General features: G+C 40.3%; 2 long non-coding RNA genes and 1 pseudogene across 2 annotated transcripts; all 3 read left to right on the top strand.

Moving 5' to 3' along the window:
* The first annotated feature begins 26,654 nt into the window (after positions 1–26,654).
* Positions 26,655–160,531, top strand: LOC132022493 (uncharacterized). The gene is made up of 3 exons (XR_009405595.1): positions 26,655–26,771; positions 112,309–112,378; positions 160,458–160,531. It is a non-coding gene; the product is annotated as an uncharacterized LOC132022493 (long non-coding RNA).
* Positions 69,778–70,582, top strand: LOC132022148 (cytokine receptor-like factor 3; annotated as a pseudogene).
* A 53,832-nt stretch (positions 160,532–214,363) lies between the features above and the next one.
* On the top strand, positions 214,364–215,363 carry LOC132022492 (uncharacterized). The gene is made up of 2 exons (XR_009405594.1): positions 214,364–214,750; positions 215,151–215,363. It is a non-coding gene; the product is annotated as an uncharacterized LOC132022492 (long non-coding RNA).
* Positions 215,364–237,277: the final 21,914 nt, after the last annotated feature.

Genomic DNA, 237,277 nt, shown 5'->3' with positions numbered 1-237,277 from the left:
CATTGCTGCTATAAACATTCGGGTGCATGTGCCCCTTTGGATCACTATTCTAATATGATCTTACACATCAGAGAAAGACATGATTTTTTGAGTGCTTTTGTTGGAGCGTCCTCTGGAGCATCCCAGGTGAAATTTGAAACTGGCTCTGTATGTGAAGGGCAAGAAGAAATCTGAGAAAGAGACAGGCCACCCCAGATTGGTAGGTGGCAGATCTAATAAGCAAGGGACCTCACCTATTAGGCTTGTCTTAGGTGGCAGCAAAACAAATAGATCTTCATATCTACCTTCAGGAATCTTCAAAGTTTCTATATATAGGACTTAACAGGGTTCAGCCACATATCAATCCACATGGCAGCAACACATGGTTCTCTCAAGGAGCATCCTTGAAACAACTCTGGCTATGGGAATGATGGGTGGAATGTACATTCCAAGAACAGGGAAGTGGGTAAGGAACCTCAATGGCCTGGTTCCAGCTTGCAAGTCAACAAACAGTCTCGTCATCTTAATGACCTCCTCAGACACACCTCTCATGACTGGCTCTCACAGTCTTACACACTCACCTGTCCACAATGTTCTATTAGCAATCAGCAGGGGGTTTCATTAGCATGGATGTGGCTCATTTGGCTGCTATCTGGCTGCATTGGAGGCAGATGCAAATGTAAGAGAAAACACAGATGAAGATCCTGATTCCTAAAATAAGTAACTTTTTTTAACAAGACCCTCATGATCTAAGCCACTGATTTACTAAGTCCCCTGGACTGGGGGTTAAATCACTCAAGGCATTCACTCTTGGTATCATGTGATTTAATAAAGATGTTACATTAGCAGACTCATGAACATACAACATTCTGCTTGAATAATGGCACAGGTGCCTCCCTTGGAGGCAGTAATAATGTCTAAGACCATCCTATTTTGGAGACAGTTTTTCTCACTAGAGACATTTCAGTGTTCAGCCAGTGTTCAGTAAGGATAGGCTTTGCTGGCTATCATTTAAGGCTTGTTGGGTGAATCTACTACGGGCTTCTGTGTGTGTTATAATGTTCTTATGGACTGTATAAAAGCCAACGGAGGGAACAAAGACAGAGGCCAAATGATTGTACCAGTGGAAAACAGAATGTGCCCACATGGCCAAGAGGAGAGGGAAGTTGGTAGTTTTAGGAATTTGACTTGGTTGTCATACCGTACACGTTGGTCAGGGGAAGCAGCATTGTCAGGCATGAGTAGCTGGACTGGCAGTGGAATATGCCAGACCAAGACCCCCAGGAACATCCCCTCTTTCCGTGGTGCATGTTCCATTCCAGGTATAGTGTGTTTCACTGTCCTGCTTGCAGCAGGACAGTGGGATCCCAGTGAAGATTAGAACCAAATCCTATCTGCCTGCAGTTCTTCCGAACAACAGTGAGAACTCTTAACCCAGTATTTTTCACAGATAAAACACCTTTTTCCCTAATTTTTCCAATTTCATATGCTAAAATTACATGCACTCTTTTGTCTGATACCCCTTTTGAATACATCAATAGCCTGTGATTTTTAAATGATTTTTGTGTTATCAACCCTGATATTCCATTGTGATTCAGTCATGTTTCTGAATTTCAGTCCTTGATGTTTGCCATGAACTCCCTCTTTTAGCTTGTCTTACCCTTTACTTTTCCTGTTCTATTGTTTAGCTACTGTTTCTTTGTGTTGTAGATATTCTTGAGAGATTTATAATATAATGGTTGAGTGTTGGTTGGCTTCTTCTATACCCTTCATCTCGAATAATATTACCGAAGACTTCACCTTCCCTTTTTCCTTCTCTTGTCTCTAACATATCTGTTTCCTGTGAAGCTGTCCTGCCATGCTATACCACCTTTTTTTTTTTTTTTTTTAGCAGAAGCTAGATTCTCTCAACTATTTTCTTCTGAACTATTTGCCTTTGTTTTATTGTCTGTTCATTCTTATGGCCATCCAAATCCATCTTTTTAATTTTCCCATCCATTCCTAAAGCCCAGTTGACTATATTCTCATTTTTTATTGTACCTGGGGATCTAATTACAGCACCTATTTCAACAGATCATTAGACTGCTTAGCAGAAACCAAGTAAATTCCTTTAAATGGTTCTGATCCAGTTCAAACAGGATAAGACCTGACTATGACTGGTTTTACTCAGAGCAGTGGGATCTAAATAAAAAGAAATTAGAACTGATCGAAAAGTTTTAAATTCATCCTGTAGTTTCAAAAACATTTTGAGCCAAAGAAAACTTTTTCTGTGGCTCGCTTGATTCAGGTAGTTTTTATAGGTGTAACTTGGCTTGGATGAGTCCAAATTAATTTAAAAGAACGAGAACAACTTTGAGTAAACCAGACTAGTTTAAATGAGTTAGAACCTGTGTAAACATAGCAAGCCATTATTTTTTTTTAAAGCTCACGGGCATTTGTGCAAGGTTCTCCCAGCTGTGTCCCACCTGAATGATTGGAACCAATCTAAACTTCTTAAAAAAGCCCAACTTTATACTACAGCCATCACTAACTAAATATATACGTTTGTTGAGTTCATTTTGTTATAATAAATTAACCAAAACTGATTAGAGCCTGGAAGAATAGGTCACAAAGTTTTCTTTATAAAGTTCTCCTAAACTTATTGTTCCTTCATGCCTGGTATATTTCTGAAAAGGAAATCCAGTTTCTGGGTTGATCTTGAGGTCTTGACCTCAGGAATCTGAATTACAGCAAACATTTCTTGGTTTCATCCCAAATGAATTCATTTGTCCTGACCTCAAAGTTGCAATTTCTAAAGTTGATCTCATTTCCTTCAAAGTGAATCTTTCTGCCCTTTTAAGGGGAAGATGCTGAGGCAGACAGCCGATGGTTACTTAAGAAGAGCTGGGAAGAAAGTGCCTGAATAACTACTTTACATACATTATCTCATCCCATTCCCTCAAGAACTTTCTGAAGTCTGCAGTGCTGCCTTGGTTTCCAAGAAAATAATAATGTCTAAAAGATACACATTGGAATTTTTTTAAATTTATTTTCAGCATAACATTATTCATTATTTTTTGCACCACACCCAGTGCTACATGCAATCTGTGCCCTCTATAATACCCACCACCTGGTACCCCGACCTCCTACCCCCTCTCCTTCAAAACACTCAGATTGTTTTTCAGAGTCCGTAGTCTTTGGAATTGTTTTAAACCGTCTTTGGAAGCCTCTTTTCTCAGGTGTACAGGCCCAAAAAGAACTTGTGCCACCACACTGTTGTGGGAGTACATTTCCATGGACCCATGGCCACCGAAATCCCTTTGTAATGCATAGTTATTCACAAAAGACTCGGGACAACCCTAGGCCATCTTTTGTGTTTACGTTTATGCTAGGAACTCTATCTATTCATATATACATACTAGCCCAGATATGTTATAGAAGAAAATGCCCAATCTGTACTTGTAAAAAATAGTTCAATTTGAACTCCATAGGAATGCCGTTCTTTTTGAGGATCACTTTGGTCTGTTTCCATTTTTCTGTAGGGATGGGTGGTTTTCCCCCTTTCCCATGAGAAGTAGTACAGTGAGTGCTGGCCCAGCTTGCATGGTCTCCTGATGTTACAAAAGTCCTTCCATTTTACTTCTCTCTCTTTTTTTATTTTTTAAGATCAAATTCTCTTGTTCTTTGACTTATCCTTGTGGATTCTTTAATGAAGAAAGCGATATAATATGGTCTCATGTTTAAGAACATTGACTTTGGATGCAGGCAAAGTGGGCATAAGTTCCAGTTGTATTACTCAGCACCTGTGTGGTCTGGGTAGCATATGTAACTTGTCTAGACTTCAGTTTATTTATCTGGAAGTGAGGATAATTATAGGACCTTCTGTGGCTGGGAGGATTACCTGAAGTTCTCCATGTACAAATCCATTCCTCAAATTCTAGAAGGAAGTGTTGTTTTACTCTTTTAGTATAAAAAAGCAGATTCAAAGAAGTCTGATAATTTACCAAAGGTCTCAGAACACTGTGATGTCACTGAGATCAGTGCCTGGCTCTGAGTCATCTCAAGCCAATGCTATTTCCCATTTTTAATGTTTCATTCTGACCCATTGATCCCCCCATGTCCTCTCATCTCTTCTTGCTTCCTTTCTCTTCCCCTTCACTTCTTACAGAAAGCAAGCAAAGGGGTCAACTTGCTTTTACTTCCCCCCCTCCCAGTTTGTCCTGATTCCACATTGCCTTCCTGCCTCCTGTTCCTCTCCCCCCGCCACAAAGCCTTTCTCCCATCTGTAACTGGTGGTAAGGACTCATTGCACCCCAGCTTTGAAAGAGAGAAGTTAAATTCAGAGTTGGGATCCTTCAGATCACCTGCATCTCCAGCTATGAAAGTATTTTAATTATTTCTTTCCCGCTGCAGGTCCGACATCACTCAGGCCACGCTGCACACCACACCATTTGCATTTAGTGGGCCACCCAGAAATGTCACTGGAAATCCCTCTTCCTTCCTTTCATTTGAAGTTATCAGCTCTATATATCAGCATCTGCTATAAACCACTCCCCTCTTCACCCCTCTCAGAGGGAGATGTGTTTTTATTTGATAAGACAAAGGGAGAGAAAAATAGAAGCATTGCACAGATTGAAGTAGGCAATTCTGAAGTTTGGGACCATGAGGCTTTCAGTCAGTGAGGTGCAGTAACCACCCATTCGCTCCGTTAACATACGTTGACCACTAGCTACATGTCAGACACACTCATGGGAATAGAAGTCTGAATCGTGTGTGTGTGTGTGTGTGTGTGTGTGTGTGTGTGTGTGTGTATCTTCCAGTTTACTGTCCTGGAATATGAGAGCAATTTCTTTTTGGATTATTATCCATTAGAGTGCTTATAAAAGTCTAAGATGGATGTGTAGGAGTACATTCTGATGGTTTATTTTTCAGTATCTTTAATCTCTTTGTTCAGTTAGTGACCATTCCAAAAACACAGGATAGGTGGACTCTGGTCCAGAATCCCAGAGTTGGGGGTATAGCTCAGGGGGTAGAGCATTTGACTGCAGAATCCCAGAGTCTACTTGTCCATCCTTCTGTTTCTCTCCTGCTGTGTGATCTCAGTGAGATATACTCTCTGTATCTGAACCTTCTCATCTTTCAAGTGGAGAGTATATGTCACAGAGGCTCTTGTTAGGTAAGAAAAACTGATTAAAAAAAAAAAAAGAGGTAAACTGGGAGAGACAGTAGAAATAATGTCAGTAATGAAAAAGATCCTAGCAATAAACTAGAACAAAGCACAGAGGAATAAGCCAGCTCTCAGTGACCTTGCTGCCCTGCAAGGCCACTTACTGGAAAGGGCTATAACACAGCCTTTAAAACCAAAAGTTCAACAAGATATTTGCCTATAACAAGTATGGGGCAAATGTCACTGCGAGGTGCCACAATACAGTAGTGGTTGAAGTATAAATGAGCGTCTGTGATGGATTTACTCAGAATTGTTAGATAATAAAATGTCATCATTGGGAGTACATGACTGACAAGTTGCCTTGCTGACATGTCATGTAACAGAAGTGTAGCTCAAGGGCCTGCCTTGTACTTGTGAGCTGACATGAAGAGATAGTAGTTAAGCTGTAATTTGCAGGGTGTGATTTTAGTTGCCATGTTGAAAATATTTCTAAAGATAGAAGATGAATAAGTGTCTTGTAACAGATATAAAGTGTGCTGCTAGAAAGCTGAGTAGCTGAAATAATACTGTGAAGGAAAAAGAATTGCCCTCTTCCTCCAAAATCAAAAACAAAACACAACTTCTGGGGAGAGGGACAGTTGGAGATAGAAAAGATGACGTCCCTAAGTAGGCCAAAACCATTGGATTATGATCCATGTGTGTATAACAGGTAATGGTTTTTCTAGAACCTAGCAATGGGAAACGGTTGAGAGGAAAGGAATCCATGGATGGTTAACCTGAGGATCAGAGTGTCATCCCTTAGAGGTAGATCAATGACTTAGGGCCAGACCAGCATTTTGCAAACTGGTGTCTGATAGAACACTATTTCATGGGACATAATATTAAGAGTTGCAATTTTACAAATGTTCCAGGTTCAAATTCAACAAGTGTATTTTTTTTCTGAGGAAGCTATCACACAATGTATTTCTTCAAGAGGGAGAAAAGGTGTTTTTCAAATATAATAATGAAAGGACATCTGTAGCACCTCCCTGAACTTGCATTGTATGGACTGATGTTTGAGAGATGCTGATTTAGATGATTGCTGATATTTGAGCTATGAATCTGGCAAGCAGATAAAGGCAAAGGAAGGCAAGAAGTTTTGACCCATGAGGATCCATACAGATAAGTGGAGAACAGCAACATAACTTGGTAGAGTGGTCTATTCACACCAGGGCTCCAGGAGTAGAGAGAAGAGTTTAGAGAAAGACTGAGCCTCTGGAGGCAGTTCTCAGGCTATAGCCAGGGTTCTAGTGAAATGAAATTTAGGATTGAATTCTCCATCTCTGAACTAGACAAAAAATCCAAGAAAGAGAATAAGAAGAGTACAATGAACCACCATGTCAGAGATAAGTAATATAACTCCCAATCTGTAGTGTCCTACCCAGCTTGCATCTCTGGCCCACCAAAGAGCCTATCTATCAATAGAAGATTAAGTACCTCTTCTCTACTAAATTGTAGAACACAGGTAAACAGCATGTATCCTGCCCTGTTTTTAATTCAGAAAACAGAGAAAATCTTTCTGTGCCTCTGTGCATCCGTATATAAAGCTATGGAAAGCTGGGCAAGCCCACCTAAGGAGAACTTAGGAAAGGGTTGACAACAGAAGTTCTTGGTGTGACATGGGTTGATGAGGTTCCATGATCTTTAAATGCCCACGTTGTGAATTAGAAAGCTCATGCAGACCTCTCTGTTTGATCATGTATTTATCCAAAAGCCATTTTGGAGTCATGATGATACTCACTGTGCTGAGGGCCCGGCACTTGAAAATTTAAAAAGAATAATTAATGTGCTTCCAATTCCAAGCTGATAAGACCTGTCATCTGGAAATAATAAACTATAAAGCAAAGTTAAGTAAGAGGCAAAAAAAAAAGGAGAAATGTGTAGGATCCTGATGGTAAAGAGACTGATATGGGCACTATCTGCAACTTCAACTCAGTGTGAGTGCCAGCCTTCTCAAAATGATATATTTATGAAACCGCCTTCCCAAAGAAAAGATCTTCACTTTGATACCACCTAAAAAGAATAGAAACCTTGCTGCTTAAAAACATTACTCATGTGATTATTGACTAGATATAATGACCAAAGTCCCTAGTGTAAAATTATGGCAACTCATATAGCCAGTGCCTTGGGAACATTTTTTAATGACACACTGAGTTCTGAGCATTGAGGGTGTAAGCTGTTGTTCTCAAGAAATTTAGAGTTTAGGGTGCCTGGGTGGCTCAGATGGTTGAGTGTCTGCCTTTGACTCAGGTCATGATCCCGGGGTCCTAGGATCGAGTCCCACATCAGGCTCTCTGTTCGGTGGGGAGCCTGCTTCTGCCTCTCTCTACTGCTCCCCCTGGTTGTGCTCTCTCTTTCTCTCAAATAAATAAATAAAATATTTTAAAAAAAAGAAACTTAGAGTTTAATAAATTAAAAAGAGCACTGTTTTGAGAAACCAAAAAGATGCTCAGCATCACTCATCATTGGGGAAATACAAATCAAAACTACAATAAAATATCACCCCACGCCTGTCAGAATGGCTAAAAATAACAACACAGTAAACAAGTGTTCGTGAGGTTGCAGAGAAAGGGGACACTCTTACACTGCTGGTGGGAATACAAACTGGTGCAGCCACTCTGGAGAACAGCATGAGGGTTCCTCAAAATGCTAAAAATAAAGCTACCCTATGACCCAGCAATTGAACTACTAGGCATTTATCCAAAGGCTACAAAAATACAGATTTGAAGGGGCACATGACCTCAGTGTTTTTAGCAGCATTATCAACAATAGACAAATGATGGGAAGAGCCCCAATTTCCATTGGTTGATGAATGGATAAAGAAAATGTGGTGTATATATATATATATATATATATATATATATATATATACATATATATGTATGTATATATATATATATAGGAATATTCCTCAGCTCTCAAACAGAATGAAATCTTGCCATTTGCAGTGACATGGATGGAACTAGAGGGTATTATACTAAGCAAAATAAGTCAGAGAAAGACAAATACCATATGATTTCACTCATATGTGGAATTAAAGAAACAAAACAGGTGAACTTGGGGCAAAAAAGAGGCAAACCAAGAAATGGTTTCATAACTATAAAGAACAAACTGAGGGTTACTACAGGGGAGGCAGATGGGGGGTTAAATGTGTGATGGGCATTAAGGAGGGCACTTGTGATGAGCACTAGGTATTGTATGTAAGTGATGAGTCACAAATTCTACACCTGAAACTGATAGTGCACTGTATGTTAACTGGAATTCAAATAAAAACTTGGGGAAAAAAGAGCACTGTTTTAGAAGAACAACAACAATAACAGAACTATGTATGTGAGACAGAACCAAGTCTTATTGCTTATGAGACTTACATAGTTCTGTTGTCACGTCACGAGACTTACATAGTTCTGTTGTCACGTCACAGCTGCCTTGTAGATGCTGTCTTACCAGACAACTAGCTTTGGCAGTCACCTACTTTAGTATTTGTGTAATTAGGATGCTTTCTAGAATCCACTCTTAAATTGATTGACTTATAAACTAATAACATTTACAAATCATTTATTAGGTGTCCAGTACTGTGCTAAATGCTTTATCTGCCTTATTTAATTCTAAAAAAAAAAAAAAAAATGTAACTCAGGTACTATTGTTATTTTTAGTTTTTACATAGGGAAACAAAATGGAGAGAAGTTAAGTAACTTACCCAAAGTCACACAGCTAGAAGTAGAAAGGGCAGGATTTGAATTAAGGTATTATGAATCCAGATCCCACGTGCTTACTCCCTAAGAAGAATCATCCAGTGTGCAGCAGTGAGCCTTACTTTTCTAAATGGTAACTTCGTAGCAACTTACTTTGGCCTGATAGTGTTGCTACTAGACAGAAGAAAACAAAAACCCTTTTTCTACTAAAACCTCCAAATATGCTAACATTTTTGTTAAATGCTAGGCTTCATTCCCAGGTAGGCATAGACCACATTAATTACACTTATCAGTAGGCTAACGATGACTCTAATTATCAAATGTACTAATAGCAATGATTATACACAGCCTTGCTCAGCCAAAATTCCATAAAATCGCCAATGGAACAAGTTTGTCCAATTTTCCCAAAACTTTTAGTTTTTATTCTGTTCTCTGCTTTCTATCTTAGGCCTCTTGATCCTGTGAGTCATCCCGAGGCTTGAACAAGTCCCTCCCTGGCTTCAGTTCCACTCCCCGTCTTCTGTCAGGGCTTTCCCTCATAGCCTCAGAGGGTCTTAGCTGTTCCCTAGCAAAGCCCCTGGCAAAGGAAAAGCTTTCCACCCAAACTCACTTAAAAAATGAAGATGATGCCCTTTGGTGTGCCTGCACTGTTTCTTCGGTAGTGCAGTAAACAACAGTAATCTTCACATGTTAGGACTTTAGACACAACAGACTGCAGCACAAGCCGAGTGTACCAGCAATCTATTTCCTATGGTGTTTCAACAAAGCTGTGTGGTTCTCAGCCTAACCCTTCAGTGAAGGCTGCCTCCTGGGAGATGGGGGTGGTGGCATTTACTGCTCCATAAAATCATAATGAGGATACGTATCACACCTGATTGTCTCAAGGCAAGGAATTATCAGGGAAATAAAATGGTCTCAGTTGAAGTATTCGGGGAGGGAAGGGTGCTTGCTTAGATCCTCCTTGACAAGATGCATTGCACAGCTCGTGCTGAAGAATAAAAACATGCCCCAGCTTTGTTTGGTTGGGTGGGTTACTGGAGCTTCCAGATTATCCTGCCCAGGAAAATGTTCACTATTAACATTCCAGCCTCTCTCATAGCAACAACACACATGTGCCCTGTGTTTCAGAGCAGTAAAGGATTCCCTTTAGCAAAACACCACAGCCAATTTTTCTTAGTGTGTTTCTGTCATTTCACATGGAATCAGTGATTCCATCTTAACATAGCCTTGAGATAAGAGAAATGAAAAAGGTTGAGAATGGTGAAGTGAAACCCATAGGACCCTTGGGAAAGTCTCATGTATTGTACCTTTGAAAGAAGGTAATCAGAGCAGGTTGAGAGCTGCCTGAATTATGTCAGAAGATATGATTTATGAGGAGGAATATGCTGCCAGATGAAAAGAAAATCACATACTTGAAAACTTGTACCAGTTTGGTATCTCATTTACTCACTAGCAGAAGTCTCCATCTGGCCCCCAACATTCTACATCCCAAGCTCCAATGGTTCGATTCCTTTTGAGGGCCTTATTACTGTTCTTGTTCTTCTACTTTCTAGGCTTTGAGACTATATCAGGATCTATAAGCCACTTCTTAACAGCAGTAGGTATTCAATAATTATTCATTCAAAAGTTGTTGAATCTTTACCACTGTCCCCAGACAACTTACCTCTTACCAGCTACTCATCCACCGTGGGCTTCCACATTGGTTACTGTAACTCTGTCCTTCCTGAGTTATGTTCCATGTCTCCCAAATTCCAAATTCCAACTTAGAGAAACAGGAAGAAGTTTCTCTATTGGTGTAATGAATTGAGGCTATTAACATTTTATCAGAACAAAACAGCAGTAGGCCTGGTGGACCACAGGCTTCACCTTGGCAGTCTCTGCATGACCCAGCACAAGGCCCAGAGTATGGCTCCCAGCAAGGCTGCACATGCCTGAAAAGGCGTGGACTTGCTCCTTGAATCTTGGGTCCACTGCCCCTGCCCAGCTGTTACACTGTAGCCCCTCAGGTAGCATCTGACTTTTTCCTGTGTTCACCTCATAGCTATAACCATGCATTCTGTATTTTGAGAATCCCCAGTATGTTTTCTAAACAAGTGAGAGTCCCAGGCATGCTTAGTGAATTTCCAGTTAGGAAAGAATGTGGAGTTTGTTTGAAGTACATGGTAATGTGCCTGAGTTTTCTTAAACCAACAACACTTGCTTCCCCAGGCAGAGGCAGTGCAAACAGAGAACACGGAAGAGAAGAATACTGGGAGAATATGTTATAGTCATCAAGGTAAATCAGATCAGGAAAGTCTACTTTGAAGAAACAAACCCAAATAAAATAACAAAATAAGGTGTGATAATTCTAATGAGATTCTGACATTACCCATTTTCTCAAAGCCTGATATTGTAAAAACTTTCTCCATAAAAAAGAGACACTTTTTTCAAAACTCTGTTGTAGCCAAACTGTCTTAAGTTGATAAGCCTATCAATGATAATTTGATTTATTTCTTCTCATCATGGCCTGAATGCATGTGTACAAGTTATGAGTGTAAGGAAGAAGAATAATAGATGTAGAGATTTTCCCCCTGTGAAATAAATGAACTGAGGCATTCTCTAACTTTTCTGAAAATGTCCTTAAATGTAGTGCAAGCAAATCTTCCTTCTCCCCACAGGTTCTTACTGCTTCTCCTTTTGTCTTGGGTTATTTCAGTCTTCTTATCCAATATCAGCATGTGGTTTAGTTATATTAGTGAATAATTCACATCACAAACAGGGAAATGATTTTGCTGTAAAAGATGACAAGCATACAGTAAGAAAAAACAGTGAGTCTGATTTACCTTTAAAGTCCATGTTAGAGAATTCTCAAGAATAATATCTTAGTAAGAACTGGCATCACATCAGAAGACTGACAAAAATACTAGAGATGAAACTAAGAGTGGATTCAAAACACAGCAAGGTTTCCCCAAAGATTCCCCAGCTCTTTCCCAACTACTGAAAAAAATAATAAGGTATAGCAATTTACTGGATCACAACTGTGAGAGCTGAGCAAGTGACAGAGCTCACTATCACCGATGACATGAGTGCCCCAGCAGGCTCCCTCACGCTTCCCCACATGGTTCAGTTCCTGCCATACTCTATATTTCACAGGCTGAGTGTGTGTGTATGTGTGTGTGCGTGTGTGTGTGTGTGTTCTGTCAATATCCCCCAAATCATCTTAATCACTTTGAGAGAAAGAATCAATATTTTATACACACACACAAAACATTGTTTTGTCAGTAAAGTACTGAAACTCATATTCCAACCAGTTATTAAATTCTGTTACCACTCATCCCATGTCCATCCTTCAAACCCCTGTTCTACTTATTTTGTGTATAAATGGGGTGGGGGGAGGCCTATAGCCTGACAAATCTGGTTTCAGTAGTAGCACTCATATTTTAGTGGTCTCTTGGGATAAGTTTGCTCTAAGATAAAGTGTTGCTAGTCTACAGGGATTCTGTAGTCATAACACTATCTGCTTTTACATTTTTTTCTCATCTCTTTTTGAAGACTGCTCCGAGCATAGTGTAGTTACTCAGTAAACACCTGTTAAAAGTAAGCGTTCAGTGGGTTGTTGGATCAGCATTTAAAAGGACAAACAGCTCTTAGTATCCTGAGGTAGAAAATTCTTACCCTCTTCGAGATTCAGAATTATGCCATTGAACATGGGTTTTCGGGGCTCAAATGTTACTTTGAACACTTGTGTGCTGCAAACATAGACTTAAGGAGATTTGTCCTTGTCTTCCCCTTACCCACACCTCCCCGCTCAGCCCACATGTGATTTGAAACAAAATATCCTTTAGACTTGAAGACAGCTGAGCAGTGTGGGAGGGTGCTCACCTTCTTGCCTTCTTAGCACCTGTTCCTGACAGGAAGGTGTTTGCAAAGGCAGTTTGGTTCCCTGGCCCTGCCTCACTGTGCAGTGAGAGGCAGCACCATCCCCTGGGGTTCAGTAAAGAAGAAAGAGGGGAGAAGCTCCTTTGGAAGGTGGTCCATAAGCCAGCTACTCCCTTTCCTGTAAAGGAGGTTGGGTCTCTCAATAGCCAATCTGACTTATCCCTGTGATAAAAAAAAAAAAGAAGAAAAAAAGGACTAGAAATTGAGACAGTAATTCCCATGTTACATTTTTAATGGTATTCTATGTGACCTTAGCAATTCTTTTAACTTCTATAAGCATCAATTTTTCTTATTTGTTACAAAGGAATAATAATGCATCTTTTGCCTGCCATTGGTAACATTAAATGATCTATTTTAAAGTGCTTTAAAAAATTGAGTGTGCCATGCAGCAGAACAGTATTACTCCAGTGCAGTAGAAGGAGGGAAAAAGAGAATACTGGAAGAATGGACATCTTTTGGGTTAACCTGATAGAGTAATTGTGGCTTAAGTATTTCCATACAAATCAAAGTGACATGACACGTGATCATCTTTCAATTAATTATGGGGCAGAGATAATCATGTTTTTAATTCACATAATATTGAGATGTTATGCTTTTTCTATAGAGGAGTGTTTGGACAAGTGTGACAGTTTTGTAAATGAGGATACCATGTGGACTTAAAGGATGTGAGATATAATTAATTCAAAATTATGTAAGCAATAAAATGTTCACCTAATAGGCCATTAAGCTACCAGTAAATGTCATACTGTTTTCATTAGACTTAATACCACAAATTAAAAGCAAAAATTCTTTTTTAAGCTGTGGGCCTTTTTTTTTTTTTTTTAAAGATTTTATGTATTTATTTGACAGACAGAGATCACAAGTAGGCAGAGAGGCAGACAGAGAGAGAGAGAGGGAAGCAGGCTTCCTGCGGAGCAGGGAGCCCGATGCGGGGCTCGATCCCAGGACCCTGAGATCATGACCCGAGCCGAAGGCAGCAGCCCAAACCACTGAGCCACCCAGGCGCCCCAGCAAAAATTCTTTTTAATATTTTACCTTGCAAGGTCTTAGGTTAGAAAATCTAGTACATTCAATCCTGCCAGTATTACTCACAGAAGCAATAGGTATGAAAGGAAGAAGAGCTAGAGGCCTTTGGACCCCAGCTGTCAATGATACCCAGAACAGTCATTTTCCAATCCTGATCTGCGGGAAACCCAGGATTGCTGCTGGAGGTGGAGAAAGAAAAGGAGGGGGATAAAGTAGGTAGGATTAAAAGCCCGCTCCCCAACTTGGCTTCATCTAAAACGTTTCCATGATTTTATATTTTGTGTGCAGAGCTTCTGTGTAAAAGTACATTAGAAACAAGAACTCATCAGAAAGAAAGAAAGAAAAAGAGAGAAAGACTCATCAGCTTCTAAAATTGGTTTTAATCAGTATTGTAGAGGAAAGAACCCCCGATAAAGAATTAGAGAATCTTTATCTCATCTCTAAATTTGTGAGCCTGGACAGGTCATTTATCCTCCTGGGGCATAGGTCTTTGTATTTATAAAAACATGGAGATGATGTTAACTGTGGCTAATTGTAAATTAATTAAAATGTTTTTAAAATGTGAGTTATCAGGGGAAATATTAGGATAAAATATCAGAAAACTAAACATTTTAAACTCCAACTGAAGCTGGTCATTCTCGGGAGCTTGGAGAGACCTTCGACCTCCCCAGTCACAGGGACTTTCTTGGCTCATTTTTTTAGCTGGTTGAGAATCCCCTTCCTCCCTCACTGTACCACATTTGTCTCTCTTGGGGTTGGCATCTCAGCCAGACCAGACCTACCTTAACCAGTTCATTAGCCATGAAAAAATGCCAGTCCTACTGCTCAGGGTTATCCCTAATGCAGAACATTTCATAGAAATGGCCACAAATAATGTAATTTTAAATAAATATATACATCTATAGCATAAAACCATATAAAGCATGTAAGTCTATTTAAGTTATCCTATGTATGAAGACAAAGAAAGCAGAGTGGCTCTGTTGAAATGGTGAGGGTACAAAGCAATAGAATGCTTCCCCCTCCCACCCTGGAACACCTGGGCTCTGAGGAACCCTGTTTGAAAACCACTGCAAAACCAAACCCCTTTAGCTTATTACCACATACTGCAATTATTATTTTACTTTTTCATAATGTCCACCTAACTTTTACTTCAAATAATCATGGAATTCAAAATTAATCCGTTGGGAAAACGTTTGTCAAAATCTTCACTTTAGAGTAGGACTTGAAGCCCCTTTATACTTGTTAAGAACATGATCTAAGAATGTTTGCTTTGTGCTTTCTTCTCTATTTGTCCTTGTTCCTGTGGGAAGCAGGGATTAGAAACTCGGCTGATTCTTTCTCTCCTTCTTTCTAATAGGAAAATCATCCTGCTTTCAAGATTTATCACTGCTAAACACCACTGACTTTACCTGGATGCAATGCAGGGGGGAAACAAGTGCTTTTAGAACATGAGAAGAATTCTCATTCATACGTTCACTATTTGACTCCCTACTACTCTCCCCCTGCAGGAAGTTAAAAAAGCCTATATAGCTTTCGCAAGGGATGCAGTTGAATTAGATGCGCAAAAATCAAGCCTTCTCACCGTCATCATCAGAGACGTGGATTTATCCGAGTGGTGCCAGGAGCAGGAGAGGAGGGAATGGAGTACTTGCTCTGCCGACAGACAGCCAAACTGCACAAGAACCTCCTAGGAAAACCTCAGGGGTCAGGTGAGGTCACTGATGGTTAGATGGAGGTGTAGTGGAATTAAGGCCCAAGAAAAGAGGGGGGAAGAAGTTGTGGAGAATTACCAATTCCGGGAAATCCAAAATGGCAGCAGAGAGACCTGAATTATTTGGAGGTCCATTCTGGGACCTGGAGGGGATGGATGGAGGAAAGAATGGTAGATGGGAGGGTGAGAAGTGTTAGGTTTTAGAGGGGCTTTTCCCATATTGCTTAAGAGATGGTAGTGTGTGAAAATATACAGGGTAGGTTACTTTTAAAGAGATTAATTAAAGTGCTGTAATTATGGGTGAGGAGAGCACCTTTTATTCTCACTGAGGCAATGTCAAAGATACCAGGTAAATTCCTGGGAATGGATACCACCAACAGCATCTTCTGGTCACATCCACCCAATAATAGCTCCAAGAGGGCCAGACCTAGATCCAAACCACCATCTTTCTCTGTCTTCACCAGGTAGCCCTAGTCTCCTAAAGGCTCACAGCTCTTCTCTGACCTCGAAGCCTCAGCGACATCGTCAGATGACATTACCTAGGCCAAGTCTCAGGCGGCTCTGTATTCATTACAATATTACATTGCTTCCTTGGTCCTCCTCTCCCAAGTTCCTGGTTTCCATACGTGTATCTGATCAACTACTCCAAGTAATGCTGGAAAAGAGAGGAGTAAGGCATTTCCAGAAATCTTTTAGAAAAATGAAAGACATAGCTTTTCTCTTTGGGAACAATGGGCCCAGTCACTAAAGAGTCAGGATTATTATTTAGAGTCAAGTCCTTCCACATCTCTCAACAGCAATCAGGACAAAGAATGTAGAATACCAAGACTATCTAACAAAGTCTAAGGATGCTTAGAAAACATAGTCATTGTCTTTTAAAATGTTCTAACTGGTCATGTCTTTATCTGATCACTTAAAAGGCTATTTCTGACTTTCGCCTCAGATTGTCATGAGTTTTCCAAGTTCACTACCTGAACACTACAAAGACCCATATAACCCCCAAGGCCTGTGAGTGTTTATATTGCTAATCCAAGGTAGATCAGGACCAAATATATGCTCATCATTTCAATACCCAAAGCTCTGAATTGCATTTTCTGTTTAGCATCTGTCATATTGAGTAGGAAATCCTCAAATTCCTTTCTTGCCCTCCCAGATTTTGTAAATCTCTGTTTCTGCTTTTGAATGACATCTCAACCTTGTCTGCATATTGGCATCATCTGAAAAGCCTTACAAACTACAGAGAGACCTTGATTTAATTGGTCTGGGTTGGAACTTAGACTTTAGGACTTTTTTCTAAAACTCCCCAGTGATTCTAATGCATAGCTCAAGTTGAGAGCCTTTCCAAAGCATTGGTTCACAATATATGGACTTACTAAATCAGAAACTCAGGGATGGGGCCCAGCAATGTGTCTCTAAAAGCCATCTAGAGGTTTTAATGCACGCTTAAGATTCAGAACCACTGGGCACCTGGGTGGCTCAGTGGGTTAAGCTGCTGCCTTCGGCTCAGGTCATGATCTCAGGGGCCTGGGATCGAGTCCCGCATTGGGCTCTGCTCAGCAAGGGGCCTGCTTCCCTTCCTCTCTCTCTGCCTGCCTCTCTGCCTACTTGTGACCTCTCTCTGTCAAATGAATAAATAAAATCTTTAAAAAAAAATGTATTTAAAAAAAAAAAGATTCAGGACCACTGTTCTAGAGCATAGCAGTAAATATTCTGACTTTAGTTTAGCAGTTGTCCTCAGTCAGGATCATCAGCATCAGGATCACCTGGGAATGTATTGGAAATGCAAATTCTTGCATGCTGGTCCCCAGACCTACTGGAGTCAGGTACTCTGAAAATGGACCCAGGGTGGCTAAGTCAGTTAAGCCTTTGCCTTTGGCTGAGGTCATGATTTTGGGATTGAGTCCCATGTCAAGTTCCCTGCTCAGTGGAGTCTTGCTTCTCCCTCTGCCCTTCACCCTTCTCATGCTCTATCTCCCAAATAAATATAAATTAAATTTAAAAAAAAAAAAGATCCAGCTGCCAGTATTGTTTTTTTTTATTATTATTCTAACAAGCTCTCCCGTTGTTGAGAATCACTGTCCTTTAAAAATATGAACCAATAAAAATAAAGCTTTTGATATTCAGACATAGAAAGAAAAAGGAAAAGGAAAAAGAAAAGGAAGAAAGACAAGGATAGGAATGTGGGAAAGCAGGCAGGGGCAGGTGGGAGGATTTTTGTTTTTGCAGTCTTGTACTGAATGGTTTATAGTATAGCCCTGTGGTGTAGGAGATGTTCTTCTTTAAAGGAGAATGCTGAGGGGCAAAGAGAAGGTTGTCCATAGCCAAATCAAAGTAACAGAAACAGAATTTGCAACTGTATCTATGACTTCAAGCTAGAAAGTCCCTTCACCAGGCTAAGATATTGACCAGCTAATGATTTTGTGATGGCACCTGGCTGCTCATGTTTTTTATGATCAGTTATTCTTATCCTTATAAAAAGTAAATCTATAAAATATAGATTGATCCAGATAATACTAATAATATGAATAATACTTTCTATTTATTGAATGTTTACTATGCACCAAGCGCAATTCTAAGAACTTTTCACATGTTAATTTATTTGACTCTTACCACTGTGCTATACAAGGGGTGCACTTATCCCCTTTCATAAATATGGAAAGTCAGAGTTTAAGTCAAGTGCCCAAGGTCACAGCCCCTAGATGGGGGTGACTGGGTTTAAGCCAATTTAACTATAGAGTCACACATACAACCCTTACAACCAGTGGTTCTTGGCTGGGACAGTGTTGTGCCACAGGTGACATTAAGCAGTGTCTGGAGACATTTTTGGTTGCCACAAGACGGGTAGGAGTACTACTGGCAAGTAGTGGGTAGAGGACAGGGTTACTGTCATACATCCTACAATGTTCAGGAGAGTCTCCAAAGCAAAGAATTGACTGGTCCAGTGTCAGTAGGGCTGAGGTTGAGAAACTGTCCTTCCCCACTCTCTCTCTCAAATTCAGGAGAGTTCCTAAGGAATCACAATTGATAAGCAAATGATAACTATTTAAATTGTTGCATTTTTTCTCTTTTTTAAAAAGTATTTTACTTGCTATAGTTGACATAGAATGTTACATTAGTTTCAGATGTACAACATAGTGATTCAACTTCTCTATACATTGTATACTGGGCTTACCACAAGTATAGCCACCATCAGCCACCATGCAACACTATTACAGTATCATTGACTATATTCCCTATGCTGTGCCTCTTACTTCCGTGACTTATTCATTCCATAACTGGAAGCCTCTTCCTCCCGCTGCCCTTCACCCATTTGCCCATCCTTCCACCCCTCTTCCCTCTGGCAACTACCACTTTGTTCTCTGTATTAACAATTCTGCTTTTTGTTTGTTTTTTATATCCATTTTCTTTTTGATTCCACATAAAAGTGAAATCACGCAGCTATTTGTAATTCTCAGTCTGATTTATTTCATTTAGCATAATATTCTCTAGGTCCATCCATGTTGTCACAAATGGCAACAACGATCATGTCAAAAATGTCAAAAGGGATCTCATCCTTTTTATGCCTGCATAATTCCTGTGAGTGTGTGTGTGTGTGTGTGTGCACGAGTGTATAACACATCTTCCTTATCCATTTAACTATCAGTGGACATTTAGGTTGCTTCCATATCTTGACTATTGTAACTAATGCTGCAATAAACACAAGGGTATATATGCCTTTTTGAATTAGTGTTTTCATTTTCTTTGGGTAAATACCCAGTAGTGGAATTGTTGGATCATATGGTATTTCTATTTTTAATTTTTTGAGGAAACTCCATACTATTTTTCACATGGCTGCACCAATTTATATTCCCACCAACAGGGCATCAGTGTTCCTTTTTCTCCATATCCTTGCCAACACTTGTTATTTCTTATCTTTTTGATGTTAGCCCTTCTGACAGGTGTAAGCTGATATCTCATTGTGGTTTTGACTTGTATTTCTCTGATGATCAGTGATGTGTATCTTTTCATGAAAGGGGGGAAACAAAAGCAAAAATAAACTATTGGGACCACATCAAAATAAGAAGCTTTCACAAACAGCAAAGGAAACCAACAACAAATCAAAAAGGCAGCCTACTGATGGGTGAAGATATCCTGCTGGAAAGAGTGCCTTGTGACCACAGCACAAGGCTAGAGTTTAGAACTGAACTCACCTCTCTGGTGAGTTAAACTTCAACTGAGGTCTGGAATCAGCAAGTGACTTTCTATAGAGAGTAGGTGTCTGGAGGTGTTATTAATGAGTCTGGAGTTCAGTAAACAGAGAATGCCAAATATGGCAGCAACCCTGGGTAATTAAGCATGTGGGCTACTAACTTGTACTGTATCGGAATTTTTCTGGCCTTATCATTGTAATTAAGAAAACTAAATTAACCTACAAACTTCTACTCCTGAGTGTAATAGGAAGGCTTAGCTGAGTTAATTAAAATTCTACCAGGCTCTGGTGCTATAAAATTCTACTTACAGGTCTGGGTCCATGAAGAGAGAATGTTCTTAGGGCATAATGAAATAAAGGAGGTCTCTGTGTGAGAGATTAGCTGCTACTTGATAAATTTGATCAATACAGATGGCTAATCCAGATAACTAAGGAGAAAGTCCTTCTGAGAATCTGTTTGAGTAAGAACCAAGAGAGACACTGCAGTTGGACTGGGATGTCTTTGGACATAGAAGCAATCTCATTGGAATTAAACACACAGTGCCCCCTTTACTCACCTCTTTAAAGCTATAATTCATTATTTCAAAATGACCATAAACAGAGACTTGTATGCATTTTAATTATTTAAGGTCCAGACCTTTCACTACCTTTACTACCTCCCCACTCTCTGTCCGTCTCTGTCCCCTTCACTGTCTCTCTCATCTCTCACTGCTGGGCTTTCTTAGCAAGTTAGCTGTGCACATGTCATTTCTACCTCACGTTTTAGTTATTGATCCATATGTCTTGTCTCCTAGACCCAGAGACCATGAACAAGGTTTTGCAAAATCTTTGCATCCCCAACCATACTATCCTAAAGAAACAATAAATGTTAGCTAAATGTATATACACACAAAAATATATGTCAAAATCTCTCTCATTTCCATATCTCCTCTTTTTTTCCTTTATAGCTATTTCTCTCTCCCTTAGCAGATCACTCTGTTAAAAAAGGGAAAGGGCACAATGTTTATCTGTTTTTTGTGTTGACAACCTTTATTATTTTACATTTAAAAATGAGAGTCCACTGTCAAAAGAGATAAAAGCTTACAAAATGACTTAGTTTAATCTTCTTATTTTTACCAGTGAGAAAACGGAAGTCCAGGGGAAAAATAACACCCCATATTCACAAGGCTTTAAAAAAAAAAAAAGTGGCTGAATCAAGACTAACACTCCTTGACCAGCTTCTAATTACCTCTGGGTCAGTCTTCAATTCTTTGGGAACTGTTGTTGGGATGAGGAAGGGAGGGGCCATTAGAAAGGCAGCAGCTGAGAGCGCTCTCCCCTTGGAGTTCTGACTTATATGAACCAAGAGAAGATCCCCAGTAAGATCAGACCAGCTTTACACTTCAGTAACCATGTGCTCTTCATGCTGTCTCCAATGCCCAGGGCTCCAGCTTAAAGCCTGTACATCTGTGAGTTTCTATTACAAAAGAAATGCACACACCAGGATAGGAAATGCATGAAGCCATGTATCAGCAGGGGCTACCAATCAAATTACCACAGACTGGGTGGCTTAAACGACAGGAATTTACTTTTCACAGTTCAGGAGTCTGAGACCCTGAGATCAGGCAGCCACCATGGTCTGATTCTGGTAAGAGCTGGCAGATGGCTGTGTTCTCACTGTGTCCCCACATGGGAGAGAGAGAGAGAGAGAAAGAAATGTCTCATGTCTCTTCTTATAAGGGCACTAATCTCATTGTAAGTTAAGTATCCTACTCTTATGACCTCATCCAAATCTAACTATCTCCTGAAGCCCCCATCTCCAAATACCATCACATCAGGTCTTAAGAGTTCAACATATGCATTTGAGGACACACAGTTGTCTGTAACAGCCACTATCCATCTTTTGTCCAGCCCCTCACTCATGAGGAGTGCAGAGCTGAACAAGGACTCATCCCCCACCGCAGGAACTAGGACACAAGGGCAAGTGTGTTGGAGAGGGAGAGAGAGTCAGCATGAGGGTCTTGGATGTTGAGGAGAAGAGAAAGGAAGGGGAATGCCTAAAGTGGGCTTGGCATCACATCACCGTTTGGCAGAAGCCTGTTTGTTTGCAGACGCTCTTGTAGAAGAAATGAGAGCTCTAGTGAGCAAAACTCCAGAGTCAAAAATAGGACTCTTGGTTCCAGCTCTGTTTTTCCTAGCTTTGTGATTGTGAGCAAAACACTTTTCTGAGTCATTGTGTGTGTTTATCTGAAAATACATAATCCTGCCCCATCTATCTTACAGGATGAGTATGAGGACCAGGTAGCGTATTATATGTGAAAGTGCTTAATAAACTGTAAGAGACTTTAAAATTGTGACATGTTCCACACTATAGTTATCCTCATAGAATTTAGCAAAGGAAGAAGTAATGTACTTAGCATCTTTTGTGACTAGGGTACTGGTTTTAAGCCTAGTACTTGATTTCTTGAAGAGTCAGTGCCTGAGGAAAGTGCTAGTGGGCACAGCTGTTCTCCTGCTTTTGTCATTCACACTTAAATGCACAGCAAGAGCAGAAATTCCTTTACAACTAACCTAAGCAAATCAGTAAAACAGCCAATACTGCATTGCAGACTGTTACTCCATTTCCTTACATAAAAAGAACACCAAGCCTGCTGCAGGAATTTCAGGGACATTTAATGCTCGGTTTGAGATTTGGGCTTTGTTCCTGATGTGTGTGTGTGTGTGTGTGTGTGTGTGTGTGTGTGTGTGTGTGTCTGCGCATGCGCGCACACATGCATCATTCTTTTGATTTTAAGTGGAATCAACTAGGTGCTGCTGATATTTGTGATGTGACAAAATAATGATTCACTGCGCAGAACTAGGGTGTCCTGGCAGCAGTTTGCAGGGAAAATAAATATAGGAGCAATCACAAGTATTATCTTCCCAGCCCAGCATGATGTGATATAAAACAAAGAATTTTACTGCAGGGAGGATGTGTCCCTCTAGAGTGGGGGAAATGCAATCTTTGTGGCTTTTCCAATAGAAACTTTGTAGACAGGCTTCCAAAGTTCAGATGCCCTGCTTTCAGAGAACCTCTAACCCTTCCATCTTTCTAAGGGCGGAACTCTAATGGAACCACAGTGCCTTTTTTTCCCCCCTTTTCGCTCTTTGAAACATAAGAGAGTAGTTCTCATAGCTAGATAATTTTAAATGCCTCTCCTGGTGCCCCTTCCTGGTTATAGAACCATTTTTCTAGTCTCAGTTTTGCAAAATGAGTAGCAGAAATCAGACTACTAATATACTGGAGCAGCATGTGGTTGAGCCACTGTATGGAAAGCGCAAGTTGGCATTTCCTCACTTAATGTCTCAGAGAAAGTACTTAAAACAAATAAATGTATTAATTGCTGGCTGTGTGCCAAGTGCTGTGCTAAATGCTTTAAAAATATTATCTTACATAATTCTCACATCAACTCCAGAAAATAAATGCTGAATTTTTACATTTAGAACAAAATATCATCTTAGAGATGAATGCTAGGACTTGGATAGGAAAGTGCTTTTACTTGTTCAGACGCCACCTCCACCTCCCACCCCTGCACCACCCTGAATTACCATATTGAATACCACCCCAATAGATGGCATGCCCAACATCCGTTTTATGCCCTTTCATGGCATCTCTTCCCTCATCAAACTTTATCTTAGGAAATAGTTTCTATCAACTTTTGTAGGCTAACAGTCATGGACTCACTTGTCCAAAGTACATACATTTCCAGTCTCATCTTTCCCTAGAGATGGAAATCTATTACAGATGCCCAATATGAAAGCCAGGTTAGAATGTGTCTGTTGTTGCTGAAATGAAGGCAGGAATCATGTGGTGGCTGAGAAATAAGAAAAGGATTCTTCTCCTCCCCGCTCTCTCCTCCTCCTCCTCCTTTTTTTGTGGATTTTATTTATTTGAGAGAGAGTGTGTGTGTACAAGCAGAGGGAGAGGGACAAGCAGACCTGGAAGCGAGTACAGAGCTTGATGCAGGGCTCGATCTCACAACCCTGAGGTCATGACCTGAGCTGAAATCAAGAGTTGGACACTCAACTGACTGAACCACCCAAGCACCTTAAGAAAGGCATTCTTAAGACTCTCTAGAGCACAGTTAGAACTGTGTGGTGGTAGTCCAGTTGTGTGGACTACCCCACCCCCATTTTACAACTGTAAAAGCTGAGAACCATGGAAAATAAGCAATCTCCAGGAGAAGAAATACGTTATGAAGAAATTAGGATTGAGGTTCAATCCTAGTAAAACCTGTAAAACTGATGTTCTTCCCACTGGACTACAAAATTGAATGAAGAGCCGATGAAGGAAGCAGGTGATGTTAGAGAGAGTAAGAAGCCCTCCAGAAGATTGTTTTTAGGAAAACCTAGAAAGAATACATTTTAAGCAGGGACATTCAAAATAGCCTGTAATGTCACTGAGAACTCAAGGAGGTTAGGGACTGAAAAATAACACTTGATTTGGTTCTTAGTTTGATTCATTTAGAAGGTATTGCAAGGACAATTTCAGTGTTGCAAGGACAATTTAAGAAAAAATTATGAGATGTACACCGAAATAGGGGGTAGCTAAGAAAGTAAAGAAAACATAAGTTGTAGAAGACTTGTAACCAATACAGAAAAAGGAGGAGGAAGTGATACATGATGCTTTAGAACCAATTTAGGATGGGAACGACCTAAGTAAGGTTATGGATGAAGAAGGATGGACTAAAGATAGATCATGTCTTTGGAGAGCAAGATCTGGGGAAAACTTGGAGGCCATAGGATCAAGCCAAAACACTTCGGTATTCTGAGGTGGAAAGTAATTAGGGAGCATTTTGTTTGGATTTGACCATCTTCTGAATATCCTTCTTCAGGATAATGGAAATCCTGAACTCCCCTGCTGTGGAGAGTGTGAAAAGGTGAAAATTCTGAATGGAAATTCTCTTTAACAGTTTAAGGAGATTAAGATGAAAAGACATTGGGAAATTTGGAATGTAATCTGAGTTACTAATACAGAGCTTTATTTGACTAAGGGATCTTGATAGTTGTCATATCTTCATCAAGATTTTGTAACTAGGGCACCTGGTTGTCTCAGTTGGTTAAGCATCTGCCTTCAACTCATGTCATAATCTTAGGGTCCTGGGATCAGGACATCCTCCTGCTCAGTGGGGAGTCTGCTTCTCCCTCTCCCTCTGCCTGCCACTCCCCCTGCCTGTACTCACTCACTCTCTCTCTGTGTCAAATAAATAAAATCTTTTAAAAATTTTTTTGGGAAAAATATTGAGATGTGGTAAAATCCACTCTGGTTAGTGCATTGTATAATGCCATGAAGCAGGCTCTGAAATGCTTCCAACAACATTCTGGTGTGAAACTTTCCAGTCTTTTTTGGAAAGAGGCAGAGTATGATACTTACATGTATAGGAACACACACACACACACACACACACACACACACACACACGGGTATTGATTGACTACTGCTTTAAGTAACTGGTGTAGTAATGGAAAGAGACAGTAAAGATGGAAGGCACAATATCTTATTTCTGATAGCTGTAGAGTCTTCTTTGGCAGGACAGAGTCAGCCCTTATGGAAAATAACTTGAGCATTGATGGCAAACCATATAAGTCAAACATGGTGCCAAAGAAACTAGAAGAAACCAAATGTCTAAGAGCTGAGCATTTGGACATAATGTTGCTTTCATCGGCTGGCAATAATCACAGAAGCTTCCTGGAGTTTGAATATAACAAAGTAGTATTTAAATTTTCACAATTAAGTATTAATGTTCTTTGCACCCAGAACACATAATTTAAGTATTTTTTAATTCTCTGAAGAAATATAAACAGGAAAATCGACAGTCTGACACCTGATGAGTCATTTGAGTTAATTTATTATACATGAAGCTTATATTATTTTAAGTTAAAATGTACTTGTTTATTACATTTGCCTTTTGATAAATCAGGCATTGGTATATTTCTTAAGATTATGGGTCCTTTTCCTGTGCATTATTAACGGGCCTATACCCAGTAATTATTGCAGATTTTCTTTCTCTATTTAATTAGGTGATTTGATTTGTACTTTATATAATTACAGTATTTGTCTCCTTCTTTGTTTGAGGCAAAATTGTAATCATTAGTTCTACTACCTGAGGCTGCTAAATGAATATTTACTAAAATTAAAAAATAAGCCACTGAAAAGGGTATAATTGTATCTGAACCAGAAAATTTCCATTTCACATCCATCATCTTAACTTCATTGTGGCTGCTGAACTCAAAATTAAAAGGTACAAAAGCCCCAGGGGAATAGAGAACAGTAACATCATTACATTTCTACAGAAACTAAGTTCCTAAGAACTCAGTGCAAAAAACATCCCCCTCCTTCCACATAGTCTACACCTCCTAGCTTGGTCACAGGCAAGATCAAAATGTTCGGAAGAAGGATAGTGAATATTTTCAAAACTATTTTTTAGGGGCGCCTGGGTGGCTCAGTGGGTTAAAGCCTCTGCCTTCAGTTCAGGTCATGATTTCAGGGTCCTGGGATTGAGCCCTGCGTTGGGCTCTCTGTTCAGCAGGGAGCCTGCTTCCCTTCCTCTCTCTGCGCACCTCTCTGCCTACTTGTGATCTCTGCCTGTCAAATAAATAAATAAATCCTTTAAAAAAATATGTGTATATATATATTTTTTTAAAGTGGAGTAGGACTGAGAAAACTGTTATATGTCTCAATGAGATAAATCCCATTGCAAATAAAACCTCAGTTATCAAAAATCTTAAGATCAGTTGCATTCTGATTAACCTTCTTACCACATGTGATGGTTAACTTTCTGTTGGCACCTAGCTTTTTCTATTAGGGATATTTCCGTGAAGGTTTTTGAAGTTGTGATTAACATTTAAACTGGTGGACTTTGAGTCAAGCAGATTCCCCTCCATAATGTGAGAGGCTCTGCTTCATGCAAGCAGTTGAAGGCCTTAGAACAAAGATTGACCTCCCCTGAGCAAGAAGGAATTCTGCCTGCAGACGGTTTTTGGACTCAAACCGCAACTCTTCACAGGCTGCCTAACCTACAAATTGTGGATCTACCAAGCCTCCATGATTGTGTAAGACAATTCCTTAAATATATATATCCACACACACATTCTGTTGGTTCTGTTTCTCTTAAGAATTCTAATGTACCAGATTCAACATTTTTATTATTATTTTTATTTTAATCAGAAAATATTTCCATTTGAACTGTTTTGAGCAAGAGAGAGAGCATGGTATATTTGCAGAGACTTGAAACTGAAAACCTGGTTTTAGTCTATGTGATTTGGACCAGAGTCACTACTTGTCTCTCAGAAACCTCAGTTTCCTATTCTCTAAGATGATGGAGGTGAGCAGGGACTGAAGTTCTTGCCACCATGCTATCAAATATGTGACACTTTCATTTATTTGTTAACCACTACGAGGTAGATTAGTTTTTTGGTTTTTTTTAAATGTGATAACCACTTTCCTTTTAATGAACAAGAGTAAATTAGTGCCCACCTGGTCTAAAGCAATATATAATCTTTATGACCATTCATTACAGTGTGTGGAGAAAAAATGGATACTGGTGTAGGAAAGACATTAGGGTTCAAAGCCAACAGCCAAGAAAGAATTCTTGAGAAATCTTTGGTGCAAAAAAGGTGATTTTATTAAAGTATGGGGACAGGACCTGTGAGCAGAAAGAGCTGCACTGGGGGTCATGAAGAATGGTCCATTATATACTTTCAAGTTGGGGGATGGTTAGAGACAGCATTGTAAGTCTCTAAGGGATTTTGGAAGAAGGTTTCCAGGACCCTGAGGGGGCTAGCTATTGTTGGGAAAGGGTCATTTATTACCATTTAATAAAACCTTAGTCATGAGACTCTTCAGATGTATGTTGGTGGGCCAAATGCTTAGGGGATGATTACCAACATGTCTCTTGGAGGAGTTAGAGATAAAGGAAATTTCTAAAGGAATTTTTATTTGCTTAAGTAAACTTGCAGGATCCTGGGGGTTGGGCTAAGGTTGCCTTTTGCCCTTAGCAAAGTATTAACATTAAGGCAGTTGAGTCCCTAGAGGAAAGTCATTATGCCTCTTTCAAGGACTTAATCAATGGGCTGTAGGTAGTAAGAAAATTTAATAATTCCTCTTCTGCCTTTGTTTCCCACATCAGATAGGACCTAAATCTTACCTTACTGGGTCTCTCTGTAGCACTGCAAACTGCTCACACCTTTGTTGAAGGGCTCCTTGGCTCCCTTGCTTTCAGCAATGTATCTCCTTCTGTTTCTGCTCCAGGCAGAGGCAACAACTGGAAAATATTTACCATAATCAAAGCAGAAGTTTGAATTCCTTGATAAGGAATACAAACAAAGAAGTAAACACTTTAGCAAAAAATAAAATTTGTCAAATAAGGATATTCTGTGCCTGGTAAATATTAGAAAAATACTTCACTTTATAATTAATCAAACAGAAATTATAATAATGTGATGGAGTTTTTCACCCATAAAATTAGCAAAGGTTTCTCTTATTTTAATTATATACCTAATACGAAGGTACTATGAGCCTGCTGGGGTAGTATAAATTGGAACAGGACTTTTAGAAGGCAATTTTGCAATGCACATCAAGAGACTTAAAATATCTAAGCCCCCAAATTCACTTTGAGGTAATTTCAGTATGCATGATGCTTAAATCAGGGTGTGGGGGAAATCTCTGTGTAAAGAGGTGCTTATTACAGCAGTATGTAAAATGACAGAAAAAGGAAATAATAGTAACAAGAAAATGGATAATTAAATTACATTGCAATCACCTGATTTTAAAAGTCAAGCAACCATTTAAAATTATGCGTATTAAGCATCTTTAATAACATTAGGGAACATTTACATTATAATGTTAAGTGAAAAATAAAACAGGATACAAAGCTATGTTTAAAATAATTCTCCCTAGAAGACATTTGCTCCATTGTCCTATAAACCCAGAGGCCATAGTTCTGGTGACAACTCCCTCGCTCTTTCCTCAACCAGAAAAGAAAGTGAGTTCAAAGGAGATTGCTGGCAGGGAGATGGTAACTTTTGCCAGTGTGGTTGACTCCTAGGGAGCTATGCAGTGATTTTGAAGTATCTTTCCACGTGGGGTAAACATTCAGTCCTGATGGCAAAGCCTAACTCCATTATTATTTTTCTGTTCTTAAGTCTGTCCCCTCAACATTTCTAGCTTCATCTTTCTCTTCCATGCAAGAAGAACATTAATAATATATCTCCCACATAAGACAATTATTAAAAGTAAATGAAATAATTATGTAAATCACATCATAGTGCCTGGCACGGTATAAATGCTTAATAATTGCTGGTTAATTTTATGCTGTGAAGGTTTGTCTGCTGAAATAAAACATATGTTCCCATGTATTCCATTAATTAAAACAAAATTAATTAATACTTAATGGATTTAATACTCAATGTGGAAACTTAACTACTTCTTAACATATTCCAGTGTGTGCATCATTTCTGATCTGTTAGCTGTAGAAATGGTCACCACCTCATGGAACTGCTGAACAGGGAAAAGAACTGAGCGAGATAATACATTTCATGTACTTATCAGAGTGGTTGGCACACTGTAAAAAATCAATAAAATGTTAGCTTTTAAAAATTAAGAGCATAATCTTCATCTGTAATTCCAGTTAAAGGAAGGGTTTCTTCATCAATCAGCTGACGAATCAACTTATATTGATTGATTTACTGATTACTATGTTCCAGAAATGGGTCGGTGCAACATGGATGCACACGTTCACATCGACAAGAGCCGACAAAGCAGAAGTGTGTGCCAAGTGCTAAGGGAAGCAGCTCTCTTTTTGCCTCATGGAATTTTTTTTTTTTCTCTGAATATATCATACTTCAGTTTTCGCCCCACTGTTGCTCCAAAAGAGGCATAATTTCTATCTAAAGGGCTAGAAAAAGAGAGTTTGGCAGAATAATGACAACAACCAATGCCGTTTAAAAAGGATAAATATGACTCGGCTAATTTGACAGTGATTTCTTTTCAAATTTGGGAGAAATGTGTAACTAAGAACAGCAGAGTTTTCTCATTTGTATTTCATTTAAAATGCCACTGCGTGTTCCCTGAAATGTTAATGACAAAATTAGCTCCGTGCGGTGTGAAAAAGAAACCATCCAAAGGCTTGAAGAGGGAGGCGCCCCCAATGAAAGAGTCCCCAGTGTGCGTTCCAGATTGAAGCAGAGACACAGGGATCTGGAAGCAAGAGTAAAATGCAAAGGATTTTAACTGCAGACAGTAGTGTTTGGGAAACATTATCAAGCACGTGGTAGAATGGGGATGCTTAATGTGAAGATCCTTGAAGTGGGAGTAAACGCCAGCATACTGCTACTACGAACCAATAATACTGCTGTGAGCTCCGGGGTCTGTCTGTGCTCATGTGAACGCATACACATAACGCACCTAGACACTCTTTAGGAAGGGAAGGCCATCAATGTCAACTCATCTCCGATCCTGAGGATGGAAAAAAGGGAAATAGTCTTTGGTTTTAAAAATAATTAGCAACTGGTTTAAGCCTCTGCCTTCAGCTCAGGTCATGGTCTTAGGGTCCTGGGATCGAGCCCCACATCCGGCTCTCTGCTCATCTCTGCGAACCTTTCTGCCTACTTGTGATCTTGCACTTGGTTAATTATTTTTTTTTTTAAAGTGGTCTTTCTGGGTGCTAGAGGAGTGGGAACCCTGTGTTCTTGGCTGTAGAAATCCAGAGCGCAGCATTATTTGCCTTGCTGAGCTGGGAGGGATTTGTTGATTGAAAGACTATAGACTACTACCTCTCTTACTGACCTTTCACAAATTGTTTTGAATTGATGCTTATTTGCCTTTCACCCTTAGGACCATTGTACGGAGGCTTTTAAATAGTTGGCTTTTTATACTTTTTACCAGTTTCACTGGGGAGCAGGACAGTGGAACTCCCCACACTGTCATGCTGGAAGCCAACTTTCCTGTATTAATTATTTATAGAAATGATAATATAATCATAAAAACAGTGGCTAATGTTTATTGAGTACCTCCTATAACACATTTACTAGTCCAGTTCATTTATTCACATTTTTATTGTCAAATAACCCTACAAAATATTACACTCATGCATAAACATATATGTGCATATATCTGCACGTACGCCTATGTGTATATATTATTATTACCACCATGATCTAATGGTAATAGAAATGCAAATTTATCAAGATGTACTTGACAGAAAACAGAATGCAGATTTTTTAAGAAGAAGAAAAAAATGAAAATTGAGATGGATATACAGAGAGACAGATTTCTTCTCTATTTTGCCAGAAAAAGTCCTAAGTTACTGTGTTCAGTTACTTAAAATATGGCCTTTTTCTTACATTATTAATCTTCATGAAATCCTTATGGAAGTGACAGTTGCAGCCAAGCATTTAAAAATCCTGAAAATGCCAGCCAAAGTTGTGCTCAACATCCCATCTCTGCCATTAGGATTGTTTTGCCAGCTGCTTATTGCAATCTTTTTTGACTTCTAAGTGAACTGCTAAGTTTTAAGATCAGAGAACAGTTGGGAATAATTCAGATACAGCTCAATTTTTCTCTGGAGGCCAAGCAGCGGTATTCTCATCATAGATTCATAGGTGGACTCAGTGAGCACAAATATGCAAACTATTTTTATAAAACAAGTGCTTATTTTTAAGCAGTGAGGACTTGAAAATCTCAGTTTGGAGGAAACATTTATCCTGAATATGTTATGTGATCAGACAGAGGCACTCATCTGGCTTAGTAGCTCCAAGCATTTTCCACCTGGGATCCACTGAACCCTACAGGGTTTAAAGGGTAGATGATGATTTGCAAGTATTGGCTCAGGGAGGGAGCAGGAGCAGGGGAAGCTGGGAATAGCGACCTAGTCAACTTTGGAAATAGGCAAAGGAAAGACAAGAAGGCATGACTAGTTAGAGGCTAAAATCAGATAGGAGGGATAATTGTAGAGCTGAAGAAACATTGCAGAAGAGGCATAGGGAAAGGATGGGAAGCCAGACCTTAATCCAAGTGAGGTCTCTGGCTATAGCTAAGCCAAAGGGATAAGCAGAGGAGGTGCAAGTCCTGAAGGCCAACACTAAGGGAGCCAGAGTTTGCTAAGTCTTGGGGTTAGCACTGGGGTATTGGGGGAGAACGGTCTAAAATAAAAGGAGGTCGGCTGTATTTCAGCCCTGGCTTGCAGGTCCATTTATTTATTCAGTGAATAATTTGTGAGCAACCTACTGGGTGCTAGCACTGCTAAGCGTAGGAAGATAAATGATGACCCAAACAGGAAGCTGCTCTGTTCATTCTAGATTGAGGATTGAAAGAAAGAAGAGCATAAATAGGAGGGGAAAGTATATAGATGGTATTAAGTGCTGTTTTTATAAAAGAAGAACAGACTAAAGAGATGCAGAACTCGGGTGAAATTATAATCAGAGGAATGATAGGATCTGATTTGCATTATTAAAAATCCAATCTCATCGCTATGTGGAGCATGGCTTATAAAGGTGCCAACGGAGACCAGTTTATTGCAGAGACCAGGTGAGAAGCAGTGCTGATGAGCTTTGATGGGTAAATGTAGTGTATGGCCCATGAGTGTAGTGAGTATTGTGTAGGTGTAGCTGTGAATGAGGAGTAGGAGTCCTTTGGGATATATGTGGAGATAGAAGCCACAGGGCTTATTTGATTGGATGTGGGGGGAAAGGGAAAGGAGTGAACAAGGGGAGTGCCCAGGTTTCTAATTGTTCAGTGAAGAAGATGGTGGGGTGTCATTGACTGGGATAGAAATTACTGGTTCAGTTTATTTCTAGGACGGTACTACTTGCTTAAAGTGGTAGTCTCCCTTAGCTGGCACTGTTACAGATGTAAGGACAATTAAATAATCTCAATTCCTTTTATTTTTATCCTCCAGAAATTAGTTAATAATGCTGGTAGACTACCTCTGGTATAAGCACTACATATGAAAATGTGTATTTTAGCCTGGGCTCTCCAGGAAGCAGAACCTGAGTCAGAGTTGTCACCAGAAGACAGGGGCACCAACTGCACAGTGTTACTGGAGCTGGACAGCCCACAATGCTGAGAGACCAGTCTGTGGAAGATACAGACGTAACAACAATGTTGAGGCTTCATGCCACTATCAACCTTGCCATATTAAGATAGTCATTATAACCTTGTTACATTATACTCTCCATTTCCTTTCCCCTGACTAATATAATTGCAAATGAAGCTACATTTTCATAGAATTGCTTTGGATTTCTTTTTGGTCAAATAAGGCAAGTCTCAACAGCTTAAGTTAGTTTAACTTCCCTTCACAAGTTAGATGAGCACTTAATGGAAAAAAAAATGGTGATTTCTTTCCAATTACTGAAACATCCTTAATGATCTGGAGATTAGCTATAGATCAGAATTATAATTGAGGGAGGAAAAAATGAGATTGCATTGGAATTCTCTCAAAATTAACCTGAGATTACTTTAAAAAAAAATGCAAGCTCAGGGTAAATCACTTAGGGTAGAAAAATAAGCTTCAATTATTAGATAAGAAAGGACTAGGCAATTATGGGTAAATGACCTGAGGAGCAAATGGAACTCTAGACTAAATATGAGTCAGCAATACACAGTGTCAAGTGGAAGCATGATGCTGAGAGAGTGAACTAAAAAGGGAACTCTAAGAACCTGGAAAATTAGTAAGATTAGAGTGTCCAACTCAAACCCTGGAAATCTGGAATATAACACTATCCCAGGAGAAGACGGCCTATCCAAAGGATACTCAAGACAGGAGACCTAGTTCTGTCCTAGATTTCTTACTAATAAGCTATAAAAACTTGGCAATTCACTTAATTTTTTTAAACCCTAGGTTGTGCATCTATAACATGAGTGTGATTATTATATTGAACCTATCTTCACTGCTCTAAGGAAAGCTTTTTGAAATAAGTAAAAAGGACGATAAAATATAATATACTCTTAATGGCACTTATAGGAAGCATTATTAAAAAAAAGAAAAATCAAAATATGTAGGGCATTAACAAATGCAATGCAACCAGAAAGGTAGAACTGGCTGTTCAGTGTGTGAGACACATTGCAAAATGAAATGCCAGGTCCTTTTTCTAAAATATGTTGAGAACTTTAAGATAGCAATAGCAGAACACCAAACCATGCATGGGGACCATCTAGGCATGAGACCAGAGATGCTGCATAAGTTGCATGTCCTCGAAGTTGGTTTTGAAGTAAGGGAAGAGATATGTGCTCTTCCATATGTCCTAGTAGGGTAGAACCTACACATTATTGCTTCAACCATTGTGTTACAGCATAATGTAATTTCTCTCCTGGTAGGTTATTGTGCTTTTTAACTGCATAGTAGCCTTCAACCTCATTGGTTTTTGAAAGTTATGGCAGGATTCAGCAAGGTGTTGGGAGTCTTGATTCCAACTACCAAAGAAAAATCTCAGGGTGTATATGTCAACTGCCTTAGATATTTGAAAGGCTCCCACAGGAAAAGAAGAGCAAATAATCTTCATTATGCTAAAGGGTGTAACTGTGATCAAATGTATCAAGCTCGACATATGAATGCCTTTTCTAACAAAGAAAAATAACCAATAATGTGATATAATCATGTCTCAGCACTAGAAGCTTTCAGGCAGAAGTAAAAAACCATTTGCCAGGGATGCTGCAGAAGAAATTGCCTTAAGAGATGGGGTTTGGAACACCTGACCTCTAACTCTAATATTTTGTATTTCTAACCTAGCTTAAGAAGGAACCACTAGAAAGCTGAAGATTAAGAAAGAATATGAAGGTTTGGGGAGATGGAAAATCAAAGGAGAGGGAGTTCCTTTGTTACCTACAGAGGTGAGGGCAGGGGTTGCAGAAACATTTCTAAATATCTAAATTGGGGATACCAATGTGAACATACTCAAATTACTTCTCCATTTGAATTAGAAATTTAGAATGAGATAAAGCCAGATCTAAAAGGAACACCAAAAATCACGTAATTTAGATTGTTAAAATGGAGTCTTGACAGAAATGAGAGTAGTGGCTATGTATAGAAGAGACATAGACTAGGAAGTTATGGGAATAAATGTCTAGGGTGCTTGGAAATACTGTATATCTTGATTTGGATGGTTTTCATACAAGATTACAACATAAGTCAAGATGTGCACCTCTTAGTGTACTCTGTGCAATTACTGTATGTTCTACCTTAACTTTAAAAGACTTTAGAAACTTCAAAAACCCTTGAATAATGGCTAGAATCTCCATTTTTCACAAGTTCACTGGATGATTCTTTATGCACACTGAAGTTTTAGAACAGATTAGCAAAATTAAGCACAGGGAAGTTCATTGATTTTCCCGAAGTCACTCTGCTGGTTAATGGAGCTCTCAAAACCAGAATTTATAGTGTTATGTGCTCCCCCCCCCCCAAAAAACGGGTCCGTGATTAAAGGAACGAGACTAATGTAAAGTGAAGGTCAAGCAAAGCTTTATTTCACGCCAAGCATCAAGAATCACACTGACCGTCCAGGGCCACACCTCTTACAGAGAGGGCATTCCTTCTCTGTTTCACAGGCTAGCTTTTAAGGGCAAAGGCCATGCGGCTGGGCCTGGCCATGCACAGGTGGCCAATGAAATTATAACACACAGAGAAAGCTGCACAGTGATGCTAGGTGACCAATTGAATTACAGTTTACCCTATAGTAGACATTTGACCCAGCCTATCACCTTGGTTAGAATTGGCGCCCAAAAAGACTTTCAAAGGGTGGGGTCCATACTCCTTGGTAGCTAGGGAGACAGTATGCAACCCTGCACTGATGGGATGTCTCCACCTGGCCTGACCCACCCTTGTATCTGGGCTTTGTTACCTGGGGTTGGTTTCTGAGACTTGTTTTTAAGTCAGTCCCCTGGGATAGTTTAAGGGTTAAACAACGTTATTGTTTTAATCTTGATGGAAGCCTCTGGCTAAATAGATCCTTACAATAAAAATTAAACTAAATAATCTTCAAAATAAACCCTAGGAGTGGGCATCCTCACTGCCAAGTCTAGTGACTGATTGAAGACAACACAACAGGTAAAGAGCAGGCTGAGACCAAAGAGAATCAAAAAGGAACATTGATCTAAAATTTTAAAGGCCTAAAAAGCCAGCTCAAGACAATTCAACCTCATTTTCTGAATAATTTGAAATCATTGGAGGTTTATAAAGGGAACAGGGTAAGATAAGGAATAAAAGTGAGTGAAAAGAGTAGAATTGCATTAGATTTCCAAGAGCCCAGGGCAGCAAGAAGACCAGTCCTTAATCAGGACAGGAACAATATGAATGTGGAGAAATGTGCAACTATTAGAGAAAATTTAGAGATAGAATCAGGGGTACTTGGAAATAATAGCAATGATTATTAATATTTACTATATATCTATATTACCATTTGACTCTATCAATAATTCCATGAAATGAGGACTGTTACTGTCCCATATTTTGCAGATGTGGAAACCCAGGTAAAACAAGAGGATAAATAACATGTCAGGGACACAGAGAATAAATGGCAAACCTAGATTTTGAAAGCAGATCTGTTTGGCTCCAGCTGTCACATTAGAATAAGAAGAAAGAGAAGGAGAAAGTCAAAGACCGTACACTTTGGGTGACAGCTAACTGGTATTATCATTAAAAAACAGAGGTCATACTAAAGAAGGAACAGATTTGATGGTAAATAGGATGAGTTCAAATCTATTCACTTTGACTAGGAGGGCCATTAATTTCTAATATCCTCCTACATTTGCATATGTTCTAGTATTACTGAACAAAGGAGAAAGGGGCAAAGCAGTGCTTTAGTAACACTGATATTTTAAAACCAGCTTTTACAGTACTTCTGCAAATATGTAGTCTTATTAATATGTATCTAGCTACAAAATTCTGCTAAAATGTTAATACCCCTTTTACAAAGAAGTTATGAGTATTATATGCTTCCATTTCTTTTTTTTATATTTCACACCCATGATCACCTCAGAGAGACCTGCTAAACTATTTCCATTTTGAACATGGACTTGAGAATGTGATGCTGTTACATATAATATATTGGTTGCAAGTCAATGCACCTGACCAAGATAAGAAACTACTCCAGTGTTAGGGACTGAATTGTGTCCTTCCAAAATTCCTATGTTGAAGTCCTAAACCCTAGTACCTCAGAATGTAGCTATATTTGGAGATAGGGTTTTTAAAGAGGTAAAGTTAAAATAGGATCATTAGCATAGGCCCTAAACCAATCTGCCTGGTGTCCTTACAACAAGAGGAAATTAGTACACAGACAGACAAAGATGGCAACACAGAGAGAAGGTAGACATCTGCAAGCCAAAGAGAGAGGCTCCAGAATACACCAGCCCTACTGACACCTTGATCTTGGACTTCTAACCTCCAGAGCTGAAGAAAATAAGTTTCTGTTGTTTAACCCACCATGTCTGTAGTACTTCATCATGACAGCCCCAGCAAACTAAAACACTGTGTATTCACATTACATTCACATTACTGTATATTCATATTACTATCCAGGACCCATAATTACAGTGGGCTAACACTGCAAGTGATTTGTGTGGCACTATTAGGAAATGGTTGGTTTGTACAGACCTTGGCCAAATTACCCTGGGGTTTCTTACCTATTGAAATAACCAACTGCTAATCTCACTATCAGTATATTTCCACTGTTTACATCAAAGTGACTGCTTGTACAGAATGAGCACAGCTCTGAGTCTGGGAGGCACCATTCACATCCCATTCTTGTGATGCTGCCCAAGATAGAGTTCAGCTGTTGCATGACCTCCACTGACCTGTCCTCCATGTCACAGTGGCAAGAATCTGTATTCCTCCAACCTGGCTTCCTTTGATCTCCTTTTTGTAAATTACCAGGGTAGAAGAGAGCCTTAGTAGCTGATGAAGCCTCATTCTAAAAAAGTAGGGTTAAGCAACATAATATATGGAACTGGGAAAATCAGTGGGAACATCAGAAAACACCTGATTCCATGGGCTAGCCGAGAAAATATCAGAATGCTTCTGGATTTATGATGCTATTGACAGAAAACAGAAATGCTTTATAAAATGTCAAGGGTGAAGAAAAATAAAAATAAAAAAAAAATGTCAAGGGTGATGCCAAAAAGACAAAATTTAATGAATTTAGCATTAATCAAAGTACAAATAGTAAGAGTTCTTCTCCACACATTCAAAGTCTCAAATATTAATACTAAGAAAAAAAAATCAACATACATGAATGAATAAATAATGATTTTTAAGCCATCTTTCGGGAAATAAAGAGTCATTTCTCCATCTTAATGTTCACAGAATTATAGAGGAATGAAAAAACGAAGAAACAGCCAGGCTAATAATGTAAAATCATCAGATCAGATCCTTCCTCTAGTTTCTATCAGCACCTCCAGTGAGATTTTTATTGCTTAAATCAGAAATGCCATATCACAAGTTCTCCACTGAAAAATAACTGCTGTAAAAAGCATTTACTGTTCATTTACTGGAAGCTTAATATATGCTTTTATATATTTTTATTACATTCCATTAAAAGTAGATTTATTATTTAATCCAAAGATAAGGAAAAAGTAACATTAGAACCAAAATACAATCTCTCACAATGGCAACTTTAATTTTTTATTCAGTGGTATATGGCTTAACTTTTTTATTAAAGTATAGATACAAAAATGCACAAATCACAAATGCGTGGCTTGATGAATAGCTCACAGTAAACCCACCTCCCAAATGTAATAGATGCATCACCCAAGAAGTCCTTCTCAACTTTTAAACTTCCATGTACTTCAAAAGTAATTTTCGATGGCTAGAATTTCCAGTACAATGTTAACTAGCAGTGGTTAATAACAGTGGGAATCCTTGTCAAGGCAGGAGCCTTCCAGTCTTTCACCATTAAATATATTCGCTCTGGAGTCATCCATTTAATTAGTGACTTTTCCAGTCTATTTCTGCAAAGTTTCTATTTCTTTCCATGAGTGGTCACTAAAAGTTCTGTTCCTTTAGCTTGTTTTCAGCTAGTATTTTGAAAGAGATTTCTTGAATACTAGAAGCTTAAAAAAAACTCCCACTTTTTGCAGATTTTCTCTGCCTCGAGGCAGTATTACTTAGGCAGACCATTTACAACTCTGCCTTAGCCTTAGTTTCCTGCTTGCACCAAGCTTAGAGATCAGGCAAAGATGGCAGCTTAGGCTTTTCACAGATCTTTCCTGAGCATGCATCAAGTCCTAGGCATGTGTGTGGCTTTATAAATTGTCAGGTATACATGGGAGTATTTAAATGCCCTGATTTCTTAGGAAAAAATTCTCCCCTCATGTTTGATCCCCAGACTTTAGGCGATTTATTGTATATCTCAACCATAACCTATTGTCCCAGGTGGCTATAAGTTTTCTGTTTGCCTTTAACATTGTTGGATAATACTGCTTTTCCACCCTGAGTGAATTCTTAGTTAGGCAAAACAGAAACAAATCCTTTGTGGGGTACCTGGGTGGCTCAGTTGGTTCAATGTCTGCCTTCATCTCAGGTCATGATCTCAGAGTTCTGGATTCCAGCTGCTGAGCAAAATACTAAAACAAACAAACAAACAAAAAACCAGAAGCAAATCCTTTGTGCCAGATCTTTAGGTAGGCCCCAGACAGCTTAGAAGTAACAATCGTTTGCATCACTCTCTTTATTTTGTTGTTTGTTTGTTTGTTTCATCACTCTCTTTTAAGTTATTTTACAGAAGCCATAAAAATATGCTCTTCAGGAATCTCAGTTAGTACTAATACCTGATTCTTCTTCCCTAATAGGATATCTAAACCCATTCATCATACAGCAAAAGATATGACTTTAATGGGTTTTAATAGTGTTATAGTCAAAAACCCTCTATGTCCCCAGTGATGTCCCCTAAACTATATTCTGACTTTGTACTTATTTTGTGCTCATGTTCTTATTCCTTTTCTCACAATGATGGCTTAAGAATTCAGTGCATCTTATCCTTATTAAAATACAAGCACAACTTTATTTCCAACTTATCCCATCCCATTTCCATAAGGCCTTTACAGAGGAGGCAATTCTTATTTTCAAAACTAATGACTAGGGGTCTCTCCTGAAAGAAAACCAAGTTTCTATGTATGCAGCTCTGTTTCCAACCTTTTTTTTCCCCCCCACTGTAATTTGGAGAGAGACATCCACAGAGCCAGGTGGATCCAGATTCCCATCTTGGTCCCCAACCTCCCTTTGTGATTCTCTATGTTGGCACCTTTCCAAGGATCACACTGAGACCTTTTACCTGGTTTATGATGTGCTTATGGCTGTATTTTTTAATGAGCTTAACCATGGGGGCCTCCCAGAGAATGAAGATCTCATTTAGCGGATAAATTGCTCCCTGCTTTAAGGACTCAAGAAAAAATTTCCCTTCTGCCAGTTTTCTTTTCACTTCACTTCACCTAATTTGTTCTGCAAAAGTTTATGTGCAAATAGTATGTCCAAATCACCGTCAGGGAGGGGCAGTACACAGTCTTGGAATAATAGAGAATTAATCTAATTGTTGAACTATTAGAGTGGCCATGACCATCTACAGCAAGAAGATTGGTTTTAGTAACCACTGGGACTAGAGGTCGAGTGACAAATAACCTCATGAAAGAGAAAAAAATAACATCGACTTATTTTTGCTGCATCAGTACAGGAAAAGAAATATCACAGAGTGGGCTCAGTACTTAAACAGGGTAGTTTGGTCTGCCAAGATGAGCATATGTGCCAACCTGAAAACCCTAATAGAAGACATTTTTAGGGACTGGAGCTTCCATATTCTGGTGAATCCTGGAGTTAAAGTTTAATGTCATTATAAAATTGTCTGACTCTTGATTTCAGCTCAAATCATGATCTCAGGGTTGTGAGACTGAGCCCCATGTCGAGCTCTGTGCTGGGTGTGGAGCCTGGTTAAGATCCTCTCTCTTCCTCTCCCCCTGCCCTCCCTGTTTTCTCTCTCTCTCTCTTAAAACACACACACACACACACACACACACTGGTCCTATCTCTTTGATTATCCCTATCCATGCAGGTGTGACCTAGTAGACTGGTTAGATAAAACGGAAAACAACCTCAGTTACAACTTCCACACGTGGGTTTCAATACCACTTTCAGAACTTCCACACTGAAAAATGTAAATCCCTAAATCATTCAGCTCCTAAAATGTTGGAATGTCCGTGTGTCTCAGCACTCTGTCTTCCTCTTGTCAAAACAATGGAAGTCCTATGTGTCGTGAGAGAAGTGATCCGGAGGCACAGAGGGCAAAGGCAGAATTCCTGACTATCGAGTACATCAACTATGTGGCTGCAAAACCAGCGTGCTGACATCTTGACCCCAGAAATGGGCTGCCGAAATTGCCTCTGGGAAGGACGAATTGCCCCAAAGGCGGGCTCCCTTCTAACCTGCAGGAGAAAGCATAGAAGGCAAAGGAAGGAAACTGCTTTCCAATTATACTAGCAGCCTGAACGTCCTCCTCACCCCTCCCTCTTCCCTGCCTTGGTGACCCTGTAATGTATGTGGTTTATAATAGGCATAATGCCTTAGGTAATTGTCATTTTGATTAAGCTATAAACCTACCCACTTGTGAGACGGAAATAGTCAGCCTTTCAAATCCTGCGGAGAGAACAGACCACAGGGCAGGCCAATTTAGTTTAAATAATTTAGAAATACCCAGTGAGAAGATTACCCCCCTAAATACTTAAGACCCTGAAGGGACAAGTCATTCCAGTTGTTCAATGTTTTCTCTCTGGGAGAATTGCCATCAGGATAATTGCTGACTCATCTGTGGTTCTGTTTCAAGCCCTTGAGTCTCAGAACTTAGACTCTGGGAACAATGACAGGAGATGAAAGCAAGGTAGCCAGGATTCTTCTTCTCATCTCTTGTCTCTGGAGAGGCGGATCCCATGTCTGAGATAACTCTGCATCCTTTGAAATGTGGATTTCTAATATGTAAAGTGTGTAAACATCTAGCAGACCCTCTGAACGAGAGCTTGTAAAACATAAAATGCGGTGCAATTATTAATTGTTTAATTAAGTTTTATTTAAGGAAGTTTCTATTATGCCAAATGAGATACAAAGAATTTGAAGATACTGTCACTACTTTCAAAAGCACACTATCGGGTCAGTGAACCAGACTGGTGAATACTTGAAATACAGGTTGAAAAAGGTAATGTGTTGCTGACATAAATTGGGATTTAAGCTGACCTGTGGTTGAGTGTAAAAATTGGAACGAGTAAATGAAGGAAGACTTCCCATGGTGAGAAGTTTTAGGGCTAAGAATTGTCACATACCCCTCCTCCTTTCCAGGCCCCTGACACGTGGAGTATAACCAAGAGCAACAACCTAAAAGGAAACAAAAATAATATATTTGAGCAAGTATCCATTCCCCCAAATGCAGTTTGAGGTCAAATACACTCAGTACTGGTGCTAAGGTAGACTTCCTGCCTCTCACATTAGCAATAACCAGGTCTTCAGTTCAAACCTGGCCTTGCTCCCTCTTCAGTCAGAACAGAGAGAACAGAGAGGGTGGGATTCTTCCGGCAACCACCACTCAAGGGTGTTTCCTACAAGAAAAAGAAGACACACCACCCCAGAGTACAAGAAATAAGAGAACGCACTAGGTCCATTCCCAACTGTGGGCAGAATACCTACACCCAGTAATAGAATATCAACTCCCCTTATGGAGAGAGGATAGCAAAGATGTATTAGGAACAGAACTCAGTAAACACTGTGAACCAACATAGTATTCAAAAATATTTAAGTAATGATAGAATTTTTCCCCTTGTTCTTCTGGGCAAGAGACTGGCAAGTCTCTTGTCATGAAGGTTAAATCATGAAGCTCCTCATGCCAGAGAAAGTACATATGAGAGGTCAGCAGACAGATTGGAATCTCAAAGCAGACGTCTTTGCAACTATGATTTTAAAAAACAAGAAATCTTAAAAACTTGAATATTAAACCTAAAAACCTGATAGCTCCACATCATGAAAAAGACAAGTGGAGCATCAGTGCAGCGGAAATCAACATGGTGGGCTTGGTGTCCCTGAGACCGCGTTCCCGGGTCCACTTAAGCTGCGAGTATACGTCAGCCTGAGGACAATTAATGGGGGAAACTTGGAGGGACTGGAGGCTCCATCACTTTTTCCGGCACATTCTGGAGTCCAAACTTAATGTCATTATAAGTTTTATTTGCTGCTCGTATCCCTTTGTTTGTACCTATGGAGGGAATGAATTTGTGTATTGACTCAATATATGAATGTATTGGATTTTTTTTTTAATTTTTCTTTCATATAGTCATTTGTAGGGAGAACTCAGTATATAAGAAAAGTGACTTTCCAAAAAGGAAATGGAAATAGGAGCCCTTTGGCAAGGAAAAGTCAGGGGAGGCAGAATAGGGAAGGACAGAGAGGGAAATGGTTGTACCCTGCTAACCACTGTAGGATGAAAGCCAGGGTAAAGGGTTGCTGGTGGTTTTAGAAACAAGCAAACGGGTTAGGGGACCTCAGAGCTCTGCCACTCACTCCTAGATCTTTCTGATGAAAACTGGAGACCTTTGTAGGTCTCTTAGACAATCTCTGTGACTAACATGACTCTATATAAATGTTGGAAAAGAAATAAAGGATGAGTACTCTATACTCTATGTAGTATAGAGGGGTGATTGATAATGCCCCAGGGTTTCCTGAGGAACCTGGATTGAGGATTGGGAAGTTCCTGCCTGCACCCAATCAGTACTTGGAAGATGGCTGAGGTGGGAACCACAGGCTGGCAGTGTGGAAGTGATTATTGGAGCCCAGTATGAGCCAAGAGCCAAGTAGCCCCAGCAAGAACTGAGGTAAAGCAAGTTAGCTGTTGCAGAAGGGGCTCAGGGCCTTGAAAGTACCAAGAGTGTAGGCTGTGCATAATTCACCAACTAGATTTTGGCAGCAGGACACCAAGTACTGCCCAGAACAGAGGCCATCAGGCCAGAAACCAGCCAAGACCTAGGGCAGAACCAGTTTTGCATATAGACTAGTCACCCCTCCAAGCATTGTGAAAGATGTGTAGAGTTTCCCTTGTAGCCAGACATGACTGGGATATGTGGAATGAGAAGGGAATAAACTCCGTTCCCACTGGTATGCTCTAGTTAGCTTATATAGGCCTAACACAGGGGGCCAACTGTGCATAGTGCTTCCAAGCCTTACTTTCCCTGCTATCACGTTGGTAGCCTGAAATCAGCCCTAATGGGATTTATTTATACCGTGGAAATTGAAATGGTAAAAATCAGGATCTTTTTTCCCCAAAGGGAGCTGATTGCCTTTCACCAGCCTCCTACTGCCTAGTCCTCACACCTCCTCCCTACCTCCAGGTAGAAAGGGTGAGGAGTTTCATTCCTCATAGGTAGAGTTTTAGCAAGCTCGTGGAAGAATGGCTGCTCAAAGTGAACTTGGTAAAGAAGAAGAAATGAGCTTATTCTATGTAGGATATAGGAGATTATCCTGAAAGATAAGGAGGGGTTAGAGTATAGAGAACTTTAAATGCCACAGCAAAGAACCTAGTCTTTGTTGCTTAGTCATTAAGAAAACTTGAAGTTTTGTGGAAAAGAACATCATCATGAAATGAGTATGGAAAAATTACCTTTTAGGATATATCACATGAGATGATCTAGTGGGTAAAAAAGAAATATTTTTAGGAACTTCAGTAATAAAGTCTATTAAGTGGTCCAAGAGTGAGGAGATGATGATGTGAAAACTAAGCAAATAGAAAAACAGATGAAGGGGTGCCTGGGTGGCTCAGTGGGTTAAGCCGCTGCCTTCGGCTCAGGTCATGATCTCGGGGTCCCGGGATCGAGTCCCACATCGGGCTCTCTGCTCAGCAGGGAGCCTGCTTCCTCCTCTCTCTCTCTCTCTCTCTCTCTCTCTCTCTACCTGCCTCTCTGCCTACTTGTAATATCTGTCTGTCAAATAAATAAATAAAATCTTAAAAAAAAAAAAAAGAAAGAAAAACATGAAAAAAAGTAGAGTTGTATAAATCAATCCTTAATGACTCATTTCATGTACATATCTGCCATATATTCTTGTTTTTCTACTGAGATGATTTCCTAGGTCAGATTTCAAGTCAAACAGTTTTAAAACCCATGCTTCAAAGCCCACAGTCGCCCTCCAGCAAAGTCACCTGTGTGCTTTTATAATGCAAATTCCTGGGTTCCTTTCCAGACCTATTAAGACCTAGTAGTCTGTGTTTTAACTGTTGCTCCTGGGCGATTTTCATGCACAGTAAATTTGGGATCAGTTTTCTCAATGTACTCATTTTGTGGTCTGGTACTTTAAATGCATTCTGATATTCAACCGAGATTTGTTGGGGTGGGAGGGGGCAGTGGAGTCTAACTGCAGGATACATATGGTTAATGTAAGTTTAAAATATGGGCTTTCACCTACTCACTTCATTGGCCACAGATGGCAGGCTTAAAACCGTCTCTTCCAGGGAATTCCTCAATTTTTCCTCTTTCCAGTTCATAGACCTCTTCCTTCAGGCTTTGGGTATATGAATCAGTTCTTCTTAATTGTCTGAATTATTGCCACTCCAGCCCTGTGCTGACTGCTTTCTGCTTATCCCTGCGTCCACTCTGTGGTAGGAAAGTGACTCCCTCTGGGCGTTAGGAGGAGGATGCTTGGGACAGCTGGCTCCAAACCTGGAACCAGCTCAATTTGAGTCTGGCTCTGATACTTAGTAGTCTTGTGATCTCCTGCTAGTCAATTTCTGCCTCAGTTTCCTCAAGTATAAAATGAAAAGGAAAAAACTACTCATTAAGAGGATAAAAATGAGACTGCTCTATTTAAGAAACTCTAGCTCCCCTTTTTTTCATTTTGTTTGCATCCAGATCCAAACTTCTGTCCTGGCAGTCCGTCCCCCCTTATTAACAAGGCAAAGAATCTACCCGCGGTCTCCCAGGGGCTTTATTTAGTGCGCCAAGCTCAGTCACTACCTCTAGTCACACCTCTCTGCGAGCCCCTGGTACTTAAGAGAAGGCCCTTCTCACAGCCTTTCTCTCATTAGCTCCCCCTCCGCTTCCTCAAAAGGCCTCTCCCTCTCCTGTCAGTTCTCCTCACTCCTTTTCAACCCTGGCACCACCTGGTTCCAGATGTCTCTTGTCTCCAGAAGAGGTGTTTGTGTTCTGACAGCCACCATCTGGACCCAGAGATGCTCTAAGACTGACATCCCTCACAACTACGAAAACATCTTACACCTTTGTTCCCACATCCTCAATCCTGTTTGAGGCCGCAGGCACCTTCCAGGGCAGGAATTTTGTTTCATTCTTTTTCCCCATAGCAGTCTTCCTGTTAGCATTCTCCCTTTCCCCGTCGGCGCTTCCCTGTACCTCACTCTGTTGCAATGATTCTCAGGGTTCTCATCCTAGACAGTAACCCATATCATGTTCCTACATTTCTCTGGTGAAAAGAAATTAGCTAATGCCTTGGGGCTCTGCTTTTTGTTCATTCATGGCTCTCAGGTAGGTGTGAACATTTGTATCAGTTTCACAGCATCCTCCATCTGGAGTACTCCTAATACCCTTGGAAATATTGGAAAGAACCCAGTGGAGGAACATGGCACATTTTTCTGGAACACTGATTTATCCGAAGAGTCAGGAAATAGGGGAACATATGAGAAAGAAGTAACACAATATATTAAGAAAATTGTCAATAACATTTTAACTTAAATATACCTGATTATATGTTGATTTATATATCGTTCAAGATCCATGCAGGAAATCAATAGCAGGATCAAATGGTGAAGATGAACAGAGTCTAATAAAGGCTTATTTACAGATAAATGGGTGGAATGAAGGGAAACCAACAAGGGGCAGTGAAGCATCTTAACAGCAGGGGTCCATTCTCACCCCTGGACCAGAGGGAACCTGGGATAATCTGCAGCTGTAAGAAAGAACCTTCCACTGGAACGGGGATATTTGGTAGCAAGGAGGCACTGAAGAAGTAGCCCAGTAGGCACACAGCCAAGTAAATAAGTAACCTGACCTCTCTATCCCTCTGCACTCTGACATATCGTTACCCTTGAGCTGAATCCAGCCATAAGCTAGAGGGTAAGGGCAGCCTATTAGTGCCATCCATAGAGGCTGGGTAGGGGAGCCCCGAGCAAGGAGGAGGAGCATAGCAAGTGAATCTGGAGGAGCAAACAGAATAGACCGCCCAGAGCAGAAAGCAGAAGTTATACCAACTTTGAATCTGAAAGAATGAAACTTGAAATGAAATGTGAGCTTGAGAAGAACCCACTTTGGGCTCCTCACCATGTTCAGAAAGAAAACCCAAGGTCTGCTGCTTACTGGAGCTCTGACAAAGCGTTGAAGATGAAGGCTTAACATAAAATGTTTTTCAGTGATTACACAAAATGAGTGTAGTAGCAACAGCTTCATACTAATTACAGACCTGTCAGAGTATTTTAGGCCTTTTGGCACCTCAGAGTTACTTGCCGAATGCCCACCTGTCTGCTCCACCACATTCCCTACGTCCATCATCATCTACAAAGCTATGACCAGAAGTGACAGCTCCCAGATGCTCTCCCAGAGGCTATTCTAGAGAGTTGTTCGTTCCTTCAAAAGGGGTTCTGTGTCCAACTCATTTGAGAGAACTTAACTATTATATTTCTGGTTTGAAGATACATAAAGCAGATTAGATTCTAAAGGTTCTAAGAAGTTCCAAACAGTCAAAATACTGTTTTAGGTTTTGGAGCCAGATTACCTGGGGTTTGACCGAATCTTTAATTCCCTCCTTGCGTGGTCTTCATATCATGAAGTTAGGTTTCTCCACATGTGAAGCAGAGGCACTTAATGTACTTACCTCATAGAATCATCGTGAAAATTAAGTAAGAAGACTTTTCAAGTGTATCTTGATACAGTCAGTACTCAAACACAGCAGCTGGTAGCGATACTAGTAATGTTATTTTCATGATTATCACTATCTGTTTAATTTAACCCAGAGATTTCCCAAAGGAACCTGAGCAAATTGAGCTCCCACTCTAGTATGCATTAAGATCATACAGGGTTTGTATACTGTGCTGAGACATGATACTTAGGAAATCTCCATGGAAGGCAGTGGGTTTCCAGAGCAGACCTTCTCCAACCTCTGTCATCTGAGAGTCTTGTAAAAAGGCAGATTCTGATTTCAGTCCATTGGAATGAAGCCCAGACTTCTGCATTTCTCACAGATACCCAGGCAGTGCTTTGGCTCTTGGTCCCTGGTCGCTGCTTTAAGTGACAAAGTCTGAGATATGCTTGTTCCACTTGAGATGAGAGAAAAGGCCTTTTTTTTTTTTTTTTAAACTACTTCTGTTCCTACAAAACTGAACCTCTGGCTCCGGGAATTAGTGTCAGTGGACAGTATTTGATGACTAGATTAAATCCAAGAGAGTAAGCTGCTGGAACAATTTCATGAAGGAATAGGACTCCAGGAGGTAGGAGAGAGAGGCCCCCAAAAAGGAGAGAAAGAGATGCATGCCCCACAAACAAACTCGTATGTACTCAAAGTATCACTTTGCCTAGATGTGGGGGAAGAACCCCCATATGCCCACAGTATTCACCACACAGAACCCAAACACCACCCTTCCCTACGTGCACTTTGATCACAGTATTTTTTAAACAGTATCCATCTTGCTAAAGTTTAAAAAGCAGTAAAAATCATGCATTCTCTGCATGAAAATCACACTAAAGATGTAATGGATGGTTTCACAGAAACCAAGCTCATTCTCTTCCAAAGATGAAGTCTATTAGCATTTTTCTTACATCATGATGGCCTTTCCACAAACAAATGGAAAGGGTTGGTCTCCATGTGCATGTGGGCAGGAATATTAACCCAGACTGCTGCAGAATGCAGAGGTTTTTTTTTTGTTTGTTTGTTTGTTTAAAGATTTTATTTATTTATTTGACAGAGATCACAAGTAGGCAGAGAGGCAGGCAGAGAGAGAGGAGGAAGCAGGCTCCCTGCAGAGCAGAGAGCCCGACTCGGGGCTCGATCCCAGGACCCTGGGATCATGACCTGAGCCGAAGGCACAGGCTTAACCCATTGAGCCACCCAGGTGCCCCTAGAATGCAGAATTTTTAATAAGAGAAAAAAGAAGTTGATGGCAAGGTCACTTTTGTCTGCTCAACCTAAGAAACAAAGGAATGATCATTATTTCATAACCAAGTACTCGGGCTGTGATCTTTAAAACCTGTGCTTTGTCCTTGTAAACCTGGAATCCGTAACATCCCCAAAGTACTCCAGTAGCTAGCTACTTGAGTTAGCCCATGCTCTGCTCTAAATGTGCCAAGTTGTCTGATGTCTCTCCTGAGAGAGCCTCCTAAGGCTTTTATCTTGTCATTTCTGGAAACGAGCCCAATGCCCTGCACAGGTGCTCTCTTCCCAACAACCGACTCTCCTCACTCTCCTCAAGACCTGGAGAGGCAGTGATGCGTGGTGACGAGGCGTGGTCTCTAGGATTGGATAGAGTCGAGTCTGAGGGTTCCCCCCGCCCCAGTTGTATGACTTTGGGTGTGTTGCTCAACCTCAGTGAGCCTTAATTCCCTCATCTGTAAAGTGACAATAATAAATATAGCCCCATCTTGGTGTTTCTCGAAGTATGACAAGTTTGCTAGTGAAACAGTATTCACTGCCTGAGGACAAAGCCACTCATTCATCAAGTCAGAAATATATTGACTGAAATGTCACTGTAACAAGGTGATATAGGAGAAAAAGGACTCTCTCAGTGGAAGCTTCCCGGTGATATTTAGAAGGATTTTTATTAGCTTTTATGTGTAGTTCCCAGCCGTTGCTCCTCCATCCAATTTATGTTAAGCCTGTTCCGTCTTATCTAAGTGGTAATTGTTTTTAATGATAAGAACTATACCCTATGGCTTTTGTAATCTCTACCGGTCCAGTCTGAATAGATTAGTTACTTGACAAAGAGGAGGTAAGAATAGAACAAAACCATTTGCTAAGTGACTACTCAAATTCTCTTCCAGATTACCTTGCTTTTATTTATTCTTACAACATCTTGGTGGAAAACATCTTGGAAATACAATCCAAAAAAAAAGAGAGAGAGAGAGAGAGAGAGAGATTCATCTTCTTTCCTTCCCCCCATTCTTTCATTCCTTCTTCCCTTCCTTCTTAGTTTCCTTTCTCTCTTTCTTTCCGTCTTTTCTCCCTCCCTAACTCCCTCTCTTCCTTTCTTTTATCTTCTTTTTTTCATCGAAGAGAACTCTGAGACTAAGAAGCAAATGAACAGGTACATGCCAGCATGTAAAGCTGCAAAGCCCATGTTCTGTTTATCTTCTCATATTGCACCCTGAATGAAGACCCCATTATGTAATTTCTGTGAAAGATACGGTGGTATTTAAGAGGGAGTCATTTCTGCTCCCTTTTTTTTTTTTTAAAGATTATTTATTTATTTATATGACAGAGAGAAATCACAAGTAGGCAGAAAAGCAGGCAGAGAGAGAGGAGGAAGCAGGCTCCCGCTGAGCAGAGAGCCTGATGCGGGGCTGGATCCCAGGACCCTGGGGTCATGACATGAGCAGAAGGCAGAGGCTTTAACCCACTGAGCCACCCAGGTGGTCCTCTGCTCCATTTCTAAGTGAACTAAACTACCAGTCTCTTGGTGATCAGTTTCCTTTAGTAGGAAGTATCTGGGAACCCAAAGGAATTCCCTAGGTGATCTTCCAGTCTATATGCAGAGAAGACACAGTCACCAAACACACACAGAGACACACACACACACATTCTGTATGACACCAAAGGGTCTAGAACAGTAATCACAATGACACAATTCAGCAGAGAAATCTTTTGAAAGGAAGTGAATTTTGTCCAGAGACTGTGCTAATTGCCCGTGGAGTGTCAATTACCAATAACTGTATTTGTCTTGGGAAGACCAGAGGGGCTCAACCTTCAGCCCTACAAGAGCCATAACATGTATCTTCTTGATAGAATGACACAGCTAATTAAATTTCCACTCTGTTCCATGGAATGTGATTGTACAAACTACAGTGAAAGGAAAGAAACCAGTCTTTAATTATCTACTTTACACAGTGTAAGATATGTCACTTACATTGTTTTAGTTAATCCTCACAACCATGCTATTAAAGTAAGTCTTAGTATTTCTATTTCACACATAAAATACAGACTCAGAGATACTGTCATGTGCCCAAAGTTTAACAAGTCACATAGAAAATATTCAAATCCAAATTCCTTGAGCTAACAGCACTTCTATTTTCTTTCTTTGTATCACTGAATCAAACATGAGATAGGGTCTTTCCTACAGAAGTGAGCCACTTTTGATTTGCCATTTTAAGCCACGTGCCCTCTGGTTTGTTGGCCTTGAACCATATATGCCCACACACCTAATCCTCCCTTCAGGTAACCAAAAACTCACTAATCCTGGAGAAGTTTAGATAATAATTTGAGTGTTCAAAGAAGTATACTCTAGAGTAGAGTTTCCCAAAAGTGAACTGTTCATGAACCATCTTCATAATATTTTACCATATCCTCATTCCAACTGTGCCATTTTTTGGTACATTTTTGTTTCTTTAAATTAATTTAACTAAAATTAATATATTTCCAAAGAAAACTTTATATTATCACCACAAATGGAATATCAGCATCAATTAATTAATTTCATAGTAATTAAAATCTGGGTACTCATTAATATCATCACGGGTGCCCTCAAGAGAATGCTTACCACACTTTAGGATATACCGCTTTAGGCAAATCTGACAGACTTCAGGAATAGATCACAACCTTAACTCATTTGCATCTCACTTTAATGGAACTACTCAACTGGCATATTTCAGTATTATAGAATGTACCCTTTTGAAATTCAATCCTGATTTCCTTGGCCAAGGTGAAGAGCTGTCTTCTTCTTTTTCCTTTGTCTGTCTCTGTCTTTCTCATAATGGTTTTATTGAGGTATAGTTCACATACCATAAAATTGGCCCATTTTAAGAGTGTAATTCAATGGTATATGTTGGTTTGCAATTCTCTCTGGAGCTTCCAAGGTGTAATCTGAAACTGGCCCACAAGAAAATGGAAGGCAGGAAGAAATTAAAGAAAGAGGCAGACCCCTCCAGATTGGTAGGTAGCAGTTTTGACAAGCAAAGGGGACTGACATAAAAGAATTATCTTGGGCTATAGCAAGAGGAGTGGATTCCAGCACCCCCATAAAAATTTATGAAGAAGCCCTAACTGGGCTCAATTATGTATACCATGTAGATGTTTTCAACACGACATCATCATCTCAAGGCAGTGTCTTTAGAGCAGCCTCTGGGAGCAGGAAAGGCAAGCAGAACCCACATTCCAAGGACAGAGGAGAGGCTGAGAGCCTCTGAGTGTACAGATCTGGCTCATGGGTCCGTCAGCAGTCGTATCTTTTTGATGACCTTTCCCATCAGCATACTCACACAGTTGTGCCGTCATCACCACAGTCCGTTCTATAACATCTTCATCGCTGCAAAAGGAAACCTCATTTCCTTTACTAGTCATTCCGAGTCTCCCACTACACCCCAGCCCTAAGCAAACACTAATCTACTTTCTGGCTGTATGTATTTACATATTTTAGGTATTCCATATAAGTGGAGTCATGCAACATGTGATCTTTTGTGTCTGGCTTCTTACGTCTAGTGTAATGTTTCAAAACTAGCCCATGATGTAGACTATATCACTATTTTAACAACTTCTTATTGCTGAATAATATATCATTGCATGGAAATACCACGGTTTGTTTATCCATTCATCAGTTGGGGATTGTTTTCACTTTTTGGCTGCCATAGATCCATAGATTTTTTTTTTTTTTTTTTTTTGCATTATATGCCCAGGAGTGGAATTGCTGAGATGATAAAGTGTCTTAGCAGTGCTTGGGGTTATGTTTTTAAATTACCTTTTTACCTCAATTAAATCACTCAAACATAATTATATTCTGCCTTAATTCACTCATGGTAAAATTAGACAAACAAATCCTGCTGCATTTATCACAGAGGGGTCTCCCAAGACAGAAATGATCTAATGGTGAGTGGACAGGGACTGAAGAATCTAGATTCTGCCACCAACTAGCTGAATGTCCATGAACAAAACACTTTACCTACTAGCCTCCATTGTCCTTATTTGGAAAATGAAGGAATTAGACTTGTTTTTGTCTAACATTCTCATTCACTTTAATATTATTAACATATGCAAAAGCATTTGGATAAGTTAAAGGCAGTTTACATATATCACATACCTCCTTTCTGAGGAATGGCCATGTTGTATGGTGAAATAACATCAAACATTCAATCTTTAGGAAAAGTATGCCCCAAATAGACCATTTCCTCAAAAAACAAGACATATTCTCATGCAATTCTCAGGTGCTTATGGTACCTCTCAAAGAATGTATTTATTTTTCTTTACATAATTCTATTTTCTTAAGCAAAGAAAATATTATAAAGGGAACAAGGTGTTCTCCTTTCCAGTATATTTGCAGCACATCCCTGGTGACCATAAATTGCTTTGGAAAGGAATACTGAGTTATGTCCTCTCAGGTAGGTGGAGTCACAGTGAAGTTATTCCACAGAGAACTGAGCTGGAGGCTTGGGGAAAAAATGAGCACATAAGATTTTAAAAGTTCCAGTTAACTCTGTGATAAGAACAAAGGATAGACTTCTAGCAAAACATTTCAGGTTGATTGGGTTTGGGAACCTTCAGGTAGTTTAGTTTTTATATATTGCCCGTTCACACAGGAAATACACAGAGATATCTATCTATCTATTATCTATGTGCCTACCTATGTGTATGTATACAGCACTAGCCCTCAATTTGAAACAACAATGTATTATTGTCTCTCATGATTCTGTGGGTTGACTGGACTCCATTGGGTAGTCCCTACTGGTGTCCCCCATGAAGTTGCACTTAGACAACTGGGGTTGGAGTCATCAGAATATCAGACATTCAAGATGGTTTGAGAAGTGGCCACACAGTCTCTTTTTATACTTTAATTCAGGATAATTTATTTCAGATTCATTTGGCATTTAAAAATTTATAACTTTTTTATACATCAGTATTTTCACATGATTCATCTTTAGGACAGGACTGTTAAATAGATAATGGATGAGAAAACAAAGATTCAAATATTATAATGGGCCTGAAAAAAATGTGACTATGAGAATTTTAAAAATCCCAGGAATTGTCCTAATCTTGGTCCAGTATTCTTTTCATTACAATATATTACTTCTCAAATTCTAAGGGATCATGGTCCATTACTGGAAGCTTTGATAAAAATGCTTTCCCTTTTTGTACCAGAACTGGCTTGCCAGTAATATGCAACAACTGACCTTTATAGAGCCCTCTGTGATCTAGATAAAGATTAGATTAAATCTATTTTCTACTTCAGAGTTCAAATACTTGAAAACTCAGTTACCTTCTAAGATACCATCTTCTCCCAGTTCTCAGTCACATGCATGGTTTTTTTCTTTTCTCTGAATGGCCTGTAACTGTTTCTCTCAATGGCCTGTAACTGTTAGTCAGTGTTTTTAAAAGATATAGTTATTTTGTCCTAAAATCAAACATTAGGTTTTGGGATCAAAGGCATAGTATTATTATGTTACAGCAACAAATGTGTTGGTTCCCCATACCCCACTATCTCTCTTCAAGGTGATACAGAGGGAGCCAGATGAAACCCTGCATGCACAAGTAATTTTTCCCTTTGGCACTAAAGAGAAGAATCCCAAAATTGTGAATCTGGGAGCTCATATAAGAACTACTACTAAGCTACCACTCTCCTTCCAGAAAGACTGAGATAAATCTTTGCTCCCTGCTGTTTTATAATCCTTTTAATTATAAGCAGATGGCCCCAGGGATTTTATCCCCTTTGGAAATATAAAAACTATCCTCCTGAAGATAAATCTCTATCTATAGAGATCTCTAGTCAGTCACTGTGTCATATCCATGTTTGTCCCTTTTACTTAGTGTTCTTTGCTTAGAAGGCCATAACTATGTAAAAAGTACTTTTTAAACATTTTATTTATTTACTTGAAAGATCACAAATAGGCAGAGAGGCAGGCAGAGAGAGGAGGAAGCAGACTCCATGCTGAGCAGAGAGCCTGGTGTGAGGCTCAATCCCAGGACCCTGGGATCATGACCTGAGCTGAAGGCACAGGCTTTAACCCACTGAGCCACCCAGGTGCCCCGTAAAAAATACTTTTAAGTTCCACATTAGTGTGCCAAGGATCCAGTATTCAGTACACTGTTTATTTCATTCTGTAAAATCTGCCTAGTGTTTTCCCTCCACCAGATACTACGTAGAGGCTATTGACTCTTCAGTCTCTCCTTCAGCACAGAAGTGTCCCTTTAGCTTCAGCTTTTCAATCTACATTTGTAATTGACAGTTCCATGAAAATGTCTTTTGGGCACCTGAAACCCAATATGTTCTTAAAATACACCATTCTACCTTCCCTTCCTAAACCATTCATTCATCCTCAACTTTAGACACTTATATATTGGAAACAGACAGTTAAGGAAGTAAAGAGACTGATAGTCACCTTTGTCTTCTCCAGTTTATGGTTATGTCCTTACTTCCTTTTAACAAACATCTACCGAGTACCTTCTGTGTACCAGGCACTAAGAATCCAGCAGTGACCAAAGCTCTCAAATTCCCTGCTCATAGGGAGTTTATATTAAAATAGAAAGAGATAATAAATAGGCAGAGAAACAATGATAACCTAGCATTACAGATGGAAATAAATGTTTTGAAGAACAAGAGGTATTTCTATTAACTAGATTTCCAGACAGGGTTGTATTGGGAAACATCAACTTTGACTTCTGACACAGGCTTCTATGCCTGAAACTGAGCAGCTGTGTCCTACAGGAAAACGGTAGACCATTTCAACCTAACAGCATTCCTTAAAAATATAGTTTTTGCCCCAAATATAAACAAGACCCGAATGTGTATGCTTTGAGAAAGCCAGAGACAGATACCGCCCTCTTCCCTCCCCTTCTACTGCATGTCTCAAGGGGAGGGTGGCCCCCTCCACGCTTGAGCATCAAGGTGACAAAGGGAGCTAAAAAGACAGGGAAAGGCAGTGAGAACAGAGCAGTTTGGGGCTTAGAGTTTTTCATCCATCCTTTAGAGAGATGAGAATTACCACCTGCTTCATAATGCACTGGCAGAAATTCATATTCAAGCCAGAAAAGCTCTCACCTGGCTTAAGTGAGGTTTGACCACAAGTATTCGCTACACAACGAATTTGACTGGGCCTATTCATAATAGTTTGTCTCCATCCTGTGCTCACTCATCTTAATATGTAAATGAAGAACTTATGGAAATCTCCAAGAATCATGTAAAAACCATGCAAACAGTGAGATAAATAATAAACATGATAGACAATGGAGATTAAGCGTATGGATAACTGACAGTCCTATAGGGAAATCTAGAAAATGGGACAGAAACAGTAATCCACAGTAAAATGGAAACAGAAATTCTAGAAGCAAAGAATGACTGTTAAAACCACAATTGAAGGTTTATTCAGTATCAGGTAAAATTCACAAAGAGAGACCAATGTCTAAAGCTATTCTTCAAATAGTTAGGTTTCAAGCATAGAGACAGAAAAGTGAACATTTTTAACTCTTTATGATCATAGACCGTGAATATTGAAATTAAAATTCTTCATCAGCATTCTGATCCTAAGTATGTGCTATTCACGTACAACCCTGGGAAGAACTTGATTTTGAAATGATCCAGGCAGAGGTGTATATGCAGGATATTGGGGAGTAAAATTTCAGGGAAGAGCAGGGGACAGTTAATGCAATGTATTAATACAGCAGAAGTGTTATATTTAGGAGGGAAATTGCTTCCAGGGGAATATGGCATGAACCCAAGTTGGGAAGGCTGAGAATCCTCAGTAATGGGTCTCCCCCACCCCTTTTCCACACAACCAACAACCTCTCCAAAATAGAACAAAAAGTCAGGGGAGTGGGGTGGGGAAAATGGTTAGAGAAATAAAGGAGAATAATAAGAAAATACTTGTAAAAAGACAAAGCTGAATTTTAATAGGAGAATGTGGAGCTTTTTTCTAAATTTCTCTTTACTTCTTGGTGACAGGTCTTCAGAAGCTACTGTTTTCCATTTCTCTCCCGTTGCTTTTCACAAGCTAAATTCTAGACACATCCCTCCAGATAACGTGGTGGAAATGGATATTATCTGTAATATTCTGATAAATACTGCTTCTAGAATAGGGAGATGCAATACTTATGACAATTAAGTCTTAGCAGGGTTTGGAAAGAAAATTAGTGCCTCAAGTGGACAACAGTCTCACACTTTGTCATATCTCCTCAGTAAAAATAACCTTTTTTTTTTTTTAAATATACTTGCATTTGTAACCCTTTTCAAATCCTTCATGCTTGGATCTATTTTCTGGATTGAATTTTTTTTTTCCCCCTAGAATCTGAACATCAATAGTTTCTGACATTTCCCTTAAAACACTGATACATCATAGAGTCTAAGCTCCTTTGCTGCCTCTTGAATGTGATTCTGCAGTGAGAACTGCACATGAGATAAGGGGAAACTTTGGTCAGAAATTCTCTCCATCCAGAGCCTGGATGTGTAATTTCTGTAAACAATATCAATCAATGCACTTAATTGACATTAAGCAGAAAGAAAATAAAGTAAGTTGTTAATTTTTAAAAAATTTTGACACATTGACAATATGTGGTCAAGATCTGAACTTTCTTATAAAAATTATTATTTTCTTTAAGAATAATGTGCCATGAGCTTTCTGCAATTGAGATTTCTGGCCTGGGGAAATTGACACAAGAGAATTTTTCCAGAGATGTACTCACCCATATAAAGTTGTATCTTAACTGAGATGCAGGGAGAAAATAGAGTGCAGATACAGCATTGCAAAGGCAATTTCTTTCAGAGAGATCAAAATGTTTCTGTAAAGCTGCTACAACCTCCCCTCTAAGGATACAGTTGCATCGTCTTCAATGCAGAAGCACTCACATAAACAAAGCATGTAATAGAGGAGATGGGGGAATGCAAAATAAACAAACATAAAGGAAGGATTGGCAGAAAAGGCAAAGTTTCCAGAACAAAATCATAAGGAATATTTCCCCTTCCATTTTCCACAAGAATTGATTTCTCAAAGATTTCAGATGTCTCCTCTCATTTGGAGAATTCGACTTTCTTATTTAGAATCAGTTTTATTGTCATGAACTTATTAGGAGTCTGGAGTCAACAATCAGCAGTGTTTATCCACAGTGGAGACCAAGTGGGAAACCTACACTTCTACCCTCCCACCTCCACCCACACACACAGTAATGAGGTGCCCCTACCCCTCCCTGCTCAGGTGGAATCAGAAGAGGCCCGTGGAGAGACAGACTTTCATAATCACACAGTAGTAATGAGACTACACCAGTGTACTGCCAATAGAAACCATACAGAGTATTGGAACTCCCACCCTGCCAAACAGTAGTGACTCCTATCCAGACGTCAACAAAGACTAAGGAACCCGGGTTTCTATAGCCAACTGACAATAACGAGGCATCATGCTCCCTTCTGCTGAAATGAAGTCAGAGATCTTCAGCTAAAAGGAAAGGTTTAAATAGAATCTAGAATTACAACATAGCACAAAAAGCTACAGTTTAAAAAAAAAAAAGATTAATCATACTGAGAATCAGGAAGATCTCAAACAAAAGGAAGAGACAGTAGGTGCCAATATCAAGATGGAAGGGTTGTTAGAAGTATAATGTGCTTCCTACCGGGTGGCATGTTATAATGTTATCATGTGAGAAGTCCCGAACATACAAACTTAGAAACTCTATTGTGACAGATCATTGAGAACACGGGACCACCAGTTGACCTTTGAACTGGCCCTGGCAATCAGAGGCTCCACCCTCCCCGTCCTTAGAATGTGCATTTTGCTTTTTTTTTTTTTTTTTTTTGCTTTTTGCTTTTTTAAATTCTATTTTCATTTCTCACCGCTAGAAGCTGCTCCAAGGACAGCATTGAGACAGGGAGGTGGTGTTCAGACTATCTAGGTATAATTAAACCCAATTAAGGCCTCTATATAAAGCTTTAAGATTTGGCCAGGGAATGCAGAGATCTACTTGTCTTGGGGCTGCCTAAAACAAGCTTCATAGTTCCCCTGATTTTTTCAAACCTGCCACCTACCTCATCTGGAGTGGCCTGCCTCCCCTTGTCCCTCCCCACCCTGCGGCTCCAAGGCCCGGTTTCAGATTATATCCAGCAAACTCCCAGGGTGGGGTCCAAACCAAAAAGTACAGGAAAACAAGCAAGTACAAAAGCAATTACATGACATCCTCATTCACTATCCTTTTGGACAATGACAAGCACCTTTTGTGAAAGTTTTATTCCAAAGTAAATGTGACAATATTTTGACAGCTGGGCCAGCCGACCTCGCGGTCAGAGCAGATACCAGAATCTTCTGTTAAGTGGGAAACCAAACCCAAAGAGTCCTAGATTCATTTTGGAGTGCCACCCAAAAAGCTACTGAACTCCCAGATTTCGGCAAGAGCAAAGGTACCTGTACGATATTTCTAACAACCTACACGATTGGTCATTACTCACTTCACCCATGCAAAAAATATTCCTAACCTCTCATATGCTCATTAACAAATTGCCTCGTGCAGTGATTCTCAAATTAAATGCTCACAGAATCTACTGAGAGTCATGTGAAAATGCAGACTCTGATTCATTAAGTCTGGGCTAAGGGCCTGAGATTCTACATCCTGACAAGCTCCTAGGGAAAGGCCTATTACTGATCTCTGAACTACGTTAAAGAGCCAAGAGGCTAGTAGAGATTCAGGTGGCCCTATTGAAGGGCCAGTTTGAGCCTCCTTTGACAAGCAGACTCCTGATCAGAACTTTTAAAATGCTTAGGAACTACCTTTGAAATGTGAATTTGAATGAGATGTATCAAGTGTTAAACAATTACTTCGGTGCAAAGTTAATTCTCTCACACACGTACGCGCAGTGTATACTGATGTGTTCTAAAGTACAGACGAAATAGTGGCCTATTCAAATACAATGGGCGCCAACAAAGTGTCCATTTGGGAGAGAAAATGAGAGGGGCCGAGACAGAGAGGGAGAGGATAGAGGAATGCCACTGCTCAGTGTATAATTTTGTGCAAACCGCGCCCTCCTGGCTCCACTTTCTCATAACAACCTGAGAATTTCCAATACAGAGCACAGTAATTATGCATCTGTCTTCTAGCTCAATTCCCTTAGACATGTCACATACAAGCATTAAGCTGTATTTTTTTTTCTCTAGTGGGGAAAGATAGGCTCACTGGATGACATTTTATAATGAGCTTTATTTATTAATAGGTTTGCACCTAAAAGCAATGTTTCTAGTCACTGCTATTGGAACCATATATGAATGCCGTTGTTAGCATCCATCAACATTAAATACAATGGGCTCCCTTGGTATCAATATGTATTGTTTATACCACTGCAATCTAATCAAATTAGATGAGTTCTTATACCAGCCAACTGAAAATTAATATGTATACTTACATAATATAATCTCATAAAATATTATTGCTCTGGTTAGTAGCAAAATATATTAAGATATATTTTCTGCCATTAAGTATATGAAGATGTATCCACACTTATCTATTGATAGTTATGTTGTGCACTGATATTATCCTGAATGCAGTTCAAAGTCTCTATTTTAGGAATGGTCTCAGATTAGTAATTTTCAACATAATTCAAGGCTTTGACTCTGATTCCAAATAATTCAGAAACTTTGCATTTGGAATTTTTGGTTACTTCATTCTCATCTCTGACTTAACCACATTACCTATGATGGAGACAATTACCTAGATTAAATTCTGAATTAAAAAAAATTTTTTTAGAAGATTTTATTTCTTTATTTGACACACACGGAAAGAGACCACAAGAGAGGGAACACAAGCACAGGGAGTGGGAGAGGGAGAAGCAGGCTTCTCCAGAAACGGGACTCGACCCCAGGACCCTGGGATCATGACATGAGCAGAAGGCAGACGCTTAACGACTGAGCCACCCAGGAGCCCCAGAATTTTAAAAAATTTTAAACTCATATTTAGAAAACTCATCCTGCACCAAGCACTTATACTAAAAATTAGTATAAAGATTAATAAGATGAGGAAATAAACCCTTGAAGATTCCATTATATGGAAAGGGAGACAGAGACAAATGAAAGCTGATCGTTGTAATGGGGTAAAGTAAGTATTATTATGAGGTAGTACCAAGTGATATGTAAAGAATAATCCAGGATAGGGGTGCTTGGGTGGCACAGTTGGTTGAGCATCTAACTCTTGGCTGTGGCTCAGATTGTGATCTCAGGGTCATGAGATCAAGCCCTGAGTGGATCTCCACACTCAGAATAGAGCCTGCTTAAAACTCTCTCTCCCTCTCCCTCTGCTCCTCCCTACCACATTCTCTCTCTCTCTCAAATAAATAAATAAATAAATAAATAAATAAATAAATCTTTTTATAAAAGAAGAAAAGTGCAGGGGAAAGAATAACCAAGTGTCTGCATAAATCAGGAAAAACTTTAGAGGCAGTTCTATTTGCTAAGCCTTGAAGAAGAGTGAGGGGAACACAGAAAGTTGAGAAGAGGAGGAACATTCTTACAGAAAGAAAACCCATGAAAAAGAAAGGCACAAAATTATAAATGGCACAATGTACTGAGATATTGTCAAGAAGTAGTGAGTGGCAGGAATTGAAGGTGGAAAGTGAAATGCTGCCATAAAATAAGGAACCTAGTATGCCAAGTTAAGGCATCTGGACTTTATTCAGAAGGCAGTGTTTATCTGAAGAAAGTTCTAAAGAAAGAAAGTGGTAGGAAATGCAGTTTTGAGGAAGGCAAGTCTGTGGTAATATGGAGACTTATTTAGAAGGAACATAAGTGAAGACAAGGAGATGAAGCTTAAAGCAAATGCAATGGCTTGAGCAAGACATAAGAGGCTAAATCTGGTCAATGACAGTGGACACAGATTCTAGATTGTAGAGGATTGGCTTGAAAGATGTCTTGACAGGTGAGCACCTGGATATGGGGTTGAGAAACAGCCACCCCTTGAATCTGTGTCATGTGAGATAGAGTTCTGATCATTTGACTTAAAGCCTAATGCTTTCAACCTCCTCTTTTCTTGAATTCTCTTTCCTAAACAAGTTGGTCTCCTAAAAGTTGTTGGGTGGGCAAGAAAACGAACTTGCTAGATGAATCATCCTGACAGTGACCTGTTGCAGCCCACTCTGCATAACTGTCGTGTAAGATACTTGAATTGTCCTAGGACTTACTTGAGTATATGCCTGTGTGCTTCCTGAGAGAAAAGGTTAGAAGAGGAAATGCAGCTACTGTTAATCCTCTAGTAAATCAGGGTGTAAGGTTGTGTTTGGCTGCATGTAATATTACCATGAATAAACCACAGGATTATCACACACATACACACACACACACACAGTGCTGCAGTATTACACAATTCCCGAGAATCTCTTACATATTACAGACTTTTTAGAATTGGGGCTCAATGTGCCCCATTGCAGAGGCTGCAATGTGGATGGAGCCACCCGAGGTCATAGGATGGTTGGTGCTGAGTGAAGCAGGTAGTCCAGGCTGATACAACTGCTTAAGTTCCATTTTCCCACTATGTGATCTCTGGTATGACCTTGCCTCCTGATTGCAAGGTGTCTGCTGCAACTCCAGAAATCATGTCCATATCCTTGGCAGGAATAAAGCTGAAGGAAAATAGAGTCTTCTCTAAAGACTCAGAGACAACCGGCTCAAGAACATTTATTTGCTTGATCTCATGACTAGAACTGAGTTGCATTGCCTTCTACAGCTGCAAATGAGTCTGGGAAAATTAGTACGACATTGCCTAAAGAAAATCAGAATTCTGTTAGTAAAGAACAAGGGAGTAAGGATATTATATAAGGCAGCAAAGTCAATGTCCATTATACCCAGTAATGTGAATTCAGACATGGTCTGAAGAGAATGAGGATGAGGAGGGGCTGAAGAACATGGCAGCCTACACACAATTCAGAATGTTCTCCCTGATTTATCATATATTATCTTACATATTTTATTTATGTGTTTTATTGTCTCTCTTTCCTACTTGAAAATAAGTTTGATGTAGGAAGGAATTTTTCTCTTTGGTTATATTCTGTATTCCCCAGTGCTTGGAACTGTGACTGGTAAAAAGTAAATACTTAGTGTTTGTTACATTAGTATATGAATATTCAACCCAGCCAGGGAATCAGTGGATCTCAGCTCTCCCTTGCAACATGGTGGAAAGGGCATAAGGGAGGAACTACCCATGTGCCACTGAAATGTCTTTGTTTACTTTCTGGTGGAATTCTTTAGAACTTTAGAACTTTAAAAAGAAACTTTCAAAAAAACTGATCCACAGATTAGTTCCATGGTCTCACAGCTACCACTAACAGGCTCTGTCGTAAGAAAAAAATCAGACGGTAGATTTAAAAAATATATAACTTTTCTCAAAACCCATGTAGCTTGGAGCAATTCCTAAAGACAGAAGGGCTCCAGTAGAAAATACAGGGCTAGAAATTGCCATGAGGAGGAGCAGCTGAGAGATCCTTCTTTTCCAAAGATGCCATTATGAAGACCAGATGTCCTCCAGCCAGGAAGTCATCTTAATTTGGAGATTTCCAGGATTTTCTGCTATCCCAAGTGATTACTTTCACAGGAAGAGAATATTGTGTCTGATTTTCTACTTTGCGTGAGTGAGGAAACTCTAGGAATTGACATCCATTAGGTACTTGACTGAAAAGGGAGAATGTCACTTTTTCACCTCTGACAAAAGGGTCAGTGAGGCCAGGGAAGGAAGCCCTCCGAGGGGAAAGAGTTAGAAATACAGGATAAGAGTTCCTTGACTAGAAGGATGCAAAATAGAAACTTGACAGTCTCATAGCACAGAAGGTCCAGACTAGGAATTGTAGGAAAAGTGAACAAACAGTGTGTTAAGCTACTTCCCTACAGAATATGAGGTCTGGCATTCTAAAGATCTACCAGGTGAAAATACTGGAAATCAAAATCTTCAGTAATTTGAATGAACGATGTATTAATTACCTCTCATAATGGGATAGTAATTGCCTCAATTTGGGTCTGAGACTTGCCTTGAATTAAACTAACCAACTGCAGAGACATGAGTTATAAGGGTAAAACAATAAAAATTAAAATACCTACCTTCTTATTTATAGATGAGGCAACTGAAGGTGTTATACAGTTACTCTGGGATTCCACCTGTGTTGATATTTTAGGGATTTAAAAGCATGTATTAGAATAAACTCTGTGCTTGTTAAATTCCATTTAAAATGGCTTTACTGCATAATTTTATTGATCTAATAAGAGATTATCAGATAATATTTTATAAAATCAAGATCTATACTTTAAATGCACTTAACATTGTTTCAATAAACAAGAAGCATATTTTGTGCTTCTACATTCTCAAAAATTGAAAATAAAAAGTGCAGTTTTATACATAAAAAGATCAACACATCAACACTGTAGATATAAAAATGTGTTCCTAATGCAGATGTAATATTAAAGAGATGGCATTTTGCCATCTGAAGATTCCGAGGCTTGGAGAAAACCTTGTTCAAATCCCTAAGATGCCATTTCCTCGCTGTGTGACCTTGGGTGATGTACCGCGTATTTCCGAAATCCAGTCTCGTAATCTTTGAAATGAAGATCTAAATATCTTTTTCTTAGTGTTAAGTGATTTAGTGCGAAAACTGGGCAACTATGCTTAGCACTCTGCCAGGCAAACAGCCGTGTCGTGATCATTGTTTGTCAAATATGAAACCAAGTAGGTATTAAAAAGGTTGAGGCAAGAGAGTAAAACAAAACCATCCTGACCAGCTTTTTCTATTTTAAAATAAGAAACCTATGTATGAGATTTGATGGACCATGAAAAAAAACCTCCCACCTGGAGTTATTTCCCCTCCTGTCGCTGCTTTTCAAGTAGAGGCTAAGATATCTCTCTTGGGTACAATTACTAGTGAATTTGCTTGAATCCCAACATAGCAAAAGTAACAGTGTGACCTCTTTCTAGGGATTCATTTTTTTAAAAAAAAGATGTGGTGGTAGATAAGGGGTTTGCTTTTGGATGTTTGACCTCTCCTGTTGTGCTCAGCTCGATTTATTATGCAACCATCATAGACCCCAGGATGCTTATCTTTGGGACCTGTCACAGCCTTGGATAAATTCTATTATAAATCATGCAAAATGGCTTCTCTGAGTTGCTGTGGATTTAAACCGTCTAAAGAGTTATGTTTCCATCTTATTGATCTATGTGAAAATATTTCAAACAGTCACACATGAAAATGTTTCTTCCAAATTCCTTATTGGCTGAGTTGAATATTCACGTAATACAAAGAGCAAAAGGTAAAACTCATACATATAGGGAACAAGGTGTTTTCTACTAATCAGTCAAGGAGGAAGGATTTCTGGGTTCACTGAGGAGTGTCCCACTTCTAACCAGGTCAGCCTCTAGATACGGCAACGTTGCTTCATTGGCCTCTACTGCCATCTCTTACCCGTGCCACCTCCTAATGAAATCATAGCTCAGAAAATCTTGATTCCAGCCTTTGAGTGAAAGATTCTTCCAAGTCACTGCCAAGTTTTGTTTATGCCCCTACCTCTAAAATGACTGACGTCTGCTCATAAGATCAGGCATCATTTCAAATTAGGATAAATGCAATGCTGGCCATTATCTGACTCATACTAGATAAATACAACAGCTTAATACAACCACACTCTAACAGCCCCTAAGAAGAAAAAGGTGCTCTCTTAGGATTGGTGAAATTAACACTTTGGGTTTTAGGCAGTCACATCAGCCTCTTTTATGAAGTGTCATTGGTAGGAACCAATGGAGAATATAGCTTGTATATTATGTAACACTTTGGCTTTCATCTGAATAAGAGAAGTGATAGTTGGGCAAGTAGCAGACTCTGAGCAAATAGATTGACAGGTGACAAAGTCACATGAAGAAAGCAACATTTGGTATTCCAGTTTGCAGGCGTGAAAAGGGCAGTGGATTTGATGTCTAGGTCATTCAGCCTCAGACTGAGTCCAGGCATGGTTTGGGAACAACGCTGTGACTTTGGAATTACCCTTCATTATCACGTGGCTGTACCAGAAGAGCACATGTCCTGAAATTATTGTCAAGGAAGGAGAGACAGGTCTAAGCCATCCAGTTCTGTCTCATTATCTCGCTCTTTGGGGTCCAAGGGAAGGGAACCACTAGAAGAAGAAGAGCAGTTGGCCCCTTCAGACCAGTACTAATAAGAAAATATAAATCTCAGTCAGTGAAGATACCCATGTATCCATCACACTAGGTCCTATTCTTCCTTTTGGAGGGAGGAAGTGAAATCCATTTGCCAAAACTAGGTCCAACATATCTGCTAGTCTCCTAAGGCTCCTACGAAGCAAGGTAATCTCCATTTCTTTTTTAAGGCTATTGACATTTCCATTAAAAGGTTCTCACAGGGGCTCCTGGGTGGCTCAGTGGGTTAAGCCGCTGCCTTCAGCTCAGGTCATGATCTCAGGGTCCTGGGATCGAGCCCCACATCGGGCTCTCTGCTCAGCAGGGGGCCTGCTTCCCTTCCTCTCTCTCTGTGATCTCTTCCCTTCCTCTCTCCTACTGTGATCTCTCTCTGTCAAATAAATAAATAAAATCTTAAAAAAAAAAAAAAAAAAGGTTCTCACAGAAAAAAAGCCATACTCCCAAAGTCCCCTAGAGATATTCAAGGGATCTTGTCCCTATAGATGGTCCCCCCATTTTAACTCCAGAATCCCACAAAAACTGGGCCTGAGTTGGGATAGCTTGTATGTGGTCCATTATCCCCCCTCCTGTATCCACAACTAACATTGCTGCTCAGTAGATCACACCTGTTCTCAAAGCCCTTCTCAAAATAGTACTTCATCTTTTTCCCTCCCTGAGATCCCAGAATAAAACAAAGGTATAAGTAAACAATTAACTCGACCTATCATTGTTTGAGCTGTGGCTCTCTGGGCTACTTTGGGAGTTCCCCTGACTCTTTTTAAGAACTGTGGCTGTAAGAATTGATGCAATTTCTAAATGGAGCCTGCCAAATTTTCAGTAAGTGCTCTCTGCACTTGTCGGTATCAGTTTCTTAGGTACCAAGAAGGGTTTGATCTCAGCCAAGATCCACTTTATTCTGCCTCTTCTGAGGGTCACAGAAGGCAGAGTAGTCGAAGTGGAGGCCTTTCACTTGATGTTTGTTGGGCAAGGTGTGCTAAGAAATCAGGTGAAGGGAAAAGATACTCAGCCATGGGCAAGGGCCTGGGCACTCTGACTCCCACCAGCTCCAACAGTTCACTCTTCCTCACTTCTCATATCCAACTCAGTAAGACTTTTGACCAAATTTTTAGATGGCCTTCAAGTTCATTCCACCCCCCGTCCCTGCGGGCTCACTCCTTAGTGACCCTTCTAAGAAACTGCCTTCCCTCCTATCTTGTTGCTCCTGGTTCCGATTGATGTCCTACTCTACGGCCCAGTCATTTCTCCTAAAGCATGCTCAAGACCTCTGACGTATGTCGCCTTTCAGTTTTTTTTTTTTTTTTTTTTTTTTAAAGATTTTTTTTATTTATTTGACAGAGAGAAATCACAAGTAGATGGAGAGGCAGGCAGAGAGAGAGAGAGGGAAGCAGGCTCCCTGCTGAGCAGAGAGCCCGATGCGGGACTCGATCCCAGGACCCTGAGATCATGACCTGAGCCGAAGGCAGCGGCTTAACCCACTGAGCCACCCAGGCGCCCCCGCCTTTCAGTTTTTATACAAACTCTTTAACCTGGCATATGAGGTTTTCTAAATTCTAGCCTTGCCTTCTCAGCTCTATGTTCTGCTCCTATTCTGGTTCTTATCCAGAATTATATGCTGACCCTGTACACAGAGACTCTTTTGGTCCCTTTCCTGGAATTGCTGCCTTTTTTCCTCCCTTCTAAAGCCCAGATACAGTGCTTGGATCCAGATCAAACTCTGGCTCAACCATGAAGGGTTCCCTGATCCTCTGTCCAGGGACTGCTCACTCTCTCTTCTGTGCTCTCTTAGTAAATCAGACTGCATTTTCTTCTAGTCATGATCACAGTGTCCTTTATTTTATTGTTTACTAGATTGGGAACTCAGAGAATGTAAAATTGTTATCTAGTATGACTTAGGATCTGTCATTGCAGGCATAAGAGCCTGGTACAGAATAAAAATACAATAAATATTGAATGATTCCACGTGCTAGTCTGGCTTTCCCATTTTACCACCTGGGTGTTTATTTACAGAGGCCTTACAGTGTGATGGTTAAGAGTTCAGCCTTTGGGAACCAAACTATCTGGATTTGAATCTTGGCTCTGTCCCCTAATACCTGTGTTAACTTGGGAAAATTACTGCATGGGGATAATAATATGGACCTCACATAGTCAACAAGAGAATTAAATGAGTTGATATGAGCAAGCCTTTAGAACAGTGCCTGGTACACAATAAACATTCAATAAAGGTTAACAAGTTCATTTAGCTAAACTGTCCCTCATGCATGTGATCCTGGAAGAGAAAGTACAGGGTGGTGAGTAGTACTGGAGTTTTGTTCAAAATAAGCCAGGGAGAGAATGGGCCTGGAGAAGATAAAGCCAGGCAGACTCCTCAGTCCAGGAAGACAGTGGGCCAGGATGAAGGGGTTCACTGAGACAGAAAGGGATGGGTGGGTCCCAGAGGGGCAGAAAGGTCAGAGTCTGTAACAGCAGCACCATGAGCAGCATACCAAATGCCTAGTCCCAGGGCCTATGGGGCTTGCTGTCCGTTCCACGTTCGCCTCCCCTTCCAACAGGCAGTCCTGGAAACTCAAGCAATAACAGAGTCAGAGGAAACCAAAGGTCCCACCTGGTCCAGGCCCATGGAGGAAAAAACATGGATCCAAATAATCTCATGCTGGCATAATGGGAGCGTCTTCAGCCCACACATTCCCTGGGCTAATACCCTCTCATCTCCATCCTCTACATCATGCCATGCTTTATTCTTGTAACCTTCAGTTAGAGGTCACCACTATAGAGAATGTATGAGCTAGGAAGCATGCAATGCCAAATGACGACTCTTGGACTCTTCCTCGTACCTAACTCATTTTCTTCTCATAAAACATTCAAAGCATTTAAAATTATTACTTTATTCCTGAGTCATAATGTTGTTGAAGCTTATAAAAATCATTTCAGTGTTAATTCCCCTGGCTCAACTCTCTCAAATTCTTCCTTAGAAGTTGCATATAATTTAACCAGAAAAAGTTTTTCTTTCTCAAAACCAACTGGAAATATTAGAAAACAGATGAAGAGATTTTTCCTCTTCATCTGAAATAACTGCTAGGTGAATACAGGGTTTGGATTTGGGAGTTAGAAGTTAGGGCAATCAACTAATTGGCCTGGTTCCCTGGCTTTTTTGTTATAAAAAGACCATTTGTCCTTGGCTTTTGCCCCCTGCCCCCCCAGGCATTCACACCATCAACCCCAGGCCGAGAGGTACCATATGTAGCCAGATGGGGCTATTGGTCTCTTTTACTCTTTCTCGTTGCCAACATGGGTCAACCAATCTGGAAAGAGCAAAAGTCATGCTGAAAACAGCTCGAGCATAACGTATCAAACCAAAAGAATTTTGGTTTTCTTCAGAGTCTGTTTCTCCCTCCAAAGAGCTGCTTCAGGTGATGAATGGGAAGTGAGGAAGCTGCAAAGCACAGCTCACAGCCATACATCCGGGTCAAGGGGACAAGGGAGCTGCACCTGAGCTGCTTTGCGGGAGGCACAGAGGCAGGATAGGGATTATCATTTTTCTGGGAAGAGAGTCTATAAATCGGGGCACCTGGGTGGCTCAGTCATTAGGCATCTGCCTTTGGCTCAGGTCATGATCCCAAGGTCCCGGGACCCGCATCGGGTGCCCTGCTCAGCCGGAAGCCTGCTTCTCTCTCTCCCTCTCCCTCTGCTTGTGTTCCCTTTCTAGCTTTCTCTCTGCAAATGAATAAATAAAATCTTTTTTAAAAAAGAGAGAGAGTGTCTATAAATCTCTCATGAGATTCTCAGAAAAGGATCATGACTTAGGATTAGCTCGCTGTCCCAGAGATCCAAGAGAGAGCATCACAAAGGAAGTCCTGATATGGCATTTTAGTGATTTAAAGGGAAGCTCCAGGATAAATGACTGCTGTCTCTTTTTTATAAGAGGTGAACACCACTGAACAGGAGACTACTAAGCCAATAGACGACTTCCAGAAGTCAGAGAGCTTGGGACTAACATTGCAGAGGATTTAGTCCAAGAAGAAGAGAAAAGCCGAGTCTTGGTAGTGAAAACAGAATGAAAAGCTGGGATGCTTTACCAAAAAAGCCTCACACATTCAGCTGGACAGGTTACCAGAAATGACCATACTGTTTAATGTGCCTTGTTTATCTGCTCAGTCAGATAACTCAGTTCTTGACATAGTAAAAGACTACATTTTTAACCATGGTACAATGTCATCTCAAACATCAGAACCCATACAAGAACTAGTAAAAAACCCCGGAGGCATTACAGTACAGTGGTGTAAGGTAGATGGTGACTTTGACGCCCAAGATTACAGGCATCAATTCCATAAATGTACTTCCAGTCATTTTGAGGATATACATGTAACCCTGACATGGAACTCATAGCATTGCACATAGACTCCAGTGTTGAGGGTCAGTTCTGGTGGGGGAGATGGCTGATAGGAGTGGAGTGCTTGGAGCATCCTCCAAATATGTCATTCCACATTGGTGCCTGATGAGTGGAAAGCTGGCCTTGAGAGGTACTGTCTGAGCATAGAACACACCAGAATGATTCTGAATCCAGCTCTAGCACTCTAATTTATTACTGTGGGCAAACATTAGCATTCATAATTGAAATGCTCTTAGAAGGATCAAGCATTGTGCATTAATACAAATGTTGCCATTTTTTAAACAGAAAAATATAATCAGCTGTGCAAAGTTACCTCTAGACAAAGGGGTCAATGGAACACTGTCATCTGACATGGAAATCGTGACTCTAGGAGCCACCAATAAATAACAAAGGCAGAAATTTCAAACTTCAAAGAACTATTAGCTTGAATAACAGAGAAATGAATGTTCATTGGTTACTTGATTAATTGTGGGGTTTTCGTTACTTTGCATACTTGTTTTTCTATCTTGGATGGAAAATGTTAGTATTTTCGGGTTTTGGATGACTGGCTTTGGTTTGTGGGGTTTCAACACAGCTGTTCTCTCAGCCTAGTTTAGTTGTAATTGGTTAAAAAAAAAAAGGTTGGATCCATCTCTCAGGCTATTGGAAATAGTTTACTGGATTCATTTTGGAATATTTTAGCAATAAGATACTTGAATGTTGTGGACAAAAGCATAATACAGTCAATTTTATTTTTAGCATGATATTAATTACAATATCACATCACAATAAAAATCAAACTGGCCATAGAAGTATGAGTACAGAAAGATCTATACCCTTGCACTGTACTTCTTCTTAAAGCTGGTTATTAGAAGTGGGAAAAAAAAAACCATATTATTTGATAGACTTTCCATCCAAGTTTAGGTAAAACTTAGAATAAAACAATAGGTACAGAATTAATGAAGCCAGAGTTCTGTAATACACCTTCCTCTTATACTCTTTGACATGAGTGTGTTGCATATACTCTCCATATCCAGGTATTTTGTAAGGAATATTGACTTTTTTCTAGTGTTCAATCCTCTTTAATCCCAAAACCATTACAAATTTTTGCATTTTCAAATTCTTTGACCAAATGTCAAAACACTTACCTTCACTGATTCTTTGCCATTTGATTCAAGATAGTCCAAGGGGTTTTTAGAGAGTTAAACTACTAATGGAAATAGTATGCCCAGCAGTGTCAGAGATTTCACACGTATGTAATACGCACATGTGCATATCAGCCTCAGTGATGCACCTGTACTGTTTGTAGGATAGGAAGTGCAGTCCAGTTTAATGTCAGTTTGATAAATGGTATTTCAGCTGCTGAAACAAACATATGGTAAACATTTGACCTGTTTTTTGAAAAATTTGAATTTGTGTAAAATATTTGAAGCATTTATTTATTTTATTAATATAGTGGTCTTAACTTGCTGTATAAGCCTACAGATTTTTCTTTGCAATGTGATTTTTTTTTCTCTTTAACCAGTTCAAAAATGTTTGAAAAAGCAAGTTTGATTTTTTTTTTAAGATAATTTATTTGGAATTCAAATTCTGTTAAACAATCATGCCCTTTTTCTCCTTGCCTTTTTGTATAGTAAGTAAGTAGTTATGCTAATATGTGCTAGATAGGGGCACCTGGGTGGCTCAGTGGGTTTAGCCTCTGTCTTCAGCTTGGGTCATGATCTCGGGGTCCTGGGATCGAGCCCCGCATTGGGCTCTCTGCTCAGTGGGGAGCCTGCTTTCCTCTATCTCTCTCTGCCTGCCTCTCTGCCTACTTGTGATCTCTGTCTGTCAAATAAATAAATAAAATCTTTAAAAATTAAAGGGGAAAAAAAAAAAAAAAACGATGTGCTAGATGTCCCTCTGCTTACTCTCTTTCTTTGCTCTCTTTTACCTTCTACCAGACATGGACTGCTTTCAAGTTAGAACGTCCTCACCCATCTTCTCTAAAGGTGTTACCAGCTGCATTTGTAGTGGAGTATTGTCCTATGCACTAGCAGTCTGAGTGACACAGGAAAATTTGTCACATAATGCTGAAGAATAGCACTGAGCACTTTGAGAAATATAAAAATGGCATGGTTCAAGAATTGTTCCAGCTTTCATTCTGGTTTAAGAGAGAGTGCTAATGTACTTGGAATAGTACTGCTAATATATGATAATGCATTTAAAGGCAACTTAATGTGCTCTCAGCTATAAATGCATCAAGGATTCAAAATAAAAGTGGCCCAGTGATGACTCTACTGATCAAGGAAGGTTGCTTTGAATGAGTTGGGTGACCCTTAAGGACTGATATGATTTGGCTAAGTAGCAGGGGCATAGATGATCACATGGTAGCCAGCACAGTAGAAAAGATATACAAACACAAGTAAATGAACATGGCACATTTTTGTGAAGATGAGTTTGCTTAGAGTGGGTAGTATGAGGTTTAAAGTCCAGGCAGCCCTAGGATTTTTGTTTATCTGTTTTAATTTTCGTTTTTAAAGCAGGGTTATGATGCAATGAAATAGATACTTCCATAATATTATTATGGACCAATGTGTGAACATCTGTCTAATGGATGTGGTGTTGTTTGCTGACAAAGACTTAGCGATCATACAGTTCCAGATTGCAAACAAATGTCCCATCAGCAGAATATAACCCACAGACATTTTTTGTGGCCCAAATAGTGATGAATAAATTTGAACCAATGTTTGAAAATTGAAAAATTTCACATGAAAATCTGGATTTCTGGATTCACCTAAAAAAAATCACATGAGGCACAATACATTCACATCTCTGCGTGCAAATAATGTGCCACGGCACAGGGCTGTCTCCTTTGGATGGTGCATGACTTCTAGGGTTATTTCGGTGCACAGGCTAGTCTTAGTATATACTTATAGGCTTGGTCCACCTGCAACAGAGACTAAGAAATGTAGGTGGAAAAAATAGACTATTAGGAATCAGTCAACTGTAGGAGAAAATTTGTGTTGAAGGAAACATAAATTCTTTTAAAATGTAGAACAGGATTTGATGATAGGGCAGCCATCTGAATTATCCTTGTGGTAGTTGAAAATATGAAATTACCCCTCAGGAGTGAAGCCAAAATAGAGAGATATTTGAAAGTAATCACCTCAAAGAGGGTAAGTGAAAAATGCAAATGGGTGAGAGATATAGAAAGAGTAAAGCCTTAGATAAAAGTTGAGTTTGACAGCTAGGAGTATATTTTGATGACTGAGATACAAAAATTCATTGTACCTCTCTCTCTTTTTTTTTTTTAACCCCAGCATAAGGAACCTACAGTGTTATATTAGTTTCAGATGTGCAATATAATGACTCAATTCTATACATTACTCAGTGCTCATCAAAATAAGTGTACTCTTAATGCCTCTGGTAACCATCAGTTTGTTCATTATAATTAAGAGTCTGGTTTTACGGTTTGTCTCTATTTTCTTTGTTCATTTTCCTTTTTGGTCCTTAAATTCTATGTACAAGTGAAATCATATGATACCTCTCTCTCTCTGACTTTTTTCATTCAGCATTTACCCACTAGATCCATCCATGTTGTTGCAGATGCAAGATTTCATTCATTTCTAAGGCTGAGTAATTTTCCATTGTGTGTATATACCACTTTCCTTTGTCCATCTGTCTACCAATGAATACTTGGGTTGCTCCCATAATTTGGCTATTGTAAATACTGCTGCAATAAACAGAGAGGTGCACATATCTTTTGAATTAGTGTTTTCATATTCTTCTGGTAAATATCCAGTAGCGGAATTGCTGGGTCATATGGTAATTCTATTCTCAGTTTTTTGAGCAGCCTCCATACTGTTTTCCCCAGTGACTGTGCCAGTTTGCATTGGGTTCCTCTTTTTCCACATCCTTACCAATACTTGTTATTTTTCAGGTTTTTTTATTTTAGCCATTCTGACAGGTGCAAGGCAATAGCTCGTTGTGGTTTTAATTTGCATTTCCCTGATAATGAGTGGTGTTGAGCATCTTTCCATGTGTCTCTTGGTCATCCTTTGAAGAAATGTCTGTTAATGTATTCTGCCCATTTTTTAATTGGATGATTTTATTTTTTGGTGTAGAGTTGTATAAGTTCTTTATATATTTTGTATACTAACCCTTTATCGGATATGTCATTTGCAAGTATCTTATTCCATTCAGTAGATTCTTTTAGTTTGTTGATTGTTTCCTTTGCTGTAAAGAAGATTTTTCTTTTGATGTAATCTAAGTAATTTATTTTTGCTTTTGCTTCCCTTCCCTCGGAGACATATCTAGAAAAATGTTGCCATAGCAACAAATCTCTACATCAGAGAAATTTTTTGCCATAGCAAAAAATCTCTACATCAGAGAAATTACTGCCTATGCTCTATTCTAGATACTTGTGGTTTTAGGTCTTATATTTAGGTCCTTAAAATATTTTGAGTTTTGGTGTATGGTGTAAGAGAGTGGTCCAGTTTTCCCAACACCATTTGTTGAGGAGACTGTCTTTTCCTCATTAAGTATTCTTGGCTCTGTTGTCAAAGATTAATTGCCCATATAATCATGGGCTTATTTCTGGGATCTCTGGTCTACTCTTTTGATATCTGTGTTTATTTTTGTGCCAGTTCCATGCTGTTTGGTTTACTACAGTTTTGAGGTATATTTTGAAATCTGGGATTATGGTAACTCCAGTTTTGTCCTTCTTTTTCAAGATTGCTTTAGGTATTCAGGGTCTTTTGTGGTCCCATCGAATTTTAGGATTATTTGTTCTGTGAAAAATGCTGTTGGTATTTTGATAAGGATTGCATTAAATCTGTAAATTGCTTTGGGTAGTATGTCCATTTTGATAACATTTATTCTCCCAGTTCATGAGCATGGAATGTCTTTCCACTTGTTTGTGTCATCTTCAATTCTGTCATCAGTGTTTTATAGTTTTCAAGTACAGGTCTTTCACCTCCCTGGTTAAGTTTATTCCTGGGTATTTTATTATTTTTGTACAATTATAAATGGGACTGTTTTCTTAATTTCTCTTTCTGTTACTTCATTATTAGTATATAGAAGTGCAATGGATTCCTCTATTGATTCTGTATCCTGTGACTTTACTGAACTTATTTATTGGTTCTGATAGTTTTTTGGTGGGTACATGATATAGTATCATGTAATCTGCAAATAGTGATAGTTTTTCTTATTCCTTACCAATGTGGATGCCCTTTATTTCTTTTTGTTGTCTGATTGCTGTGGCTAGGACTTCCAGTAATATATTGAATAAAAGTGGTATGAAAAAAAAAATTGGTATGAGTGGGCATCCTTTCCTTGTTGCTGAGCTTAGGGGAAAAGCTCTCAGTTTTTGACCATTGAGTATAATGTTAGCTGTGGGTTTTTCATATATGGCCTTTATTCTGTTGAGGTATGTTCACTCTAAGCCTACTTTATTGAGAGTTTTTATCATGACTGGATGTTGTACTTTGTCAAATGCTTTTTCTACATCTATTGAAATGATCTTTTGTTTTGTGTCCTTTCTCTTATTATTGTGACTGTATTGTGTTCATTGATTTGGGAATTTTAAACCACCCCTTGCAATCCCCTTGATAGTGGTGAATGATTTTTTTTTTTTTAATGTATTGTTGGATTTGGTTTGCTGCTATTTTGTTGAGGACTTTTACATCTATGTTCATCAGAGATATTGGCCTCTACTTCTCTTTTTTGTGGTGTTTTTTTCGGGTTTGGGTTTTAGGGTAATGACGCCTCATAGAAAGAATTTGGGAGTTGTACCTCCCTTCTGTTTTTTGGACTAGTTTGAGAAGAATAGGTATTAGCTCTTCTTTAAATGTTTGGTAGAATTCACCTGGGATGCCATCTAGTCCTAGACATTTGTTTGTTGGGAGTTTTTTGATTACTGACTCAATACCATTACTGATGATTGGTCTGTTCAAATTTTCAATTTCTTCTTGATTTAGTTTTGGGGGGTTAAATGTTTCTAGGAATTTACCCATTTCTTCTAGGTTGTCCAATTTGTTGGTGTATAATTTTTCATAGTGAGTTTGGCTAAAGGTTTATTAATTTGATAGATCTTTTCAAAGAACCAGCTCCTGGTTTCATTGCTATGTTCTATTGTTTTTTCAATTTCTATATTTTTTATTTGTGCTCTAATCTTTATTATTTTCCTCCTTCTATGGGTTTTGGATTTCTTTTGTTTTTCTTTTTCTGGCTCCTATAAGTGTAAGATTAGATGGTTTATTTGAGAGTTTTTTAGCTTCTTGAGATAGGCCTGCGTAAGTATAAACTTCCTCTTAAAACAGCTTTTGCTGCATCCCAAAGATTCTGGACCATTGCATTTTCATTTTCTTTTGTCTCCATGTATTTTTTAATTTCCTCTTTGATTTCTTGGTTGGCCTGCTTTTATTTAGGAGCATGTTATTTAACTTCCATGTATGTGAGCTCTTTCCAGAATTTTTCTTGTGGTTGATTTCTAGTTTCATAGTATTGTAATCAGAAAAAGATGCATGAAATGACTTTGATCTTTTTTAATTTGTTGAGACTTGTTTTGTGAACTAATATGTGTTCTATTCTGGAGAATGTTCCTTGCATACTTGAAAAGAATGTGTGTTCCATTGTTTTAAGATGAAAAATTCTAGATATATTTGTTAGATCCATCTGGCCAATGTGTAATTCACAGCCACCGTTTCCTTGCTGATTTTCTGTTTAGATAATCTATCCATTAATGTAAGTGGGGTGTTAAAGTTCCCTACTACTATTGTATTACTATCAATTACTTCCTTTATATTTGTTATTAGCTGCTTTACATATTTGGCTGCTACCATATTGAGTGCATAAGTATTTGCAATTGTTGTGTCTTGTTGGATTGTTCCCTTTATGCTTAGGTAGTGTCCTTCTTTGTCTCTTGTTACAGACTTTGTTTTAAAGTCTATTTTGTCTGATAGAAGTATTGCTACCTCAGCTTTCTTTTCACTTCCATTTGCATTATAAATGCTTTTCCATCCCTTCCTTCACAATTTGCATGTGTCTTTAGGTCTAAAATGAGTCTCTTGTTGGCAGAATACAGATGGGTCTTTCTTTTGTATCCATTCCATCATCCTATGTATTTTGATCAGAGCATTTAGTCCATTTACATTCAAAGTTATTATTCATAGGCTTTTACTTTTTGCCATTTTGTTACCTGTTTTACAATTGTTTTTGTAGTTCCTCTGTTCCTTTCTTGGCTTGCTCTCTTCTCTCATGGTTTGCTGTTTTTTTGTTTTGTTTTGTTTGTTTTTAGGTGATATACCTGGATTTCTTTCTCTGTATTCTTTGCATGTCTATTACTGGCTTTTTACTTGTATGTATCATTAAGTTTATATATAACTGCTTATGCATATAGCAGTCTATATTAAGTTGATGGTTGCCTAAGTTTGAACCCCTTCTAAAAGCACCAAATACTCACTCTTCTTCCACCCATGTTTTAGGTATATGTTATCACACTTTACATCCTTTTATTTTGTGAGTCCCTTGATGGGTTTTTGTAAATATACTTAATTTTAATGCTTCCTACTTTTCTTACTCCTGCTTATGGTCTTCCCTTTCCACTCAAAGAGTCCCCTTTAACATTTCTTGTAAGGATGGTTTAGTGGTGATGAATTCCTCTAACTTTTTTTTTTGTCTGGGAAATTCTTTATCTCTCCTTCTGTTCTGAATGACAGCCTTGCTGGGTAGAGTATTCTTTGCTGCAGGGGTTTTTTTCTTTCAGCATTTTGAATATATCATCCTAATCTGTTCTGGACTGCAGAAAAATCTACCTACTGATAGCTTAAGGGGATTCCCTTTTCTGTAACTGTATTCTTCTTGCTGTTTTTGAAATTCTCTGTCACTACTTTTTGCCATTTTAATTATTATGTGTTTTGGTATGGGCCTCATTATGTTGATTTTGTTGGAGGTCTCTGTGCCTCTTTGGTCTGGATTTCTGTTTCTTCCCCAGATTTGAGACATTTTTAGCTATATTTCTTCAAATTAATTTTCTGCCCCCTTTTCTGTCTTCTTCTTCTGGGACCCCCATAATGTGAATGTTACTACACTTGATGGTATCACTGATTTCCCTGAATCTATTTTCTTTCATTAATGTTCAGTTTTCTCTCCCCTGTTCGGCTTGATTGCTTTCCTTGCTTTGTCCTCCAGGTTGTTAATCCATTCTTCTGCTTTCTGTTATCTACTGTTTATTCCATCTAGTGTATTTCTAAATTAAGTTATTATGTTCTTTATCTCTGCTTGGTTCTTTTTGTTTTCTGTTTGTTGATGGTCACAATGAGGTTGTCCACTCTCTTCTAAAGTCCATTGAGTATCTCTATGACCATTACTTTAAACTCTCTGTCAGGCATATTACTTATCTCCATTTCATTTAGCTCTCTTGCTGTGGTTTTTGTCCTAGTCTTTCATTTGGAACATATTCCTCTGTCTCATTTTGTCTAACTCTCTGTATCTGTTTCTAAGTTTTAGGAAAGTCAGCTCTTGAAAGTAGTGGCTTTTTGAAGATGATTTCTGTAGTACCCTGAAGTGACAGGTACTACTAAATGGTTCTGTTCTGATGAGCTATCTTCTATTCACTAGAACCTGGCACTAGAGAGATATCTCCTATGTATTTTGCATGCCCTCTACTGTTGTGGCTGAGCCACTTTTGCCTTCAGTCCAGTCATCTACGATGGTCCTATTTGGGGCAGGTTTTTGTCTCTGTGTTGTAGTGGGCCAGTCTGGGGCCACCTTGGATTTGAGGAGAGTCAGACCATGCCTTTTCCAGAGTTCAGTAACACAGAACTGCAGGGTACTCTCCCTGTGTGGTGCCCTGACAATCTTTCTTTGGTGGGCAGAGCCTGCAGTCAATCCCAGTTCCTGCCCCCAGCCTACCACTGGGGCTGCATTAGTACTGGCTTGTGTGTGGTTATCTTCCCCTCTCCCTGGGCATGAGTCACTTTGGAGGGGTACTGGCCCCTATCAGGGCTGCTTGCACACACTGCGAGGCTCATGGCACACTTTGTATGGACTCCTTTCAAGGGCATGTTGGAGGGTGTATCCACAGGAGAATGAGGGGGTGGGGCACATGAGGCCAACAAAATCTGTGCTAGTCTGCTGCAGGAGGAGCCCTGCAGCTGCCTGAAAAAAAACTCCTGCTGAGACCAGCAGGGTTGGAGGAGGCAGCTCTTCAGAAGCACACAGGGGCTGGGTGCACTGTTACTAGCTAGGAGGAGAGGGTTCAAATGCTGTGCTGGTTCCCACAGGTGTCAGTTTACCTAGCCTGGGGATGAAGGGAAGGAAAGGTGCCCACAAGCTCTTTTGCTCTTGGAGAATTCTCCCAAAGATCCCTATCCCTCCAGCACATGCTGAGGTTATTAAATAAATCTCCTTCCTGTATACCATGGATATTTTTCAGATTGCCTCTTCTGTGCTATATATCAGCAAGGCTTTTTGTTTTGCTATCTCTAAGGGCAGAGACTCAGTTTCCCATCATCCACCAGCTCTCCCAGAGCCAAGCCTACTGACTTTAAAAGTTCCAGGTGTTAAGCCCCACTGATTTAAAAAAAGGGCTCCTGGGTGGCTCAGTGGGTTAGGCTACTGCCTTCGGCTCAGGTCATGATCTCAGGGTCCTGGGATTGAGTCCCGCATCGGGCTCTCTGCTCAGCGGGGAGCCTGCTTCCCTTCCTCTCTCTCTGCCTGTCTCTCTGCCTACTTGTGGTCTCTCTCTGTCAAATAAATAAATAAAATCTTTTTTTAAAAAAAAACTTGCAAAACCAGTCTTCTCTGGTTTTCAACACCAAAGGTTACAGAGATTTGTCTTCCCATTGTGGGTCCCCAAAGCCTGGGGTGCCTGGTGTGGGGCTCTGCTTCTCTTCCCTCTCTGTACCATGAATTCTTCCCCCAATGGATGGCCTGGATCTCTTTGGCTCCTGACAGAGTCTCTGCCCTTCCTACCCTCTCCTATGTGGCCTCTTCTCTACATTTAGTAGTGGAGATTCAGTTATGCCAGTCTCCATGTCATTTTCTGGGTTACTAAGACCGATATCAGTGTTATATAATTGTGTCTTTGGGACAAAGTGAACCTAGGATCCTCCTATTCCACCATCTTCCCTGGGAGTTGTACCTGCATCTTTCAACTGAGACTCTGAACCAATCTCAGTTTCTCAAAGCAGCCTTTCGGCATTCAAAATTCTAATGTGGGGGCACCTGGCTGACTCTGTGGGTTGGGCCACTGCCTTCAGCTCAGGTCATGATCTCAGGGTCCTGGGATTGAGCCCCGCATTGGGCTCCTTGCTCAGTGGGGAGCCTGCTTCTTTCTCTGCCTCTGCCTGCTTCTCTGCCTCCTTGTGCTTTCTCTGTCAAATAAATAAATAAATAAAATCTTTAAAAAAAAATTCTAAAGTGGACATGGACAATAATATCTAGGGACATGGTAGAGAGGGAATTTATGGGACTGGGTGGCAAAAGAATTGCAGAAGTAACCAACGGAATAATTGTTAAAATAAGATGCCAGTGGTTGACACCTGTGTGATTGCATATGCAGACATCTGTTTTCCTCTTCCCTGCAAGATTCTTCTAGCTGGCCTTAGAATTAAATTGACATGAGACAGATAAACAGGAGAAAAAAAAAAAATAATGACATGAGCACAGAGGACCAATAACGAAATTGATACCCAAAGAAATGATGGTAGGCAGTTTTTATACTTTTTAGACAAAAAGATAATAAATCTGTGAGGAATTGACAGGACCATGAAAACTTACGTTCAGGTGTTTAATTAGTAAGGACTTCTAAACAGGATTTGAGCTGGGGTTGAATTAATAAAAAGTAACAAGATTCGGGGGCGCCTGGGTGGCTCAGTGGGTTAAGCCGCTGCCTTCGGCTCAGGTCATGATCTCAGGGTCCTGGGATCGAGTCCCACATCGGGCTCTCTGCTCAGCAGGGAGCCTGCTTCCCTCTCTCTCTCTCTCTCTCTGCCTGCCTCTCCATCTACTTGTGATTTCTCTCTGTCAAATAAATAAAAAGTAACAAGATTCGTAATACAGCCTTCTCTTCTCTGAATTCCTTATCTCTGGTGATAACAGTATGTCTTTAGCTCCTGGTGCAGGAAAGCTACCTTTCACGTGGGAGATTCACTTCCTGATTTCTGGAGACAAAGGGAGGTCAGGGTGTTCTTTTTTGCACTGGCTGTTTTTTAAGTAACTTTTTAATTTAAAATAATATACCAAAGTGACACATTTTAGGACAGCCTGCCCTCAGCCCTTACACCCTAAACTGACTGGAGCCTTGTTTACAATTCTTATCTCAGACATGAAAGCTCATTACAGTGAAGTGAGCCATTGAAAAGGGCCCTTTTCTTTTAGTAAAGTGTTTCAGTCATGTCTTTACCTATTGGTGAGAAATGGTTTCTTGCCTCGGGGTTGTGGGAATGACAAATCCACAACAACTGACATTGGACAAATGAGACTGACTGCAATTTGTCCTTCATATATACTTGCAGCCTGGAAGAGAAGGACACCACACACCATGTAGGATGACGCTTCTTTACAATGAGGAGCAGAGTGAACAGTCAGTGGTGGTGGGAGCCGGGCTTTGCAGTATCAGGCAGTTGGCTAACTCCTGGTTTCCAGGGAGGATATGGTTGGCTCATTTGAATAATTCCATAGGGGCTCCTGGGTGGCTCAGTTTGTTAAGTAATGCCTTCAGCTCAGGTTACGATCCGGGAGTACCAAGATCGAGTCCACATCAGGCTCCCAGCTCCACAGGGAGTTGGCTTCTCCCTCTGACTTTCTCACCTTTCATGCTCTCTCACGGTCTCTCTCTCAAATAAATTAAAAAAAAAAAAAATTAATCTTGAATAGTTCCATAGATTGTCAAGGAACCAAAGCTGGTACTCAAGGATAAGCAGGAACTATAGCTGGTCCCCATCATAAGGAGAGATGTTTCCTAGGAAATCTTATTCCTGGGAGCAGAGTGAGAGTGAGGACATGAACTTGTGATTAGGTCATTTGAGGTACTCCTGCCTTGCCCCAGATGCCGAGGAACACATAATATTGGGACTTTAATTTTAGGCCTTATTTCACATGAAGAAACCAGAGTTTTAAACAGGAAAATTAAAAAAAAAAAAAAAAAAAAGCTTATAGCTAGCCAAGAATAGTGCCTCAAAAGGAAAGATTATGGAAGACACAAAATAGCTATTCTCAGAGCTAGTGGTGTAAGAAGGAAAAGGGAAGGTGGTAGCAGCAAGAGAAACTTGGAAGGACAGCAGAGCCTGCCTCTAGTATGATACAGAAAAAATAATGGCATGTTCTTTCTTCTCCACAAAACTGTGAAGAGGTCTATACTGTTATAAGGAAACAGATACTCCAAGAGGGTTGCAAGTATGTCCTGAGAGAAATGGACTCAGGGACAGATTCTTACATTCAGGGATTTGACTGGGGAGAGCCACCTGCAGAGGAGTGGACAGAGGAAGGTGAACTGGAACTAGTCTCAACAAAGACCTCAAGGATCCCCTAGGAAACTCTGAGAGCTGTCTTGGGGAGGGACTCAAAGCCACCAGCCACTACTGGTCTCAGCTAGGGGATTTGGTGCTGCAGTCCTGAAGGGGGGATCTGAATGCTGCTCCACAGAATTCTTGCTGAGGAATAAAAGGATTTATCGGTCACACAGTTACCACTTTTTGGTGGCATGATTGAACATGGGTCTCATTATAAATCTATGTTCTTAACCATAATATTCTACAAGTAACTATCCTATGATATTATGATCTGTACTAAAATATATATACATTTGGTTTTCATCCATGCTTCCTAGATCACAGCTTCCCAAACCCTTGGAATTTTCTAAGAGATAAAGAACAATTGGGAGCATCTTTTGTTATAATGTTTGGTCTCTTGTCCTCAGTTCTTGAAATCCCTTCAGAGCCATAAAGGTGAAATGGGTGTTTTTTTATTCATAATAAGTGCTTCCTACCACAACTGAGTTTATGTTAATGATATGACTTTTGGAAAGCTCCTAAGGCTGGTTGCCAGGGGAACCAACGAGAACAGAGGGATGGAACTTCTTTCAGTCCCAGCCCCTGATTTCTGGGGAAGAGAAAGGGACTGGGGGTGGAATAGGTCACAGTAGCCAATGATTTAATCAACCATGCTTGTGTGAAGACTTCATAATTTAAAACACACACACACACACACACACACAAACACACACAAAAAAACAGATTGAGTGAGAGAGGGTTTAGAGAGCTTCCAAATTGGTGAACTAGAACACTTTTGTGTGCCACAGTGCCAGGCCCCAAACTCCATAAGGACAGAAGCTCTTTTGTTCAGGACCTCACTTATGTATCTTTTCATCTGGCTGTTCATTCATATCTTTTAATATGCTTCATAATAAACTAGTAATCTAGTGAGGAAATGGGCTTCCTGAGTTCTTGGAAATAATCAACCCAAGGAAGGAGTTGAGGAAACCACCAATCAGTAATTGGCAGGTCAGAAGCCCAGGTAACAACCTGTGCTTGCCATTAGCATCTGAAGTGGAGGACAGTCTTGTGGGATTGAGCCCTTAATCCGTGGGATCTGATGTTATCCCTAGGGAGATAGCACCAGAATTAAATTGAATTTTAGGGCACCCAGCTGGTGTCTGAGAATTGCTTGGTGGTGAGAAAATCCCTCACTCTCCACTGAAATTAGAGTCAGAATCCATATTTACCCTTACGCAGCAATGGGACAAGAATATTCTCCTGGAAATGCAATGGCTAAGAGAATCTTCATTAGAAGGCCAAAGCACAGGCCCCCATGGAGATACATTCTGGGCAGCATATACTTGAAATCATGTCATGTCTCTGGCCATTCTCTCTTCTAGATTCTATTTTATTGTTGGTCACTCCGTCTGATCAGATGCTATTTGAAGAATTTTCCTCAGTGTCTATTTAAAGGCTAATTTTGACCATTTGCTTCCTAAAACAGTTCCTTGATTATGCTCTCTTGCTTTGAACCATGGTAAAACACATACACACGTGCACACACACACACACACTACTTTTAATGTCATTTATATTTGTCTTGGCACTTTACGAAACTTCCAGTGTGACCACATGCCTATCCTTGAGTCAAAAAATGTTCACTGAAACAAAAACGATGATAGAAAACAAGACCACGGGAAGATAAACATAGAGATGATGTCACATAACATGAAGAAAGAAAACTCAGCATGTGCCCTGAGACCTTTGGGCCACAAATGGAGCCAGTAGGCCATGAATGTGTGATGGGGTCAGTCCACATCTAGCAGTTGGTGGCGGGGGAGGTAATGTTCAACTTATCATTCACAGTGATAAGAAAAGAAAAGACTAAGTGTGCTGGTCAGTAATGTAATGATGTAATGAATATGTAGGAGTGTGTGTCTGCCTGCTTGTCAGAGATCAATAGTATTATAATTACTACTGTGTGTATCACCTCCCAGTAAAATAGTGCGGGTGTCGGGGTGGGGGGGAGTACCCGACTACATTTGAATAATACACCATTTGGCAGCATTCAACTCTGCTGCTTGTTGTCGTGACTTCGAGTCAACCCAGGAGAGGCAGAAATAAAATTCTGTCACACCTCTAGCTGTGTAAAAATAAGAACTTTTTTTTTTCATTTGAAAGTTCAAATGCCAACTTAAAAAGCATGAAAATAATCTCACCAACCAGAGTTTCAGGAAACTTGAACTTCTTTGAAGAAAACAGTCTCCTGTGGCTAATTATCTTAGCGTGTTGTACTTAGAGACAACTTCACCTTTGCTGCTTCTCCGACAGCCCACTTTTGCAGATTATGTAACAAAGGGACAGAAAAGTCAGCTGGATTTTCAAGATCAGGAAAATGGATCAAGGGGTTAAAGCCACAACTTTCTTATTTCCAGGAACTGAGCTTCTGCTTCTAGGCTGCATCCATTCTGGATATTCTGGTTTACATTCAAAGGCTGCTATAATGCCTCCTGTTATGTAACATCTTTCACAACACTGTCTCAATCATTTTTGTGTGTTTATCCAGTCTCTCTGTAAATTTACTATCGCAGCAGGTTCATTTACATGAGTCTCTTAATTCTAGTTATTGAGCTCATTCATTCCTAGTGTTAAGCGTGCTGGTAAAATCCATCTTCTGAAACTGCAGAACTGAAGTCCAGATTGGTCCATGAGGGACTGTCCATGGCAAATGCTCCTTGGAAAGTCTCAGGTTGGCTAATCCCCTGGCATAGCACATGACATTGTCCAAAGCTTCTAGTCACTAAAGCATTAAATCACAAGGCTGGTTAAGTGTGCTGGGTGGCAATACTCTGTTGGATGAGATTTCCTTAAACCAGTCTGAGAACCAGTAAAGGCCCAGAAGTTACAGTTCTCATCTATCTACAATTATTACATTGATTATCAACTAATTCAGTTCATATTAATTGAAATCATGATTTAACTTAGGGTTCATTATACATTAATGCCATCTTTTTTGTAACAAACTGGTAAAAAGTCTATAATGGATTTTACTTCGGTGGTAGGCAGTCTTCAGTGTAACTGACACCCCCACCAAACACCCGAAATCTCCCGTGATTCTTGAAATCTAAAAGTGAGCCTCACACTTTACCCTGCAGTTCGTAATTGTATATGCCTTCTCTATTTCACAATGCAAAAGAAGGAAAAGAGGAAAAAAAAGAAAAGATAAAAGAACAAAAAGACAAATCATTATAGGTCACTGATGGAATTATTTAATTTCAAATTACATTGTCTTTTCCTTTCTGCTCTCTTTGTGCTCCCACTTTCAGGTAAGAATGCAACCCCTCCCCATGGCTCAGAATCCAGTTAATCTTATGTTCTCAGAGAATTGACATCTTATAGAAAAATTTATAAGACTTATCCTTGTGTTGCTGAAGAATTGCTCTGGAGTGTTCTGTGAAATCTTGACCTAGTTCGGGGTAGGGCTGGGCTAGGCATTGCACTTTGCCTGTGCTGCTGCTTGATCTTGGTTTAAGTGATAGGTCCTGAATCATTCTGCTAACATTCCTAAAGTAGCAGTCTTAAATACTGGCTTCGGCATGCTCAACTCTGAGATATGCCTGCCTTTTCGGAGCTGAGAGTACATCTTAACCTTCTTGGAAGTGTGTCTTTTGTTTTAGAGCAGATCCAGGAAAGCCTTCCATATTTCCTTGGCTAAGGTTGAGATGTGTATCTTAGACCCAGAGCAGAGTTTTCTTGCTAGGGGTGAACACAGTAGCAGGTGTCTCATGTTTGGGGAGAACTGTATAGCCGCTCTTCAATATCCCCTGCTGGGAAGCAGGAGGGGGAAGAGGGGAGCTGGAGTTCCTGCAAAGATTGAAAACACAAGTAAAAGCCCACTGAGAGGATGAAAGCCACAGCTTTGCAAGGAGTAGCAAAGGGCTTGGGAACTTCCGGAGTCCCTGCTGGTACAAGTGAATAATACCAGTCTTCTACATGTCCTTCCACAGAGTGACCCCAAAAAGCAAATCATGGTTTATATAAATTTCAGTGGCTTCTTCCTTCACTCAAAATAGTGGTCAGGAAATTTCTAGTAGTTTCCATGATAAACCCATAGTCACATCACAGTTATGCAAACTGTTAGCAGGATGGGGGACCCCAGTACTAGGTATGTATATCTCTTCCACAGTTGTGTTACTCAAGCTCAGCTTCAAGCCTAGGTCCGCCCCACCACCAGCAGAAGAAGCAGTCACTGGGCCGTGGCATGTCCTGCTGCCGGCTGGCCCTGACCTCCCCCCTACCCTGCACCCCTCCCCCCCACCCCCAACCCCTCCACCTCCCCCTCACAACCACTTACTCTTTTCCTCTCTTACCTTAATCAGTCTACAAGATAAGCACAGCAGGAAGAAATGTTCCTGTTTGACAGCAGAGAAAGTAGAAGCTCAGCGAGGTTAATGTTCTCCCAGTAGTGTGAGGAGTTGGTTACCTTCTCCTTCCATCAACCTGTGTCGCTCCTCACTCCATACTAATTTCCCTTCTTTTCCTCTCCTGCTTGAAACACGTTCTGCAGGGTACCAAGTAACCCATTTCCCCCCAAAGAACTGAGGCATGTGATTACTCAATAACAATAGCTATAACAATACTAACTTCTTAAACCTTACCTAAAGGTTAAAATCCATGCAGATTTGCAAATTTGGTCTTTTATTTTCTATTGTGAATTGACTTTGGTACTCTCCATCATTGTTTACAAAATGCAGATTTTAAAGAATATATTGAAATGTTTTTTAACTCCTTTGTATTTCAGATTAAATCTATTTCATATAAAAAGGCAATTGATCTGTATCTTCTTTAGAAAATGTCCGTAGATAGAAAGAGGTAACATGCAGCAGTGTCCCACTTTAATAAATTATCCAGATTAGCAATGCAAAAATATTTTTCATATCTTATCTGCCTTAAATAATATTCTAAATCATTTCTACAAGTCTTTGAGAGACTTAAAAATGAGGAATAATTTTAATTTACTTTTTTTTAGTTGTCGAGTATATTGTTCACCCCAACTGCGGAGAAAACAAAGGAACAATAGATGAATATCTCCATCTAGAGCCTGCTTAGGAAAAATGTAATTGCTCCAAAGAAGTCATCCTGTATTCTGATGCTGGGCTGCAGTGCAGCTCCTCGGTATGTCAGGAGAGAACATCAAGGACGTGACTAACCTCAATTTGAGATGGACACTGTGTGACCGGGTTTATATCCCCCAGGATGCTGGTTTAGTTTCTATTCAGGTGTCCTAAGATTGCTGGGCACAAAGTAATTCAATGCTTTATAGCTCAAATGAACCAAATGGAGCTCTAACTTCTCTCTGTGCCTGATACCATCCCTGCATAAGCAGCAAATAAATAACTTGGAGTCTGAGTGGTAAATCCCATCATAAAAATGAGCACAGGGTGCGCTGGAAAGAAGAAAAAGTGACACTGAAGCCAGACTTGGCAGTTCAAGGAGAGTCTCCTGAGTAAGTTGATAAATGAATTAAGTCTCAAAAAGGCGTTTTTATTTTTAATTGTAACATTTAATTTGTCTTTATGTATATTATGAAGGGGTTTTTTAAAAATATTTTATTTATTTATTTGTCAGAGAGAGAGCACAAGCAGGAGGAGCAGCAGAGGGAGAGGGAGAAGCAGGCTCCTCTTGAAGCAGGGAGCCTGATGCAGGATTTGATCCCTGGAATCTTTTTTTTTTTTTTTTTAAGATTTTATTTATTTATTTGACAGACAGAGATCACAAGTAGGCAGATAGGCAGGCAGAGAGAGAAGGGAAGAAGCAGGCTCTCTGCGAGAGCCCTATGTAGGGCTCGATCCCAGAACCCTGAGATCATGACCTGATCTGAGCCGAAGGCAGAGGCTTAACCCACTGAGCCACCTAGGCGCCCCTGATCCCTGGAATCTTAACCTGAGCTGAAGGCAGACACTTAACTGACTGAGCCACCCAGGCATCCCTGTCTTTGTATATATTCTGAATTTTAGTTATAAATAAGCACATACCTCTCATTTCATCTCCTCTTGTATCCTGCTCCATCAAATACTCATTTTCTATCACTTTTTTTTTATCTTTTCTGTTTCTGTTAGTGCCTTCCCCTCGCCTTATCACTTTCTCCGTCCTTTTACTTATGTGACGCGTCAGTCTTTTTGAGATGATTTACTACTTTCTCCTCCAGAAATTCTCTCTCCCTTTGGTAGTCTCAGGGAGCTAAACTTCGGCAAGTGCTGTTAATGCTGCATCTGTAGCTCCTATGCACTTAACATGTCTGTGCGTGATGGCCCAGACCTATACCCACCATCAGCACACCCTCTTTTGTGGAACTCAGGGTTCTCTGTGACCACTGGAACCCGCTCTTGGTGCACAGGTGATAGGTCAGCGATGCCAGGGAATGAAGATCTCCCAAGAACTTCCCCTAACCAATGACTTACAACAATTAGTGAACAAATACTTCAGCTCCTCCACCCTTCAGCCAAGACAATTCTAGGAGACATGTCTGTACTGCCTTTCAGTGCAGAGTTCCAGTGAAGCGAAGCTTCAGTTACTCACAGCAGGAGCTTGCAACCTTTACTGCCTTCTCTTCTCTGCCTCGCCTCCTTACTCCTCTACTGGGACTTCCTGGATCATTCATTCATCATATAAATTCCTTGGACTTAAACCTTGTCTTGGGGTCTACTTCCTATGGAACCCAAATGAAGGCAAATTTTTAATTCTATAGTTACTTCCCTAAATTTTTATTTTCAGTAGTGGTTTCCTCCCACTGAAACTTTTAAGTATTGGGGATTCTCATGGTCCCATCCTCTGACAGAGCTCATCCACATTCTTTGTTTTTTTTTTTTTTTAAGATTTTTATTTATTTATTTGACAGAGAGAAATCACAAGTAGGCAGAGAGGCAGGCAGAGAGAGAGGGGGAAGCAGGCTCCCTGCTGAGCAGAGAGCCCTATGCGAGGCTCGATCCCAGGACCCTGGGATCATGACCCGAGCCGAAGGCAGAGGCTTAACCGACTGAACCACCCAGCGCCCTTTTTTTTTTTTTAAATCCATTTTCTTGTTTTCATTTACTATCTATAGGTTGATGATACTCAAATCAATTCCTCTAAAATAGTACCAGACATGCCATAGATATTCATTAAATGATATCTGAATTGGTTAGAAGATGAAAGTACAGACACATGTAAATTTATTGCATACAGGCAAGTACTAGAATTATTCTGTGCCAACATAGCAACCAAAGAAAGCCTATTTGTTCAAGTCACACAAAAATATATTCAAATCGGTGAAGTAAAAAAAGAAGAAGGAAAAAAATCCATCTTTGGGGAGCATGAGAGCCTTAATAACCCACTGACTGATTGAACTTTTCATGTTCCAACTGAATCTGTTGACAAATTCAATAATTTGAGTTCTCAACTGCTGAAAATCAGTACGTACTATCTGTAGCTTTTGTTCCCCTTTTAGTTAATCGGCTATTCAAAAACCATCTTGCTCAACTGAGGCCAATTTGTCTAGTTTTCAGGAGATCTGTTAACCACCAGGAACTATATTTCTTATTTCTAAAATAAGTGGGAGCACCAGCAAGACCTCTCCTTTCCATTTAGAAAATGGAAGGCTGCCAGATAAAGTACCCAGATCAACTGCTGACATTTAAATAGCTATTTGCTTAATGCCAATAAAGTATTTCATGTATGAGAACCAAGGTTGTGAGTCATAAATTAGGCACAATTTTGCTATGAATCCTTTAAATAATCATCCTCTGGAATAGCAGAATGTTAACATTAATTGCAATGTAAGCCAACTGCCATATTCTATAAATGAATGTGCTGAAATCCAAAGATATGAGGTAGCTTTTTCTTAGACCCAACAGAAGTGGTGAGCTGAAACTTAGACCTCACCTTCATGATTTATATACAGGCTTTCTCCTACCCCATTTGTATATTGCTTCAGAACTCTAATATTAAAGACATCATAATGGCTTTGAACTCCATTTTATGGGGCAAAATTTACAAGGCAAAACTTGTTAGAACTAGAAGAAAAGCTCAGACCTAGAAGAGAATTTAGGGATTATTAAGTACAACTACTTTTCCTGATAAATATGCCCACTCTGTAATATCTTTAAAAAGTGGGTCTCAATGATATGGTTTCCATTCTGGCATGCAAAAAGTTTGGGATCATCACTTTTGTTTTTACAACAGCAATGAAAAAGCTGAACCAACTGAAAATCAAACCAACAACTCTTCTTAGGTCCATTGGAGAACTGAGGTCACAGGGCAAACAACTACCTTGAAAACTGGAGAAATGAGTGAACACATAATCGCAGTGCTGCAGTTTACCTGCAGCAGGAGCTTCTGCTGGAGTCTACTAAGAACGCTCAAAGGATAATGGAATAATTGCTGGAGATGCAGCAACATTTGAGAGAGAAAAACTCCTGTGGACACAGCCTTAAGGAGGTTGCCAACTTTGTTGAGTTTTACCTCAAAGAGCTCTACCACGTTTTCCCAGTAAAGATCAGAGAAAAACTCCTTAATGTTTCTGGCAGAGAGACAGGAAAAATAACATTTTTTAAAAGTAGGCTCCATACCCAGCATGGAGTCCAAAGCAAGGCTTCAACTCACGGCTGTGAGATCAAGACCTGAGCTAAGATCAAGAGTCAGACACTTAACGGACTGAGCCACCCAAGCACCCCAGGAAAGGAATAATTTTTAAATGAGCTCAGATTGTTTCATTCTTCTTAACAACTGCCTATCCTCAAGGGAAACTATTTTTATCAGAGCCTAGTTGTCCTGGTAGAAGGGAACTACTGGACTCCAGCCCCTTATAGCCTTCCTATCTCACCTAAATGAAAATGGTTAACTGTGAAATACTTGTAAGTCACAGCCCAGGGAAATGGGCTCACTAAAACATTGAAACTTAATCATAGGATTATAAAATACTGCCCTCCCCCACAACTTACCACTACACCAGTTCTCCTACATGACAGAAGATTATATCTGAAAGGACAGCAAGACTCAGACTTTAGTTAAGAAGGAGACTCTAGGGAGGAGCACCTGGGTGGCTCAGTGGGTTAAGCCTCTGCCTTCGGCTAAGGTCATGATCTCAGGGTCCTGGAATGGAGCCCCACATTAGGATCACTGCTCAGCAGGGAGCCTGCTTCCCCCTTCTGTCTGCCTCTCTGCCTACTTGTGATCTCTCTCTCTTTCTTTCTCTCTCTGTCAAATAAATAAAATCTTAAAAAAAAAAAAAGTTGGGGGTAGGATAGGGTGGCTGGGTTATGGACAGTGGGTAGGGTATGTGCTATGGTGAGTGCTGTGAAATGTGTAAGCCTGATGATTCACAGACCTGTACCCCTGGGGCAAATAATACATTATATGTTAATAAAAATAAGAAGGAGGAGGCTCTAGGGAAACAGGACAATAAGGAAAATAAAAACAAGGACATTAAAGGAAACTTTAGCCTCTGATACCACAGCTATAGCAAGCAGTAATTATAGCCTTACTCCTAACTAGATAAGCATAAACTCTCACACTAAAGACCTGTTTGCCTCAGTTCTTTTACCCAGGACATCATGTGTGCCATTCAATAAAAACAAAAACTTAGTCTAATTGACATTTATACACTAGTTCATCCAACATGGTCTTCTGAAGCTTCCATGGAGCATTCATCAAGATAAAACACATTCTGGATCATAAAACACACCTTAACAAATCTAAAAGAGCAAATATCATAAGACCACAAGGGTATTAAACTAGAAAACCATAATAAAATTAGCTGGAAAAATCCTAAAATATTTGGAAAGTAAACAACATACTTCTAAATAACAAGTGGATCAGAAAAGAAATCTTGAGAAATGTTTAAATATTTTTAACTAAATGAAAATGAAAATACAACTCATCAAAATGTGTAGAATGCAGTGAAAACAGTACTTAGAGGGAAATATATAGTACTGAATGAATATAATAGAATCGAAGAAATGTCTAAAATCAATAATCTAAGCTTCTACCTTAGGTAACTTTCAAAAAAGAGAAGAGCAACTTATAGCCCTAGTAAGCAAAAGGAAAGAAATAATAAAAATTTGAGCAAATACCAATGAAATTGAAAACTTCAACACAGGTGTCCTTATGAAAGGAGAAATTGGAGTTCTGAGAGATAAACCAAGGAGACTCACAAAATAGAAGACATGGAGCAGAGACATGTATCCACAAGACAGAGAATGCCAGCAGCCACCAAAGTTTGGAAGATGTTAGAAACAGATTCTCCCCTAGAGACTTCAGATGGACTAAATACCTGTTGACACCTTGATTTTGGATGTTGGGCTTCCAGAACTGTGGGAGAATAAATTTCTGTTGTTTTAAGCCACCAGCGTTGTGGTGATTTGTTATAGCAGACACTGGAAACCAATACTGTATCAACAGATAATTTCTTGCGTGAAATTCCCAAAGAAAATACAATGCAGGTAGCCAAATACTGGCTAATGGCATCGAGATATTGGAAATCGTTTAAGCTGAATTAACAGCATCAAAGATAAATCCTGGCCCTGTCAGGATATTCCAGAGATCCACAGTACTTTTCTCATTATGAAGGGGTTTTTTTTTGAGAAGCTTTGGGTAAATGTCTGCTTTTTAAGAAGTTATATTGATTATGCTAAATTGGCTCTTAGAACTTCCACCTGCTTGTTTAAGTCAAGTCAAACTGTACATCCTGTGAATAGTAGACTTGGTATGAACAAAATGAGGATGAATTTATGGTAGAGCTACATCAGTTATGAAGGTATTTTCAGCCAACACAGATCAATTGACTTAGTCCTTTGTGTACAGCTCTGCACTAAATATATTTGTATCTGATTCCTATACTAAATTTTACCCTTTCTGAATACTCTGTCACAGGAGAATATCCAAAAATTCTCTTGTCCTTCCTTCTCCATCATCAAAACTTCCATACTCAGAATTTTCAAGCCTTATTATTCTGTTCTTATTGAAATTTTCTCACACTTCAAGGTCCAGTTCAAAGCTGTAGATATTCTGAAATTTACATAGGTCTCTCTGTTTCCTAGTTCATGTCAATGACTTCTTTTTAGAAGGCAGCTCATCCTGTCTTGAAGTCTATTTGTTTAATGTTTATCTCTTTATCTTTCCCACCAGCCCAGTGATTTACCACCTGGATAGAGGATCAGATCCCACAAGATCCCCTGGAAAGCCTTGTTTGTAGTTCATCCATCTGTGCCTATCCCTGCTCCTGAAATTCAGATTCAGTAGGCGGTAGATGAGAATGAGCTCCCCAGATAGCTCTGAACCTCTCCTCCTTTCCCACTCCCTCCCCTTCAACTTTATCTAGCAGATAAACATTTTACCTGAATCCAAATGGCCATTTAGTTAAGGCCTATTGAATTGAGTCAGTTAATCCACATTGATGGATTTTTTTACTCTCCACTGATTTTTTATACTAGAAGACACCAAGAAAATAAAGTATAAGGCCCATGACCTTAGAGAATTTAGATTTCAAAGTAACTGTTTTTACATTTTTGAGGTTAAAGATCCCCTTGGAAATCCTATCAAAGCTATGGATTCATATTTTTAGATAAACAGACACACAAAGCTTATATATAAATTCAGGGGATTATACCTTCTGAAAATCATCTTTGGACCCTACAGCCATTCAAGGATCTCAAATTAGAAACCCCAGGTTAAAGTGTAATGTAGAAGATAGCATTACATGGAAGAAACTCAATAATTATTCATTTAATTAATCCATTAGCTAATGAATTGTCTTATGAATAATATTCAAATATCCACTAATCTCCTGAGCTGCCTGCAGTTAGCCCTATACTTTTGAGTTGAAAACAAGGAGGATACATGCATTTTCCTTGAGCCTCTGCTTGTAAGAAAGTAGAGCAAATATATTTATAAAAACAACGTAAAAGAAAAAAAGCAAAAGAAAAAGACACAAGAAACAAGTTGAGCTAAACAAATCTCATTTCTTTTGGAAAAAAACAAACAAACATGGCCAGTCATGTCATCCTAAAAACAGAAATCCTCAATCATCCAACTTTCTCTGCCCCCAAATTCCCAAGGAAAATAAAAAAATAATCAACGAGGCAAAATTATTTTATTTATTCAAATGAGATATTTTCCTGAATATTAGACTTTCTTAATTGGCTTGACTATAGCTATAAAGAAACCTTTGGCCCAACATGAATGAGCCTAAAAGTAAAATCAAAAGCCAGCTCTTGGGCTTTTCCAGTCTTTCTCCTCAGTCCACACCCAATTCTTTTTTTTTTTTTTTTTTAGATTTTTATTTATTTATTTATTTTTTGACAGACAGAGATCACAAGTAGGCAGAGAGGCAGGCAGAGAGAGAGAGAGGGAAACAGGCTCCCTGCTGAGCAGAGATCCCGATGCGGGACTCGATTCCAGGACCCTGAGATCATGACCTGAGCCGAAGGCAGCGGCTTAACCCACTGAGCAACCCAGGCGCCCCCACACCCAATTCTTAATCCCCTGATCTACACTTAGTATCTTAATGCTGAATAAAATTCCAGGGTTAAAGATGGAGGGGAAAAGAGGTCTCTTTTAGAGGTCTTTTTGATCTTAAAGACCTAAACTTATAGGACTGTTACTCTTTATGCCTCCTTTCCTTAGGAAGGGCTATGATTGTTAATGGTTCTCTGAGCCCTTCCTTCTAAGCTAAAAGAAACCCTGAAGCCTTTTCTACCCACCGGTAAGGAAGAAAGAAATCGCCATAGAGATGAACTGTGGAAGGTTCCAAAGAGGAGCACTCAACCCAAAGGCTCTGCATATTAATCCTTCCCTTCATCATGACTAACTCCAGCACAGCTCAATGACCTAGTAATGATCCTTAAACATACTCACCCATATCATGGCCGCCTGCTGAGGGTGGAGTGAGGTAAAAGAGGAGACCAAATAGGAACCTTGAATGATTTGCCAAGCATCTATCCAATGCAACTGACCCATAAAAGAACTGAAACCAAAATCCAGATATTTGGAAAACCAGCCCACTATAAACTTTAGTCTTAATCATTTTTTTAAATAAGAGATGAGGTATGTTATCATTGTGGGAATAAGATCCATTCCAGAAAAAAAATAAAAACAACTTTATCTTCATTTGGCTATTCCTCAAGACTATGACTCACTCCTTTGTACCCCACAGATCTTTGTTTTTCCCCTCCAAGTAAGACTTATTTCATCTTGTATTTTCCACCAATTAGAAGTAAACTTCTATAGGCCAGCATTTATATTGGATTAATCTTAAAATATCTAATGCAGTATTTTGCACATACAAGGAACTGAGTAGAAGACTGTTGAATTGGAGTTAACACACAAGACTAGGAAAGCTAAAAAAAAACAAAAAACAGCATTTCTCCCATATTTCATAAGCCCAATTAATTGGTTTAACTGATTTATTTTCAAATGAGTGCTATAACAATGTAATAATATATCTTTTTTTAAGATTTTATTTATTTACTTGACAGAGAGAAATCACAAGTAGACAGAGAGGCAGTCAGAGAGGGGGGGCAGGCAGGCTCCCTGACAAGCAGGGAGCCCAATGTGGGGCTCATTCCAGGACCCTAAGATCATGACCTGAGCGGAAGACAGAGACTTTAACCACTGAGCCACCCAGGCACCCCTGTATTAATATATCTTAAACCACATACAGATTAAGAAACGACTTTCCAAAGCAGTTAAAACATTACAGTTTTGTTGCTCAAATATTAAATATTATTTGACATTCAGATTTTTAGACTAAATTTTTCTGTTTCCCTTAAGAACATTTAGTGTCATATGTATTTTCAAGGTCAGTAGGAAAAAAAGAGACTGAAAACAAGTAACAACACCAACAACAAAAATCAGCCTCTGATCCTACAAAAAATATCTCAGCCAGAACAGCGATCTTTCATAGACTTTGGATGCCAGTTCACTTTTTAACACATGAATGCCCTTGGCCAAAAAAAAAAAAAAAAAAAAAATCAAACAAGACAAAAGTGCACAAAGTAAAAGTGAGATGCCTGTCTCATTCTCCAATGCCATTCCCCCAGAGGAAAACACACATAAACCTGTTTGCTTATAACTTTTCCTTGTCCTCCTGTAGGAATTACTCATCCCTAGTACACAAAGTGCAACCTGGGAGGTAAGCCTGACATTTCCCCCCACAATCCTCACTGAGAAGCAAGATTTACCTGGCAGTTTCTAATGTTCTTTAGGCCCTAATCTTACAGGTAAACCAAGGGTCAGCCAGGGCCAGCCGTCCAACATTGAACAAATCACTGTTATAGATATTATAAAGCAATCACCATGCTGAGGAAAATTCTATCAGTCATTGTACAAATATCCATCAAGTGCCCTCGATATTCACTGAATAAAAGTAGACTTTATATGTGAAAAAAAAAAAAGAAAAGAAAAAAGAAACAGAGGATCAATTGACTCAAGAAAGGTCTCTGTTTCTGACTGATTCACCTCCCAGAAACTGACTTTGTCTGTTTGGAGCCTCCTAAACTCCCACCGTTGCTAAACTCTATAAGCCTTTTTTTTTTAAAAAAAAAAAAAAAAAAAAAAATAAAAATATATATATATATATATATATATATATATATATATTATAAGTTAATTTATTTATTTTCAGAAAAACAGTATTCATTATTTTTTCACCAACTCGATAAGCCTTATTTCTTGCCAGCCTTGAGAGCTGATTCCTGTCAAATGCCTCTGCTTGCCCAAACAACTCTTATAAAGCAATCTGAATAAACCAAACTACATGATTGTAGCTCTTTTTCAAAAACACAATGGTTTATTGAAAGGGTGCATCCTGACTACAAGGTTGGTTGTCAGTTGAGGTCATCTTCTGAATCTATTTTCAGGGACCATGACCCCTACAGGCAGACTTCTCTGTCTCCAGAGTAGGTCAGACTCACACAGGCATTTGCCCAGTGCCAGGATTTCTACTTGAGAGATGCAGGGGGTTGGCAGAAATGAAGTATGGCTTCTCTCCAGCTGGCCACAAGGGACAAACTGTCACAATCACTGCAAATGGCCCATGGGATATCTTCTTTGACAGTTGATTTTATTCCTTAACTCCAACATGGATATGAATGAGCTTGGTTCCCCCACTCAGATCTTTTAGCCAACTCCAGTCTTGACAGATATATAATATAGTTTTAGCAATGGCTATAAATGAGTCATGTGCTTTTCCTTCATGGACGTCTAAACAAGATAATGTGACATATTTGTTGAGCTACTTAAACATTTCCTTACACAGTGACTAAATGCTTCTACCTATTTGAAAACCACTTCAGTGCCCATAATAGCTGCTCTAGAAATCAGCCTTGCTAATTTCACACGATTGCTGACCATATTGTGGCATCATTGAGGCAAACATCTGTTGAATGGAGGAAAAAATCAACACCATTCTCTGGAACCAGGCACTCTTTTGCATCTTTTTACTCTTCCTCTGCCCCAATTTAAAACGGAAATGACTGAAGTCAGAGAAAGTAGACACTTGTCACCAGATGCTACTTGCCACATTCCAAGAGTCCATCTGCTCCATTGAATAGAATACCCTGGTTGGCTACTTCATACAAATGTTCCAGGACAGCTTTTAAATTGATCTGAGTTTTCTCCAATTTGTTAAGTCAGTTTTTATAGATAGCCATCCTTATGAATGTATCAGCAGATATATGTCCTAGGCATTTCTCTCACTTTCCGGGATGTCTGTACATTTGACACCAGCCAGGCAGAATGGCTCTTCAGCAAGCTTTGCAGCCCAAGGAAAGGTGGACTCTATCAAAAGAGCAAGATACATACATACATACATACATACATACATACATACATACATAAAAAGAATCTTCATTCATTTACCCAATTTTAGAGAGTGGCTTTGAGAATTCATGCTGCCTTATCCTGTCCCTAAGAGATCTGTTTCCCATCTCTTTCTACAGTTATTACACTTAAACCTCACATACCATTTTCCAGTTCAGCTAGCAAACTAGATATCACAGTGTCTGGTGTGGAGGGTGCTAGTGGATGAGAGAAGACAGGGGCTTCCAGAGCCATGAGGATTCCAGTTGGTATTGAAACTTGCCTTGGTCGAGGGCTTTCCAAACACCACCAATGCCCAGCAATTTCAGGCCCATCTGAGGCTTTCTTCTTCCTCTCAGGCACATAAGACAAATATTGGAGAAAGCTACACTATTTAATACGTTCCAATGTTTCTAACACAGTTGTATTATAGGATCTTTTTATATGTAAATTTACTTTACAAAATTGAGAGTAGTGTCTTCTTTGAGGACCTCTCAATTTTTTCCTTCATCTGTTTCTTGGAGCCTCTGGCTCTATCTAATTAGATCCTTTGGTACCACCCCGGAGCCTTATCTCTGACAGGTCACCCTCTACCCTTTATTCATTGACAGAATAACCTTTAGTTGAGAAAGAGGAAACTCTGAACACCAGCATTAACATCAAAATCCACAATTAAGTTGATGATAAAACCTTCTCTTTAGACCTTCAGATCACTTCTACTTGGTTTATATAAATACAGCCCTGACATTTTAGTTTTCATCTTCCCCTTGCTCTTACACTTTGACAAGATGTTACCATGTTTTGAAAGGCCAGTCAAAACTTGACCCTCTTACATGTGTGTAAGCTAGAGCAAAGACAACTCTGAAAAAGCTTGATGTCCTAGGTACAAGCAAAAAGAGTATTACTCCTCTTTCCACTCACTAAGCTAACTTTGTGGACTCATTCTTCCCCAGCCATAGTTGGGAGTATTAGCTAGGTCTCTAGGCTTTTCTTCCTTCTTCCTTTCTTTCTTTCTGTCTCTCTCTCTCTTTTTATTTATTTTTTTTTTTTGGTGAACCACATGTGTACAAAACTAGATTAATTATAATTCTGAGCTCATGACCTATTATTGCTTCATGTATGTGTCTTTTTATTATATTGCATGCATTTATTTAAATTATTAAGATAATAAGCTTCCACAATACAGCCAACTCCAAAATGAGAACATTGTCAGTAATTTACTTCTCCCCCAACCCATCCCTTTGCCTTGCTTCCCACCCCGGAAGTCAATGTGACCCTGAATCTTATGCCTCTTATTCCTTTGCCTTCTTTTTATAGTTCATCGCTCAGTGGACTCACAAATACTGAAATATATCATTTCATTTTAGTTTCTTTAACCTTATAATAAAAGGTAGTATACTATATATGTCATCTTCTGGGACCTACTTACCCATTTACAATGTGGAACCAAACTGGAAGGTTGTGTATATCTTTGAGTTATGCAGACTACCATTTGGAGGCAGCTTTGTGAAGGTAGGTGAGTGAGGAGAGAACTGTTCTATGAAGGCAAAAAAAGAGGCAGAAGAAAATTAGAGGCAAGGTACCATGTGATAAAAAGGAGGGCAAAGATGAAGGCTTGAGGACTGTCCATTTTATGGAAGTACTAGCTGTATTTCTTGCAATACAAGTCCTTGAGTTGTGGCATTCTCATATCCTGAAAATACAATGATGTTTCTCTGCCCCTTTATTTTTGCTGTCTTGAATGGTTGTTATTCTCTATAACTGAACCTGTGCCTGCTTGTGTGTTGGCTCTTCATACTAACATTCACAGAAGGCTTGTATTAACCAAACATAATGCTTCGTTTTGCCAAGCCCTGCATCAATAATAATAATGTCAACTGTGACACCTAGCCCTTGAGTCTCTACTCTCTTTTTTTCTTTTTGAAAATATGCCCTTTCTTACAGAACAGGAGTCAGCAAACTTTTTCTGTAAACAACCGGACAGTAAAATTTTAATTAAGGCTTTTGAGGGCCATTCTGTCTGTTTCAACTCCATTCTGCTGTTGTACCATGAAAACATGCAAAGGTAGTATGCAAACAAATGGATCCAGTTGTGTTCCAATAAAACTCTATTTATGGACACTTACACATAATTTCATATAATGTGTCATGAAACATTATTCTTCATTTATTTGCAACCACTTAAACATAAAGAATTAAAATGAAAAATTAAGCATTTTTTAGCTCACTGTTCTCACAGAAGCAAATGACAGGTGTGATTTGGATCATAGGCCATAGTTTGCCAGCTCCTATAATAGAACATGTGTGGTTACTGTAGTCAGTTTTTACTTCCTTTTAGTTTCAACTTTATAGGTCATCCTTATGTATCCTTAACATTTTGGAATAACTCTCAGAAATATTTGGGAGGTAATATAACATTGTGCATAAGAGTATTGCTCAGCAGCAGGCTGCCTGAATTCAGAAGCTGATTCTGCCATTAATTATCTGTATGATCTAGGGCAAGTTGGTAACTTTTTTTTTTTTTTTAAGAGAGAGAGCAAATGAGGAGGGGGGGGCAGAGGGAGAGGGAGAGAATCTCAAGCAGACTCCCCCCTGAGTGGGCAGTCCAATGTGGGGCTGATCCCTGGACCCTAAGATCATGACCTGAGCTGAAATCAAGAGTTGACTGCTTAACCAACTAAGCCACCCAGGCACCCCCTAGGGCAAGTTAGTTAACTGCTTTATTTATCTTAAGTTTCTTCATTAGTAAATGGGGATGATAACAGTACCCATGTTACAGGATCATTGTAGAGGTCTTGGTATATTGGCCAAGCACCAATAATTATAACTTGCTAGTACTGATACTAAACATTCTACATTGTTTCACCTACCACTTTTTACTCTTGTATTCCTATTTCTTCACTAATTCTAATGCATCCTTCCCAAAAACATATTCCAGAGTATATCAATAGGTAGCGGGTTACAGAAAATGCTTCATCATCAAATCTGATTGGGAACTTTTGGACTACATAATGTTAAATCATACTGCTTGTCTGTGCTTATTGTTTTGGGGGAAATATATCAGAATTTCTCAAAGTTGTCTAAATGATGTTTCTTTTAACTCAACAATAGGGGAATATGATATCCAAGTGATCCTATGCTTATTTCAACATGGTACCCCTATTGATTCTTGGTCTTTTGGCTAAGATCAAGCGAACATGGTACACTGAACTTGAGTATCTCAGAGCATGCTTTGGAAAATGCTGCCCCAGTGGTTAATGGGCAATATTCATCACTTTAGTACTGGTGTACTATTCCTACTGGTGTTCCTCTCTGTAACACTTGACATAGTTTCTTGCTCCCTGTTTCCCAAAGCTCTCCTCTCTTTTCCTGGGCTCTGTTAGAGCACACCCTCCTGGTCCTATAGATATTGACTAGTTCAGTCAGTTTTGTATCTGTTTGTAAATTTATTTCCGAGCATGCTTTATCTGGCATCTGTATGTAGTAGTTTGAATTCCTCTTTGAGTAAGGTTGTCATATTTAGCAAATCAAAATATCGGGATGCCCAGTTAACTTTGAATTTCAAATAAATAATTCTTTTTTAACATAAGTATGGTCCCATTCAATATTGGGGGCCTACTTATCCTGAAAAATTATAAGTTGTTTGTCTGCAATTCAAATTTAACTAAGCATCTGGAGGTCCTACATTTACCCCACGTAACCTCTTACCAGTGCCCTCACTTCCCTCATTAATCAATAATGTAGTATGTGATATGTCTATATTTCATAGCAGTATGAGAGTCTTGATTTTACTTTTTAAAAAATCATCCCATAACAGAGTATAGGGAGTCATTTCAAAAGTAAGAAAATTGGGAAGTGAGACAGGATGTCAGCTAATAAATGTACATTATAAAGCTAGTTAAAACTGTGGGTAACTGGAGTTTATTCTCCTTGGATGACTCCTAATCATTATGCTACACATTCCTCAGAGTTGTCTCAACCGTGGGTAAGAGAGGTGTAGCATTTATCCACCAACTCCCATTCTTAATACTTCTGTCCCAGACCTTTCTCCTGATTGTAAGCCATGTATCTATGATTGAGGGCTGCTTGAGGAGAATGGTTCATTCCAAGCATGTCCAGCCTATCATGAGTTTGGCCAAAAGTCCAATGACTTTTGAGCCAGTAGGCACAGATGTTGTAAAGACCAAAAGCATAGACAGGCTACCAACAGCTTCAGCTGCACTAGCCAAACGTACACATTTCTTAAGATAATCACAATGCCTCCTTCTCTATGACACCTTTGTAGTTCCTAAGGTTGTTAATAGTTCTTGACTTTGCAATCTCTTTATCCTTCCTAATGACTTATCTAGTAGAAGGTTTAATGAGCATTGCCCTAATTTTTCTCAATATGTGTATCCTCTGAATACATTATATATTTCTGGAAGGCAGATATTAAATCTTATTGGAATTTATAGCCCCAATTCCTGGTAAATGATCTAGAGATTTATTTAATGAATGAGTAGGTAGATGAGTGAATGAATGAATGGGTGAGTGAATGAATATATAGCAATTTGAGTGAGGAGGACGATTGGAGAAGGTTTCAGCAAAGAGTTATGTCTAAGCAGGATCTGTAGGATAAAAGTCTACCAAGATAGAGAAGTCACTTCAAGTAAGGAAATCACTACAAGCAAATGAATGAAGAAGATTTATATTCAGGAAGATGTTTACTCTTTTCAACAGCAACCATTTAACCTTTTCATATGTGTTGGGTGCTTTTCCACTCTTCACACCTGAAGCATTTTAAAAGTCTAATCACAAGGAAGATCTTTAAAAGGAATGACAAAGCTATGCTATGATCGCCTTTACTACAGCTTCTCCCAGAGTAAATACAACCCCAAAGAATCAGTAAATATTTCATCTGAAGCTATTCAGCATTGACCAAAGAGGTCATAATTGCACTGTATCTCCTATGCAACTAAAAATTTCACACCATCTTCAAGACTGGGTGTATATATATAAACTAAATAATTAAAGTCATTCTTTTTTGAGTCTTTTACGAGGAAATCCTCAAAAAAGTCTTCCCTTTATTCTGATATCATATCAGAGTTCCCAACATATAAAATATCTTGTTTTGTAAACCTGATAATGAAAGCTTGAGTGCCTCACTCATACCTGGGACTCACCAGTATTTATTTTAAAACCTGGGAGATAAGAAATTTTAAAACTGTACACGTTAGCCAAATAAGAAATATAGGAATCTGTAATTGAATAAGCATGACTAAGGTGACTAATAAGGCAACCAAAAACAAATACTTTGACATAAATCAAGAAATGTTAATGGGGGGATTTAAGATTTATGAAACATATCTGATTATGTAGAATAAAGGAAAGCCAGTGCTCTATGAGGCAATGCGGAATGTGGAAAACATTCTGGGTTTTACCAAGAAGCATACCAGTTTCTCTGATAACCAGAATGGACCAGTGGGACAAGACAGGAAGTCAAGACTGTGTGGCTGAATCTTAGGGACAAAAACATAATTAAGGAATGGTCTTTGATGGGTTAATCACCAATTTAATTAATATAGGAATGAGGCAAACCCAGTCTTGACTGAAGAAGTATTCATGTCTAATGGAGAGCAATTGTATGTTTATATATGAACGTTCATGTGTTTGCTGATTGTGAGCAAGTTCTGATGAGGAACCATATTATGAATCTGTTAGATTTATTTATTTTGTCAATGGTCTTCAGCCAGTAGAGATGGTTCGGCCCCCATCTCCAAGAGATAGCAATTACAAGTGTTCATGATAGAATTATTTTGGGGCCTTGGCAAGATCCTTTTTATTGGTGTCAAAGAAATATAAGATATCCAGTCCTTTTTTCCCTCTTCTCTGTCAACTTCAATTTGCTTAGCTATACGATGGAAATTCTAATAGATTATAATTCCTTAAATGATGATTATAAATCAATCCCTGTATGAAAATTTCTTATATCAGTGTAATAAGGAAGTAGGAGGATAAATTGTGAATTCCCTATTATAGAGCACCTGCACTACTCATGCAGTAGTGTAGTGTTACTTGAAAGTGGATTTAGATTAGTTATAAACTCCAGTGCAATCACCAAAATAGTTTTTAAAAGAAGTACAATTGATATGCTAAGAGAGAAGATAAAATAGAATCATATAAAATGCTCAATTAAAAACAGAAGACAGTGAAAGTGGTAGAAACAAAGAAGAAAATGAAGTATTTAAGTAATAGTTATAAGCATGCTAAATATTATCACAACTGCATCAATAACCATTTTAAATATGAACAATGTAAGTGCACCAAATAAAAGGCAGAAATTGTTGAGAGTGGATTAAAAAATGATTCAGTCACTCCAGGTAGCTACAACCTTCTTATTCCAAATGAGTGAACTGAGATGGAATATCAACTTTAATAGATTTGTATTTTCATTTTAAAAATATGATTTAGGTAGAGACATTATTTTCACAAACTTGAAGTATATTTATTTTATTCATAATATGTGAAACTAAAAGGAGTAGAATCATTTAAGGCATACAGAATAGAATGTGCCAAGACTTGGGGTTAAATGTGAGCTTGACTCGTTGGAAAATGCAGTAGGTTAGAGGATTTAGAGGATTGAGTTTTGGGGTTGCTGTGGTGAGAGGGAGAGCTGAAGAACCAAGCAAAGATCATGGATATCACAGGTAGGGTTTCATCTTTTGAAAAACCAACTGGCCTTCCTACCAGGGTCAGTAGGAAGCCATTGCCAGATTAGAAGGAAGGTTGGAGAGTTGAACAGATTTGCATTTTTTTTAAGGTCTATTTATTTACTTAACAGAGAGATCACAAGCAGGTAGAGAGGCAGGAGGTTGGGGCAGTAGTGGGGAGGAAGCAGGCTCCCCACCGAGCAGAGAGCCCAATGCAGGCTCTCAGGCTCTATCCCAGGACCCTGGGATCATGACTTTAACGGAAGGCAGAGGCTTTAACCCACTGAGCCACCAGGCGTCCTGAACAGATTTGCACTTTAACAAATTCAGTGCAGCTCTTCCGTAGATGAAATGGGCAACCAAAGTGAGGACATTCACAAGGAAACTCACTTGGGACAAGACAAGATAGTGGCTGAGACCGAGATGGAGTTACCAAAAGATCTGACCCCTTGATTCATATGATGGGAGATGAATCAAGACCAAGAGAGCACGAATGATCCTAGATGTGTAGGAGTCCCATTTACAGGTAAGGGAGCAGGTGCAGGCAAGGAAGGTTAAGGAGTGTAAAAAAAAGACAAGAAAGAATGAAAACAAGAACAGGAAAGACATTTTATAATTCTTAAAGGTAGAAATAATGTCCCAAGTTCTATGTATTTTTTTTTTAAAGATTTTTATTTATTTAAGAGAGAGAGAAAGCATGTGAGAGACAGAGCATGAGCAAGAGGAGGGCCAGAGGGAGATGCAGACTCCCCACTGAGCAGGGAGCCCCAGGGCGGGGCTCAATCCCAAACCCTGGGATCATGACCTGAGCCAAAGGCAAACACTTAACTGACTGGGCCACCCAGGTGCGCCTGAGTTCCATTTATTTTTAAAAATACAATGCATATATGTAAATTGCCTTAAGTCCATCAAAGTAATACATAAATTATATAGTTCTGGTTTGAACACCAAATAGCTGATAAATAAGCCTGGACATATATAGAGCAGAGTCTCAAAATAGCAGATGTACTTCATGTACTAGAAATAAAGCCATTTTAATAACCTTAAGTCTTCAAGCATATATGGTAATATCAGTTTATTATAAACTACTGTTTTAAAAAGTGACAGTTTTCTGTTAAAATTGCAATATGAAAAATCAATAAACTCTTTATCACAGGTAAAATGGTAACTCATCATTTACATATCTTTCATCCCACTTCACTTTACAAAAATATGTACTGTCAAGTTTTAAGCATGACATTCAGCTTTAACAACCCACATGGATTCTAATCAGGCCTGTTATGGAATAACAGCCACAGAGTATTTAATATCTAAAAATTCTAGTACCCTAAGATTAGGGAGAATTGATTTAATCTGGAAATAATTGAATTTCATGGAAATGGTTGTATTAATTACTGAAAATAGAAAATATTTTAAATCATGTCTCAAATACATGGAAGATGGGCACCTTTAAAAAGTTTTAAATTAATGAACCAAATTAAACCAAACAAGACAGATTTTCCTCATGTTCAAATCTATTTCAAAAGACAAAATAAGACAGATGATTAGATACTGGCAATTCTGTCTCCTTGACTGACCATAGTTAATTAAAAACTTAACCCACTTATGCTAAATTACGTAAGATGCCTAAAGGAAAATGACACAGGACAGATAGAAGCTCTGTTATCATTGCAAAAGAAATTGGGATTAATTAAAATGTGATTAATCTGCCAGAATTTATCTTACAATATTTTAAAATTATCGTCAGCCCTCATATTCTAGAATAAATGCAGCCCAGCAAAATTGACTCTCAAATGAGTTCTGCTGCCCCACTTCCTTCCATAATTAGAGCTAGATTCCTTGAAGAGAAGAAAGAGGAGAAGGAGGAAAGGTGAGAAGAACAGAGGCAGGAAGAAGAGGGAAGTAGACCAGAAAGAGAAAGAAGATCGTGAGGAGGAAAAGGAGGAAGAAAATAAAAAGGGAAAGAAGTAGTAGGAGCAGGACTCCTGGAACGGAGTGGGGAGGGAGGCAGGCAGGAAGGGAAGAAGGAGGGAGAGATGGGGAAGCGGAGGAAAAAGGAAGCATGAGGACTCGGGGACTGGGTAGCTCTGCTGCAAGCTGACAGTGTCATTGTCAACTTTATGTCACTGGTGCACCCATGTTCTCCCAGAGCATTTTCTGGGTGCCACCTGTTCCCTCCACAAGATATCCTTTCGACACCCTTGCCACTTAAAAACTTCTTTCTTAGCATGGAGACCATGACCCTCCACCAGCATGGCCTGGCTCTGTGCTCCTTTCTCTTTTTTCTCCGGATTTACTTCTATTAGAACAGAGCCTTAACATGCCCCCCACCACTGACTAATAGATACAACTGTCCATTTCTGTGTGTGCGTGTGCATGTGTGTGTGTGTGTGCGTGCGTGTGATCTGTGTATTTTCAAAACTTAATTGGTCGCACATAGAGGGGGGAAAAATGTGTAGACCTATCTGATACAGGAGAATTGGGAATTTTAAAAAATGAGTCTCCAAAATATTTTCCAAATGTGATTTTTATGCTAAACTGAACTCAATTTTTTTTTTTTTTTTTTTTGTAATCTGAAAGGAAATTTGGTTCCTTTTCTGTGTCAGACACTGTGCTAGGCATTGTAACCAAGGGAGGGCAGGCTCTGTCCTCAGGGAGGCCCTGCGCCTGGGCCCATGGTTCTGAGGAGCTCATTCCCCATAGGAGTCTGTATGTGACAGCCCTGGGGCCACGCAGTGAACAACCTGGTGTAGCTCCTATCCTCGAGGTTGTAATCCATGTGGGAAGTGCTAGAACAGAGGCAGAATAAAGTCCCTCAGGTTGAGGAAGTGGTTCCACAAAGCAAGTGATGTGGGGGGGGGGGAGCTTTGTGGGATATATTGAACTTAGCCAAAGAGAAAGGAGGAGCAGGTTATTATAACAGAAGAAAAGGCAATCCTAAAGATATAAGGAGGTAAAAGAACATGAATAATTCTGGAAGTTCACATAAAGTTCCACATTATTGGCTGCTTCTAAAAACATAGACAATTGAGCCACACTGAGGCAGCATGTAAGTATAGAGCTGGGTAGTGACTGAAGTGAGTTGAGGCAGTCTCCAGTTTGTTCCAGTGGCCCATACCATCTACTCGCTTGCCTGTCCCAGGTCATTTCTGTCATTTGTAACGGTGGTGTCCTCTTCTTGCCTTCATCCCACAATGACCACGCTCTCTTGCGTTAGGCATACATATCCGAGCTCTTAGCACTTCCCAGAAGCCCCAGGAATGCTGCTCTAAGAGCACTCCACCATAATCACGCACACAATTCTTTCCCCTTCCTTCTCTTCATCTGTTTTGATGCTGCCTGCTCTTCTCAAATATCTCATATCTTTACTTCTTTAAAGATTCATGCAAAGATTTATGTCTTCCATGAAGACAGGTTAATTTCAAAATCAGTTCTATAAGATTTTACCTGAATTTTAAAAAAATAATAAAATAAGAGGTCCAGGGAGTTTATGAAATTGTACCGAAGTTATGGAGTTAGCAAAGATGAAATAAGGAATTGAACCCATACATCTGATTACAAGAGGCAAATTCAAGCACCCTGTGACAAACTATAACATGCAAAAGGGTACACCCATACTTTTAAATGCAGTCTGGAGTCTTCTCTGTTTTTGTTTGTGTTCCTTGTTTGCTTTTGCATTTTTATTATTCCCTTTTAGGCTGCCTTTAAATTCCTTAAACTTCAAGGATGGACCACCTCATTTTATATTTTATACTACTTAGATTTGGATTCAACAACTAGCATTGTTTGAGCATCTGTTTTGATCTAAGCATCTGGTGAAATTTTTTCATGTAACTTAATCACATCAAATCTCTAAGACCCTGAGATACATGTATTATTATTTTTACCTTTGATATTTAGTCACAGACAACTAAATCACTAGAGAGTAGAAGACTGAATTTGAGTGTGGGTGGCCTGACATCAAGCCCCAAGCTTCTTTCTCTCCAAAACCCACTGCTTAGCTTTATACTAGATATAAAGAGGACACGTGGTTAATGCTTGTTAAATGAATGAATAGCTAAAAGAAGAACTCAATGACAATGTAATAAAGGTCACCCAAGGAGAGACATGCATTATGATAATACAAACTTCTTACAAATCAATCAATTACATGGATATCATCCTGAAGAGAATGAAAGCCATAGAAGATTTTGAGAAGGAAATTAAGCTATGGTCTTCAAAAGATTAAATAGTAGAGATGAGCAGGGCAGGATAAAATGAAAGAGGTTAAGGATGAAGTGGACTGTGAGGAGTCAGTTGTAACTCATATATGATGTGCTAAAGATGCCCTTGCTACTGGGTCAGGGTTTAAAAATGTTCCTTCCCATATAGCACTCATGCTCTGAATTGGAGTTTGGGAACTGGCCCTTTGCACGTTTGGTCCCTCCTCCTCATTACTTCTCAACCCTGCTCATGCATTCCCTTGTGAAGTTTGTGTATACTTTTTCTGCCCCCTACTAGCTATGGTGGGAGGTGGGAGGGAGTTGAAATAGAGCATGTCTTATTAATCTTTGAATACCTCAAGACCACATTTCCTACACTGTGTCCAAATAACTTTCAGAAATATTGGAATAAACCCAATGAAACAGGTTTCTGGTGAAGGAATTCTCAAGCTGTTACTTTCCTGTGTGCCTTATGAATTCCCAAGAGCATGATACAGTTCGTAGCTTTTCCCAAACTTTTGGAACCATAGATTCTCTGCCTCCTCTGACCTCCATGTGGTATTTATTTCTAGGGATCAATTTCCTCAAGCACAGCTGAGATAACACTGTTCAAAAGATTTAGCACAGTTCCACAATTGAAGGAGGTGTCCCCTAAATGTTCATTAAATGAAGGCGAGCCTCTATAAAAGTCAATCAGATTTTACATTTTAATTATGTTGTTTTACAGTTTCCCTGGCGTTTTAGTACTGCTGCTTACGTTGTCCTATTTTTTTTCTATTAACGCTCTTGTATTTGTAATGCTTGATCTTGGACTCTTAGCTTTCATATGATCCTTCATAAATCCCCTTATTTGTATACCTTAATCGCCTCTACGTTTGTTGACCCATATCAACACGGAACACATAAGACATTTTCTCACATTGGCTGGGATGACTCTTGAGTTTTGATACACCAAAGCTCAGTGGCTTGCATCACAAAGGCTTATTTCCCTCTCTTGTTAAACTGCCCTGTGCAGGCTGTCTGTGACTTCATATTATCTTCATTCAGAGACCCAGGCTAAGAAGCTTGTGTGGAACATGCCAGTCTTCAGACAAAAGGGAAAAAGAACATAGTGAAACCTCACAGTGCTCTTAAAGCTTATGCTCCAGTGTGGCCAACATCACTTCCCTCATACTTCTTCGGACTAAGCAAGTCATGTAGCTAAACCCCATGTTAGTGAAAGAGGAAAGTATACTCCTCTCATAAGGGGAGAGCAGCAAATAATTTTTTTTAATTTTTTAAAAATTTTATTTATTTATTTGAGAGAGAGCGTGTATATGCACAAGCAGGGCAGATCGAGATGGAGAAGCAGACTCCCTGATGAGCAGGGAGCCTGATGTGGGGCTTAATCCATCCCAGGATCTGGAGATCATGGCCTGAGCCAAAGGCAGACACTTAACTGACTGAGCTACCCAGGTGCCCCAGGTATTTTTAATATTATAAGGTCTGCACTGAGTTTCTCCTTTTTGGTCCAGCCCAGATCTTATAAGCAGGTAAACAGATTATCAAAGCATCCTGGCTTGTGCTTTTAACAGGTATATTAGAGAGTGCAATTATTACAGTTTTATTTTTTTTAATTCCACATTCAAATAGACATATTCAACCTTCAGATCTACTCCCCTATGCACTTCCTATTAACTAAAATTCTGGAAAATTTGCTCCTACTTCTGGAACATGACAAGACCATCACATCTTCCTCTAGCTAAAGCTATAGTGAACTTAGAGAATCACACATTCTTCTTTTAAGTAGTAGTGGATACCCCATTCTGAATCATTCTCTGATTGCCAGACTCCACTGATGTTGATTCTACATACAAGAAAGCTAAATAAAATAAGAAAACTGAAAACATTATTTGTCTTTGTAAAAAGTAATTTTAATCATAAGCCTTAAAGTGAACAGTTCACAATTTATGCCTGTTTATACTGTGCAACACAATACTGATTATGTGTTCCATAAAAAGTCAGATAAACTGTGCTGTAAGTTTTATTTTATCACAACAGTAAACTCTGTTCATATATTTACTTACTGCTCAGGAATCATGAATCATCTGCTCACAACCTAGAATAATAACAATAATGATGATACACAGCACATGGTTAATAAAGTTGTTCATCTTTAGTTTGAACAAACCACAACCCCACTGACGATCATAAACCTCCACCATTTTGTTCAATTGAATAAAAGTTATGGTGTTTTTCTCTGCAAACACAGATCATATCTTGCATAGTAAACGGTTTAATTCATAAAGTCAATAGGAAAATATATAGAAGCAAAATAAATACAATCAAAACACAAGTTGGTGATTTTTTTTTTTAAGATTTTATTTATTTATTTGACAGACAGAGATCACAGGTAGGCAGAGAGGCAGGCAGAGAGAGAGAGGGGGAAGCAGGCTCCCGAGGCGGGACTCGATCCCAGGACCCTGAGATCATGACCTGAGCCGAAGGCAGCGGCTTAACCCACTGAGCCACCCAGGCGCCCAAGTTGGTGATTTTCATACAGATTTTAAAAGGATTTGGTCTGATCAAAGGAGGACGTTGTCCGGTTACATATTTGGTGTTGTCTAGGACTATGTTGCCCAATACCAGAGATACCATTTGCCTTTCATTTTTTAAGACTGGAACAGCTGGGTAAGACATAGAATACGATGCAGATGGTGCCCCCTGGAGTATGAAATTGGTAATATTGAGTCCAGCTCTCATTTAACAGATGTGGAAACTCAGACCCACAGAGAGGAGGTCCTCTGCCCTGACAGCTTCATAAGCCTGGCTTTGAGAGGGTAAGTCCCATGAATAATTGGTGTTGGCAGATCCTTCACGCTGTTATTCCTGGAATTCTACACATTTTATCTTGTACTTGAGTTCAAGGCTTGATCCATCTAGAATCCAATTACTTTAAGCGGTCCCCAACATTTTTTATTCAGTGGTCTCAAAATAAAAAAGAGAGGAGTTTTTAGTAGGGGAACAAATGAGATCTCCCAAGTTTTGGTGGAAGGTATAAGAGGCAATGCAGAGCTATGTGAAAACCTGGAGGGAGGGGTTGTGGGAGGAATTTGAACAGGAATCTGGTGGTACCAACAACAAATTAAGCATCTGCAATATAGACTAAAGTCAGCCCACTCCTGATCTCATTTCCTATACTTCTCATTGGAGTTTTTATACCTATTCCTATAACCTAAATATTTGGTTACCTCTTACAGTGAAGACTGAAATACCTATTTTGAGCCAAATTTAAATCTGTTCAAATGATTTAACTATTTAGTTGCATTTTATAAACATAAACTAATGTACTAACAGTCTGACAAAGAATGTACATATCTGGATTCATGACAAATTTGACACAAAATAATACTGGAAAATATGATTTAGGGAAAGCGAGACTGGATCAGAAAGACAAAAATGAAACACCAATTTAACTATGAACTGGACACTTTATTAATATTTGTGGATTTTTTTCCCTCTTGTTACTGTTCTTAATAACAAATCCTCCCAATCTTCAGCTATGCACATGGCACAAAACTAAAGAACACATTTCCCAGCTTCCTTTGCAAATAGGTGCTGTCATGTGACTAAATTCTAGGCAATGAAATGTAAGTGGAAGTGTTACATTAGAGCATCTTAAACATGTCCTCAGTAGATAGCTGGTATGTGTTCTCTGTACCTTTTTTCATTATCTTTTCTTCCATCTGCTGGCTGGAATGCAGATGTGTTGGCTGCAGCCTGACAGTGCACATCACGTACTCTGTCACAGCAATGAGTGGAAACCGACCAGAATCTCTGACATCTTTGTGGAGCTATGTACCATTTCTGGATCTCCTACCTCAAAACATTTTTCTATGTGATATAAATATCTAAGGTACATAAATTGAGATTTCTGTTTTCTCAAACTAAACATAATCTGAACTGATATTCCTTCAATTTAGAAATTCAAAGCCTAAGAATGAAACAAGAAAGGAGCATGTTCCTTTGATTACAAAATCAGTGGTAGATACAGTATTTATACTAAAGCCATTTATATGACTGCAAAATATGTGTTATTTTCTCTAGAACATAAAATCTCTTGGATAGTAGCAAAAATGATTAGAATAAAGAAGATAGTCCAAAGGCAAAGAAAGGGGGATAGTTTAACTAGATCCCTTGAGATTTGAAGCAATCATTCAAACCTTACTCAATACCAATCACAGCAACATTCCTGCTGTGGGCAGTAAATAAATAAAGGGAGGAGTCAATGTTGATTCTAGGTTTTACCCTACATTGACTAAGTGAACAGTGGCAGTGCTATCTTAATGAGTGGTCATGAGATAGAAAACGAACACACTAGTCAATGTTCAGTGTGTGAGTCTTCTCAGCCCCTCCAGCCCTCTCCCATGATACCTCCTCTAATTAACCTAGCTGAGTGGGATTCCTTGTTTTTCTAAAAGCTGAATACATGATTAATTAACCTTTCATATTACTTTTATCAAATGCTGCCTTGTATTGCATTGCACATATCTTATTCATCTCAATGTACTATAATCTTCTAAAATATTATTATATCTTTATATCACACAAAATATAAAGTTAACACCAAAGAAAAGTTGAATACATACATTACTAAATGAACAAAGATGGCATGGGAAAAATATTTGCAAATCATCTACCTAATAAGGGGATAATATGCAAATATATAAGGAATTCATATAACTCAATATCAAAAAACAATCTGATTTAAAAATAGTCAGAGGATCTGGATAGATATTTTTCCAAAGAAGACATACAAATGCCAACAACTGAAGGAAAAGGTTCTTAACATCACTAACTAATCATCAGGGATCTCCAAATCAAACCCACAATGAAATGTCACCTCACACCTGGTAGAATGGAGAAAGACAAGAGAAAACAAGTGATGGCAAAGATGTGGATAAAAGGGAACCCATGCACACTGTTAATGGGAATGTAACCTGGTACTCTGGAATACAGAATAGCGGTTCCTCAAAAAATTAAAAATAGAACCACTATATAATCTAGCAATCTTGCTTTTGGGTATATATCCAAAGAAATAAAATCACTATCTCAAAGAGCTAACTGCACCCCCATGTTCATTACAGCATTATTATAATAGCCAACACATGGAAATAACCTAAATGTCAATAGATGTATGAATGGGTAAAGAAAATGTGGCATATGTGACATAATATATATAATGGAATATTATACAGCCACAAAAAAAGAAGGCAGCCCTGCCATTTGCAACATGTACCTTGAGGGCATTGGGCTAAGTGAACATGTTAGACAACAAAAGACAAATACTGCAAGAAATCACCTACATGTAGAGTCTAAAAATGCCTAACTCATAGAAAATAGAATGTTGGTTACCATTGGCTAGAAGCTGAGGAAAACAAGGAGATGTGGTCAAAGGGAACAAACTTTCGGTTATGAGATGAGTAAGTTTTAAGGTCTAATACAGAGATAAGGACTATAGTCAGCAATACTGTATTATATACTTGAAAGTTGCCAGAAGAGTAGTGCTTAAATATTCTCAACACACACACACACACACACACACACACCAAAAAAAGATAGTTTAATAATAAATGCTTAAATGTATTCATTGTTTCTGCAGCTTCCAATCTAGTTCCAGTGTAGAGCTAGACTGGTTTTTTCCAAGAGATGGAAAAAACATAATCCTGTAAGGTTTTTCCCCATATTAATCCCCCTTTCTTTAGAATCCCTTTACATTTACCATATACTCCAAAATCCTTACCTGGCCTAAGGCGCACTGCATGATCTGGAACTTGCTTTTCCACTACTTTTCTGTTTTCCACTCGGTCACTCTATTCCAGCCACATTGATCTCCTTTGCATTCTTCAAAGACACCCAGTTGAAGACCATTCCACTTGCTGTTTCCTTACCTAGAATGCTATTCACTTCTAATGCTATTCACACCTTGATGGCAGCTTCTCTGCTCACAAGTCAACCTCCCCAGGCCTTCCCTGACCTCTACATGTAAATTAGCCTCCCTTTATTCCCCATCCAGTTCCTACCTGTGACATGACTGGTTTCCTTTGCAATGTTTTTCACCATATGTGTCTACTTAACTTATTTATGGTTTCCTTCTTACCGCCACAAATACTCTATGATGGCAGAAAAATTATTTTTTACATCATCATGTCCCTGGCACTTACAAAATAATGACAGATAGCAAGTATTTAATAAACACTAGAAAGATGAAAAATAAAGGAATAGATTTGGGGTTTCTAGTCTCACATGCAGGGAGTTTGGAGATTGTCACTCCATCCTAACAACTGAAGAGCTGAGCAGATTGAAAAATCAACAACTGTTCTTGGATCCATAAGGATCTGTGGAGGACATGGAGCAAACTGCTGTCCTCAAGACTGGAGACGAGACTGCATACAGGGAGTCACTACTTACCAGAGACTAACGAGAAGAAACTGCTGGGGAAACCAATACTAAGGTAGGAAAACCTGAACTGTAATTCACAAATTGCTGGATCCTCATTATGGATAAGTCTGAGAGCTGAAAGCCCCAGAGGGACCCACTCACAGGCGGCCTTCACAATACTGTAAGATTTACCTCCAGGGACTTAACCAGGTTCCTACACTAAATAGCAAACAAAATCCTCTCATGGCTCTGGTAAGGAGAGGGGAAGAGGAACCATTTTGTAGTACCAGAGCACTCTGTTCCTAACAAGGCCTGCCTTCAGGAGAACCAGAGCCTAAACTGCTAGGGTATTACCAGAGGCCAAATGACCCAGGAGAAGGGAAATACTTAACATCAGTCAGCTCTAGCCTTCCACATGGCAAAAGGAAAATACACAATTACAGCCAATGGTAGCCATCTTGTCTTACCTAAAGGAGGAGAAAAAACTGAGAAATGCTTGGGAAGTTCACAGCCCAGAGGCTCAGGCTTAATAAAAAGCTAGATCTATTCATAAGTGAGAAAGCCTTCCCTCCCTCCATGCCTCACCACCACATTACTGAAGACCTATTTACTGCTGTTCCTTTGACCTGGTATATTCTCCTTTATGAAGACAAAATTACAAGGCACACAAGAAACAAAAAGCACAATTTGAAGAGACAAAGCAAGCCTCAGAACCAAACATGGCAGAGGTACTGGAATTGTAAGACCTGGAAATTAAAACAGTGATGATTGATATGCTGAGAGCTCTAACGAGTCAAGTAGACAGCATATAGAAACAGATGAACCGTGTAAGCAAGAGATGGAAATCCTACAAGAACGTAAAGACATGCTAGGGATCAAAACACTGTATCAGAAACGAAGAATGCCCTCAATGGGGCACGGCCGAAGACAGTCTCCAGGCTTGAGGATCTATCAATAGAAACTTCAAAAACTGAAAAGCAAAGAGAACAAAGACGGGGGAAAAAAACAGAACAGAATATCTAAAGACTGCAACAACCGTAAAAGGTGTAACAAACACGGAGTGGGAATACCAGAAGGAGAAGAAAGAGAGTAGGAAACAGAAGAAATATTTGAAACAATAAGGGCTGAGAATTTCAGTCTCTTGGAGGGGTGGGACTGGGGGGCTCCCACTATATTGTCAAATTAATAACAGACATGAGACTGCCTGTTTAACTTGGGTCACTCCGTACACATCCTAGAACCATTTTTGTAACCACTTTTTTGTGTTTTGTTTTATACTAGGTTCGTTGCCTGAGGCTTTGGGTGTTAGATGGTCAAGCAAGCAATATGAGATCAGCCCTCTGGACTCAAGTATATTCAGTCAGAAAAAAGTCATTTCAGGGAAGCAATTAGTTCAACTAACTGCTTGACTGCTCTGGTGAAATTGGCCAGTTTGTCTGACCTTCTTTAGAAGCTGGGAAGGAATTTTCTTCCCCCCATGACTCTGGCAAAGATACTGTTTCTCTTTTTTTCCAGTCAAAGGGAGCTTCAGATTCCTGGTGCTTAAGTGAGTCTCAACATTTTGTTGCATTAACAGATGCAAGGAAAAGTAATAGATACACATTTGTGGACTGCATAGGCAGAATCTCTTATTTATTGGATTTAGTAGAAATCCTATTGTTGAACCTTGAGGGTACCTTTTGGATTTTAATAAAGCATACTTTGAAGTTGGTCTTCTCATCATATATAGGAAAATTCCGTAAGTATATTTCACCTGTCAATGAACCATTACCTTTTTCTGAAAGTTTGCCATTTTAGCTGCTAGCGGTTCCAAACTCTGGCTCCCTAGAATTTTTGAGCAGACTTTCAGGGTGCCACAAGGGAGAAAATGATGGTAATGAAGCAAGGCTTACATTTGCATAGCACTTTACTTTTTATAAAACACTGTTCATTATTTCAGTGGATTCTTAAAATAATCCTGTGATGGGGGCAAGAGTTAATATCCCCATTTTTAAAAATGAAGGAATACAGATTCAGAGGTGTTAAGCAACTTTTCTACTGTTACAGCTAATTAAAAATGGATCCAGGCCGGTAATGCAAGTCCCAGTGCCTTGTTTCTAAAGCCAAGGTTCTTTTTTGCTGTATTGCACTGTTCCCACTCAGAGATCAGAAGTCACATATATATTTTTTGTCTCTTTGTACCACCTGCAGCAGTGAGTGTGAGTGTGTGTGTGTGTGTGTGTGTGTGTGAGCGAACCTAAAAGACTCCATGCAATATTTAATTTGTGTTTCCAAATTACTTAAAGCACATACATACTGGAATATACAAATTAATTAAACCAGCCTGACACCTTTGTTTTCATACATTCTAAGACCCAGTAAGTACCTGTATCATTAGACCAGGAGATAATCATCAAATGTGCTTGAAAAATGCATATTAGGGTGCCTGGGTGGCTCAGTGGATTAAGCCTCTGTCTTCGGCTCAGGTCGTGATCTCAGGGTCCTGGGATCAAGCCCCACATAGGGCTCTCTGCTCGGCAGGGAGCCTGCTTCCTCCTCTCTCTCTGCCTGCCTCTCTGCCTACTTGTGGTCTCTGTCTGTCAAATAAATAAATAAAATCTTTTTTAAAAAATGTGTATTAGGCAAAATTCAAATAATGTGTCCAAGGTCATTAGCCAGCATGTGGTGGAGCTTGAATTTATCCAGGCTTGACATTGTCTTCAGTGATGCACGTTTTCAGGTGTTTGATGCAAATTAGGGAGAGAAGCACAGGTTTTCAGAGTGGAATTAATTAATAGAGGACATTTAAGAATAGTCAGTGTGTATGTGTGTATGTGTACCAAAGAATCTGCTCTGTAACAGTCACTTTGGGCAAGACTGGCTTTTCGGGAACTCCTTTAGTTCTTTGGTAAGTAAAGTTTCTTGTATGAAATCCATGGGTGCGCCCATCTAACACAAAATCTCCTTGTAGAGCAAATTGGGTTTTAGCAAAGGATCAGGGCATTTGCTCAAAAGGACAGCAGGAATACTGTAGAAGGTTTTTTTAAAAGGACATGTGTCAACACCAGCAGCAGCAGAAGATCTAGTAGCTTTGAAGGAAAATGTTTTAGAAATAATAGGAAAAAGTAGGTCAGGAACCACCAGAGCCAGAACCTATCTGTCACCGTCCTCATTTTCTTTTGTGTTCCTCTACAAATCCTGATGGCCTCAGGCCACACTTAAAGATTAGCCAGGACCTTCAAGTAAAGGGCAGCCACATTTTTTGGTGGAGGTAAGAGCCTGCTGAGCAGATACCCAACCAAGGAGCCTGGGCTTGTCCCATAGCTGTATTTTTGCACTTGTATATTTTGCATTTTCAGTGTAATATCTTGCTCAAGTCTCTTTAATTTGCAAGTTCAAATTCTCTAGACTATAGGTCAGCAAACCACCCCCTACCCTGTGTTTTTGAGCCAGCTAGGAACGATTTTTACATTTTTAAAGACAAAACAACAAAAACAACAAAAGGATAAATAAAATTCAAATTTCGGTGTCCATGAATAAAATTTAATTGGAACACAGCCACGCCCATTCATGAATGGTGTTCTGTACCTGCTTTTGTGTCACAATGGCAGAGCTGAAGAGGTGAGACAGATACATAATGCCCAAGAACCTACACTATTTACCAGCCAGTCCATTACGAAGTTTGCCAGCTTCAGCTAGGCTGACTGTTCACCATGGAGGTCTCACTTCGTAAGTCCCCTACCTGGCCTACCTGCTCTGACCTCGCTGGGACCTCCAATTCCTACCTCATCTCTTGGGCTTTTCTGAGATCCCTTGCTCTTGGCAGCCCATCTTGTATCCCATCCTGTATCACAGTGCAATAACATTAAGAATAGATCTGTAAGTTTTATTCAGTTAGCATCTGATTTGTGAAGGAAAAAAAAATTATCCCTTTCTGCCTCATGGCTCCTCATGACTTAATTAATGCATTAGCAGCTAATAAAGACACCAAGGTACCATCACATGATATGGTGCTGGTGTTTGCCCATGTTTGTCACGATTGTTCTCCACCGTGCTCAGGGAGGTGGAGCATTCCTCCAGAGGGGAGTCCAACAGCAAAGCAGCCAGTTATGAGACCTAAAAGAGAAGGAAAATGAGACATGTTCCAAATCTGTCTTCTTGGTGCTAAGAAAAAACTTAGTTTTCTGTGGAGAACTGAAGAGTAAAAGTAATAATCATTATGAATGATTTTGAACACTTACTATGTTCCAGTTACTGTGTTTTACAACTTTATTGCCATTGTCACACTTACTCATCAGAATTTCCCCATGAAGGGATGCCTGGGTGGCTCAGTCGGTTAAGCCTCTGCCTTCAACTCAGGTCATGATGGGATCAAGCCCCGTATCGGGCTCTGTGTTCCGCGGAGAGCCTGCTTCTCCCTCTCCGTATGCCTGCCACTCTGCCTACTTGTGCTCTCTATCTCTCTGTCAAATAAATAAATAAATACATAAAATCTTAAGAAAAAAATTTCCCTATGCAGTGGGTAGGCATCATGATTATTTTACCAGTGTGAAACCAAGGCAAGGGAGAGCCACACAGATACTAAACACAAACCTAGAACTAGGACTCATGTCTCCTTGAAACCATAGCCTGGGGCAATGCCCACCACACAGCACTGCCTCTTCCACTCCATTTAAGGATCTGGTTAAGACAAGTGGGAATGGGTTCTCCACTTCCTAAAGACAGGGCTAAATGTGCATGGGTTATGGGGGATCGTAAGGAAAAAGAACAACAACAGGGACTGATGAATCACAGGCTGTACCCCTAAAACCAATAATACATTATATGTTAATTAATTGAATTTAAATTTTAAAAAATTTTTTTTAAAAAGAAGAAGAAGAACAACAATAGGTAAAGTGAGTTCTGTCCTGCGCTCCGTAAAAGGAGAATTTTACTGTTACTGTTCACTGTGAAATTCATTGCAAAGTTAGTCTGTCTGGGGTCTCATCCGAAGGAGGATCATCCTCCAGGGTCTGAAAGACCTTATGTCTGTTAGCTGCTCTGCAAAGGCAGGAAGGTTCCAGTGTATACAGTCACAGTCGATAGGATCGGTACAATGGAAGACATGTCAGAATCCTCTTGATCAGCCTGGTCCTTTTATAGATGTGGAGATGAAGGCTCAGAATGGAAAGGTGACCAGCCTGGTGTTATACAGTGGTGGTCAGTGGTGGGTGCCGGATGAGTGGCAATTTCCATTACACTATGGACCATGATACAGAGACAGGACTGTGGACTTTGGTTGCAGACAGACCAGGGTAAGCACCCCCTGGGGAGCCTGGCCTGCCAGCTGGTAGTCAGCAAATCTTCTCCTCTGGATACCCTTGGCATCTCCAGGAGTGCAGAGAGCTTGTCCCTTCTGACACCTTAACTCAAGGTAGTTCACAAGATTCCACTATGATAATTACCACTGGCACAGGGTTTTATGTTCTCATACCTTCACAGCAATGGTTATTTACTGCTAACAGGAAGGAAATCTCAGTGAAAAGAAGTAAAGAGACTGGATCTACGTCACCCAATGTGGCACTGTCCTCTCTCCTGATAAAGAAAAGGAACATCATCATGGATTCTCACTGTATTTCCAAAGACACGTGCTCCTTTCTTCCTCAGGGTTTTAGCTACCATAAATAAAGTTTCTGTGCCACAATGGCAGAGTTGAGTGTGTGTCACAGAGACACATAATATGTAGCAACTTAAGATACTTATCTTAAGTATGATACTTATCATCCAGCCATGATAGACTACCTCTGTTCATGGGCTCAACAAGCATTCTTGGAATAGATACCATTTTCAGTTCCTTATGAACAAACCTTCTCCCAGTTTCCCAAATCAGCTTGAAATGGATTCTGTTGTACTCACATTAGCAAAGTTTATGTGAGTTCTTCAGAACAAGGACTGTCCTTATTCATTCAACAAACATGATCTCACTCCTAAAATGTCCATGAAGTTTTTTTCCTGGGATTTTGAGAAGTCCTCACAAGAGCCCTGTGAAATGGAAATCATTAGCTCCATGTTGCACATAAGGAAACTGAGGCTCTTTAATGGTAAGATAACTTACAAATGTCACAGTAAATAAGAGGCAAAGTCAAAATTCAAATAATTTGCCCAACAAAATGATTGCCCAGGTAGAATGATTCCCTTTTACCAAAGTGGCAACAAGAGCCCAGAGAGTCAAAAACCACTTGCTCAAGCTACACCCAATAAACCTGAGAGTCAGGATTCATGTTTGGGTTTTCTGATTAAATTCTGGAGCTCCTTCTACTGTTTTATCAAACGTGCCACAGACATCTTCATATCTACTAATTTTGGCAAATAATATTTCTTTAGGAAATGATTGCTAGGGATACAGAGATATGTTTCTGAAATCCCATTATCCTTGGCATCTAAATTATATACATATTGTTCATGATTGGGGTGGAGATAAGCGGGAAGATTTCTGCCATGGGCAAGATAACAACTATCCCAATTGGAGTTCTTCAATTTTGTAGTTTCTCTGGAGATTTAATCTGAGTTCTGGGCCTATAAAAACCATTCTGGCTCCTTGTATAATAATTCCAGTACCTTCGTAATAATATTTCTCTTTCATTTCCCTGCAAATAGAAATGCATTGCTTAAACAGACCATTTTTATTTACCTTGTGAATCATATATGAGAAAAACATAGCCAATTTGAAAGCAGCACAGTATTTCCTTGGGGCCTCTCAGTGGGGGGATTACATGATGCATCAGACTTGATGGCAGATGAAACACAGAGGGGCCCACTGATGCACCAAATCCCATTTTGGGAAGTCTGTTTCAGTGGAAGATTGCAAACAAGCCATTATTTTGTCAGTTGGAACAAAAGCCCTGATTAAAAATTAAAATACATTCTGTACTGATAAATCTACAGCTGCCTAATTACTTGCAAGATTTATATTTTGCGGTGTTAATTCCTTCATAATGGTTATTTCTTACTCCCTATAAGCCAGAACACAACAAGCCTGACAGTGACAAGCTTCAATAAACATTTGGTTGTCCCTTTTATTAGATAGATCAGTTCCTGATTATTAATGTTTTCAAAATCCCATTTTAAAATACTTCACCAGGACAGAACTGTGCCCTTTCCATCAAATGGCATTTAATGTAAGAGGAAGTGTATGTTTAGACCCTTAATTATGACTAATTGAAAATTTCTTTTCTGCCAACTGGATCTTCTAATTTGCCTTCACCCCCACTTCCCTCAACATTCACACACGTCCACACATGACCGAACCATAAAGGAAGAAAAACACTAAAATGAATAAGACAAAACAGAATGAAATAATAGCTTCCAGTAGCTTCAAGGAACTTTTGGAGGCCAGGCTGAAAGGTAAATGGGAGCCATGATCGAAGACAGATCATAAAAATGATTCTGTAGTGTCGTCAATTGTAACAAATGTATCAGTCTGGTGCAGAATGTTGATGGTGGAGGAGGGTGTTGGGAGCTGGGAGGGGGGCTATGTGGGAAATCTCTACTTTCTGCTCAATGTTTCTGTGAACCTAAAAGTCTCCAAAAAGTAAAAAAGAAATTAAAAAAAAAAATTCAAGGAAGGGCTCTAGGTTTTATTGATTTAGTGGCTCGGTGGCCTCATCAAGGACCCCGTTTCTTTCCAACCCCTCCTTCTCTGTCCCATCTTTTATTTTATTTTATTTATTTATCTGAAAGAGAGAGAGAGAGGAAGAGCACAAGCAAGGAGAGTGGCAGAGGGAAAGGGAGATGCAGGCTCCCCGATGAGCAGGGAGCCGGACACTGAAGCTCCGTGGGGATCTATGCCAGGACCCTGGGATCATGACCTGAGCATAAGGCAGATGCTTCACCAAATGAGCCCCCAGGCACCCCCTCTGTACCATCTTCAGTGGCTCAGTTTTGCCTCTGGACTGGCTCCTCTCACAGAACAAGATGCCTGCTAGAATTCCAAACCTTACCCCCACACAAGGCAACAGCCTGAGATAGTTGTACAGTGTTCTCTGGAGTCTCCTGCTTAAGAGGAGAAACCCTTAAGGTGAGGAGAAACCATTAAGGTGGTGGACTGTCCTTTGGGCTTCTGGCCAGAATTAGGTCACAAGCGCATCCTAAATAAATCACTGAATAAAAAAGATTGAAACCACTAAGTTCTAATCAGAATTTACCCAGAGTCGTGTGGGGAATAGGTAGACATCTGAACTTAAGTCATGGTTCTGTTTGGTGAGGGGGTGGGGGTGAAGATTGGGGAATGAATATTCAAAGAGAGACCAACAATTTCTGCTACTGAGAATACTACTAGAAAAAGTTACTTCTTCCTTTTCTCTCCCCTGATGACCACAAGCAAGAGCCCACACGAAGTGGGGCCTCCAGCTGACTGATATAGTGAGCTGTACTCAAAATGCAGAAGGGTGAAAGGGAAGCCAAAGAAAACAAATTTGTTGATTATATCTTTGAATGCCCCATAGACCAAACCAGCATGAAGCTTTCGAAGAAGGCAGTTTTGTAAAGTGACCCTTTATCTGTAAAATTTATTGGTGTACAATAGACAGAGATGCAACACTGCATTGTCAATGACCTAGCCAGGGTTTCTGCTGTCTCCTTAAAACTGTGTCATATCCAGGGGTTCCTGTGTGGCTCAGTGGGTAAAGCCTCTGCCTTCTGCTCAGGTTGTGATCTCAGGGTCCTGGGATCGAGCCCCGCATCAGGCTCCCTGCTGAGCAGCTTCTCCCTTTCTCTCTACCTGCCTCTCTGCCTACTTGTGCTCTCTTTCTCTGTCAAATAAATAAATAAAATCTTAAAAAAAAAAAAAAGCGGGTCATATCCAACATTGTTCTGCTGGTTGAGTATCTCATCAGAAATCTTCACCATGCTGACTTGTCCCTGTAGCCTTGTCCCTGTAGCCTTGTACCCTTAATGACTCTCTAGGCTTAGAAGATAGAATCCAATCTTCAGAGTTCCTCACTTTTTTTTTTAAATTATTTATTTACTTGACAGAGAAGGATGACAAGCAAGCAGAGAGGGAGAGAAAGCAGGCTCCCTGCTGAGCAGAGAGCCCAATGCGGGGCTCGATCCCAGGACCCTGAGATCATGACCTGAGCCGAAGGCAGTGGCTTAACCCACTGAGCCACCCAGGCGCCCCAGAGTTCCTCACTTCTTAAGCAGAACTGCTCATTCCTGTGCCAAGGAGTATACAAAGTCACATGACAATGGAAACATCTTCCTATAGCAGCTTTCGATTTAGCCACACATCTGAACACAAAACTATGCACAAGTCTGTATCTCTGTGATTCTAATTCAGCGGAACTGAGGTATGTCCCAAACCGCAAGATTTAGGCAATGGGTGGTATTTGTATTTATGACAGCAACATGGCTATCTTATAGAATAATGTGTGAAACTGATCCTTTTTAAAATAAAACTGTGATCATTCAAAGAAATATTTTTTGAATTTTCTATAAGAATTTTCTATAGCTACTTCAGGCTATCACCCTAAAGATATTCCCTAACTCTTATTGGCCATTAGAGGATATTTAAGGGAAGGTTTGAAATGCTTCCCAGGTAAGGAATAAACTCAATGTTCCTCCATAGGAGCTATGGCAGGTGGAGAAGAGTTTTATGATGACTGTAGGAAAATTCATTATGCAGCCTGTGCCTAATAAGCCTGAACTTTCAGTCTTAAGAAGGTACAGATGTTTTTTATGGTTTAATAAAAATTCATTCTTGAAGTTTACATTATCAAGTTGCAATATTACACTCTTCTGTCTTCTCGACCTTTCTGCAGCTGGTTCACTGTCCTTAAAACTCCTCACTCCACTTACTCTGAATAAGGAAGGATGCTGTGTCATAACCCACAATCAATCAACATAAATAAAACAATTCAGCACAGATGTGACCTGAATATACATTTAGAGTCTGCTAATTGCACAAAGCAGTATCACAAGGTTTCAAGGTCAGACAAACCAGCAATGAATTTGCTCTGTGGAAAACACAGAGGGGTCCATACTAGTTTATTATTGTAATTGCTCATTTGCAGAGTTTCGGAGAGCTTGCCACTCTGCAGACATTCCCTAACCATACCAATTGCATTTTCCTCAGGTGACAATGAGAGTACTGTGAAACAAACAACGGGCCCAAAATGGGGCTCCTTGCCATGACAGCAAACCAATATTTAACTGCAGGAATGTAATGTTTAACCAGTCGACCTGTAATTTCCTGAAAAGCACTAAGGCAATCTGAGAGACCACCGTCCTTCCCCCAGAGGAAAGTGACCTTCCCTGAAACCATCATCGGGCTCCTCGGAGCCCCTCTGTACTTTCTAGATGGGAATCTGCACAATTCATGAGTCATTGACTAAAGCCAATTAGATCTTCACGTTTCCTCGGCTGACTTTTGTTATTTAACAGTAGGTAAGGGAAAGGTTTGATTGCTACAAAGCTAAAAGGAAGGTAAATTCAGTTTAGTCTAAACCCTCATAGAGACAGAGAAAAATGGAGGAGAAAGAGCATAGGATTTGGATTTAGTCTGACGAGGTTTGAAATCTGGTTTTAACTCCTTATTAGTGATGGATTCTTGAACACTTACTTAACCTGTGATGCCTCATCTTTGTGATGTGGATTAAAAAGTAGCACCTGATTCCAATTTCCAACAGGAAGCAGAATTATCACAGACTGCTGACTTCTCCTGAGAACAATGGTAGGTTGGGGAACTACTGAAACTTTCAGAAACCTAAGAAATAGCAAACAACTATGAGAAATACTTGGAGGCACAGAGAGCTATTTGAAATACCATGTACGCTGGAGGTGGGGAGGGACACAAGGCAACTTTTAGAGGTGATGGGTATGTCTACTACCTTAAATGTGGTGATGGTAACATGAGTGTATACATATGTCTAAATACACCAAATCGCATGCAATAATTATGTGCAATTTTTTGTATACCAGCCATACCTCAATAAAGCTAAAAAAGCAAACAAGAAAAAGCTGTGAACTAGATAGCAGACGCCATCAGGGGCAGAGACCTTAAACATAAGGTGACATTTTATAGTAAATGTAATATGTGTATAATATTAATATTATATAACAAAAGAAAGAATGTACGCTATCTAGTTATAAATATTAGTTATGTAAATTTAATTTTTGAAATGAACCAATACAGTGTAGTCAAAAATTAACTTTACCCAAAGAAGTTTGGCCCTTAGGGAGTAACCTTACAGGCTTGGAATTTCCCAAATGATAGGAATGCCTTTGTTATTCCTGATGGACCCCTGGAAGTTTTTATACTAATAAAATGACTCAGGGTAGAGGCTGTCCATGTGAGAAAAATCAATCATGTGATTAGAAGGTTGGAGTTTGAGCCACATGAAGTCAGCCCAGCTTCTGGGAGTAGGGGGATGGAGACTGAGTTCAAGCATATGAGCCATAATTCAATCAATAATGCCTATGTAATGAAACGTCAATAAATGAGCTACATACTGATGCTAGGATGAGCTTCCTAGGTTGGCAACACTCAGTATTATCTCATGTCAAAGGTGGAAGGGTAACCCATCCCCAGGGACACAGAAGTTTTGCATTCGGAGGCCAACCAGTCCCAGATTCTCCTCTGCTTCTCTTCCTTTACTGAGTTTGATTTTTTTATCCTTTTTCTGTAATGAAAGTACAATCCCAAGTACAATACTTTCCTGAGTTTGATGTCATTCTAGCAAACTGTCGAATCTGAAGGGATCCATGGTGACCCTTAAATTTGTGACTAGTGAGGGTAGGTAGCCCTGAGAACCTGTGAACTTGCCCCTCCTGTCAGAAGTCTTGGGCAGATTTTGCAGTCTGGATGACTGTGCCCTTAATCTTGCAGTTCTGCTAACTCTAAGTATGATGGTAAGAGATGTGGAGTGAATATAGTGAAAGAAGAGATTTGTGGGCAGGAACATTGTATTGAGAACCTGGTCCAGAAGAAAAGCAGTAAAGGTTAAACAAACAAAAACGTTTAAATAATAGCAACTGGGGTGCCTAGTTGACTCAGTTCTTAAGCATCTGCCTTGGCTTGGCTTGGGTCCTGAGATCCAGCCCTGCATCAGGTTCCCTGCTCTGTGGGGAGCCTGCTTCTCCCTCTCCCACTTCTTCTGCTGTGTTCCCTCTCTCACTGTGTCTTTCTCTGTCAAATAAATAAACAAAATCTTTTAAAGAAAATAAATTATAACAACTGAATAATGAGTCACAGAAGAAAAAAAAATATCAAATAGAAGGAAATATTTGCAGGGATAATTGAGCTAAGCTTCCCAAAATAACAGAAGGAAGGAAGAAAAGGAGGGAGGGAGGGAGAGTGGATGTGAAGGTCTGGCTGACCACCCTATGGAATGTCAAACAAAAGTGAAAAAGAAAACCATGTTACAGGAAAATGTAAGAATCAAAGATAAGTAGAAAATTCTAAAATCTCTGGAGACAAAAGAAGACATCACATTCAAAGGGAACGATCATGTTGACCTCAGATCTTTTTTTTAAGTTTTTATTTATTTATTTGAGAGGAAAGAAAGAGAGAGCAGGAGTGGGGAGAAGGAAGAACAGACTCCACACTGAGCAGACAGCCCAACAGGCCATGGATCCCAGGACCCTGGGATTATGACCTGAGCTGAAAGGCAGACGCTTAATAACTGAGCCACCCAGGTGCCCCCTGACCTCAGATCTTCTTAACGGCAACACTGGAGGTGAGAAATCAATAAAGAAATATTTTTAAAGAATTAAAAGAAAATAGTTTTTTGAAGCTAAAATTTTATATTTTGCCAAATTATTGTTCAAATGTGAGACAGTGTGTGTGTTGTGTTCAGAAGGTAGATAGGGGCACCTGGGTGGCTCGGTTAGGTTAAGCATCTGCCTTCAGCTCAGGTCATGATCCCAGGATCCTGGAATCTAGTCCTGCATTGGGCTTCTTGCTCAGGAGGGAGCATGCTTCTCCCTCTGCCTGCCACTCCCCCTGCTTGTGTGCTCTCTCTCTCTCTCTCTATGACAAATAAATAAATAAAAACTTAAAAGAGAAAAGAAGGGGGTAGATAAACCTCTCTAGCAGATAAATGATTCAGAAGATTTGATGCATAATTACTTCACTGAAGCCATTTGGGAGAAGATATTAAATAGGAGAAACAAATCAAGATGTTGTAAGACAACTCTCTCTATATTAAATTATTGTTAATATAGAGATGTAATATAAATTCAGTCTGTAGCCATCAAAAAAAGACTTTATTTCCATAATAATGTATTTTTTTCACTTTTTCAGTATTCCAAAATTCATTGTTTATACACCACAACCAGAATAATGTAGTATTTAAAAATCTATATATTAATAGTCCAGAATTTGAGAAAAAGGGAAATAAAAGGCATGCAAAAATTTGTGTCTAGTGGTAAAGTATATACACTATCAGTGCTTACAAAAAATAAGAAGAAACAAGAGGTAGGATAATTGAATAATAAGCAAAAGTAATAGAAACAAATCCAAATATATCAATAATTATAATAAATATAAGAAGAATAAGCTCAGCCACTAAAAGACAGAGATTATCAGGTTGGGTTTTAAAAATATATGCGTAGAAGTAATAAACACACTTAAACCATAGGAGTTTGGCAAGGTTGAAATTAAAAAGATGCAAAAAGAGGTATCAGCCAGATTCTAAAGAAAAATATTCTAGTATATCTCTGTTTATATTAGACAAAATAGGGTTTAAATTTTAAACACTTTCATTAGGGATAGAGAAGTTTCTTATACATTGATAGAAGTTCCCATTCACCATGGTGGAAAATATAATAATTTTAAATATACACACAACTAAAAAACGGTCTTCTATATGTTAATAAAATGATAGACCTATAGTTATAAATATATAAATTCATCATCAGAATGGGAGATTTCAGTGTGACTTTCTCATTACTAATTGATCAGTCAGATCTAATAAACTATGTAAAAGATTTAAACACAAAGCTTGACCTATATATGGACATAAGTAGAAAGCTGCATTCAACTATTCAGAATAAACCTGCTTCTCAAGAATATAAGTAACTTTATACAAATTCATCATGTACTAGAATATAAAGCAAGCCTTCATAAATTTCAAAGAATTAATTATAAAAAGTAACAATTTCCTACACATTTTAAAATTCAAACAAAATCTCGTTACTAGATATCAGTCCATTCAGGTTGTCAGTTTCTTCCTGATTCAATTTTGGGAGTTTATCGTTTTCCAGGAATGCATCCATTTCATCTAGGTTGCTTAGCTTATTGGCATATAACTGTTGATAATAACTTCTGATGATTGTTTCTACTTCCTTGGTGTTAGTTGTGATCTCTCCCTTTTCATTCATAATTTTATGAATTTGGGCTTTCTCTCTTTTCTTTAGGATTAGTGTGGCCAATGGTTTATCGATCTTATTGATTCTTTCAAAAAACCAGCTTCTAGTTTCATTGGTACGTTCTACTGTATCTCTGGTTTCTACCTCACTGATCTCAGCTCTAATCTTGATTATTTTCCTCTTATGTGTGGAGTTGGTTTGATTTGTTGTTGATTCTCCAGTTCTTGAAGGTGTAGAGACAGCTGCTGTGTTCTGGATTTTTCAGTTTTTTTGAGAGAGGCTTGGATGGCTGTATCCCATAGGTTTTGGACCGAAGTGTCTTCATTCTCATTGGTTTCCATGAATTGTTTCAGTTCTTCTTTGGTCTCCTGGTTGATCCAAGCATTCTTAAGCAAGGTGGCCTTTAGCTTCCAGGTGTTTGAGTTCCTTTGGAACTTTTCCTTGTGATTGAGCTCCAGTTTCAAATCATTGTGATCTGAGAATATGCAGGGAATAATCTCAGTCCTTTGGTATCGGTTGAGTCCTGATTTGTGACCCAGTATGTGGTCTATTCTTGAGAAGGTCCCATGTGCACTTGAGAAGAATAAGTATTCTGTTGTTTTAGGGTGGAATGTTCTGTATATATCTATGAGGTCCATCTGATCCAATGTGCCATTTAATGCTCTTGTTTCTTTATTATTGATTTTCTGCTTCGATGATCTGTCTATTTCTGAGAGAGGTGTGTTAAAATCAAACAAAAATGTACCTAAAAAACTCATGAGGAGATACCATAATTACCTACAGGCACAAGGAATTTTTAGGGAGTGAAAGTATTTTGTATGATACTGTAATGATGAATACATCACATTTTACGTTTGTCAAATCCACAAAACAACACAAGACAAAAAAGTGACCTCCAACATATATTATGGAATTTAATTACTAATAATGTATCCACATTGGTCCATCAGTTGTGACAAATGAACCACATTCATACAAGATATTAATAATAGGGGAAATAGGATTGGGAAATAATAGGAAATAGAATAAGGAAATAGAATAAGATACCCAAAAGAAATATCACAAATGCACATCAGGAGGCATGTGTAAAAATGTTCATGATAGTATTTTTCATGTTAGCAAAAATCATTAATAGTAGTATAATGAAGTAAATTATGTTTCTTATAGGATGGATTATTACACAATAGTAAAATTCTCTGAATTACAACTACACAGACACACAAAGAATAAATCTTAATAATATAATATTGAGCAAAATTTAACATTACGAGCTTTTTATACAATTGAAAACAACTAAACTGTGTGAGAGATGCAGACATCTATGACAAAACTATATTTGTATCTGGAGTCCAATTTAAAAAATGGGGGTAATGATGCCTAATTGATAGAGTTGCTTTAAGGATCAGAAAAATACATACATAATAAAGCAGCTGGCACGTGGTAGATGTTCAACCCACAGCAACTCTCTTGATTATTATGAGACTATTAGCGTGAGTGTTGAAGAGAAAATGGACTCATTTCAGAATAAAGAGCCACATAATAATTGGCTGGATTTAGGTCAGCCATGGAAAGAGGGCTTATTAAAGGTCCTTCATCAATAACACAGCCTCCTTCTGTTTATCCCTGAGAATCCCTTCTATGCTGGTATATCTAATTGATCTGACTCTATCCAAAATCCTGCTAGAAAATGCTATGCTTCTCTTCTCTAAGTGAAATACTGGTTTTAAAAATAACAAAAGCCTCATCAAAGTGATTCGGGAAAATTTGTCATTATCGTCAAAGGACTTCTGTCCCTCAGATATCTATCCTCTCTAAAGCCCCCTCCGTAGAGCATATATGTTCTGTCTCCAGGTGCTGCTCCTACAGGAGTGGCAGCCGTGATTCCAAACACCAAAGGAGACATAAAAACCTCCTGTCTTTCAGCATCTCCCCAGGAAAATAAAGTCACATTTATATATGCAAACATAGCAAACGTAGCTATATAGTAGAGTAGATCATACTATAGTGTAGGATATATGGAAGGAAACACACAGAACTACTAGGATTCAAAATCCCCTTCCATTTTGAACCCAGAAGCTGAAAAGAAAATTGAACCGGGCCAGACATTTTGCTGTGGCAAGCCAAAACTGCAGTGACGAAGCTGAGAGGCACAGAGATGATTTGGTTTCTGATGTGAGCAAAAAACTAAAATTACCTGCCATTAATAATAATGAGACACCCTGGGAAACTCATAGAAACTTGGATTCCTTATCTATTAATAAAAGTCACAATGTATGCTAACTTATTAGAGAAATTGGGGGAATAAAAATATCCTTGATCCCAAGTACCAGGAAAGACAATAACTTAGAAGAATACCACCCCGAGGCACCTAGGTGGCTCAGTGGGTTAAAGCCACTGCCTTCAGCTCAGGTCATGATCCCAGGGTCCTGGGATTGAGCCCATCATCAGGCTCTTTGCTCAGCAGGGAGCCTGCTTCCTCCTTTCTCTCTCTCTGTCTTTGCCTGCCTCTCTGCCTACCTGTGATCTCTGTCTGTCAAATAAATAAATAAAATCTAAAAAATAATAATAATAATAAAAGAATACGACCCCAAAACAAAAAGAAACAAATAAGTAATGGACATCAAGAACAGCTCCACTGATCCTACAACGCATTTGACTCTCCTCCAGAAAGACTATTCTGGTGAGGGCATGACGAAGACCACCATCCCCAGTCCCTACCCCTAGTCATGTTTTTGTTTTTGTTTTTGCCTTTGATCTCCCTCTCCCAGCACAGGGCACGTTTGTCAACCTTTAACCCACACTGCCTCCCCCTTATGTGTATTTCCTATTTCTCTGACCACAGGAGCCCAGGTGGCCAAAGCCAGAAATCCTACAAGTCATACTACTTTCTCTCTCAGCTCTGCCCAACCATCTAATCAATCACAAAATCCCGCTGACTCTGTCACCTTCCTGCTTCTTGAATCTGTTCATTCATCATCCCTACTGTTTCTTTTTCATGCTACCTCTTGCCTGAATTACCACAGCTATCTCCTGGGCTCCTTGCTCACCGTTTTTCCCCCCTTTAATCCATTCTCCAAAAGCAGCTGGTAAACTTGCTGGAATGTACCTCAGATCTTCAGTGACTCCCCAACAATAAAATGATCACATGTGAATTCCATGACTTAACATTCAAAACCCCAAATGAGTCAGCCCCTGCTTGATGCCCCAAACTCCCCTCACCCCACAGCCCCCCCCCCCCCGCACTCTCATTTCTGTCTAAGCCAGCACCATCCAAGAGAAATATAATGGGAGCCATACTTAAAAGTAAAAAAAGGTAAAAAATGAACAAGTGAAGTGATTTTTAATAAAATATACCCAAAATATTATTTCAACATGTGGCATTTGCCACATTTCAAATGTTCGATAGCCACACATATCCAACAGTGCAAATCTAAGACACTTGCATTTTCTTCAGGCTTTCCCGTGCTACCTTTGGCTTGAATTCCCTCCCTCCCCATCCACATCCTGCCCCACTGTGGTTATTGGTCTTCCTCCATTGCCGCTTCCTGACTCACCTCCTCGAAATTATGTCTCTCTCATGCATTCCTAGAACACTCTGAGCTTTCCTCAACAAATATTGTATAGGAGGTCTTAGGGGGTTTTTTTCGTTTTTAAGCTGTGTCACACATATCTTAAAACATCCAGCACTCGTCACAATATTTAACACAATATAAGTAAAACAGACACACGTGGTTTCCCAGCCACAACCCTTGCCAACCTCAGATGGCCCATGTAACTCAAGGGATGTGAAGCCCATTCCAGCTTCCGGAGTGGATTCTAAGGTCAAGCCAACCAGCACATGATATTAGCCTGAGGATTTTTCTTGGTGCAGGAAAGCCATGTGACCTAAGTTGGTCCAATCAGGCTACTGATAAAGAACTCACTCCAGAGTTGAGGTAAAAAGGCTTTTGGGTTTTTTTTTTCTCACAGTATGTGATCAAAAAAGTATGCTACCCTATTGGAGCTGGCAATCTCTGAGGGGCCCTCCAACAGAGCAAAGAGAAGAAAAGAACAGGGAGCCATTATGGAATCCAACTTAGAAGCCTGTACCCTATCTGGATTTCAGGGTTTATGAGATAATAAATTTCCTAATGTATTTTTTAAAGATTATTTATTTATTTATTTATTTGTCAGAGATCGAGAGAGAGAGTGTGTGCACAAGCAGGCAGAGTGGCAGGCAGAGGTGGAGAGAAAAGTAGGTTCCCTGCCAAGCCAGGAGCCCGATGCTGGACTCAATCCCAGGACCCTGGGATCACGACCTGAACTGAAGGCGGCGGCCCAACCGACTGAGCCACCCAGGTGTCCCAAATTTCCTAATTTTCAAGGCCAGTTTGACTTACTCTTTTATTACCTGTTGCCAAAAGTATATGACCGATCTTGTTAAGTTACATTAAATGCATGCTCATTATGTAGCAGACTTTGTTCTAGACGTTTACAGACGAAAAACCTTTCCCACAACCCATATAAGCTTGATATTTTTGGTGCCTTTTAAATTTTATCTGCATGTCTTACTGAAAATCATTTTCAGGGGTAAATTCTTCTCATACCAGTTAGGACATTTTTTCTCTTCTACCATCTCCAAGATGGGAAATCTTCTCAGTATCCATTCACTGGGACTTTAGACTGCAACAGACCAGGGGCTGTAGAGTATCTACCATTCATCACCTTTCTGCCTGTGAGTGTTTGTTGCTGTTAAACAGTCCCTGTTCCACAATTTTATATAGGTATGGGGGCAATAGATCATCTGTTCCTTTACTGTTTGTACTGTTAAGCCAACTTGAGGGCAACAAAATGTGACATGAAGAGATAACACATTATACAGTGATACTAAACCTTGACTAGATGAGATTTAAGGTTATCTTCCTTAGGGAGAAAATGGGAGTAGGGAGTCTTGCCTGTGTGGGAAATACTGAGATGGACATTTGATGAGCTGTGGCAGAGATAAAGCTAAATATTGAGAGTCCATTTTAATTCTCCTCTCCCTGGGTCTCTCATTTGCTGCTGAGTTGGGAGCCAACTACAACTGACCAAAGGAGTGTGACCATATATAATATAAGACACTCTGGGTCTGGCCCTTGTAATGATCCCATGTGATAATCCACATCCTCCCAGGAAGGTCTGTGCTAAAAATGGTGCCATTACAAAGTAGATGTCAGAATCCTCAGAACACAGCTTGGAGTCCTCTCCAACCTCCATCAGATTGAAACAGGAGCTAGAAGAAAAGGTCTTACTAGTTTAAAACTCTAAATTGTTAAGGCATTTTTTTAAAAGCAGCTAGTGTTACTTATGCTGACTAAATAGAATTCAATAAATATTTGTTGAATTATTGTTGAATAAATATGTTGTTGAACTGGGTTAGTAGGAGATACCATTTCACTTAATGGAAAGTCCACAGTGACTTTTGCCAAAATAAAAAATATATATAAAATAATAAATAAAATAAAATAAAACTCAGGACTGTAAACTCCATGAGATTCTGTAGCACCTGTATCTAAATCATTCACCACTAAATGCTCAGAGATCATTTGTGCCACATGGCTGGCACAAAGTATGTGCTTAATAAGCATTTATTGCCATTTTTCTTAAAAGGGATTTGTGAGCTTCATAAATGCTTTAGAGTTTCATAACTCCTCTTTAAGCCTGATTTTATGTGGAGTTACATATTTTGTAGAATTATAGTTGATTTTCCTTTTGCCTTTATACTTTTCTCTGTTTTTCAACTTGTATCTATGAGTCATTATTACATTACAATCAGAAAAAAGAAAAAGTTAATTTTTTTTTAAGATTTTATTTATTTATTTATTTGACAGAGTTCACAAGTAGGCAGAGAGAGAGAGAAGGAAGCAGGCTCCCTACCAAGCTGAGAGTCTGACGCAGGGCTCGATCCCAGGACTCTGGGATCACAACCCGAGCTGAAGGCAGAGGCTTTAACCCACTGAGCCACCCAGGTGCCCCAAGAAAAAGTTGATTTTAAGGAATTATTTATCAGTGTCAGATATTTATAAGAAAATCAAAAGAAGGTATTAAATGATTTTAAGTGAAAAAGGAAATACTAGAGATACTAAGAAATACATTCATAAGCATTAGCTCTAACAATAGTCATTATGAAACGATTCTATTGGGAACCAATTCAAGCAAATGGTACCATAAGACACAATTACAAGGGACACCTGGGTGGCTCAGTGGGTTAAGCCTCTGCCTTTGACTCAAGTTGTGGTCTCAGGGTCCTGGGATTGAGCCTCGTGTCCGGCTCTCTGCTCAGCAGGGAGCCTGCTTCCCTTCCTCTCTCTCTCTGCCTGCTTGTGACCTCTGTCTGTCAAATAAATAAAATCTTAAAAAAAAAAAAAAAGACACAATTACAAGAAAGTTCATCCTCAAGTTTCTCTTCCCTGTCTTACTTCCCAGCAAAAAATAAAATGTTCTGGGTTATTTAAGCTGCTGGAAAATTAGTTTCTATCACCTAGAAGCAGCACACATGATTTAACATTGTAATCCTTAATGTACTAAAGTAAAATACACCATGCCTTTTCACCAGAAACAGGAATTAAGCAAGGTTACAGTGTCTGTTTGAGATTCGGAGAGATAATCAGGAAAGGATAAGCAAGGGGAGCTGAAACCCAGAAAGGATGAGGGAATCTGGTAGATTAGACATTGAGCGCTTTGATTTAGCATCTTGTTCAACCACTCAGCATCTTATTCCCTAAGGAGTATTTATCTTTAAGTTTTGTGGGAAGAGTATAAATCGCACATAGGAATTAATTAATTTTATGCTTCGGCATCCTACCTAATCAGATTATAAATCACTGTCTCAGACAGTATCTCTTATAATCATGACATCTCTAAGAGGTAAATTTGTAGATTAGGTTATTGATTAAATGTGGGGAGGGTGAGAGACATAAAATCTTAGGGATGACTGCCAGAGTTTAGTATGAGCAATTGGATGGCTAATGGTGCCATTTATTGTGGCGGTCCCACATCCTAATGTGTATAGGAATCACCTGGAGAGCTTTTAACTATTTCAGTTCTCTGGCCAAACTCCCTAAAATTCTGGTTCAGTAGAATTATAGGAAAGAGCCCAAGAATTTGAATTTTAAAAATTTTCAATTTTTTTAATTTTTGGATAATGCTGGTGCAAGTGGGTAGAGGACTTCCTTTTTAGGTATTTATAAACAGGAGGGACCCTGAATGAGAAACGTATTTGGGAAAAAGTCCTGAGTTTTAGGGCCAGAGCAGGATGTTCTGCTGATGTGAATCTGAATAAATTTTTCCCACCTGAACTCTAATCTAGCCCCAGAGAAGAATGAACATTGAGAAGCACGCAGCCAAGACAAGGAAGGATCTTCATTCCATTACAATGAGGGTAGCTCTAGGTATCCAGGAACTATGTGGGCTCAGCAGAGCTCAAGCCCCCCCAAAACCGGCTGTATTTCCAAATCCTGCAAAGAGAGGGAGAAGATGGATTGAACATAAGAAAATAAGGCAAATGGCCTGAGGTAATGTGAGCATTGTCACTATTCATTTGCAATCCAGACACTTTAATATCCGTTCTGCGTGCTTTATAGTATTTTCTTTTCATTAAACTCCTAGCATGATTTCATGCATACGAAGAATGGCAAACAGTGTTGTGGGAGAGAAGAAAAGAGGGACACACTGAGGTAAAAATGCGTCGTAGAAACAGTGCTCAAGAGATTCCTGGCAAACAAGGCCAACTGCTCATAAGAGACATGATTTGAACTTGAAGCATAGGGAATAGAACTGGGGCTCAAAGTTGAACTGACCCAGCTCTTGGACAGGAAGTATTTCTTCCAGTAGAAATTAGTCATAGCCGAAGAAAGAGCCATGTTGTTTATGCCATTATCACTGGTTTTGAAAGTCCTGGAAGATAATTTCAACAATAATTTCATTTCAACTTTCAAAGATGGTAGCCTTAAGAGGACAGTAAAAATACCACTTTTGAATCGCCCTATGGGTGCAGAGCACATCTTAATGTCCAGGAAAGTATAACTTGGGCAATTTTGTCAATTTAAGGGAATGCTATAAATGTATAGAACCCATATAGGAGATGATGATCTGCCTCTCTCTTTGGGAATTTTTCTCTTTGAGGAAAAATAGGCCAAATTATGAGGTGCTATTAATAGCCACCAAGGAGAATAACTTTGAATAAAATTCACAGAATGTACCTATAATGTCTTCATACTCAGTCATTTCTTACCAATTTCTCTTTTAATGGTTCAATACAATTTCATTGCTTTTGCCATTAAGAGGCTTCATTAACATATTTCTACTTTCATTGAATTCTAAAACCAAAAAGATAAGGTTGAATGGTATCCAAGAAAAAAAAAAAAACACTTAGTATATTTCCACTCAACAGCCACTCAGCATTCTTTCCATGTTTAATACATCCTCATACCAAAATTCTGTTTTCAAAATCATACATTTCAGTTGTTCTTTCCCATATTAAGTAGGCTAGGCTAAGTAATGGATTATTCCCCTTTTTAAAGCCATTAAAAAAAAAAAAGATGATTTTTTTAAAAGTACATGTCAAGAGGCAGATTTAAATAATAATAATAATAAATGGTTGGAATTTTCACTTACTCTTGAAGGATCAGGAAATTGGTGTTTTAATTCTTTTAAATGGAATGAAAATACTCTAATCCATTAGCGAGTAGGTTGCTATGTAATTCGCTTACAGTGTTTGGTATTCACACACTCATTATTTAGCACATGATACTTTTTATAAAGATGTGTAAACTCTCTGGGCACAGGTCCATTTTTTAAATCTAGTTTCTCTGAAACAAAGAGGTGCTTCAGGGCAGAAAGCTGTAAAAATACAAGAAAAGACTGCAGAGACAGCCACCTGTGAAGTGCGTGTGTGTTCTGGAAGATTTTCAGGGCAGAAGGCAACATGACACCCAACTGTTCCGAGGAGATGTGAAGTTTAAACCATGAAAAGAGGAGGTTTCAAGTAGAAAGCAAATGGATTTAAAGTGGGAAGACCACTGGAGATGCCAGTTAGGAGAACAAGTGTTGGCCGGGGAAGATTCTAGGTGTGAGTTCTGGAGCCTGCAGGGTTGCTGTGGGTGTTATACAGATGACCATGCTTCACTGCTCATCCTCTGTTCATTAGGAAAAACGAGGCACTGTGTGAGCCCTGCTGTATTCTCACTGAACTCACACTCACTCAAAATGTTCTCCCGAGTGTCTATTTCTGTGGCTCAAGCCATCTACCGAGGAAACAGAGGAGATAAGATTTGAACTCACGTCTGATTCCTCAGCAGGGATGGGATCTCCCTTCCAGGTCTCTGGCATGGGTTCCTCCTGCTCATCAAAAGAGTAAATCCAGAGCAAAATTATTTACAAAATTATCTAACAGCACGTTCTCTTGCCCCTCAGGTTGGCTTAACACATCAGTCATACTTGATTTCTGCTTCTTTATCAATCTTATTAATTCTGATACATGCTTATGGGATTTAGGTTAGGTGACCTATACAGTTATTTCTGGGACCTGCGGGAACATGAAAACCCCCGCCCTTTGTGATCTTAAAAAATGCCACAGAAGTTAGTCTCAAGAAAGTCTGACTCCACTCTCTGCCCTTTTGCTGTCCCATCCGTTTATGCTCTTATTTCTTCAGAAATGGTTGTGGCAATGCCATTAATAATCCTACAAGAGGTCACGTACACTTATTCTGGTGAGCATATGCTGTGGGTGAGAGTATCAGTCATCCACCACCACAACAGCCCTGGTGACAACCTTCCCAGAACTTGGTGAGCTTTTTCTCTCTCAGCTGGATGTGGTTCAACCGACTTAAACTCAGAGTAACTGAGCATCGCTGTTTCAGGCTGGGCGTCTCCGCTTGATTCTTCACTTGGGCTTAGGCCCAGGTCCCTCGTGTGTGTCTTTGTGCTGAATTCCCAGCCTAAAGGGGAGGCAGCTCCTTGAGGGCGGCTCTTCTGATAGTGATAGCAGCAGCACAAGAGAGCAAGTAGAATTATACAAATGCATCCCCAGTCTCTGCCTGTGTCCTGTGCTCTGCCAAAACAAGGGAAAAGCCCACCTTCCAGCCATACTTGAGTCCAGGGGAGAACACCCACCTGCCTCTAGAAGGATGAACTGCTAACTCACGCAGCAAATATAGACTGAGGAAGGGAATTGCGATTGATGTTTCCATCTACCAGAGAGCAACCATGTGAACTTACGTTACATCACGCTGACTCCAACAGCCTTGCAAAGTTGGAATCAATGTCCCAGTACTCCCTAAAAGCAAACTGAGATAAAGTTTGTTTTTTTTTTTTTTTTAATGCATGCAATCTGACTGTTATTAAAATGGCAAATTTGAACTACAGGACTTGAGTCTACCTCATTCCAACACTCTTTTGCTCTCCTCTAATCATGACATCTCTCAAAACAAGAGTTAATGCAAATATTTCTATTCGACTTCACATTTTATGAAACATTTTCACACCCATTTTCATGTTGATGTAGCTGTCTGAGACAAATTTGGACCTTTTTCTTTTTTTTTTAATTTGAGGGAGAGAGAGAGCACGCGCACATGAGAGGAGAGAGGTCAGCAGGAGAAGCAGACTCTCTGCCAAGCAGGGAGTCTTATGTGGGACTCGATCCCAGGACGCCAGAATCATGACTTGAGCTGAAGGTAGTCGCTTAACCAACTGAGCCACCTAGGTGTCCCAATTTGGACCTTTTTAAGATCTGTTAGTCACCCTTCTTTCTGTCATTATCTAGCTACTGCTGATTATCTTACTAAGTTAGTCACATTTTTTGCCACTTTTCACTGAGCTAATCCTTGAGTTTAACATAAAAATTAAAGAAATGAAGTTTGTTTTTAGAAAAATTACATTACGTTCTGGTATAAACGTAAATCATGCTACCTTATACTCAAACTTACTTAAGTTGTTTTGGATTTTGTTTTAGTATATACTGAAGACCTACTATGTGTCACTCACATCATCTTATCTTAATTTGGCTGATAATAGTCCCGTAAAGCATGTGTTATTCACAACATGTTACAAATAAGGAAATGGAGTCCCTATACAATTAAGTTACACTATCAGGGTCACAGTGGGATCTCCCCTTTGGGTCTACTATCTAGTGTGATTAACCTACTAGTAACCTACATTCTCTTTACTTGTAATTGTCATAAATTGCCCTGCCTCCACCCACACCTGAGGCTCTGTGATGCTCAAGTGCTGTCACAGAACTTCTACATACACGGTTATGTCCTTCCAGAAAGACGTTTCCTGAACATATGTATTTCCGTACAATGAATGCAGAGGGGAAAGACTAGAAATTAAATTAATCCAAGAGATGATAACAGCTAGGAAGAATACAAATTAAGCGAATAGGATAGAATAGTTTTCTCCTATTCTGAACAGATCCCTAATTCCAACTGCCTGGGGCTGAGTACTATTTTTTATCTAATACTACTGTGGCCAAGCCCTAGTCTTCACATTGGACCTCCTGGATACTCAAACCTGCCAAGATGAGGGCTACTACACTTTCCAGTGAATTCTATAGCTGGGTCAGGTCCTTTGAGGTTCAAGCTTCTAACTGCAAGTACGCTTTGCAGCTAACCCAGCAGCTTATGACTTCAGGTGAGAGGGAAACTCAAACCAGAAAAGCATAGTATCAAAGAAAGTCTGCAAGAAAACACTTTCATAGAATAGTCGGGTGTTGGATAAGAAACTATATGTATCTTAAGGTTTATATCAGTTCCTTAAAATTATTAATAGTATCATAGGGTGGCTCAGTCAGTTAAGTGACTGCCTTCGGCTCAGATCACGATCCCAGGGTCCTGGGATCAAGCCCCACATTAGGCACTCCACTCAGCAGGAAGACTGCTTAAGGATTCTTTCTCCTCCTCCCTCTGCCCTTGAAACCCCTCTCTAAAGTAAACAAAACCTTAAAAGAAAGTAAAGTTAATGCCTGTAGTGTTATGTTTTGATTTTTTTTTTCTTTATCGCTCAGTTCTTATATCTGCATTTTACGGGCACATTGGCACCCAACCAGAATGGTGACCCGCATGTCTTCCTGAGATTCATGTTGACAGAGCATCCTTCTAGCTTTCACAATTTTATATTTTATAATTCTGTAGAGGAATATATATATTCATGCATTTTTTTTAAGATTTTATTTATGTATTTGACAGACAGAGATCACAAGTAGGCAGAGATGCAAGCAGAGAGAGAGGAGAAAGCAGGCTCCCCTCTGAGCAGAGAGCCCGATGCAGGGCTCGATCCCAGGACCCTGAGATCATGACCTGAGCCGAAGGCAGAGGCTCAACCCACTGAGCCACCCTGGTGCCCCTTCATGCATTTTTAATGGCTACTCTCAGCTGCAAAGGAAGCAGTTGTATCTTTTTAGAGACGTACTTTGAGGATCCTGAGGATTTGACTCTAAGGATCGAAGACCACAAACATAGTAGGTAAGTTGGTCTGTATGGAAGAGAACATGAACTTGAGGGAGAGTGAGAAGAAAGGAGAAGGAGAGAAGAAGGGAGAGAGAGGAGGGCAGCGTGGAGGAAGTTCAAGCTTGGGCTCTGGAACAGCCGGGCACTTGTAAGAATAAGAGAACTGTTACCAAACTTCGAGCTCTTTGCCTTTCTGTTGTGTCAATCTCAGCATTTTCTCCAAATCTTCAGCGAAGTTTTTCACACATACCAATGTGTTCTGTGGGTGCTTTAATGATTTCATTTGATTTCATTTTATGAAAATTCAGGAATAAAAATGATTTCCACACATAGAACAATGTGAAACAGAACAGGGGCAATGTGAGTGTGAAAACTCAACTGAGCTCATTTGCTTCACCTGCTACAGGTGACCGTGAAGCATTCCCTGTCTTCTCTCTCCATTCTGTGCAAAGTTGAAAATGGGCACATCTTCATAGCATTTTAGTAAGACTTCAGAGGCTTTAAAAAAAAAAATTTATTTATTTAACAGAGAGAGGGAGAGAGCACCAGCAGGAGTAACGGGAGGCAGTGGGAAAACCAGGCTCCCCACTGAGCAAAGAGCCAATGCAGGGCTCAGTTCCAGGACCCCAGAACCATGACCTGAGCAGAAGGCAGACACTTAACCAACTGATCCACCCAAGTGCCCCCTTAGGCTTTTAATAATAAGATTACTTTTTATAAGTTTCATAATTCCTAAAGAAAAGGAAAAACATAAAGATTCATAAATCTAAACTACATTCATCACTGATCATCATTTAATTCTGTATGTTAATTTATAAATAACTAAGGCTAAGAATCTTTAAGAAAGAAAGGAGAATATTTTCAACAATTATGGCAAGCCAGCTCCATGCTCGAGGACTCAGGAGATGCCAGAGCGTGGACTACTGACACCAGGGACCTTTGGCTAGAAATCAAAGAATCAGGAGATGGCATAGATATATGGATATGAGAAAAGGAAGTGGAGGAGCCTGGTGTATCTTGAGACCTAGAAGTGGAACTTGGGAACTGCCTAGGGGCTACCTCATGCCTCTGAGGTGCATGTCAAATGGACAATAGCATGTCATTCAGACATGCAAGTGAGTCCTTCCAGAAAAATTCTGCCTTCCAGAATGATCTTATCAATTTCAGGGTCTGGTTTTCCTTAGTGCTAAAAAAAATAAATAAATAAGTGAATAAATTAGATTCCTCTTCCCTCCAAAAAATAAATTATTGGTCATTTGAGGCAAACTCCTGCTTAATATGCATAGGCTTTTGTCTGTATGTTTCTGACAGTGTGAAGATAAAAGGCTCTGCAAGGAATCCAGCCATCTTTATGCAGCGAGCCCTCTATGTTGTAGCAGATGCATGGAGTAGACTGTACTTTCTGCTCTTTATGTCCTTCCCAGTCCCCCTCAGGCTTGTCTCCCTGGGACCCCAGGAAATTCATGTTTGGAAAACTTTGAGGCATAACCCTTCTCCAGTCAACCAGAAATCATCCAAGGGGGCTCCAAATGTGCGTTTGAAAGGAGAGTTCTGAAGGGAAGGATATTTGAAAACAGCCAAACTTGGCTGTGGTCAGCGCAATCAAGCAGGATTTCTGGAGTTGAGACTTTTCGCTTTGATTTTTTAAAGATTTTATTTATTTATTTGACAGACAGAGATCACAAATAGGCAGAGAGGCAGATAGGGGTGGGGGGAAGCAGGCTCCCCACCAAGCAGAGAGCCCGATGTGGGGCTCCATCCCAGGACCCTGGGATCATGACCTGAGCCAAAAGCAGAGGCTTAACCCACTGAGCCACCCAGGCCCCCCTCACTTTCATTCCTTTAAAATACAGTTTCCCTGGGCTCCTGCCAAACACTGTGACAGAGTATCTAGGGGTGAGGTCTAGGAATCTGGAGCTATAACAGCTTCTCATATGATGCTAAATATACCTAGATCTGGAAATCATGTCATAAAACGTGCTTAGCTATTGATATTTAACAACAGTCTTCCTAGGAAAGAGTCCCAGGAAATAACCCAAATCCCAGTGGGGTTTCTGTAGTTTTGGAGCTCATGGGAAGAATCGTCTCACCTCTACCTCAATCCCATCAGAGACATTTCTATAGTAACTACTTGGTTTCTCAGTGGGAACTTACAATAAATACACACTTAACTGTTCAATAAATGTGTAAAGTTCATTTCATGATGTGGATATAGTCATTTTCAAAATATCTATTTATGGTCTTCATAAAAGCTCAGAAGGGCAAACCCTGCCTCTTTCATCATGATCTTCACAGCCAGCCAGAAACAGGACTTTGAGAACCATTGCTCTAGAGGAATCACCTTTACCCATTTCATACCTTCTCTTCTCTTTGAATCCCCCTGAGCCCTTCCTCCACCCTTCCTTTCAAAGGTAAAGCCAAACTTTGCCATCAACTCTGGCTGATGTGTGCCCAGAGGGCACGCAAGAGAAGGAAGACACATACACACACAGAAGATCTTCTTTGCACAAGTGCAAGAGCTTAGAGTTTGTGCTGGTCGGAATATGCTTATTTATGCTCCTGCAACAACTCCCCAAATCACAATGAATTATAAATTAAGGCATCTGTTGTTCGCTTTTGACCACCATGGGTCAGTGGGGACCCTGGTTTTCACCATGACTGGTAGACAAAGGTTCAGTGAGTAGCCACCATCTTGAACGTTGCCAGCTTTTATCTGAGAGGGGGAAATTCTGGATCCTCTCATGCCAGCAACTACCCTATGCTTTCAACTCATGGGCTAAACCACTGTACCACGAGGGAGCCAGGAAAAACAAGCCTAACAGTTTTCTGGAAGGATAAAGACCCAGAAATATCTGGCAAATGGCAGCAATGATAACTAGTTAAAATAACCTGTGCTTTAAACCATGACTGTTGAGTCCGAGCAGCCTGAACCGAGTCTGTCCCTTATGGCGTAGTGTTTTTCCACAAGTTTCTTAATTCTCTGCATCCAAATGGCCTCAGCTATTAAATGAGGATTAAAAAAAAAAAATGCCAGTCTCCCAGGCTGGTTCTAAGAATTAAATAAGATAAAAAAATGCGAAGTGTCCTTCGCAACAAAGCACACCGAATGTTTGCAGATACTTTTTGCGGATGTCGAGACTATGGAACAGAAGGAAATGGTTTTGGTTTTGCAGAGTATGGAGCAGATCTTAGCAGGCGCTGCGCTGGTTCCGCAAAGCGGAGGTGGGATTGGACATGGAGAAGAATGTTTTGTCAGAGGGGGGAAATGAGACCCCTAAATGGCTTGTTACGGGAATGGCTCAAGGCACTTTCCACAGGGATCTCCAGGAAGTGAAAAAGGAACTCCCTTTTGGATGACCTAAAAGCAAGGGAATGAACAACTGACTTCTCCTTCAGATGATAAAACTGTCCTAACTCATACCGTTTTCTATTTTAGGATTTCATGGTTCTCTTCTGTCTCTTTTCATTTGCTCTCCCTCCTTCCGTAACAGATTTTTCAGTGCTTTTCTTCTAGTGAGTCTTCACAGACATTGCTTCAAAGAGACAGCAGCTGAACTACCTCACAGTGTTTAACCCAGTCAAGAAACAAATTCATCGTTGTCTCCAAGGAAGGAAAGCCTCTTACTCATCTCTCTACCTCCAGTCCTGTGCTGAGCCAGCCTCAAAGCTGGTGCCCAGGTGTCTGGAGAAATGAATGAATGAACATGTTTGAATATTTTTACTTAAAATAATTCTTTTTGTTCTTTAAGGCTCTGAAAAAGACAAAAACCATCAATTACATAAAACATTAGATTGAGAGCAATTAAGACACTACAAATATCGTGACTGATTTGACCCTAAAAGAGCCACCTCTGAGCTGCCACTTGAAGTCTATGTACCATCTAAACCATGTCTCTTTCCTTCTGTCTACACTCAAGCCAAATGTATCCCTGCTAGCATCTTCAAGATACTTAACTAGGTCATCAGAACAAAGGGATCACAAAAACTTGATTAACTTCTCGAATTGAATTTTCAATGCCTCACATGGATTGCTGATATATTATTTGGATTTCTTTTTCTGAAACCGAAGCCCTCCAGGTAAAATAGAATTGAAATCATGCTGTTATGACCATCAATCCCCTGGTCTCGGAGAAGTCACTTAAAAATGAGCACTGGACAGCCGCCTACAAAAAAGGCACAAGGGAAATGACAAACAATATGAATCAAAGGCAGAACAGATGGTAGGAGCAGCTGTGGCATGACAGCCACACTCAGAATAGAGCGTCCCTCTTCCCCATGTAGACTGATGTCAGCTCATGTGACTCTGGCAAAAGCAGCAGATCAGAACCCCCTGCATCTCAAGGAAGGTGGTGCACACAGGTTGCCCTTAAAGAGATTTCTCCTTGAAATCTCTCCTTCCTCGAACTACATCAGCTGTACTGGGTGACTGTCGATGCAAACTCCAACCCCACTGCTCATTCTTCCTTCTGCAATAACCAGAGTTAAAAATTGGATACTACTAATTAGATATTTCTAAACATCTGGACACCTGGCTTCACATAGAATTCAATAACTGCTTTCTTTGATGAGAATTTGAAAATTAGATGTATGGTCAGATTTTTCTGGTTATAAAGGTAATACCCTGTCCTATAAAACTTTGGAGTATTTCACCAAGTATAGAAAATTTCAATTCAGAGATAAACATTATTAATAACTTGATTTAGTTCTCCATTTTTTCCCTGTGATTATACATGTAAAGTCTCATAAATATTTTAGACTTAAACAGTCTCATAAATACACCTTTGATTATGTCTTCAGTTATTTTCTCAGGTTAAAGTTAAAGGAGTAGAACTATGGGGTCCAGGGATATGAACACATTTGAGATCTTTAATATATATTAACAAATTGTCCTCCAGAATATTTATAAAGAAATTACAATTCAAAAGCATATTAAGATACATTCAGATCACTGTTAGTTTTGAATATGATGTATATATTATCTTTATCAATTTGATAAACAAATAATAAAATAACATCACTCTAATTTTTCTATAATAGCTTATTTTGGGCTGATACTTTTTTATGCTATTTATTGTTTAGTTTTTCCTTAAAATCATACGTCATAAGTCTTTCCCTCCAACTGAGTTTTAATATCTTGAGATCAGGGGCTACATTATTCTCTCTATGTTTACCATAGTCTCTGGTACCATGCCATTCAGGCTGCATGCATTTAACAAACATTAAATGAATTTTGTAGACACAGTTGACCTTAATTGATCAACAGCAGAGTCAGAGCAGGAATTTCTGAATGCCTCCACTATATAGGAATAATACTTCTGTGGACATTATAAAATCTTTTTATTTTTTCAACTCTAAAATGAGAAAATAGGGGAACATGGGTGGCTCAGTTGGTTAAGCGTCTGCCTTTGGCTCAGGTCATGATCCCAGGGTCCTGGAATTGAGCCCCACATTGGGCTACTTGCTCAGTGGGGAGTCTGCTTTTCCCTCTGCCTTTCTCCTTGGTTTGTGCTCTCTCTCTCAAATAAATAAAATCTTTTTTTTTTTAAAAATTGTAATGCTTGTTATAACACAGAAAATTTGTGGAAGCATACCACACAATATGAGTGAAAAATGATCAGGAGAGAAGTCATGGTATTCACATAAATTTAATCACTGTTTTTAAAAGATAGTGTTAATAATTGATATGTATCTATTAATGAAAGGTTACAAGAAGATATTATTTCTAATTTCAAGTTCCTTCATCTGTCATTTATTATACTTTTTTAAACCCTAGAGTTTTTTGTTTTTTTTTTTTTTTAAAGATTTTATTTATTTATTTGACAGAGAGAAATCACAAGTAGATGGAGAGGCAGGCAGAGAGAGAGAGAGGGAAGCAGGCTCCCTGCTGAGCAGAGAGCCCGATGCGGGACTCGATCCCAGGACCCTGAGATCATGACCTGAGCCGAAGGCAGCGGCTTAACCCACTGAGCCACCCAGGCGCCCCTAAACCCTAGAGTTTATATTTGTTCCCACATCTAGTAATGAACTTTGTAAAAGGAAAAAAAAAAATGCAATCACTGTTATGTGTATGTTTGTGCCTTGTTATTAGTTACTCCATGAGAATTTAATGCTATTTCTAATAACAATTTCAAAATAACAGAAAAAGAATAAGAAATGAAGCCCAAAATATAATTTGAAAAATAAAATGAAGCCTAGGTTATACACAGGTAGGTACACCAGAAAGATGTACACAATTACTAAATATGGGCTATTTTGAGCTTGAATTTGATTTGAGAGCTTTGTAATAGACTACAAAGAAAAGGGGGAACCTGATTAGCTACAAATTTTTAAATGCAAAAGATGAAAGTTTCTCAGGAGAAATAGTTGTTTTCTGCCTCCTCTGTCAACCCCTACCTCATGGCAGCACTTGGGTCTAAGAGAAATTTTTATCCAGGAGTCCGATGCAAATGTGAGGTTGTATGTGAAGTTGTAGACAATATCCTTAATACCCAATTTACTTTAAATTAGCAGTTTTCATAAGGCTATTCAATTCAACCTGAGCAGTTAAGGCCAAAGAACAATTTCCTAAATGCAATCCTATTAGGCACTAAAGAATATAGTTCAAGTAATCAGTTTTCCAACAAATTGCTTTGGTCTTAGAATAAAAGTCAAACGATCTAAACTAATTCTAGGCATTTTTCAAAATCCACTAGGCTTTTATTCCTCAAAGTCCAGTTAGAAGATCCAGGCTGGCACCAAGAACCTATGTTTTTTAAAAGCTCTCTGGAGAAACCCAAGACGCACCTATAACCTAAGAACCACAGCCTTAGAGGAGCGAATGGAATCTTTTCTTAAGGAATATTATCTTTCAAAATTAAAATTCCCATTATTTGTATCTTCTTCATCTTCATCCGATTCTTCATCTGATTCTTCTCCATCTTCAGCTGATTCTTAAAAGAGGTTCTTTGGGAACACAAGGAATATATAAGGTAAATAAATAAGGAGAGGAAGTGAGAGAGTCAAAATACAAAAGGCAATAGGGCAAACAGGAAAAATCCTATGACAGAAGAAATTTACCTTCTGGGACTTCTGTTACGGTACCTAGGGCTGTGTAAGAAGAAAGGAGCTCAAGCGATCCAGGGTCTCCAATGAAAGTGGGGTTCATGAAAAGGTGCCAAGACTGGACGTTGGAGGGAAGGTACCTTAGGAGGTGATATAAATGGCTACACAATAATATGACTCACCTTGAGTGGGAGCCTCATCCTTGGGACAATAGGGCTTGCCCCCCAGTATGTGGCTGCCCAAATTATGCTTCCTGGGGCCTCCCTATCTTTCCTACAACATAGGTCACAGACATCGTATGACTTTGTGTCTAGCACTGTTTTTAATCCTCTGTACTGGACTAACCTTATCTACCCTGAAGCCCAGATCCTGGTCACAGAGACATTAAGCCTCATTCCTTGTCAGGGGTCTTTTAACTGGAAATCCAAGTGGAAGAGACTTGGGGCTGGGACAGCAGGTAGAGCCTTTGCTCTTTACTCCAAGACCCCTTGTACCATCTTTTCCTCTTTCTTTCCTTGACCCACTTCTTCTTCAGTCACTGCAAGTCTGAGGGGAGGAGCCAAACCAAAGGGGCAGGAGGACTGGAAAGACTATACATCAAGGTAGATGCTGTGTGACCTTGGAAAAGTTCTTTTATATCTTTTGTATATCCTTATTCAGTGACCTATAAATCCCTAATTCTGGTGGTCTGTTTTGAGAAAAAGTGTGTGTGTGTGTAATTAAGCCTTTTACTTGCTAATGTTAACTTTTACATTTCTGTTAGTTCACATATTTGTAATGTAAAATTCCTGGTGTGGCATATATTTCCCAACAACAATTTGATAGACTGACACTAGAATGAAGTTTGTGGCTATCTTCATTTGTAATCCTAGTTTAAATCATTAGCAAACATCATCTCATCAATTCCAAAAATAATTCCTCTCATTCTATCTTTTCTGTGTACGAGGAAAGACAACCTATCTTTTTTTCTCTCTTTAATTACACATGCAGATGTTGAGAATAACAACACTGTGACAAATATATGGTGAGCTCTATCCCCTGGCAAGTAACAATATTTCTTTTCAAATTATGATAAATAAAGAGGAAGCTGAATGTGTACAGATAGTGTATCAAAATAATAGAGTGCTTTCTAATGCCCATTTCTTATTTGTATGTGATGATTTAACAAATATGAAATTCTGGCTCTAGACACCAAGATATTCATAAAAGATATTTGTTCACAAATGCGACAGTAACAGTTCATCAGAAGGCTGAAAAAGGAATCTAGTCGAACCTGCATTTCCCCATTTCATAGGATCTATTTCTGGGTTCAAGCTGGAGCCACACCTGTGAATGGCAGTTTCTTATTTCCTTGTGCTCATTTTCAGCAGATCACAGGGACTTACATCCTGTCCTCAGGGACACCCCAGTCGCCTCAACTCTGTTAATGACGTATATGAGTCTTCATACTCTCCTCTCTTGCTGCTGTCTCTCCTAAACTGGCTGGAGGTACTTTCATTCTATCTCCAAACCCCTTTCCAAAACAAAACAAAACAAAACAAAATGTGAACTTTCTTTAAAGGAGACTTCAAATATATTCATTAATTCTTTCAAATTACACAAACATGTATCTCTCAGTCAAGGCCTCCTGAAGGGACTTGTTACATTTTAATTATGGCCATTTCCCCTGTTTGGCTACAGACCACAGAAAAGCAGTCAAAGCCATGCGTCTAGTGTCTGTTTGTCAGCGAAGAGAGGAATTTTGGAAAACAGAGAGCTCCGCTCAAAAATCTCAAAAACAGCATCCCAGCAGCAGGCATATTTTCACTACATCAGAAGGAGAGTCTTAGCCATAAGGAACATTCTGTGCACCAGACACAAGATGAAATGTTTTCAAAAAATTTTATACAACTGCAAGTTACGGCTTTTATATCTTTGTTGGACATGGCAAAGTGTGCTCTCTCTCCGTAAATGCCTCTTAATAAGCCATTACAGGTCTATTTTTGGTCTCAATTGTCCTTTCCAATAGACCATCTGTTAGGAAGGCCATGTAGGAAGCGTGGATTGCAGGCTCTGTTCTAGTGCTAGCTTTGCCTCCCACAAGCCAAGTGACCCTGGACCACTTGGTTTTCTGGTGGCTTTTCTACTTTGCAGAATAGCAAGACAAGTGGCTAGGAGGCTTGGTGTTAGAGGCAGAGACACTGGTGATAAAACATCTTTGGAGAGAGGCCGTAAATTCAAAGTAGATAGAAGAGAAAGTCCCATCAGGAAAAGAGATGACTCAAAAGGGAACACAGCGTAAGTACTTCTCTGTGTGCATGGAGAGAGAATGGCTAGAGGAATGTGAGGGATGCGACTTTTTTCCATTTAAAAAATGATAAAATGATTTAGCTCGTTAAAATTGATTATGCTCCCAATGTTTCAGGTATGACGCTCGGTATTTCATTCAAAAGAGGATAAAAACTATAAATAATGAATTGTGATGAACACAAAGCTGATAAATGATGTAGTTGGAATATGAACAGAAGGCCAGAGGAGAATAAGAGAGGGAGCTGTGTGTTTTGCTGGGAGACCGTTTTGTGTGTTGGGAAATCTCAGAAAGGGTCCATGAAGGAGCTGATATGTAATAGACCTTGAGCAGAATTTTGATGGATGAAAAAGATGTCACAAACAATGACAAAGCATTACAAGAAGAAAGAAATTCAGCAGCTGCAGAGAAGGAAGGGCTACATTATTCAGAGCCTTACAGGTGGCATAGATCAGTGGTTCTCAACCAGGGATATCCATGCCCCCAGGAACATTTGTCAATATCTAGAGGCATTTTTGATGTCCCCACTGGGTGGAGGAGAGGAGAAAGACTAAGGATGCTTCTGGTATCTGGTGGGTGGAAGCCCGGGATATGTTAAACTTCTTAAAACATACAGGATGGTGCCTTACATCACATAATTATCCAGAACAAGATGTCGATAGTGCTGAGACCAAACAAACAAACAAACCCACAAAAACTGTAGATTATATTTTCTAATATAATATAACATGATGTGTTACATTATTTCCTTAATATGTTTTGAACAGGGGGTTTTAAAAGATTATTTTGGCTGTTGTGTGGGAAACTGACTGGGTGGGCAACATGACAGGCTGAGGGAAGTCTGCTGGAGGCTACAGCAGCAGCTCCTATGACAGACCGGGGTGGTTTTGGACTGTGAGTGTGACTGTGGAGAACAAAGAAAACTGGGCTGACCTGGGACGTGACCTGAGGTCAAATAGGACTTAGCAATGGATTTGAAGAGAGGGATGAGGAAGGAGGAGTGTGTATTTGAAGATTATGCGACAAAGTGGATGGAATGAGTGGGAGACCTTCAGAGACAGACACTGAAAATAAAAATTAGTTCATTTGGGGTATATGAAGCTTGAAATTCATTTTAGACAAAATAGATTTCCCGCGTCAGATATATGGAGCTAGGGTTCAGGAAAGAGATGTGGGATGGAGACAGGAATTGGAGGAGCACTGACAAAGATATAATATTTAAATATTGCATATTTAATGCAGTATTTCTTGAGGTAGAAATGAATGTTACCTCAAGAGAGCCTAAAACATGAGAAGATGTCCCAAATCTGAGCCCCACAAAATGACATTAGGCATTGGGACAGAAAACAAAGGAGACAGAAGTCAGTGCTAGATGAGCAGGAATGAGCGCAGAAGAGTATGGTGTCATGGAGGCCAAGAGCAGTTAACATTCCAAGAAGCAAGGAGGAATTGGCCACCTGTCCCAAATGCTACCGGGAGCTAGGGAATAGGAAGACTGAGAAAAGTCCATCAAATATGACAATGTGGAGGTCATTGGCGGTAAAAAAAAAAAAAGCGGGGGGGGGGGGGGGCTTTAGTACAGAAGCCAGATGGAGCTGGTTGAAAAGTGTGTGATCATGGGAAGTGGGATGAAAAGGTGGCATGATGGAGTATTTTACTCAGAGACCAGCCTGTTGTCCTTGAAGGGCCCTTAATGAAGGGCTGCCTGCTGGCTCACCCCGAGGGTGGTAAAAGGTCTGAGAGCTGAGGAAAGGAACGAATCTTAACTAAAGTATGGTTAACGAGCATTTCGTTCTGATTAATCAGGGAAGACAGGCAGTTTAGCTAATCATTTATGAGGCAAAGAATGGAAATTTGGAGGAGCTCTGCCTGGTCTTAGCATAGATAAACAAGGGAGCACTGTGAGTCTTACCCTACAGGGAAGGGTGGTTCTTTGCAGTAAGCTTCTTTCTGGAGCACTTTAATGTGCTGTTTGCTGGGATCACAGGGTTCAGACAACATTCAATCATGACACCTTCCACATACAGTGATACGTAGTTCTCTCAAAGCAGCATTTTAATGGAGGAGCAATCCTGGGAGAGTCTGGGTTGAAAAGGTGCTTTACTGAGCAGAGAGTCAGCAGGGTGGCAGGGGATGGCCTTGACTGAGGGAAAGGGGAGGAACCCCTTCCCATGACCACATACTCACATTGGGGTTGATGAGCTAAAGTGAGAATGGGCTGTGGAACAGATGAGGGGTAAGCTCTTTGGTGTCTGTCTGCAATTGTAGTTCAACAACATTGGTGAAGAATGATCGTATCTTTCAGAAAGCCAACCAGGGGCTGCTCAATTGTGGCAGCCAGGATTAGCAGGTAGGAGGACGCTAGGCCAGGTGTCATTGGTCCTTGCAAGGCTCAGTGACATCTGGAAATCTAGCCGGACAGAAGGTCAGGTGGAGAGGGTTATACCACAAAGAGGGTACTTCACCAAACACAGATAAGATACAGTGTGGACACCAAATCCCCTCCTGAGATGGCCACATGCACCAGGCTTCTGCTTAGGATGCAGGAAGAATCCAAATCATAATCATTGAGGAAAAACAAAGGAAAATCTACATCCATTGTCTCTGACCAAGTCTGAGGTCTTCATAGAAAAACCAATCAAAGGTGCATGAAAAGAAACCCAAGAACACACAGACATCTTGAGGCCCTGCTATATTCCTGCTCTGCAACCTTGCAAACCTTTTCTTTTCTGGTCTGCTGCTTCAAGCTCACATTTGATTCTTTTAGTTACAACCAATAAGGTCCTAAATCATACAGAATTATTACCGTCAAAAAACACTTAGGCTCTGAACAACATTGCCCTAGCACACATAAAGTGAAATATGCCAGAAATATAAGAAGAAATTGACAGAAACACTATTTTAGCAGGAACTTTAATTCCTTACTGCTCTGCACTTGACTGATGAAGAAGAACAAATAAATAAGGATATATGTTCTGAGTACTAAAAATAATAGGACTAAATTTGGGGAAACATACCACACTCTGTACTCTGTACAAATCGTTCTTCCATTCAGCATATTTTTTGAGAGACTATTATACATTGAATTGGGCTAAGCAATAGGTTTTCTATGAGTCATAAAGAAAGATCCTGCACTCACAGAGCTTTCAGCATGGTGGAAGAGATAGTCTCTGAACAACTATCCAATGAATATTCAGTTACAAGTTGCAATAAATGCTATAAGGGAAAAGTACGGGGTACAAGGAAAGAGAATGTGGAGTGGGAGGGGTAGATCTCCTTTAGATTAAGTAGCTTGGGAAGGGCCCTCAGAAGGACAAGGCTTGGGGGCAGGAGACGGAGCCAGGCAGGCAAACACACAGAGACCATTCCTGGTGGAAGGACACCAGGTGCCATGAGTTGGAAAGGGGAAAAAGCTCGATAAATTTAAGGACCAAGAGAAGGCAGGTGCTTCTGTGGCGAGATGGAATATAAGCAAGAGGAAAAGGGGCATCTTGGCAGAATGTTGGTCTTGATTTTGTCCAGACAACAGATGCAAAGAGGGAACATTCAGCATGTGAGGGAAGGGCTGCAAACTGATCCTTTCTTTAAGCCGCGTGGCTGGCAGGTGGGAAATGGATTGGAAAGGAGCAAGAACCAAAGCAGGAGGAAGGCGTTGATTCCAGTGGGCCAAGACAGAGATGGTAGCTACGTGGGGCAGGAGGGATAAAAGCAGTAAAAGCCTCCACGAAGAGGCTGTGATAAAGTAAGTTTTTTGTTTTTTGGTTTTTTTTACATCTGACAGTTTGGTAACAAATTGGATTTGGATAGCAGTGGGAAAGGACAACTTATGTATGCCTCCAGGAAAAATAAACATTTTATTGAAGAATTTGTGGAACATTTGCAAAATGTAGGAGTGTCATATATTCAGTCACTAAGGAAATCTCAATAAATTCTCCTAATCAGACATGCACAAGACCTGGTCCCCAACAACAATCAGTACAATAGAAACAAAAGTTTAAATAAAAATAAATGACCACATGGATGTTGAAGGAAAAAAACAGTAATAAAGCAAACAAACACCTTTACTGGCCTAAAAACTCTCAAGCCAACAAAGAAATCAACACTGAAGTTACAGATTATTAGGCATGAATAATTCTATGTATCAATTCTAATGGGACAGACAGTAAAATCCATGTTCAGAGGCATTATCATAAATTTAAATTGTTTTCTTAGTAAGCCAAAAATGAGGAAAATAAATTAAATTGTGCCTTGAACTCAAATAAGGAAAAGAACAAAGACAAAATCCTCAAGAAAGCAAGAGAAAGGAATTAAGAAGAATACAAGCAGAAATACAAATATAAATCCCAGAGAGAAAAGAAATGATAGGATAAGTGAATGAAGGAACTGCTTCTTTGAAAACAAAATTCCTCCCCAAATAGGCAAAACTCGAGAATGTCAATGTAAATAAAATAAGGAGCAAAGACAAACACTCAGAATTATAAGAAATGCTAGGTCTCTGACTTGCCTAAAGACAGAAAATCTATACAGGATGACCTTGGATCTTTTTCATTTCTGTCAGCTGGTCCACAGTAGGGATTCCTGGCATTCGTTTCAAGGAAGGTGGTCTCAGATTTGCAGGGATGACTCACACAGGGAATCTAGCATATTCCTGCCCCTCTCCTTCTCTATATGAAAACGGAAGGGGAAGGATGAGGTGGTACCGAGAACATGGGGATTCTGAGTCCTTCATCATTATGGGAAAATACCTAAGGATCTCCTCCTGTGGGACTAGACACATTATTCTGTTTTTATTTAATGTTTTATTAAATTGTTAAGCAAGTCAGCCTTGTTCATTAACTTGCTTGACCCTCGATGCTAATCTATGAAGTAGGTGAAACTACCATCCCCATTGTACAGAAGAGGAAGGTGTAAGAAGTCAAGTACCTTGCTCAAGGTCACACAACTGACGGGAGATGGCCTGGGAGTCAAGGCCAGGTAGTGTGACTCCAGAATCAATGCCTTTGACCATTTCACCCTATAAACGTTCATAAGATCTCAGCCATTTAAAGTTCTACATCCACATCTATTTTTTTTTTTTCTGTTAGGAGTAAGGCTCTTCAAGGTTGCTTTGTTTTTTTAAGATTTTATTTATCTATCTGAGAGAGAGTGAGTGAGCAAGAGAGAACACAAGCCGGGGGAGAGGCAGAGGGAGAGGGAGAAGTTGGACTCCCTGCTAAGCAGGGAGCCCGACACGGTGCTCAATCCCAGGATCCCAGGATCAGGACCTGAGCCGAAGGCAGACACGTAACTGAACGAGCCACCCAGGCTCCTCAGGAGAAAGGCTCTTTATAAGATTTGTAAAGTTTATCCATCTCAGTGCATCCATCACAATCCTAGAGGAGTACGTAGGCAGTAACCTCTTTGATATCAGCCACAGCAACTTCTTTCAAGATATGTCTCCAAAGGCAAAGGAAACAAAAGCGAAAATGAACTTTGGGGACATCATCAAGATCAGTGCACCTCTCCACAGATGAGTCAGTCATCAGGGCAATAATTTCCAAACTGATATACAACAGGATGCCGCTTTGGGAGATATCGATAGATGAGCACTGAAAGAAAAGGGTCAAATATGTGTCAGATGCATTCAAGAAATTCTGCAGACTATCATCTTACCCTTAGGTACCAATGCCTACTGTCTTCAAAAATCTTGTAATAAACAAAGCTGCTTCAATTTAGTAAATTATCCTAAATTATCTGAACGTGGGACGCTCTCCTCTCCTAAAATCAAAGCTTTTAATATTCCACTCACTAGCTGTACAATGTACACTCGTTCGTGAATCAAACAATATGTTCTTGGCAGGATAAAGTGAAAATCCCTACCCTCATTACTACCATCATTTAACATTGATCCGTAAGTTCAGGTCAATGGAATAAAATATAGAAAACAAAATGGGTTAAGAAAGAGAACTATTAAAAATATAAATTTTATTTCATTTTATTTTTGCTGCTGTTGGCAGTTTTTACCTAGAAAATCCAGGGACATCCACTGAAAGCTAATGGAACCCATAAGAGTTTAATAAGTTGTCCAGTTAAAAATAAGTGTATAATAAAGTAAAATGTTTCCCTATGTGCTAGTAGTAGCCAGCTATAAATCATCATGCGAAAAATAAATGGTCTGCTCACAATAAGGACATAAAACACTTAGGGTAAATGAGAAATATGCAGGTACTATAAAAGCAAATGACCATTCTTTACTAAGAGGCATCATCCTCACTCTGATTAACATCGGAAAGTTCACGCTTACTGACTGCTCACTATGTGCAGGGTATATGAGGGCTCTACGGTGTCATTTCCACCTTCACAATACCTCCTGAGGTAGATCCTAGAGTCTCCACTCTACAAAGGAGGAAACTAACATTTTTGTGTGAGAATGTAGGAAAGAAATCTGGAATAAACACTGCCTCAAACTGTGTTGTTGAATGAGGTTATTCTAAGTGATGATAATGTTAACTCTCCCTCGAATTACCGCACAGTTTTAATAAAATTCCAGGCAAACCCCCTAATAGAATCTTCTAACTTGTCGTAGTAAATTTGAATTTTTATCTGGAAAATTAATGGGTGGATATAGCCAGGAATATTCCTAAAAATAAGAAAAACTAAAGGAATTTTTTTTCTCTACAAGTTATTGAACCTAGTCAAAAAGCTACCAGAGCACTAACCCAGTAAGACACTAACTCAGACAAATGAGATGTTAGTGGGTGATAAAGGGGTTATTTCAAGTCAAGTTGGAAACGATGCACTATTTAAGAAATGCTGGATCAGTGGCGCCTGGGTGGCTCAGTGATTTAAGCCTCTGCCTTCGGCTCAGGTCATGGTCTCAGGGTCCTGGGAACGGGCCCCCGCATCGGGCTCTCTGCTCAGCAGGGAGACTGCTTCCCTCTCTCTCTGCCTGCCTCTCTGCCGCCTACTTGTGATCTCTCTCTGTCTCTCTCTCTCTGTCAAATAAATAAATATAATCTTTTAAAAAATATAATCTTTTAAGAAAGAAAGAAAGAAAGAAAGAAAGAAAGAAAGAAAGAAATGTTGGGTCAGTTGGCCTCATACTCTGGGAGACAAAGGAGCACGGATGACCGACCAAATGAATAAACAGATCACCAATTCTGTCATCTGTCTTTAGGCTGACTGGCTCTCCTTGAAGAGAAACATTTTCTGAAACACTGACTAGCAGAATAAAATCCTTCCAGATGTAATTACCCCTTCTCATTTGGGGTTTTTTTCTTCCTGAGTTGAAGGAGGGAAGATATATGGAAGTCTCAGGGGGTCCACAACACATTTTATCTCACCCTCTCCCCTTTTCCAATAAGTTCCAGAAGTTCACTGACTATCTACTGATCACTCAGCATCATGGGAAACCTACCAAGAACCCTAATGAGAACCACAAAGAACACTAGAAGACAGAGTATTTAGGAACAAATTCTAAGAGTGAAGCATGGATCAGCAAAGGAAGCTTTGGGTGACAGGAATTTGGAAACATGTAGGACTTTCATGTGCGGAGGAGAAAAAGATGATCAGGAGTGTCCAGAAATGAAGGGGGAAGGAGAGAGGGAAAAAATGAGGGCAGAAAATACAGCGTACAAATCCGACAGACCGAAACAGAAGGCACACCTCAGAGTTGGCTCCTCTGCAGAGAAGAAAAGAAACCTGCCAGGGGGTCAGAGCCATGAGTTGTGACAGGAGCCAGCACAGGTTTGGAAGCAGGTGAGGGACCCAGAGAGAGAGCAGCATTAAAGAGAGATGCCTCTGGCCTCAGGATGGAGAAGAGGAGGGAGAAAATGAAATCACAGGACCTGACATGAAGGCTAATGCTGTAATCCGGGTGTGAAGTGACAGGGAGGGAGCAAAAGCCCGCCGACGGTGACAGAAGGCAGCGGGCACTTTGAAGCGACCACGGCCGAGACAGACAGGAGCTGGACTGCAGTCACTGTCAACACCAGGAGTAGAATCAGATGCAGGACCCAGGTTAGCATCCAGTGGAGAAGAGATCTGCTTCCATCTGGGCTTCAGGCCCCGAAGGGGGAAAAAAAAAAAAAGCCTGGGTCACAAAAGCCCTTCCCTCCCTGGTACCTCAGGCTGGTGTTCATGTGAGTCACTGCCTTGAGTCAGGGATCTTAATCCAACATCTACCTGTGCGTAGCTGAAAAGAACAAAATTTACATGTGTACTATATTCCTAAGAAAGCCTTGGGCTTTTTTTTTTTTTTTTCACTATAGTAATAAGAAACTTAGAAACCAGAAACAAATTAGCTGAATTCTTAGGTCTGTTTTCACACTGAAACCTATGCAACTGTGGACAAGTAACTTCTAAGTCTTTGTTTATTTGCAGCATTCCCCGGCTTTCAGCATCACTGTGAAAATTCAAGGGAAAAAATGTGTATCTTGAACCTGCCAACCTCGTGTCAAGTACGTATAACAATAAATTGTTTCTAACAATTATACACACGATGCTTTTGAAGATTGGGTCAGTGGTTCTCTAAACGGCTATATTGTCCTTCCCCTGCAGGCTCATTTATAACAACAGCCCCTATGAGACCCACACACTATGCGATTGGTTTCTGTTACCTTAATGTAATGGAATTGAGATCGTATCCTTTTATCAAGTGAACTCCCTCTCTCCAAGAGTGGCACTACCAAGTACAACCACTCTCCAGGACAGTTTGATGAAACAGTTTGCTGTAATTAGTTTTCCCAGGGGAAAAATGAATAAAAGAATCTCATCAGGTGTTAGGGCTCAGCAGCTTCTCCAGCTGATTCAAATTCCATTATTTATTTTGTACATCTGGATGGTAAATGCAAGTATCTTTAGCCTGGGTTTCTCCAGGCTGTCTTCAAACAGGTTTAATAGAGGATTAGGAGTTTAAATAGGTTTCCAACTGTTAAAAGTAGTTTTCTCATTTTTCATGTTGACATTCTCAAAACCAATTTATCTTCTTGACCTTCTGGCTTGCTGCTTTCTCTGGAGTGGGAGGCTGGCTCCAACCGGAAGGAAGAAGAGACTGTATGCCACTCCGTGATCTCTAGAACACTGACCCGCTGGATACTTATTAAATACCTGCTGCATACACAGAGCTGGGATAGGCACAAAAGAAAATTTGAAGAGTGTTGTCATTTTGTTGGGGAAAAAAATTTCCATGTGAAATAATTGAGCTTCATTAGAGGAAACAAAGTAAGAGAAATCAAAATATTTTGTAAGATACTGTGGGAGAGAGAAGAATATGGAAGTTAGCCAAAGGAGGAAAACGTGAAAAACTAAAAGTGGTTCTCAACCGGGGCTCCCCATTTCAATTACACAGAAAGTTCTTAAAACTCTCCATACCCGGACCATACTCCAAACCAATTAAATCAGGATTTCCAGCAATGGGACTTTTCCATAAATACATATGTTTTAAATCTCCCAAGATGGTTCCATTGTGCAGCCAAGATGAAGAACTACTAATGCAGAGAAAAGATAAAAGATTCCCTGAAGGTCTGGAGTTATGACCATTAAGTGAGGGTGGAGGGAGGGAAGAACAATCCTGATTCTGAATACTAAATGCATTTTATTATTCGGACAGTGAAAAATCATTCCCTATAGATCAGGAAATACAGGTAACTTCTTGGGTTGAAAAGCCCTGCAGAAAATACCTGGATTCCCATGCTCTCAGAGTAAGGCTGATACCATGGTAACAAACATTTCTAATGCAATATCCACAGTTGGATACGTGTCTACGGAACTTAACCATTCCCGGTACTCCAAAAGTTGTCTTCAGGGAGAGTTACTGCTGGTTACACCTGTGACCATCTGAACAGAAGCAAAGAAGAAACCTCATGGCAGTTTAATAGATACAGGGAAGAGAAGGTATAGGGCTCATTGATCACCGTCGTAGAAGATGCTTATAGTGAGACCGTGGAGAATTAGAGGAATGCTCGTGTCACAGGAATTCATCTGCCCATCAACGCCTCCTACCTTCCCTTCTCCACTACCTAAAATGCCACCACTCAGAGTGTTCCTCTTCTGTTTATATACTCATGGAAAAAGCCACAGATTGTTATAATTGGAAAACAAGTTGGCAATATCTGATAGAGTTAAAGGCACATATCCTGTGATTTAGAAATTCCACTAAAATACACACACTAGAAATAAGTAAGTAGCAATATTCTGAGTATACACTCTACATTATATGTGATAGTAAAGAATGGGGTGGTGGGTTTCCACTATTTGAGATGAGATAAGTAACGCAGTATATTTGTACATGGAATAGAATGTAGCTCTTATAAATAGATAAATAGATAATATGGATAAATTTCAAAAATATAATTTTAATTGAAAAAGGTGAGTAGCAAAATAATATATGCAAGGTATGCTATTTAAGGTTTAAAAACATAAAAGTACAATCTAAATGTTTATGACAATATGTACATAGCAAATGCATTAAATATTTTATAGCAAATGAGAGAGAAAAATGTAATTAGGTTGAATATGAAGGAAACTCTAATTACAACTTGTAAGATACTGTTCTTAAAAAACTAATCTGCAGCAAATATGATAAAATGTTAACCACTATCACATCTGGAAAATGGGTATGTACTTAATGCTACACATTTAATATTTAACAGTAAATAAATAAATGATTAGGGAAAGTCTCAGTATAATTTCTAGTAACTCAAACCAACAATCCAAAACTAACACATAATATTTCCTATGTGCTGTCTGCTGCCAGTTGTGCGTTCAACACATTTTGTACAGCACTTTGGGTACTCTTGCTAATTTTGCATTGTGAGTACAATTGGATGGGTACCATAGTGCACATTTCACAGTGAAAGAAAATGAAGCTCATGAAAGGCAAAGGACTTTTTCTAGGTCTGGGTGCTGGGAACCAAAAGGTATCTTCTGACTATTCCTTCTTCTGGAAAGTTCCTAAGGAAACTGCTGCTGGAGCATGAGGAATGCCTTTTCACACAGAAACAATGTCATCCGTGGTGAAGTTTCTGGGGAAGCCCATTTACCTCTGAAGGGCAGTGACTACCCAGGAGCAGCGTTCTCCAGAGCGTGGATGCTCATGGGTTGACTCTATGGCATGGCTAGGGAACTAGACACGAGGGTCTAGTTCAGAGTCATTCTTTCTCCGTTTACATCTGAGTTTTCTGATCATTTATAAGAGAAAGTATTAATTTAGTACATATATGTTCTTGACACCTTCTGAGACTTGCCAAATTATCTTTTTAACTAAGAGGGCTTAGGTCTCAGACTTTGAATTTCAGCAGGCAGCAGTGTCCAGGTTGAAATTAGCAATAAGGTTCTGTTTCCAGGGTTTATTTTTATCCTTATTTTATGATTGTTTGGCAAGACATACTGGTTTTCCATTATGGTTGCAAATACACAGGTTTTTAAATTAATGTGTTTTTAAAGTATGTCAATTAAAAAACATTAATAGCACACAAGTGGTACATAATAAAAATGTTTAAGTAGTACTTGAAGCTTGAACATCACTGTCCTAAGTAATGTACATCCTCCCCCTCTCTGTGCTTTACTCCATCCCTGTGTGGTCCCTTCCTCAATCCCCGGGGCCTGCCAACACGTGGATGTTGAGGGATGGCAGTCTGCCAGCAGCCATCACTATCCTAAAAATACTCAATTACTTGTCTCCTTTCCCTCCTTCCTTACCTCCAAATCCCCAACTAAATCTCTAATTTCTTCAGTGGAGCTGGACTATTTCATAAGTAGATGTGAATTTAATCACTCATTAATTCACTCATCTATTTATTCAAATAAGTAACTGCTGAGCCCCTACAGCTTTGTTGGGTATAATGACAAATGGGAAACACTGAATGAAAAGCTGATGAGTTAAATAAGATGAGGCTATATGCGTTGTTAATAAGTATTTGAGCAAAGTACTATGGGGGGAGGAGGGAGTAATTCTGCTTATTATAGGAAGGAAAAGAGTAGGGATGTTACAGGGGAGGTTGTATTTGAAAGGACTTTTTCAGGCAAAGATTAGAAAAGTTAAGTTGAACAGTAGTCGCAGGATACGCAAAGGCTATGCTTTGAAAGGGTTCAACATGCTTAAGGGATAAAGAAGAGTTCACAGTGCAAGGACACAGAAGATGAATGGGAGGAGGCTTGCGTGCAGGGCCAGGCAGGTAGAGAACCTCGTGGTCCGGCTTCTTAAGGCACTGGGCAGCCTTGCAAGTTCTTGAAGAAATAAGGCGCATCATCTGACTTGTGTTCTGGAAAGGTAACAAAGTGGATCAGAAACATGAGTAATTAGAGATGGAAATACTGGTGAATAGTTGGACTGACCATGACTTTTCCACGACATAGCTCTTCCATGGAAATCAAGGGAGCATTAGGGCTCATTTAAATTGACAATGAGTTTTGTTCTTCTCAGTGCGACTCCATGGGCCAAATCTATGCTACAGTCAAAAATCCCTTTGGTGCTACTAGATTAGGAACAGCCTTCATGGCTGAAATTCGTGAGACGGCCACTGACCAGTTCTTCACCCATGTGTGACCTCTTGATCCATTCTCCACTGTTCCCTGTCCTGCTCTGTGCCAAGGGAACAGACATCTACAAGTCTGTATCACCTGGCTTTCATTTGACTTTTTTCTGTAAGAGGTCCAGCTAGGAGATCAGAGAGGAGAAAAAGAGAGGTTGGGTATTTATTTTCCTGACTCTCAGACTGTCTGTGGTTTGCAGCAGCTGTATCCCCCTCCATAGATCCATATTTCCCGTTGAGTGGCCCCTCTTCAGTGGCTATAACTCTTCCTAGATGCCAAGAAAAGCTCCTTATGGGTCGTGCTTAAAATGTGTTTGGAACTTGTTTTAAGCAGGTATTATAAGACATGTGGACATGGAAATAACTGTCCACATATATAATATATATAATATAATAACGGGGAAGTTTATGCTCACAGGTCCTTAGAAACAGAAGGCAATGCACACCACATAGGGCCATATAGGGAAAGAACCAGAATAGGTCAGCAGGCAGAGGAGGGTGAAGACAGAGAAGATGGACCAGAAACTTTACTGGGGTTTTCACAGGAAGCTGGGAGCTTGAATTTGAGCTTGAATAATTTCAACATGTTGGGAGCTATAGGGGTGGTCCTTAGTTGTTTATTACCTGGCCCTGGAATTGGGGTGGATTTCAGGGAGGGGAGATAAGGCTTGCTGGAAAAAAATGGCTTGCTAAGTAAGAATTTAAGTTGATGGTTGTATACAAACTGGATTGGTTTGTTTGCATATCAAAGGTAGGAAAGTCTTTTGCTGTCTCTAGAAATTAGCCCTTGGGGTACAGTCTCTCCAGGATCAAGGTCCCAGATGCCAGAACATCAGGAGTACAAAAAATACAGTCAGGTCTCTGTGTGGCACTAATTTCCCATTAGTCCTTAGGTATGTCACCATCTGCCTATCTCTTGTGGGTTTCCTTAACCCTGTGCTCACCCCTATAAATAATTCTTTCAATAAACTCCTGAGTTAGCCTTTCAAGTGGACTATCTGTTTCCCACCAGGACGCTGACTACAACTGCTAATCTCCACTGCATGTTAGGCCACATAGATACTATTATGACACTTAATTTCTCAGATCATAAAACTGTTCTCATTACACTACTACTGTTTTTTTTGACATGATACGACAGTATTTTCATTTAGGATGCTAATCCCACTCTGTTTATTGAAGTTAGTTATGAAAAATGCAATCAGCCATAACTAATTTTTTAGTATTTTCAGTGCAGTCCCTTGGTCTTTTTTTTTTTTTTTCATATTTTTTTTGCTTATTTGAGAGAGATAGTGAAGGAGAGAGAGAGAGAGAGAGAGCATGAACGGGGGGAGAGGGAGAAGGTGAGTGGGGAGCCCAATGTGGGGTTCCATCCCTGGACCCTGGGACTATAACCTGAGTCAAAGGCAGACGCTTAACCAACTGAGCTACTCAGGTACCCCTTTGTCTTACTTTTAAACACCCCAAGAGTCAACAATATAATAAAAACCAGTGTTCCATGATTGAAAATTTGAAGCTTTCTTTTCCTTCCTGGAAATCCTTTCAAATTTTTTATTGACAGTTCATTGCATGGATTCCAATCATAAAGGAGAATAATCATCTCAGCTCCACCTAATGCTAGGAGGATGGGAGCTTCCAGGTAGAACAAAGCCTCTGAGAACCCGAAGGCCATGTCTTTCCCCTGCCCTCACCAAATTTCAGCCTCACTAGGCTTGTTTTAGTTTCTCAGATAGGCTAATCTCTGTTTCAGCTTTGGAATGGGTTAGTTGCTCTGCCTAGAATGTTCTTCACCCAAGTTCTCAATCCCCTTACTCAGTAACTCCTACTTATTCTTCAGTTCTCAACTTAGACATCATTTTCTCAGATAGGGTGCTGACCAAATCACGGGTCCTGCTCAGAATGACCTGTTCTTTTCCTTCCTCACACTGCTTCTTAGTTCTGTCTGCAGTCTACTCCTGTAGTTATTTGAATGGTCCCTGTTTCCGCCACAAAAGCATGAGCTCATAGGGCAGAAACCACCACCTCTTGTCCTACCACTGCTTCCATGGGCTCAACACAGGGGTCAAAGTCTGAGTGAATAGAAGAATGGATACTGAAGCATTAACAGCTCCCTTCAAAGATGGCTCTGAATTTTACCAGCTACAGGGCAATATTTTTGGGATGGGGGTAAAATCCTTTGTTTATGGATTTCTCTCCACACTGAAAGGTATATTAATTAACCAAAGATTATGACCTTCAGTAAGTTGCTTAATTTCTCTGGGCCCATTTTGTGAACTGAGGTAGTATCTGGCTTTTTTCTATTTCTCTTAGATTGTGGTAAAGGTCAAATGCCATGGTAGATGCATAATCACTCCACAAATGTAATGGGATACAGTAATTATTTACTGAAATTATCTGGACAGTGAACTCCACTATTTAGCTCTGAAACTCAGCCTGCCATTCCTAGGAACCCATGAGATGAACTTCCACGTCAGGCACCCTCAGAATGTGAAAGAGCTTCCATCCTCATGTATTTGTTTCTTGATTAATTTACTAAGCACCTCCAATGGGGTAGACTCTGTGAGAAATGTTGAGACTATAAGATAAAGGCTCACACAGTCTTTGAGAATTTGAGAGGGAGAAAAAGTTAGTTCTCTAAAGTCCTCCAGGCACTACACAGAGGGCACAGTAGGGTCCTGTACTCCTATAAGACATATGTGAAGAGAACTTCTAACGATGAAACCATTTGCAGAGTTTGGGGCAGGGTTAAGAACATCTACAAGGAATGTTGAGGGACCCAGGACTAGCAAAGTTACCACTGTAGGTTTAGAGAATCAGGGGGAGGAAACAATATTACTAGACCCCAAGTGGGAGCTAGATCCATGGAAGAAGGGCCAACTGACAAAAGCTATGGTTGTAAAGGAGGATACCAGAGTCAAAACTTCCGAACAGCATGAAGGGAGCCACTCGAAGAAATTCCCCAATGCCTTCCTCTTTCTTCCTCTTGAATCTCCTGATAGACCTCCCATTGACCAACCCAAGTGGCAGCCAGAGAGCAAAGGAGTTAGGTGATACCAGTCATAGATGTTGGCATCTGAAGAGATGGAACAGAGCACAGAGGTGCAGAGAATAATGAGGATTGATGTAAGGAATAGTCTGGGGGACCCTCCACCAGAGTCCACAGTGGGAGCCTCAATTCCCAGATGAGGTGCAAAGTATACGTTTTCCTGAGCTTAGGGAGAAATACTTTGATTTTAAAATGTTGAACTGTAGGCTGTCCTGCAGCACCCAGAGAAAAGACATACCCCTGAGTACAGTGGGAAAGCTGGCACATCCCAGAAGCTGGTCAAGGATAACAGCACTGGATCAGGGTAAGATCTCAGCAAGTACAGAGAAAAGTACTGATGGTTCTCCTCAGATTCGTTCTCATGACCAACCTAACAGCACAATACAGAAGGAACAAAACCATATTAAATTTTTGAGGCTACATTTTCCTAGCGATGGTTAGATGGAAGGTATGAGGTTGAACATAAGCCAAAGTATTTAGTGCATTTGTTAGAATTACAGCACAAATATATTTCCCAGTATCTAGTGGAGTGTGTCCATAGAAGAGCATGACATTTAGCCAGTTTCCAAACTGTATACCTTGGAGACTTGGCCATGGCCTGGGAGGCAAAAGAGAGTAGAAGAAAGTATGCACAGACGACCAAGGGGAGAGGTGGGCTTCCCTGTAAAACTGTGTGTTAATAAAGCACAACAATGACACTTATTTAGAGAGTGAGTCACCAAAGACGGTTCTACTATAACCTCTGACTCTAGAAATTCTGTCACCACAGATGACTCACTTTACTTCTTTATGCTGCTCATATTTCATGTAGAAAGGGGGAGGATTGGACAGGTATTAAAAAAAAAAAAAAGACTGTAAATATAACAGCATTACCTAAATATAAAGCATTAGCATCATCAACACCATCATCATGATTACCATCACTGTTGACTCAATTTGGCATTTAAGACTTACTTTTCTTTGGCTGCCCTTAAATTTCACTATTTCATTTTCCATTACTCCCTTTATCCATAACTTTGGTTTCCATGCACATTAACTATAGATCATTTACAGATCCATTTTCATATCTGTTTGCTGGCTTATCTAAAGTTTGTCACTAGACCGCAGTACCCAGATCCCTGCCGGTTTTGTTCACTGCTGCATACCCAGTTTCATAATGCCAAGAACAGAGGAGATGCGAAGCAAGTATTTACTGAATAAATGAATAAACAAGTGAATCTAGTATGGTCTGGGAGTGGGTGATTTATAACCAATTTCTAGGTTAGTGACCTTAGAAATCAAACCACAAGAAACTCAGTTGAGTTTCTGATGCTCTGAATGGCATTTTGATATCTTGAAAGGCCTTTGATCATCAAAATAAATAACCACAACCGCCAACACTAATCGTTAGGGTCTCCTAATGGGTTTCCCAGTATCCAATCCTCTCCTCTGCCACTAGGGATGATCTCCCAAGTGAAAAATTTGTATATGTGCCAGTCCCCTTTTTAAAAATCCTATGTTCCAGGGCGCCTGGGTGGCTCAGTGGTTAAGCTGCTGCCTTTGGCTCAGGTCATGATCTCAGGGTCCTGGGATCGAGTCCCACATCGGGCTCTCTGCTCAGCAGGGAGCCTGCTTCCTCCTCTCTGCCTGCCTCTCTGCCTACTTGTGATTTCTCTCTGTCAAATAAATAAATAAAATCTTAAAATAAATAAATAAATAAATAAATAAAAAATAAAAATCCTATGTTCCAGGCATTCATTTACATATTGATTAATTTATTCATTCATAAGAGAGAAAGGAAGGAGGAAAAGGAAGAAGGGAGGAAGGAAAGATGGAAGGGAGGGAAAGAGAACTTTTTAAAGTGTTAGAGATATGTGGATGACAGACTGTCAGACTAACCAGCCTGGTTAGACAGTGTCATTGAGGTAAATGAATAAGTACATCCAGACAAGGAGGCCACAGGAGGTTATCTCTCCTGGCAGGTAGGCCAGCTGACAGAACTGTAGCCTGATTCCACAATGCAGGGTGGGGAGCCCAAAAGGTATTTTTCATGAAGGACCATCACTTCCAGAATTTTCAAAACTCTTGAATGTGAAGTAACTCATATATCTGGCAGTTAGCTTGCAGAGCAGTCTTTGTGTTTTTCCATGTTTGAATAAATGAATTAATGAATAAAATGCTGGCTGTGGTGAAGAAGATGCAAACAGAGGATGAAGGGCTCATCAGAATTAAATCAAAAACCAGATCTAAAAATAGAAATCAAAAGGGCAAAGAAGTAAGAAATCGCGTGGGGGGGAGGGGATAAAATAAAATATGAAGCCAGAAATCTTCATTTTAGATGATTCACTTACCAGCAGAGTGACCTTGGATATATGGCCAAACTTGGAACTTGGGTTTCCCTTCTGCACACTAGTGGAGGTGAGCCCATGTCCCTACCTGCACTGTTGTTGTCGTTTGAGGAAATGATGAGATAATGTATATAAAAGCCCTTTGTAAACACTTCTCATTTTACCTTTTGAACATCTTTATTGAAGTATCATTTACATATATGATTGACCTATTTAAAGTATACAGTTTAATAATTTTTTGCATATTCACAGAGTTGTACAACCATCATCATGATCAACTTTAGATTTTCCTCACCCCAAAAATGCCCTAGAACTATTATCATTCTCCCATTCTCCTCCACCAGCCTCCCCCCCCCCCCCCCCCACACAAACCCCAATACCACCACCCTAGCCCTAGGCAACCGCTAACCTACTTTCTGTCTCTGGAGGGTTTTTTTCATTCTGAACATTTCATATAAGTGGATTCATATAATATGTGGTCTTTTGTGACTGGCTCCTTTCACGTAGCATAGTTTCCAAGGTTCATCCATGTTCTAGCATGTATTAGTACTTCATTCTTATCTAATTTATTATCTAATAATATTCTTTCCAGGAATATACCACATTTTCTTTAGCCATTCATGAGGTAATGGACATTTGCATCATCAGCACTTTTTGCTGTTATGAACAATGCTGCTATGAGTATCTGTGTACAAGTTTTTTTGTGTGGACTTATGTTTTAATTTCTCTTGGGTGCATACCTAGGAGTAGAATTGTTGGGTCACATGGTAATTCTCTTTGACATTTTGAAGAACTGTCAATTTCTTTTTCAAGCAGCCTCACCATTTTACAATTTACATTCAGAGTGCCCTTGAGGAATACCTTGGATGCCAGTGTTCCTGGGCAGAGTGGGAAGTGGGGGAGTAGAATTTGAGAAAGTTCCGTAAAAGGGGTTAGATAATGTAGGTCACTGCAGACCATTGGGATAATTTTATTCAGATGGTAAACTCCAGGCTTTGGGGAGCTACATGAGGGTACCAGGTACTTGAAATATGTGTGTGGATGCTGGGGGAGGGGAACAGAGCAGGAGGAAGTGCTAACAGAATGAGCATTTATAGAGATATTTGAAGTAAGCTTGGGTTCACTTAGGAAACTTGGAAGTTACCAGACTGACAACCTCGTTATATCTACAAAGAGAATGAAGTCCAAAAAACAGAATTCTCCAAAGCTCCAAGGTTAGTAGCTAAGCCTGGGCTGGAATGTGATCCAGTCTCTTTCCACTCTCACCACACGGAATAGGAGGCCAACCTCTCAAAGAAGGAACAAGCCAACAGGAAGTCAAAAAGCAACAAGGGTCTTTGTCTCCATTCCATTGTTTTCTGGTTGAGGAGAGGGTCAAATACCTAAGGTTCCCTACATCTCCACAAGGTGCTGGATTGGAAAGAGAGAGAAGAGAGGAGGGAGGGAGAGAGTAAAGTACACTTGAGCCATCAATTACTTCCCCTTCTATAATTATTGGATCTTGAGAAATCTACCTACTTCCCTGGGCCTCCCCTATTACCACCTTAAAAATAGAAGATCCCTTTAACTTGGAGACTACATCCAGCTGACAGATATATTTTGATTTGATGTGTTTGAAAACAATTTTAATTATTTGACAACATTTAGAAATCATGAAAGCTCATGTAAAATTTGGATTGCTGGGTTCCCTTGAAAAATGTGAAGATCTTGCAGCACTGGGCCAACTTGCTGCATGGTACCAATGATCTCTGCGGGGGTTACCACTCACCATCTGCCATCATCCTTATTTATTCACTTCTTCACATTGCCCATCTTGCCCCCAAGGGCTTCTTTAACATCATCTCTCACAGTTTCCCCAGCTCTGAGGTTCTGTGAATTTGTGATGTTCTGATTCTCAGCATGGTCTTGGCAAATACACCTCAAGTAAGGTTAATCCACAAATCTGTCCCTTCAAATATCTCCTCCTCTATGTTAATTCAGGTCTAGCTGGTTTCTCCATTTTCCTATTGTCTTTGCACACCTTCTCTTCCTGAATCCCTGGCTACTGGGTCTTCACAGTACAATTCCAGAGCCTTTGCCAGTCACTTGAATGTTCTCTAATTCTCTTAAGCTAAGTGACCTGACTTCTGGGTTCTGCTCAGTGTGGTTTGGGAAGGAGGAAGTAAAAGACCTGCCTTCCCTGGCTCCCTGGCTCCCCCCTTCACTCCACAAACTCCAGGGTAGCAAATGAGTCAGCTACAGAGGGTGGCCATTGTTTATCTAAGGAAAGGAGACCAACTTTGACACTAGTGGCTCAGCCTGCTACAGGGTCCTGCAGTAGTGATGAGCCCATAAGCAGGGAATACATTCTAGTGCAAACAGAGGCTGGTGGCATCTGACAGAGCCCCAGGAACAGCCCTGCCCAGGGTATGGCATTTCACAGCAGTCTAAGAAAGTGTAAGGATCTGAAGAACATCCAAGCAAAGATAGGCAGGCAAAAACACATCAGGAGTGTCAGGCTGAAGCAATTATCACAGTAAGAGAAAATCAGGTAATTGAGTTGAGTCTAGGATGATTAATTGATTATGAGAAACAAATCTTAGCTGTGAGGCCAAAGTACAAGGAGAAGTAGGCATATTTTGGGGTCACCTAGAAAACAGGTTGAGCTTATGCTTAAAGCCCAGCTGCCCCCTCAGTGGAGAATTGGAAGACAGACCTGGCTAATGGTCTAATCTTCAAAAAAGCTTAAATCCAGTGAGAAGAAGGGGTTAGACACATTGCCTTTGTGGGACTGGGTATATGGGAAGGTTTGGAGCCTGCTTTCACTTCTTTGTCTTCAGTCATTAGGCACAGAGTATCCAAGACTAGACTTTGTATAGACACAACTTGCTATGTCCAACCAAGGTGCTGCTAACATTAGGGTCAGGCTGGGCTTGTTTTGCTTTGGGGATTTAGGGAACTCCTCTTTGGGTAATCTTCATGGAAGCCAGATGGAACTAGGAAAGACTGGGACTCCCAACTAGTAGTTCACTGAAGTTCTAAGTCAAAATTCTGTAAGGGGAAGATAAAAATCAAAACCACTAAGCTACAACCATCTAGTCATGGTTTTTGACAGGCTGGGTTTCTGTAGGCCAAGTTCAGGAGAGGCCTTGCCTGATAGCTATGAGCTCTCCAGACCCCTCTGCTCCTAAGGGCTCTGTCCCTGTGTGAGCTAAAAAACACAGTGCACCAGGGAACTGGAAATAAGGGAGTGAATGTCAGTGAACTGGTGGAATGTTGTTTTCTACACTAAAACTCCTCTTAGGTTCCCTCCTAACCTCTCTGAGAAGCAGTCTTGGGCTCTGGACCACCGTGCTCTACCCCTTCCCAGGGATACAGCCATCAGTAGATGAGCAGAATCAAGGTGTAACTCTCTCTTGCCTCATTTAGAAAGCTATGAATGGCTCTTATGTGAGCACAGAATGTCAGGTAAAAAAAAAGATTCAAGAGACAAACATTTATTGCACGCCCTTTAGGGCTCTGTTAGGAGCTGAGGTTACAAGGGTAAGAATGAGATACAGATTCCCTGCCCTCGAGTTCACAGGATGTCAGGTGAACCATCGTTAGTGCATGTAAAGACAATTCACTGGGATGAGGACTAAAGGAAAGCTAGGACTTAGCTTTTCTAGGGCAAGGATGAGGTGGAGTGAACCATGATAGGGAGAAGATGAGTGGACAACAGAAGTCTTCATAGAGAAAGCAGCATTGGAGATGACCCTAAAACAGAAGTACATGCTTTTCTGGGGAGGATGGAAGGAGAGGAAAATGAAGCATTCCAAAGAGACACAACAAAGGTGTGAAAACAAAGAAACAGAATTCTGAAGACAGTCCTACATCACTTGGATACTGTGGCTAAGCTCTGCATGAATTCTGTGACATCTTAAACTCCTCATGTTTCTAAACTAATCTCCTATACATTCCTCCCCAGAACGGTTCCTTCCAGTGTGTTCTCCTCACGAATGGTATCCTCATCCTCCAGCTGCCTCACAGGACCATAGTGTGCCCTGATATTCCTTTTCATTTACCATAATATCCCCAACTTGTGCAAGTTTTCCCTTACTTGTATCTATCAAATCTGTTCCTCCTTTCCGTAGTCTCTATTGTTATGAATTCAGTTTCAAGTTTCATCATTCCTTGTGTGAATTCCTCCATTAATTTTCTGTGCCAGAATCTGCGCCAAATGCAGTCTGCCTTCCACACAGAAGTCTGAGTGAACTTTCTGAGATAAAAACCTAGTGTATTAGACCCTTGGCCTAAAACCCTTCCAGGCCCCACCCTGGGTTTTAGGAGAAGTAACCATTTGACTCCCTGCACCTGGAGGCTCTTTTTCAACTACTCTTCCATTTCCTTCTAATGGTACAAAATTGCTGAAACTCTAAGGTCCAGAGCCTTCTTACTGCTATGCCTCCAAATGAAACGTGTTCCATCCTTCAGAATCCAGATGGCTCTTAACTTTCCTTCCAAAAGCTGCTCAGATTTCTCCATCATTAGGAACTCATTCCTGAAACCCCAGCCTGTGTTGGATGCCTTTAACACTTGGCCACGTTGTCCTGTAATCAGTGCCTTCATTACTTGACTATCTTCCCCACAAGAATAGACAGTAGATAGTGCAGGTGTGGTCATTTATCAAAATGGGTGTCCTCTGTACCTAGCACAGTACCTGGGTAGAGCAGGGCATAATTGTTGAATGAATGAATGAATGAATAAAATGTCTGAATAAATGAATGGCTCAATCACCCCATCATCAGTCAATCTACTACTCCCCAAGGTCTCAAGCCTGCCCCTGAATTCTCCATTAGTAGAAACTTATTCTGGGACCTTTATAAGGCACTTAAGAGAGCCAGCTGAATCAAATACAATCAAATTACTAATCAATTTATTCACTTCTCTGTTCTCTAAAATTAGGAGCATGGGAATGAATATGTATGAACATGAGTAATTATAGACACTTACTCACATAAATTATCTGGCAGGGCTCCTGGTATTATGCTCATAGGAGCAAGATGTTTATTTTCACTTATCTTCACTGTAGAGCTGCCTCTGAAGCACCATACTCTACAAGGAAAGTGGCTAAAGACTCCCCACTCTTATGATTTATTCATTGCCTATTCTTTGATATTCTGCTCTCAAATGCATCAGAATTCACCAGTGGCATTCCTGGGTGGGCTAGACCTATGGGATTAGGGGAGATGAGATGTGATATTGATGGCTTTAAACTTTTATCACATCCCCAGGAAACTAAGTGTTCATCTCACTGGGCCTCTTTTCAAAGAATTAGTTGATGATACTTACCGAGTTATCCATTCCTTTGATTCCTAAAAAAGAGAAAACGGACAAAATTGGGTTTTTTCCTCCTCCTGTTGTCACATAGAAAGTCTGGGATTGGTACATTCTATTACTAAAAAAAAAAAAACTCTCCAGAAACTCACGTCATGTGCTAAACTTGAATGCTGACCCTTCATCATGGCTCGGCAGTTCCTGGTTGCTGTGGCCTACAGACCATAGGCAACATTATGGACTAATCCATCGTAGTGTTGGCAGAGAGTTTGGAAAGTATGTGCTTGGGGGAAGAATATCTGTCACCTTTGTAGGAGCAATAATGTGAAAAGAAGAGCTTTGAATTGAAAAGATACTTGGTTCAAATCCCCACTCCACAACTTACTAGCTGTATAGACTTGAACAACTTAATTAACTTTTCGAGTCTTTGTTTCCTAAACCATAAATCAGGAAAAAATAATAAATATCACAGAAAATTGCTCAAAACACTAAACACAATAGCATATGTAAAACATCTAGCAAAATTCCTGATGTTTAGTGCATAATTGGTAATAGTCCCTTCCTCCCTTTTTCTCAGGCAATTATTAAGTTGAAAATAGGATCTTTGGTAAGTACTTGACTACATCCCCAATTCCTAGAATTAAGTGATTCAGTGAAAGAATATGATCCACTTTATATTAAATTTTAGTCCTATATAGAATAACAAAGCTTCCACATAAAAAAACATTTAAGTATTGGGACACCTGGTTGGCTCAGTTAGTTAAGCGTCCAACTCTTGGTTTCAGTTCAGGTCATGATCTTAAGAGTAGTGGCATGGAGCCCTATGTCAGGCTCCGGGCTCAGTGGGGAGTCTACTTGAAGTTTCTCTCCCTCCACCCACTTTCTCTCTTTCAAATAAACAAATGAAATTTTAAAAAGTATATAAGTACTATTAAGCACCAGGTGGTTAGCCTACTATAGGACCCGTGACATTTTCCTCCTAGGTTTGTCAGTTTTCTTTAGTTCTAAGGTGAATGATGGACAATCTTGTAGTGGACTCAAGTTTGCAATGGTGAAGAGCACTTTCGACTACTGACCTCCTAAGTTAGTTATTAAGCATTAGCAGAACTTGATATTAGATGAGAAGTAGGATATAACAAGATTTTACCAGCAACTCTAATTCAATATTCTGCTAAGTTTTTGCTCAGCAATTCTTGGCTATCCAATGGAGATCCTAATGGCAATGTATGCAAGAAGATCTTCAGTAATACTATAAGAAAACCATCAATGCACCACTAGTGCTGTCTTCAGTAAGGCATGGTATTCATTTGCTGATGTTCTTGCTTTCCAGCTTTGAAATACTATGAGTTTTTTAATCATTATCAATACTATTATCATCGGATATTTAAAAAAATCTATCATGCAAGTTGATATACATGTTTATCAGGGTTTTTAACAATATATGATGTGTATAACTGAAATAATCAGACTTTCAGTTATATACACTAGTGCCCCCCTTTAATCTGCGGAGTATATGTTCCAAGATCTCCATTGCACAGGTAGTTCCAAACCCTATAAATACTGTTTTTCCTGTACATACATACCTATGATAAATCTTAATTTCTAACTCGGGTACAGTAAGAGATTTACACTAATAACTTCCAATAAAATGAAACAATTAGAACAACATGCTGTAAAACTTATGTGAATATGGTCTTTCAAAGTATCTTATTGTACTATACTCACCCTTCTTGTAATAATGTGAGATGATAAAATGCCCGTGTGACCAGATGAAGTGAGGTACATATATAGACACTGTGACATAGCACTGGGCTACTATTAACCTTCTGACAGTACAATATGTCAGAAAAGGGTCATTTGCTTCCAGACCATGGTTGACCGTGGGTGACTGAAACCATGGAAGGTGAAACCACAGAGAAGGAGGGATTACTACATACTTTCCAAGTAAAAGATAATGTATCACCTTCCCTGCCATTGCTAAGAGATGGATACATTTCCCCCAAAATTTGCTTGTACAGTGACACTCCTTTATAATTAAACAAGGGTGATTCTTTTGCCTCCTTTTGAAATGGAGCAAATGAAAAAGGTCTTTACTGTATTTTGTTTCTTATAAGTGAACATTTGACAAAAAAGTTTAAGAGCTGCTGGCTTCAGGGTGCCCATCTTATTTGGAAATAACTAGGAATTTGGCCCATTCATTTCCCCCTTCAGAATGACTTAATTTCTCATGGGCTCCTAATGAGTTTACTTTACTATTCAGGGAGCAGTTATTCTATTCAGTGATTTACAGAATCCTGCCCTGAGAACCAGAATGAGAATAGGTTATCTATGACCAGGAACTCAGAAAGGATTCTACTCCTACAGCATAAATCCAGTCAGATTTATGGTTCATCAGGCAGCTGTTTTGAAACCTTGCAAGAGGCATCATGGAATTATCCCATTAGCTATGTTACCGATATAAACTTGAGAAATTGTGGTTCCATGTCAGTCAGCTCCAGAAAAGGATACTGTGAGGTCTAACATGCTTTCTAGCTTCAACCCAAATGTGCCTTATGATTTGGTATGTGAATGAACGAAGATAGGCAACTTCTTTGTAATGAAAACATCCCTTCAATACCACAGAATGTATTGGGTTGCCAGTGGCAAACCCCATAATAAAGATGAAAGACCTAGAGGATACTTCTTTGAGGATGTAAGGCTACTATTTTGTCATAAAATCAAGTCTGTTAGATCTGGAAGAGCCTGAGAGTTTATTTAATCTAATTATCTCTTAAAAAAAATAAATAAAAGGGGGCGCCTGGGTGGCTCAGTGGGTTAAGCCACTGCCTTCGGCTCAGGTCATGATCTCAGAGTCCTGGGATCGAGCCCTGCATCGGGCTCTCTGCTCAGCAATGAGCCTGCTTCCTCCTCTCTCTCTCTGCCTGCCTCTCTGCCTGCTTGTGATCTCTCTCTGTCAAATAAATAAATAAAATCTTTAAAAAATAATAATAATAAAATAAAATAAAAGAGTACTGAGACCCAAAAAAGTGAATTAATCCAACTAATAAATCATTTCCATTAGTAAACAATCAGGCACTTTTTACGTTTGTTGTCTAATATACAAAATACCACTCCGAGTTCTCTTCTTAACTTTTGATAATCACATGTGGTAGGCAAGACAAGTGGAATGATCATTTTCTGGGCTGGGGAATGAAAGTTTTAGGGTTGACCATAGGGAATGAACACAAGGCTTCTGACCATGATAACAGTAGTTTGGCATTTTACTGCTGCTACATACCACCTCTCCTAGTTAGTCACCAATAGGGTCTAGGACTCACATCTGCTAGAATTAGCCAAGTGAGAATTAGGCTGTGTTATAGGACTAAGCAACCCAACCTACTTTTTTCCTTTTTCCCTTTTTCTTTCTTTCTTTCTTTCCTTCCTTCCTTCCTTCCTTCCTTCCTTCTTTTTTTGGGGGGGGTGGGTGGGGAGGTTGCTCTCATTTGGTGTACGAGTGTTGTAATAATTCTGCTCTATTCAAATGGAAACAGAATATGGAGCAGTAGTGAATTAGTAGCAATAGGTAACTCGACTCTCCTGCAGGCTATAGCAAAATTAGAGCCTCCTTTCCCCTCCCCACCCCATCTCAAAAAACGTTAAGTCCCATCAGAAACTTGATTCATGATTTACATGATTAGTGATTCTTAGGAACTGGACACATGACTTGCAGAGTAGACCCTCGGGATTTACTATGCCTCTCTGGTTTTCGGTTTTCTGATCTGAGAATAAGGGGGCGGGGCCCAGATAGGCACTACTGCTCTTCCTATAGTTTTAGGTGATTATGCTGCACCCTAGTGGTGGAATTTATACTTACTTCCGTGCGTGTCTCTGGCCCTACTTCATAATTTGACCTCCTGAGCGGCTAGTCTGCAGTACCCTACGCCTCCTGCCTGCGGACAAACTGGTCTTTGGAGTAGTCAGTTTAGAACTAACCAGTCATGGCAGAATGTAAGCTCTTTGACAATTTAAGTGGTGACTTTACATAGCTTGGTCCCACCAGCCCCCATATTTACAGAACTTCTGAGAGTTGTCACTTAGAATAAGATATACTTTTCCCCTATCCTGACAAGGCTGGCCACTTTTTTTTCATTTGCTTCTTTTCAACTGAAATGTCACCTCCTCAGGGAGACCATGTTTACCATCTACTCAATGACCAAATTATAATCAGGTCACATCATATCTTAATTTTTCTGCAGAATACTTCCCAGCATCAGACACTGTTCTCATTCATCAATTTATCTGTTTACTGACTGTCTTCTCCCTGCAAAGGCAGAACAAGATCCAGGACATTGTTAGACATGTAGGAGAGACTCAAGAAATATTTGTTGGCTGGCTAGATGCATGGATATCGGTACTGGATGGGATGTTAAAGATTATCCAACCAAAACCAAAGCAATAAAAGAGCTTGTGCAAGGACTCACAATAAATCATTGGCTGAACAGGACAGCAGCCAGGAACTTCTGATCCCCAGTCTGAGTATCTTTTCACTCTAACTTAAAAAGGAAGATCTGTTCAAGAACCCTAAGAGATCTGTAGAGAAACCCATTCACTATATACAGAACAAAGTCAAAAGGGAGGGAGGTATTGGTCACAGAGATTTATAGGTAGAAGGCAAAAATCCTAGGATATTGCACCATTCACATGCTTAAAAATAATTTTGGCATGAAATTATTGACAATTAGCTTTGTTTAATTTTGTGATTTTGGGTCACTTTCTGAAAATCTATCATTTTAATTATTGCTGCAATGGATTTTCTTCTTTCAGGGGAATAGACACTATTTTAATTTAATTATGGCAGGAGCTGAATAAATTACATGGCAAGGGCCATGGACACAGAAAGGTAAAGAATTAGTATCGATAATTCAATCCACATTCAGATTAACAATATCCCCAGGTCTCTTCTGAGCTAAGTGCATATTTTGTGTGTGTGTTTACTGTTGCATTTATTCATGCTGTATAATAACTGTTTTGACAGTTGGTTTTCCCAGTTAATGAAACTTAACAATTAGCATTTTAGTGGGCACAATTTGCACCAACTAGGTCATTACAATCTTTGCAGATATTATCTCCCAGGTTTGCTTCCCAACAAACATATACTATAGTTATCTTGAATTTACATATGGGGGAAGTTATAATGAGATTTGTCCAAGCTTACAGAATTTAGCCTTGAGTCTCCTGCTTCAGGCTAATTACAAAACCTCTTGACTTCTTCACTAAACTATACTTTCTCTTATTTGATTCAAATGAGGCTTTTATCTGATTTGCCTGTCATCCACCCAATGTTTATGGCAGAGCCTGGCACATAGCAGGAATTCAGTACTTGCTAATTGATTTCATTTATACTAGCTCTACCTTGTCTCTCCAGCATTCTCTTCTGCTTCTTCTCTAGGTTGACCTACTACTACTTCAGGATGACCTACTACTGCTGTTCAATTATCATATGTCTCTGCCCCTCTTCCTGCCATTACTAATACTCAAACATTCAGTCACTAATACTAAATCACTCGTGTAGAATTCATTCATCCCTAAATGAATGTCATAGGGACAAAACCTAGGAAATCAGATTGTGAAATACACTGTTGGGCTTGGTTCTATCCATGGCAGGGTTAGATTTAACCATAATCTCTGAGCTTCCAAGGCTGCGAAACCCTGGGTGCGTAGAAGCCTTTATTGAATTCAGCTTGTCTATCAAGTGACAGGGAATGATACCAGGTGAGATGCATGTTTTATTTATGTCATGATCATTCTTTCCAAGATGACAGTCATAAGGACAAGAATGACATGCCATATTTTATAAACATGGAGGTTTTTCTATAATGGAAAAATCCCTGTGTTTAAATGATAAGATCTGTATTCTGATACCCAGTCATAATCCTAACATTGCTTCCCTTCACTAATGCCCTCTATTCTCAGTTGTGTCATCTGCTAAGCCTAAGGATCATATGCTCCCCAGTGGACAGGATTACATTCTCCATGTGAAAGGAGCTAATATGTTTGTGTAAGCATGAACATACTTGGAAAGTATAAAACTCACCAGTTATTAAAGAAGCACAAATTATAAAACGTGTATCAGTATGTATACACAGTGGTTATATAAAGTATATATATGTATGTATAAATATCATATATATATATATATATGGGTTATACATACAATGTATTTATATACGAGGTACCATTTATTGTCAAGTAAATTTTAAAGGAGACAAATTCTCAATTCTATGTAGGTTGATTATACATATACTCTTATAATAGCTAGTACTTTTATAATGGTTAGAGGCAATATAAACTAACACATAATTATAAAAAGTTAATTTGTCAACAGAATTCTAAGGAAATATATTATATGTATGAGGATATTCCCTAAAGAGGAAAACACAAGAAATGATCTGCACAATATTTGAAAAAGGGTGATGTTAATTTGGCACATCACTTAACTTGAAATATTATTCAGTAATTGAAATCACAATTCTCTATCACATGGAAGACTGTGTAGTATGTAGAAACTCCATATCCAGTAATGTCAATTTTTTTTTAAGTAGGAAAAAATCCTAACTACCTACGAAATTAGGTAAAATATGTATTAGGGCAGGTGTTGTGCTATCAAAAAGTAATTTTCTCCAAATCTTAGTAGCTGAAACTAATAAAGCTTAATTTCTCACTCACATCACAGTCTAGTTTAGGTCAGTGGGCAGTGGTGAGTGGGTGGTCTCTACTCCACTCAGTTATTTAGGGACCCAGGATCCTTCCCACCAGTGTGCCCATCACCTTATGGTTGCCTCATCCTCTCTATGTGAAAAGCAGATGGAGGAAATGAGAGGTGGAGAAGGCTTACCCGCCCTTGACTGTCTCCACTTGAAAGTGACAAACATGGCTTCTGCTTAAGGCCATTGGCCGGAATAAGTCACATGGTCCCTGATGGAACCTAGATGAAGGGTGCTGGAAGATGTAATGCAGGTGAGGGCTCAGGAGGAAGAGAAGGTAGGTCTGTTGGGCATCTGGTCAATCTGTGCCACAATATGTATATGAGTGGATAGTAAGGATGCAAAAGTGGGAAAAGTAGGTTTACTAAGGAGGTAGATTTACTTGCTCAGTATTATTAACTTAGGAGATAGGCAGTTTTCTTTGTTATTTCTATTACGCTGTATGTACGAGACACAAATATATAAAATTAAAATCAGCTTAAAGGACTGGAGTTAGCTTAAATAATATTTAAGACCAATTCCACCTCTAATATCCAGTGGTTAATAATCACAGCATATTGAGATTTTATAATCCAAATCCATTTCTGTCTGTACCTGTTCATGTCTTCTAAGAACCTGGACCTCAAGAAATATGGTCTAAATTTTGCACTCCATTTAATGGGAGATCTGAAGCATGGACACTCATTAATAGGATAGAAAATTTTAATTAAGCTCCATATGCAATTATAACTTTGCTGGTTATTAACACTGATGAGAAAAATTACACAGCTATGATCACTGGCAGAGCTATTAATGGGTTTCTTGATGACATAACATTTGTTTAATGGAAGTGTTTCCTTTTATGTACAAGTGCCATTTGAGGGCAATTTGTCATTGTTATTAATTTAAGATCATTTGATCTGTCACTCAATACCAGGTTCAATTAAGAGGGAGAGTATGGTATAAGCCTCCACTGAGTATGCCTGCCAGGCAGAGAGATTTAATAACAAAAATAAAATTGGGACAAACATCAAAGTCTCTTTAAAGGGTCAGGCCTCTTAGAAGACACAAAAGACCATAAGTGCTGTACAAAGAGGAAATTGATTTTTTTTTTTCCTTCCAGAAAGATGAAAGCTGTTTATGCAGCTTGGGCCATTAGTGGATAAAATTCTTAGCATGCAAATTAAGGTGATCATTTCTTTGTTATAATGAAATAATGGAAGTCATTTTGGGGAGAGCCAAGCCCAGCCTTGAATGCTCCTCATATACATGCTGCTACAGGGCCTTGATCAAATGAACACATAGGAAACATTCACTTTTAAATAAATTTCATAGTGCAAAAGTAATTGTATTCATTTGCTAGGCCTGCCATAACAAAATACCACAGACCAGGTGGCTAAAACAACAGAAATTCATGTTTTCATAGTTCTGGGGACTGGAATTTCAAGACCAAGGGATCAGTAGGTTTGGTTTCTCCTGAAGCTGACCTTTTCTCCACAAGGCCAGATGGTTCCTCAAGCTGTGTCCTCACATGGATATATGCACCCCTTGTGCCTATCTATGTTCTCATAAGGACACCAGTCATTTGGAGTAAAGCCCCACCCACCCTGAAAAGTCACCTCTTTAAAGGCTCTATTTCTTGGTGTCTGGGTGGCCCGCTGGGTGGCAGGGAGTTAAACCTCTGCCTTGAGCTCAGATCATGGTCTCAGGGTCCTTGGATCAAGCCCCACATCACATCAGGCTCTCTGCTCAGCAGGGAGCCTGCTTCCCCTTCTTTTTCTGCCTTTCTCTCGACCTCCTTGTGAGTTCACTCTCTCTGTCAAATAAATAAATCTTTAAATAAATAAATAAATAAATACCTTATTTCCCTGTACAGTCTTATTGGATGTTAGCAGCATATCAATTTGGGGGAGACACAATTTAGTCGCTACCAGTCATCATATTCACCTTTTAATTCCAAACACGTATGAAATGAAAGAGACTTCCAAACTCCCAGGCCTCCAGCTTATTCTGAATCTAGAAAGACAGGCAGTATAAATACACCTGCCCTCTCTTGCAAGGAAGTGTGTCCTCTTAATGACGACCACTTGCCTACCATACTATCTCCTCTCATGCTCTCCTTCAAAGTCTTAATATTATCTCCAATTTGTGGTTGAAAAGATATAGAAGGGAGATTTGCTAAATCTTCAAGAACACACAGCCACCAATTTTAGTTTTTTCAGATTATCTCCAATAGGGTAGTCTTGTTTGAAAGAATTTAGGAATGTGGTAGAAGCAGAGAAGCACCTAGAGATAGAGAAGGTGGGCTTGGATGCTAGATATATGTGCACTGTAGTCACATTCCTGCCTGAGGAGATGGCAAAACAATTCCCAGATGGAAAGTGGGAGTCTAGTGTGGCAGACTGGTGAACACTGATGCAGTTAGCCAGGATCTTGACACAAGAGGAACACAGATGTCAGGGCTAATGCAGGAGTCTAATTCCAGACATGTTGAGTGAAGCACCCATGGTTGAACCAGGAAGAAGTGCTCACATCACAGAATCAAAGAGGAACACAGTGAACTGTGTGCATCATTTGGTATAGGGGAGGAAAATTTGTCCTCTACCCACCATAGGCTCTTGGCTGATGTTCTGTAATAAAAGACAGATCAACAAGAGAAAAACAAACAACTTTCTTAACATGTATATCTCATATATACCTGGGAGAAACTCAGAGAAGAGTAACTCAAAGAGGCAGCTTAGAATTCAGGCTTAAATAGGATCTTCCACAAAAAACAATAAATCTGTAGAGTAATAATAAGACAAAGGGAACAGTTTCTAGGCTTTCAAGGATGGCAAACTGTCCATGTGGGAAACTGATAAAGGCTAGTTGGTGAAGTTTATTATTCCTCTGCTTCCCATCTCCAGATTGATACAAGCCCAAAGTTGTCTCATCTGATAATTTAACTTCTGTCCTTCCTGGTAGACAAAGGAGGAGGGACACATTTGAAAATGTATGTCTCGGGGCGCATGGGTGGCTCAGTGGTTAAAGCCTCTGCCTTCGGCTCAGGTCATGATCCCAGGGTCCTAGGATCAAGCCTCACATCAGGCTCTCTGCTCAGCAGGGAGCCTGTCTCCTCCTCCTCTCTCTCTCTGCCTGCCTCTCTGCCTACTTGTGATCTGTCCGTCAAATAAATAAAAATCTTAAAAAAAAAAAAAAAAAAGAAAATGTATGTCTCATTTTTAGGCAAAAAGAGGGAGGGCAGGGAGCTTTCCTTGAATCTGCTTCTTCTCAGTGGCCTTCAGATCAATACATTCCTTATGCTGTATTGGCATATTTTGGAGTAACATAGTAGAGTTTTCTTTTAGGGATCTAGAGGCTGGAGACAGGATAAGGAATAATCACAGAGGAAAGTAAAGAGGGTAAAGAAGAGGGGGCAGTATACTGAGAAAAGGTACTTGGGTTGTACCTCCTCCTACCTTTTGTGAGAGGTGGTATGGCCTATGTGTAAGAATAAGTGTCTGATTCAAACTGCAGGGGGACGAGTTTTGGCTCAGCCGCTTCCTAATGGGGAGGGGCTAAAACAATTTTTAAATTAAAAAAAAATTACTTTGACATCCTGTGGACTTGGTTTTGTCCTTCTCCTATACCTTTTATGAAAGAAAGAAAGAAAGAAAGAAAGAAAGAAAGAAAGAGAGAGAAAAAGAAAGAAAAGACTAATAGTACCTCTTCATAGGATTGTTGAAAGAATTAAGAGAAATAATTTAAGTAAATCACACAGTAAATGCACAGCAAATGTCTTCTACTTACTACTAGCTTCCTACCACTGGGCAAGTGACTTAATCTGTTTCAAGTTCTTCATTTGTAAAATGGGGATAATAATCCTTAGAAAAATATAAATATTTTTATTTATATGACTTTATTCATATATTTCCTTACTTAGTATAAATATATGATCTGCACAGAAATAGAATATTAACATATTATATAGTATATATATTATATAGTACGTATATTATATAGTATATATTATATATTCTGATAGCAAATGATTTTATTTTTATATACATTTAATTTATCACTTTGGTGATATACTTTAAAGCAACAACAGTGATCTCCTAAGTGGCAGCATGTGAATGGGACAGGATGAGAGAAAATCCTTAAATAATAATAAAGCCACCGCAAGTCAGTCTGCTTCCTCTTCTCATGAGGCCTGTGCACTGCTCACTGTGGTCAGTGATAAGCTGCCCCTCCCCTCGACAGCAGGCCACCTTCCCCCATATCATCACTGTCACAGGCTCCCTCCCCTGCTCCCTCTTAAGAGATGCTCTATACAGATTTGTTTCTCTAGTTAGTGGTAGGAGTAAAGAAGACCCTGGATAAGTCCTAGCTTAACAAATATCAAATCTAATTTTGTATATGTGGGGGTACTTGGTTTTAAAATGCACTTGGACACATTTACTCCTTCGGTGTTGTCAGGGGTGAGCCGTCTTGACTGAGATACATCCCAAGCTCACTGCACGCTCCCTCTCTGTTAGTACTCAGCACTGGCTGCCATGTGAATTTCCTGGGAAGCTGTTCAATAGATTGATGCCTGTGCCTCACTTTGGACCAATTAAATAGGAACTTGGGGTTGGGAAGGGGGTGCCCTGTCACTGGTTCCTCAAGCAGTTCTACCTCACGTTGAGAAGAGATAAGCCAGTCGATATGGCAAGATGGTTGGGTGCTTAGTCCCTGGCATTGGACTCAGAGGTGTCTCTCCATACCTCATTGTTCTCATCTGTTAAAAGAGGATAAAAGAACCCACGCCAATGGGTTGTGATGAGGTATAAAGGAGCTAATCCATGTAATGCATTTAGAACAGTTCCTGGCACACAATGATCCATAAATGTAGGCTTTTGTGATGATAGCAGCACCTCTGCACGTGAGCCTGGCAGGGTGCCATCACTGTCTATTACATTGATGAGGAAACAGGTGGAGAGAACGTAGTTGCTGGGCCAGCCGCAGAGTTTATGAGTGAGAAAGCAAGAAATCAATATAGGGTTACAATACCAAGGTACCTTGAGATATAATAAATATCTACCCAGTATTGAGTTAAGGATATGCCTATCAAGCCTTCTATTGCAACTATCTGAACTATTATTTGCCTCTTATACATTTCCAGCCAGTATCACACTTTAGACCCAGGCCAGCAGGATTCGGCTCTGCTGCCTCCCAGCACCTCTGTGCTTTGGAGCATCTTCCTCTATATTTCCTAAGTCCCTTTCTGGTAAGTGAGACTGGGAGAACCAGATCAGAGCAGCTATATGGGGTACACTGGGTCTGATGGAGTCCCATCTGAACTCCAGTTCCCTTTGGGACCAGAGTATTCCCACTCTCCAAGGTAGTTTTCTTTTAATGGAATTGCAGAAGACTGAGCTGCAAGAATGGAGCTGACATGCTGATGTGGGGTGACTCCAAGTGTTTATCCAGACAGGAGCCCCACGAGAAATATTTTCAGCTCCACACATCTGAGAGGAAGCCTTGGTTCCAGTGATCATAACAGTTCATTTTACCTTTAAACAAGCAAACATCTTCACTGGAGCTATTGATCATATCATTTTCCTAAGTCTGCATGTTTCATTTACATAAGTCAGACGAAACAATCCAATAAACATTATGCATATTCAGAAGCAAGGTCATAGTGCCATGCAGAAACCGCAACAGTGGGTACTCCGGTGGGTACAAAAAGATACTCATGAATTTCATAAAACATCCTATAACCCATGACCACCCAGGACCAGTGATGTAGATAAGTAAATACTGTCTGGGTGAATATCCCAGTTAATCCCACTTAATCTTTTGTTTTAAAGATTAATTTATTTATTTTGAGAGAGAGGGCATGAGCAGGGGGAGGGTCAGAGGGAGAGGGAGAGACTCTCAAGCAGACTCCCAGCTTCTGTGCTGAGCCTGACACAGGTCTCAGGACCCTGAGATCATGACTGGAGCCGAAATCAAGAGTGGGACCCTATACCCTATACCCACTTAATCTTTAAAACTCGGTTTACTTATCTGTAAAATACTACTTAAAACAGTAGCCATCTGATAGAATTTTCGAGGGGAATAAATGAGACAATAAATAGTAAATAGTTTAGTTAACCAACATTAGTAACATTGTAGTACTAATCGTTACAGGAATAACAACCTAAATGCCCACGAAATGCTGACCTCAGAGCAGCTTGTAACAAGTGGGATGATGAAGACCAACCATCTGTGCTGAGAAGGAGAGAAAGGCAATTTCCCCTGGGAGAACATGTTTTATAGGTTGGTCTCAGAAGGAAAAGCATATTACTTCCATAAAATGAATGAGGATTTGGGAGTGGGGTGAGGAGAAGAAAAGAGAAAGTCCACAGAGACTGCTACAAGCCAGTGTCTGGAAGTGTTGGCCAACAGGACTGAGTGAAGGCTGTAAGGGGCAGGTCACTAGATAAGCCTAAAAACCTACCAGTAAAATCCACAGACAAGCATTTCCCTGACAAGTCTTCAATGACCCCAGAAAGCAAGGTGACTGCCTGATGACATATGACACTTGCCATGTGTGTGATGAGCTCAGGATCATACTTCTGACACTTGAGATGGACATTACCACCCAAAAGGCAGTCTAGCTTCCAGATGACAGATTATGTAACAACTAGGAAACAAGGTAAAAGAAGGAAAAAGGAGCCAACTAAGTTGAGGCCCAAGAGCTAGTGAAATCTAGGCCTTTGTTACCTTCTGGTGCCTTTTCCAGCTCCTATAGTTTGTGGCCCTCAGTAGCAGGCCAACTCTGGCCTTGTCACAAGTCTCAAATACAATGTGGTGAGCAGTAACCACAGGATCAGATGAGTTTGAGAATCAAGCCAGGGCCCTAAGGTTAGCCTCAGCTCCTGGGCTCTTAGGTTGATACCTGTCTTGAAGGACAAGCGAAGGCCAGGCTGTCCACTCACAAGGTGTGTTCACCTGCCCCGTGTGCCCTCTTGAATCATCCTGGGTGCATAGCTTCTGCACTGGGCCTCTTCCTCTCTAATATGGTGGTCCTGCTCTTACTCTGTTTGCACTTTGTTTTTTGGTGTTTGTTTGTTTTGGGGGTTTTTTTGCTTTTTGTTTTTAATTTAATTTTAATTTGTGTGTGTGTGTTCCCAAATTCATTGTTTATGCATCTCACCCTGTGCTCCATACAATACATGCCCTCCTTAATACCCACCACCAGGCTCACCCAACCCCTCACCCTCTGCCCCTCCATTTGTTTCTCAGAGTCCACAGTCTCTCATGGTTAGTCTCCCCCTCCAATTTCCGCCATCTCACTTCTCCTCCCCATCTCCCAATGTCCTCTGTGTTATTCTTTATGCTTCACAAGTAAGTGAAACCATATGATAATTAACTCTCTCTGCTTGACTTATCTCACTCAGCATAATCTCTTCCAGTCCCACCCATGTTGATACAAAAGTTGGGTATTCATCCTTTCTGAGGGAGGCATAATACTCCATTGTATATATGGACCATATCTTCTTTATCCATTCATCTGTTGAAGGGCATCTTGGTTCTTTCCACAGTTTGGCGACTGTGGCCATTGCTGCTATGAACATTGGGGTACAGATGGCCCTTCTGTTTGCACTTTGGACATGAAGTGCCACCATCTCTGGGGAGCTGTCCTCCTACCTTAAAAGTAGCTCCCATCATATATGGACAGGTACCACTTACTCATGACCTCCAGAGTATTCAACTATCCTCTCGATTTGCTTTCACTGTGCCTTGGTTAGATTTTCTGGAGCTGACCTTCCTTGCCTTTTGGTCTTTTTACTTTGAGCCTTCACTGTGACCTTCCTAGGCAGCCCAGTTGCTTTCTTTTGGTTTTCTTGTCTCATGCATCCCACATCTACCCTTCTTACCCAGCCTAGTGGGGCTGAGTTTCCTGCCCACTTACCTGTGACTAACCAGATCTGACTAGAAGTTGCTTAAGCCAAAGTAGCAAAAGAAAAAGAAAATCAGCATGTACATCTCAAGTAGCCTTCTCTGCTATAAGTTACTCAGCCTAATTTGGGCCACAGGTGGAGATTCAACAGGAGGTGCCAAATAATTATGACATGATACAGCAAGAATCTCTGATTATCACAAGGAGGATTCATCCCAGGTAGAGCTACAGATCAGATGCTACATCTCAGCATCTTGGTCCCTATTTCCAGCTGAGACCATCATTGTTTAGCAGGTCCTTCCAGTGATTAAATCACAGTCAGTGGCCACCAACCTTGTTGGAAGATTCCTAAACATGGAATCACTTGGGGAGATTTTAAATCTGCGTGCCCAGACCAGTTATGGTAGACACACTCTACCCTCTACCGGGGATGGAGAAATGGAGGCCCAAGGCTCTGCAGTCTCTAAGCTACCTGGGAGATTCACTTGCAGCCAACGTTGAGAACCCCTGTCTGAGGTGGAAGAGAGAGCAGCCCCTGGAAACAACATTCTGTCTACAAGCCCTGACACCCCTAACCAGAGACCCCAAGCCTACCTGTCATACCTTGGTGGGGGTGGGTGGGTGGAATAAACCCATACCCCTCAAAAATGATCCTGAGACAAGAAACCAGATGAATGCTGCTCACTGAAGGAGAATTAGATGGAAACAGAGTCTTTGTTAGCAAAGAATGTGCCAGCCTCTGGGGCTTCAGAGGGGAGGCTCAGGCAGCTGCAAGGGTGCACGTAGAGGAGAGAGGTAGGGAGGCAACATGAACTTTGTTTCTTTCACACAGAGCCCCATATTCTTAGAGAAGACAGCCAACCCACTACAGTCTTTGGAGAGGCACCTCAGGTTGAGCAGGACACCCCTCACTGGTAGTCCACAGACCCAAGGCTGTCCCTTAACAATGATGCCATCTTGTGCAAGCCACTTCTTAAAAGCATACTTATTGAAATGTTATACAAGTAAAAGGGTGAACAACTTGTAAGTGTGCAGCTCAAATAATTATTACAAAGTGAACACATGTGCATAACAATATGCAGATCCAGAAAGAGAACAATGACCAAGTCAGTCTTTTGTCTTTTTTTTTTAATTGAAGTGTAATTAACATACAGTGTTATATTAGTTTCAGGTGTACACTATAATGATTCAACAATTCTATCATGGCCGGGTCAGTTTTCATATACCCCAAGCATCCCTTTTGCTCTGGGGACCCATAAGGGGCTACACATGCACAGGCAATGACACAGAAGGTCTCGGCCCTAACGGAGCTTGTGCTCTAGAGGGAGACCAATACATCAGACACAACTATCCTGTTCAGGATACAAATGAGATTTAGAAAGTTCCCATAAGGGAATTATCTGTGTTTAGATTTATTCTATAGAGAGCCTAAACTGTGTAGGAAAGCCCCTTTGAGTATAGTAGGTAAGGCCAGAGCTTAGAAGATGATGGTAGATCAAACTGATAGAAATGAAGAGGAATTAGGGGATCTTGAAAAGGAGAGGAGAGGGGGTGGGAAAGGAAAAGAGAAAGGCAAAGAAATATGGGAGACGGTTCACTCCGCTGGAAAGTGACCAGTCAGAAATTCCCAGTGACAAGGTAACTGAAGAGCTTTTTAGAACAAGGACATCTCATAGCCCACTTAAATTTATTTATGTTACTATAAATTATCTTCTCTCCTCTGCAGTGCTTCCATAAAATCTGCGACATTTTTAAATGCTTTGTATGCATGATTTGAGGGGAAGGCAAGGGGAAAGTGCTGAGCTTTAGAGTTGGATAAGCATAAAACAGAAGAAACAGAACAGAGAAACGAGACTGAAGAAGGGTGAGGGCTCAGGGGCACAGGGGCTCTGATTCAAGAGTGCCTATGATGAAGGAACTCCCAGGAATTCACAGAAATCTTAGGTAGGGCACTGCATTTCCTACAGGATATTCAACCGGTGTTATCAGCTGACAACTGCTTGCCAGGGAACTTCCTTGGATGACATATTTGTGTCTCCTGCCCGCCATCCTGAATGTATCTGAAATGCATGCCATTTACTCTAATTACAGTAAGTTTAGAATACATGAAATGCTGTAAGTACATATATTTCCAAGGCCTCCTTGAGATGCAAATAAGCCCTGAAATTTCCAGGTCTCCTCTGCCTCCGGTTCACAGTTGGCCATTCACCTGCTTCTACACAAAAATGGAAGTCTGCTTCTTCATGCCAAAGATCTCTGGTTTCCTGCCATCTACAATGCTTTTGGATTGTAGACAGGCAGGCGGACACTGGATAATCACAAGGCCCTTCCTGGACGTCTCACCAGGTGTGTTCCTCACAGCCTCCCCTCGAAGCATGGCATTCTCCAATTCCAAAAGGTGAGCAGAAAACCCATCAAGCTCAGCAGAACAGGCTCTCCCTGGTGTACCGAGCAGGTTTGCAGGTGTCAGTGATCTGCATCGGCTGCCACTTTCTCAAACACACAGGCCATGTAGTCATCCATTTGAAATACACATTAAAAGAATGTCAAGGGCAAATGTGAAGGAGGAAAAAGTCTAAGAAAGGCAGTATTTATTTTTGTTTGTAAGGGAGGTCATGGTCTGAATCTCAGCTGACTGAGACATATGCTGCTTCCCAGCAAAAGAAAAACAGAAAAATAGAATAAGGAAAAAAAAAAAAAAGCTGTTAGAATGGTTTATTCTATATAGTGCCAGAACAGAGGCCAACAGGAAGCATCTTTGGACTCGATTTAAGAATATTATAGTGGCTGCATCTGACCTAAGTAAGAAGACTTTCTTTATGAAGTCGTGGGAAGCTGGAGACTTGTGGGAATTCAGGAGTCTGAATTGCTATTTTTCAGATGTTCTCTGGGGAGGGGTTGGCCAGTGGCAGATACAAATCAGAAAGATGCAGGGGAACCTCCCATCACACTGTGAAGCAACTCTAACTCTTTCCAAGCACAAGTCCCATCGTGGTCAACAGGATGATCCCGAGGCAATAAATCCCATGGGATAAATCGAAGTGTTCTGTAGCTGTCTTTAAAAAGAAGATTAAGTGACTATGAACTGATTGTTCACAATGTGAACCATGAAGAAACCATGAGAAACACAACTGACTCGATTCCAGAGCTCTATGAGAAGCCTAAGATTAACTCTTAGCATTATCCTCTCAGGGAATCTTCTGCTCTAGGGACTCTGTGCCTTAACTGGAATCAAAGTTAAGCCAACGGGGGGAGATTCAGGGTAGGATAGCAGCCATCATTTCCTAGGCACCCTTGAAATCACAAAATATTGACAACTCCTGAATATGTGAGTGGCACAGGCAAATGACAGAGTAAGAAGTAACAAGGTTCAACCTGGCAGCTGATGATAGAGTAACAACAAAAATCTAGGCATGCCTATCCCAAAATCACTTTTCAACATCTTACATGTCAACTTTGTCAAATGTTAACTTTAAATGCTTTTAAGTAAAATATGCAAAGAGAGCCAAATTAAGGAGACAATATGCAGCAAAAAAATTCACCTCTAATTAGATTCTTCTCGTTCAATAGACTTACCCTATTTCACCCTATTAACTTCATTGATTTTACTTTTAGAAAAGGAACAAAGACCCCCAAATATCTAAAATACTTTTGACTTGATTAAGAAGAAAAGATCAAACTGCTGAGAAAAATATGTCCAAAGGGAAGATTGATTTTTCCTCTAGCTTATAGCAAATCTATTAGCACTAACTTGGTGAAAGGTTCCAAGAAGAATACACACCCTGGAACCTTCATGATGCTCATGAGTTCTGTTTGCTAGTGGTAAGGGTTCAATTGTGTCCTCCCAAAATGCATATATTGAAATCCTAACCCCCAGAATCTCAGACCGTGACTGTATTTGGAAATAGGGTTTTTAGAGAGGTGACAAAGGTTAAATGAGGTCAGCAACTGGGCCTAATCCCATGTGACCAGTCTCCTTAGAAGAAGAAGAGATTAGGACAGAGACACACACAGAAGGAATACCATGTGAAGACATAGGGAGAAGATAGCCTCTATGAGCCAAGGACAGAGGCCTCAGGAAAAAAAAACCCAACCCTACTTGGATCTTGAACTTCTAGCTTCCAGAATCATGAAAAAATAAACTTCTGTTGCATATGCCCCCCAGTCTGTTGGATTTGCAGCAGCTCCAGCAGACTAAGACAGGCAGTGTTCCAGACAAATCTATATTGTCATCTCTCTCCACTTGAAAAGAAGTCTCCAGATGTTGGCATACTATCAGTAGGAAAAAGAATATTGCAAAACACCTGTTTCATTCATTACTGTTTAATTCAATACATACATATTAAGCACCACTGTATGCTCACTATCAGTACTCTGTGAGGTGTCTCTGTTGGGTAGGAAAACAGAGAAATTTAAGACCAGACTCTACCCTCAAAGACTTTACAATCCAAAAGGGGGAGACCTGTAAAAACTCAGATCAACATTTAAGCCATGACACACCAAGGTGAGCTTGAACAAGGTGAGTCTCTAAGCCACAGATTTCTCCTTTATAGACGGGGCAATAATAACAACACATAGACATACTGTGGAGATAAATTAGATCATGTATGTAATACATAGTGCCAGGTGCATATTAAAGGCTCAAGCAATATTAACTATTGCTAGTATAATAATTATTTTAGTAAAGAGAAGTATAAACCAGGGCCAAAGAGTGGTCTAGGAATAGGAGACATTAATTAATGTGGGCTTGAGTCATGGGGTCATCCCCAAGGAAAGGTACCGTTCAGAAAAGAGACATTCCAGTCCTTTTCTGGAGTGAAGACTTGGAGAAGGACAGAAAAGATGGTCGGGATGGACAGCAGAAGGTTCAAGGAGAGGAGGCCCTGGAAGCTTAATGCTGGGGGCAGACTGGAGCTGAGTGATCCTCGGGTTCCTGTGGGCCTGGATTAGGCTTAAGACAGAAGCTTTTGGCATCAGCACAGCGGTCCTGGACTTGATTATGTCTTCAGTTATATCTTTTTCAATGTTTTCATCAATTCCCAGCTGTGCACATCAACTGCATGAATGACATTAGGCTGAAAAGAAAATTAATTTCTTGTAATCCAGTTTCAAATGTCTCTTAACAGGCTAGGGTGATGAGCTGAATCTTACAAGATGTCATTTTTACAAAGATAAATGTAAATTCCTACAGTTGGCTCTACATAGTCTACTGCACAAACAGGCTGGGGTAAGAATATGGCCCAGCAGCAGCTAAAGAAAAAAGACCCAGAAGTTTTAGGGGATGGAGACCTCATTGTGGCTTATGGCTGCCATCTTCAATGGCATCAAGAGAAACACAATATTGAAAATTGGAAAATAATTGTTTTATTTTTAGCTAACATTGATTTAACCACATCTGATGTACTGTGTTAAATTTGAGCATCACACTAACTAGTGTGGATATTTAAAAAGCAGCTGTATCTTTTTTTTCCCTCTTCTATGGATATGCAATGGGTTATGCCTCTAGCGCTTGAAGATAAATTTTGACCCCACTTCTAGATCCACCGAGCCCACATAACAATTTGAGAACCACCGCATCAGTCAACTCACCAAGTAATGGAAAGATGTGAGAGAATCATTTTTGTCCTGTGAAAGGAAAAAAATCATTTATCATCCAACATCTCTTAAGTTATTCGTGTGTGTATGCTGGAGCCCCCTTCCCTTAGATGGGATGGTAATAAATGGACTATTCATTGGGAACCCTTCCACACTGGGTTTCTCTCCACAGCCTCTTGCGCTGACAGACCAATATTGGTGAATAACCCAACACTGTAAGATCAAGATTGTCAACAATGATCTGTGATGATTTTCCCAAGCCCCCTTCTCCTTCATAAGCTTCTCCTTTCCAAGCAACACCAAGACAGAACCAAATAGGGAGTGTGCTGAGGCGATTTCTGTAGTTCCCAGAGCCCCTAGCGGTGGCTATACGGCACACGGTCCCCTCGTAGGCATGTCCAGAATCTTTCCTGGCTCCTGTCCCTTTGTCAGAAGTGGCCTGTCCTATTAAAACACCTACAAGAGAGGAAATGTTATAAACTCACCCGTGACGGACGTGACAACAACCAAATAAAGGTTTGATATATTCTGCAACTCAGTCTCATCTAAGGACAAAGGGTCCTTTATGCCAAACTCAAAGCTGGGAGGCTCTTTTCCCATTTCAGGAGATACGCATACCTTGAGTCTGGACTCGGGTTCTCCAGGTGCCTCTGTCCCTGGGCACACAGAGGGTAGAAGCTTTTCAGCCAGTGCCCGAATCATCGTGACAAACACGTCTCTCACACCACTGCAGCTTTAGACAAAGCATAGAATAATCTGAAACATAGCAGAAGTTACAAACTCTGGGCTAAAAGTTGTCAGGAAATATTCACTTGTTTTCATCAGACCACACCAAGAAGGGAAAAAGGTCACAGACCAAACAGATAAATATGAATGATAAACCGAGGAACCAAACGGTACTAAAAACAAGGCTATTTTTACAAAGCTCATAAGCTCACCTTATGGAGCGAAGCCCATCAAAACAGATGACACGCCTATAAACTCCCACATAAAGGAGCAGAAAACCAAGATTAAGCCAAGACTGTGATGGGCACCTAGGGACTCCTGGGTTTCATGAAAGGCAGAAGTCAGGCAGTACCCCCAGCTGCCTACCAGAAAGAGTCCTGTTTGGGCTGAGTTCAAAAAGTCAGTGTAGATTTTTCCTTTCTTCCCAGTGAGTCAGAAACTCTGCAGCAAATGTTAACTGTTTGCTGTCTGATAACTGAGCCTAGGACTTCTGGGACTATGATAAATAACAGTGGTGAGAGTGGGCATCCATGTTGTGTTCTTAACCTTAGGGGAAAAGCTCTCAGTTCTTCCCCATTGAGGATGATATTTGCCGCAGGTTTTTCCTATGTGGCTTTTATGATAGATGAATGGGTAAAAAAGATGCTGTGTGTGTGTGTGTGTGTACACATATATACACAATGGAATATTACTTGGCCATCAAAAGAATGATACTTTGCCATTTGCAACGACATGGATGAAACTGGAAAGGATTATGCTAAGTGAAATAAGTCAGTCAGAAAAAGACAACAATCATATGACTTCACTCATATGTGGAACTAAGAGGCAAAACAGATGAACATAGGAGAAAGGAAGGAAAAATGAAATAAGATAAAAATTGAGAGGGAGACAAATCATAAGAGATGCTGAACTTTAGGAAACAGAGGCTTGCTGGGGGGTGGCATAATTGGGTGATGGGCATTAAGGAGGGCATATGATGTAATGAGCATTGGGTGTTAAATGCAGCTGATGAATCACTAAATTCTATCTCCACAGCTAATTAAAAAAAAAAAAAATTGTTAACTGTTTGCCCTGATTCTTGCTGTGCTTCCTTTGCATATAAAGGAATTCCAAAGTCCCAAGATTTAGGAGATTAGGTGGATGCTAAGCATTCTTCCAGCAACCCCTGGGGCATTCTTCAACCTTTTGGAAGGACTAAAGACCACTCCCTTTTATTCCTGCTGGAAACACTGGCCCTCCGCGGCTCCTTCAGCTCCATTCCTCTCATCCTTATGGAACAACACATAACCACCTTTTCTACCAACAACATGTAATAATGGCAAGCAGAAAAAAGTACCACCTCCTGCCACCACCATACGACACTGTCCCCACCAACCGTGGCTAACACTTAGAGGCACTTACCATGTGCCAGACACCCTTCTATTCATGTTAAATGTAGCATCTCATTTAAAATCCATAGCAGTCCTACTTTGCAGGTGAGGCAAGTGAGGCACAAAAGGGTAACGTGCTTTGCCCCAAATCGAATGACTAATAAATGGAAAAGCCAGGCCCACTTTCAGCCAAGAAGCTCTGCTGGCTCCTGATAGCTACATAAGCTGATATCAGCACCAGCCCCTCCTTTTGGCCTCTCTCTGTGCCATACATCCCTCTCCCCATCTTCCCCTTTCCGCCAATGTTCTCCTGCTCCCTCAATATTTTTCAGGGATAACACACTATGCTAGCGCTGTTATAGAGAAACAGTACTTTAACATTTTGCTGGTTGTGGTAAAAAAATATATATATACATACAATCTTCTCCATGGTGAATGTAAATTAAGTCCTAATAAAATTGAGACTATGTAAGTTTGTGTCTGTAAATCACTTCCTATCAAAATTCATACCACTTTACCTGGTAATTTGATTTCAATAAATCTATACTAAGCAAATAGTCCCCTGAAGTGTTGTCCCACCCCTCTAAACCTACTGAAATCTATACATCTCTCAAGGCCCAGAACAATTTCCTCCACCTTTATGAAACTTTTAAGGCCACAAAGAGCTCTCTCCCCTTTGAATTTCTAATGCACTTGGTGTCTTTGTCTGTCCTGCCTGGCATTATTAGTTAGCCAGGTGTTCAAATTCAGCCAGCTTTTATGATACCAGCAAGGGACTGGGATCTATGTTAGTACTGGGAAGACAAAGCTAAGAAGACATGAACTATGATCTTGCTAGATCACCTCTTATCCTTTCTCCTTCAGAGGGCTAGGGAATCCGTGAATGCAAAGACCATTGCCTATTTATTTTTTATATCTGAAGTACCTAATATAGAGTCTTGCAAAAATGCAGAAGATACTCAGTTACTTAATAAACTTTTTGCTAAGAGAACCATTTAATGATACAGTGTGGTATCATCAGTCCCAGAATCCTTATTCCAAAAGGTTCTCTCATGGTAGGCTAACGTTAGCTGAGGTTGTCCCAACCCTGGATAGTCTGGCCTTAATTGATGGATATTTGGGGAAGAACTTAATTTTCAGTATAAATATTAATCCATACTTCCTCTTCCTCTGTATATAAAAATGAAGTCCCCCCCCCAATTTTTTTTCACTAAGGAAAATATATTTCTACATATCTAAAATCTTAATTAAACCACAAATAATAATAGAGATGCTTATCCTATATTAAGGGCATAGAGCCCTTTATAGATAAGTGTAAGAAACTCCAGAGAAGTTAACAGATAATGAATCTAGTAAGTAGTGGATCACAAATTTATCCCCAGACTCTTCCCACTACACTGTATTCTATTTCCCTAACATATATATGTATATATATATACACACATATATATGTGTGTATATATATATATATGTATATATACATATTTTTATATTACATATGTGTTTTAGCAATATTTTAGCAATAGACCTTCCGAGGGAAAATTTTTTCTGTGTATCTCAAAATGCACCCCCACCAAGGACATGGCAAGTCACTCAGAAACTTCTCGCTAGGAGCTTGCCCTTTCTGTCATCTCCAGTCCTGCCCACATCCACTCCCACCCCATCATTCACGTCGCATGTACTTTTTCTAGCCCTCATATGGCCTGGGTTTTCTTTCTAGGTTCACTGTACTTACTTTTACTTTACCAAATATACAAAATGTACTATACAAAATAGAAAGGATAAGCCAGAGAGAGGCAGGTGTGTGGGGCACGGACCTTTCAAGGTGCACAGACTCCCAGTGGGAAACAAAAGACACACTCAGATTCAGATAATTTAAGAAGAGTTGAATAAACAGATTGCTTACAAATTAGGTGCTTCCTTTGTCAATAGGAGGGTGCCTGCGTGGCTCAGTGGGAGTGGGGGGCACCTGGGTGGTTCAGTCAGTTAAGAATGACTTCAGCTCAGGTCATGATCTGCTCAGGTCACTTCCACTCAGGTCTGACCTCTTAGGATCCTGGGGTCGTCTCCTGTTGAGCCCCCTGTAGCCTAACTCCCCTCTAGGCAGGGACTCTGCTTCTCCCTCTCCCTCTGCTCCTCCCCCTGCATGTGCATGCGTGCTCTCTATCTCAAATAAATAAAACCTTAAAAAAAAAAAAAAAGGAGTATCGTCTTTGTAAATAGTTGTTACTTCCCTTAAACTTAATGGGACATGGAGAAGATGCAGGAAGGAGAGGAGCAGTGGGGTCAGTCCAAGATGATCTCACAGAGGTGGGGCCCCAGGCTTTTTCCCCTCCCTCTGATCACCTGCAGGGATCCCCCTTGGCCAATTCCAACAGGACACCTCCTCCTGAGAGCCCTCTGATGGAGTGCCTGCAGGTCACCCTCTCCAGGCAGAGGGCAGGGTAGTAACGCGTGAAATGTGAAGAGTGGATGGTGTGGCGTAAACGAAAGATATCTGGAATAGGTAGTGACTGTCATTCTCAAAGATTTGCCGGGTATCTCATCTTTCCTACAGAGGAGAGAACTTTTAAGTAAGCAAGGTTGGGGGTGCCTGGGTGGCTCATAAGGATAAGCATCTGCCTTTGGCTCAGGTCACGATCCCAGGCCCCCTGCTCAGTGGGGAGTCTGCTTCTCCTTCTCCCTTGGCCCCTCCCGGTGCTTGTGTTCTCTCTTGCTCCTGTGCACATGGGCTCTCACTGTCTCTTTGTCAAATAAATAAATAAAATCTCTTTTAAAAATAAGCAAGGTTGGTACTGGGAAGGGATATTGGACTCAAAATGAGAAATAGCTCATATATAGTGTATCTTAATAAAATACACATTTTATTAGAGGGATATTAACAAATGTTTTATTATGCAGAATGAACCTGTATTAGCCAGTCTCTACTTTGATTTCCTTATAATTAGAAATGTACACAATGCTCCCCATCAGGACTCAGCTTCTAGTGGGAGACTTTGTAGTGTGTGGATAGAAGCCTATGTCCCAAGCATGATGAGAACAGAGTACCAGCTCTGGGAAGGGAAAGTCCAGCTGTCACACCATGGATCTCAGAGTCATCACCAATGAAATGGGAGAAATATACTCTCTACTGCCCTAGAGAGTGTTGTTGTTTTAAGATTTTATTTATTTATTTGACAGACAGAGATCACAAGTAGGCAGAGAGGCAGGCAGAGAGAGGGCATGGGGAAGCAGGCTCCCTGCTGAGCAGAGAGCCCGATGTGGGGCTCAATCCCAGGACCCTGAGATCATGACCTGAGCCAAGGGCAGAGGCTTAACCCACTGAGCCACCCAGGTGCCCCTAGAGAGTGTTTTTGCAGTGGACACATGGAAGTCCTTAAGCAACCATATATGCCCTTTACTATTGTCTCATATAGATATATCAGATTTTCTCAGTAAACTGAAAGCTTCTTCAGGACAGAGATCACTCATTTTCTACAGTAGATACTCAATAAATAGCTTGGCATACAGTAGATACTCAATAAATAGCTTGAGGATACATAGATACAAGTCAGCGCTTGCCAATATTTATGGGATTCAGTCATGCCATCATCCCTAAGCGGAGGGATTTTCTATAGAGAAACAAAGGTACAAAGTTCAGGAATTTTCATGAAATTATTATAATGTTATTAGGGCATGCCAGAGCTTTTACAAAGCAGGAACTCTTTGTGGAAAATCCATGGGTGGAAAGGATGACCCAGAGGAGGGAGGGGCCCATGTATGGAACTCACTGCCGGAAGAAAGGTATATCAGCTGAAATGTCAGGAGGAGGTAGCAGCCGTCCCAGTCCAGGCGCTCAGCACAAACACAGCTCCAGATGTACTTCTGCCTCAAGCCCAGCCTCCCTCCAGAGATCTCCCCACCCAGAGAGCCACCCACCTTCCCCAGCCAGCTGTGCCCTTGCAAGTTTTCTCAACATTACTCCTCTCATTCAGGACTCTTTTGTTGCTGGCTGTTAAAACTGAAACCTTTTATGGTGTATATAAGCCAGAGGTGACACAATTAAATGAAACTATTTGTCATATAAAATTTACATCAGCAGGAATTAAACGTCAAATAACTTAGGATTGACAGCCTCTACTGAGCCATAAAGACTCTAAATTAGTCTTGTGAAGGGTATGTCTCATACAGTCCCTGATAAACTCCACTCCACCTAAGACCTACTTTCCAAAAGTGCCGAAAGGAGAATATCAATGTGAGGTTGCCTGACCCCTCACCCAAAAAAAAAAAAAGAATGGAGATTAAAATTCATCCTGTACTAACTATGGAAAGTGAGGCATAAGAAAACTTGAATGCATTCTCGGACTGATTTCGCTGTGTGACCTTGGACCATTCACACACTTCCTCTGACTTTCCAGCAATACCATCCACTAGCCCTCACTGCTTCATGACACAATTTTTTTAATTAGCAGAGATGATTTCTCAGAGCAGTGTTGGTTTAGAGAACAACTGAACAGCAAGTAGAGTGCCCACATACCCCTACCTTCCCCACCCTCCGTTTCTCCTGTGATTAATGTCTTGCATTCATGTACCACATTTGTTACAAACAACGCCCCATTATTGGTATGTTGTTATTAATCATTGTTCATAGTTTACATTAGGGTTCACTCTTGGTTTTGTAGTCTATGATGACAAATGTCTGATACCATGTATCCACCATTGTGGTATCATTAAGGAATAGTTTCACTGCCCTAATTTAGGGACTTAAGGATTAAGTGAAATAATTAAGGAGGGGGGTTGTTTGTTTGTTTGTTTGTTTTTGACATGCGGATGTCTAGGTTAAGTGTTAGCTTATAGCAATAACAGGTTTCCTTCCTTCGTTTTATTTAACATGATACTAAGTACTGGAGACATAAAAAGGAATAAGACACAGTTCATATCTGGTAGGTACTGGGAATTGTGCACATTAAGGACAACCATGGGTTATGATCTTCATGGTAGAGATTTCTAAAGTCCTCGTTTAGAAAGCTAACATGCATCAAGGATTGATTCTGCACCAGGAAAGTTTACACATTTCCGATCATTTTCTGTCATTAATCTCCTACAGCCACCTAGGTGGTTGCTACTAACCTCATTCACGTTCTACATAGGAAGGCCTGAGAGAGGCATAGAGACCCTCTCTATGGGAGGACATGGGAGCTCCAGAAAAGAGGGGACTGAGCCCAGCTTGTAAAGCGATCTGGAGTTAGTAGGCATATAGCAGGCGAAGGCGCATCCGAGCAGAAGGAGGAGCAAAGGGAAGGAGAGCAGAATGCAGTCACGGCGCAAGCACGTGCTCAGACGCCTGAGTGAGGCCGTGTGCTCAGACAACAGGCAAGAAGGAGGCTGCCGTGAGAGATGAGCCTGGACAACAAGGCAAAAACCAATGAGTGGGAAGTCATGGGCATGTGCTCAGGAGTTGTGCCTTTATACTTATAGGAACTGGGATGCATGGCAGGTTTTGATGGGATTTATTTAGGCTTTTGGAAAGATTATTCTGGAGCAGGCTTTAGAACAGGTTGGAGAGGGGCGCCTGGGTGGCTCAGTGAGTTAAAGCCTCTGCTTTCAGCTCAAGTCATGATCCCAGAGTCCTGGGATCGGGCTCTCTGCTCAGCAGGAGGCCTGCTTCTCTTCCTCTCTCTCTCTCTCTCTCTCTCTCTCTCTCTCTCTCTGCCTACTTGTGATCTCTGTCTGTCAAATAAATAAATAAAATCTTAAAAAAAAAAGAACAGGTTGGATAATGGGAAGAAGATAGATTATGAGGCTCAGTTTGGTGGGCAGTCCATGGTAAACATACACAATGTCCCAGGACTGCCCAAAGTACTTTGTGATGTGCCTCACTTATTTATGTCCCCAATTTGGGCCAGACAGGAGAGGCTGGAACTCTGCACCAGTGGGTGTGGGGATAACAAAATACATTTTATTTATTTATTTAGTTAGTTAGTTTGGTTTTTTGTTTTTTTGTTTTTTTGTTTTTTTTTTTTTTTTTGAGAGAGAGAGAGCACAAATGGGGGAGCTAACAGAAGGAGAGGGAAAAGCAGACGCCCCACTGAGCAGGGAGCCAGAGGCTTAGGGGTAAGTGAAAGCCACAAGAGTTCATGACTAATCCTCAAGGCAGAAAGCTGGAAATATAGGGCATAAACAAAAGCAAAGCATGGTTATGCTCAAGTCTTGAGAGATGTGGAGAACTCAGGACTGGAGTGGCTTTCATGCCAACAGGTTCAGCAGAAAGTGACCTCAGTTCTGGGCACCAGTTGGGGATGCTGGTGGACACCAACTTCAGAGCCAGCATGTGGGAGAGCAGCCAGCAGCAGTATGGTCAGTAATAAGAACAGCCAAGTAAGGGGGACACTGACAGATAAGATAATATTTTTGAATCTTTCCCAATTTATTTTTTACTTCTCAGGGATATTTTATCATAATCATATCACCATCATCATCAATTGCCTCCCTCCAATATTAAATATAGAGCAATAGATGTGCCTAATTACTTCAAAGAAGATGCAGCAATCAAGCCACAGGTATTCTTTTGTAAATCTATAGCACACCCAAATGTGTGTATACACACACACACACACAGGTTTCTTGAAAGTCATGCTTTCAATTGTGGGAGCCAGGTGCTTAATTGAGGGTGATACATTATGATAAAAATCCTTACTGAACTAAATAACTATTACCTCATGGAAAAGGTCTAATATTTCTATGTAAATAATATATTGAGAAGAGAAAACAGAATGTGTAAGAGTTAGGTAGCTCACCCAAAGTCTCAAAGGTTTTCCCAGCTGCTACACAGGCTTATCCTTTCAGGAGAATATAACTGCACAAGACTAGGTGCTCTGAAAAATTAATGACCCTTGGAAGACCTTTGGTCAAAACCAGTGAGAGACAGTGTGTAAATATCCTTCAACCACCCTCCCGCCAGGATAACTCAAAGCACATATTCTATGCTGACTTCCAGAGTAGCCGGTGGGATTCAACTTGTAACTTACAGAGGAAATGAGCTTGATAACAGCTTTTATTGGCTGTCTTCCCTTTCTGTCTTCACACTCTCCTACTGATGTTTCCTGGAATCAACTCCCAAATAAACTACACCCACTGGAATCTCTGATTTGGAGAGAATCCAAACAAAGACACCTTTGTGACATGAATCACATGAATAAATCTATAGCAGCAAGGGGAGCGAGACGGGAGAGTTCATGGCTAATGGTCTTACCTTTTTCTGTGATAAGAAAAAGCAAGGCCATCTTTGCAGGATAAATCTGAGGAGTGGACGGCGTTGTGTAAGAGCTGCTGTGATGAACAGATGAGGATACCAACTGGGACCTTGTAGGAAGATCACAGAGCAGCACTGAGAATCTAGCTAAAGTTGGAAACCACACCTGTACCCTCATGTGCTTTTCCCCTATCCACAGCACCCAGCCATCTGGGAACTGGAACAGAGAAGCAGATGGTAAAATTGATCAAAAGTGGGAAATGTATGGGGAAGTTGCAGCAAAAGGCCCATGGAGTAAGATAATGGGCACAGTCATGGCAAGGCAGTGACTGAAGTGATAGACCATAGCCCAGGAAAGATGGAAAAGCTATGACTGGAGGGATGGAGGAGGGAGCAGAGATTGGGTTGAAGAATAAGTGTGATGAGAGAAAACAAGCAAGGGGCTAGAGAGACAAGGAGATTTGTTCAGACAGGTAAAGCTGTACATAAAATTTTAGATATGGATCAGTGCTGAGGGATGCCCCAGAACTCAACAACCCAATATGTGTGGTCTGATGACCATGAATTAAAGCTGATCTTGGTCCATAGATACACTCTAAAACTACTTGGGATTTGCCACTAGTTTTCTAACTTTCCACTCTCCTTGAGCCTTCAGAGAGGAGGAAGGATGTCAGTTTTTCCTCTTTGATTTTTCTTTGCCCCCCCCCCCCGTCTTTTCTCAAAAAGTGAGGAACTGGGCTTAGGTGCGGCGACCCATTGCTCTATTGGTTTAACCATGACAGGAAAAATATGAGTAAACATTCAGGAGTCATCAACTGTAAAGGATTCCTGTCCAGAGGATCAGACAACATGAGCCTTAAGACTCCTACCATCTCTGATTGCCTGAGCCTCAGGGAACCCAGGGAACTCCAGTCCCCATCAACTGAGTGTAAAGTATCTGAACCTGTGAGCCATGTCCTGTTGTGCCACCTGCACACAGGGAATGCTCAGTAAATTCCTATCATTGGAGTGAACAAAAGTTCTTAAAAGCCACTAGGCTTGCAGAAACCAAGGGCAGCTCGCAATCTGGGAACCTGCACACACATTTTAAACAGAGAAATGTTCCCTCCAGCTCCCTCTTCTGCTTCAGCCTGTGGTGCTTTGAATTAATTGGAGGATCCAGCTGACGCCTGTCCCTTGTTGGCTGGCTGCAAGCAGCCACATCACCGGTGCCACAAAGGCACTCCCTTCCCACTCGACTGTGCAGCATTTTGTAACAATAAATACTGCTAAAAGAACAAAAGTCCCATTGACACCCCCGTGGCTGACAAGACCTTGATTTGTTTGTGTTAATGTGGGGCTAGACTCCCTCTTCATTAATTACACATCAATGACACATTTGCCTGCATGGCGTGGCTCTGGGGGCTGATGATTGCACATGTCAAGAGCCAGGGAGGTAGTCTCTTAACGACTTTGGCATGCCTGGCCCTGGGGACCCCCAAGAGCCTATGTGGGGGTAATTATAAATACAAACACTGCAGCAGGCTTGGATAGACTGACAGAGAAAATGTAATCTCTGCTACAAAGGGGGAAAGCTACTGATGTTGGATATTCAACATGCTGCTGGGGAGAGGCTGGGAGATAAATAGCTGTCTGAGAACATAAGAAGTTGAATTGTCAATATAATGTGATCATCATGACCGCCATTTACATGTCTATTATGTCTTGAAGTTTATGGGATATTTGTTATCCAATATCTTATTTGATCCCCTCTATTAGGTCAGGAACTGCCTAAGTGCCACACACATGGAAGATACCATTCAATAGTGTATGAAAAAATAAATGAACTAATACAAGGATCATAAAGTAAGACCAACATTACCACTGTGCCCATTTCTCAGATAAAGCAACTGAGGTGCATTTTAGGGGTTTGCTCAGAATCACACAGCTGTAGGGAGGTGGGGCCAGGATTCCATCCCAGGCTTTCTGCTTCTCAGCCCCACTACACTGAGTTATGAGGGAGTTTTGCATGCATGTGGTGATTAAGGGTACACATGGCACAAAACTTCTTCAATGACTATCTTCTCATCATCAGTGGTACATTCTTTAGAAGGAAGCATGCAGAGCACTGAACTCTGCAGACCTCAACGAATGGGAGAGTTTCGTTCAGTCCTCATTGCCAGCAGATGACATAGTGACTTTCTGTTGGCTGAAGACTGTGAGGACCTACCTCCCAGGATTGCCATGGACAGAGCTGGGTTTCCTCTCTGAAGCCTCAGGTAGCACCAAAATAATGGGGCTGCCAAAGCTTTGTTAGATATAGCATGTAAGAACCAACTGACCCCTCTGATGGTTCCTTTCTTAGCCCAGCCTCATCCTATACTATTATGGTTCTAACCAACTTGTGCAACATGTGACGCTCTAGAATTCCCCACTTGCTCTGAATAGCCCTTTCAGCACCCCCAAATGTGGTCAGGAGTTACATTTCATACTCCAAAGTCCATCAGATTCGTATGGCTCGCCTGGGGTCCATTTACCATTTGGGCTCTGAGGATGCTACTAGTCTCCATTCCTTAAGGTGTGGATTGTTGAACATTCATAGTCACATATCCTGGTCCTTTCTGGAACATGTGTGTTTACATTAAATGTGAGAGAGATCCCAAAGAAACCTGGATGTTTTTCCTTCCAGCCTGAGAGATTCTGAATCCGAGGTCTGGGGTCAAAATTAATGCATTCATCGCATTCTTCCCACTGGAAGTTGACACCAGATCTTTTAGTCATGTGTCAGAATCTATATGAGTAACCACAGTCCATTGCCAGAGAGATGTAGAGAAGAGAACTCGCTGGTGGCGTCTAACAAAGTTCTTACAGTTGAGGGAACAGGGGTTGCTGTTACAGAACTACTCAAGGCTGCCTATGGCCCTGGATTGTCTAGGCTCTACCTGTTCCCCCTGAGGTCTCCAAAGAGCTCTTGCACTTCTAATGTTTTATCATCTCAACATGCATTTCCCTTCTGGAAATAGCACTTGGATTCTACTGGGAAGGGGTTCCCCCATTCACTGGTCATCTTTTTTGGATGGAACTTAACCCCTCCCCCAGAGCTCCAGGTGTGTGACCGGTCAGAATTTTCCATCCCCTGGCCCAGTGACTGCATCAGGGATGGGCATGTGACCCAGGTTGTTCAAATCAGACTCAATGTCTAGGCACTTGCTGGAACTCCTGAGAAAGAGTAAGCCATTTTCACTTTGGTGGAGAAGAAGTCTAGAACTCCTAGTGGCCATATTGCCTTTGGCAAGGAAAAGCCTGATTTAAAATTAAATTAAAGTAGAATAAAGCAAAGCCAAAGATGAAGAACCAATTCTAATGCTGAGGAATTCTTTAACCTGGTTTTATAATGACAAAAGATGACTCAAGAATGACTGAACCACCCCATGGAATAGAAGCTACACACTGTTCACTATGCAATTAACATAATACAATTATATTCAACAAACTCTATGTTCCATAGCTGTGCTACTGCTCCAATGCAGGAGTTATTAGCCACATGTGCCTCCTGAGCACTAGAAATGTGGCTGGTACTTGAGAAGCACGGCAAGTAAAAAATGCACTCTTAGGGTGTGAAAAAGAATGTAAAATGTCTTCTTAATATGCTAATGAATGAGAAGTTAAATAAAATTTGGGGGGGAAGTCTTATTATTAATTTTATGTTGACCACTGGTTGAAAAGATAATATTTTTTATATATTGGGTTAAATATCATATATTATTAGAATTAACATCATCTATTTCTTTTTTAGTAGAACTACTAGGAAATTTAAAATTATCTACATGACTTGGGTTGTACTGCTATTGAACAGTACTAATCTAAGGAGTGCGATTTTATTACTCATTTACAAGTCATCCCCTACAAGCTCTATGATAGTTCTTAGACATTTGCTAAAAGGAGAATGACATTACAATTTACCATTGAAAGCAGGACAATTTAAGAGTGTAAGAGGACACCAAAAGTGATTATCTCAAAACAACATGTATATACTGAGACAATTATATACCAGGCAAACTAAGATACATAGTTAGCAGTTAAGATTCCTCTTCTGCTAAAGTCTAGATTCTTCTGACCCTCCCTTGTAAGCCCCACACAATTATCACCCTATGTTAGTCTAAGTTGGCATTTTGCTTTCGGAAATTCTCTATCTCTTCTTATACAACTGTTAAATTTTGCTTTTCAGATCCTTTATCAAATACGTTGTTAAAAACATTTTGTTTCTTGTATTTCTTCAATTGTTATTTATTATTTTTAGCAAATATGAATGAGTTCCTGTGATGCTTCAGATATTTTATATTCCTAAGATATCTGTCCCTTTTAGGGGCATGATATTGGTTCTATCTATCTTTTCTGCATGTGAATACTATGTGCCTTAATTCCTTCTGTACTCTGTAGGCTCTCTGTCAATCTTAGGTGATAGGAACTGCTCCAAAGATTTTTGAACTGGAAGCAGGTTGTCTCTTTACATAGAAATTTGGACACCATGATAATTCCCAGGTACCTCACTAAACCTCTTCCTAAGAGCAGTATGTGGTTACTGCCATTCTTTGTTATATCATGGAGGTTCTGCATGGACCCTTGTGCACCGCTTTTGGTCCACATGGACCTGAAACATATACAGGTAAGGAAATATAAAGATCAACTTTCCAGCCCCTGATGCTAGATTACAAAACACTACAACAGGAACAGCAAATACTGGAGTCCCTGGTGATCCCCACTTAGTGGGAGAATAACAAAGTCCAGAAAAGCATAACAGTACCTCACAGAGGCAGGCAAGAATTCTACCACTGAACCACCAATGCATTACCTCACAGAGGATCACAGAGGGCCTAGAAGTAATTTTGTAAAAAGTTCAGCACATGACTCTAAAAAACAACACAAATGAACAAACAAACAAACAAAGAAGCTGACTCATAAATACAGAGAATGGACAGGTGGTTGCCAGAGGGGAGAATGAATGAACAAAATAGGAATGAACAAAGTAGTTGAAGGAGATTAAGAGATGCAAACTTCCAGTTATAAGATAAAAAATACAGTGATGAAAAGTACAGCATAGGAAATATAGTCAATAATATTGTAATAACTTGGTCTGGGTGACAGATGATAACTACACTTTGCATGGCAAGTATTGCATAAAGTATATAATCATCCAATAACTGTGTTGTACACCTAAAACTAATATAACATTCTATGTCATCTATACTTCAATAATGTACAATAATAATAATAATAATATATGATAATTTATACATTTAAAAATTTCAGTTACTGAATATTACAGAGATTAGTCAGCCAGTGATCAATACCTGTTCACAGTCTTTGTCCTAATAAAACATAAGAAATTGTTCCAGGCCAAGAATTTAAACTACTTTATTTAAAAAACAAAACAAAACAGTAAATTGGGAATAAACAGATTCCACCAGTGTTACACTGAAATACTGACACCCTCCGCTGTGAAGTAGCATCAGACAGTAGGAATCTCTACTACTGCTCTAATCCTGGTCTACCAACTAGTGCATTCGTAGCTAAACATGGTCTCCAGGCTCCGGGGGTCCAGTGTACACACTTCAGTTTCTGCACTTGCAAATAGGGACCCCAAATAAATTGGCTTTAGGTAATCATGAATATGATGACCAAAAGTATGACTACATCGACTCTGTTGATAAACATTTCTGATAGGGGTTAGGTATGCTCAAATGTAAATAAATAAAAAATACATACCTACATACATACATACTTTTTATTCACATCTGACCATTCATATGTTAACACTGAATTCTCTTGTCAATTATCCAGGCAACACTGCTTCATATGGGTATCAAGTGAAAGACACTTCCATAAAATAAGACTTTAATTTCTTAAGTTATTTACTAAACTAATTGTATCCATTATCTATTGCTGCAGAACACATTACTCCACAACTTAGCAGCTTAAAACAACACCAATTACTCATGTCACAGTTTCTGCAAGTCAGGAATCTGGGCACATCTCAGTTGGATCCTCTGCTTTAGGTCACAGTCAAGGTGTTAGCTGGCCCGGGTCATTCCAAACCTCAAGTGGGGAAGGGGTCCACTTTCAAAATCACATGGTCATTGGCAAGATTCAGTTATCTATGCACTGTTGGGCTGAAGACGTCAGTTCCTAACTGGCAGGCCACCCCTCATTCCCTTGCCATGTAGAGCTCTCCACAATGGCAGCTTGCTTTCTCAAAGCAGGCAACCAAAAAGGCAAAAGAGAGAGTGTGCTAGCAACATGAAGTCACATGGGAAGGGACATCCCAAGATCTTCACTGTATTCTGTTGCTTAGAAGCAAGTCCCCAGGTCCAACACACGATCAAGGGGAGGTGATCACGTGGAGATGTGAACACCAAGATAAGGGGATGATGAGGGCCATCTTAGAAGTCTGCCTACCATGCTGACACTTTTGTCCAAATACCATGAAAATAAAAATGTGCCTGAGTATAATTTTTAATTGTTTTGGGTTACGAAAAATGAACAGAACAGTTTTGATGTGAAAAGGAGGCACTTGAGCCAAGTGGAGACCCAACATATTCTATACACCAAGGTTTCGCAGTAGCTCAAACACAATAAATGGGAGAATTAAATCTTCACACAGCACAGTAGAAAAGTCTTCCCAAGTCAAATTATCAAGCAGGACCATAGCCATCAGTGTCATATTCACCTTATAGTGGGTCATTGGTTTCAGGAAAACATTATCAGCCATGTTAAATTAGTGGCATTCTTTGGAATGTTATTAGAGCATCAGTTGAATGGCTGGTATGAAATTGATACATTCTTTCCATTTACTAGTTCTTACAGTATCAAGAGTTATAAACACAAGAAGTTTGCACTTAGGGTGTATGTGTGCCTACATGTTTAAGTAACACTGTAACAGAAACATGTCACACATTACTCTAGCTTTAGAAACACTGCATTCTGCCTTTTTTGGAGGGCAAGATGCCTCCGCATTTAGAGAAGCCTATAGATTGTTTCAGAAATCTGAGAGGTGACCAATTAACATGTGGCTATCTCATAAACTCTGTTTCAATAATAATATATTGAGATATTAAACTGAAATGTCCTCCATTCCCTGTGAATGTCATTGCCCAGCATTCCCCACCACACTGAATCAGTAGAGGGAGGATCCAACCTAAAATGAAGGGGTCATTGCTCAGTGCTGAGTTTCAAATTGGGTTTTTTGAATCAAGGGTAAAACAATAATCTAAAAATCCTTGCTGTGTCGGGGGAGCAAATGGTTTTCCAAACTCCCAAAGATTCCCTCTACATATCAAACAAAACTTGAGTCTAGGAATAGAGTTATGGATGCAGAGGGTTGAGGACAGAAAGCCAGGCTACTCGGGAAGGGGATAGTCATTTCACTTCTGGAAGAGAGTCGGAGACTTAGAGGGACCAGTAAGAGCTGAAGGTCAGCATGTCCTCTCTCTTTGCAACCAAAAGCTCAAAAAGCTGTTTATGTATTGTAAGCAGCACAATCCAGGATCCAGAAGAAACTGTTAGCACTGTATTACAAGGGGCAGAAGGGGGAAAGTTTTGATGTTTATTTTGGAAAGACTCCATTTGCATCTTGTAGATTCTTAGCAGTTTTCAATTAATAGAACTTGCCAGGGGAGCTTAAAATCCCTAGATATATTCTGTCACCCTCAACATGTCAGGCATCTAAGGGCACCTGGGTGGCTCAGTTGGTTAAATGTCTGCCTTCAGCTCAGGTCATGATCCCAATGTCCTGGGATCGAGCCCCACATCGGGCTCCTTGCTAAGCAGGAAGCCTGCTGCTGCTCCCCCTGCTGTGCTCACTTTCTCTCTCTCTCTCTGAAAAATAAATAGAATCTTTAAGGGAAAAAAAAAAAAACAACTTCAGGCATCTGATGTATCACTTACATCTACGGGTGTACCCCCCCACATGGCCTGGTAGATCCACAACCAATTTAAATAAGCCACAGGAAGACAATGTCCTTACCAAATAGGGGGAAATGAAGGATACCATCTCTGAACAATTAATTAAAAAATGAAGCTATAAAATGTGTTAAGAAGAAAGGGACATGACCCTCCCTAGCTTTTATGGACCTCAGTATCAGAAATTCTAGTCCGTAAAAAATCTTACACAGAAGGCCTCACGCACTCCCTGACCAGAATGTGACCAAAAGAATCTCGGCACTCTGGTGGGAAGAGGAAAACATGAGACTTCGGTCCCCCGATCCTAGTCATGTACTCTTTAACTACGGTCATCCATCTTTATCTCAAACATCTTGGACCCCCAAATGAAACCACTGGGAGCCCCACACTTCCACGAACAAGTCACAGAAGTGTTCCTAGTCCAAGAGGAACAAAGAAATGGGGACAGGGCTTGTTCTAGACCATCTCCTCCTTCTACGGGTAGGTACGGGGAGCCACTCTCTAAGATGAGCTATTCCTATACAAACACGCTGCCGTACCCGTACATAGTACAGGTCATTTGTCCATTTTCTTCTTGGCCCTTTTATATCACAACAAGCAACTAACATCACAACAATGTTCTACCCAGATCTGCAAAGGAATTTTGTGGACACCCTGAATGCTGAAGCTTTGGTCATACAGACCCCAAGTGGATGTTGTCGGAGCAGCAGGAAAGACAAAGAAAGCAGGAGAGATAGAAAGAAGATGGTAGTAAGGACTGAGACCAAGACGTGGGAGCCAGCGCCTCTTGCTGAAGCTCAGTACTTGCCTCCTGTGTCGTGCTGGGACTTGTCCTCTAGGGATGGAGAAGCAGGGAAAAGCCTCAGGCACTCAGGGGGGAAATGAGTGAGCCAAAGCTGACTCACAGTTAACAAGGGAGTCCATAATGCACAAGAAAAAAATGACAGCGTGGGTACTGATGGCGTGTAGAGAGATGGGGGTTGAAAACAACAGGCAGTAACACTCTCATCAGCTAAACCACCACATGAGTCTGGAAGAGCTAAGGGAACTTTCAAATAGAGACACCTGCCCCACCCCCCCGAGAGACATGAATACTGAGTGGGTCTTAGCCTCTGCCTTATGTCAGCTTGCAGCAGACAAAGTAAAGCCTTGTCTCTCTTCTACGAAACTCTCCCAACTCAACACAGTGTGAGCAGTGAAAGAAATGTGTTGTTGTTTTGTTTTGTTTTGTTTCAGATAAAAGGCCAGGACTCCAGGAAAGCTTTGGATCTACCCAATCCTGTGACCTGCAACATGGGACTTAACCTCAAAATGGTGATAATAACATCTGCTTTCTCATGTTACTGAAACAATCAAATGGGAAGTGTTCCCAGACCAATGAGATAACAGCCATGAGCCATCGGTCAATGTCAGTTCCTCTGCTCCTTCTCCTACTTGTCAAGACTAAGCCTTTCTTGGAGTCACCTGGATGCTAAGGAGCTGAGTCCTCTCACCTGAAAAGAACTTCTTTCCCAAAGGACAATAGATGGAGAAAGCCCTGAGCCTAGAGTCCCACAGATGTGTGGCTACGCCTCTAGTTTGCAAGTATTTCTTTTTTAAAGATTTTATTTATTTGAGACAGAGAGAGAGCACAAGCAGGGAGGAGAGTCCGAGGGAAAGAGACAAGCAGACTCGCCGCTGAGCAGGGAGCCTGACGTGGGGCTCAGTCCCGGGACCCTGAGATCCTGACCTGAGCCGAACGCAGCCACTTAACTCACTGAGCCACCCAGGTGCCCTGGTTTGCAAATATCTTTAAGCAGCTTCGCTCTTTCTTTTTTTAAGATTTATTTATTTAAAAGAGAGAGTGCATGAGCAAGAGGGCCAGAGAGAGAGAGAACATGGAGTACAGCATGGAAGTTGATATCACAACACTGAGATCATCACCTGAGCCAAAAACTAAGAGTTGGATGCTTTAAGCAGCTGAAATCTTTCTTAAAAGAAATGGTATGTAAAATACACATGAATCTAAGCTGAAATCTGATTATTTGCCTTCTACTCCTCTGCATCCAACCCCACCAAGGAATCCCCAAGCAGGGTTCAAAGAACTTGGACCTGATGGTCTCCATTTACCCTCCTTAACCTAATGAATACCATTGACCTGTTTTGTACATGTTTTGGGTTTCTCAAAAATATGAGTCATTCTCTAATAATAACTAATTTTAATAAACTCTCAGCCCTTGGACAAAACTCAGAAACACTTGTTACAAGGTCTAGAATTCTCCCATTTGAAATTCAATCCTTTATATCTTGAAGTCTTTTTGGTTATTAAATATCATCTATAAATTAGAAATTCCCTCAGAGGATTGATGCCATTTCCATTTTAATCATAGCATTTTTTTACCAGTTTGTGAAGACAAGGCCCAGCCTGCCCAAGTAAACGGTAAACACTCAAGAGGGAAGAAGGAGAAGCCAAGAGTGGCAGAGAAAGAGCTAGAAGAAAAGTTCCCTTAGCCCCGGCGTGAACTGTGTCCTTTCCTCTCTCTCTCAGACTTTTCTATTACTGTCTAAAGGGACTCAGTTTCATTTGACGTGTAAAATAAAGCTTATTCCAAAACTTGCATTGCTTTACTATTTAAGGAAAAGATGAGATTCCGGTGTTATTTCAAAACTAAAAAGGGTGTTTATTATTTATGGTCTTGATGCTGCTTAGAGTAAATTTGTAAGTATCACTTATTATTCTGGAATTTTGTCGTGTATGGATTACTTATAAAGAAACAACTCCAGTCCATATTTCGGAGACATACGCTAGGTAATCAAGAACCCGCAATGGGAACGTTGCCCGGAGGAATTTGTGGCATGCCGGTAGAAGTAGGAAAGGGTCATCTCTCTTTTCCCCACTATGTGGAAGGAAGGAAAATGGTCCATAAGGACAAGAGAAGACATGTTACACAGAGTAAGAGTAATTTCACAGTCATTTCATGTGCAGATGCATAGATTTTCTTCCCCCAAACCTTCCCTGTATTGTTCTCTCTTGATAATGGTCTTCATGAGTTATTATGCAATGTGGGTTCCTGGGATGATAAGTCAGGTAAGAGTTGTGCCCCCTTCTCCTCCCTGCAAGCAATCTTGACCAAGAATCCCAAAATTTAAATTGCAAAAGTACGGTCAATTCTACTATAATGTAAGTGTGCGTTCCTAAAAATCACCATGCTGTGCAAGATTGTGCAATATAAAGTATGGAGCTTATGGGGGAAATGGGGTTGGGGGTACCACATTCAAAAACTTTGTCAAGGGACACATAAACAGAAGCTAGGAAACAGAAATGGCAACACAGCTGTACACAACTTACATGGCTAATTAAGAAAGTCCTGAAGTTTGCCTGAGTATGTGGGTGTTGGAGGGTTGTAGCTGTGAGGCATTATGCAATGATGAAGGAGCTACCAGAAATCAGACCAAGTATTGAATGGCCAGGTGTGGAAGGATGTGGTTCCTAAGACAGGCAGTGAATGCAGGAAGCCAAAAGGTGTGCTTGTATAGACTTTTCCTTGTGTATTCCCCAGGGCTCAGTTTCCACACTCACTTCATGTTTGCTGTGGACAGAACTGTGCATAAGCAAACACTAAATTCCCACTCTGTTCAAGCCCTTCTCGAATATGTCAAGCATGTGGAAACAAATTTGTGTTTTTGAAGCAAGCGTTATAACACAACTGACTGTATCTAAAAATTTCAGGTTTTTGTCTCCCATCGTCACTCTCCATTCCACTTGCAGAATAAATTATCCTAGACACAGATCTCATGTTTTGCTTAGGATCTCACAGAAAAAAAAAAAAAACAAATAAACAAAAAACAAAACAAACAAACAAACCAAAAAACAGGCAGCCTAGAAGAATGTTTCCAGTGATCGATGAGGTGGGATTTTAAAAGAGATGATGGTTTATTCAGGGCCTGTCAATGTTCCCTTGCTGAAATATAATTGAGCCTGACATCGAGGAAGAGTAGAATTTGGAAAGATGGCCAACAGTAGACAAGCAGGGATAGTATAAGAGCCAAAGAACAACCCAAACTTAGGACCAGGCTCTGGACCTCAGCAAGAGTCTTGTCTCTGGGAGGGGTCGAAGCATCAAGCATGGAGGCGAGAGGCACCAAGAGGCATCCTGACACTGACTGGAAGACTTTAGGCACGTGCCCCAGCTCTCCCTATCTGTCCTTTTTAACTTGTTAGAATGCCATCTGTGAATCTGCCTAAACCTTCCTTTTAAGTCTCCAGCTATCTTAAGGAACACTGTCATACAAGCCAGGCGAGAGCCAGGAACACAGTAATTGGGGCATTCACTCACCACATATTTAATTGAGCAATCACTGTGTGCACTGCCACCTAGGAGAGTCTAAAACCCATTCTCAATCTGGCAGCCTGACTGTAAGCCTCTCTGCAGCTCAGAGCTGGCGCAGATCACGGAAATTCCGCACTCGGAGCTGACAGCTGCCTCTCCCCGCTTTCTCAGATACTGGTATCCGGAACAGCACCGTCCTCTACTGGTCAGGACCGTCCTGGGCATGGCAAAACCATTAGCATCCCCAGTAAACACTTGCCAAATGCCACCAGTGCACCCGGTCACTGTGAACATCCAAAATGTCCCCCTCGTATATTCAAACACATCTGGCAGGAGGCAGCTGGCCCCCCTGGATGAAAGCTGGCCTTTCCCTCAGCTTCATACCTTCTTTCTTTGAAGGCTCAGGCCTGCCCACTTTATGACACAAGTACTCTTGCTGTGTTCATTCAGGTAACTTTGGAGTAAACACAACCCACCACCAAAGGGGTACGGTAGGAGACACAAGAGCAGGGAAGGGGATGATAGGAAAACCCTTAGGGCTCCTCACACATTTCCTCCCCCTTTATTACCCACAAAACATCAATATCCTGTGATTCCCAGAAGAGTCTGAGAAAACTGGTTTTGATAAGGAAACTGATATAGAGACGTGTCCTTGGTCAGGCTGCTGGTTTGGGGTTGGAATCAAGTTGTCCCGGTTTTTATTCCACCACAGCTCACTGCTGTTCCCTGGTGCTGGGAAAAAGAGCCTGAAATGCTTTTCACTAGCAGCTGACTTTCCTGGTGGAGGTTCCATGGTCGTTTGAGTTTGTCACTTCCGCTGTTCACCAAGTATTTCCAGCTCCCTACCTTCAGGGGAACATGGGGATATTGTACTTCCAGCCTGTCTCCGGTTCTTCAAGGACACATGACTGGTTCTGGTCAGTTAGTTGTGGAGCCTTCCACGGCCAGTTCAAGAAACTGTTTTCCTTCTGCTACAACAACTTAACAGCATTCAAAATGGTGGCCTCTCTGTAAAGGGGAATCCCAAAGTAAGAAAATGTTGCAGAAGAAGCCACAGCAGACCCAACGGGGACAATTAGTGTGAGCAAGAATGTCATCTGTTGTAATAAATAGTGAAGATGTAGGAGTTGTCATTGCCACATGCTGTATCCTCTCCTGCCTAATCGCCCTTCTGCCCGTGAGTCCGTCCGTGAGTCCGTTCCCAGACATTCTGATGGAAAGAACTCCTAAGGTCTGTCCCATGAAACATGCACATGCACGGGAACAGCACAGAGAGCACACAGCCGATACACACACACAATACACACGGCACACAGATACACGTGCCCAGCACAGAGCCCGGGTCTTTGCCACCCCGTGCATTTTCTATATCTTGACCCCTGATTTGAATGTGGATCATTTCACCTCTCACACTCTTCTCCCCTTTAATGACAAGCTCATGTGCCTCATTCAACTCCATCTCCCACAGAACCCAGAGAAAACAGGACATAAATATTTATTAAATAACCGACCTTCACAGTCTAGTGCCAAAAGCAAAAAAGGGAGAGAAATTATCCAGGAAAACTCATTTTTCCTTTAAAAAAATGCTGGGAAGAATAAGGAATGAGCATATGCAAGGTGAAAGGGACTATTTATGAAGATACAATGCATTCACAAAGCTTTGAGAGTTAGAGGGGGTTATCAACATACAAACAATCACTACCATGATAGAGAAGGGCTCTTTTCTTTATCATGAGGAAAATTTCTCATTAATTACAACATGTGCCATAAGTTATACTTTATCAGCTATCAAATAAAAGACTTTTTATCTCCTTCTGGGTCTATGGTCAACAAAACTTCGGCTTCTAGTTAATATCTGATGAATCCCGGGATGACTCCGGAGGGAACCCGCTCAATATTCCGATAGTTCATTTAACTCTCATCCCACTCAGCTATCCCAGACATCCATTGCCGACAAAGTGAAATATGATATTGATCTAGCACCGCATTGTTCAGTCTCTGTGAATCTTTGGGGGTCATTTGCTGGCTGATAGATTAACACAAGGGTGATAATCACTTTGAAGTAAACTGTCAAGTGCGTGTGCTATGCTCAATGCTGTACTGAGAACCCCAGGAAATTAGTTTCTCCCTAGGGGGTGTGTCATATAATCACGTTTAATAAAACTCAAATAAATGCTGGAGAAGCAGACAGAGGTTATTGCCAAAACACACAACTGTCTGCGTCCTCAGGGGTGAGAATCATTCTCTCCCAGCCACTCAGCGTCAGCGATCTTATTCTCCCCCTTCCAGCGGATACTCTGAACCATAACAAGAATTTAACATGAGACAAAAGGAACAGTAATAGTAGTGCAAAGGGAAAATTGGGCCAGTACCCATATCACACAACTTTATGTGCGTTACTGTGGAAAGGGGGCACCGTGATTGAGGAGACTCAACAGCTACTTTGCCAGACTTCAATCCTAGCTTTCTCCTTATTAGCTGAGTGAGCTACTTAACCTCTCTGTGCCTATTTCTTCATGTGTGAAGCAATCTTACACACAGATTTGTCGGAAGATTAAATAAGTTAATTGATGGGAAATATTTAGAAGAGGGTCTGCTGTGGAAGTGTGCCTCCAGTATGATTTTATGGTTCTTTAGAAAGAGAAAGATAAGGACAGAGAACGAGATACCTATGAGAGTAGGTATGTGGAGGTATATATATTTACATATGCTCAATGAAAGAAGCATGGTCAGTATGCCCATTTCACAGGAAAGTACCTGAGAATAGTGAGATGACAGGAATAACAAGCTTGAGGTGAAACCAACAATTGAATCTGCGACATTTTTATCCTAAGGAACATATTCTTAAATAGTTGGCCTGCTACAAACAGATACTTATTGGTCATCAAATATTTATTGAGTATCTACTTTGTGCCAGGCACTTTGCCATGCAGAGTCACGGGGCTCTGTCACTCACAGCAAAAATCTGGGCAAAATGATGAAAAAAATACCTTACAGGTATTTTTTGTGTTCTTTCAATAATGCTTCATCAACCAAAGCTACATTCTTGTACATCCACCCTTCCCCCACTGTGTGCCCTTGGTCTTATACTTCACTCAGGTAGATACTCCCTGGGCAACATTCTAGAAGCCCTTCCCTAGTCTCATATCTATTGACTTGATTCCCATTCTCTGAGGGAACCTCCACTTTGTTAAATGATAGCAAGCTGCTCTGGTTAACTTGGATGGCAATTAGTTCCCCTCATGAAGAAAAATAGACTGGAAATCAGTAGGCATCTCCTAGGCAAGTTCAAACTAAGGCTTTATGTGACAGTGAAAGAGTTTTCCAATCTGGATCATAGATTTAACTAAAGGAAATCTTCCAAATCTAAGCTAATACAATTCAGTAGGTTAACATCACATTCTTGGAATCGGCTCTCATGGTGGGATTTCTTGTATCATAGCCCCATTGGAAGGAGAATGCACTAGACAGAACTGACCTCAAGGTCCCTTTGTCAGCCACGACAACCCAGTACCTCACAGGGTGGCCCATTTGAACTTGAAAACATAAGCTACTTAGTGTTGCTCTATGTTGTTCTGGTACCATAAGAAGAGAATCTCTCTGAAATATACGTGATCCCTCTTCCAACTCCTAGACCATAAAATTGGAAAATCAGCCGATGAGTCCGAGGACAGGAATGCAATTCACACAGTCAAGTGCAGCCAATTTTAACTAAGTAACCTTATCATTTTCCTCCAGATAGTCCAATGGCCCAATCCTCAGCCAGGCTGGATAATGCCCTATAATTTTCAAATTGATCTCCTATTTCGTCCAAGGATATCTCTTCCTCTTCCCTTCTCCTCACACTAGTAGATAAAGGCACAGACTTACGTCTCCCTACCTTGCCTTTCTTTACCCTCTGCTCTTCAACTGATGGCTAGATCTGTCTGCCACTCTCACTTCTAGCCCCTGAGTGTGTCCAATGAGTAATTTTAGACTGCTGCTCTGCTATCCTATGGAAAACATACTCTCATCCCTTCTCTGAGCCCTTTAAAAGCCCACTTCTTTTGTTTATGACTCCAGGGCTGAATGTATCCCCACCAGCCCGGAGATAGTGCTCTTCAAGTTTCCATCAGAGAGTTTGGCTACAAATGAAAGCAGAAAAATAGAATATTAGCTGGAGGGTTAAGTGGAGACTATAACTTTTTGAAAAAGAGATGTGAGATATTTTTAGCATCTTTGCTGTTGGAAAGAATCCATCAGAAAGTGAGAAAACTAATAATTAATTATTAACAATTAATAAAATAAAAATTTGCTTGAACAAGAAAATTCTTCACAAGGGCAAAAATTCATTAAAAACAACCAGTTGAGGGAGAAAGTTGAACTTTTCCCAGAAAAATGGAAAATCTTAACCTGAAAGCTTCTGATCTCCTGAGTCATCTTTTAAGAACTTTACATGTTCACCAACATTCTTTAATTCTTACCGAAGTTTCTTTCAATGCGTTTGAAACACTAAGTTGGCCAACCAAACCATCAAGTTCTCACAAAATGATTGATTTCAAGCTGGAAGAGTAAAGTTTTCTCTTGACTCCCAAACACTGACTCATAACAAAACAGAGTGAGGCAAGACTTCTAAACCTTCAGGTTTCCTGCCATTTTCCATGAATTCTGGTGGCAGAATTTCCCCATACCCCTCCTGCACCCAGGAGAAATCAGATCAATGATTCTTATCTTTTGCCTCTGTCATAACCACTAGTGTATATTTTCAAACATACATTCTGGAACTTCACTGCAGTCCTAATGAATCTGAGTCTCTTGGGGAGAACGGACACAGAAGGGCAGGATACAAGAGGACAGTCTTCCTTTTTTTTTTTTTTTTTGCAAACATTCCCAGCTATTCTTGGATACACTGAAACTCGGGTCCTAAATAGAGAAGCCCATATAATGGTTTTTATTTTCATTTGTTTTCATTCTTGTGTTCAATAAGCTCTTATTATATACCTATCATGTGCCAGGCTCTGGCTTGGAGTCAAGTATACAAGGTTAAAAGAAGATGGTGCATGCCTTCAAGTTTATTATCTAAGGGGGAAAGAACGGAGCTATCCAAGGTAAACTCAGCAGCGTGAGGTCTTGTGACCAAGATGGTCTAAATGTGCTGACATTTAGTGACATCCAGTCCTGGCTTAGTTGGGGTCAGGGCACAAGAGGCCCACAAAGGCCAGGCATACTCTGGAGGTGAACTCTGAAGGATGAGAGAGAGCCAAAGAAGAAATGTCATGCAAAAATAGAAATGTTTCCAGTTCTCAAAAGACTTTATTTGTAACTCTTCAATTAACTGAGCAAAGTCTATGTGAGTTCTCATCTTCAAATTGTCTTTATCCAAGAAACCACTTTGATATCCTTTTACCAGTCCAGAATAACTGAGAGCCTCTTCCATTCCAAGAGATGTGGGACATCAAAAGGCTTGTAGGACACACTCCTGGTCCTTATACATAGGAAGGAAGTCTTCAGAGAAGTGGGGGAATTTCAGGTCCACAGGAAAGGAGCTTTCTGTTGGAGCATCAAGGACAGGATGGAGGGGGAGGCGAGGTCAGGAAAGGCAAAATTTACATCTCAAGTGGAAATATCTTATTCTGCCTCATGGAGGTAATAAGATGTAAGTTAAATAAAACAGAAAAGGAAAAAAGAGCTTCTTTTCAAACACTTAAAAATTCACAGAATTTCGAATAAAGACAAACTCTTCTATAAATCCCCATGCACACATCTCAAGGGGCCCTGGCTGTCTTGGTAATTGGGGTGAATTTCCCCCAGTGGAACCGACCGTACATTACAAATGTGTCACCCATCTCCAAGTCCAACTTGAGTTTTCCAGGACAGAATTGGCTTTGTGGTAAAGAAGAGAAAATGGCTTATAACAAACTGTATCACAACAGAGATTTTTGCCAACAAAGCAATTTGGCTAACTGTAGTAACAAAATTGTGTTAATCTAGTTGCAAACAATTCCTCTCTAAGAAAACATTAATTGTGCCTTAATAGAAACCTGGCTTAAAGGCTAACGGGAGTGAGGTCCCACTCTCTGCTGCAATGATTAGACGACTTTTGAAGTCCTATGGGTAATTCCGGCTTGTCATTTTGAGGAAAGCTGGGAAACTGCCCCAGCTTGGTCACTATTAAAACCAAAATACACAACGAACAGAGGTGCCCTCAGGAAATATGGGGCACACTCAGAACAGAGGGCTGAGGACAATCTAAAGAGGTAGAGAAACCAACAAAGGAGGCAACCTCTCCCCCCTCCAAGGCTACGCCTCTCAAACTGAAGCAGTGGGGTGGGAAGAAGGGGTTACCAGTCCTGTAATGAAAGGACCCTGGTCATTGCTAACCTGTGTGCCATGCCATGGCATGGAGGGATCCCAGGGAATAAATGCCATGACCACTTGTCCCTTGCTCCACCCCATGCCTTCCACTGGCCATGCAGGAAATCACAGAGCAAGCAAACCTACAAACATCAGGCCATATATGTCAGTTTCTGTGGGGTTAAGCAGGTGGGAAGGGGTAGAGGGTAAACACGAGGAGCCAACAGGGAGTACCCACCTAGGATCAAAAGTTGACTGTTGGCCAGACATGAACACTGTCTTTCAGTATTTGAAATCCATACAATCATATCCCAAATTTAGTCACCCATAAACCTCCAACTCTACCATTTAATTGGCTTTTATGATCTCACCCAGACTTCCACCACCTGGCAGTACCTTCGTTAAAAATCTTCCAACAGGACATCTCACAGTTGACACAAAGATACTCAGACTCCTCGTTGATCACATGCCCAGTGAGCCCATCTACATTTCTAATTATTTCCCACTACTTCTCTGTGCATGCTGAGACTGGGTAAACTGGATTTTTCACTGCTTCCGAAATCATAACTTCACTCATGGTGTTCCCTTGTCATTCAAAATCCAATTTCACGTTTAAAACACTGTCTGAATTCTATCTTCATGAAGCCTATCCTAATTGTGTAAGCCAGCTGTAATCTCTCTCTCCTCTTTCCGTTGCCCTGTAGTTAAATATCTCTTGAAGAATTTACCTTAGAAACTTACTTATCTTAACTCTATACCCAATTCTAAGCTACTTGAGATATAATGAATGTCCCTCACCCTTGTACTTCTGTCCCAAACCTGATGGCTTCTACATCATAGGCAACCATGAAAGCCTCCCTGAACTGCGTTAATGTTCAGTGATTCATTGATTTGTTATAGATTTGAAAGAGTTTCTTTCATTTTCTCCAACAAGAGAATATAATCAAGATTTTAAAGTTACAAGTAGTAATATTTTGGCTGAACATAAGATTTTATAGTAACTAACCACTGGGTGGGTTTTGTTTTTTTTTTTTTTTTTAAAGAATTTATTTACTTATTTGAGGGAGAGAGTTAGAGAGAAAGCACACAAGTAAGGGGCCAGAGTAGAGGGAGAAGCGGGTTCCCCGCTGAGCAGGGAGCCCGACTTGAGACTCTATCCCAGGACCCTGGAATCATGACCTGAGCTGAAGGCAGAAGCTTAACCAATTGAGCCACCCAGGAGCCCTTCACATTGGAAGGTTTTGCCCTCAGCTCTTGCTGAACAGAAACATGATTTCAGATCATATATTTACAGAGCAAAATTAGGCCAAATCATGACCAAAAGATAGCTAACTGGTAACATCAGATATCAGGGGAATTGTGTAACCCAGAAGGTAGCATTAATTTTGCTTTAGAATATATATTTATATATTTGCATAATGGGGATGAGTTCAAGGGGACTTGCTAGGTTACCTGACCATTATTTCTTTGCCGGGAAAATTCTTATTCAGAAAAGGGGGCAAGAGACCTTCATAGAATCAGGACCTATCTCTAAGTGCCAGAATTTATTATTAGACTCTGTCCCACTAGATCATCTGTGATTCTTGGCAGGCAAGTGTTATACTGAAGTCTTTTCTATTACAATGATGAAAGGAAAATTTTTTTGTAAGATTTAATAAGCACACCAGCTTCTTTAATGGTTTTTTATATGTGCTCAGGCAGTGCAGAAACTGCAATCACAGCATAAAATTCCAGACTCTTTTGAATATATTTCATGCTTCTTTTTAATGACCTCATTAGACAAATCAGGTTTTTTGGCAAACCAAGTCTAAAAAAATTAATCTTACAGTGATTTGTGACATCCAGGGATCAGACAATACGGACTACATGCTTCTAGAATTGCCAACCTATTCCAATAATGAGAGAAGAAGGGCAGAGAGAATAAAAGTCAGAAATTTACCTTACCCTTGAGGAGTTTATCATCTAGATGTACAGACAATGAGTCCAGACTATACCATGAATGACATATAATGGCTTCATGGCTTGTAAGCAAGAAGCACTGACATCGGGAACGTGGGAGGAGGAATGATAGGTTAGCGTTGGAAAGTTGGAGTCCCAGTTCTGCAATCTTAGTCAGCTGTGCATCTCCAAAACAGGGGCCTAATCTCTCTGAGCTTCAGAGTTTTCTTCTGCAATAATAACTGCCTTACGGATGGGGTGCCTGGGTGACTCAGTCGGTTAAGCAGCTGCCTTCGGCTCGGGTCATGATCACAGGGTCCTGGGAACAAGTCCTGCATCAGGCTCCTTGCTCAGCGGGGAGCCTGCTTCTCCCTCTGCCTGCTGCTCCCCTTGCTTGTGCTCATGCACTCACACACACACACACTCTCTCTCTCTCTCTCTCTGACAAATAAATAAATAAAATCTTTAAAAAATAAAAATAATTGCCTAACAGGGACATTTTGAGGATCGAACAGGAAAATAATGTATGTCAAAGAAAACTTGATAAGCTGTAAATCTCATCAAGTGACTGGACTTATCTGTCCAGTCACTTTGCGGACATTTACAGGAAGCCCACTACATACCAAGTTCAACCCCCAGCACTCCCAGAGATAGAAGGATGCAAAGCTACAGTTTTTTCCCCCAGAGAAGTCGACTAAGCATAGTCCTCCAGGCTCCCTTCAGAGGAAGGACTGAGAGCCACAAGCACTGGGGTAGTGAGGGAAATCAAGAAAGGAGGGTAAGGCCCGAATGTTCTAGGTCCTATAGAATGTGCGGGGTATAGATAGGGGGAAAGAAGGGATTTTGCAGGCAAAGAAGCAGTCTCTCCTAAAGATGGGCAAGTGTGGACTTTTTTGAGGGCAGGTAACTCCTGCAAGAAAGGCAATCAACTCTGTCTCTACTCCGAGACCAGGCTCCTACGGAATCCCACCCGTGCAAAGCAGAGTCATTGAACAAGTGTTAATTAAATCAATAGTAACACTTCAAGCTAAATGCATGTTATGGAAAAGCATCTGCTGACTACGGTCCGATTTGAAGAGGTCCCTATTTATTTAGGCAGAAGGAGTTAATCTCAGAAATGTGAGCGGGTAGTAAGAAGTTCGTGAAAAAGGGAGATTTAGAGGACATCCGCAGCTCCGTCCAGCGAAGCTGGCAAACGGACTTCATCTCAACTGCCATTTCCCTTTAGCAGATACTGCCTGCCTGGAGCAGCCCTTCTGGAAGAATCTAAGGCTGTGTCTGAGCTCAGTGATAAAATATTGATGGTCGCCTTGGGCACTGGATGGCAAAGCAGCTACTGGAGCCTTCTCTCTGCTAGCCCAGCTTACCCCTGCCCTGGCTCTCTTCTGAGGCCTCAACGCGGAGAAGTGAGGGCTCTGAGAGTTCTCACTGTCAGTCTCACCAGGCAAAGCTCCGATAAAGCGGGAAAGCCCCCCTGTCACCCGCAGCAGTCACTAAAACAGGAAGGTTTTCAACTTCGCTTTTAGCAAAGCAAACCACTGCTTTCATTCAAAACTTCTCGCAGTCCAGCAAAAAAACCACAAAGGTTTTGCTTTGTTTTGAGGCGGATCTGAAGACACATCTGCAGACACAGGGGAAGGGAAGCTCCTGACCTTGAATCTCTCACTCTTCTGCTAGAAGCAAGAAAACAACTAAACAATGTGTTACATCACAAGATTTTCCAGAGCGGGGCCCTTCTCTTATTTTGCTTAGGTTAATTTGAAGGACATTGGCCCAGAAAGGAAACACCAAACCCATTCCCTCATCTCCAGACAGATGCCACATACAAACCTGTTTTCTAATGGGGCTTGGTGTGGCTGTCGGTTAATCAGCAGGAGTCCTTTCCGTTTCTGTGGGTCCTACTTGCACTGTTGTCAGCGAGGCCAGAGCACCCTGGAACTCTTGCACAACCTCAGCTCCAGACAGAATGAGATCAGATAACTCACGGCCCTGTGTGAACCCCTCAGATATTAAATATTTATGAAAATGTTACCATGAAAGAAGCAGCAGGGTAGGGATAGAGATGAGTTTTAAAAGGCAATGTCCAGGGGTGCCTGGGTGGCTCAGTGGGTTAAGCCTCTGCCTTCAGCTCAGGTCATGATCTCAAGGTCCTGGGATCAAGCCCCGCATTGGGCTCCCTGCTCAGAAGAAAGTCTGCTTCCCCTCTCTCTCTGCCTGCCTCTCTGCCTACTTGTGATCTCTCTGTCAAATACATAAATAAATAAATAAAATCTTTTAAAAAAAAATAAAAATAAATAAAAGGCAATGTCCAAATAGACCCATCTTTCTTCAGAATCACAGAGGCAAAATTCCCAGGGACCTAAAAAGCCCCCACTGTGGGCAGGTGTCTTCTGATTCAGGGTGACCAACGCTGATCCATGGAGCTGCAGCGGTGCAGGACAACAGGCACGGGGGCAGGCGGGGCTGAAGGACAGGGAGAGACACAGACAAGGGCTGACCCCATTGCACTACAACTGCCAGCCCCGCCACGCTCCCCAGGGTCTTGAGGCCACTGTGACTGAGTGGGGAGCAGCAGGAGACCAGCTACAGCAGCTGCAGCTTCCTGGCCTCTGGCTGACACCAGCTTGGGGGGAGGAGTTTGGGGGGGCTGGGTGCTGCTTGCAGAGAGGACTGTCTCATGCAAAGGACAAAGAAGGACCCCAGTGGCAATGCCTAGAGCACAGTCCTCAGAAGATCTCCTCGTGCTCTGTCAGAAATAAATTAAACATCACATGCCCAAGGGCTGGAAAGGTTTCCTGCCCTTCAGGAAGGAGAGAAAAGGCTAGAACTTGGAGAAAAACTCCCTCCCTAACACAAGGCATGAGGGAAGGAGAAACAAACACAAGACACCGCCTCTTGGTACTGGCCATCTACCATGTGTCAAGCATTTGGCCAGAAGCTTTATGTGGGTTATGGTCCATGTTGGCATGTGTGCTGGACTGTTCTTTGTCCATGAGGGGATAGAAGGTGAGAGAGGGTCTGTCACTGGGCAACTAGCATCGTCAATAATGATTGACCTGGGATTTCAGCCTGAAGAGATTTCCGTTAGTGTTTTTGGTCTGCCCTTGATGAATTCTCTAAGTTTTTTTTAGTATCAAAATCTCCATTTCTGATTCTGTTGTGAACAATAGTTTTACTAGATCTAAAACTCTTGGTCAACAGTCTTGTTTCTGCAGCAGGGACCATATTCTAGACAACTTGGTCACGGCACATAATCTCCGTTGTCAGTACTTTGTTGAGGATTTTTGTGCTTATATTCATAAGATATGTTATCCTGTAGTTTTCTTTTCTTTTAGGGTTTTCATGTGGTTTTGATATCAGGGTAATTTCAGCCTCATAGAATGAGTCACAAAATGTTCCTCCTCTTCTACTTTTTGGTGGAGTTTATGAAGAGCTGGTATTAATTCTTCTTTAAATGTGTGGTAGATTTTACTAGTGAAGTCATCCGGTCCCAGGTTTTTCTCTGTGGGAAAGTTTTTATTACTACTGCAACCTCTTTTTTTTTTTTTTTTTAGATTTTTTTTTTTTTTTTGACAGAAAGAGAGATCACAAGTAGGCAGAGGGGGAGGGGGGGGGGGGGGGCGGTAGAGAAGCAGGCTCCCTGCTGAGCAGAGAGCCTGATGCAGGACTTGATCCCAGGACCCTGAGATCATGATCTGAGCCGAAGACAGAGGCTCAACCCACTGAGCCCACCCAGGCGCCCACTACTGCAACCTCTTTCTAGATCCAGACTCTATTTCTTAGTGGCGAGTTTAGATAGTGTCTTCCTCTCTAGGAGCTTGTCCATTACGTCTGAGTCATCGAGTCATTGGCAGACGGCTGTCCACAGCCCTCCCCTGTCATTCTCAATACTTCAGTAAGTTTGGTAGTAATGCTTCCTCTTTCACTTTTTATTTTAGTAATTTGATTGCTCTCGCTTTATTCTAGGTCAGCCTAGCTAAAGATTTGTATTTTTTTATTGTTCTTTTTGAAAAGCCTACTTGTGGTGAAGCTAATATTCTCCATTACTTTTCTATTCTCCATTTCATTTATTTATTTCTGTTGTGATCATCCTTGTTCTTTCGCCTGCTTCCATGGGTTTCATTTTCTCTTCTTTGTATACTTTCTTAAGAAGGAAGTTCAAGTTATTGATTTTAGATCTTTCTTCTTTTCTGATATAGATGCACGCCCCTATACATTTCCCTCTAAGCACCATTTTATTTAGCTATAGCCCGTAAGTTTTGGTGTGTTGTGTATTCATTTTCATTCATTTCAAATGTGTTCTCTCATTCAGCTTGCCATTCCTCATAGACCCATTGTTTATTCCCACACGTTTGTGAATTTTCCAGGTTTTTTTCTGTTATTGATTTCCAACTTCAATCCATTGTGATCAGAAAACACACTTTGTACGATCACAGTGCTTTTAAATATTTTGACCCTTCTTTTATGGTGTAGCAGTTGGGTCTGTCCTAGACAATGTTCCACATGGACATGAGATAGAAGCATATAATATGGATGGATGGAATGTTCTAGAGCTGTCTGTTGGGTCTACTTTGTCTATAGTGTTGCCAGGCTTTCTATTTCTGCCTCATTATCTATTCATTACTGAAGTCAAGTATTGAAATCTCTGACTACTATTGATAAATTCTCTATTTCTTCGCTCAATTCAATCGGCTGTTGCTTCACATATTTTGTTAGAGGCATCTATGTTTATGATCATTATAACTTCCTGATGGATTGAAACTTTTATCATTACAAGATGCTCCTCTTTATCTCTAGTAGCATTCTTTTTATTTTAAACTCTATTTTGTCTGATATTAATATAGGCACTCTGGTTTACTTATGGTTGTTGCTAGCAGGATATAGTCGTTTCCATCCTTTTGCTTTAAATCTATTTATATCTTCGGATCTGAAGTGTTTTCTTTGTAGAGAGCGTATGTTTGGATCATGTTTATTTATCCAGAAACCGGCAATCTCCGCATATTGCTTAATTCCTCCATATTTATTGTTATTATTGATATAACTGGATTTATATCTGCCTTTTTACTTTTTGCTTTCTATGTGTCTTGGGTTCTCTTTTTGTTCCCATTTCTCCTTCACTGTGTCCTTTCTCAAGTGAATATGTTCTGGTGGACTGTTTTAATTCCTTGAATGATTTTTTTCAAGTCATTTTCTTGATGATTGCTCCAGGGTTCATCACGGACATTTTAACTTACCAAATCTACTTCAGCTTTACACTAACTGAATTCCAGTGAGATACAGAAATGCAACTCCTATATAACTCTATTCCCCTTTTATCCTTTTTGTGCTATGATTGCTATGCGTATTGTTTCTGCGTACCTTACAAACCCATCAACATGTTGTTATAATTCCTACTTTATACAATTTCATATCTATTTGAGACAGAAAAGAAAGAGTAATTATATATTTATAGAGTTTGTCAGATACCTTTTAATTTAGCTTTTCTCAATCTTTGGGTTTGTTCCTCTGGGTTTGAGTTACCATCTGGTGTCATTTCATTACTCCTGAGGTACAGCCTCTTTCCCTGTACTTAGGGGCTAGAGGGAGAAAGGGTGCCCCTGACCTCTAGGCCACACTCAGCAGGAACTTGACCTCTTTAACTTGGAGTTGGAAGGGATGAAAAATAGTCATTATTTGCCATTTTCAGTTGGACAAGGGAAGCTTTTATTGAGAGTTGAGGGGAGAGGATGCCCCATCTTCTTGGCTACCCCCAGGCAGGACAGAACTTTCATCAGGCTGAGCTGGGTATGGGTGATGAGGGAGAGGGCCCTGGTTCAGATGCCACAGACTCTTACCGTTCTTATAAAGTTTTAGTAGATTTTCTGGAGTAAACAATGTCTTCATTTGTTGTATGTCTGTAGGATTATTCACAGAGACATTAAACTTTTTTTTTTTTAATAACCTTCCGTGACTTTGCTTGTGTTGCTAAGAAACGTGACTGTGTAGTTTCATGTGCTCTCATTCCAAAGTAAATCCTGCCCTCCTATATTTTTAATGTCTTCTTTACCTTCAGATAAGTCCTTTTATGTTCTTAATCTTTTTGTCATTCATTTATTGCTTTTTGGCTTGATCAAGTACACAAAATTCTGACAACTCCATTCACTATTTCCACAAAAAAAATTCTACTTTGTCTAAATATCTTCTGCATTTTACTTTCCATTTTGGGAATATCTGCATTTGTCTATACTGATTTCTTTCAACATACGTCTATATTAATATGTCCCTCCACATTCTTTTGATTTACTTTGTTTTTCTGTTTTAGTTTCTTGAGTTGGAATCTTCGCTCAGTGATTTTCAATCTTTGTTTTCTAAAAACTGAGTTAAAAACTATCAGTTTTTCTTTGAGTAATCAATTGGCTTGATTCCATAGGTTTTTAACGTATAAAGTTCTTTTTTTAAAAAGGATTTTATTTATTTATTTGACAGAAAGAGACACAGTGAGAGAGGAAACACAAGCAGGGGGAGTGGGAAAGGGAGAAGCAGGCTTCCCACTGAGCAGGGAGCCTGCTGCAGGGCTTGATCCCAGGACCCTGAGATCATGACTGGAGCTGAAGGCAGATGCTTAACCAACTGAGTCATCCAAGCGCCCTTTATATATAAAGTTCTTATCCTACTTTGGTATTAAGCAATTCATAAATTCCACTTTAGTTTACCTTTAAATCATATGATGTTCACAAGCTTTTATTTCATATTGTTTTTTCTTAGGTGAGTTGAAAAGCTCTCTTATTTCAAATGTTAATTCATTTTATTTATTTATTTATTTGTAATTTTTTACTTAAGTCCCAATTAGTTAACATACAGTAGAATATTAATGATTCTAAGCTTACAATTTCTGCTTTGGAGAATTTGTTGTGATTTTATTTGTGAGGGTCTACATGGCTGTGTTTCATAAATTCAAGGTGCAGACAGACTATGGAGATTTAATTTTAGTAAAATTGACTTCTCCTGGGGAGGAGCCCCTTTATGAGTTACTTATGATGTACTATGGATATAAACATTCTCAGTCTTTAGAGCCTTTACCATTCTCAGGTGTAGATCAAAACTGACTCTATTTGTAGCCCCTGTGTTGCTGCTTTCCATCTCATTTGCCTTTTTTATAGCATAGCACACACACAAACACACACACACACACACATCTGTATATCAGTGTTCTGTTTCCTTCTCTAGAAAAGACCCATTGTTCCTGTTTACAGTGAGACTTATAAAAGAAAGATAAAAACCTTGATTGTTTTTATAGAGATTTTAAGGATGCAACTACAAAACATTAAGTGGAATGGCTAGGCATACACTGACCCAAGGACTTCTGATGTAGGATCTGGGGTACAGAATAAATAGAAAATTCCCCCATGCATTGTTCCACATGCCTAAGAGCAAGGATCACATCCCTTTCCACAAATAAGAAGTAGAAGGTAAAGGAGCGTATTAATCACTAAAATAATACCTCCTGGCTCTGTTTAAGTAGTTGTTTAAGTTTCCTTAGAAACCAGTAAGCTTTCCAACCTAGAAATCAATCTCTTTGGCTAATCTTTCCCTTTACTTAAAAATGATTATGATATAAGGAGCAGCACCAAAGGTATTTATACTCAATGCAAAAAAAGGTATAGATATAAATATTTTAAAATTTAAATCATATTCCTAAGTAAGGGTGGGCAGACAACAATTTACTGTGACATCCAAAGGTTTATGAAAAGTCCCTGAGTAAAGCTGCATCAGGAGAAACATGAATCTAAACAGCAGGGTGGGGGGCCTTCCCCCAGGACTCCCCTCCTGGGGTGCATTAGAGGAGAGCCCGGCGCTCTCAAGAACCAAGAGAGTGACTTGTAAACAGGAATAGTCCTACACAGACCCTAGACTTCTCAGGAGTCCCTTTTAAACATCTGCTCATCCGGCTGGATCCCAGGCAATTACTCTCACTGCCTAATATAGCTTACTGCCAACCAAGCTAAAGGACCAAGGGGCCTTTCCTGGGAGCAAGTGAGCATGGCTTCCTACTCTGACATACTCCTGGCCTTTGGCCCAGCCCTTAGGATGCTGTTCGCACCTGGTGAGTGACCAAGATACGTTTTAGAGGCCAATAATAACTAGACACCCTAGGGAACATAAACACCTGACATGTTAACACAGATTTCCAAGAAGTAGAGTATATGATCTCAAATGAATGTCTAAGGTTAGGATTTGGAACACCAAAGCATTTCTCCTTTGATGCTAAATCAGATGGCAGAGGTCTGAGCAAACACAGGGCCTCCTGCTCTGCTCGCTTCTTGAAGCTGAATTCGTCACTCACTGTCCCGTAACAACTACTAATTCAATAGGCCTATCTCCTACAGACATGTCACTGGTAAGATGCAGCATCACTAGCTCCAAGGCTGAGCAGCTCCATTTGCCAGGCATAAACCATCTACAAAGTAGAACACGGATTCGCATCGATCGTGCAGCAGAACAGCAAGATCTACTTGGCATGCCGATGAAGTCCCTCTGCTTCTTCATCTGCACGAGGCAAAGCACCCGGAACCCCTCTCTCTTCGCCTCTCAGAATGCCTGGCAGACACTTACTAATTCTCAATCTAGGAACTAAACACTGACAACAGTGTAACTGGTGTATCATTGCTAATTTTAGCTTAGGATTTCCAGGGAAAGATCAACAACACCCCTCCCTGACTTTAAGGTCAACATCAGGAAGCTCAGGAACCACGCCTCACGTCAGTCATCTCTTGGCAGCCCTGTCAGTGCCGTAATTCTGGATGGAAGCGGGGTGGGGCCGGGAAGGATGGTCACCCTAAAGGGGCAGTCATCCCACGGGGAGGAACAAAATGGCTGAAAAGCATCAAAGTGGTAAAAGGTAGACTGCTCAGGAAAGGAGAAGGTGGGGTGGGGGGTAACATGATCAATTGGAGAACTTTGGATGAATCCAATTCATATGTATATAATATATATATAACGTGTGTGTGTATACAATATATATGTATAAAATTTATATATGTGTGTATAAAATCTCAAAAGTGGACAATAATTTGTTCGGCAGATGAAAACCAAGTTACAGCGGGCAGAGTTTCTAAAAGGCAAGAGAATTTGTTGCAAGGATTTTGGATGAATTCATATACCATAAGGCAGTATTGCATTTTTAGCACCTTTCTCAAGAGGAAAAAGAAAAGTAACATTCTGTAGCTCCATATCAAGGGAATTTAGGAAGGATTGAATTACAATAAATGAATTTACATGAGGGATCGTTCTTATCAAACACGAATGCTTAAGATGAAAGAATAAGACATTATGCGCCCGAAGAGAGCTAAGCTTCTTTAAAATAATCCTGTTAGAATGTGAATTTTAGGATCTGATAATTTATGAATGTCACCAGCTCCTGGCCTGTCACCTGCATCTCCTCCTCCATGCCAATCTAGTCAACAGAACGAACTGCTCATTCCCAAATGTGCTTGAATTTACATTTTATCTACTCTCTCATTCTGAGTCCAGCAGCAGGGACAGAAAAGCCTGTCACCCTGAAATACACGCCGAAGGCCCGTGACTTCTGCAGGAGGACCGTGGCCTGCGAGGTGTGATGGGCACGGTGCTAGGAGGGCTCTGTCCTCCGCTACCTTTGGACACTGTCTCAGGCCCACACAGAGCCTGGAATGGCACTTCTCTCAGTTCTAGCATTGTCCCCAGAAGGTCTTTGTTGACACAGGCAGATACCCTCTTTTGGAACAGTCATATAGTAAACCAATCGTCCCTACCAACAGGAATCATCGAGCAGTTCCGAAATAGCAACCTGAAAGAATATGACAAGGTCAAGTTTTTAATTGTAGAGAGGGATGTTGGGGAAAGTCTCAGGGGATGCTTCTCAAACGTGGCTGATCACCACAGTTACCTGTAGGACGTGCTCAAAATAGGGAATCCTGCACCGCACTCCATGAAGGGTTGCTTGCTTAGCTCTGGAGTGAGTACAAAGAATATGTATTCTTAACATGTCAAGTGTTCATGCTCCCCAGGGTGCATTCAGAATCCCGAATGATTCTGATAATCGGCATGGTTGAGGAGCCATGGCAGGTCAGTCTTGGGAAGGTCTCAACAGTGGGGAGCCCTAGGCAGCCATGGGCCAGTGCCTGGGCAATGAGCACACTGAGAAGACCAATTACCACCTTCCTTATAGTAGGGTAAAGACCCAAATACAAAGACTAATGACAAGATGGGGATCAAAGCGTCCACCTCAGAAAGTCCAAAGTAAAGCCCATTCACAAACCTAATCATTTTTAAGATTTTTTTCTTTTTTTTTTTTTTAACTTGACAGAGATAGAGAACACAATTAATTAGGCAGGAAGCCTGATGTGGGACTTGATCCCACAACTGTGGGATCACGACCTGAGCCAAAGGCAGAGGCTTAACCCACCCAGCCACTCAGGATCCCCAACAACCTAATCATTAAAATGGAGACTCCAAGAGCAGGAGTGACAAGCAAACATTGTCTTTTCAATGCATTAGCCTCGTTGCCTAGGTGATGAGGTCCAACAGAAATTAACTTTTCACTAATCTCAGCAATGAAAGAAGTCATTCTTCTTCCTGGGCAGAGGCCTGAGTAAAGACACTTCAGGGAGAGGCAGACCATGCCCCCAATACCACTCCATCCTGCAGGGAGAAAATAGACATCTCTTTCCAGGGAAACACGAAGATAACAAAATATAGATTTCTTTCTAACACAGATCGTGAGAGTTAGGGGTTAAGCCTATGGTCATATCAGCCCAGCATTCTGATTCCAAGGGCCATAACCAGGAGGAAAATTGAAGAGCAAGCGTGGCTTTATCCTTTGTCCAAGAGGGTGGCTTTCGTATTTGATCAAAATAGCCACACATGTTAGGGATTTACACACCAAACACAAAGCAAAATGAAAGTGAAAACAATAGAAACAAAATTGTTGGAAGATTTATTAGGCCTCTTTCATCCAGGAGTTTTTTTAAAATGTTCATAGTCTTGGGGCCCGGTGGTGGTTCCGTTGATTAAGCATCTGCCTGGGGCTCAGGTCATGATCCCAGGGTCCTGGGATTAAGTCCCATATCCGGGTCCCTGCTCAGCAGGTAGTCTGCTTGCCGTGTCTCTCTGCCCCTCATCGGCCTCCTACTCATGCTCTCTCTCTCTTCCTCTCTCAAATAAAGAAATAAAATCTTTAAAAAAAAAAAAATGTTCATTGTCTTCATCTCAGGGGTACGTCATTTTGGCCCCCACCCCCTTCAGGAGAAGTGGGACCTTGCTCATGTGGGCATACCCAGCCCCAGGAGGAGCAAACCCAGTTCCTGTCTCCAGGTGCCAGACCTGCTCCTGACTTTTCTGTGTGTGCCTGTGTCCTAACAGCAGTATTTTTTGATTCAGTTCAATACATTTGAGGGGAAGATAAAACAAAAATAATGTAGCACCAAGTACCAAGCCCTGAGGCGCACCAATGTGAGCACTGAGTAGCCGGTAAATAAATGTGGGAATGTTAGCCTGGGGAGAGAGAGAAGGTACTCAGAAGTGTTCACCCAGTGTAAAACCGGGGCAGGCTCTAACAAGGCTTGACTGCTTGGAAAGTGGTTTCGAAGACATGCAAGGGTCTCTCTATCCTATTATCCTTCTCCCAGTCCCAGCAATTTCTCAGTGACTGTTTTTCACTGCAAGTCACCTTGGTGATTAATCAGACAGTAGATGGCTATCTAAACCAAACGGAACATCGGTCATGCTAAAAAAAAAAAAAAAGAACAAAACTAAATTTGCCAATTTCTTCAACACATGCGAACATTTATAAAGAGAGGCGCATTGTCAGCTTCCAGATCTCTCCCTCTATCTCTCGGCATCCTCACTCTGCAAGAACACCTGTCTAGAGCCTCCGCGTGTCAATGAGTAAACACAGCTTCTCAAGCCACAA

The sequence above is a fragment of the Mustela nigripes genome, chromosome 7 (assembly GCF_022355385.1).
Source record: "Mustela nigripes isolate SB6536 chromosome 7, MUSNIG.SB6536, whole genome shotgun sequence".
Taxonomy (NCBI): domain Eukaryota; kingdom Metazoa; phylum Chordata; class Mammalia; order Carnivora; family Mustelidae; genus Mustela; species Mustela nigripes.
The sequence above is the reverse complement of the archived record's forward strand: the minus strand, read 5'-3'. Positions and strand labels throughout refer to the sequence as shown.